A 251,110-nucleotide genomic window follows, 5' to 3' on the forward strand; every position below is an offset into this window, starting at 1 on the left:
ATTCAGCAGAAAGCACTGGGAGTAGAGTTAGACAACATTATAGTCAGGTAAGTAGCAGCATTCAGTTTCCCAGTTTCACCATCTGCTTTTTAACTTCACTCCCTATGTGCAAAACTAAAAATTTTAGAAGGGCAGAGGGTCACTATTACTTCAGATAATTGGTATTTTAAATATGTTAGAAATACCATGACTGCTGGCAGGAAGCCATTAGCTGCGGACAGGGAAGCAAAATTTGTCTTCCCAGATTTATAATGAAAAGTCTGTGCATTACACCAAAGCCCTGCAAAGAAAGAGTCTTTAGAGAGCTATTCAGTTCCTCAGCATTTCACATTTTCATCAGAATATTTCACTGCCTTGTGTATCTTAAATAGCTGTTTGTACAAGAGAATTCATAACCAACAGGAACAGAGTTCATACTGCATGAACACTGACTTCATACTTCTCAGAACAAACGTGAACTTAAATCCTTACTTTTGAATGGCATTTGCATTGTGGAATTTTTAATTTTTTTGGTGAATTATGTTAATCTTGTCATTTCCTTATGTAGTAGCACAAAATTTTGCTTTAGGTTCATGATCATAAAGGCACTTCTTGGCTTTTATCTAATTGTTAAGGGGCATTCTTAAAACCTGTAGCCACTGTATCACAAAGTGCAATGACTAAGCCTTTGAAGTAGAATATCCCACACCAAGATACTTTTCCACAAAAAGTTTAGAATTAAAAAGCAAATAAGAGTAAGTCTTTCAGCATGCAGTGCAGCCCAAAGCCTGGCACTTGAGTGCAGGTGGGCAGAAGGAGCGTGCACAAAGGTGCACACATAGGGCTCAAAATATCTTGTTTAACAAATACATTTTTTCATGTAGGCACTTCTGGATGACATCTAGGATAGCCTGACTGAAGAAAACAGGAGTTCCTGCACCAATTTAGTCTGAAGTGAAAGCTTTGCACACGTGAATGAGACTTGTTCTCTCTCCACTAAGTCACATCTATTTTGTTTTACTCTGGGGAGATCCCATCAACTTCAGTTGAATGGAGGCGGAGAATGTAGCAGCATGAACTTTCTAAAATTCAACATAGCTTCTACTAGTTCATTTTTAATTCAGTGTTGCTTTCATGAAAATGGTACTTATTAGGTAAACTGTCATTTATCCCATATAATTAATTTGAACTAAGATTACTTGGACTGTTCTTAGAAATGCGATATTAGTGTTGGCAGAGTTTCCCCTATTGTCTGCCATGTTCTCTAAAATTATGCCAAGCCACAAGCTAGGTCATCACTGCTTTTATAGAATCCAGTAAAGCTAGCTAGCAATAGTATGCTTTTGGCAATTTTAGAGTTGCTATTTTAAAGCTCCTTAGCCTGTAGCTATCTAGTCTCAGGGGTTACAAAAGGAATCCTAGACTTTCCATTATAGCATCCCAGACAAGGATGTACCCTGAATTTTCAGTAATTGAGAATAGCCATAGGATTAGACCATCATTTGATACTGTTTGGATAACTCCCTCAATTTAGATGTTACTTATATCAGAAGTTTATTTTAAAGTGAAGCGTATTTAGGGTTTTAGTAGCTCAAGGCAGATGCCGCGTCAGCTTTCTCCATGCTATACATAGCCACCATCTGGCATAACTGCATCAGCACAAACCCCCAGGGTTAAAAACTGCAGCTCTCTGTGGCACCAGGAGAGCTTAGCACTGTTTCAAGCAGGTGTGAATTCAACTCTAGCTGCAGCTAGGTCACTGCAGGTCTAGCGCTAGAGCAGATCACAGTTTGCCAGTATCTAATACGTGGCATTGAGGCTAGCATCAGCTGAAGATCAGGCATTTGTTCTCTGTTTACCTGCATTTATCTAAATTATGGACTGAAGAGCTTTAAATGAGCTGTCATCTTATTTAAATGAGACTACTAGGCCAGTTTTCTGGCATTCACAATGCTGAGTCATGCTTACTCATGAGCAGGGACTTGCCGGTCAGGTCTCTAGAGAAACAGCCTGGTGTGTAGAGCTGTGTTACAAGAAATTTAATGAGGACAATAAACTCCATGTAGATGAAAATGTTTTGTGTTGGAAACTTAATCAGTATTCATACGATCAGTGTCCACCGTTGACCTCTAAGATTGATCCAAAGTATATTGGCTGAATCTTTTAGATGTTCAGAGCTACACCTTTTAGAGTGAGTTGTCAGACTATAATGCATCCAGCTGGAGCTCTGGCGCTAATAAGCAATACCAAATATTTTATACAACAAATAAAGATTAGCTGTAGATGCAAAACACACAGCAGTCTGCACATTAATGCCTGAACTATCATTATACTTCTTTGTAGAAGCCACGATGGACTGCCCTTAAAAAAGTGTGCATAGCCCATTTCTATTTCACATGTGGCAACAAATTCCAGCCAGACCCCACAGAACAACGAGTTAATTAGGATATTAGGTAGACAGCCTGCATGACCATATTTACCACATTTTCTTACTTTGTTTGCAAGGATAACTAATTAGAAGCAGCTCATCCAAACACATTAGAAAAGAGCTTAACATGACACCTGCTGTGCATAGTTTGTGTGCTGCATACACAAACAGTGCAGAATTGCACAGTGGAGAAAGCCAATGTGTGGCTAATGAGTGATGCTGTGTTTGCAGAACAGAGCTTTTGGCACTGCAGATATACTGGGGAAAGTGGAGCTTAACAACTTTGAAATTATCTATTTTATACTAAACCCAAAACAGCAGTTTGCTGTTTGATTGGTATTCTGCTCTGCATTGTGGTGTAAAACTGAAACAAAGGAGTAAGAGGAAGAACTTTGTGATATCCTTAGAGAAATGTTTTTAAGGGGCCATCCTCATGGCTGCCAGGACAGAAAAGTGTGGAACAGTTCTGCAGAGTTATACTGAAGGTACAACCAGCCTAACAGCTAACGCCTAGGAAGGAGTGTGGCGGAGCACTCATGTTGTGATATGTTCCCAGAACACTTCACCGTTCTTTAGCAATTTACAGTTTGTTGGCTTCCAGAGACAAATGTCACAGGCTTTGTATATGATAACCCTTGATGGATACTCTTCTAGGAATGTTTGGTTGCTTTTTGAATGCATATGTACACTACCAATATCTACACCACTCCTTGGCAAGGGATTTCTTGCAACAGTTTAACTTTACAATGGGTAAATCTTCCTTTTCCTTTTATTTGGAACCTCCCCACTTCTAATTTGGCGTGATGGCCAACTCTTCTTCTCTTGGAAGAACTGTCAAACAGCCATTTCCCTCTCAGCATCTACAGGCCGCTCATGATTTTGTAGCACTTGGTCGTATCTCTGGTTATCTCTTTTCCAAACTGAAGAGTCCTGGTCTTAGTAGGGAAGCTCTTCCATACCTTGCTGGATTTCACTAGACCTCTTCTAGTTTTCTTTTATCCTTTTTGAGGTGACAGAGCAGAACTGCACATTATATTCATGCTGGGGGTATTCAGTGACGTGTTACATCGTCTGTCTTCTGTATCTTTCCTAATAACTCTCAACACTGTCCTTGCTTTCTGATTGCTATTGAGCTGATGTATCCACACATTAAGAAGTAAATTCTCATTTGTGAGTTATAACAGTTTGTTCAGAATCTATCATTAGTAGTTAAATTGGGGGTGCATATTTCCATGAACAACACTTAATATTGATCTACAACTGAATTTGAAATTCCAGTCACTCGGTCCTATAAGGGCTACATGCAATTCATTCTTCCCATCCTGTATAAACTGACGTAATTGGAAGACTTACTCACCTTGCTGCTTGTGCCCTTCCAATTTTTTTATGACTGTGCTGAACAGCAGATGTAATCGCATCAGCCTTACCACATTTCACCATGTGCTGCTGATGTCCTCCCTCCACAGCTAAAATTAGCCTTTTTCTCCCACCCTCCTACATTAACTATTTAATTATCTATGGAATGTTCTTCCCTTTCAGGCAAAGGCTGCCTCATTTCCTTAAGAGCTTTCTGAAAATCCAGGAAGACTAAATCAGCCACGTACTCGACTGCACCTTCAAAAAGTTCCAAGAGATTTATGAGACGTAACTTCCTTTACAAAAAACACCATGTTGATTCTCTGAAGTGTGTAATTTATCTATACGTGCACTCATTCTACTGGTTCTACAAACATAGCTCTGCAGCAGCAGCCAACTCACTGATCGAGTTTCCTGAATCTCCCATGGAATTCTTTTTAGCAAAAGCATCAAGGAAGTTTATCCAGATAATGTGTTAGGAAAAATCTGCACGCTAGCTAAAACAAATCAAGGTATTTATAGGTTTCTTGCTGAAATCTTCTACAGATTGTATTCAGGAAAACAATACACTAGCATGAAAATTCTTTTGCGTTGTCTTTCATTAATTCATGATAGTACTATATGCAGAAGGGGAAAATGAAGAAAAAGCTGATGGAAAAGGGATAAAAGACTCTTAGAGGCCAATACATGGTTCCAGGAAATATGGCTTTGTCTATAGTAATGTTAACAGACACGTTAGGTATGTGTATTCCTCCAGAACCAGTATTTTCTAAAAAGGTATGTCAGCTGGGGATGACAACTCCTATGTTATCTCACATCCTCACTGTGAGAAAAAAAAAATTAATCATTAATGCTTCAGCACACGGAGATCCTGTGATACCCCTGAGCCAAGCGAGGACACAAGGCACCATAAAGTTGTAATTGGACTGATTTCATCTTGTATTACAAATATAATACTAGAAAACAAAGCATTGAGGACAGATTGTTAGAGGTCGCAAGATCCCACCACCCCTGATCAGGTGGTATTTCAGATGTTTCAGTACCCTGCGAACTGGGCTTTGTGAACGTTTGCAAAAATGCTGACTAAAGACTGCAAGAGCTTTTCTAAGCACCCCATTCTGAAAAGAGGATTGTTACATGTCTACACTTTTTTTAAAGCATAGTTACTTAGAGATCCTCCTCATTACTTAAATATTTCAATTAGAATATTTATTGTTGCCACTGACACCTGGAATATACTGCAACATGAAATTACATTTTACTGTGACTATATTTTGAAAAGCGCCCTATATGTTTTTACATTTGCATACATTGTAATACTGCTGCAAAAAATGAATGCCAAGTGACCTCAGTGCTGCAGGGGCAGTTGACCAATGGGGCATGACTACATAAACTGTGGTGTGTAACTAATACATAACTAACTCTCACCTTTCAGCATGATTTGCAGTGGGGAATGGAAGCTTTAATCTCAGCAAGGTCTTTGTTGTACTCTTCTGATACACTGGAGCAATGAATATCTGCCGCTGTTGTTCTGGGAATGAATATGGTCAGGGACAAACTGCCAAATGTAAAAAGATTTCCAGGCAATCTAAATATATCACCCCACCAAATGGAGATCTAACCATTATTGTTATCCACTGGTCACTTAAGCTCCTGTCTGAAACTAGCCTGTGCATATTCATCTTCTAAACTACAGTGACAAATGTTAGAATTAAGAAAAACATTTCTTTAAGAGTTGTGATTTTCCAAAGCATGGTTTAAAATCTTCCTGAGGGGACTGAGAGTAGCTATGGAGTTATTGCCAAAGAGAACTAGATGCTACACACTCAGGGTTTTACACTGCATGTGTGCAGGAACTTTTCTTTCTTTGTGTGTGGCCACAGCTCGACTAATGAGGGTAAAGCATATTTCTAGACAAGCAAATGGAAAACAAATCTGTCAAATTCTATTAAACAAAAAGATACGTCTTCCTGCTCAGTGAGTGAGTGAGCGTGAGTGATGCTGGAGGCTGGGAGAGTGTTTAGAAGACATGTCATTACGTGATGGCCTGACTCTTGTATTCCCCCTATGCCTGCTGTGGGCTATTGGTTTTCCCTTAAGCACAGGAACCAGTCCCCCCAGAATACCAGCTGAGGGCAGAGAAACACCAAAAGGGAGAAGCAGAGAGAGCAAGCTCAGGAAAAAGCACAAGTGATCCCACAGGAGATAAGTGGGAAAAGGATGGGGTAAAGGAATAAAGAATCAAAAATGCAAAATAGCCAGAGGAGGTGCTTAGCTGAGGTTCCAACAGCGCCCATTGATCCATGAAAATGTCTGCGGAACCAATGGATGCTGCCAGGGTGCTGTTCTTGGGGACATGACAGGACAAGGGAACAGCAATAGGATCTGCAGTTGCTGAAGTCTCCCCTTACCATGCTGCTTTTTTCCACTGTGGTGGGTGGTCAGCTTGTTCAGGACCAGGAGGGCATGGATGAGGATGTCTTGGGACTTGGTAGGCATGAGAAAGGGGCAGGGGTCAAAAAGATGAGGGGCACAAGTGCAGCCAGAACCTCAGCAACAGGGTTTGGAGTCAGAGGAAAGACTACAGCCTGAGGCACTCAATATACTGCACAGTGGAATTTCTCCTTTGCCTCTGCATTGCTACGAATCGGACAGCACAGCCATGCCTGTCACTCTGAGGCTGAGCTTTCAACCTAGATCCCTGCTAAGCACTGCTTTGGTTTCAACTGGAATGGCTGTTCTTACATTTATAGCTAATACTTCCACTGGCAAAGCCATAAATATCACGGTCTGAGTGCTAATTCTTAAAATTAAGCTAATTCTCAAAAAAGCTAATACAATGCAATGCTTCAGATATCCACACTCAAGATACTACCACTGCACTGTATTGCACATCATGAACCCAGTATGGTGTTCCATAGCTCCAGGTTTTGGCCAAACACAATTTTTCCCACAACCTCCAGATCTCTTAAGTTGAGGTAGAGATGCATACACACTACTTTGTAATAATGCCAGATTTCGAAAAGGGCAAGGAATAATTTTTTCACTGATTTTTCAGAGCACAGTGGCACATGTTCAGTTTTGCATGATGTATTACATATTACAGCTCTTTGACCTGTAGAGAAACATATATCAAAAGTATGTCATATTCTAGTACCCCAAATCACAAATCCAATAATGAAAAACTGTAGTTTAATAACCTTGAAAAAATTGTCCAAGACAATGCTCCATACTACAGAGTGCCTTTTCCAGTCACAGAAGGTAGAAGGAAGCTGTTTTGAAAGCACTTGGTTACAGTGACTTAAGAAACACAGAAGATATATGTTCCTGGTGTATAAATTGTGACATATGGGCTATTTGTGTTAGCTGTAAAGCTATCTTAATGTTGCTGTGGTTGAGCATCCAGTCAAAATTATTTTTATTAAAGTTCTGCCTGTCCTGGCACTCCTGTGTCTCTCGACTATTGTGAAGGTTGCTTTGTTAATATTTGTAAAGCACTTCTGGACTTCTTGACAGAAAAAAATTGAAGCGGTAGGTACTGCTTTATCCCAATTCTTTGCTATTGAAATGTTTATAACAACCAACAATGTTGAAACGGTAGGTATTACTTTATCCAGTTCTTTACTATTGAAATGTTTATAACACCAAGAGATCAAAATACCTTTTAGTATACTATAGAGCTTTCACTTCCTTATTTGAAAGTGGCAATAAAACCCAAATTTATTTTTAGAAATAAGGCTGCATTTGTTGTAGCTTTGTCTGCTTAGCCTTCTTCATTCTGACAGCATCGCCTCGTGAATTCATCCCCTTTTTGGTGAGTATGTGCCTGCATTTACAAGGCAACACTATTGGAAACAATAAGAAGTTGCATCTTGGGAACTCTTCCGTATATGGATATTAGCTCTGCCCTTAGATGTAAATGATAGAATTAACTGCTTCTTCAGCATATTGCTGAGAAACTCTTTGAGCTGGTTGGCTAAATTTCAATCTTAATTTAGGTCACTATATTTCGGTTTAACATAATGTTCCTGATAGGCTGAAAAGAACAGCTAAAATAATATTGCCTCCCCAATGTTACCAAAGCTGTCGTTTTCAGGAAATGACATAAAATAGAGAGGAATTCCAATTAAAGTTGAGTCTGAGTGGCTGCAAATACTGGAAGTGTTGGGAGTTCAGAATCCAAATTTGGCATCATCTGTTATCTTTGACCCTGAATGTATGAGTTGGGCTGAATGCATGCACCTGAGAAATGCATCAGTTTGGAGGTCACCTCTCCTCTTTCTCCTTTCCCTCAATCAAGACCTAGTGTTCATTCTCTCTGACTTCAAACCTGAATCCTTACATGTCACCACAGCTGTGGTGTGTCTCTCACTGGGAAGCCTGACCCACCGGCCCCTACCCACGGTGCAGAGGAGCAGATGTGTGAGATGGGGGCTGCTACGGGCACTGGACCATATGATCATTCTCAGCCAGTGGCTCATATGAGCTCACTTTCCTTCTCTGCATGAATAAAGAATGCTTTGTTTGTACTGTAGAATCAAAGAATACATGCAGGCAGTTTCCATGGTATAGCGGGTTTGCAGGAACTTGGCAGGAGGAGAAGTCAGCACCAAATATGCCGTGTAGCTCCAGCCAGCCTGCAATCTGGTTGGCATCCCACAACCACCTACTGTTGCAGACCAGGAAGACTAGTGAGATTTTTCTTTCAAAGCAAAAGATCATGGAAGGGAGCCCAGGTCTACCTGTCTGCTCTGTGGGGACCTTATCGGCAGAAAAAAAGCAACTGGAAAAGGGCCCGGTGCCCCCAGCAAGCCAGTCTTCCTGCCCTGGGCTCTGCCACCCCGCTGCTCTCCTCTGCCTGCTGCTTTGTCCCAGCTTCACATCTAGCTTTTGTCTCCTGGGCTCACCTCCATTTCTCATCGTGAAGAGCAGGGAATTAAGATCTCCTTTTTCTGGCTGGTGTCTGACATGCACTGTCGTTGCCAAGACAGAGCAGCCCTTTTCAAACAGTCCTAGTTCTCTGCTCTGTGAAAACACAGCGCTTAATTGATTTTGTCAATGCTGCAGCCTGCTTTTCCAAGCGTTATAGCACACTGTAAAGTTTGCATTTTGAACTGAAACTTAGTGGGGGAAAAAAATATGATTCATTATTCTCAGGCCTTGAAGAGTTTCTGCACTGGATGGCAAGAGCTGCCTGTGCTGACAGGAGGGAGCATTGCCAACAGTACGTAGTAAAAGATGAGGAGTTGTCCCACACTGAGGAGCAGGGAGCACTTCTCCTCCCAAGGATGTACATGTGTGTTAGTAAGTAGCAGCTTCTGTTAAAAGAAAACATGCTACAGCAGTACGTCATTGTAATTGGGAATAGGGACTGTTAGTAATCACTCTTAAATGTAAAACCATTGCAAACGGATAGGAACTGCCACCGACACGTGTGGGTAGGACAAGACCATGCAGTCTGGAATCACAGACCCATATCTTTAAGGCAAAAGCTGGGTTTTAAGCTAACCAAATATTAGTAGCAATCCCTTGACAGAGGCTTTGGAGATTGACTTTCTGAAGATGGAGAGACTGTCAGTAATTTTTCATTTTGGAAATTAAAGGCAGAGTACTTACCAGTTTTGAGAACAGGTTAGATATCCTAACCCAGACCCCTAGTTTATTTCCTGCTCCTCAGCTCCAAGTGCAGTTGCATTTCACCGCTGACTTCCACATGGCAGCACAATGATTGCATCCAGATTTGGAGCTTCTGAGAATAAGTACCTATTACTGGTCTTTAAATGAGAAATTGATGGGAAACTAGTTGCAGAAAGCTTGCGTGCACTGTCTTAAGCTGGAAAATCCGAAGTTTATAAGCCCTTGAGAAGGATTAAAGATCTTTTGCACATACGTTTTGCTCCTTTTTAGCAAGCTCCTTGATACTTTGAATTGCTGGTAGGTATTTCCTCTGGATTATTTCACTAAAACTGAATGAACACAGAAGGAGAGCTGACAGCAAGTTGTCAGTATTAGAAGGCTCTGAAGAAATAATGACATTTTCCCCTTTGATGAAAGCTTTAACATGTGAGTGGAGTTTAAAGATGTATGGGGCATTAGTGTTCCTATTCTTTTCTTTTCTTGCTATCTTTGTCCCTAGTTGGGAGTATTAACTAATGATACGTAGAAGTGAAAGCACTCTTGGTTTGCAGAAGATGTGTCCTTGTCCTTTATAACATGTGTTGTCTTCTTTATACACTCCTGGTATATTTAAAAAATTATATAGTTATAACAAAAGGCAAACTTTTGTCCAGAAGGCTTGTAGTGGTGCCAGGTTCTCCATCCTTTCCTTTTTGATTTGAATCTCTATCTCTTTGTATATTAGTTTGGAGTCAACAGGATACTGCATTATTAGCCTTCCTGAGGGCAGCTTCCTTTATTTTTCTGAAGGAGCCACGATTGCCACATGTCAGTAGATGGCTGTAAACAGTGCCTAATATTTACCTTTCTTTAATAATAAACTTAATACGACATGCAGTGTGTTTTTAACTTTTAAAGTTGATACAGGCAGGAACTTAGCGTCACAGCATCTGTGTGACGTAACAAAAATATTGTTAAGGAAATTTGGATTTGTATATCTCAAGCGTGTTGTTTATACTAGCAAGCACTGTGTCCATTTTTCTAGTGCCAAAAAAATGGAAATTAACATCTGGTGACACAGTTAAGTTGTTCTTTCCAGCATGGTGAGCATTCAGCTCCTGGCTCTTGGATCTCCCACCACAAATGCTCCTCCACTGGAGTAGTGATAGATCCCTACTCCCCCTAGCCTGTTAAAGGACTTTGTATCTTCACATATGTAAAAAAGAAAAGACATTATCATAGAATCGTACAATCACAGAATGGTTTTGGTTGGAAGGGACCTTAAAGATTATCTAGTTCCAACCCCTCTGCCATGGGCAGGGGCGCCTTCCACTAGACCAGGTTGCTCAAAGCCCCATCCAGCCTGGTCTTGAATACTCTTTTAGAATATATGTACAGGGAAGTATTTCTTGACAAATATTCTTCATAGGACCATAATTATATCCCCAAAGTGTAAGGCCAAAATTATTTTTTTATTAATATAAATATCAAAATATAGAAATATTTTATTACTTGATTTCATTCTACTCCAGTATGTTGTACCAAGGCACCAGGCAAGGAGCAGGAGGCCCACAACAACTCCTGCGGCTTACGTTCCCCGAGCAAATCCTTACCTTGCCAAACCCAGCAATTTTAGTTCCTTTCTACTAGGTTATCCCTCTTCCACAGCACAAGGAATGTAACACATGTTTCATGGTGAGCAAAGCTGGCTTTAAAGGGGGTGAGCAGGCTTCGCTGACATCGAAGTAGGTGGGACTTAGTTTGTCTTAATATAGACCGTGAAGAATGCTATTGGCAATAAATACAATAATGGAGATAAAAGAATGGATAACTATTTAGTCTGAGAAAATGCGTGAGCTGGGGATTTCCAAGGTCTCTGTGGGTATAATTATTGTGAGAAAAATTGCCGGACAACTTGAGTTCAAAGGTAGAAAAGTACAGTAGCTTCTGGTTAACAGGATGACTCCTTACTGAGCCTCGGGGGAGGCAGGGCTGCCTCCCTTTGTACATCCCTGGGAGATGTGCTGTTACACACTGGAGTGCTGTGTGTGGAGCTAAAGGCTGATGGTCCTGCTTACGCAGAGTGAAAGGTTATGTTGAAATTGAATTCAAAATAAAAAAGAGCATTGAGTTCAAAACATTCTGCTATTACAACTACAAAAACAAGGCAGTCAAATATTGTTTTGGTTCTCATGTTCAGGGTGAATCAGGTGTTGGACCTGAAGTTCTGGAGTAATGGACAGCATAAGGATTCTGTTTTTCAGCCCACGCTTGATGGTCAGAAAGACCATCTTTCCTGGGCATTTCTACATTGTGTTTATCCTGTTACCTTGTCTCACTCAGTGGAATGGTAGATGTCTGATTTTCATGTGTTTATCTTGGTGAAAGTGAGATCGTCCTGCAGCGTCTCGTACCTTCATTAACATGTTGGGAATGCATGATCCAGACATACCATTCCTCCAAGAGAATGATACAAGTTTCATAGGTATGAACAGTGCCAGATGAGGGAAGGATTTTCTCAGCCATGCTTGTGTGGAAAGAGTCACAGGAGAAGTTTAGACAAGCAGTATCCCTCTAGTTGCTTTATCATGAAAGTAAGCTGGTTTTGAGACAGAATTTGACCTCATTGTGTGTGGACACTGCAGAGTTCAAGCAGGTCATAAATTTTATGTTTCAAGTACCTAGTGTAGCTCTGGCAAGTGAAAAAAAAGTGACATATTACATATTTTTCAGGATCATGTTGTGTTGAAGAAATCCTAGTGGATTCTGTTTTCTCCCTCAGTTGCTTTTGGTATTTGGGCTGGGCAAGTAAGAGCCAGTACTCCTAAACTGATCGTTAGCATGAAATTTGCAGTGGTAAATGTTGCAAAAAGTTTGGATATATACAGCCCAGAAATAGCTTTAAAATTACATTGGGAAAGCCAAGCTTCTAGTATATATGTGTTAATGATCATTAATGTATAGAAACATGAACAGGTTCCAAAGCCTTTATTGAAAGTGATGAAAACATTTTACTCTGGTTACTGGGTCTCAAGCCCTCAGACTTACAAAAGATACCCAGTTAGCTCAGTGTCATGGCCTCAAGGGCACTACCAGTCCTGACCCTCCCCTGAGGCCACCCACACACGGCCCAGGACCCCATTTCAGCTTAGCCTGGTGTAGAGGAATGAAGGCAGTGGGTTGATCAGCATTGATAACATGAGCTGTGGCCTTGCCCCAGAGGCAGTGGGTTGATTGACATGGATGATGTGCAGGTGTAGCTCGTTCCCGCTAAGTGGTTAAATAGCCCTGAGGAGTGTGGGAGAAGGGGATTGGGTGGAGGAGGAGTGTGGTCTGAGTTCTGAAGGAAGGAGATACAGCACAGACAGTAGAAGCTGATCAACAGTAAAGCCTTGTTGCAGCCTACTAGTTTGTTTGGGCTGTAACAGCCTAGGGCACCCAGACTTGGCTGGAGCAACACTGGAGGAGTGCTGGTCTCCAGCCCTGCCTCATGGACTCCAGCCCTGTCTTGGTCTTTGCCCCTTTTGTGCTCCAGACCGGACTCCCTTGATGGATTCTGACCCTGGTTCATTGCTTGCTGTGCCTGGGACTGCCAATGGACCCCAATACCAGCCCAAGGTATTTGTACCCTGTGAGATAACACCTGTTGATAAGGGTGCTAAGGACTCCAGCTTCTTCCTCATGGAGTAGCCCAACTCTCACTGCTCCCTCATGCCCTCAGGTCAGGTCTTGAGGTTAAACAGCTCAGAGATGATATAGAAGTGCCCCTCAGCAGTGTAAAATAACAGTAAAATGTGCAAGTAAGCCTCACAGCACTAAGGACTTCTTTGCTTAACAGGAAATTATCCATGCTTAAAAAAAGACTGTTGTGTTCCTTCATAAACAAGCTCTTCTCTTGAAGAAATTTTTGTAAGTCTTTTGTCCTTAGTTATTTATTCCCAACTATGGGATTTTCCCAGTAAGTTTATGCACATGCAATAACAATGTTCTAGAGGTTGTATATGTCTGCCTGACAAAGCCAAAATCATGCTGGATCAAGCTGGCTTTGTTCAACCCTTACTTGACACCTCTTACCGTCACTGGGCCAACCAAGTAGCTGGGGCATTTGGCACATGCTGTTTGGATGCCTCCTCCTGTTTTTTTCGGTCTCTTGAAATTCAGCATTAAAATTCTCAGGTATGGCTTCTTAACAGATGAACTTATTTCTGTCAAGTTTCCACGCAAGGATGAGGAAGAGATTCAAAGATTTCTGCTCTTTTCAGTGTTTCAGGAGCCATGTGCGTTGTGTTCGGGTAGTCTCCAAAAAGTCAAATGCATGTAGTTGCTGCTAATGACAGATTTTGTATTTGGGTGTTATGACTGCACCTTACAGCAAGTGAGCAATAAAACCTGACAGCTGATGTATATTTAGGAAGTTTGTTTCAACTTGCCCGGCTCTTCTGGAGATGATTAGTACAGCTGTATCCACTAATCATGTGGTCAAGAGAACTTTTTCTCTGAACTGTGGAACTGCTCAAGGAGAGGAGCAGTCTCAGGTTTTATTAAGGACTTCTGCACTGTGTCAGTCCATGCTACAAGAATAAAATTTCCAATATATTTTCCGAGTAGCTCTAAGGAGAGGTGGGTGGGTTTTTCTGGTAGGATGGGAGCTTTTGCTCAAGAAAAAAAGAAGAACCAGCACAGCCTTGTTTGTTCTGCTGCTTTGTGTCCTACAAGCATATTTACCTCTAGCAAATCTTCAAAAGCCAGCCAACTAGCTAAAAGTTGATTCTTCTATGGAGAGACTGAAGATTAATTAAAATATTGCATGATTTCTTGCGAAGTGGAGTTAACATTTTTTTCATAGTGGCAACTTACTGAAAATTGAGTATGTGAAAATTACTTTAATATGGAATAACTGTGATAGCCCAATGCTGCACCTAAACATGTAAGCTGTGCTCGTAGCCATGAATTTTGGATAACCATGTGGCAAAGAACACAACATTTCTGTGGCCATGGTTGCAGTCGAGTGTAAAACAAAACCCAAATTCTCTGCATAGCAGAGACAGTGAAGAAAATCTGAACTGTAGGGCTGGTATAGCTGTAGATACACCTGAACTGATGAACTGTGGGAGTCAAGATCAGCAGAAATTGGTGTGTTTTCTTTATCCAAGTCTAATTAAGCTAGAAATCTTGCAAGATTTCCGGTAATATGTGATTTTTGGCTTGGGAGGAAATACCATGAGAACAGTCTTTTCATGGACATTTAAGTAGTAAATTTTGGTTGGAGCCAGCAGCACAGAACATGATGAGGTGTTTGCGAAAAGGGAATTGGAAAAGATGAAGAACTTTAAACATTTTTAGGCAGAAAAATAATGATGGGATTTAAGCCTCAGGAAAAATTCAAACTGGTTCCTATACTATCTAAATAAGTTTCTTTCCCTCTTAAGGTGGTGGCAATGTCCCTGTTGTCTTTGATGTGCTTTGAACAGTATCTTTAAGCATTAGTATAGTTCCAGTACAGTTGCTCGTTATGAGTACTTTAAGTAAAGATTCTGAGGACAAATATATTCAGCCTCTGCTTTTCTTCCTTAACATGGGTACACCTTTCATGTCCTCCACATGCTTGCTTTCTCTAGGTTTGTCTTGAGTGTCTGTTCACTTATTCAAGAGCACAGCCAGCCACATCCCTACAGTCATTAACAGGCTTTCTTTGGACTTAAGTGCTTCACTCTGTGAGAAAATACGATGGCTCTGCATCTTAGCCTGTAATGTTGTTTTTGAACCAATATTTCTGTGTAGAGTGGGGATCTACTGATGGCATGTCACAGTGAAGTTTCCTTGGGCTTGTAACAAGGCCTCAGATGGACTACCTTTTTCAATATTAATCTTGGGTATTAGAAGTCTGCTGCTTTATGGTAAGCAATGGGGAAAAAAAGTATTCCTTCCCAGAGCTTATTTCAGATCAACAGTATAAAGCGACTAAACTAGGCCAATATGGTGCATGAAATGTCAGTCTTTTAGATAGCAGTCCATTTGGTTGAGAGATTGGAGACTGAAAAGCCATACTACTTTAGATTCAGGTCACAAATTACCTTGTAAATAAAACTATTTTCCAGACAAACAGTTCTTGTCTGTGTCATACATATATGCCACATCATGATAATCTGTGAATAATGCCACTAATTATTTTGGCCAAACAATAACTGAAATTCAGATTAGCTTGAAAGTTATCTTGGAATAAAAATCTAGGCCGAAAAAATTGCAGTTGTAAGCTATATCAAGTCACTTTATTTGGAACCATGCTCTTCAGCTGAGAGTCAGCATTTGCTTCTGTTGTTATATTATATACACGCTCACACCAAGCTCTGCTCTTCTGGATTTGCTTATCCACTAACGACAAGACAGTACTCCGAACAGCAAGATGAGATATATTTCCATCCACGCTATTCAGTATAGAAGAAATAGCATTAAATGTCAGTTACAGCAAGCCTGAATCAGTGGAAAAGCTTTTCCTCGTTTAGAATGGTGTTACGGAGTATCAGCCATTGTCAGTTGTTAAGTCCTCTATAACACTGGATAATGGTAAGTATGCTTTTACAAAGCCAAATAGTTTTCACCTGTTTCTATTATCTACTGATACTGGATAATTTTAGGTTTTGGCTTATCTTATTAAAACATTTTATGTTTCAAAGGGCTTGGGGAAGGGAGGGCTTTTACTTTATTTGGCTAGTCTTCAGGAGTCTTTCTGTAGTTACCAACATTAGATAAAGGTCAGTAGAGGAAACCAAATGCTTGCCAACATTACAAGTCATAAGGGATCATCCTGTGCCCTCAGTCATTCTGTCAGCTCAGGTCTGCTATGACTGTCCCACTCTACAGTGATAATTTGTACTTTAATTTCTCACCCGCTGAAAGCATGTCCTGTTTAGTTTCCTGAGAGAATAAGCCATAGGTGATCACACTGTCCCCAGCCAGTGGTGTCCCTATTCTCCCTCTGTTTCTTTGACAGATTTCAATCAAATTTACCAGAGATTAAAAAGTCTACAATAATTACTGTAAGCTTCATTTAAAAAAAAAACTGACTCAAAAGTGTCTACTTGGATACCTACTACAAATTCTTTTATTTCTTTGTAAGACATCAGGAACCTCATCCAGAAGGAATACTCAGAGCTGAGAGGACCAGGAGCACACCTGTAGGAAAGCAGACTTCATTAGTACCCATGCTCACAGCACCACTGGTTCCTAAGGTTGCTCTGCAACAGCTAGTAGTAGATGCTGCAGATCTGATACTCTTCCTTTTCTCGGTTATGTATCTCATTATTCCTGTAAGGCAAGGAAACAAAGAAAGGAGGAATGAAGCCGGGAGCAATATTTGTTCTTGTTCGCTCCTGCAGTAAGAACAGAGCTAGCAAGGAACAAGCAGAACAGCTGAGGGGAGTTTCCTGTCTTGCCAAAAACTATGGTCATCATCCCATTCCCCATTAAATTTACGGTTAATGTGTAAAGAGATCTAGATTTTCAGAAATTTATCACTTCAAAATCAAGTGAGCAAAGAGGTGAACTGTACACTCTGAGAGTGTAAGATGGTTTTCTTCTCACCAAAACTATTTTCCTTCGGTTTGTGAGAAGTTTCTTGATGGGTTAAGTCACATAGCAGAATTCCCAGGGTAGGGGACTCTGTTCTAAACGGGGGGTGGGGGTGGGGGGTATTTCCCCTTCAAACTATGCAAGATTTCTAATGCTGAGTTTAGCATGATAGCTTCCCCAAATGGCTTTGACACAATCCTAACACAAAAATAGCTTTCATCATTGTGCAGTCCAATATAAACAGCCCTAGAAAATACCTTCCAGACTTCCAGCAGCCACTTGATATCCCCTTTGGATAACTTTTTTTGCTGTAGTAGAGGTGCAGAGAATCTATGAATTTATCATTTACTTGTTTGAATCTTACAATTGTACCTTCAGTTCTGCAACTATATTAGTCCTACTTCAAAATGAGTCTAACGCTCTAAGCATTACTTCAGCAAGCACGCTTTCTACCCCCCTCCCTTCTCCCAGCGCTATGCAATTTCTACCCAGAGTACCTTAGATTTTTCTACAGTATTTTCCTTTAAGATCTCTTAAATTAAACATACCCTTCATTAATATAGTCCAAGACTAAGTGTGGATCCAAGTATTCTTGAACTGAGTGGAAATTCATATCCAAATTTTGGTTCTGAACCAAACCAAAATCTTAGATGACAATCCCGTTCTCAGGAATAAAGTTAAAATTGGCTAGAGATCAGGCCCGCAGCTCTGCTTTGTATATGTGACATTGTGAATAGTAAGATTTTCTTTTTTTCCATCTATTTCCTTTCTGTTGATGCATTTTTGCAGTGCTGTAGTCCTGACGGTAGTTAAAAAAAGGGAAATAAATATCAGTGAGAGAATCTGCAGTATGTTTCATAGCCCTAAAATCAAATTAACTTCTACAGTCATGAACTAATAAATTGCCTTTCTCTTCTTTATGACTGAAGCTGGAACTTGTGTTTTAAGTTTTCTTTAATTTAGCATTCTTTTTGTACAAAGACTAGAAAGACGTGAAAGTAGCACATAGTAAAATGAAGTGCTGAACTCATACCATTAAGAAAATAAGCTTATATATCCCATATATATCACATCTTATGCTGAAGACCAAAAAATGCTAGGCATGCCTAACATTGTTTGTCCATTAGTCTCTCCCTGTAAAAAGTAAACGATAAATATTATTTCATATAGTTATGTCAGAGGATTTGGATTAAGATGCTGGAGATGTTGCTCTCTTTGGAGGGAAATTAATTTTTAACACAAACCCAGTTAGAAGTTATCACAGATAAAAACAATGATGTCAAATCTGGAAATGAGTTGGACTCTGGAAGAAGAGGACTGTCTTTAAATATGTACCTTTTCTTGGGTGCGTCAAGAAATGCTGATCACCCCTTAGACCACATGCCTGATAGCTTATTAGCAAAATATTTCATATCACATTTGGTCTTAGTGCTGGGACAGAGGACAAATTGGATTTGGAAAACCCAAACAACATGGAGTTGTGGTGGAGAAAGCAACCACCTCCAGAACAACAGTTGTACTAGTGGCTGAGACAGCTGTCTGCTACCCATCTCTCACTATAGCACCTCACAGACACACTGCTCTAAGGTACGTTTGAATTCCAGAATCCGTCATCTGTCCCCAGTTTAACAATTAGCGTTTCACCTGCTGAAACATTAAGGACAGGCTTGGATGCTTTTGACTGCCGTATCATTCCCAGCTAATCAGTCCTGAGCTCTTTTGTAATATGAAGATTAAAAACATTGAATGCAAAAAAAAATCTGCTGGTTTTTCCTCAATATGCAATAGGAGATGGTGGGAAAATAATCATCAAAACATCGACATCTAGGTCTGGAGACATCTAAGAGAAGCTTTTTTGGTTATCCAAAAATAGGTATTTGTGCAAACCTGATGATCAAGGTATTGATAACTGCTGCCTAGCAGAGACAAGAGCTGTCTTTGCCCAAAACTGCCAACTAACAGAGCCCTGTATTAACACAGGTTTCAGTCCTGTGGTTGAAAGAGTGACTTAGCAGCAGCTTTGGAGAATAAAGGAAAGTAACTGGAATAGTCCAAGCTTAGGCAGGCTTCATTTTCATGGATGATCTGTTATATTTGGAACACTTCTGTTAAAGATGGCTATATCTTAACCTTGAGCAAACATCTGCACTGTGCAGTCAAGCATGCTGCACTCTGAGGAGTTCATATAAGTTCAGTGTTGTGGACTAGAAACCAGCCTCCAAGTGTCAGAGTCTAGACAATTTTGGTTTTGCAACCATCTGCATTCTTTTGTGTTTCTGGGAAACTGCTCGACAATGAGACATGATCCCAGTGTGGCAAGGTCTTAATTCACAATGCTTGGTTGCATGCTGCCAAAGGGCAGAGGGCTCTCCTGCTTTGATGTGGTAGGTGAAGTTAGTAGAGAGGCGGTAGGCAAATTCGTGAACTGATGGCAAGTACATCCAGGTAGGACTGAATAAGGCAAATGACATAAAATTTAAGGATTATGCAGCTTTCAACTTTGGTAATAACAAACATTTTGGCTTTGATAATTTCACATAGTACCCCACAAGCACCAGTTATGCTTTTTGACCTCGTTAGCACAGGTAGCAGGCTGAGCGTGGGCTCTAGTGGTTCTCAAGTTGTTTTTTCCTTGCACGCTAAAATACATTCACCCTCCCAGGAATGCTTTGACCATGTGCTTCTGTGACTTTGAAAATTTCTCAATGGAGAACAGATCCTCTCCAATCACACATGTTTTTTGGCCTAAATTAGGTTATTTTGTGTCACAGAGCAAGAAAAATATTTATGGCTGGAATCATCTGCGCTGAGACATGCACCTCTAGTATTTGGGGAAAATCAATGAGGCAGCTAGTATCATACTGCAGGCCTTCGACAGCCGGACCATCACTGTCAACAAACAAACAAAAAAAAAGCGCTGCCAAATACAAAGCACGAATAGGAACCTCAGATTCCTATGTCTTGGTGTGGCAGTCATGGCAGTCATTCTCAAACTGCACAAGTCAGCAAGAATTAGGAGAAGAGAACCCTTTCTTCTAGCTTTACGGCATAGTACAGACCACTTAAGAGCTATCAGCTGTAAGTTATATGAAGCTGGCTGTAGGAAGACTTAGAAGTCTGTTTTGTAAGGCTTGAGTTGGAGTTAAGCTGGGAGGTAAGTCATAACACTGTCACCCCTGAGTGAACTTGCCTATGTGAACTTCCTCATCAACAAAGACATTTCAATCATTTTGTTTTTTCCTTCAGCAATGAAAGAAAGCAATGAAGTAGATCTGAGTTGTGGGAGCTCAGGGAGCCTCAGCTGCATTGTTTTCCAGTTCTCTTGCAGAAATTCTCACACAGTCACAGAAGCACTGGCTGGAATGGGCATCTGGATGTCATTCAGTCCATTCTTCTATTTAAAACAAGAACTATCACCATCACTAGATCATTACATGTATCATCAGCTATCGAACCATAGAATTATAGAATCATTTAGGTTGGAAAGGACCTTTAAAATCATCAAGTCCTAATATTTCCTAATATCCAATCTAAACCTCCTGGTGCAACTTGAGGCCATTTCCTTTGTCCTACTGCTTGTTATCTGGAAGAAGAGACCTACCCCCACCTGCCTACAACTTCCTTTCAGGGAGTTGTAGAGAGCAATTAAGATTTCCCTCTGAGCCTCCTTTTCTCCAGACTAAACTCCGGTTCCCTCAGCTGCTCCTCACAAGATATGTGCTCCAGACACCTTCACCTTTGCTGCCCGTCTCTGGACACGCTCCAGCACCTCAATGTCTTTTTTGCAGTGAGGGGCCCAAAACTGAACACAGCATTCGAGGTGCAGCCTCACCAGTGCTGAGTGCAGAGGACAATCCCTTCCCTTGTCCTGCTGGCCACACTGTCTCTGATACAAGCCAGGGTGCTGTTGGCCTTCTTGGCCACCTGGGCACTGCTGGCTCATGTCCACCCAGCCACCAGCCAGCACCCCCAGGGCCTTTTCCCCCAGGCAGCTTTCCAGCCGCTCTGCCCCAGGCCTGTCACATAGCATGGGGCTGTAGTGACCCAAGGGCAGGACCCGGCACTTCTCCATGTTGAGCCTCATACAATTGGCCTTGGTCCATCGGTCCAGCCTGTCCAGACCCCTCTGCAGAGCCTTCCTGCCCTCAGGCAGATCAACACCTCTGCTCAGCTTGGTGTTGTCTGCAGACTTACTGAGGGTGCACTGGATCCCCTCATCCAGATCATTGATAAAAGTATTAAACAGAACTGCCCCTGATACTGAGCCCTGGGGAACACCACTTGTGACTGGCCACCAATTGGATGTAACTCCATTCACCACCACTCTTTGGACCTGGCCAGCCAGCCAGCTTTTTACCCAATGTAAAGTACACCTGTCCAAGCCATGAGCATCCAGTTTCTCCAGGAGAATGCTGTGGGAGATGGTGTCAAAGGCTTTACTAAGGTCCAGATAGACAATATCCACAGCCTTTCTCTCATCCACTAGGCAGGTCATCTTGTCATAGGAGGAGATCAGGTTCGTCAAGCAGGACCCGCTTTTCATAGACCCATGCTGGCTGGGCCTGATCCCCTGGCTGTCCTGCGTGTGCTGTGTGATGGCGCTCAGGATGATCTGCTCCATAACCTTCCCTGGCACTGAGGCCAGGCTGACAGGTCTGTAGGTCCCCAGATCCTCCTTCCTGCCCTTCTCATAAATGTGCATCACATTGGCTAACCTCCAGTTTTCTGGGACCTAGTCAGCTTGCCAGGACTGCTGATAAATGATGGAGAGTGGCTTAGCAAGCTCTTCCACCAGCTCCCTCAGTATCCTCGGGCAGATCCCAGCTGGCCCCACAGACTTGTGCATGTCTAACTGGAGCAGCAGGTCACTAACCGTTCCCTCCTGGGCTGTGGGGACTTCGTTCTGTTCCTTCTCATCCCTGTCTTCCTGCTCAGGGGGCTGAGTACCCAGAGGGAAGCTGGTCTTGCTATTAAAGACTGAGACAAAGAAGGCATTGTGTACCTCAGCCTTTTCCTCATCCTTTGTAACAATGTTCTCTGCCACATCCAATAAAGATAAAGATTATCTTTGGCCCTCCTTTCGTTTCTAATGTATTTTTAAAAGCCTTTTTTGTTATTTTTTATGGCAGTGGCCAGCCTGAGTTCTAGCTGGGCTTTTGCCTCTCTAATCTTCACCCTGAATAACCCCGTGACATCTTTACAGTCCTCCAGAGTGGCCTGCCCCTTCTTCCAAAAGTGGTAAGCTCCCCTTTTCTCCCTGAATTCCAGTCGAAGCTCTCTCTTCAGTCCAGCTGGTCTTCTCCCCCGCCGGCTTGTCTTTCATCAAATAAGGCCAGCCTGCTCCTGTGCCGTTAAGACCACCTTCTTGAGGAATGTCCAGACTTCCTGGACCCTTTGGCCTTTGAGGACTCTCTCCCAAGGGACTCTTAAACAGGCCAAAGTCAGCCCTCTGGAAGTCCAAGGTAGTGGTTCTGCTGGCCCCCCTCCTTACTTCTCTGAGAATAGAAAACTCTGTCATCTCATGATCTGTATGCCCAAGACATCCTGGGAGCACTGCATCACCCCACCAGTCCTTCCCTGTTTGCAAACAGCAGGTCCAGTGGGGAATCTCCCTTGGGTGGCTCTCTGACCAGCTGTGTCAGGAAGCTCTTCCATGCGCTGCAGAAACCTCCTAGGCTGTTTCCTCTCTGCTGTTTTGTATTTCCAGCAGACATCCAGTAGGTTGAAGTCCCTCAAAAGAACAAGGGCTAGTGATCTTGAAACTTCTCCATCTGCTTAAAGAACACTTCATCTGTCTCTTGTCCTTGTTGGGTGGTCTGTAACAAACTCTTTAACACTTTATAGACCCAAGTTTTAACATCCCTCCTGAAGTGTACGTGGGTTCCCAGAAGTGAACACAGTAAACCAGCTATGCCCCGCTCCCCCAGCTAACAGATGAAGCAAGGAATAACCTCCTTTAATCTGCTGCCCATGTTCCCCTAAAGTAACCCTTAGTGGTTTACTCATGATGGGAGCACACAGTCGGCACATGTTCAACTTGGCATCCACTGGGTCTTTTCACTGAGGCTGCTGCTGTGCCAGCCAGTTCACAGCCCATACTGATGCCTGGGATTATTCTGCCCCAGGTTTACTTCTTGCTACTGAATCCCACAAGTTTTCTGTTGCCCCAGTCCCTGGGTTTCTCAGGTCACTGCGAACTGAAGTTCTGCCATTTGTCATGTCTCTCTAATTTAGCATGGAAACCATGTCCATGTGACTTTGCTGATTGATTAAGGAGAGGTGTTATATCTGAATTCTGAGAGCTGATGCTAAGCTGTCCTGGTTTGCATTGTCAAATATTTCTTCTGTGTGGACCAGACCCTAGGTGAATATTGCTGAGTGGAGAAGGTGACCTGTAATACTTGCCAGATGGCTTCAGCCCACACTGTATTCTTTAGAGGAGGACTTTCCTGTGTTGCTTTCTTACAAGCTGATCTACTTTAGCTACTCAGAAAACAGCTGTGGTAGTTCTTAAGTACCGTTTACTGATTGAAACCATGTAATATTATTAGAAACATTTTGTAAGTATTGAAAACGTAACAATGCCGAATGATCTAGCATCTTCATAGAACAGCTGGTATACCAGTACCATTCTCTGAGATGGGTTTTTCAGCTGTAAATTGTAATTAAAAGAAGGGGGAAAATGAGCACAACAGTGGGAACTGTTCCAAGAGCAGCGATAAAGATCTCCTTCCTTGTCTGGAATTGCCCTTTAAGCCCTAGACTCTTAATCAGTAGCAAAAGGAAGCAAAAGCTTCCTTCCCTGACTAGACCTGATTTCAACTGAGATGTGAGAGTGTCTTTCACAAAATACTCCCGTCACAATCTGTGTAAGAGTTGCTTTAAAAAAAAATAATAAAAAAAAAAGCTTGGTCTTTTGCTTCCTTCAGTTGTTAGACTAAATAATAAGAGAGCAGCACCCTTTCTGATGGTCCCTTTCACGAATACAAAGCTGCCCCTGTTCCACTGAGATAAAGCAGCTTCAGCAGTGTGTGTTCTGCTTTGCCAGATACAGTTTATCTTATTTAGACGTTGACATTTCTGCAAATAATCTACATCTAAAAAAGTGAAATCTACTTTTTTTTTCTTTTTTTCTTTTTTTCTTTTTTTAGGAAAAAAGCCTAACTGAAGTTTACTGGTAGATGGTCGTATTCTTCAAAGCCTCCCATCCCTAGGAAAGTTTTCCAATTCCAGATTTGGCAGGGAACAAGGACCATTGTCCTAAAATGGATTTCATACCATGTCATGTAAAGACCATAAATTTCTCTTACTAGCTCAGGGCAGGGAAGAAACACAGGACAGACTAAAAATCTAAAAGAGGCGCATCTATACTTCTACCACTGTAAAAGAGCCTCTGGCCTTTCCAGTGCTAACATAGCCTAAAGACCAGGAAGCCTAATGGAGATGGTGACTCAGTCTGAAGAATGATAAATCCATATGGAAATGAGCTTCATGAAAGGAGAGGAGGAAGACTTAGAGGAACTGGGATCAGATAGCAGCAAAAGGTAGTCAGCTGCTGAGGTGTAAGAATATACTTTATGTTTTAAGTGTGTGGCTTGGCAGGTTTCTTGAATATCCTCTGAATACACAAAGCAATGGAGAGAAATACAAAAAAAATTGTATTTGTGTTTAAAGGTATGTGAGTGATCAGGTCTGAGTGAATTAAGGCAGGGTGTTTCCTGGTAGAGCATCTATATGTCAATACTGAGGGGAACTTTTATTCCAGGAATAGTTTAGGTTTTGGGTACTTTCAGAAAGTCCCACTAACTAATTCTATGAATCCTTAAGTGGTGACAGTAGTAGGTTTAAGCACTTGAGAAACCTTCCATTGTATCTCCCAAGGAGAAAGTTTTTGTAGGTTCTACAGGATAATCATTAGTCCAAAAACAATGAGTCAGGCTGTAGATCTGTAATGGAGAGCTTTGAACTCATACCAAAAAGCCATAATTCATAGCAGTTATTTTAGAAAATTTACTTAGGATTGCATGTGGCCATGCCACTGAAAAGAATAGGAAATATTGCTAAATCTGGTAAGTCAAACTGACTGAATTGTAATAATTGTTGCACTCCCGTTTCTTTTTTTCTTTTTTTCCACCAGTCACTCAGCTCAAAACTAGAGTTCTGAATCTGCCTTTCGCTAAAAGAAAAACATGTTTTCCCTTTGTTTGCCTATCCTTCTTACTTTTATGACCTTTGGCAGCTTCTGAAAACTGCCACATGGAAGACAAAAGAGCTATAGTCTCTGACATACGACTGATGAAATAGGCATGTGGGCATGTTCATAAGAGCTGGAGAATGGAGCTGTATCATACTTCAAGTGCTTCTATTTGTTGAATATTATGATAAATTAGGTTTGCTGCCGCGTACCTCAGAGCAGTCTGTGAAACCTCTTTTCCTGTGCAGGTTTGCTAGCTTTGATGTTCTTCTCCATCGTACTTTCAAAATGCAGTCTACCCAGGGAAGTTCAACCTCTGAAGTTAAGCGTGAATTTAAATGAGTATAAATATCCCCTTTTTCTTGGAACAGTTCCAGTGATCTTCAGTACAGCTATTTTGCTCTTGCAAAAATTGATGAAATTTGTGGATTTGTTTGCATAGTCTGCACTTTTGTTCCTGACAAGTGGTTTTATTTTGCAGCTGATATTCAGGTTAAGTGCTGGTGAAAACACTTTACTTCAATATTAATTGGACCAAGTCCAAAAGATATGTCTCAACTAAAAAAAGCTGACAGTTTAAAATCCTGACCCAAATAAAACATTTAAATTAAGCATGTTGGTCAGTGTAATATGAAAAAGATTTTAACTTTGCGGCAAAAACGTATTAGTTCAGACAGAAAATGTATTCACATGTCGGTCAGCGTGATGGGAACACATTCTGTATAACTGAGATGCTGATGTTCATTCTCCCATTTTCCTTGCCATGCTGTGGAAGATGCTTTAAGCAGACTGTGCTGTTCAGCCTAGGTAGAGTGCAGATGGAGTACGTATAACTGCAAGTAAACCTTTCCCATCCATTTGTGTTTGTTGCTTGTCTTGCAGTTTTTAAGCCACCTCCCAAATGATGAAAATGGGGCGCTTGATAGGTATTAGGAGTTGATGAGGAAAGAGCAGAGAAATAATGAGGAGCAGGACTGTTTTCAGTTGGAAACTAGAAGGTGCAGGGTTTACAGGTGGCTGTGGGATATCCTTTGTATCTGCTCACGCAAAGTGGATCAATAGGAAAGAGCTGATAGCAGAGCTCCAAAGGGCAATGGGTTTCAGTCCGTACAGGGACAGGGCTGACAGTGATGTTTACTTACACAAGGGCAGTGTTGTTGCTGTGGGTTTTAATCTGAGTTAGACTCATGAATACAGATGTCACTAGGAAAGAATTTGAAATGTTCAGGTTGCCAGAGGTTGTGAAAGAAACTAATAAGGGGTGATAATGTGATTGGTCACATGTTTGTTCTCAAAGTATTTTTTCCCAAGACAACATTAGTCTGGGTTATTCATGCTGCCTGCCCAGAATGGAGGGTGTCCATGACTATTTTGACTTTGCAATGTTCAGTGTCATGCAATGCTCAATTCAGAGCAATAATCATGAATTGTGGGTTTCCTTATCCGTGTATCTAATTGCCATTCATTGGCTTTGGGTTTGGGAGGTGTTTTTGATATGAAAATAGAAGCACATACAAGCAAACGTATGCCTGCAGAGTGCCACGGTTTGTCCTTGCCTTTTGAAATTTTCAGAAAAAAATATCAAATTGCCACTTTCTCCACAAAAGCTAATGCATTGCACAGACATTGCTGGGTGAAGGCAGAGCTGGGATGCAGACATGACAGCGAGGGGGAAGGTTAACTCCTAGATTTCATTTTTAATGATTGGATTCCAAGCTAAATTCAGACAGCCTTCTTTATTACAGGCTTTTCTGACACTGCCAAAAGGTTACTTAGCTGTTACAGACAGCTTGGTAGCTAGGGTTTTATATAAGCTCCTATTTACCAAATGCTTATATTTGCATTAATCCAAATGCAACCGAGATTGAACTTCCTTTGGGTATTTGTCTAAGAAGAAAAGGTTTTTGAACATCAGCTTAAATATTGCAGTTATTTTTATGACCAATACCAGAGAAAAAGACATAGTTTTGTCAAGAGAAATAAAGCAAACTGGGGAATAGTAAGGAGACAAGAGTGAAGATGATAGGATGAGGACAAGGACTGATGTGGGCAGGCAGAAACAGCAAAGGTCTACAAAAGTAGGATAAAAGAAGGTAGGCAGTAGGGACTGTGAGGAACTAGTGAGTGGACTCCACTGTCTGAAAAGGCTCAACAAAAGCCACATGTGTCTCCTCCAGTGATCTGCCTGAACAGCCTGCTGTGAATACAACTGTTGGTTCAAATGACAGAGGTCTGTGCCATGATATTAAAATTCCAGCTCTGCTGATAGGCATTGCTAGGATTGTCTTTCATAAGGCCTGGAAAATGACATGCAAAATACTGCACGTGAAGAATATTAGTCTGTAAAATCAAGCTTTCTTCAACCATGCCAGAAATATTGTTACCTGTACTGTTTTAAGTGGATCTTAAATCATATGTTACTGTAGTGTCCTGGTTTCAGTTGGGATGGAGTTAACTTTCTTAGTAGCTACTACAGTGCTGTGTTTTGGCTATGATGTGAGAACAATGTTGATAGGACACTGATGGTTTTAGTTGTTGCTGGGTGATGTTTATACTAAATCAAGGACTTTTCAGTTCCTTGGGCCCTGCCAGCGAGAGGGCTGAAGGGACACGGGAAATTGGGAAGGGACACAGCCAGGAGAGGTGACCCCATCTGGCCAAAGGGATGTTCCATACCACATGACGTCATGCTGAGTATATAAACTGGGGGAAGGAGAAGGAAGGGTGGGAACATCCAACATTATGGCATTTGTCTTCCCAAGTAACCGTTAAGCGTGATGGAGCCCTGCTGTCCTGGGGATGGCCGAGCACCTGCCTGCCCATGGGGAGTGGTGAATGGATTCCTTGCTTTGCTTTGCTTGAGTGTGCAGCTTTTGTTTTATCTATTAAATTGTTCTTATCCCAACCCTTGAGTTTTACATTCCCTTCTGATCCTCCTTCCCATCCCTCTGGGTCGGGGGCAGTGAGCAAGTGGCTGCGTGGGGCTTGGTTGCCGGCCGGGGTTATACCAAGACACATAGTTTCTAAATAGAGCATAGTATGACTTTTTTTCTCCCGCAATGGCTTCAAAGGTTTGCCTAACTTGAATTATGTCACCTTCAGTGACTTTAGGTTTATTCAGTATGTTGAGAAGTATTAGCAAAACCTTTTGGAGGCACTACAAGTATCTTTAGAGAACTAATGATTTCTTACACCATAATGCAAATCTGAGCCAGATTTGTAACCAATTTCTTTACAGAATTGTATCTTGAATTGAACCACAAGAAGGGGTTAACTGTGTGAAATAAATCAGAATTGCTTTGTTTTCCTGACAGGATTCAGATTTTAAAAAGGGAAGTCACCCATAAAAACATAAATGTATCTCATAAAATGGCTCTTACAAAAGTTAATTTGATGCTTTCAAACTACCATGTTCTGCAGGCACATGAGAAGATCTAGAGAGCTTGTAGGGATTTAGTAAAGCACCAGCTTAAAAATGGGCTAAAGAATGCTTAATGTCTCAGCTTTCTCACTGATTACTGTGTATTTTTAGTGGCTCCCTATCTTTTAACTAATTAAAACTACGGTTGACATACTTTGAATAACATATGTGGCATATTAAAATTAATAAAGAGGGGATTGTTGATTATAGTTTAAAAATGGCACTACTAAATGAATGTCAAAAGGACACTGCTCTTAGTTATATAAATTATTCTCTATCTTAAAGGCTGCTAATGCTGCTAATGTAGCCCATTGTTGAATTCATTCCTGCTTTGAAGTTTTTAGTACCTCTGGCTTTCATTAGGCCAAAATCCTTGAGTAGGTCTTAATTATGTTACCATTTTTTAAGCAGCTTTGAGACACCAAAAGAAATTACTCCTTTAAAACCCGGTAGATCATGACCTGTAGTTCTTAACCTATCCCTCCATAGATACAACCAGTGTTGATTTTAATGGAGTGTAAACAAGTTCTAAATTCAAATTCAGCATTCTTAAAGAAGTAAAAAGGTCAGCCTCACCTCCCCACCATTAATACCCCAGTGGTACACAACTTCAAAAAAGGGAAATACGTGAAAATTAGGGATTTGTTAAACTGAACCTAAAGGGAGTAAATCTTTGCAGGCTTCAAGGAGGTTACTGAGGGACAGCATACTGGAAGCCCAGCACTAGTGTGTACCACCTGTTAAGAAGGGCTTGAATGAGGGTAAAAAGGAAGCAAGTGTGTCTAATCAGCACAATAAGTAGGTTATTAGAATAAGAAGGCATCTTTCAAAAAGCTGAAATTGTATCCAAACGAGGAAAAGACAAAGGATTGTAAACTCTGGCAGATTAATTGTATAAATGCAACAGTGCATGTCAAAATAGAGCTCAAGGAACAATGAGCAAAAAGGATGAGATGAATACTAAACATCCCTTCTGACATATCAAAAGCAGGAAGTGTACCAGAGAGGCTGTAGAGCCAAATGGTACTCCTGGCACTAAAGGAGCACTGAGATGACAAGACCACTGCTGAGAAGCCAAAATAATTCTTTATATAAGCTTTCACTATGGACTAAATTGTAGATCCATGTTGGATCCCTTTGGAGAGGGAGGATGTCCCTCAGAGAGTATGCCTGACTGAAGTGGCTAAAGAGGTTGTGGAAACATTGACAACGCAAATACTAACTGGTGACGAACAGTGTCGACATAAATGCTTTAAAAGAAGTCAAGGATGAAATAGCTGAATTGCCAAGGGTAGTGTGTAACCTCTCAGTTTAACTTCTTTGGTACATGAGGACTAGATCAATGACAAATGTTATGCCAGTCTTCAAATCAGGTTCCAGGGAGAGTCAAGGAAACTACAAATCTGTACGTAGCATGAGATTTATACCCACAAGTTAGTAAAACTCTGAGAAATGAAATAGTGGACATACCAACATAAGGGATCTATGTGGGAAGAGACAAAATGTCTGGTTGGCAATAGTCAAGCTAGGGTTTTTTCAAAGCTGTTATGAATCCAAAGAGCCGTGGGGTAAGACATGGATTAGCTATGAGGTAAAATGCAGGTGATGGAAGGAAAAGGTCAGTTATAGCATTTGACAGAAGTCACGGAAGCCTGTGGGGTTCCATGCCCAAACCTGTGCAGCTGAAATGGCTGGGGAGGGAAGAGTGAATGATAAGTGAAATAATTTACAGAGGATATGAAGTTGTTGTGATAGTAAGGATGAAGACGCACAGTTAAAAAATGCAAGAGGACTTTTTGAGAATAGTGACTGGACAATAAAATGTTAAATAAAATTCAATGCAGGTAAAGGTAAGGAGGAAAAAGAAAATAATGGGCTCTGTGCTGACCAATGACATTCAGGAATGAAGCCTTTGGATCATGAGCAGCAATTCAACGGAAAATGTCAATTCAATGTCTATTCAGTAATGGTAAAAAAAAAAAGGCAAAATAAAAGTTAGGTATGATTTAGAAAGGAATGAAGAGCAAAACCATTGTTTTGCATGCATAACTGCATTGTTTGCCCTCAGCATTAATACTGCGTGCAGTTCTGCCTCCCTTAGCATAAAAAAAAAGAAGGTAAACAAGCATGATCAAGTATATGCCACAAGAATGACCAGGGTAGGACTTCTCAGTTTGGAAAAGAAAGGGCTTACAAGGCACTGCGATAGAGGTCTTCAGAATCAGACATTCTGTAGAGGTAATGGTGAGGATTGACTGTTTGCTGTCTCTTGCAGTGTAAGAGAGGCTGCTAGTAGGAACTGGATCCAAAACAAATGAAAGAAGGTGGTTTTGGCACAGTGGCTGGGAGGCTTGTAGAACTCCTTTCCAAAGGACTTTGTGGATACTGAAAGTTTACATGAGTTGAAAAGAATAAGTACTTGGAGCAAAGATCTGTTCAGGGTTGCTAAACAGACAAATCATGTTAGACCTAGACTACACCAATCTGAAAATATGTGGCAGCTAGAAGAGTATTTGAGATAAATATCATGCCCTATACTTACTTTTCACTGCAATCTGTCTATTGCCATTGTTGAAGAGGTTATGAAGGAGAAGGACACTTGGTCTGTATTGGATTCTCAATGAGCATGCTTCACTGTGTGCTTTCCGCTGTGGTTATTCTAGCAGGAAAAAATAAATCATTGTGATCAACCTCACTTGTCTGGAGACTTGAATGAATGATCTGCACTGAAACAAATTTAGTCTGTGGTTTATGAAGGATATACTTAAAATTCGAGAATCATTCAGACAACATGCTTTATCGTGGTCTAAGGGTGCCTAGGGTTTGAAACAGTTATGACTGTCTAATACTCCAAAGTAGAAAGGATATTCATTATTTAACCCTTGCACAATTGCCTATTGCTGCAGAAAAAACCCCCATCATTCTTCAATCACAGGCGAAATTGGATCAACTACATGGCAGCAGACAGCTTTATCTGGTTCAGGATCTAGTTAAGAACATAAGGACAAATATGCTGATTCGTACTAGAAGTCCATCTAGTATCTTGCCTGTGACAGAGGCCAACAGTAGATGCCTAGGAGAGAAAATAACTAGGCAAAAGGGACACCTTCCTGAAGTATCCAGGTCTGTCCCCGGGTGGAATGTCCAGGGCTTCTTGATTCTATCTGCAATTCTGTATCAACAGCAAAGCTGGGAATAGTTGCACAGCTTAACTGCATGTTGTGTGAGGACCGTATCTTCCCGTTTTGAACATGCCATCTACTAGTATTGTTACTCCTCCATCATCTCTCTTTGAGCCTGAAGAATTCTAGCCCATTTAATCTCTGCCCATATGGAAACTGCTCCAGATGTTTTCCCTTCTCTACACCTTTTCCAGGTGTCCTGCATATGTTTCGAGATGTTAAGAGAGCTATATGAAGTATTTAAAATGTAGGAGCACATTTAGTAGGAGTATTTATAACTTAGGATTTTATATATTGACATAATATCTTCTGCATTGTTCTCTATTCCTTACTTAAAATTTCCTAATATGTGGTTGGTTTTGTGTTTGCTACCGGACCCTGAGCCAAGGTTTTCAGGAAAGTATAACCCCTAGATCTTATTTCTGGGTGGAAGCATTGAGTTCTGGTTCTATACTGATGGGTATATAAAGTTAGGATTGCTTTACATTTATCTTAATTTCATGTTATTTTGTCACCCACTAAACCTCATAACATCTTTCAGTTAGACATTTCTCTTCTCTATATTTAACAACTTGTCTGATAAGACAATTGTCTTATGCTTTTGTGTCCCTTCACAGTGACCTGCAATGAAAGATGCCTCCAAAGAGAGAATACATGTTTAGAATCCTGCTTTATGTGATTTAGTCCTGACTCTGCTGCTAATCCCATGATTTCATAGTGCGCTGTCAGGTATTTCCTTTTTGAACATTGTGCTATGAAACAATAAGTACACATGTAATGTAAAACAATACCATTTACCATTGGTTTCATGCTATACTTGTCTACAGCACACCAGCAAGTGCTCTGAAATACTTCCTTTGTGGGAACTTGAGGGCTGTATTGCTTAAAGTTATTAAGCTTGTGACTGCTGTATTAAGGAAGGAAAAGCTTCAATGGAAGTCTGTGACATTTTCCACAGAAGTTAAATACTTTTTTTAAAGGCATTGTTGGGTAGAACCCTTCAGGACTGCAATACAATTGAAATGAACTGGGTGCTGCTCAGTACTGTGTTTCTCATCGCATGATAACATGCCATTGTGCATCATAGTGAACTCTGAGAAGAAAATAATACATACCATGTTTGTTATTCTCCCCCAGAAACTTTTATGGTAAGTGGCTTTTGATACCATCAGAGGAAAATAAATGCTGGTGCAAAGCAAAACTAAACATAGAATCAAATGGAGCTTGGCAGCTAAGATTGCACACAGTTGAAATATTGTCATCTATATTTGGGACATTAGCTGCAGGTTGTGGCTTCAAGGCAGCCCAAATTTATCTAAACCAGCACTGCCACAATCCCCTCATCTGCAACAACAATATCACTTGGTGATTTCTTGGTAAAACAGTTCTAGGGCATGAAAGCAATTAAAAACCAACTTGGCAAAAAAGTTAAAGGACGTATTCTTTTTTGCTGTGGACTGGTTTACTGCCAGATCAAACTAGCATAAGATTGTACAGGAAGGGGACTGGGAACACATGGCTGGAGAAGTGGGCACTCACAGTAGTTGACAGTCTGTAATATGTTCTTTTCTCAACATGTTCTTGACATATATTGCATGATTGCAAGAGTGTTTTTACTTTGGTAGCTTTCTTCCTTCTGCAATTAATTTGAAATTGCCAAGAGAATATTTCTGATCTTGTCAATAGGTCATAGCACTAAACGCTACCAAAATCACATTCTGACAAAGTCATTTCTCAAATTTGTACATAAGCAAGGACTTAACGCTGTACTTTACCACCTGTAAAAGTCAAAAAACTTCATTAACTTGGATGGATTTTCCTTTATGCTACTCACTTTTGTAAGCAGTATATATTCTATTTTAAAGAACAGTAATCGCAAGAGGCCTAATTCCCATTTTGATGGTTCTGCCTTGCAAAGGTATAACTTGCAAATAAAGGGAGAGCAATTGCACTTGTAGGTACTGCACACTCTCAGATCACTGACGATCTGTAAGGAGGAATAGAGCAGGTCCACCTTGGTTAAAAGCCTAGTTTGACAGTAGCCAGAGCTTAAACACAACACCATCTGTTTGTTTCATTCTTCCTGTTGTTGAACTTGTTGAATTTGTCATAAATAACTTCAAAGAGCATGAGCAGAAAGGAATTTAGATGATTCATGATACAGTCACACTGTTTAGCCTCTTTTTTTAGGCTGTAGAATTTTGCTCCTTTATACCTGCAGCCTGGCCTTAAATCCTGACATCACAGGTAATGGGGAACTGTAAAACCGAAGGCTTTTTATTAAAGCTACCTGTTTAAAAGTTGTGTCAGTCAGCATTTAAATAGCCCAAGAATAAGATTTGTGCATTAGCACTGTGCTGTGATGCAAGCATAGTGAAGACAGGATTATTTCATCAATCCAGGGAAGATAAATGCAATCTCCGTGAAGAGTGATAGACTTGACATCATAAAGAAAAACTAAAGGAAGTATAGTTTCATGATTAGTCAGGGAAGAGGGAACTCAGATTCCTACTTGTCTTCTGCTTCTGCCAATGTTTCATGGTGCCACACTGGATGAATTGCCCGCATTATAGAGAAGTTATACATGATAGTGGGCAAGTCTCATTTGTTAAGTACTGGAATTTACTTGCTGATGAACAAGACATAGTTTTAGAATCATAGAATGATAGAATCATTTAGGTTGGAAAAGATCTTTGAGATCATCAAGTGCAACCATTAACCCGAGACTGCCAAGTGCATCACTAAACCGTGTCCCTGAGCACCTCATCTACGCACTTTTTAAACAGTTCCAGGGGTGTCGATTCCACCATCTCCCTGGGCAGCCTGTTCCAATGCTTGACCACCAATTAAAGTGGTAAACCTATCCTTTGGATTTGTCCTTTCGTCCTTTGAGCAGAATTTCACAACCAGGAAGGAAAACCTAGAAGTAATGCTTAGATGCAATTGCACCCACGGGTGTAAAGAAGATACCTGTAAAAGCAAGGAGAGGCTGGAGCAGTGAACACAAATCCGACAATTTCTATGAAGCTTCTAGTCCTGACCCAAACTGCCAAATCTCTTGCAATATGCCCAGCACCACCATTTTTGAGTCCTGGATGTGTGAAATTATACCACTTCTGTGCACACTGGGGACGCCACCGTACCAGACATTTCACACAGAGCCCCATTTCTGAACTGCTGCCTGTTTGGTAAGAGGAAAATGAAATTAGGGATGACATCTCTCCGCCAAACCGTCTATGTACCTCTTGACTTGGTATCTGAAAATTCCTCATTTGCCATATGCAGTTTTAAAGAGGGGAATGTAAGGAGTGGGAAGGGATTCAAACACGCCTGTATGGATCAAACAACTGTTCATCACTGGTGGAGATTGCAAGTGCAGGACTTCCAGCCCTGAGCTCCTAATAGCTGCAGAAAACAGTTTTGGAAATGAAGTAAACAAAAACTAATCTTGGTAAGCAAGACTGGACTTCGTGCAGTCAGTGTTTACTATTTTCTGTATTATCCATTTAAAAGAGGTCATGCAACTTCACCAAGAAATTTCCATCCAGCACCGTAATTTATGTAAACTGTAACATACTGTAAAAGCACAGCATTCTTTGTATGTGTGTTCACAAAGAGTGAACACTATGAACAGCTAAACTGACTTTAAAGCTTGTACCTAGTTTGTGGCTTGAACTTCACTACTGAGAGCTTCATCTCTGGCCACTGAATCTTGGACATCCTTTCTTCAATAATGAGCTCTCCATGAAATCTCTCCATCCCAGCACTTCTGACTAGGATCAAGATTCCTCTTAACCTCACTGCAAATAAACTAACCAGAAACAACCACAGAACTCATGTTTTTTGTTGTTTTTTTTTTTTTTTTTTCCACTGGCATCTACTTGTTTGTCAGACTCTCCTTTTCTCACCTTTAGCAGCTTCTTCCAGTGCTTATGACTTTTATGTTATCAGTCCACCTTAGCTCGTAAACTCCCATCAGGAACTCTTTTTACCTGATGCCATGTATTAGCACTGCTAGATAGCATCAAGTTTTCACTATTATAATACATCATGTTGCATAACCCAACATGAATTTTAATGCCACTGCTCTGTTATTAGCATAAATACATATGGTGTGTGGTTTTTCAAAGTTCGCCACAAGTTTGAGTTTTGGTTTGTTTTAGCATGGGTCCTACCTGATTTTCAGTCCTGAAGCACAGGTCTCTTCTATTGGCTTTCCTAATGCTAGATTAAACATGTATATGAACTTTACCTCCAAATCTAAATTAGCAGAGTAAAGGAAGAAAATAATTTATGCCATAGCTGGGACTTTAAAGGATGAGCAAATATTTTCCTGTGGTTATGTCTCTGTATGTCTTGGTCCTTTTCAGCACTCATAACTCATATATAGTGAAGTCTTATTTTGGAAATACTAATCCTGGCAAATTGCTGTGTCTTTCCAGTGAAGCTTTTTAGAGGTTAAAGTACACCCTCACCTGAGGGTGAGGGAAGTGTGTTTCTAACCGTGTATTTTGTAAAATGGTAAAATCCTGTGAAGTTCCTATGAACTGTAATTCGTGTTTGCATTGAGAAGTTAAGGGTAAAATTACTCACTAGAGCACTTGTTTTACCAAAACTGACAAGATCTATTTTAGATATGACATTGCCTGTGACAGTGTTAACAGCAGAATATACTCCAGGGTTTTTTTGCACCTAGTTATTGGATTCAGATCCTATAAATCATTTACCAACTGCTGATAGCATAGGTGAGTTGTCTTTTTGATAGGAAAGTTTACTCAAATGTCATTAATATTACAGAATTGTCATGAAGACCGTAAACTGCCGACTCCAGGTGCTGAACATGCACCTACATCTAGGTCTGTAGAAGTCTGTGAGCGTGTTCTGTTCCTCCAGCCTTATCCATGTGGTGTTCTCTTTCAAAATTTGAATGGCAGAAGGAAAACGACAAATCATTAATGCCTTTTGAGGGTCCCTTTCTCATAGGCTATGTTGCAGCCACTTCTGTGAATACAGTATAACGTAGACCTGACTGAAATAGCTATGAAGTATGGCTCGAGAGTACCACAGCAGCTTGGGACTGCACTGGGCATAGAACACATTAATTGTCCCATTACTTAAATAGTTTTTCAAGTAAGCGTTCCTACGCAGGACAAGCCTTACAGTATACCACTGTTCATTTTGACGAGGCTAGCATAGTAAGTTGCAGCAGTATTCACAGCGAAGATGTCCTTTTTGCTTTTTGTTGAGTAATCCCAAGTCTAAAACTATTGTGTTTGACATAGAAGTCCACCGTGTAACGAACACAGAGCTAATGCCTTCATCACACAATGAGGTATGGTATACGGAGCCCTGAACTAGCTGAGCAGACAAATGTATCCATGCAATGCAGTGAAGCAGCTCTGGGAGCAGTGTAACTTCTCTGGAGCTGCACCGACTGGAAGCAAAGCAATCCTGCCTCTTGGACCTCAAGCATAGACATTTTCTGACCCATAAGTGCTGCTTCCTTTTCTGGAGACTGCCTCTCGGATATGCAGGCCCCACTCCATCATACACTTGCATGCCCTCAGAGAACTTTTGTACAAAATTGCAGTCCCCTCAGTCCTTGCTTTACATTAGCTTAAAGGCATGAAAATAACAAATGTTGATTTCCTCCAGATCCTTGTCAAGTGTAATACAAGAATAGCTTGGCAGACATTTCCCATCCCTGCCACAGTAAAGGGAATCGGGGACAACATGAACTCCTTATCTGCCTTCTGCAGAACTTCATTAAAAATACTTCTTGTCATGTTCACCTCATATTGCTCCTTGAAAGGTTTTCCAGCCTTCCAGTTGAATAGCATTCTTTTTCAGAGAGGATGACCAGGTGAGGTTGCAGCCCCAGTTTATGGGCAGCCGTGTCTCCCTGGCACTGCTTGCCCTGCTCCTTGCACATCTGACTGCCCCGCCAATAGCTTCCATCAGGTGCAGGCTGTACCATGCTGTCCTCGAAGCCCAAGTGACAGCCGGCTCCCTTTCTGCAGTGATTTACAAAGCTGTAGGCAGGGGGGCAGCTGTGGAAATTGTGTGTCATTCCCTGCGAGAAGGGAAGCGGGAGAGGGACAGGGGTGGTCTCCTTCCCCTGCAGGGTGAGATAGCTGGCTTTCAGCTTGAACCTTGGTGGGGGAAAGCTCATGTTGCCTAAGACCAGCTCAGGCAGCATTTTCTGGAGGAAGGGGTTGTGTGGTAGCAGCAGGGAGCAAGGTACATCTGAAACAGTGCTTGAATGATAATGGCAATGTATCTTGTCCTTGCAGAAATCACGAGGCAGGTGTGAGTAGCCTAAATGTTGCCCACCAGTCAGTACTGGAGTCCGCTCGTCAGCATGTAGTCCATTCATTTATTGATACCATCCTAAATTTTCTTACATGTCTCTTCTTGACTTCTTTCATAACACCTGAAAAATGTCACTATGTCAGTTTAGTTGTTTTCTCCTCTCCACCCACACAGTGATACTATTAGGAAACTAAGTGTAGTATCTGAGATCTCTCTGCTACCCTCCCATCATCATGATGGAAATTTACCATTCACTGCAATTTCACTTCTTTTCTAGGTAGTTTCAATCAAAAGCAATACTTTGACTCTCGTGTTACTCAACTTTTCATAAACATTCATAGTATTACCCTGATAAATTAAAAGCTGTAGAGCTTATGTAGTTACTACATAATTCATTTCTTGGTTACAAGTGTGTTGGACTCAACAGTAGCAAAAGATGGCTTCCAACATAGCCAAAGCTGAGAGAAAAAATTTGAGACAGTACAAAATCCTGGTGTGGAACATAAGGCACAGAGTTCAAAAAATATTGTGGATCTGAACACTTTTTCATGACTTTCAAGTCATGGAACAAGGAATTTAAATTACTGGGGAAACTGTGTACTGAAATTTATTAAAATATATTATCATTTTGGCTCTTCTCTGAGGTTGGCTCTTTTCTTTTTTTTTTTATGTGTGTCTACTGAACATATGAGCAAATACCAGCTCGTTGATACATTTCTCCAGGAAAATGAAAATGGCTGGCTTCTGTGAAGGTTTCTATTTCCTGCTGCACTCATGTTACCACAAAAATTAGTTATGGTTAGCCTTTTCTTCACAAGATGACTGAAGGTTTAATAGCCTTTAAGGAAGACTGAGAACTCTGACACTAGTTGTTCTGCACAAGACTTGACCATTTTTCAATTTAGGTTCATCGCCAGTCTATATGAATTTACTTTAAAATCTCTTCTGTAAGGAAAAACTAATGGGTTTCAGTTGCAAAATTTAGAGATTTTTCCCTGGCAGAAATAGCAAACCATTCACAGCATCAAGGAAAACCTAGCTTTATTTGTACTGTTTTCTTAGTATATGCAGAAAATTAGAAGAAAAGAGAAAAGGAAAGGAAGTAAAAAAATAAAGAAAGGAAAGGAAAAGCAGAGAAAGGCAAAGAGAGAGGGAGGGAAGGAAAGAAGGAAGGGAGGAAGGAACAAACAAATGAATGAATGAACAAACAAACAAACAAACAAATGAACCCTGGGGTTCTATTTGGGATCTAACTGCATCTTGTTCTATATGGGCTTCATTCTCATTAGCCTCTTAAAGGGTGAGCAGGTATGACTGCCCCAGGTTTTCTCCAAATCCAAATGACCCATAGTGAGACTAAATACTTACGTATCTGTGAGAAGTGATTGTGTCTACAGCAGATAAACAGGTCATTGAATCTGTTGTTCTTTTGATACCATTTGGTAGGGTCAAAATGTAGAAGAAACAACTACTGAACTTGAACACCTAATGCATCAAATAACGTGCCTTTGAGCATGCAAGACAGCCTGTATGGCAGGAGTGCCTCAGTGGAGGGTACAAACTCATCAGGAAAGACAGGCAGGGAAGGAGCAAAGGGAGAATACCCTCAGTGTGAAGGAGCAGCTGGGGTTTTTGGGGTTCTCTTATGGGAGATCTCACAGGTCAGAACCAAGGGAAGGCCCGGGCAGGCAGTAGTAGGGGCGAGGACCATGTTACCAACCATAAGGTGAGGGAGGGGACAAAACCTTCCTTTAAACCCCTCAAGGAAGTCTGGGGAGGGCAGAGCAAGGCATTCCTGGGGACTGTGAACATCGTCACCTGTTGGAAGGGCAGCACAGTGGGACACACACAGTCCCAGAGATTTCTGGAGGATGTCAGGGTCAACGTCTTATTGGGGTCTGGCTGAGCCAGTCCAAGGGGTCACACTGATGGATCTGCTGTCCTTGCCAAGGAGACACTGGCAGAGGAGGTTGTGACCCATGGCAGCCTTGGCTGTAGTGAGCATCAAAGAGTAGAGACGAAGATCCCAAGAGGAGGAAGGGAGGGGGAAGCATCACAGAGCCCAGATGTGGGGCACCGGGCAAGCAGCTTGTGGCTAGTACAGAGAGCATCTCTGAAGGGTGGTGGAGATGAGGAGAACTGCCCTGACTATACAGACTGCATCCTCCAAGTGTGAGAATGGTCCATCCTGATACCTAGGAAAACAAGCAGACATGTCAGCTGCCTGGCTCAGCTAAACCAGGAACTCTGTTTAATATCTTTATCAACGATCCAGACAAGGGGATTGACAGACAACACCAAGCTGAGCAGAGGTGTTGATCTGCCTGAGGGCAGGAAGGCTCTGCAGAGGGGTCTGGACAGGCTGGACCGATGGACCAAGGCCAATTGTATGAGGTTCAACATGGAGAAGTGCCGGGTCCTGCCCTTGGGTCACAACAGCCCCATGCAATGTGACAGGCCTGGGGCAGAGCGGCTGGAAAGCTGCCTGGGGGAAAAGGCCCTGGGGGTGCTGGCTGGTGGCTGGGTGGACATGAGCCAGCAGTGTGCCCAGGTGGCCAAGAAGGCCAACAGCACCCTGGCTTGTATCAGAGACAGTGTGGCCAGCAGAACAAGGGAAGGGATTGTCCCCTGTACTCGGCACTGGTGAGGCTGCACCTCCAATGCAGTGGTCAGTGTTGGGCCCCTCACTGCAAGAGGGACACTGAGGCGCTGGAGCGTGTCCAGAGACGGGCAACGGGGCTGATGAGGGGTCTGGAGCACAAATCTTGTGAGGCGCGGCTGAGGGAACTGTGTTTCTTTAGTCTGGTTCTCTCCAGGAGGCTCAGGGGAGATCTTATTGCTTTTCAACTGCCTGAGAGGAGCTTGTAGACAGGTGGGGATCTGTCTTTTCTTCCAAGTAAGGAGTGATTAGAACAAAAGGAAATGGCCTCAAAGCTGCACCAGGGGAGGTTTACATTGGGTATTAGGAAAAATTTCCTCATTGAAAAGGTTGTCAAGCATTGGAACAGGCCACTCAGGGAGATGGTTGAGTCACCATCCGTGGAGGTTTTCAAAAGATTTGTAGTTGTGGTGCTTAGGGACATGGCTTAGTGGTGGATTTGGCAGTGCTAGACTAGCTGATTGACTTCTATGGCTCTATGATTCATGGTGCAACTGCACTGCAAAAGGGCCGTGCACAGGAGGTGGAAGTGGGGCCAGACTACAAAGGAAGGGTTTAGAAATATCGCCCCTGCATGCAGGGGTGGGGCTAGGAAAGACAAAGCTCAGCTTGAACTGACAGGGATGTCAAGGGCAAGACAAAAGCTTCAGACTCTGCATAAGCAGCAAAAAAACAGACAAGGAGATGTGGGCTAACTGATGAGCAGGGCTCTTGATTTCATGGCAGCAAGAATGGAAATTCAGAAATCACTCGTATATCCTGAATTAAAAAACCCAAATCTTAACCCATTAAATCTCAATAATACATGTTATTGATACATAGATGAGGATGTGCTGGCATATGATACATATGTTTTTATCATGTGACTCTTTGCTCACTGGAATTTTAATTCTGAAGGTCATGCAGGTTTTAAGACTAGTATTAGGTTAATCTTGTGGTATTATAAAGCATAGGTGAAGTGATAGGTGCTTTTTAAAGACAACACTAGAAATTAAAAAAAAAAAAGTTTTCAAATTAAGTACTGCATGTCTTTGTAACTACAGAAAAAAACTTGAAAACATTAGAAAAAAATCTGAAGAACAGGAAACTAAAAGGAAAAGGAGTCCAAAAATATTATAGAATTCTTGAAAGATAAGGTCATCACCTGGACTTTGAGGATCAAATTAATATTTTTGATGAACAGTTTGAATTGCCTGATGCAAATCTGGATTATATCAATGGACAAGCTCTTATTAGTTGTTGTGACATCTGCTGCAAAAGGAAAATTATGAAGCAGAGGTATCTTTGCTGAAGCACCATTAAGAACTGTTCTGTTGAAACATTTTCTGATTACCTTCTGGTATTGGGCAACACGTCACGTTTGTGGTTATGACTTTAACATAATGTCGTATAAAATATTTGCAACAAAATTAATCATTTCTGTCATCATAACTAAATAGAATTGACAAGTCGTATGGGTGCTGGGAAGCTTTAGTTTCTTTTAAATACAAGGTAACCGACTCATAGCTTGGTCATATCCTAAGCCAAGGTCAGACAAGAGCTCAGCAGTATTACAAGTAGAAGACAGACCACTGGACCTCTGGTTCTGCACTGCAAACACAGCAATCCCTTTTGGGTTGCTCAAGAAAAGTGAGGGAGTGCCTTTACATTTAGGAAGTTGATGACATTAGAAGAGTTGATAATCTAAAAGAAGCTATCGATGACTTGTCACAACAGACCTGTGAAGCAATGATGTGTCAGCAAACGAGAAAGATAGGCTTAACCATCCTCCCACCTCCAGCCAGTGTTGCAGGAGGTCAATATCCCCCATCCTTTGATAGTTTACAGCAGTAGTTCTTGCAGAACTGATAGTACAGAGCAGATCTAGACTCAACAGTCATTATGCATATTTCCTTCAGCCCCTGCAGCTCTTTGCCAGTACACTTCATGATTTGCATCATCATTGCAAGTCCTGCCTATCACGTTTCTGAATTAAAAACAATGTCAATGTTTGACACGTGCACAAAGGGGTGGAAATGAGGCCCCTATTTTATTTTTGCTACTGTTCTATTAAGAATGTGAGTAGCCTTCTTTTTCCAGCAAGAGATTTAATTTGCAAAACAAGACTGGAACCCTTATTCCGACTCACCTGTTTTGTACCGTGTACCTCCTGTTTCAAGCACTTCCTTTGTGTTCCCTTTTTAAATACCATCTGTTCTAAATAAAAAAATAATTCAGGATGCTGTGTTTATATTCAGGTTCTTCAGCAGTGTATGCAGATACTACCATATGTTTTTATTTCATTTCTAAAAGGAAATTCCTCCAAGGTCCACCTGGGTAACAGCTGAATAGGAAGCTTGCAGAGCTGTTACGGTTCACAAAGACATTGCTTCCTGCCCAGATTTCCACACAGAAGCCCCCCAAACATGCAGAACTGTGCTTTTGACCGGTTGCTGGTTTTCCGCTGTCTCCCAGCTTATCTACTTTAAAAACAAACGGACAAGCAAAACAAAACCCAAACCCAACCCCTTAGAAGGTACAGTAAGTACTGGAGGATGCAGGTGAGGGAGGATGCTTTTCAGACTGGGACCTTCTTTACAGGCCAGCATTGGGTAGGACGGTAGGACCGTACTCAGATCACCACTCCTGGGCATTATGGCTGTACACACCTTCTTGTACGTATAGGCAGGGTGAGAGTCATATATAAAATTCTGTACCTGGATTATGCAAAGGTGGGCAAAGCAACTAGTATCAAGTAAAACGTGTAGTTGAATAGTTTCTACTGCAGATGCAGAAGAGAATTTTTAAAGGGTCAGAACCAACTCAGGGTAATCTCAGTGCAGGAAACAATTTCAAGCTAACTTTATATTTGCCTAGATTCAGAGGCCTGGGAGCCAGATGAGCTTTTGGTGCAGCTCCATATAGCCACAGGGCTAGAACTGGGTGGGAATGTTTTTTTTCTTATACCACACAAATTTGTGTGTTAAAAACTATTCCAAGTCCACCAAGATGGTGAAGGAAGTTGCTCCAGAATAGCTAATGTGCCTGGGTGATCCTCTAGGCCACTCGCGTTAACTCCTTGTTCTTATGTCTTCATTTATACAGGAACATGTTATCCCCCTCAGGCTGACTTTCCTTGGAAAGAGTAGAAATGGGCAGGATGTTTCAATTTCTCCCTTTGAAGCTTTTCCGTATTAATCATTGAATATTTTGGCAAGCCCAGCTGTGAAGACTATGACTTGGGATGGTGGGAACTAAGGTTCATGTCCTTGCTCCACAGAATATCATGAAAATCATGACAAGTGGTTCATTCCAACAGCAGAGACTGGGAAATCCACTCGGCATTCCCCTGCAGCCTGGTGGTTAGGTTGCAGAGCTGAGGCAGACCAAGGAGTAATTTAAACGTAAGCCTAGCTTGTTGGCCATTGTAAGGTATTGTAAGGTATATAATTTGGATCAGAAGTCTTCCCAAATAAAATTTCCATCGATATTAACACATTCCCACAACCTGTTCTTATTCATTGGTATCACAGTTTGGTTGGAGAATTCCCAGTCACCTGTACTGGATGTTAATTATGATGAGGTATAAAAATAGCCAAAGACTCACAGGGCCAGCTGAGATTAATAAGAGCTGAAGAAAAGGAGTTGTGCTATTCATGGACCTTCTGATAGGGAGAACTAGCAGACCATACCGGTGGCTTTGCATCTCCTACAGAACCCTTTTCCTGTAAGGTATTGCCTGGCAGGCCTGTATTTACCCGTCACCTCCCACAGCCTGTTTGCTCCGTTTTGATTATGCAAAAGGACTCCTAGAATGAAGAGCATCCTAAATTTCCTCAAAATGCAAGCCTGAGGGTAACTGAACCTACCTCCTAATTTTAACAGAGGTTTGCTCAGGCTACAGGAAAAAAATAGACGATTCTTTGCCTGGCGGTGACCTAAGGGAATCAGCCATAGGGGTAGCCCAGCAGACTCGTTCAGGCAAACCTTGACCATGGAGGACAACCTTCAAGTTCCTGATGAGCCGTTTAAGCCTTGTCACAGACAATATTCAAGTTTGGCTGTACAGTCACCTAGGTGGAAAGTATGCTGTCTGGCAATCAGAACACTTCCAGAGATGCAAATTTACCCTCATCCTGTGATTTTATTGGATCCAGGATAACTTTGCTAAAATTGCCTTGTAAGTATTAGGACAATAGCAATTTTGTAACAGCTGGGACACTGCCAATGTAAGATAAGTACATTTTGCTCTGTAGATTCATAAAGTGCTTTGCAATGGTTTGTAACTGATGGATGGATGCATTTTCTAAGTGTAGAAAGCAATATTTTGTAGAAGGAAATGGCTTGAAAGCTGACACGCATGCAAATATCATTCTCTTCAGTAAGTAATTTGCTTTTTCTTTCAAAAGCATAAATGGCATAGTTAGACACATTATTTCGTATATTGCGCATAACAATACAAGATGCACAAAAACAGCAAGTGCAAAGCATTTCATATTGATAGAGGAACCCATGGCTTTACAGCTTTATAGCTTTAGACTTTCATGTAGACCTGTTGTTTACTCTTCAGTCCTTTACACTTAACTGTACTTAGCACAAGGAAATACAGGAAATAGCATAGGATAAACATAAGAAATAGAAAAATATGGTAGTACAGAGAGCAGAATACAATAGTATGGAGAGTAACTTAGTGTGTATGAAAAGTAATCATAAGAAGGGCTATGTTTAGTTTAATTTCACTTATGCCACAAAAGGTGAAAATGTCTAGAAGTCACTGCTGAAGAGAACTGAGAAATAGAGAGAGGTTTTCCAGAGGCAGAAGTCAGAGCCATTTTGATTGCTAATCTACAAATAAATAACTTTATGCAAGGCAGGAAAATCAATATTATCAGTAAATATGTTTATTTACCTTATCAGAATAGTATTTTATGTAAGTTAGGATAATTTTACATTGTTAATAACACAGTAAAAGAAGAGATGCTTTTCTAGATATTGTTAAGCTGTATTTTGACCTGCTATTAACTTAAAATCTTCTTTGAAAATTAATCTCTGAATTTACAGAAGCACATTTTTCCTAACTTTTATAATGGGTTAGCTACCTGTTGGGTTTTTAAATAACATTCTAGTTTTTAAGTTTTAAAATTTGAACACTTTTTATTCACTTAATTATTAAACTTACATGTCAGTATTGCTGTAAATCTCTATTATTGTAAACCTCTCATGATGCATCAGTTCATATTATTTTTTATTTATCCAATGTAGGCACATTTGAAAATTTAACTTAAAAAATATGTTGCTATAAAAGCTTACATTTTGGAAGATGGATTCCCTGAACTCTTCTGATTCCCTGGTGATTAACATTTATGATTTTTTTTTTGTTATTTATTGTCCATTTGTTCACTATAAAAAAAATTACTCTTTTTTTTTTTTTTTTTGTCAGTGGTATTGTATTGGTGAGTGGTGAACATATTCTCCTTCACATGGTATCACAATCCAAGCACTGTTTCAAGTATTTCAAGTATCAGAAACTATAGCCATTTTACTGCTCTTACTGGAATATTAAGTCTTTCACTTCATAATCCTATTAATTAGCTAATTTTAGCAGGGCAGGATGAATACCTATCCCCAACAGAATTGTTCTCTGACTAAGGCATGAGTCCAGGATGTCTGGGTTATGTGTTCCTTTTTGCCAAATTACTTAACCTCTGTGTGTGTCACTTTTTCCTTAAAATGGGAATAACACATGGAGTGGTTAGGCATATTAATATTAGGGAAAGGTTTTGAGATCCTTGCATGAAAGATGTCATAGGAAATTATAAACATTACACTTTATAGGTTGTTATCCATGAGTGGTTTATTTCCAAAAATACTGTAGAGTTCCAGGTACCTGTGTATGTCATAGAACCATAGAATGGTTTGGCTGGGAAGGGACCTTATAAATTGAGTAGTTCAACCCCCTGCCATGGGTAGGGACACCTTCCACTAGACCAGGTTGCTTAGAGCCCCATCCAGCCTGGCCTGAAGACTTCCAGGGATGGGGCATCCACAGCTTCTCTGGGCAACCTGTTCCAGTGCCTCACCACTCTGACAGTAAAGAATTTCTTCTTCATATCTAAATCTACCCTCTTTCAGTTTAAAGCCATTCCCCCTTGTCACATCACTACACACCCTTGATTTCAGTGTATTTTATAAACTGAAATTAAAAAACAACCCTAAGTCTCCTTGAATACATCATCAACTCTACCCAAGCTTATGCTAAACTTGGTTTTGAATTAAAAGGGTTTTTCATGGTTTTGAATTAAAAGTGTTTTGAATTAAAAGGGGTTTTATACAGAGATACGGTTAGAGATGTAGAGATAACTGAACTGATGCTAGACACTGGGAAGCCCATGTAAATCAGCCCAGGCAGAGAGCCCCAGGGATGTGGCATGCTGTTTCCCATAGCTCTGGAGTGCATTCTTGCAATGCACACATGCAGGTATCTGGCGAGCTGCTCACACAGGTGCCCACGCTGGCTCCCCGCTGGGGTTTATGACCTGTTGCTTGCAGTGGGACCTGCAGAAATGGGGATGAGCACTGGCTTTTTCAGCCCCTGCCTTCAAGCTATTGGGTTACACTCAATTTAAAATCCTAGCTAACTTCAGGGAGAACTTGTATTGAAGCAGTTCTCTAAAATGCTGAGATGTGGTGTTTAGCCTGTATTAACTGGTTTGTATGTCATACCACTGAACATCACCTTGTTCTTACAAGCAGAACTCCATTATGCTAGTTGTAAACCAATTCAAGTGCTTTATAGTACCATTAAGCTTTAATTTAAGTTTGGAGAAATCTTTAAGATATGTAAGAGTATGAAAATACCAACAATGCATATAACAGCAAAGTTAATGAAGACTGTAAAGTGTTGACGCGTTGAATTGCTAATCTGGAGAACAAGTTCAGATCAAGAACCTGAAGGAGCAGTGGGGATGGGAGATCCACTATTAAAGCTATTTATTAGAATATATTAATGATAGAATGCATAAAATAGCTGAAGTTTTATTTCCCTACGGGCCAAATCCTGTTGCTATTTTCACAATAAAGAAAGAAAAAAATGTATTTACCTGAATGGGAATAGCAGGATTACTGCATTCTCATGAGGAAATGAGAAGAATGCAGAAATATAAATGATGGCTATGCATATGGATGTAAATTTGATGGTGAAGGTAATTCACTTTCCCATGTTCTTTTTTGCCATTTCATATCTGGGAAATATTATTCAAGCACTTATAGCTCTGGAAAAATGTGGGTAGAATTACTACTTGACAGTAAATGATTTCTTATTGTTTCTGGATTTATCTGTTTCCAGATAGATCAAACCCAAAGGTGGTTAGCTAATACAAACCTAGAATATCCCAAAAAAAAGCATCTTTTTACCATTTTTTTTTAACTAACATTATGCATTATAAATAATTCAGCCCATCTGCAAGAATATGAAGCAAATTTTGACCTCCCAAAAGTAAATTTGAATTTGCTCCTGGCATGAATAAGAAAACAATTAAATTAATAACAAGAAAATCACATTCCCTAATTTAAAGCAGGATCTGGACTTTATTATCCCACACAGCAGATGAGTTGCCTTAACCACCAAACTGTTGGTTCTTTGGCACGCCTTCCTCATTTCCACTGACACTTCATTCTGGACTGAAAATGTAATTAAATACATTACACTTTTTCCTTTATTGTACACTTTAGAAAAAGTATTTTCTCCAAAGAATTTTTTAAAGCCTCTTACCAGTTTCTAATCCTGTGAATAGAACTACTTAAGTGAATCCCGATTTCCTGGATTTTGCCTCTGTCCCAAATGCACGGTGTTTTTCACATGGCCATGGGAGGTCCCCTGCTGCTCACCAGCACTTGGGAGAATGGCTGGGGGCATAGAAAATGCACAGCCTCCCCCCACCTCATTCTACTGCTAGACATGGATTGGGTCAGCTGGATTTAACACTCTGCATCTTCCTGACCAGACGTCAAAAGTGGAGTAGTTATGCTTTTAGGTGGCTCTGGGCAAAATATCTGTGTTTGTTTGTTTGTCTGTTTGTTTGTTGGTTTGTTTGTTGGTTGGTTGGTTGGTTGGTTGGTTGGTTGGTTGGTTGGTTGGTTTGTTTTTAATGCAAAGCCCCTGGCACTTCCTTGTACTTAATAGAAACTACCAGAAATACTTCCAGAGTAACTCTGTCTTCTTGCTGAAGCAGTGCCTGCCAATGGAGATGGCATCTGGGTTCTAGAGGAACCCTGATAATGGATTCTTCCAAGAATTGTGCATCATAATTCAAAGTTAGATATGACCTCTTCAGAGATCTAGTTAGAGCATGAGGATGCCCATACCAAGTCCAGTCCAGAGTCCGCTCCCAGCAGCCTGCCACCCATGGAGCTGGTGGCCAGGGGAAGGCGCATAATTTGCTCTCTGCCCTGGGTCCCTGTCTGAGCGTTGCCCCATGCCTGGTGTGCGGTGATGAGCAACACACCACCATATGCCAGCCATTACCTGTGCTTTGCTTAGGCCCACCTGGAGATGGGGCCACGCCTTTGGCCTGGCGGGAGGTCTTTTTGGCAAGGAGATCATCTAGGAGCTGCTCAGCAGTCTCCATAAAGCACCTTCTTCAGGCACTGTGGGCTCCACATCTGCTCCATCACAGCCCTCAGTAGAGGTCCCCACTGTGGTCTCTGCCACAGTCTCCAAGCTGTTCCTCCAGTTCACCTTCAAATCCCAACATTTTGGGCTTCCTCTTGGTCTCTCCCCTTGCCCTTATCCCCCCTGGCCTCTTTCAGCCCAGACCTGGCAGAAGGCAAAGCGTGAGGAGCAAGATTGGTCAGTGGGCATCTGTAAGAGCCCCAGTCCTGACACTGTGGGGCAGGGGAAACACCACCTCTGTGAGTGGTGGCAGACCCACCCTGAGGAAACTCCACAAGATGCTTTTTGCCATCCTCTTCCCATCTATGATCACCTCACACCAGCCCATATCATAATTTTAAAGGAGAAAAAGTAGGAGCAGAGAGTTGAGAGACCTTTGTCCTCCCTGTACAGGGGAGGTCCCTGGCCTTACTGGAAAACTTAGAAACAAACATTGCAAACACAAAAACCAACAAACCAAATCTTCAGTATCAGGTGATGCATAACCCCTGTCCTACGGTTTTAATTAAATGGATGCAATAGCTTTGGACTGGGCTGATGTTTTCAATTGATTTTAAATCCCACACTGAAATTCTTATTTCAAAGCAGCAAGACTGTATTTGCCCTTGGGTATGAAAGCCTTTGGATCCTGTTGTAAGGGAGATAAAATAGGGGAAAGAGATCGTCATAAATACTTCTGAAACTGTTTAATAACCTGATTTTAGTTTTGAGGATAATATGGTACATTTTTAACACGAGGTCTGTTGCAAGGGATGACTGGCCCTAGAAGAGATGTGAAGGATTATTAATGGATGCTTGTGGTCTGCTTGCCTTGTTCGTCAGAGCCTTCAAGTCCAGAGACTGAAATTCAGAGGAATTTTGCAGATGTTGCAGTAGTTGCACATCAGCTTGCAAGTTCTTAGATGACTTCTACACTTGATTTATTATTACTTCATCTTTTCTATTTTGCTTATTACTCTTGTTTGCCTGCTTTTGCATTTTCTTACTATGGCAGATACCCCAGTTTCATTTTTCAAAGGCAATCCTTTTGCTTGTTTCAACAGTAATAGACCACAGCCTCCTACTGCCTTTTGAGTTAAACACAGATCTCTGCTTTACAACTCTGGTACACCTATAACCGAAAAATAGTGAATTTGACACATGTAGAATTTTTATTCACAAATAAATAATAAGGTGGCTGATTACTCAGCCCGAACACAGTAAATGTTACCATTTAGACATCATGCGTAAACTTTTTTTTCCACTGCACTATCTTTACTTTTGTAATTTCATGTGGAAGTATATATCATAGATAAGTTAGTAGCCAATTGGCTCTTTAGGACTTATTATTTCATGAGCGCTAATGCATATATTCCTCAATTGCTCTGGAAGCTCTTCTTAGCCTGATTACTGGCTCCACTGGCTAAAGAGGAGGGGATTATCATTTATAGTTTTAATACTGGGGGAAACTCCAGTTGCTAGTCTCCTCAACACAAAATCCTAGCATAGCTAATCCAGTGGGGGTGGGGAGAACAATTTTACTGCATTTCCAGCTGCAGTCTCTCTATAAAATCGCAAAATCAGCAATGGTGTTTGCTGTAAACAGCAGCTATACAAACAGCGTAACAGCTTCTGTTCCTCTGCTGCCTCTGTGTTTGTGAGAGTTCCAGGGGAACAATTTCCCCCAAAAGGGACTTCATGAAGACATTTGATTTGTCTCTGAAAATGTTATATATTAAAAAACATTTTGCTGTGTATTGAAAATAAAATTTTAATACAATGATTCTTTTTTTCAGTTAAGTGAACAAGCTCTAGACTGATAAACTTAGTGGCTAGGAAACCTTGGGAGATGGAGCTTGGCAGTGGTCAGGACAGGGCTTCTGGCAACCTAGCTGCTTTCAGATGTGTTGGGGAGTTGGATGAACTCATGTCAACATCCTTAAAGTATCATTTCTGTATAAGATAGACTGTTTATGGAGGTTTTTGTGCTTCCTTTGCCTCAGTTTTTCCCCTGCCTTACAAGTGAAAACTGAATGCATAGGAACTATGGGGTTCTTGTCAGAGCTGGAAGATCAGTACATTTCCGTGTGGGCTTTACCACTGTTTTCTTTGTGATTTTTCCATCACAGACTACCTAGGTACCTTAAACTTGGTGGCTGCTGGTGCTGGTATAAACATCTGGCATAGAAATCTGCTGAAGGAGAGTGGTTACTGTGTGATGACAAAATGAAAGGCTGCTGGAACGGAGAACACGAAGGTTGCCGGGGTTACCTTCAGGCATTTCCTGCCCGCTGCCTGCTTCGCGCTGCAGCCCTGCCGTTTGTCCATTTTGATATGGCGCTTGGATGTAGGTAAGCTTCAGGACTTTAACACTGCAAACAGAACTATGTCCTGAAGTGAAAGGTCTCGCCACAGGCCCCGAAGATAATTCTCCCCGTCTTTTTTTCATGTAGCAGTTTCCCAGCTGTTCTCACCACAGATGGGGAGCCAGCGCTGCAGAAAGCAGCTGTGTTGGGAAGCTCAGTCTATCGAGAAGATTCAATAAAGGGTTAGGGCCTATCAGTGAAAGAAGTTGTTTTTCTGTCTTTCTTTGCTTAGGATGAATTGAAGGAAAGAGTATCAGCTAAAATATTAGGACTTAAATGTTCATCAGGGACACCTTTGCTAACAAGGTGATCTTTTCTTTGAGGATCCGACTATGTAAATGGATGCAGGGACACAGCACTGAAGGCCTAATCCTCCCACACATCTTACTAAGTCCCCTAGGACTCAAGCATGTCTGGCAGTGTGCAAGTAGACCTTCTTAGTGAGTTGCCTAAGGTCAAGAAGAAAATCACTGGTAAATTTGCGTGCAGAATTCAGGTCACATCCCATGTCGCGTAGTCATGCTTCGTTTTGGTGATGCAGATGCACTGTTAGGGTTAGGCCATTCAAAAAGCACAGTAGGTCTCTGATCTTGATAAAAATGCATGTACTATGCTCAATTAGACGTGCTGTAGATGATATTATGAGCAATGTGTAACATTAAGCATGGACATAAATCTCTGCACCGTCATAGAAAACTTAAGATTATGAACTGCACACAACAAACCAATTAACCTTTTGTTTCAGTTTTTTGTGACCTGAAGATCATATTTGCTATTCATATATGTATTTTACACATCTTTGCAATGCTTGAAATAAAAAGCAGGAAGCAGGAAGAAGGCTGACAGATTTTTTCCAACATGCATTTTGTGAATGTTACCATAATTTGTGTTTATCATGCTGCCCTGACACAGTGATCACTCAGAGGTGTTTCATCTTGTCTATGCCAGTATACAATGATTTTTGATAGATACAGTTTCCAAATTTTATCTTCCTGATTTCTTCTCTTGGATAAATGGGATTAGTGTTATATTAAAGAAAAAATAAAGTTAATATGGCACACAACCATCTGGGTGGGAGCTTTATTATTGCATTTTCTGATTTGACTTACTTGGTTATTTTAAAAATAAATTAGTCTAGGTTTTGTATATGATACATCAAGGACATCCTTTCAAAAAAGGTGAATTTTCAAAAAAACCCAAATCTTAAAAAAGCTCACAATTTTCAGCATTGTTGTAAAGGCTTGACAGAAATTGCATCATGATTATTTTATTTTTTTTAATTTTCCATTGCCATAAATGGGACTGTTCACGTGCTTAACACCAAATGTATGTTTACACTAAAAAAATCAAAGAATAAAAATGATCATTTTTTTAATGTAGATTTATTGGGTTTTTTTATTATTCTATTTTTTATTTATTTTATTATTACACTCCAGAGGAACTAATTCACGGAAGTTATGTTATTCTTATGCCAGTTTGTGTTCTTTCTCTTAAAAAATCATCTCCAGATAAGCTGGTGGTAAAAAAGGTGTATTATCAGTAGGGGGAAATTATCTCAGCTTTGCTAATCCACTTGGACTAAGGTGGTACATCCAACAAGCTGTTTACAGTCTCAATAAGTGCTTCCTATGAGAGGTTACAATTGTAAATCAGGCTGATGTGACTTCCATCTTAAAATGGTGGCCTGAAGGTTCTCTGAAATGCTTCTCCACATCAGACTTCAAAATGGAGTCCAAGATCTTCTTGTCTGCAGAGACTTTCCCCACAGTTTAATTGCTGCTAATCACACCGAAACACAGCTAGTGTCATGAGCATTCATTTCACTTGGTGAAATCCTGGAATTGCGAGCACAGACTTTGATGATGTGCAGTGTCCCTGCACTAATTGCAAGGGAATTTCAAGAGCAGTTTTAATGTGCTCCTTGGCTGTGATCACACACAGCTGTCATACTTCTGCACCTGTACAAGCGTTTTTCAAGTGCCAAATTCTGCAAGTCCTGGCTTTCTGCGGCTCTGGATTCCAGGGTTTCATTGCTAGATATTAGATTTATTTAACCCTTACTAGCTATTAGATTTACTTAACCTTTTCAATATGACTTGGTCAGAAAGCTACAAAAATCTTAAATTGTGAGCATTGGGGAAGACAAGCTGAGGTGTAGCTCATCCAGGTGTGCATTATGTAAACCATACTATTTTATTTGTTGACATTTTGTTAAAGTGTGGGTGGGCATTAAGTGATACTACTGAGTTGCACTGACAAGACATGCAGAGTGTGTGGTCCTTTGAAACCGTTTCGCTGGCTAGGAGCTGGAGTCCTGGCATCCTGGTGACTTGCTGCCACTGGGCTGCACCTACCAGACTACTGGTGGTGACACGTAGCTGGTCCTTCCTCTTGGCTTCCAGGTCCCCTGACTCTATGTGAACAAAAAGTAGTACGTTAGGTATCTTTCCTTTCCATGTTACAAATGGAAGGAACCACGTGTTTGTAAGTCGTCAAACACAAGCTACAGAGCCATGGACACGCTGGATGCCAATGTCACAGTCAGAATGCAGGTAACTGTCCAGACTTACTCTGATATATCCTTGCTGAGAAGAAAAATTTCCTTCTGTGCTGTGTTATGCAGTACAAATTAGGCAGGAAAATGCAAATTAGATCAAAAGGCCCAGATTTATGACTGACCTGGCTTGCCTCCTCCTTTAAAGAAGGTAGAAATCCTTTCTCTCAGGGCTGTGGTGACCAAGGTGGGGCAGAGACAGACTGACAGTGCCTCCTGGAAATCTGCATCAGTGTGAGTATCAGGACAAGGGTTATACCACATCCCAATTAGATACATCTTTTCTCCACTCAGAAGGTTAGCACAGACACCTTCACTGGTGGGCTAAGCCAGTTCACTGGCCTGTAAACTTGTATTATGAACTGTCCCACATCTGCTTTTGCTGACTTTTCTGCAGGGGGGCAGTTCAGTAATAATGTAAAATAGAATAAACAGAGGTTAGGACTCATGAGCCTTAAAACTCCAGCTGAGCCAGTGATTATAGTCGCCATTTGAAGAAATACAGCCCAGTATGAAGGGATGTAAGGAGTCACAAAAAGGAGGGAAGGATGAAGCAGGATGAGTTGAGAGAGGGAAATCTGGGCAAGGAGGTGTATAGTCCATGGGACCTGATGAGATGCGCCCTTAGGTCCTGAGGGAACTGGCGGATGAAGTGGCTAAGCCACTATCCATCATATTTGAGAAGTCACGGCAGTCTGATGAAGTTCGCATGGAGTGTAAAAGTGGAAACGCAACCACCATTTTTTAAAGGAGAATAAGGAAGACCCAGGAAACTACAGGACAGTCAGTCTCAACTCTGTACCCAGCAAGATCATGGAGCAGATCCCTCTGGAAACTACACTAAGGCACATGGGAAATAAGGAGGTGATTGGTGACAGCCAGCATGGCTTCACTAAGGGCAAGTCGTGCCTGAAAAATTTGGTGGCCTTCTATGATGGGGTTACAGCACTGATGGATCAGGGAAGAGCAAGTGACATCATCTACCTGGACTTGTGCAAAGCATTTGACACTGTCACACATAACATCCTTGTCTCTAAACTGGAGAGACATGAATTTGATGGGTTGCCAACTTGGTGGATAAGAAATTGGCTGGATGGCTGCACTCAAAGAGTTCTGGTTAATGGCTCAATGCTCAATGTCCAAGTGGACACTGGTGATGAGTGGCACTCCTCAGGGGTCTGCACTGGGATGAGTGCTGTTCAACATCTTTGTCGCTGACATGGACACTGGGATCAAGTGCACCCTCAGCAGTTTTGCCGATGACACCAAGCTGGTGGTGCAGTCAACACACTGGAGGGAAGGGATTCCATCCAGAGGGACCTTGACAGTCTTGAGAGGTGGGCTCATGGGAACCTCATGAAGTTCCACAGGGCCAAGTGCAGGGTCCTGCACATGGGTGGAGGCAGCCCCCAGTATCATACAGACTGGGGGATGAAGGGATTAAAAGCAGCCCTGCCAAGAAGGACTTGAGGGTACTGGTGGACGAAAAGCTCAACGTGGCCCGACGATGTGGGCTTGCAGCCCAGAAAGCCAACCATATCCTAGGATGCATCAAAAGAAGCGTGGCCAGCAGGTCGAGGGAGGTGATTCTCCCCCTCTACCCACTCTTGTGAGAGCCCAGCTGCAGTACTGTGTTCAGCTCTGGGGTCCCCAACATAAAAAGGACATGGACCTGTTGGAATGAGTCCAGACAAGGGCCACAAAGATGGTCAGCAGGCTGGAGCACCTCTCCTATGGGGAAAAGCTGAGAGAGTTGGGATTGTTCAGCCTTGAGAAGAGAAAGCTCTGGAAAGACCTTATAGCAGCCCTCCAGTACCTAAAGAGGGCCTACAGGAAAGCTGGAGAGGGACTTTTTTACAGGAACATATAGAGATAGGATAAGGGGGAATGGTTTTAAACAAAAAGAGGGTAGATTTAGACTAGACATGAGGAAGAAATCTTTACTGTGAGGGTGATGAGATACTGGACCAGGTTTCTCAGAGAAGCTGTGGATGCCCCATCCCTGGAAGCATTCAGGCCAGGCTGGATGGGGCTTTGAGCAACCTGGTCTAGTGGAGGGTGTCCCTGCCCATGGCAGGGGGGTTGCAACTACTTGATCTTTAAGGTCCCTTCCAAGCCAAACTTGGAACAAACAAAACTGCAAGTGCGGTGGGAGTTACAGATCTGTGATTACATTGGGATTTTAGTGAATCGGGCTTCTCTCCTGTGGTTTATGACATTACCTGAAGCTTTTGATAGAACTGCAATGCTATAATTCACAGCTGGTTGTAATTAATGCATAATATAAATCTGTCAGGGGCTTTCTATGATACCATGAACTATAACAGCACTGTTCAAAATTTAAAATAACAATCTTGACATTGTTTACAATTGGACAAGGTACTGGCATCCATTTATTTTCATAATATATGGGGAAGATGAAAACTTGTATTTAGTTATTAGGCAGGCATATAAACATACATGCCTGGTATATTCCTTTGATGGTGAGTATCATTTATTAAGATAATTCTGTGCTAAACAAAAGAGTCTTTAATTATTTTTTGAAGATCTATGTCTGTGCATCTCATTGCACAGAAGATTGCATCTCATCTATGCATCATGAAGCATCACAAACTTAGGTATTCCAGCAGACTAGACTATATATATAACAAACATAAGGTACATCTGCCACGCTAGCTGTCATCTAGCAATAAGCAAAAGTAGTAAATAACTGATCTGGGAAGGGGTCAGTGGGTATTTCATTGTCCCTGAGCCAAATCAATAACAGCTTGTTTGGTGTATCTCTTGTCGTCTTCCCTGGAGTCGATGATGTGCTTTATTGACCTTATTAGCCACTATAATAAATCCAGTAGAAATAAAATAATTGTGTTCTGTAATGAAAATCTGATAGTTTATCTGTCATGCTGTCCTGTGTAAAGAGTTATGTTCATTCTGCCCTGTCCCCCAGGACACCGTCATTAGGTATGTCACAAGATTATGAACTACCACAGAATTTTATATGAGGTTCATCTTGTAGCTTTCCTATAGAGTGGTGTTTCTCCCAGTGTCAGTTTTGATCTTCAATAAATTGAATCCTGTTTGCTTCTGTCTTTTATTTTCATGACTTCTTTAACCGAATGGATTTATTATCATCAGAGGAAAAAAAGTGTAACTGAAAGAAAACTAGGTCCATGTTGTACATCATCATTTTTCTTTTTAAGTAAAATTAGATGATCATAAAAAGTCATATTCAGAGACTACTTCTCCCATTCTTACTGCGTAAGTTTCAGCCCAGGAAGCAGCTTTGAAGTGCACATTTTCCATCACTGCATAACTAAAGTATCTAAAGCTATTGATTTTGAGAGACCTTTTAAAACCTAGTTTACCTTCAGAATTATTTGGACTCCAAGTCATTAGGTATACGTATAGTGGTACCAGTTTTGAGATGTGAGTGTTTAAGGGCTGTTTCAGAATTTCTATATTGGCAGTGTTTTCTTCATTTCACCCTAGTTTAGTAGAAACAGAGACCATTTGCTGATCTTATGTAAAGTCTGTACTTACAGACTTTAAAAATCTAATGTTTGACTGGCGCTGCTTGGATGACCTATTCATGTCTGCAGACCTCACTGGCATTGCCATCCTTGCAGACTGTGACGTTCCTGACAAAACAGAGCTTTCTAAAGAAATACTAGCTGCTTCACAAGCTACATGTGTACTTAGGCGCTGCTATCAGGAACATTCGGTACTGACCCTTCATGGCAGGCTTCCAAGCAAAAACTGGATTATATTTAGAAGCTGGGTTGCACCTGGTTAAGTGAAAAAGCTTCATAAATACTTTTATTATGAAAGATTTCAAAAGCTGAATACTGCCAGCAGTTGAGTCAAGAAAACGTTTGCTGATTTGTATTTTTCTATTGCGTAACATCCAAGTTTGAGTCAGGGTAATTAGACATAATGTGCCCCTTTTGGCTGCTGTTTTATCATGGTGAACATAAAGACCAACTGCAAAAGATGCCATGAGATTACTGCACTGTGAGCACTGATGCCGTTCTGTCAGCATTTCAAATTTTGCTACAGAGCAACATATAGATAAGTCTAAAGCTGAGGTCAAAGCAATTTGACAATAAACTTTTACAAAATGAAGACAATATTCTCTTTGTTGGCCTGTTTCTCAAGATGAGAATGCTCCAGTCTCCATTCTGTTTCCTGCTGGCATTATTTTTTGGAATATCAATTCTGCCTTTGTGAATTTTTTAGGAATAGTGTAAGACTGGAAGAAGAAAACCTCATGAATGGATCTGATGTAGTTTGGACAAAAGATGCCGGGGGAGGACTACAGAGGAAGAAGTGGTCACTGTGAGTGCCCTTATCATGCCACCCATTGTATAGTCTGGGTAATTTAAGGTCACTCAGAAAACAAAATCACACACTCCCCCCAAACTGAAAAGAAACCCATTTTGACTGACAGTTTTAAAGCACTAGAGACCTCTTAATTGGAAAACAGTCTTGATACATATGAACTGGGAAGCCTTACATCAAATGTATGTGCTTGCAGAGCAGCCCACTCCCTTGCTGTGCCAGCACAGCATCGCGCTTTGCAGTGGCACCCCAGTGTCACACTGCACAGGTTAGGGAGCAGCTCTCGGTGCTCAGATAGATGCAGAAGAACACCAGAATACCTGCAGGACCCCAGAGTGTAGCACAAACCCTTCCTTTTCAGGGGCTCCAAGCTGCAGCACAGAAGATAGGAATGGTTTAGCCAGAAGTGCAAGGATTTATGGATTCGCGCTGTCCATGAAGCAGCGTGTAGTAACGAGCAGTTGCAGACTGAGGCTTAAGCAGCCGTTACTCAGCTGAAACTGGAGCTACTTCCCCACTGCATTGCTGTTCAGAGTGCACTCCAACTGCTTGAGTGTAATTTGTCTTTCAGTTACACAGCTGTAAATCCCAGAACATTTCTAGTGAGACTGGGGGATTAGATTTCCAATTAGATAAAAATAGCATTGGGTGTATTCCATAAACATTGTTATCTACTGTAAATGTTTAAAACAGGAAGGATGTGAAAATTAACATTTTAAATTGCTCACACATCACTTCAGGTTCACGGGTTTTATTGCTAAATGGTAGGTAGGTGTTTTAAGGGCCACTTTAGGCAAGATTACTGTCGCTCAGTCCAGTTCATTGAAGACGAGCACAAGCTCATCTTCATGCAGCTGAGGCATCATGCTAAGCCAGAGGTGTAGGGTGAAGTGTGAGCCTGTGACCCACTGCCGGGACTGCCTGCTGTTCCATACGCACAGGAATCCCTGCCTTGGAAACACTCCAGGCAGTTCAAAAAGCCCACTCACACAGCAGTAACTCTGAAACCAAAGGCACCTATTAGCAACAGTAACAAACAGGCAGAGGTGAATATGTGCGGAATAAGAAGAAAACCCTATGAGCTCTTCACCAGGTTTCTAGCTTGAGAGCATGGTGAGGGCATCCTTTCACTGCATGTGTAACTAATTTGCACAACAGAACCCTGGCCAGACCTTTCAAACTGCATTAGCATTTTACTTCTAAATATGGAAACGTTTTCTGTTTTTAAAGTTTCTTCACCTTGAGTCCTTTTAAAATCACTTAGTCTATTAAGAATGAATAACTGTAAAATTAAACTACTTTTTCTGTAGGATTAGTTATGCTTTTTAAGCTGGATTGCTATCTTGCTGAGGTCAGGCTAAGTATTGGGGAAACGTAAAATGACAATTCTGACGGAAGTATTCTGACAAGGGGAATCCTTTATCATCTTACCGTTGGGAGGTCCATTTCCTACAGGCCACATGTTTAGTGCAGCATGAAGGCAAGAGAAAGGCCTTACAAATGCCACCTCGCTTCAACAGTGCCAGGGTCACGTGGTGGAGGTGTTGCAATGATTGTGACTGCTCAAGGGTCCCGGCAAACATCAAGCACAGTGGTACAAGAAGGTGACTTTCAGTACAAGGTTTGAATTATTTATCTCCTTTCCCTAAAGGCAGGCGCTTTCCACAGCAGTAATCCTGCCACCTGAGCGATAGGAAGAGTTGAATTTTTAATTAAGCTAAAACACCCAAGTGTAAACACAGTGCCGAGGCTGAGATGTGCAGCGCTTTTATCTATCACTTCCTGGGAACAAAAGAAAATCAACCGCAAGTGTGTTAGCATTGTGCAAAGAGAAGTGACAAAGAGAAGTGGAATTTATGTCAGAGGGAGAATCTGAAGGCAGGCTAGATAGCTGCAAACAAATCACCCCTCTGGCTCCTCAGCTCTGCTCCTCGGACCACAGGTGAGGTCTGTCTGTGCCCAGGACTAACAAATCCCTCCTTGCAGGGACAGGATGAAGTGACAACTTGCAAAACCAATCCTTGGTCTGACTGGGTGTGAAGGGAAGAGCACTCGGAACCTGCTGAAACCCTGCTTGTTCCCTGTTAGAAAATCTCACTGGTAGCTGGATAACCTCATGAGATGGTAACTTGGTCCCTTTTAGAGAGTCCTAACTTGAGTGCTTTGCTGCCCATGTTTCTTGGTGTTGCAACAGATAGCAACTGGATCTGGAAGCTTCCTTATGTAAAGAAAAGGGAAGAGCGTCCCTAGTTCTAAGTTTATTGGCTCAGAATGGGTCCCAAACCACAAGCAGTTCAGTCATCGAGTGAGTCAGTATCCTTTGAGGATGCCATTAATAACAGGAAAGACAAAATGCACACCCTAATTTAGAACATATTTTGTTCTTAACCACACTCACCTTCATATTTTGGTGTTTATTTTTTTATGGTGGCTTTTTCCCCAAGAGGGGATTCACCTATTTTTCTGCAGATAAGAGGAAACCTTGTCCCAGTTCTTCTAGACAAAAATTGATTCCCTAAATGAACTTACAAAGCTGAACTACTTGTCCCTTTTCAAAGAGTAAAGTTTATTTAGGTCACTCAGCAGCAAAGGCTGCTCTGAATTCAACCAGGCGATTTTATTTTTAGTCAGGAAACAATATCCTTCAGATTTGTTGTCACCAAGAAATTTAGTCTCAGAGATTGCCTCTCCCAGCCAAGGCAGAGTCATTCTGCCCGCAGATGAGCAGCAGCTGAAGTGCTTTACCCATGCACAGAGCAAGAGCTTCATGTCCTGCGGTTTTTAGCCTGATAACTGTGACTAGGAAGGACACCACTATTCTGCTCACCATCCAGATGTCTTGGTCGTCTACGTTGGTCTTGGCTTCCTCTCTGAAGAGGTTTCCACTTCCTTTTGAAGTTGTTAAACGTGGAGAAGAATTTGCGCTAGATGCAGAAGAAGGGATTAGCTGTGTTGCAGGGTTTCTAGAAGGCTTTGAAATGTTTTCCAGTAAAAATCTCTCACAAAGACTCAGTTTTCTAATGGAAAAATGACAACAACTGAACGGCAATCCCACGTGTACCACACTGTTGTATTCAAACTTCTGCCCACAAACACACAAAAAAATCTTTCCAGCTGTGTAATTCTGAAGTAGTTGGGGGGGGGGGAGGGGGGCGTGGAAGGGGAAGGGGAAGAGAAAATAAGGGTCACTGGTCATTACGTTTCACTGTATCCGGACTTCTACCTATTTGTAGCAGCTGGACAGAAAAGGCATGAGGTTCTGGTAGTGCACTTGCTTGGATGCATTCCCACAGGTGTTAACTGTTCCAAGATAGCATTTGCAAGATCCAAATGAAGTTATTTCACAGCTTCCCTTTGAAAGCCCATCGGAATTAGGGGGCTCAGTACTGTCACGTTGTTGAAAAATATGTTTTGCTACCGTGTTTGTTACTCAAATGCTAACAACCGTATTTATGGAATTGTTCTCTTATTTTCTGTTTACAGTTCGCTGCTGCATCCTGTGCAAATCCTGTAATTCATAGAATAAGAAAAGAATGAGCATTGCTACAGTTTTATGGGTGTTAGGGGAACGGTATACGATAGAGCAGCTGGTGTAAGAATCAAGGGAAATAGAACACACGGTCTCATATACCCTTTAACGAGCCTGGCACTAAACATCCCTACCAAGTCTTTGCAGTCTACTAATTGTCATACACTGCAAGTAAACGCAAATACCAAACACTGCCACAGGCAGACTGCTTGCCAAGAATGTAGGTAGCACCGGGCCTGCTAACTTCCCCAGCTTCCTCTAACATCTCAAGCTGAAGTTCTGAGTATCTGTGTACACAAAACAAAGGTTTTCCTATTTCTAAATAGGGACATAAACCACCTCAGCAGCCTTTGATTCTATTCTGGAACTACAAGCTGTTGTAAGCCAGGAACTTTTCTTTTGTTTGTACCAAAGAAATGGCATGTTTATTCACTTGAATGCATTCAGTAAATAAGCAAACCTATAAAGTTATAGGTCAACCGAGACGTAAACACATCCTAAAATTATGCACGAGTAAGATATTATAGTGATACAAGTGTATTTGGGCAAAAAATTAAGCTACCAAATTGAACATATGACATCCATGCAACACCAGAAAATGTTTTGAGAGGATTTCAGGCAAGATTTACTAAGTTGTAAATGTGATTATGAAAGGATACAACAACCAAATTTCATTTTTGTATTATTAAATGCAGTTTTTAACACACTTCTTAAAAACATCCTCCTCTATAATGTGCAGGTTTGCAGCATTCTGTCTCACTCAGACTGTGTGTCTGTCATTTAAGCCCTCCCAGAGTTTGTGGGAAATTCTGTCTGCTTTGAAATGAATATTTTGCTCTCCTGTGCTATGATGGGATTTCTTGATTTCAAACACAGGAAGGAATCTAGAGGCAAAGGGGAAAAATATTTTTTACCACAGCAGATGCATGGAAAGAAACTTCTAACAGAAAAGCACTGACCGACAGTATTAATTATCCCTCAGGCTGATAAAGTCTAAATAACTGTAAGGCATAAACTTTCTCTGAAGCACAAGAGACTGTGAAGGTTGTTCCTCCTGGCTCTTTGAAGTTGTGACCTGGTATGAGGAATAAATGCCAGCAGCGATGCAGACCACCCTTGTCCATGTACCTCTCTCTGTTGTGACAATATTTGTTTGCAAGGATTTATCTGAACCTCCTCAGGGAATGGGTCAGATTCAAAACTTTTTTCTGTTAGAGAAAACCAGAACTCAAACCAAAACAAAAAGGTTGGATCAGTTCCCCCATCCCATTTGCTGCACTGACCCATGGAGACATAATGGCTACACTGCACAAGTGAATAGTGCAGGGAAATAGGAGCGTATCCGCAGAGTGAAACATCATGCTGGGGATCCATTGTCCATCCTAAGCACACTTCAGGAGGCTGTATGTCAGGCTAGCTGACCTGGCCCTATGTCCTAATTACCCTCTAGCTAGTGAGAGCATTTCTGGAGCGTATATTTTGGCTTTATTTCCTATGGAGGGCACGCAGTTTGCACGCTCTGGGACAGCTCCCCAACGTGAGCTGAAGCGTGAGGAGTGGGAGAGACCTGGAAACTCACTGCTAAGGCACCAAGCTACAGTGCCAAGGTAGACTTACCCTGTGCACATCCACAGCTGAGGGAGTGATAAATGGTGGGGAAGGAGCAAGGACATTGTTTAAACCGGCCTGACACCCCAAGTGAGAAGGCAGCCTTTGATTTACGTTCGCTGACTGAACAGCCGCAGTGGCTTAGGATATAAATGGCCCTTGCTGGAGTTTGCTGCCCTTATACTGAAGATTTTTCCTTCCACAGCACTGCCAGTGGCAAGGAAAGTGTGGGTGTTCCTTGTTTGCCTTGGTAGAAATGAGGATGACCTAGTTCAAATTGCTAGGGGAAGTGTTTTGAACTAACCTGGCTTGCGCGGCACCAAGGCAGCAGAAGGTGCCCTGGTGGGCTCCCCTCTGGGCTCCGCTCTGGGGGTGGGGACTTTCAGAGAGGACAGCGATGTTTTGCACAGGTCTAACTACCTGAGAAATGAACACGTGCATAAACTGTGACTGCAGGGTTTGCAACTGTAAGTTGCCTTTAAACGCATGTCTTTAAACAGGCTTCCTGGGCGAAGGCAAGGAAAACACATTCACAATCTGATTCTGAAGAAGATGAGAAACGCTTTTGTTTCTTTTTATGTTTTTTGTTACGCTTTCCCACTGTCTTCATCCCTTAACTGATTTTAAGCTTTTTTGATAGTTTTTGTCTGTCACTCTGTTTTTCTTCCAGCAGATATCCTTATGTGATAAACCAATGCCCTTGTACCATACAGCTTTCTCTGTTGGCATCTTCTCTAAAAACTATTTTCCAAGCTGATAAACAGAATTAAAATGTATAGGTTGTGAGTGAGATTGCAAGAGAATGTAAGAGCTGGATTAAAAGATGCTGGCGAGGAAGAAATGCAGCCGCAATTGTAAATGAGATGAAGGGTCAGTGAGGCTCAGACAGCCAAGGGTGACAGAAGCTGCACGCAGGGATTAGCCTGACACCATGAGCAGCGATGCTGCTGGAAGGGCTTATAAAGAAGCAGGTTGCTTCACGATATGAGAGATGGAGTGAACAGGCAGCCTAAGGATCATAAGCAAGGGAGAGTGAGTCTCTGCAAAGGCAATGACTGGGTGTTGAGTAGAATCCAGGGAACAGAAAAAATATATGGGGAGTTAGAAAGTTGTTCATCTTCATATGCGTGCTGCCAGCTGTTAAATCAAGAGGTGGCTTTGTGTCATTGGGGGAAAAAAGGCTGGAGTCTGTGAAATCATATTTCGAAATCTTGTAATAGAAACCATTTTCTTACGTGGAAAATGATGTCTCCCAGGTAGAGGTTCTGGTCAGAAACTGAGTGTAACAACACATAATTAATGGCCTTCACCAGACTCCAAGCTGACAGGGTTAAATGCACTGTCATGTAGTGATTCAGCTCCGTAATAACAGTTTTGGATCTGTACATCCTAAAAAAGGAACAGGCCTGCTGTTTTGGATATGTGGTCTGCCCAGCAGCATGGACGGTATCACATCCGTGGTGTCTGTGACTTGCATGGGACTTTTACAGTTGTTGTTTTTTTCTCATCCAGGACTCCATGAAAGTACTTGCACAGAAACTACAGTCAGGGGAATTAGTGCGTAAGGAGGTCAAAGTGATGGAAGAAGCTGTTGTGATTCAGGAAACAGAGGGAGGCTGAAGAAGCCAAGAAAATGTCTCCCAGATTTTTTTCTTCATTCCTATCAGGAGGTTGTTTACATAAAAAGAAAACGTTGCAATGACTTTATGTTACAGAAGCTATAAAGAAGCTGTTACAAAAATCTGCCGGCTCTTCACTTTTATTTATTTATTACTCCTAGCAGTTAATAATTAGAGTTCATCTGTGAGTATGAATAATTAATTTGATCCATTGTTTGTCATGTTTAAGGGCTGGGCTCATCCCAGCAAGACGTAGTTCATCATAACAGGACCTAATGCTGAAGTGCCTCCTATGTCACGGTGTTCACAACTGCTAGTCAGGCGCTTCATTCCCAGTACAATGCACAGGGAGAGCTGGCTTGCTACAAGCAAGATTCAGAAAAGGAGAAAGGCTGTCCAGCCGTGTTGTTGGGTATTCATTTGATGAGCAGCCATTAATTACTTTGAAAGCTAGGACCACCACCTGGAACTGGAACTGGCTTTGAAACCCGAGTACATCCTTGCGGGGTTACAATGGACAAGAACGTGAGGAATCTGGGATTTTTGCTCTGCACAGATCATGGCAGTTTTGGCTGCAGTAATCTTTTCTTTCATTGTATCCTTCAAAACTTGTGTGGTAGCAAGTTGTGCTCTGTGCTAGCAGTCTGCCTGTGCACTGTCACCCACTGCAGAAATATTTGCTTCTCCAATAGTGTCTAGCACTTGAGCTCTGAGATTTGGTTGGGCAATGTCAATGCCAAGAGTTTTGTCTACCAAAATGTTAGTTAGCTGAAACCCGACTGGAGCCCACAAGTGCAATAGCAGCCCTGGAAAATAAACACAAGTAGTTGTTAATCTCTTTCAGGATAAGTTTAAAGAAACAGGAATTCTTACCAGAAATGTAGACCATATGCAAAGCCACTCTGAAAATTCAGCATGCCATGGACAAAGACCCCAAAGGGAAAAATCTGAGAGTAAATTTTAGAGATGGCACTGGATGAAATGAGGCCTTGAGCTGCGAGCAAAGAAACATGTTGCCTCATTTTAGTGAGAAGAGAACTTCAATTTAGGCTCCTTTTAATGAATAAGATTGAATTAACTGAATATATCATTTAATTATTTGACTTAAAACAACCCACAAGTCCGACAGAAGAGGTAGTGGTGCCATGGGGTAAAGCAGATAACCTGCTTCAGCGCAGCCAGCAGGGAAAGGAAAGCTCCTCCGGAGGGTGACGCACAGGGAGAGTTTTTGTGCAATACATGTCAGGCATGCAAAAGCTGAAATCACTCAGTTCAATGATACCGCTGTGTCCCTGATCATCACTGCCCACCCCGAGGGCTCCCCCCATGTGCCCCCAGGTTCCCTGCTCCTGGCTGGGGGTGGGACTGGCCCTGGCTGCTAGACCTGCCATCACCCACCCAGGGAGCCCCTGACACCCCCGGCCCTGGGGAGTCACCAGCACCTGCAGCGCCCCAGCAGTTTTGGTAGATGAGAATGGGGGAAGAGTTACTCTGAAAAAATGGACATCTAGAATTTGACCAAGCATGCCTGAGGTACTCAATGAGTTAATGGTTCATTGGGATGCAATCATGTCTATGAAATTTGTCATAAATGCAGGGGCAATAAATCTTAAAAAAACGTCCTACAAATTTGGTCTGCAGAAATTCCCTGTGAAGAAACATGGCTCAGGTGAAATACGTGATTTATAGATAAGTGGGCTTCAGTCAGTAAGTTGGTTTGGCCTCCAGAGCAGAAATGGAGAGAGCTGCATGCTGTGGGAGGTTTCCAGTCGTTGATAGAGACAGGAGTGGTTAAAATCTGTCTTGAAAGTCCAGGGTCTCCTGAAAGTTGCAGGTGCTACAGTTACTTTGGAGCTAAGGAAGGAAGAGATGTCTATCCTTTGTCAGACATTTTGGTCAAATACGGACTTCAGCAACTGCTGGTAGAGGGGAGAAAGGTCAGAAAAGCGGGGTGAAGGTGTGACTTGGCCCATGCAACGCAGTGAATTTCAGTGAGGAATATCGAAATGGTCTAAGAGACTGGTTGAGAGCAAAGCCAATCTAGCAGATGCCAAAGCTGTTCTGCATGGGACAGGAGAGAGGCTGGGGCAAAGGGGCTTGCTGACCAGCAACCCCACCGCCAACCACCCGCACAAGGTGGGAAGACCTTCATGGCCAGCGAGGGGGTGTCTCACTGGGGAAGTGGAACTGAGTCTTTGGTCCATTCCTGGTCCTCAGCTGGGCTGAAAACTGAGCCGGCATGCATGCGAGCAGCTTCAAAAGGAAGTAATTTACCTTAGGCACACAATCAGTGAAGGAATTTCTACCGATTAAAAGAAAATTGGAGCTGTACAGAACTGGCCAAGTCCCCAGATGTTCATAGATGTATGGGGCTTTGTAGAGCATATCTGTGGGGGTTTCCAAATTCCAAAACAATTGCATAAAATGAGTAAGAAACTAGTTTGGGGTCATTTTCAGAGCGGGAAAAGGAAACACCATGTTTCAAACCCCCCTTCCTATGAAACACAGATGCTAGCACTTATAAACTGTGAGTGGGACTGACACAAGAAGACAAAGAAGGAGAAAAGGAAGACGCTTGTTGGAATGGCTGTACAAACTGCTCTTCCCTTCCCCTCTGCTCCCCAAATCTCTCTTCCTACAACATTCCTGCTCATACCTCTTTGCAGTTGTTCTAAACCCTAAGAAAAGTCTTAAGAGCTTTACAGTCCTTTGCAATATATCCACACCACAAGAGAATACTCATTCTTTCTGCAATGTATTTTTAGGCTGCATAAATCTGGTCCTGTTCTATTGGTAATGGTTTCTTGTAATTTACTGAAATTCTCATTTAAAAAAACACAGGCAGCTTTTATTGGATGATGGATTCGAAGTTTTAATGAATTCCTGCGTTGTGCTTCATAGACCTGAGTACGTGTGCAATGCAGTAGCCAGACATGCGCGTTACATTCCAATAATGTGGTGTCAAACAAAGTACTCAATCAGAAGTCAAAATAACTTAATAAATACCTCTGATCTGAGTCAGCCCTCCCCAAATTAGGGCTTGTCTGAGTGGGGAAGTTTTCTGGCACACTGACTGTGGAAAAAAACTATTCCCCTGGAGTAACTTTGGAAGCATGGCAGTTTGGAATAGAGTTACAGAGCTTCCACATCAGCATTTATACCATATAATCTACAGTGGAATAATTATTTAAGCTAACTTCACTGCAAGTTGGTACTGTGTGGACAGGTGAATTCAGGTGAAATCCTCTGCAAACCTTGAGTTTCAAAGCAACCGTAGGAAGATACGACCTGTATAGCTGGAGACTAGAGGAGGGAGACCTAGGAGGGGCTGGCAAGAGGAGTGACGCCACACACACACCGGCAGCCCCCGGGAGGCTGCAGGGCATCCTTCTGCGTTGTCTCCTGGCTGGGCTTGGCAAGCTGCAACGGGGGTGCTGCCTGGGGCACGCTGTGCTGAGCTGCAAGTAAGGTGGGAAGTGTTTGCTTTTGCTGCCAGTAGTTGTGGCTGGCCACGGTAAGGTGAGTTGAGGGGAGCTGCTGAGCCACAGAAGATGGCCATGTCCGAGGCAGATGCCATCTTTCTGAAGGCTTCTCTCTCCCTTGTTTCTGTCTGATGGGGCGGGCAGCCACAGCCCCCACACAGGCTCTAACAGGTACCTGTTCAACAGAAAGTCCCTCTTGTGTTGGTCTGTCCCAGTTCTGACCTTGATGGCACAGCAGCTTGCTGGGATGTCACCACGTGACCCTCCAAGACCAGCAGAACGCCGTTTTGGACATCATGTATCTCAAAGCCAAACCTCACTTACTTGCTCTCCTCTTTATTCAGGTTTTACATTTTTGGACACAAAGATGAAGGAAGAATGTTTTTCCTTGTGTAGCGTATGTATTCTTAAACTTGCTTTCTTAGCGGTGCTCGTTCTGCGCTACACATTACGTCCCGTGTCACCTTAAAAAAGTGAGAATTGCACACTTGTGATTATTTCTGATATCAAGAGCTGGTCTCCCACACCACTCCTCACATGCCCAAGCTCCCAAAGCAACATTAGGATTCCGCCTGCGGCCGAAAGACTGAATACTGCATTCATTTTCTTCATGGCTGTGATTTACCTTCTGTATGTTTCTTTCTATAACGTGAATGAAACAGGCCTGTATCTGCAAGATGTGGCTCCCCTTTGCCGTGTTCCTTGTGCTGTTACTTACCGTAGGGTGAGTGCAAAAGCTATGAACCAGAAATTTTTCCAAAACCAAGCACTTTACACCTGCTTTGCAGAAATGGAAAGGAGTGGAAAAGCTATAGAGCCAGGTGCTGAGGGGAGCCCAGCGCACCCGTCGGAGGTGGCCCGCGGGCAGCTCCCTGCACTGTTCTCTCAGTGCCAAGTAATGGCTGTTGCAGCGTGCACTGACTAAAGGAACAAGGCACGGCCGGCAGGAGCCCGTACACAAGTTTGCCACAAACTTAAATAGGAGCTTGTCGTACGCAGCGGAAGCCTGCAGGTACATATTCTTCAAACGACACGTAACCTGCCGGCCGGCCGCGCTGGGCGGCGGTGCTTTGCATGGCTTTGTGTCGCGAACAGGGAGCGGAGCGCACGCCCCGAGCGGCGCCGAGCACCTCGCTCCCCGCGCCCCGGCGGCCCCGCGCTCCGACGTGGCTCCCCGTGCCCCGAGCGGCCGCCCCGCCCCGCCCCGCGCCCCCGGGGCAGCGCCGGCCCGGCGGGGGGGTCACCGTCTTTGCCTCCTGCGGCCGGGGCGGGCCGGGGTCGCTGCCCGCGCTCGGGGCGGGGCGGGGCGGGGGCGAGGCGCAGGGAGAGGCGCGGCCCCGGCTCCGCCTCTGCCCCTGCCCCGCCGGGACGGGACGGCCCCGGGCAGGAGCGTGCGGCGGCGGGAGCTTTCCTCCTCCTCCTCCTCCTCCTCCGTGCCCCCTCCCCCGGCTCCCAGCGGCGGCTATGCGCTGCCGGGACCGCCCGGGCGAGCGGCTCTGAGGGGGCGGGCGGACAAAGGCTGCGGGCTGGTGCCGGCGCTGGGGCGCGATGGAGCGGCGCGGCGGCTGAGGCGGCTCGCAGGGGCCGAGCCGGGCCGGGCCAGGCGGCAGCGGCACATGGTGCGCGGCTGGGGCCCGGCGCTGCGCACCCGCGGGCGGGCCGAGGGGCCGCCATGGACAACTTCTTGGCGGAGGTGAGCGCGGGCCGGTGGGTCTGGCAGCCCGCTTCGTCCCGCACCCCCGGCGCGGGGCGGCTGTGCGGAGCAGGAGCCGGCGGCGGGTGCTGCCCGCGTGTCGCGTGCTCCCCGCAGCGCCCCGGCTTGCGGGGGGTTTGCGGGAGCGGCCCCTCGGGGCTCGGGGCTCCGGGAGCGGGAGGGAAGGAGCGGCGCCCCCTCGCCGCATCGCCGGCCGGCCTTCGGGGCTCTGGCCGGCGGCGCAACCGGAGGCCGCCGAGCTGAAGCGGAGGCTGCCCCCGGCCGGGGCTCGTCGGGGCGGGCAGGGGCCGGGCTGCAGGCGCCGGTGCCGCGGCTCTGCCCGCCGGGCCCCCGCTGCCGCCGCCCCGCGCCCGCCGGCGGCAGCGCTGTGTCGGCCCCGCGGGAGGCGGGCTGCGGGGCTCCGCTGCGGCCCCTGCCCGGCCTCCCGCCCCCGCGCCTGCTGCCGCGGCGTGGCAGCCTCCGAGCCGCGTCCCGGGGGCGGCGGGGGGCTCCCCCCGCAGGGGTTCTCTGCGCGGAGCCCGGGGGTCTGCTTTCTCCACCTCGCGTGGGCTTGCGCGGCTTCGGGTGATGGGGGTTCCAGGACCCGAGCTGCTGTGAGGCAGGCCGTTTTGAAGGTTTGTTTGTTGAGTGTATGTTATTAAATACAGACAAAACCTTCCGATAGAAAACGCAGAGTAACGAGCCCTCAGCCTTGGAAGCGGTTTGAGCGTTACCATTACCTCGTGCATCTTGACAACTCTCTATGGGGAAACAACATTAAAGACACCTCGCCGCTCACTCGGGGTACATGCTAAAAGTCAAAACTTGGGTGCTCTTCTGGTCTAAGTTGGCTGAATTTGGTGCAGCGGTATTTTATCACATTGGTTCAGCTGGCCTCGTGGCGACACAGCCTTACGAGTCTAAGGTGTCCGTAATTAATGCAGTGACTTGTGTGTGTGTGTGTTGTGCTTGTAGGTGGCTGGCGGAGCTTGCACCGGGGTTGTGACTCCTGGTGACTGCACGATTGCTTTAATCGCACGCCTTGCTGAAGCAGTTGCACAGTCAGGGCTGTAAATATAGGCCAGGCATCTGTTTTCCAGGACTGTGATTAAGCTGCAAAACAGTCCTTTGCCCTCATGAAAAACTTCCTTCGTGTTCTGGGTGCTGCTGTTGATGCTCCCACAAGAAAAATAAGTGATCTGTTTACGGGAAGAGTAATTAGTCAAACAAAAGAAGGTCATACACCTTACGGCTTGTTAGCTTTTCATTTGTCAGACAACAAAAGTTCTGTCAAGTGCAATAAGAAGGAAGAAATACAGGATTAACTTTGGAAAAGTCTGAGTTAATAATATTGCTTTTTTTTTTTTTCCCCTGTAGAGAATGTGGCCCTTGCCTTTCAAAAGCTTGCAAGCCATGAGCAATAGGTAGTATTAGCCTAGCCTTGCAAAATTAACCTGAAGAGTCATTCACTCTGACACAAAGTACTGTAGCGTGCCCTACATAAAGGTGAAAAAGAGTTTTAATGGTTTTGACTCTTCTATTAGCCAAAATTACTTGCTCCAGGGGAAATGCAAGTAAATTTTGCCAGTCTGTGTTAGTATTTCAGCATGTATTTGTGTTAATTTGTGGTTGCTGCATGCAGACTTTGATCTTTCTTAAGAACTCTTACTCCCTTTCAACATGTTGATATTACTTTAAAAGATCAGTAAATATAGCACCCTGGCTTTAATCTGCATCCAAAGTCCCACCCATAAGTATAAACATTTTCCTTTCCTCACACTGGAGCACATGTAAGTTGCGTATAGGGAACGTAAAGCGCAATAGCAGAAATGCACAGGGCCTGACCCAGCTACCACAGAAAAATGTCTGTTGAAGGCACTGGATTGAGCCACTAGCTGGGTAATTTAATTTGTGCGAGGCAGACATCCTGCAGCTGCTCTTTATGAAAATATTTGCTGACTTATCTGAGAGAATTACTATTCTCATTAAAATAAGTTGTAGTGCATGAAAGAAAGAGGAAGCTGGATGAAAGGCACAGGTAAAAAGCCTGTTCTGCTCTGCTGTCATTTGTCAGGGATTTAAGTCCACGGATACAATTATGTTCTGGGAGAAAAGCTGGTAGGTGAGAAGGGAATATGCTGGCACTTTGTAGGGGTTGTTCCTCAACATAATCAAGAAGCCCCTGTTCACTGCGCAGGAGGCAGGGGTGTCTTCCGTCTGACCGTTGCAGAAAAATACTGTGCCACTGAAAGGTGTTACAGGGAAAAATAAACCCTGCATTGGTATTTCTCCCATATTTTTCCCATAGCTAGCTAGATGCTGATTGTAACCTGCTCTCAGTATAGGATGATACTCATTGGAACAAAATGAGGAGTGCAGAAACACGCGCGTCTCAGAGGAGGTGTTCCTGCTGGGACTTGCCAGGTTAAGTGAGGTGTGGGATAACACGAGACTCCTGCTGATCAGCTGAAGCTGCTGTCGACTGTGACTTAACTGGTTTTTGACTTCTCCATCTTATTGCCCGGTTTCCTTCCTTTACTATTTCTTAGTATAGTTAGGTTTTATTCTTACAAGATGACAAGTGGTTGTACCTGTCTCCAGAGGAGCCTTGATTTCTGTCCCTGCCCCAGTTTTCTAACTCAGGCAGTTGGTTGTTTTTTTTTGTTGTTTTGGTTTTTTTGTTTGTTTGTTTGTTTAAAAAAAAAAAAGCTCTGAGTAAAGAATTGGGCTATTGGGCTAGAAGAGTCAGCTCTGGAACTTACTCCCCAAAATACTTTTATTGCTGGAAGATACTGAAGTAATTACAAAGCTGCATTCTAAATACAGAGAAGTGTTTTCCAAGACTTTTTAAAACTATTTCAGGCTGCTAATTGACCTGTGCTAACTTTTGATGTTTGAAGGAAGATTAGTGGTGGAATCGTAACATTTTCAGTATATTTACATAGCCATTTATACATGAAAAACAACTAAAACCTGTAGAAATCCTGGAGATCCATACTCAAAGTTAAAAGTATGGATGTGTGCAGTAGAACCATTTGACTATGTTGCTCAAAACAGCCTGATAAAATTGTTCCCGTATGTTTTACCAACAGCTAGGCTGCTCACAAGGGAGCAGTCTCCTGTGGTAGCTGAGGTCAGACTTTTTTTTTCCAGTGAGAATGCGTCCCTGCTAAAAGGGGATGTATGCCATAAGGGAAGGAGAAGAGTCATTTCAAGATGAGAAGGAACACAAGGAAACTTTGCATTAAAAAGGCAGGAGAGAGAAGCTCAAACTGCCTCTTCAGCATCTGAAGTTCCCAAGCAGTGTTTACCAGGGCAGCAGGTGAAGTGCCTGCAGAAGTCAAGTTCATCTTCACACGGGGAGTCACTGTGCCCAGTATATACTGCGTGTTGCACTGAACCTTGGTCATCCTTGTCACGGGAGAAGTGTGGCAGTTACTGGCCCAGCTGAGGTCAGAGTGGTTGAGGTTGGGAGGGACTTTTGGAAGTCATCTTGCCTAAACCTGCCCTCTGAGCTGGTGCTCAGCTCCTGGGAGCTTGCAGCACAGCGTGCATAGCAGTGGCTCCAGGGAGAGATTGCATTTAACCGCTGCCAAGCTGAGAAGAGAAAGGATTCCCCCACCCCTGCCTTAGTTTCCACAACTGGGAGAGAAGCGGGGAGAAAAACTCTGTCTCCTGCCTTCTTGCTAGTGTGTCTGGGTTGATGACCTCGAAGGAGAGCGTTACAAAAGCATCATAGAGGTCCCACTGATGTTTCACTAACGTTGCAGAGAGGTTTATTGGGAACTATGGGACAGCCTCCTTTGAGGCACAGCCGATACTCTTGTGCCCAGGATGCTTTTATTTTTAGCAGTACTGCTGGTACCTCAAGTTCAGAATGGTTTCCTTTATTTCTGCTTTCCACAGTTGCGCGTACTTGCCTGTGTGCCCTATTTTAAGGGCTGGGTTCCCAGCATACGTCTCGAAGGAACAAGTGTTGAACCTCACTCTGTGGGAAGGATACGGGGCAAAAATTAATTCTGAGGCTTTGAACTTTGCTTCAGGGAGTTCTCCAAAGGAGCGGTATCTGCTGAGCCTGGAAGCTCTTACTTTGGATACACAGATTGTGGCAAACTTTTCCTTGGTGTTCCCGTGCTGCAGTGTTTGGAAGATCTTTGCCTTCCAGTGCAGAGTCCTTCATGTAGACCTTTGAGAGGTTCACCATCTCTGGCAACCAAGTGACCTTGGCACGGCCAAGTTTCTGCTTCTAAAGTGAAAATCTGGTGACGGTGATAAATACCTGCATTGGTGTACGTGGGTTCTGGCTGTGTTGTGCAGCATAGCATGCATGTTTAGGACAATCTTGGAACTCTCCCAGCTTTCCTTTAGAAGTGTTTTACTGATAGCATGAGTATGGGTCTGATGTTCCAGCTTGAGATGTTGGTGTAAGCGGTGTAGTTTACACCAGCAAGGTTGCATTTCAGACTGGCGGGGTAAAACTGTCGTCCTATGAGTGATGGCATAAAGGTTAAATTTCTGGAGGGCTTCTGAGCACCAAAGCCATGCCAAGCACCAACAGCGCCTCTTTTGGCTGTTGGCATTGGCTATTTTCCAACGGTTCTGAGCTGTGACTCCTCATATTTAGCTTTTTTTAAAAGCTGATGGTTGTTTTGTCAACAGTTATTTTTAGGTTAATTAGGGAGCGTTACATTTTGAGTAGAAAAGACTTCCATGGAGGCTCAGGACTACCTTATTGTGTCGGAATGGAAAGAAAGTTTTTGCAGGTTTATTTCTGTAAGTCGGGAAATCACATTCAGCTCATCAGTAGCATGTCATCTTAGCTGCCTACTACAGGTGCTTCACGTGTGCCTTTCGTAAGATAGATCGGTGCAACTGAAGCATAGTTGTCGTCACTGGGCTGGAGCCTAGCAGCCCTGCTGGCACCATGAATATTGTAAAAATGACACAAGAATTCTCTTAAAGCTGAAAAACACATAACTATTGGAATTGGCAGTAGAGGCTCTACATTGTGCAGGGTCTGCTCGTGGTTTTTTTAGGTATGTTCAGTCAGACTCGAACCAAAGAAGTGCTGTGAAACCTCTACTATTACAGAAGTCCTGGCTGCTTCTGAGTCTTGGCTGCTTTTTAACCTTCTGGTGACACCTCACTGAAATGCTACTTTTTTTCTTCTTTTTGTCTTTCCCCTAATTGTATGTTTGTGTCAGCATGTTCTGTGTAAGCTATTTTGCTGTAACCAGATTTTCTTCTTTATATGTATTTTCATTTGGTGAGCCCTGTGCATGGGTGTATCTGAAGGCTGTGAACCTTTTTGGCTCTTTTTTGGTTTTGGACCTGTTGCACAGCCTGCTGCCCAGTAAAAGGGAATTGTGTTTGAAAGCGTGGCTGGTCTAAACTTATTTTTGAAGCCAGGTGGCACGGGCTTTTATCAGAAATGCTCCATAATTTTTTGCTGTGATTCTGTGGAGGCAGGAGAGCACTACTTTGGAGGAGAGAGGGGACCTTGAGCTTTGTGGTTCATGTGGAGAGTTTAGTGTGCTAGTCCTGTGAGTAACTGGAGAAACCCTGCAAACTTTCAGTGCTCTTGTTACCCCAGTGTGCCTCTAAGGATGGAAGGAAAGGTTTGGGGCCCCTTGTCAATAATTATGCTGTCAGTTTGCTCTGTTTTACCACATGGCACTTCTGGTGTGGTAATTTTAGCTGAATCTTGGGTTTCAGCTTGGTAAGACCAGTATAGTCTCATGAATCTGTTTTTTTGGCTTTAGAAGACAGCTGAAGGAAAATTGGTAGGTCCTTGCCTCTGTGTGTGGGTGCATATGTGCCTGTATTTATATAGTGTCACTGTGTTTGCACAGAATGAATCCAGACCTAATCCCTAGCAAGTGAATTAACGTGCCTGCTTTTTTTTCAATTTTTTTCTTTTTTTTTTTTAATGGAGGGAGTGAATATTTATGTAACTTTTTTAAAAAAAAAAAACCAACCCAAACTAGCAAGAGAAATGTCTTTTTGTGACTCTTGGGTGGATGCAGCCCCAGTGGAAGGTGCTGTAGCCTCCTGTGAGGGGCAGGAGCAGCAGCTCCATCCTTACGTGCCTGGTGGTGTGACTGCGTGCCTGTCGCAGTGCTGGAGGGCACCATGTCTTCTGGGTAGTTTGATCCCACCAATGTCTTCAGCTGTAGGGCTGGTATTTTTCCTTAGTGAATTACAGTCCCCAGCTGTGGTTAGAGCCAGGAACATAGTTTTGGGTGGGGTGCTGGCAGAAGGGCAGGAGGTAAATAGTCACTGTGAATTAAGACTTTTGCTGAGGAGGTGTGCGGGGAGAATTACCAGCCTTAAGTCAGTAATTGTGGCTGCTTTACAAGTTTGGGGATGTGAGTTCAAAACTTGCTAGATGATTGTGTCTTCAGGCTTGTGTGAGGGGGTCATGGCTTTGGTGTTCTTATTTCTCTTGATCTTCCTGTTACTTGTCATCAAGTGACATTTAAACCATTAGCAGGAATGAAGGAGGGTGTCTTGGTGCTGGGGCAGCAGTTCAGGGCAAGTTACTGGTTTACTGTTGTTTGGGTATTACTGGTTCAAATTTTGCTTAGTGATTGGTTTTTTGATCCCCCCCTTATTTAAGATTTTCTAGGATGTCCTATGTATGTCTGAAATTTGAACATTACCCATGGGTCATAAGTACTGTAATGCAACTTTGGTTTGGACAGCCCCCTAATTAAGAAAGGTTAAGAGGATTATCTTTGTGGTTAGAAGTCCATTAAGTAGCACAAGCACTCCATTCTTTTAAAGATGGGACTTTTCAAGGTTTGGATGCAGAATGGGAGCTAATATTAACTGTCCTCCAGATCTGCCTTGTGAAGTGAACGAACTAAATCTGTGCTGAAGAAGAAACTGCTGCTTTGTTACATGGAAAATACAAGCATTATGTTGGAGAAGTATACTGGGAAAGTTTCGTTAGGACAGAAGAAATGAGTAAAGATTACTAGTATTTCTAAGCGTACCTGTAAGAAGTAGGAGGATATTGGGGAAGAATGTACTGTCCACTCCTGCACTCATTTTTGCAGTCAGTGAGCAAGACTGTTACCTCAGGTGTCCAGGTGTTGTCCATGCTTGATGTCCTCAGCTGGACAGCCAGTATAGAGCTGGATCATGGGGGTGTCTGGTGGCTTCCCTGCAGGGGAATGTTCCATGGACATTATGACAGGCAGGACACTTTCCCACTACAAACTGGTGAGTGACTGGGGAAGGCTGCTGTTTCGGATGTCACACCCGTGCTTGTCTTACTGATAAATGTAAATACTTGCTCTCTATTTAGGTGCTGTTTTCCTTTTGTGGCCAAATGGCTGTTTTTCAGTCTAGCCTGTAAAAGCCTTATTATTTGGTAGAAAGTTTAGAGGGTTGGGTTTTGGTTTTTTTTTCACTGAAATCTCAAATGTGAGCGATGATGGAGGAATTTAATAATACATGTTTTACCTTGTTGAGTAACTTACTAGGAACAGACCCTGTTTTGTTTCGTATTTGAAGAATGGCAGAAACTGGTGTGTATTCCATTATACTGACCAAAGTTAACATTTCCATTTTGTGTAAACTCTTCTGTAGAGGGGTTTAGCTCATGGTTTCTATATGGGTATACTATATATATATATATATACACTATATAGATATATATGTATAAATTTTGCCTAGTGAGCAATTGTGCTTAGTTATTTTTCACTAAGGAGGAGCAGCCACCAGTCAGTAACTGGAAAAAACCCCAAAGAGCACGTCAGCCCTTTTAAGGCTCTGAGGGAAGCTCTGCAGTTTACCTCTGTGTGTGGAAGGAAGTCTTCAGAAGTGAAAGGCACTTACTGGTCACTCGTATGGCTTTCTGAGCTTGCACTGAAAATTCAGATCCAGTGTATCTTAAGCTGGATTTCCTATGTGTCTCAGTGGTCCTGCCCCCAGTGGGTAAATACAGGCATGTTGGAGCATAGTCCAAATGTCGGAGTCAGTTTAATACCTTTTACTCCTAGGGTTAATGGCATGCTGAAGGAAAACATCCTGGAGGATAGACTTTATCAATCTCCTGCACCATCCAGTGGCCTGCCAGACTTCAGAGTTGAATAGGGATCCCATGTTTTTATGTTAATACTTTTTAGCAAATACTTAAATTGCTTCAGTGGGACACTTCACCTGGTTTATGGTACCAGGCTTTCTTTTCTTTGAAAGTGTAAAATTGTGGTGAGCCTCGCTAGAGATTTTTTGAGTGAATATTAAGCAAAGATGAATATTGAAGGAATCAATATTCTCTTTAACCTGTGTCTTAGTGTGAAATTATTTGAGTTTTGGTTTCGTTTGTTCCAAATGAGGGAAAGAGGAAGGAAGAGAAGGGAGCTCAGCAGCAGACTTCAGGAGCCAAGCTGTGCTTTCACATGTGATCCTGGCTGATGGCATGCACAGGGTGAACGGCTGTGTTGGAAGACTATATAAATAAATAAATATAAGGCTAAGGGCACTTTGATGCGTTAATGTTGCATTTTCCTATATATTCTTGGGAAACTATTTATAAACCTTTATTATAGGTCAGTGATACAAGGATGTGTTAATAGAAGTTTCTTTTTTGTGTTGGAGATGCCCTAAGGACACCTTAGAAGAGGAAAATTGTTGTTGCTTTTTCCCCTGGGGGCAAAACTACATTCCCACCCTGAGCAAGTACACCCAAGGGCTTTTTATCATGGCACATCTGCCTCCATACTGGGGTAGTCATTAAAAAGAACCGAGGGGTTTTTTGTTTGTCTTTTTATGTTCTTAACTTCTTGACATGGTAATGCTGGCAGAATGGCACGCTGCTGCCCAAGCCTGCTATCATAGTGTCAAAGTCAGGATTGATTTTGGTACCTGTAGCATAACCTCGGGGAGAGACCTGAGGCTCTTCTATTTGATGAACGCTAGCTGCCATTAACTGCAGGTGGAATTACAAAGCAGAGGATTTCTGAAGGTTGTCGTCAATGTTAAGGCCCAAACCCCTTGGCCCCCTTTCTCTTACAAACCTTCAAAAGGCTTTAGAAAACTCATTTTGATGAACTTTCCAGCATCTGGAGTAGACATTTCTGTAGTTCTTGAAAAGTTGTTGGACTGTGAAAGTGGTATTACTGGCAAACCCTTGGCATGGTTTTGATGTTGTGCTCTGCATGCGTCTGTTCTCCTTGCTGACCTTGCTAACAGTAATGTAAGATTTCTTTGGAAAGATGGTCACACCTCCCCTTCGTGTACAGCCAAACTGGCCCTGGTTTTGGAGACAGGAGATAAGAGAAGTTTATTCCTTGTTTTGAAAAAGTATTGATGTTTATAGCATTATCGGAAATGGATTATTTGGTCCTATTTTAGTTGCTGTTGTTTAGCATGACATTAAAGTGTTTACTTAGATGAAGTTAAATATATTTGTTAAGAGAATGGAATTGTTTTTCTTATGAAGCTGTTTATCTTGAGGAAAAGTCAAATCCTTTTGTTTAATGTCCCCATCTGGTTTACAGAAGCAATGGAGATCATTTCTGTTTGACCACTTTAGTGGGTCAAAGAACAACTGTATCTTGGTTAGGGTATATTTTTATTTGCTTCAGAAAGGAGCCAAATTGGCAGGATGCTGGAGTTCACATCAGGACAAGGAATAGATGCTGATTCCGTAGGTCAGACTTCTTGCTTTGTTGGTTGTCTTCTTGGATCTCTTCCCCTTATTAAATACAGACTGTGGTTTTGTGATTAGGATTTATCTCCTCATTACAGCTTTCTGGTGATGGGTACGATGGATAGGTTTGTTTGGTGTGTGCGATCAGAAGAAAATGAGAGCGGCATTTAGAGTAGGGCTTGGAAGGGTGGTATTTCCTGCTGCTTTTCAGACCGTGTACCAGGAGCAGTGTCTGATGAAGCGAGCTCTTTGTTGAAAATCCAGAGTCAAATTCTGCCATGTGATACTTGATAAGCTATTTCAAGGAATAAACAAACGCAGCAAATCTGAGCTAGCAAATATAATTTGTGCAGCAGCCTTCCCCCCCCTTGCCATTAAATTTCTAATATTTTGCGCACCAAAATCTGAGAGTTTTAGCAGATGGTAGATGGGATTTTGGCATAAAGTTGTGCAGGGCTTGCAGCAAAAGAGCAATTCTCTGTTTTGTGTTGTTTTTGAGTCTCTGCTCCTAATTTCTGTTTCTGTCACACCATTTCTGCCATCATTTCCCTGTGGTGATTTAGTACCTTAAATGACTACAGCCCTGGTGCAGTAGTAAACTCCCCAGGTTTTTTTTGTATGGAAGCCCATGAATAAGTGTAATAGCAATGTAATGAACTAGTTGTATTAAACTTTCACTGCATAGTTACACCATTGTCAGTAGAATGCCTTCATACCTTGCAGTTAAGGTGGAGATGCCGTCAGTAGCTGGTGGAGGACAGATGGTGATACCCAAGTCTGTGCATTTGCTTGTGAGCGCCCAGTGGCCTTTTGCCGGTGGCTTGTTCTTAGCAGTCCTTAGTGAGTGCAAAGGGAAAATACTCATACTCATGCCATCCTTTTCCTTTGGGTAGTGGGATTCTGCATTTGCTGTGTTCCAGGTGCTCTGGAGTCAGGCAAATACAGACTGTAATCCTGAATTTTTGATTTCTTGAACTTGCGTGCTGCTTACAGAAGCACTCTTTTATATTGCTTGCAGATATTTGATTTGAAAAGTGCACAGTTGCTTTATGCAGTCAGAGAGGCCACAAAAGCTTTGCTGTTTTTCTGGGATTTTTGTTTTTGCTGCTGGAAGGCATCAGAATTTTTGGTAGGCAGCATGAGCTGCAGCTGTCCCAGAGCACAGGCATGTGCCTCCTGCTCTGCATGTAGATGGGGGTTATCTCTTGTTAGGAAAGAAGAGTGGGTGCATGTTAATCGGTGGCTGAATTGAAGGGTCAAGAAGCAGCAAAGGTCAGGACACCTGCAGCAACAGATCAAGGGTCAGGCTGCTGCAGGGATTGCCCGAGGCACTCCTGGGGAAGCAGAGGAGAGGGGCTGGCATCAGGCTCTGAGCAGGAGCAGATGCTTTAGCGCAAGGGGTTCCCAAAGGGCTCTCCTTATCAGACAGGACAACTATGTCTGATAGCTACTGCTTTAAAATGCATAGATGAAGCTTTTTTTTTTTTTTTTTTTTTTTGCAATTCCTGTCAAAGTTGGGAGAATAACCTTCTGTTGCTGTACTGAGGCTGGCTGGAGTTTTCCTAGCTGTAGGTTTTGAGTGTGGTGGTTTTTTTCTCATTAGATCTCTGGTATTATAAATGCTAACATTTTGGGAAGTCTTTGCTTTTTAGGGTTGTCTTTTTAATATGTTTTTTTGGGCATTATTGAGCAATGACATGCTTCTGGATAGTTTCACATAGGTTTATCGGAGAAATTTAGGGTTGTTCTCAGGAAAGCTGTAGTAGAGTATGTCCTAAAAAACAGGACTTCAGCATTTGTTACTGTTGCTCTGTTGGTGGCAATAGGATTGTAGTAAAAATTGCCCCTTTTAGTTTTATTGACACTGAAATCCCTACTTTTGTCACGTGACCCATCTTTTCCCCTAATTTTGTTCCAGACGCTGTACCAGAGTAACTAGTAATCAGCGAGTGGCTCTTGCTCTCCAGAAAAGCAGTTGTGGTACTACCACTTGCTCCTTGGGAAATAGCTGGACTTCTGTCAGATCTTTGTAATTGTTAGAAGAGGGAGAAATTTCAAGAGATCCCTGTCACGTGGCGAGTGCTTTACTTCCAAGGCTGCCAGAGGTAGCCTGTGCTTGGGACAGCTGGGAAGTCCACTTTTTACATCTTCACTCATGGAATGGTCCAAGACCACGTGCAAGCTAGGATGCTTCTTGTATGTGCTTTAAAAAAGAAAAGGCTTTATCAATAAGCTCAAAGGTATGGCTGTATAAGCTGTTGCTTCTTTTTGGGGGATGTGTATTTATTTAGATTGCTGTATTTTATTGTCCTCCAGCTGCAATGCTGTACACTGTCGCTTCCTTTCCCTATATACCAATGAAGAGAAGGGTGGAGAAAAATAATACCTTGTACTCTTTGCCAGTACAGATCTAAATATGATATTTGTGCCGCCTTTTTATATTAACCTGTTGTTCCGTGCTAATGCTGATGTTACCTAACATTCTTGTATATTGCATGTGCTTTTTTCCATTTCTTAAATTTAAGTAAATGATTTGGCACAGCTGGGGGAATGCATGCATAGGAAGAAATATGACAATAAATTGTTCCAGGATTATTTAAAAGCAAATAAATTGCAATTCGTTTGTGTATCTGCTCCATCCTTATGACTTTTGTAGTTGGAAATTAACCGAAACATTAAAAAAAAAATTGCCATTTGCTTGTTTACTTTTCAGTGACCTGGGAAGTTTGTTGACAGCTCAAAAGCCATAGGGAACAAAAATAACACAAAAGTCTGAATAGCTGAAAGCTTAAATTCCCTGCTGGAAAGGTAGTTTGTTGAGGAGAAAAAATAAGCGGTAACCATTAGTGGCTATAAATAAAGAGTTTACTCATTTAGAGACTCAGATGGATAAAAGAGAGGTTGTTCCAGTTTTTCATCTTTATAGTGTCGTAAAAAGTAAGGTATGTCATGCCCTGCCATTTTTTAGATAGCTTTGAAAATTAGCTACACTTATGAGGTTTTCTGCTTCAAGAAAGGTCTTCAAGTGTACTTACATAAATGGCAGAAGCTGTTTAGCCCCAGTCTGAAATAAATACATGAATTTATTAATAATTTCACTTTCAATAAGTTGTGTTCCCTGCAGGGCAGCGTCTCTATTTTGTCAGTACATTTACAGTTTTGATAAAACACTGGTTTAGAAAAAAAAATATTAATATCTGTAATCATATGGACAATATGGAAACAACGTAGGGAGTAACTAATGTGTGCCCAGTGGGTCACTAGGTTCTTGTCTTTTGGAAAATAAAATCTGGTTTGCAGCCTCACGAAGTAGCAGGCTGATTTTCTTCCTTGGGGGCAATGGCTCTGGTGATGAGGATGCTGTGGACCAGCTTGAAGTAGCGATGCTCTGAGACTGCCCTGGTGGGACCCTGAAGACCCTAGGGTCTTCCCACGGGGTTTGGAAGTGACTGGGGAGGGGAGGCTAGTTCTAGTCTCCAGATGTTGGGATTAACCTTCTCCAGAGAGGCACCTTGTGCAGCCTTTGATCCCACAAATTACATTTTTAGTTTAAAGTCTTTGTTTAAAGAAGCAGCTACCTTTTGTGCTTAGCTGTGTTTCAGCCTAACTCAGCTGGGGGCTTGCACAAATAGTTAATAATTAATCTCTCTTTGACCTCACTGGTGCTAAACTAGGATGTTCGTCTTCAGACCTGGATTTCTTTTGCCTTGGCCTTGACTAACCAAGTATCAACGCTTCTTATTTCCTTTTTCCCCGTTAGTGCCAAGTGTGTTTGTGGATACATCATATTTCTCAGGCTCCTTTGGAAAGCAGTAATAAAGATGTAATGCTCTTGGGCTTATCTTGGGTCAGAAGTGTGGTGCTGAGTGTCCTACTCGTTGCAGCTCCCTGCATGCATTTTGCCCAGCAGCTCTCCGGGAGCTGAGAGGGCTGTCACAAAGGTCTTTACGGAGCCATGGGTAATGCAGGTGAGCAGACCGTTCCTGATCTGTGAGCTTTGCTTCTCTTATCAGCAGATGTTGGCAGTTTCCAAACAAGCGGCTGCGATAGCTGCTTCTGGCTGGGCAGGACACAGGGAAGCCGTTGGGGAAGGAAGGGTGTGTGGGTGGGTAGGTTTAAAGGTGCAGGACAGTTTTAGGGGTTTGGTGATCTACAGCTAAGCTATGTGATTATGGCTAAAGATAATGAACCCAAAACAAGCACTGAGAGAAAGTGTTGAGGCTTGGGTTTCTAAAATTTGGTGCCTTGACTTGCGTAATACTGGGATGTGTAATTTTTTCAATGGAAGTATAGCTGCTGATGTTGCTCTGCTTAAAATAAGCAAAGACATCTTGATTCAGCAAGGCTGGTAATCACAGGATGAATAGGGGACGTGGTTCCACCCGAGTTACCAAGAGTGGTAATGTATTTAAAATCAAGCAAGTTCTGAAATATCTTGTGGTTTTGACTTCTAGCTGGGGGGTACAAGTCACTTGGCTTACACATAGAATCATTTAGTTTGGAAGAGACCTGTAAGATTATCATGTCCAGGTGTTAACCCAGGACTGCCAAGTCCACCACTAAACCATGTCCCTAAGCACCGCATCTGCATGTTTTTTAAACACCTCCAGGGATGGTGAATCAGCCGCCTCCCCGGGCAGCCTGTTCCAGTGCCTGACCACCCTTTCTGTGAAGAAATTTTTCCTAATATCCAATCTAAACCTCCCCTGGCATAACTTGAGGCCTTCTCCTCTTGTCCTATCACTTGTTATCTGGGAGGAAAGACCTGCCTCCACCTGCCTACAACCTCTTTTCAGGGCGCTGTAGAGAGCAGTAAGGTCTCCCCTGAGTCACCTGCTCTCCAAGCTGAACACCCCCAGTTCCCTCAGCTGCTCCTCACAAGACTTGTGCTCCAGACCCTTCTAGCTCAATTGCCCTACTCTGGGCACGCTCCAGCACCTCTGCGTCCCTCTTGAAGTGAGGGGCTGACGTCACAGCCCCAGCTTGCTATGGGAGAATTAACAAACCTCTAGGGAAAGACGTCCCTGACCATGAGGAGCAGGGGTTGAACTAGATGGTCTTTAAAGGTTCCTTCCAACCCAAACCAGTCTGTGAGTCTGAACGCTATCCCTGTTGGGATTTGGGCAACACCCAAAACTCCACTCAACAGTAACCAGTCAAAATGACTAAAATCCAATAGGTAACTACTGCTGGCCTTGGTACAAATTATGTTTAAGTAGTAGTGGCCATGGTTCAGGCGTAGCTTCTGCAGATCTACTTGCTGGAGTGCCCTCCTGCACTGCTGCTGTGTGTTCCCTGTGGGTAACGGTGGGTGAAACAGCCCCACGTGAAGCATGCTGCCACGTTACCCCTGTGCTCAGGAGCACTGGCGCGGCCTCTGCAGCTGTGTCCGTACTGTCAAGGACAAGGGCAGGGAGCCTCTGCTACAATCGCCTCTCCGTGCGCTCTGCACAGATGCAGCTTTGTTAATAAACGGCTTGTCTAACATACCACCTTTTTTTAAGCCATCTCGGGATCATTGTTAACATTGATTTCTACATTGACTTTATTGCAGACACGTTCCTGGAAAGCTAGAAATGAGGTTTTTATTTCTAATTAATTTTTTTTTAATGAAGCCATCAAGCCATCTCCTTACTGATGCAGCGCATGACATGCGTTGAGGGAAGAATATTTGCCAGTGGTGACTTTTGTAGTGGAGATGTTCAGAAATGACTCTGAAGTTCTGTAGGAGGTATTTTTTGCTTTTTAGGAAGCTGTCCTTAAGAGACAATTGGCTTGGCAAAAGTGCAGTTGTTGCTACCATATTGGCCCACAGAAGGCTGAGTTACTGTGATGCTTCCTTTAGCAGAAGGGAGGCAGAGCAGTGTATGAAATCCAGGGTAAAGGAGAGGCTGTCTCGTAGATCCTAACTTTGCTGAAGAAACTGAATTACATTAGGACTGCATAGTATGGAGTAATTACGCGCCAGCCTGTGTCCTTCTCACATGGTATCATGAGAGCTGCTGTTAGGAGGAAAAAAATAAGTCTCAGGCTGGAGGTGTGTGGAAAATAGACTTAAAGAAATGGAGATTGTGCTTTCCTTGAAACGAGCAGGAAGAAGCTGTGTATGCTATTATGTGTTACTGTGTAAAGCAGTGACTGAGTTCTACAGGGCGAGTCATGTTGAGGACCTATGGCACAGCACTGTCTGTCTTGCCCAGCTGCCTCAGGAGCAGCGGGTGGGGATGTGTGTGTACTGCCGGTGGTTCATCACTCACATGTTCGAGAGTCAACTTGCTAGGAAAAATTTCTGCTGGAAGCTTTTTTTTGCAACAGAAGGACCATTGAATGTAATCACGTCTTTTACTTCTGTAAACATGTCCATAAACTATTTTCAGATAAAAAATAAATGGATACAATTTTATCCGAGGGAGAGATTTGTACAGTATGTTGGGTTAAAAAAACCCCAACGTGCAAACTTCTTGCAGGTTGGCTGAAGTTATGTATTATCTCTGAAAGTTGGGTATGTTTAGGATGGGTCTTAACGTGATTTGGAGGAATTAAAATGAAGCATGTGCCTCTGCATACTTCTCACTATGGGCTTAGATTTTGTAGATAATTCTGTATAAATGGGATCTTGCTTACGTGAATATGAGGTGGGCATTTAACTCCTAGGAGAAGAAAACATTATGAAAGCACGCACATATCTGAAAATATAAGCAGAAGTTCTGATGGTCACATTTGTGCATAAACAAACATGCTTGTGGCTATCTGAAGATGAAAGGGATCTGAAAACATGACCAAAACAGTGTTGTATAGGGGCTCTCTTCAGAACATCTCAGTCTGGTGATAAAAGCACTGCCACAGTTTAGCTGTGCTCATCCTATGCGTGAGCAGCTAGAATTTTGAAGAAGTGACTGTAACTTCTTCAAAACAAGGACAAGTTGATACTTGAAACAACAGGGAGATTGTGGGAAGACTGGCCCGTGAGCAAGAGGGAAGGTGATGTCATGTGAACGCTGTCGTGGGATTTGGATGATTTAAACGACATCGCTGCATCTGCCAGAGACTTGGAGGCCTCAACAAGTAATTCAGTCTGCTTTTGCCTTGGTTCTCTAGTTGCAAAATACTAAAGGATTTTCCATTTCCAACATCTTTTTCCCTTGTCCTGGGTAGAGGTGTAGTGCATAATGCTCTTGTTCTCCCTGGGTCCTTGTGCCACTGTGAATAAAAGTAGATCTACTGCCTGTGCTAAGCAAGGGGCCAAATTCTGGGTGACTTCCTTGGAGAAGGAGCAGGCACGTAGTCCTCGTGGTCTGCAGTATTTTTGGCTCTATGTGTGAAAGTGGTGTGGAGCTCCAAGGACTCAAAATTAATTTCCTTACAGGTGAGGAAAACTCTGTTCCTCCCTGCAGAATGAAGCATTTTACATGCAGCGTAGGGGGTTAAAGGTAGTATGTGCCGTAAGCAGAAAAATATTGTTCCATTTTGAGATTATTTATTACTACTTTGAAAAGAAAATGGGGTTCTATTTAAGGCCAAGTCTTTTTGACCAGCCAAGTCCAAGCTTGGAAGAAGGTAATATGGAGCTGGCAATGGAGGAATGCATTGCTACTGCAACATTTATTTACAGTAAAGCATTAAGTGGCCTTTCATGATACCTGCTGTCCTAGAGTTAAGGAGTGCTGCAGGGGCACCAGCTTCCACAGAACTGTTGTATGGGGTTGAGTTTTCAGGTAATAACGAGCAAGATGCTTCTCAGATGTTCTGTTGCTCTGAGATTAATGATGACAGGCAGGTGTTTTGACTTTTTTGAAGAGTAAAAATACCATTTTGGCTAAAGCAGTCTGAATAATTAGTAACACGCTTAAAAACATTCACTTTTTTTTATTTGACACTTCTGAAAGTAATTCAGTGCAGCTAGGTATCCCTCCAGGTGACCAAGTTTGAGTATTCTTCCCAAAGGAGGTCTGGACTGAAGAAGCACTCGTTCATTCTTGGGTGTACATCACATTCACATCAGCTGAAATCAAGTATGTGTTCTTTCTGACTAAGGAGGCTTTTCTAAATCCTCTTCTGTTCTACAGTAATTTGCCAATAATGCTTCACTTCGCACAATTCCATGTGTCAACGTCTGTGGAAAAGTTGTTTTTTCAACAGTGTTTAGGTCATTTCATTTTACCTAAGAGTTGTTAAAAAAAAACCAAACAAGCTACCACCCAAACCCAACAGATACCTGTTTGTTGACTCCCAGGATGACTTTATTACTAGCGTGAAAAGCAGCAAAAGATACTGGCAGTGTTTAGGCAGACGTTTACATTTCTGCATTCTTTAGTGCCATAAAAATCTGATTATCAGTAAGTAAGTTTAATGTGTTTTAATAGCACTATGTCAAGCTGTCATGGAAAATCACAGTCTGAGCTCATGCAGGCATTTGAATACTATGATGTACATATACTTTGGGGTTTGTTTTTTTGGCCTTCCACCCCTGTTTTTTAGGGTTATTTATTTATTTATTTAGTATTTAAGAAAAAGCACCTCTCCAGACAGGGAAGAATCAGTAATACTGCATTTTGAGTGCTACACTTGCATTTTAATTTAGGCACCTTAATAATATGACTTGGGCTTACTGTGCAGTCACCTTCTTTATAAATAATTTAAAGGAACAGGCTTGTGATGGAAAGCCTATAAAGTCCTCCCAGGTTTCATGGGCTGGGGATTTGCACCACGCTGTGGGAAGTAGCTATTTATGGAATTACCTGGGCTGACATTTTTTGCAAAAGAGCTGGTTGTCATTTCATTGCCAAGTAAAATAAATTGCCATGAAGGTTTGTGCTTCTAAGTAGACATACTTTCAGAGGTAGCTAAGAGAAAAGTCATGGCTCCCTGGGCTTTAGGGTCAACAAGGGTTCGTCGTGAAAACTTGCTGTCCACTGTGTTGACTTGTAGCTTCCAGCATAGCTTTGGGTGGCGGGGTGAGGCGGGTAGCTGGGGAATGCAGAGCAAGGGTTTGTAAACCTACTGGAGTAGTTTCCTCACAGGCGAAAAGTATGCTTTTGTCAGACGTAAAGCTGCTGCATGGTCTCTTTGTTGTCTGTCTGTTGCCTGATAGATGCGTACGTTAGTCTATGGGTAGCCTAAGGGATTGGGTAGTGTGGTTTATGACCTCTTCTTGAAGACAAGATGGCCAGAGCGGAAAAAGATGCCTGCTCCTGGGTATGCTCCTGCTAGCAGCATGATCCCCTGCCTGTTGCTGCATCCTGAGCTCTCCACAAAGGTACTTGTATTTGTGTGTGAAGCACATTTCACACACCCTCGGTCTCTGTCATTGTTTCATTAATTTAACCAACCTTAAAGTCTGCTGGGTTTCACTGGTTAATATTTCTGTCTCAAAGCAGCTGTGTTCTTGCTGGGTGTATCTCTGGTGTCGCATCACATTTTCTAATCTGGGGAGGTATAGCTCTCCACAGCTGGCACTTGTGGGCAATTCCAGGCTGGGGTGATGTGGCTGCCAGTCACAGCTGGCAGGTCTTTGTGTGAAGGAAACAGGATCTCCTCCCTGGATTTAAACCAAAAGGGTTGAGTTTAGCATCTCAGCCCAAGTAGGTCACGGTAGTAAAGAGCGTGGTCTGATTTCAGACCTGATCCTGGAGAAGGGTGGGTGGGTGGGTGGGGAGAGGTGGGGGGAATCTCCCTCTCTGCTGTGGTGATGCTCTGCTTCTAGTTTGAGCTAATCCCCTTGGCTCATGGGAAGAGTTTTGAGTGCAAGGGGTTCTCACCTTGATGTATGAATGGTGCACCTCTGGGAGATTACTATGTATAGTAAAAATTGCTTGGCTGAGAAGGTCCTTTGCCTGCTGAGACCATGCAGCTGTTCAACCCTGGTTTTATTATGCTTTTGCATGCTGGATGTTGTAAACTAGAAGAGTCTCAGCCCAGATGCATTTCCTTGTACTCGTTTATCCCAGAGACCAATGCCCATTTTTGTCAGGTATTAATGCTTTAAGTCACTTCTGTTTGGTTAAGTTCTTCTAATTGCTTTGTGGTTCAGTTTCGAAATAAATCTTCTATCAATCTGCAGGAAAATAAAACATGCATGCATGCAAAAAAAAGATATTACAGGAGCAACTGCTCTGTGTTTCTGCTTTTTCTGCTCCTGCCATAAGTACTAGGTTAAGGTAGTCATTCTTCCTTTTAACAATTACCAGCCTATGTAAACATGCACTGCGGGCAGGGGTGGAAATCAGTGCCAAAGTGAGGCAGGAAATGTTCATCCCTGTCACGAAAACAAGGGTGCAGAATGGGAATGAGTCAAATCTCTAGCTATGCCCACAAGTGAGGAAATGTGCCACACCTTTTTGTTGAAAGGTGCAGTGCAGAATTTAAGCTGCTTTGGAAAGATGCTACAAGCCATGAGGAAAGGTGTGGTGTTGTAAATCCAAGGAATCTGTGAGCTGTTTTGCATGGCCTGCCTCGGGGATTTGTCTATAGATGTGAGATGGGAAGCAGTGTGAAATTACAGAGTTAGTCCAGCATATGGCATGGAAGCATCTATGACGGGAGAAGAGAAGGTTTGCTGGTACAAATATCTGCTCTGTTTCTGGGTTTTGTATTAAAGGTGTTCCCTTCTGGCAGGTTAGTGGTGAATGAACTTAAAAGGAGTAAATTTTTATTATATGTAATCTATATATGAAAAAATCCCCCCAAAAAGAAAAAAAATCAGTTGCCATAATGCTCAGGGGACTCGCCTTGTAGATGCTTCATTTTATAGTTGCACAAGTGCAGAAAAATCAAAGCAGATATGCTAATAAGAGTAGCATTACTGGAAGGAAATGTATCTGGTCAGGGAGAAGCGGACTAAGCAAAAGCAGGAGATTGCTTTTCAGAGGGTTGTGACCTTGAGGGGCTGAATATAATGAATGTAGTGTTTCAGGCTGGCTTTTTACCTTGCAACTGCTGCATACCATTGGTATTCATCAGCACTGACGGGGCTCTGCAGTGGGAAGCCTTGCAAAGCATCACCTGGTCTGTGAGAGGAGTTTAAAGCTGATAAAGTACAGAACTTCAAAGCGCATGCAGGAAATGCTGCCTTTTATCTGAACTTCATGGCTTCCTAACTTTACCTAAAATACAAGCTTCGTTGCTAAAATCGCCTTCAGTATAGATCCCAAACTCTTTTTCTACTAAGTTGCACCTTCTGTTCGCATTACAGCGGTGTCAAATGCCAGCCAGCCCTTCAGCCTGCTTTGATGTCACATAGCCTCTGAGAAAGTGGAGGTTAGCCCTGATCAACAGTCTTCTGCTCACACCATCCAACAGCTGAGGGAGAGACTGGGCTGGGATTAAGTTTCTCTTCCACTACTGCCACCTGATTTTCCTCGTTCCCCGTATTGGGGAAGTGAATTAGGTGTTTTCAAATGCTTGCTGCAATTGATTTGTGTTTGAAAACATTTAATTCAGGTTTGAGAAGTAACCCATGAGCAGCTATTTTGTATTTGCTGACGCTTGGGTGTTTGTTTCAGGGTTGGCAGGTTAGATTTTATTGATGAGCAGTTTACAAACTGAATCAATATTGAATTGAGTAACAAATTATTTAAGATTATAGGTTTTTATCCTTCACACTTTCATACACTCTTTTCATATTTCAAGGTGCTGGGGAGGTCCTTTTACATTAAAATATGACAGTGATCAAATCTGTTGTACATCTCAGTTCATAGCTGAGCGTTAAAATTTGCTGGGAGTCTTTCTTGAGTGTCTGACCTGGGAAAGAGAAGAAGGTAATCATTGGAGAAGGAGGAGATGGGAAGAGCTGACAGCCAGGCCTCCCGCCTGCTCCAGACGCAAGGGAAGTGCCCACCAAAGTCGCAGGGGGTGGTTCCTCCCAAGCATCCCGGGCTGTCAGTGGGGGTAGGTAGGACAAAGGAAAAGAGGACTTCAGAATCCAGAAGAAGAGACACCTCTTCAGGGTTATAGACAGGTGCAGTAATTTCACAGGGTCCTGTTGTTTGCGTTCACAGCAGTTGAAAAAAACCGATACTTTATTCTAAAACAAATGGGAAGTGGAATAAACTTTTTTTTTCTGTCTGTGTAGACCTGCGGGCCTCTTTACAGGTCTGCCAGGGAGCCTAACTGAAGGTCACCCTTCAGCTCTTTTCCTACCCCTCCCCCTTTCTGAAAACAGAGGATACCTACTTAAACAATGTATATACCCTGACTACTGTTTTCTTTAGGTGCTTACTTCTGTCCCGTTGGTTGAAATTCCCGTTAAGTGTCCAGCAAACATAAACATGCTTGCCGCTTTCTGTGTAGAGCTCTAATACCTGTTACTTAGTGGGCTGTGAGTGCTTTATTACGCAGCTGGGATTTAATTAGAATACTGTTGTCTGCTTGCTTTTGTTCTTTAAGATGTGTGTTTCATTGCTGCGTGCAAGGCAGTGAGTTGCAGGAAGTTGGAGGGCAAAAGGTACTGGATATCACGCACCATAAAAAGTGCAGATGTCCTTCTGAGTTACAAAATCTTTCCATTCTGTGGAGGTGTTGTCTGGACTGCGCGTCCTCCCTGTCTGAGCACCACCAGGATACCTGCCGTGGGGCTGACCGCACGTGTGCTGTGTGAGGAGCTAGGCTGAGCTCAGGCGATGCTCGCTGGGCACGGAGCTGCACCTCTGCATCCCCTGCGCTGAGTGAGCTGTGCCTGCCAGCCTTTCGGCCTCAGGTGCGTGGGAATAAGCCAGTGCTCTGCCCTTTAATGATAAAGTGTGCCATTATGTTTCGCTTAATTGGTTGTGTTTTCGTCAGCTGATCTCCAGACAGGCAATTTGGAGTTGCTCGGTGATTAGTGTGGTTTGCAGTGTACAAATTAGTGTGGGAAGTTGCTAATGCTAGCCTTGTATTTTAGGACTTCAGTGGCAGGATCGGCTTTTTCTGCGCTTGCCTAAAGTGCAAAAGGTAAGGAGGGAGAGCATGGATGGGTGCTGTGCTACCTGCCGTTCACTGGGACATCCGTGCTCTGGCAAAGGATCATCCCATCTTCCAAACCCGATTGTAGAGGCCAGGCACCACAGGTGGGCTTTGGGTGTAGAGGGGTGTACTTCTCCAAGGCAGGTTGCTTACGTCCTGGATTTTTAGGATTAATTAGTTTTTATTAATTTTTAAGGATGGTCAGGCCTTGGGTATGTAGTACTGGTTCCTCCCTGCCTCAAGTTTTGTAGCACGTTGGACTCATTCTTTGTGATGCTGCAAGTCTGGTAACATCTGCCTGAGCTTCCCAGATCAGCCTCAGTGCTGCTGCAGCCACTTGTTCCAGGCCAGAAAACCAAATTTTCCTGGCTAGGTGTAGACACAGCACGTGTTTATTCTTCATTGAGTTTCTCTGGGCTCCTGTCCCTGCCTTTGAGCTGTGGTGTGCTGCCTCGCACCCGCCACATGTGCAAAGGACAGGCTGCTGGGCTGCGGAGCAGTCTCAGCTGTTGCAACTGATGTGGCAAAGAAGTGCTTGTCCTGCCTTCAGGATATTGCCCCTGATTTGTAACAAGGCCTGCAAACAGGGTGGAGTGGGTGCTGTTGTTGAAAGCTGCTGGGGAATCTCTGTGGCTGGTGGCAATGGAGGACCTGAGCTCCATCTGCTAAGCTTGGTGCAGCCCAAACCTGTCAACTGCTTGTGGTCCAAGCATAACTGAGACTTGTTCCTCAGCATGCGGTCAGACTGTCCACGTGGGCCTTCAGAAAGGCAAGGCTGAAACAGTTGTTGGAAATGCTACTGAAAGGTCCAGTAGTGCATCCTGATTTACCAACTCTCCAGTGTTTTTCATCTGCTCCTCCTGGTTTCTGTATTCCATTAGGTATTAACCATCTAAGTCCTTATTCCATGGATGTTCACCCATATGCAGGGTCCTGTTGACATCTGTAGGACACAGTAGCTGGAGAAAGCGAAGAAAGTTTTCTGGTGTTTGTAGGACAAACCCCATGTAGTTTGCCAAATAAGATTGATAAAAAACCCCACCAACTAACCAAAAGCTAAAAATACCTTGAAGCATGAACTAGTAATGGAAAGAAATAATTCAGTGCAATTACATGCTTTGAAATACTTGTGTTCCTGTGGTGAAATAGAGATCTGCAGTGATCACATTGTGAAAGTGAAGCTGCAAAGACAAATGCCTGCTGAATCATCAGTTGTAAATTTGATGTGAGGGAATCAATACAGCTTAGGAAAAGAGTTATGACCTGGTATTTAAAATGCTCCTGTTTGCAATAATCAATGTTTGTATTAGTGAAATAAATGAGTGAAAGAACTGTGGACTGGCTGGTTCCATTATTCTCTCTTTCCTTTTCACACTTAGTCTTTTAGCTTTGGAATGCATTCTTGCTAATACTGATGGCATCAAAGTGTGAATTGTGTCTCTCCCAAATCCTGAGTTTTAATTTCAAGAAAACACGGAGCTTGGAATAAGGGGGGATGGGGCATGGGACAGGACAGGACACTTCTAAAGAATGTGGGCTGGTTTGTTTTTGTCTTAAGGCTCTGATCTTATAGCTGGTTTTTTGCAACAGTTAAGGCTGGAAATACTTCCCCTTCTTGCCCATCCCTCCTCTAAGCCAGGGTAGTGATTCATGTGCAAACTGATATTTTTGAGTTGCAGGGAGACATAAACGAGACCAAAAAAAAATCCCTCTAATGTTGTCACACCTGTAAAAAGATCATGAAAATTGATGATATGGAAGTTAAGGGCTAAAATGGAACCTTTTATGCCTTGATGCCAGTAACTTGCAAAGTGAAAGCTGTAGTATTAATTCTTGGGAGTAATTTTTAAGTATGCTTGTTACATTGCACAGTCTGCTGCTTAACATGGATTATCCTTTTCACACATGAATCCCACTTAACTAGAGGTAAGTTTTCCTGGAATTGCTTGCTTTGTTGGCAGGAGGTGGAGAAAAAGACAGCACTGAGCTTCCTAGAAACCAAGAATAGTTTTTGCCTTGCTAAATTCAATTCCTCCTGTTAGCCTTCAGGTGCAACACTGGCATTTTATCCATGATCCTTCTTGAGGCAAGAAGGCTTTGATAAATACTACCAGAATAGTATCAGATGGTTGGCAAAGAGTGGTCAATGGTAGAAAATGTATCTTAATTGGAAATTCCATCTGCTTTTCAAATTCAGATCAGGCTGAACCAATAAAATGTCCCCCTAGACAAGGCATATCCATGCTTGTGTAGCACTACTAGTATCTGTGGAAAAGCTAGTACTGTATAGTTTTCCTGTATTACATTTTCTTCTGATAAGTCCATGTCCAGGTACATGTAGAACAGTGTAAGAACTGAACACGTTCCTTGACTGATGAGCCTAATAGACCATGTCTCATGAAAGTAAGTGGTAAATGCCTCTCGTCAGGACCCATGTGGCAAAGGAATATTTTTCGGGGTTTTTTCCACTTAATCAGCTTTAAAGGACTCAAATTAAAGATGTTTCTCCTAAACATCTTTTTTGCACTGAATGTTTTGAAATGAGACTTAACATATAAGATCTTTGCAAGCAGGAGTTTCCATTTTGCAAACAAGACTCTCCATGGGCTTTGCAGGTGGTGAATGAGAAACATCTTCCAAGTTCAGTCTCAAACTAAATCTTGTTTCAGAGTGGTCAGGCTCTGCCATACTACGTGTCTGGTGCTTGCGAGTCAGCTCCCATGGCCATTGCTTTGTGTTCTGCTTAGGTAGGAGAGGCAAGAGCAAAGTGAAAGAAAACGCTAGGGTGTTTTACAACACTTGTGAAAAACGAGTCCGAGACCCTTACAACTTGTGACAGGTGACTAATTTGGCACCCAGGAGTTTTTAAGGGCAAAGCTTCTCAAGAAGAGCAGTTGTGTGGCTGAGCCCCAGTAAAGAGGGTGGTGGACAAGATGATGTTTCCACTTTGCCTCATTGGGCTTTAAGACACCAGTTCCAGGAGGTAAGTGAAGGAGGGGAATGCGAAGAGGGTGCTAGCATGACTTCACACACGTGGTTTTAGAAATCCTTCTCCACCTTGATGTGAGTTTATAAGCTTGTCATGTGGCATAAGCAGAAAGTTGCCAACTGGTAGTTTTAGGATTGGGGACTGCCAAGCCCAACTGAGCGTGGTGGATGAGCTACAGGCATTTGGCAGGCTGTCCTCTGGTCCCTGAGTCAGTGGTAGAGCTGCACGGCAGTGTAACAGCTTACTAGACAATATGGAAAATATTATGTTAGCAGAAGCTATTGGTGATTTCGGTTGGCTTGTTTGAGCAGTCATGCTGAGGTAACGACTCTTGCTATACTGCTGTAGGCTTTGGTGAATGCTTTTACGTACACTGTCTTTCCCTTGGTTTTTTCTTAAAATACCTGTTGAGATTAACTCCCATGGGTGAAGAACTGGGGTGTGTGCATGTATACAAATTGGTTAAATTCAGCTGGTTTTAAGGAAAGGAAACAAAGGTTTTGGATTTTTTTTTTGGTAGTTTTGTGTTTGGGTTTTTTGGTTGTTGTTTGGTTGGGGTTTGGGTGTGTTTTTAAACTTGCATTCATGACTGTATTTAATAAATGTGTTTTTGGAAAAATATGAGTGCTTGGCAAACTATGCTGTCACCGAAAAAAGAACTGCAACTCCTATTGAAATCTGTGAAGTCAGAGTTAAGGCTTGTTTGGTTCTTAGGGTAAGTTTAAAGGTTTTTGTGAGGATCTTATATATTCTTCTTTAGAAATTCAAATAAGGAGAGAGAATTACATGTTACTTTGAAGATTACCAGGTCTGTCATTTGCCTAGCCCCCGCCCCAATGGAAAGGGGTATAGTGGCCCCAAGCTCTTTCCTCCTGTATTCCTTGCATTTCCCCACTGTTATCAGTAACTGCCCCCTCTTCCTCCTCCTCACACATGTGTTGTCTTTTTGAAATACTTATCTTCCTTACTGAGTTTTAACAGATTAAAATCCCCCTGCCCCAAGCTAAGGTGTCAGGAGGAGAGTGGTGGAGGTGATATGGCATGTGGGGCAAGTCTGTGGGACCTGTTGATGATGTACAGTGGGACCCGAAACTGTGGATCCAGTAGGCAGAGATCCAGTATACAGAAAAAAGTTGCTCTGTGTGTGTGTGTTCCCTGCTTCCCAGGGCATTTCTCATTTTTGCAGTTTTATTCATGGGTGGTTGCCAAGCAGTACTTGGACCGCTGACTTTTAGTTTCAGAATTAATCAGAAATGCTTTGACTGCAGAGAAACTATTTCTTTACCTAGATTAGCAGGCACAAGAAAGAGCTGTTGTCCACTAGCAGCCTGTCTAGCTTGACTGCAACCCATAATGACAATAGGCTTTCCAAATTCCTGTACTATCATGTTTTTGCAGCCACAATGCCATGGTATAGGTTGCGCAGTCTTGAAAGGGAAAAAGGTATTTTGCAAAACTTGTCAAAAGAGAAAGGTGACCCTCTCATGAAAGTCATAATTCAGACTGTAGCAATACCAGTTACTCTTCTGAAAAGATCTGATGGCATTTCATTGCTGGATTTGCTTCTGAGGGTATGATAAAGCTGTTGGTTTTTAACAGTGCGGAAACCTCGTCATCCTCAGCAGCTGGCAACTGCATCTTCAGAGCTCTAGCAGAAAAGTGTGATTGCTTTTTGGTTTTTTGGCAAGGTCTGTTAGTGCTGTGTGTCTTCACAAGCAGCAGCAGAAGATGGGGAGGAGTGTGCGCATCCACCTGCATATAGAGAGGGTAATCTCTGTGTGCTGTGTTGCGCAGCTGGAAGAGAAAATGTTTTGGGTTTGATTTCTTTTTGATTATTAAAAAAAGGCCGTATTATATGAAGCGTCAGTCTTGTAAGAAGCGCTGGTGCTTTCAAAGGGCTGGGGAAGGTACAAACTTATTCCCATTCCCTCTCAAGTTGGCAGTAGTAATATATGCTTTAATCAGATTTCTTGTTTTTAAAGTGTTATGCCATTGTTGGTGCTGCGCTATCTGCAGTTACTGAAACAGAAGGAGATGGAGCCTGTTCAAGGTTAATCAGCAGCTGTTGCACAGACCTCAGGAGCAGGAGAGCTGGTGCTTTGATCTGGTGTGGGGGATGGACAGACAACAGAAACATCTTTTCAAGGATGTTTTGTTCTACAGGAAACTAAGCCCTCTAAACTGACTTTATATCCCATGGAAACATCTTCATGGCTTTGTTCTGATTTAAAACAGCAAAGCAAAGTGATGTTGTTCAGGAGATGGAATGAGATTTGTTGATAGAAAGGTGTTAGTAGTTTACTCCTGTGCTCTCTGATGAAATTGTGATTGGTGTTGTGTTTTGAAAAGGATTTTAACCTGATTTAGCTGGATTAAGTATGTGCCTAAATTTAAGTATGAAGTCAGTTCATGAAGTTCAGTTTAAGGTACTGAAATCTAGATTACATGCTCAAATACCTTCCAGAGCTCTGCTTTCTCTCACAATCTACAGAGCCTTAGGGTTTAACTAGTCCTTCTTTGTAACTGTCCATCCCTTCCAACCCCACCATCCCCAGACAAAAGCTGCCTGTTCCCACCTGTTGACAGAGGGGAGGCAGGCTGGCTGGGGAGGAGAGGAGCCCAGCAGTATGGCACTGTCTTGGAGTGATTTCTGGAGCATCCCTTTTGTATGTTATGTGACAATAGTGTACACAGACTCCTGTAGTAGCTTTCATATTCAGGCACCGCCGACAGGTGGCTGTTGTGGAAGCCTTTTGTCGATGAGCACAGGAAGGCTGTGCTGTGGAGGCTGGGTGCCGCAAAGGAGCGGATCTAGATCAATCCTCTGAATTACAGAGTAGTAAGTCAGGCAAATGGACATTAGTACTTGTTTGTTTCCCTGGACTTCGATCTGGAAAAGCAGGTCTGATCTTCTGCTTAAGAGGCTGAATGTTTCATTTTGGGGTTGAAGTTGTGAGGGATATCCAGCTTCCAGTGAACTTCATGAGTTTGCCACTGAGTAGCCTGGCCAGGCATGGGTTTGGCATGTTAAGGTTTTTGAGTACCTAAACTAAGCTAACAGTAAAGGCTGAGTTTTCAGAATAAAACCTGTTCATTAATACGGAATTAGCAAAGTTTTGGTTTGTGTGTGGTGTTTTGGTTTTTTTTTTTTTTCTGGATAGCTTCATTCTTGCTGTGACCTTCGTTGTTTGTTGTCAGTGTGTGAATTAATAAAGAGGAGGAATGAGGGCAAATGTCATTTTGGTTATCTTTTGCATTAAAAAGGCATGTCCACCTTGATCTAGTTAATAGCATCTCTTCCTGTCTCTCATACTTTGTATTTGGAGCCAAGCTACCGAGGTAGGTAAACGAAAGGTTCTCTAAATCCATAATGTTTATTGTTCCTTTTGCTGTGCCAAGCCCTAGTAGTGAAATGCTTTTTGAATGCAGATGCAGTGTAACCTATGTTCGTTGCCCTTAATTTAAAGCACTTTTAACTGCTTTGAATCAACTGCATTGATGAGTTGACTGGATTTTCTCTTATAACATGTGAATGAGTAGCATGTTCACTTGGATGAGAGCACAGTTAGTATACAATATCTGCTTTTTCATATATATGTGTGCAATATATATATAAATTTAATGTATGGACAATTATTTTATTTAGCATACAACCTGTATGCATACACAATATAGCATGTTAATTATTTTGCAACAAATGCTCCAGCATTTTTACTTAGTTGAGGCAAGGTTCTTAATTAATTTTGTCATTTCCAGCATATATGTCCAATAGAAAGTAAAAGATAATGGATTTTTATCATCAAAGAACAGAATGCAGGAGGAAGGTAAGAGATAGTGTTTGCATTTTCAGCAGCAGAATCTGCAAGGTAGAAGGACTAGGGACTTCTCCAGGTGGTCTTACAACTGTGAGATTTGCAAACCTGTTTCCTTTCCCTTTGCAGTTAGGAGAAACTTATTTGCTGTGGAAATGATGGCGTACGGCCCTTCTGCAAATGCTATTCCAAGTATTTTTATGACCTTGCTTTACAGAAATAAAACAACATTGGGTTTTAGTAAGTGCTCCGTGGCTTTATTTGCCCCCTTACCACAGAAGGGTGACATGTCAGGGAGCCCTGGAGTAACCCAAGTCAGCAGGCTTCTCCCCCCCAAGCAGGTTCAGATCAATATAACGTGTCACCGTGTATGCCGATTGGAGTCCTCCTTCAGGTGGGTCCCGTATGACAATTCTTGTCCATGAATTAACTCCCAGTGAAGACGATGTTCTCAAAACTATCACTTGTGCATAGCTAATACGTTGCCGCAAGACTGCAGCCCAGTTGCAGAGCTAGCTGGGCACAGGAGGTGGCTGTAACTTGCATATCTTGTGAGGTATCTTTTGCCAAGACTTTTTTTGTTTTTTTCCCTCCCCCAGACTGGAAGGCCTCGCAGTGCACCCAGGCCATGGACAGATACCATATTGTTGAGCTACCTTGCCAGGGAACACGTTGTATTTGCATTTCAGATGCCTCGGGCTTTGTGAACTGCATTGTTCCAGCCTCCCCTGAATAGCAGCTATTGACCTCTAACAATGTAGGTTTGTTTAAAGCAAACCCTTTGGTGCTTTAAAAAGCTTCTTTTAGGACAGCCCAACCAAGCAAAGGCTTCTGTGCGGGCCCCCCTTTTTTTCCCTTTCGTAGCCAGAAAAAAATTGCAGAATGAATAATTTAATTTTGAGATGGAAAACATTCTCCTCCTTGTGAGAGGCTATTTTGAATGCTGAGGTTTTGGCAAATTTTATTGCAGCTTAATGTTTATAAGCTTTTCATTGCCCTTGAAAGCATAAACTTCGTGTTACTTGAGCATGGAGATTTTGGCAAATAATAAACCAGCAGAACAACAGGGGTTTGGTTGTCCTGAAGCACTTGAACTTGACCGCATTTTGACAAATAAGTTTTTTTTGCTGTTTATGTATGCATTTAGATGAAATGGATTTAGTTCGTCTAGGACAAGGAGGTGGAGACGGGCCAGTACAGATGCTTGATGCCCAGCAGCAGGCTGACAAAAGCATTTCTCTGGGTGGTGGGAAGTCTGGAGCCAAATTACCTCTACTGCTTGGGGTGACTGTAGTACATGCTTCCACCCCTCAAGCCAGCAGGTCTCCAGAGCGTGGTGGTGCAGTAGCCACTGACATTAATCTGTTAAAATTTGTGAACAAAACTATGGTTATTTACTGTTGGTGGGAAGCTTTGCTATGCCTGGAGCACCTGAAGCGCTGTGTCCATTTCTGGGCTCCCTAGTACAGGAGGGACATTTGACATAGTGGATAAAGTCCAACAAAGGGTCATGGAGGTGATAAAGGCACTGGAGCATCTCTCCTATGAGGAAAAGGCTGAGAGAGCTGGGATTGTTCAGCCTGGAGAGGGCTCAGGAGAGATTTCGTCACTGCATATAAATCCCAGTGGTGCCCGGTGACAGAACTGGAGACAGCGGGCACAAACTTAAACACAGGAGGTTCCCACTGAGCATCAGGAAACAGTGCTTGTTGTGAAGGTGACAGTACTGGCACAGGTTGCCCAGAGAGGTTGTGGAGTCTCTGCCCTTGGGGATATTTAACAGCCATCTGGACAGGCTCCTGGGAAGCCAGCCCTAGGTGACTCGGTTCGAGCAGGAGGGTTGGCCTAGATGCCCTCACAGGTCCCTTCCAGCCTCAGCCTTTTGCGATGCACAGGTGAAGTGAGGTGGTTGAGGACATGCAGGAATCCAAGGGGAAGGACTCGGCTCACCTTGCTCGGAGTGCATTGCGTGGTGTAGCGTGGGTATGCCATCTCTCTGATGCAGTGCTGTGTGCTGGTGCTGTACGGACTTTAGGCCCATGGCTTCAGACCTGTGGCACAGTGGACTTGGTGGGGCAGGTGGCAGCTGTAGCCAAGCACTGCATTGCACTGCCCTGCTGGGGCTGCCGGGAAGCTCCGACCCTCGAGTTTTCACTCTCAGGCACTCTTGGGGATGATGGGCTCACCTGATGGCAGCAGCTGCGCTAACGGGAAAGAACCCACCCCACAAGTTGTGGTAGATACTCCTTAATACAGAGGATGTTGCCCTCAAAGTTGTCATCATGCCTGTAGCTAAGGGCGTGTACACAGGACATTTCTGTTTGCTGGCTCTGGTGGGGAGGTACCAGAGGAAGCCCAAGAGCGATGCCCTCACATCAGCCTTCCTCCCCCTGGAAAGCGCGGGGTGAGAGGTGCCCTCGGACCCCTCAGTGTGGAGGTGTTCGTGCCACACAAGGGGCTTGAAAACAGAGCAGTGTCCTGGGTTTTCTGATGGCCAGAGTCTGATGCAGACCCAAGGGAAGGGGTGGAATTCTTCCTGCTGCTGTCACTGAGTTTTGAATTAAATGTTCAAATCCTCTTTATTGCTTTTACCACTTCTGGTGGGTACTGTCCCTGCTGTTTCCCAGTCCCCTGTTCCCCCTGCCCACCTCAGGTACCAGCACTCTCCTTTCTGCTCCCCTCTACCCTCACCATGTGCTTTTGAGTTGACATATCCTGCACTTGAAACGCCTTGGACTTGCTGTAAACCTGGAAACCATCTGGCTCAAGGTTTCGGAGGTAAAAGGGCAAACAGCTCCCCAGGCATTTGCAGCATTTAAAATGGAAAGCAGTTTGTTAGAACATGGAGGGGAAAAAATAATGATGGATGCTCTTATGTGGTCCTCTGTGTGCAGCTGAGCTCTTACCATTCGGAGAAACCAAGCAGCAAGAGTTCTTACATTCTGTGTGAACATTATCTTGTGTCTCAGTGCTGCTGTTCTCCCATCGTAGAAGCAAGAATGTTTATTCAACATAAGCTAAAGCGTAGCAACTCATGACATGACTGAAGTCTGTTGTAGACTCATGGGCCACTGACCTTAAATACGTAGCAGAAATTAAAATCTGTATTTGTAATGGTTAATCGGGGTCCTGGCACCACCAATTTTAACAAGTCTGGTTTCTGTGTATTCAAATTCAGGCAAGGACGGTCTTTGGATGCTGGTGTGCAAAATTAATTATTTGAATTGTTTTTTCCAGTGATCGTACACCCAAGTCACAACCTTATGATTATCGGGGAATACCCTAGCCCTTTTCTGCCACCGCTTTACTTTTTCTGTAGGAGAGGATTTGACTGTTAGGTGAAAAAAATCTCTGTTCTCTAAATACCACTGAAATACTGTCTCTAAATAGAGCTAAGATTTCTGATATGGAGCTCGCTGTCTGTGTGTAGAGAATAGGAGTATAGCTTGGGTTGGAGGTCAGACCGTAGGGTGCTGCTGCTCAGTGTTTTCATGCCAGCTGAAGCCTTCTCCTGTGCTGGAGCAACTTGAGTGGCTATGGTTAATGGCATGGCTTTTGTTGCAGCTGCAGCATCAGCTGTGGTTCTTCCTCCCACATCCTCCTCCCTTGTTCTCAGCGCTGGATATTACTGTTTTCTTGAGGCTGGATCTACCAGCCAGGTGAAAATGTAAATAGTCTGTGCCTATCCAGCCTTGCTAGACTGACTTAGGTGTCTCACTGATAGCGTCTAAGTTGCTCCCTCACCTCTAAAAAGCAAATGCCATTTCTTTGTGACTTTGATTGCTAGTAGTTTTTGTTTGGTTTTTTGTTTGGTTTTTTTTTTTTTAAATTCTTTGTGGTGGTGTGCAACTAAGAGAGGACTGTATAAAAGGCAAGGTGGTTTAGAAAAAAAGGTGAAAGATGATGGTTGTGATGGGGGAAGTACTGTGAGTGCCTAACAGAGGTTGAAAATAAATAGGTAGGGAGCCAGCCCCAGCCAGCTTTGAGGAGGAGCCTTTAAATGGAGTGTAAATTCAAACACTACTTTGTAATTTTACATGTGCTAACATGAGGCACATGACTGAGGCTCCAGCCGGTCTTGCCAGCAGTTAGGAACTTCTACTTTAAAAAAAAAAAAAAAAAAAGGCAGAACTTCGAGTAGGCCTGTCTTTACTGTTGCAGCAGAAAACAACAAACACTTGCTGAGAGATTATTTTATTTCTTTCACTTGCATATTTGGATTTTGCTCTAACTTTCTCTGCTTTTACTTCATAAGTATTTCTAGATAAAAATAGTGAAATTCTTTTTTTCTGTTTTCAGTTATGCCATCTGTAACTCTGTTTTGTTTATTGTAGGGGTCTCGGGTCTGGCTGCGAGAAAATAATCAGCATTATCCCAGTACTGTGCATTCATGTGCGGAAGGAGTCATCGTATTCAGGACGGACTATGGTCAGGTATGGGCATTGCTCCTCTGTGTTTTCTCCTTTTTGCTGCTCTGTGGAAAAGAAGCTGTTCTCCTTGTGGGGAGGGCACAGGGAAAACGAAAAGCCTTAGGTTTGTGAATAAAGTATTAGCTTTGTGTGACCTGAACGCACAGCTCTGTTTTAGCAGCTCTTCCCGTTGCCTCTCCAGCCCGTTGCTGTGATGGTGCATGACAGAGCTGAAGCAATCCTGCCAGGTGTGAGCGGCTGGTTCCATGTGGGTTGGTGGTTATGTAGTTTATTGGAGGTGGGTGGCCTCTCCAGGGTTGTATTCCCCTACAGTAATGGAAAGGGGGGTGGGGTGGGGGGCTGGCATGTGGGACCGCAGTACCATGGTAGTGGAATGTCACTGCTTCAATGGGAGGCAGCAAGGCACACCTCCCAGAGCAAAATCAGGGCAGCTCCAACAGCTTCTGTTGAAAAGAGGGTTGTGAAAGAAGGGAACCATTACTCCTCTCTCATTGTTTGTTTTGGTTTGGGTTTTGTTTTGGTTTTGGGGTTTTGGGTTTTTTTGCAAGCTTGTTATTTATTATTTTAACTGCTTTTAAAATTATTTTTATTTATTTTATTTATTATTTTAACTTTGGGGTTTTTTGCAAGCTTGTTATTTTATTTATTATTTTAACTGCTTCCTGGCTGTCTCATGCTCCTGCCTCCTGCCTGCCTGTAGCATGGAGGTGGGCCTCAGTGTCTGCTTGGGTTACCTTGAAGCTGCTGACGGCTTGGAAGTGCTCTGTTTCATCACACACTTACTTTTTATTTATCTATTTATTCTGTTCTCCATTAGGCCACAGTTTATGCAGACTTAGCTTCTTGCAGCTTCCGTGAAGAAATTTCAGTATTGAGTCAGGTGTAAGTTACGCTGAGGCAACCTCTGGAGGACACTCCCTTTGACTTTTGGAGGATGTTTGTTCCCTCAGTTTTGCTTCCTTTTCTTAGTTATTTGCACCAGATGAAGGAAGCTTCAGGTAGTGAACAAGGCTGAGAAAAGCATGGTAGACTGGAAAACATGTTGCCTGTTCTTGCTGCCTTCGCTTAATGTCTTTCTGGGTAAGCTTGGTGGAAAAGCACGTCTTTGAGAGCCAGGGATCCCTTACTTTACCTTGTGTGCCTTTCTCCAGGCAGGAAAGGAACCAGATAGAGTTGCAAAGTGGTTTTTGATGGGCAAGATATAACCTACTTGAAGTTAAATTGCTGTTATCCTGGCAGTGAGGCATGAAAACAAGGATGAAACAACCAGCGTCTGAGGCAAAGAAAACAGTGTCTTCCTCCTCTTCAGAGTCCCTGGGCATGTGGCAAAGGAAGCGGAGTGACAGAGAGGAGGTCACATCCAAGCACCTCTGTCTGGTCAAGTCTCTAGTGGCAAAACTTAGTTGTGCTTTACATCCTTGGGGAGGCAGAGAGATGGGTGAAAGTCACTGCTGTCCTCAGAGGTAGTCAGGGAGCCCAACTCCCTGATAGCTGTTGCGTTTCTACTCCCACTGCCTTCCTAACGTCACTGGTTGGTTCTTAGGCCAACACCTAAGACACATGGAGGACAGGGAGTGGATTAGAGACAGTCAGCATGGCTTCACCAAGGGCAAGTCTTGCCTGACCAACCTAGTGGCTTTCTATCATGGAATGACTACATCAGTGGACAAGGGAAGAGCTGTGCATGTCATCTATCTGGATTTCTGTAAGGCCTTTGGCACAGTCCCCCGCAACATCCTTCTCTCTAAATTGTAGAGATAGGGATTTGATGGATGGGCTGGTCAGTGAATGAGGAATTGGTTGGACGGTCACACTCAGAAGGTGGTGGTTAAGGGCTCAATGTCCAGATGGAAATCAGTGATGGGCAGTGTTCCACAGGGGTCTGTAATAGGACCGGTACTGTTTAGTATCTTCACTAGTGGCATAGACAGTGGGATTGAGTGAACCGTCAACAAGTTTGCAGATGACACCAAGCTCAGTGGTGTGGATGACAGGCCGGAGAGACTGGATGCCATCCAGAGGGATCTTGACAAGCTGGAGAAGTGGGCCCATGGGAACCTCATGAAGTTCAACAAGGCCAAGAGCAGGGTCCTGCACATGGGTCAGGGCAGCCCCGGTATCAGCACAAGCTGGGGGGTCAAGGGATTTATAACAGCCCTGACGAGAAGGACTTGGGGGTTCTGGTGGACAAAAAGCTCAACATGGCCTGATGGTGTGTGCTCGTAGCCCAGAAAGCCAACCATATCCTGGGCCACATCAAAAGAAGCGTGGCCAGCAGGTCGAGGGAGGTGATTCTCCCCCTCTACCCACTCTTGTGAGAGCCCAACTGCAGTACTGTGTTCAGCTCTGGGGTCCCCAACATAAAAAGGACATGGGCCTGTTGGAATGAGTCCAGACAAGGGCCACAAAGATGGTCAGCAGGCTGGAGCACCTCTCCTATGGGGAAAAGCTGAGAGAGTCGGGGTTGTTCAGCCTTGAGAAGAGAAAGCTCTGGAAAGACCTTATAGCAGCCCTCCAGTACCTAAAGGGCACTTACAGGAAAGCTGGAGAGGGATTTGTTTTACAAGGGTATGTAGCAATAGCACAAGGGGGAATGGTTTTCAACAGAAAAAGGGTAGATTCAGATAGATATAAGGGAGAAGTTTTTTACAGTGAAGGTGGTGAAACACTGGGACAGGTTGCCCAAAGAGCTGGTAGATGCCTCATCCCTGGAAGTGTTCAAGGCCAGCTTGGATGGGGATTTGAGCAGCTGGATCTAGTTGAAGATGTCCTTGCTCACTGCAGGGGGACTCGACTAGATGACCTTTAATACACATGGTATGGGGGAAGACAGCAACAAAACTAGACTGAGAGCAACTACCACTAGGTGTAAAGCCTCCTCACAAGAGAAACAAGGCCACCTATGTGCTGGTGTGTTTTCTGTGGGTTGCATGTTAAATTGTGTGTTTAGCGTTGCTCAGATCAGGGAGGTTGACCTGTCCTACTGAAATTTGGGGTCCATTGAAGTGGAGAGGCTGAGACTGTCTACTCTGTTGGCTCTTTGCAGCTGTAAAAAGGAGGATCCATCACGTTAAAGCATCACTGTTACATTTGAGGCGCGGAGTAGGAAGGCTGCCATGTGTGGTGTTGTACTAACCTGCTCCAAGCAGCATCCAGCACTGGGCCTTTCATTTAAACATAAGCCCTCTCCAGTGCCTAGTAGGAGTGACCCACATGCTTATAGGAGGGGCTACCCATCATTTTTACAGGATTTCGTAATTGGACACATCTGTGAAGAACCTGACTTTTAGAAGTGTTTTGAGCTTCAGAACCCTTATCCTTAGAGGAACGACAGACGCTGTTGTAAATGGACAACTTGCTGTGGTGCCCTAGGAAAGGATGGCAGAGCTAATGTTGGCATCCGCCAGCAGAAAGGCTGCTTGCTGGTGGTCTTACGTGAGCGTGTTACATGTGATGTTGCTGCCTTTCTGTGGTGTACGTAATGCAAGCTGAAACTTAAGGTAATATGGAAAAAGCCTCGTGTTGTTACTGTGATACCATCTGACTGATGACACTTCCTTAGAAAACCTTGGTGCTATCAACATCACTGGGGAAAAAACCCTCTTTTGGTTTGGTCAGCGTGTGTTAAAAGCAGGTGGTGCGAAATGGGAAGGGAGCAGCCTTCGGACCCGTGATGTGGGTTTGTCTCCTTGGCAGGCCTGAGCTGGCTGCTGCACAGCCAAAGGCATAGTGGCAACTCACCGCGCTTGATAACTAATCCTTCCAAGGCTTATGTTTTCAGGAGTGCACTTTGCGTGTAAAAGAACCGTGCCAGCTGACATTGGCCAATTAATGTTTTTTCTCCCATTGCTTTTCCTGATGCACTTTTAGACCACCCTGCCCTTGCTCTTTGGTTACCTACAGGCTGCAGAAGGTTGCAGGTGGGTGAAGTGGAGCTAAGGTAATACCCAACAATTAACTGTGATGGCTTGGAGATCCCTGCAGTGCTGTGTATTGCTTCGAAAACCAAGGCAGGGCAAGCAAGGGGTGAGATTGCAGAAGTATGGGGTGATGATGGCTTTTGAAGCATGGCCAGTGTTATTGATTCCCAGACCCTTTTGACAGCTGCAGCCCATGTTCAAGTCTGGTGACAAACTGATGAAAATATGGGGACCTTATCAAGCATTGCACAGCATTGCTGTTCATCTCTGATTCAACAGTTTCTACTTGACTTTACACTCACATTTCTACTGAGCATTTTGCATGACTTCTCAAGATGTGCTTAATGGGGCAGTGGGATGAGGAAGTAGTGTTTGCTGGAGTTGTGCTCAGGTTTTACTTTTATGAGTTTGGATATCAAGTTGTTGGCAGCATTAGTTTGCAGAATATTGGAAATATCATAGCACAGTACATTACTTCCTAATTTCTTCTTGCTGTTATGTTCTGAGGGATGGGAATAAATTTGCCACAAAATCCTGCGGCAACATATATATGCTGAAGGGGCATTGGTTGTAGGGAATCCTACCCAAAGCCAGTATTCTTGCAAGAATATGCCATAACCTTTTAATATTTTAACAAGTTGCATATCAGGCATTGAATCCATTCTGGTGGTGATATAATTTTCTCGAATATTCTTCTTGTCCCGAATGTTTCAATTAAGCAGTCCATTAGTTAACTGTCATTAAAGACAACTGCAGTACTGCCTTCTGCTGTTGTCACCCTCTGTGTGAGATTGTTGTAAAACTAGCTAATTTGATAAGCTGTGTGGATTATCTGGTACATATGGTATGCTAAAAAAAGGGAATTTCAGGTTGTACGTTTGGGTTTCCCTGAGCAAATAGCTATGAAACTATCTTAACTCTTCATGAAGTAAAGTGTGGCGCTGTGTGGGGGTAGATGAAAATCTCATTAAATACAGGGAGGGGAAGAGAACGTCAGGGCCATGTGTCACCACCCGAGCTCACGACAGAGGAGTGGGAGATGAAAGGTGTAACATCTCTGTCAGCACATGTTCCCGGTGTTGGGCTGCAGCTGGCTCTGGAGAGCCTTTCAAAAGCCTTCTGCAGGCTGGCCTTCAAAGCCAAGGGTCTGCAATGACTCAAGAAGCTGTGATGAGCAGACAATTCCTATTGTAAATGTTTCCCTTTGTAAGTGCCTCAGATGCTTTCCAGAAGAGAAGATGCTGTACTCATTTGGTGGTTGGTGGGTCGGTTGCTTGGTTGGTTTGGCTTTTGTTCCATTAGTGCGCACAGAGCTGGTGAAGGACGCTGTGCCTGATGTTTTGGAAACACTGTGTCTGTGAATATACATATAAAATATGTCAGTGCAGTCTATGGATACTCAGACTTAAAAAAAATAAGTCCTAATCTTTCCTTGTGTGTATAGACATATATATACACAAATATATATATATATATATAAAAGCTGGTATCACAGTTACTGCATCTTTTTTTTCTTGTTTTGAGGGTATTTTTGCTGCCTCTGTTTTTAGGGTTAAAATGATTTCTTCCTTAAGGGTTTTATTTACAGTAAAGCAGACGTTTCCTCCTCATCATATTCTATAAATTTTTAATGAAGTTGTGTGAGCTTATAAAGTACTCAAGTGAATGTTTTAATAAAATGCTAAAAGCCCTGCTGTCACTGTGTGCTTTGTTTGAAATGACTGATATGTGTGTGTTTGGTAATCAGTGGTTCAGTTGAGAAGTCATCTCTTTCCAGTTTCTCTCCTTTTCTGAATAATGTGAACTCTATTTCAGATAAAAGAGTAAATTTTCCTCATGCATGAAAGAGGACCGCTTTGTGCTCTGGACTTGCACAGACATACTTTAAACCGCCCCCAGTGAAAGCATAGATTGCAAATAGAAAAACCTGGGGGGGAGTAAAATCTTGCAGAAGATGGTCTTGAGCTGTGTGGCATTAATTTCAAGAACGTCTTTCTTGTCTGCTAATTAGGACTCTACTTTTTTTTTTCCATTTGTACATCCAAATATGTATAAAAATAGTGCCAATAAATGTATAGTTGGCGTGTGTCCCTTCCTTATTTATTTATTAATGTAGTCATGGTGGTTTGTGTAAGTAGCACTGTGTTTAAGCCTTTGAGCATTGCGGACTTTGAGAACAGCACCTAAGAGCACACATTTTTAATAGTGCCTATTCCTGTGCAAGGAAAGCTTCCATAAATGTAAGACATAGTTTGTGTAGGGGTAACCTGCTCTGGAGAAGTTAATCCAGGGAAATTTAAAAGTTGAATCGATTGCTGCAAACTGTCCTGAGTCTGAAATTTGAAGACACTTAATTGCATACCTGCTCGCTTAGTTGACTGAGAGGAACTTTTAAGTCAAGTATGTTCTAAATAGAAGCAGCTAAGCAATAATATCCCAGAAATGTAGGCTCTTTAAAAACAGATGTCACATTTCACCAGTGAAGACTCTGTCAGTTAAACCAGCTTTCTGTGAACTTTCTTTACAAAGAAGTCCTCACGGCATGGTGTTATGTCAGCAAACAGAGTGCTGCTCAGTATCTTTAGCTTCAAATCAGAGGCACCTGTAAATGGTTTGTTCAGCAACGAAAGTATTTTTTCCTGTGATTTTAACTTACTGTGGCTTTTCTGAAGGCATTTATGCATCTAAAGAATTGGAAGGCTACAGATGTTCCTTGTTAAACACAACTCAAGTATGTTTTCCATGGAGGTTTTCATCTCCCCCCCCCCCCCCCCCCCGCCCTCCGTGTTTGAAGGCTGGGACAGTTTCTCATCATGACCTTATTCAGGAAAGTTAGACATGGGCTTTATTTGAGGTTTGGGGTTTGTTTGTTCTCTTTTTGCCTGGTTTGGGGGGTTCCTTTTGTTTGATTTTTGAGTTAGCAGTAGGATTATGTTGAAGGTACCATGTGGTTATACCAGGAGACTTCATGTTTTCCTCATTTTCGGTTTAAAAGAAAAATAAAATCCCAAACCTGCAGGCAATGGTTAAGCACTTCTTATAAGGACGTTTTCCTTTGCCTTGTGTCCTTTCTCACTCTCGCTTGGGACTGTCTCATGCTAGCCTTTGCTACTGTGAGGAGCCCTTTTAAACAAGAGTCTTCCGTTCATATTCACAGGGCATGAATAACACCACTGAAGTTACTTGGCTTAAGTTACTGAAGTCAGTAGGACTGTTTATCAGTAAATGCTGTGTTTGGCTGCATCGGTTCATGGGATCAGGCATCGCAGAAGTAAATCCTTCTGGGCAAGGATTTTCTTAGTTATCATTGAAAAGTGTCATGCTTGCTTCTAGCTCTTCCCTGTAAAGACTTGACAGTATTTCCAAGTAGTGTTTTTTTGGACTTCTCCCTGAATGCAATATCTATTACCCTGGAAATACACCCTTACAAGGGAGCATTTTAAAGAAGCCCTGTGTGAGCTCCCTTGTATATGCAGCCTCTTAAGAAAATACACAGATATATGCGGTGGGCTTTGGTCTTGGCTGCTCTTAGTATTAAATGAATCCATCTCTTTCTGCAAGCTTTATTTATGAAGACGTTCATGCTTTTTAATTTAACGATGCTTATGAAGGGTAGTGACTACTGACTGGCTGCTGGGTAGCTTGTGCGTGTTTTGGGCAGCAGATCCCCTGCCTTTGAGGCTCAGGGTCAATACCAAATTCAGCGACTTTATGCCAGGAAACTGGATTCCGTCTGTCTAAACACTGTAAAGTTAATTTTATTCTACAGTGAGTTATATTTGGCTTGTAATAATTCTCCCAATTATTTCTAGTACAGCTATAAAGGCTTGGTGCTGTGGCTGTTTGCATGTTGGCTTCTTGCTTTCTTTTTTTATGTTTTGGGTCTCTTTTATTGCTATTTTTAGGGGATGTGTATGGGAATTTTGGGGTTGGGGAGGGCCAGAAGTCAGACAGAGTTGGGATTTATCTTCTGCACAGAAGTATTTACGTCTTTATGCAGGATGTCGAAGTTCAGCAGCTCTTGCTGCAGGCATCTGTTGACGCACCCATAAACAGAGCCGGTGACAGATACAAGCTGGGTGCCAGGAGCGTCCGTCGGGAGCATCTGCGGGCAGACTGGCCTCAGTGACTCGCACGGGCCACGCTTGTCCCAGGTGCTGCCCAGCTTGGGGAGGTGGCATTTGGCACCTCAGCCCGTGGGGCATTGCCTGGGAGGGATTGCAAGGAGGGAGGGCTGTGCCCTGCTCACCCCTGCTTTCTCTGTCCCGTGCCCTTCAGAAAGGGATTTCAGTGAACCAGACAAAGCTGCAGAGCCGGTAGGTGTCCTGCAAGCCCACTGAGCTGCATCGGCCCATCTCTCCTGTGAAGCGTTTAATGGAGCGTAACTGCAATGCATGAAAGCCTCCTGCACCTAGTAAGGATTTCATGCCATTGTAGGACCTGGCAGGAAACATTTTCCTTGGTGGAAACGCTGCTTCAAAACCCCAAATGTTACTTAAAAGTGTGATGTGTGATCACTGGTTCAGGTGGAAGCACTCATAAATTGAACAAGTTTTTTCATCTGATGTGCTGTCTTTTTTTGCTTTTTAAGTACTTGCTAATTGGAAAAATCATTACTTTGGGTCTCTCAAATTCTCCAAATACTGATTGCTATAGCATAGAAATATTAGAAAGACATTTCATAATGCTGAAGGAAGTAAAATCTGTGACAGAAAACTTTCTTTTTTTCCTGATTCAGCAGCTAATTCAGCTTTCCTGTTTAGCTGTTTTATATCAAGAGTGTTATTTTTACATGACTGCCATTCTTTGAATATTTGTTAAAGAGTAATATGGAAAAGCATTTTTCTATGTGTTTTTCTCTGAACTACTGTGTATTTATTAGATAAAAAATACAGATCAGGTTGTGAAGTACTTCGTGGATATGGTGCACATGTGCTGTCTTCACTTTTTTCCTGTTACTCGCCTTTCTGCAAAAAACACTATCAGCTTGATTAATTCAGGAAGGGGAAAATTTTAATCCTAGAGTGAGATATTTTAAAAGAAAAGCTGAATTGTAAAAAAAAAAAAAAAAAAAAAGTCCAAAAAACAAACCCAAAACAAACCCAAACCAACCAAACAAACAAAAAAACCCAAACCCAACCAAAACAAAACTACCTCAAAAAACCCAAAACAAAACCCAAACCAAAACAAAAAAACCTCCCCCCAAAAAACCCAACCCTTAAACACCAAACCAAAGAAACCGTCCGTGCGTGGCAGACCAAATTGACTGTACTACTCCTGCAAAATGAACCTTCTGGCTACCAATGCATAGCCAAGCTTTGTCAGAAGTCAGGGAGTTTGCAAGTGAGCAGCCCGGAGATTTCTAATGTACAAATGATGGGGGCAGAAGGGCTGAGCAAATGACCATAAATAACTCCTTTAATGTTGGGTTTTCAAGAGTTTTGTTCTGCGTTGCCTAAACATAATGGTAGTGTTTGCTTTAGCTTTCCTGAAATTAATTTGTTTGGCGTTAGAGTGGCTGTTGTTAAGTGTTTTACTAACAATATAAATTAAATCTGTATCAACAAAAGCATTTCTCTATGCTTTCTGTAAGACCTGACTGAAAGCGGTCCGTATCTGAGATGCTGACAAAGAGGTACTTACTATGTGTCCCCTCGGTTTGCTGTGGCCACATAATGGGTTGTGGCTGCGTAAACAGTTGAGATGTCAGTCTTCTCTCTTGCTTTCTGCAAAGAAAATCCAAACCATCTGTGCTTTTTTGGTGCTTTTATTATGCTTGTACTAAAGATAGCAAAACTGCTTTTGTTTTAAGATTAAAGCAGATGTACACAGACTGCCATATTAATTTCTTTTGTAAGGGAACACAGTTCAGCTGTTCACAAAACATGGGAAGGAATTCAGACTGCATCGTGCCAAAAAAACGACGACAACGATGGATCTGTAGCTTCAGGACGAGCAAGCTTGTCACTTCAGTTGTTTCCTTGTTCCTAAATTCCCTTGGATGTGGGGCTGGTCTCATTGTTCAGTGCTGCCAGTGTTTTCAGGAACACGTGGTTTAGGTTAAGCTCAATTACACGCCAAGATACTTCGCTCTGCGACAGGGCATTGCTCAGTTCTGCTGTAGTGAGATTTTGTACCTTACAGCGCAGGTAAGTGGTGGATGGTCACTGAGATTTTTACTCGGAGAAGGCTCCCATCAACTTAACTTGTGTGTGAATTTATCGCCATTAGGAGTTGAGCAAGAGTAAAGCAATATAGGCTGCCCTATTTTTTTATTATTATTATTATAGATTAATTATTTTACTAATTATTATTATTTATTTTTAAAATTAAGAAGTCAAAGAAATGACTGGGTAATTCTGGGTGGATTTTTACACAAGAGCCATGTCTCGCCCCCACCGTGCTGCCCATCAGGGACAGAGAACTGGGCTCAGGGGTGTGAGCTGTGAAAAATCCTTTTAGGTTACTATTTCAAGTGACTAGTTTAAAAAATGTAGTCATCTGACAGGTGTGTAGGGTACTGCGTTAGGTGTGCTGGTGGTCCCAGCCCACGTGCCGGCTAGCAGGTATCGTGAGGTGGGGGTGATTACTGTGTAGGGAAGCGGGCAGTGTCTGCTGGCAGGTCCTCTGGGGAAGGCTGCGGTGCCTTTGGCTCTGCGGTACCAGTTCTGTAGGTGGAAAGCTCGTTTGATCTTTCACCAGTGGTTGCTCGAGCAGTTCTTGAGGTTCTGCATTTTCCCTGTGTACCTGAGAAATACAGAAATGAAGGGGGGTACTCTGCATCTCCAGGTCTGTCACTGCACAAGTTAACTTTAAAGAACACTGAATCTCTGCAGTCAGGTTGGATGTTCCGATGCCAGAGTACTTCAGGGCTTGATGTCCATAATCTCTGTGTTTGAAAGATGCGTACTTCTGGCAGAATTTCAGATTCTTTTAGCAGGGAACGCGGGAGTTTCCCGGTGGGATAAAATGTGTCGTTGCACCTTCAGGAGCCACGTGACATTTGCCTTCTTGAACATTTCAAAGCGACTTGTCAGAAAGCATCAAGACTTCTCATGAGAACGCTATGGGAGTGAGATTTCCCCTAAAGCCTTTCTGCAATGTGATGATAAACTCTTTCAATATTAGTTGCAAAAGCCACTTTCATAGTGGTGCTTTTATGTTTGCTAAGCCAGGGGAAGAAAATGTTAGTGTAGGTCATGTGTCTCTTCCTCATCAGCACACTTTATTTTTTTTGTAAAACAAGCCACGTCCTGTTTAGCATACACATGATGAAGCTGAGAGATGATTTAGGGAGATTTATCTATCCAAGCTGACTTAGCTAAGGAGAATCATAAAATGTACATGGAAAAAAATCCACTGTGTTGCGAAGTCAAACCCTGGAGAGTTAGGAAATGCTGCGGGGCCTCTTTCTGCACGGCAGGAGCGGCAGCTGCTGCCCCCCTGCAGTTGGGTGGGTGGGCACACGTGGGAGAGGAGAGGGACCTGTGCCAGGGGAAGCAGTACCAGTCAGCTCTGAGTGACTTCTGGTGTTTTAGGGTGGTGGGGATGAGCGTATATGAGAATGGAAGTAAGGGTTGCTCGTTCAAAGCATCCTAACAGTCCTTCCTTTTGTGATGTGTGCTGGTTTGTTTAGTTTTTTCTTTTTTTTTTTTTTTTTAAATGCCTCCTACCTGCCCTTTGTCCTGTCTTCCATGCATGACCTCCTTCACTTTTACGTGCTTGGTCTCTCCAAGCTTCTGCTTTAGCTTCAGTTCCTATAGCATGTCCTGGCTCATTCGGCCTCACAGCCTGGCAGCTGTTCATACCTGCTTTTCTCCCTGAACACCAGTGTGCACACACACGTGCTGCATGCACCCTGTCAGGCGTAGCTCGTAGCTCCCTGGGTGGGTGATGGCAGGGTCCGGCAGCCAGGGTCCATCCCACCCCCAGCCAGGGTCAGGGCAGCTGGGGGGCACAGGGGCAGCCCCAGCCCTGGCACTGAGCACCTCCCTGTAAACCCAGCAAACCTCAGCAGAGCACAAAACCACATCAAGCCTCCTTTAGCTTGTGAGCAGCAGAGGGTCAGAGGGTCTCCTCAGCCTCCTTTCGCATGGCTTCTGTCTGGGCTAGTATGGATAGTGGCATCCCAGAGCTGCAGGGGGGAGCACGGGAGGTCTCGCTCAGCAGCAGCTGCTGGAGCACACCAGGGGCAGAGGGGCTTTCCCAAGGTGTTTGGCTGCTGTACCTCTGAGGCTTTACTGAACACTCACTGTGGGATTTTTCTCCAGTGATTTGCAACTTTGTCAAAACTACGACTTTTACAGGAAAGATAAAATCTTGCTTCTTGGAAACAATTAATTCCCTTTTTAAATTAAACTTACGTTCCTTAAAAGAACGGTCTGGTAGAGTGTTCACGGATCAAATCACCAGAGTTATTGTAGACCTGAACAAGACAAAAGTACTGTTTTGCCTTCGGGGATAAAATAAGCTAATTTGAAAATACAGGCATCGTTAGTAAGATGTGTACCTGCCATTGAAGGCTTCATCTGAAGCTTTCGATGTGTAGCAGAATTGTAAGCTATTGAAGACAGACTTGGGAAGGGAGCAATCTTAATAGCTCGAAGTGTCACGAGCCTATCATGAAAATAATGATATGTCTTTTACTGCTGATTATTTCTCTTTTGAAAGTGCACTTTTTCACTAGCATCAGCAAGGAGTCCTAATTAGAAGTAAATAATAAAATCCATTATTAATGCTGCTTTCAGGCAGACATTTAATATACATTGAAATCTGATGGCCAGACTTCATTGGCATTATCTGTGCATCATTATTGGCTTTGATGCAATTACACAGGGTTTCTGTCACCCCAAGGTTTGCCCAGGAAATGTAAAGTTCTGACAAGGATACTTCAAGGACTGCTAGGCATTTGAGATATGTTAATGTTTTTCACATGTCCTCGGTGGGTGGGGGAAGAGGGAGCAGTAATTCTGCATGATCAGGAAAGCAACAGAAGTGTGACAAAGGGTTGATAAGTACAGCATACAAATGTGTACTTCTAAGGAGAATGTGACTACTGCACTGAGTTTTTACATGAACAAAACCCTTGATGTGGGCAGGGGCTGCACCCAGCAAAGCCTCTGCAGAAGGCAAAAGGGAGGCCAAGAAGCCCAAGACTGCTAGGGGTCCACTTTTTCTGAAGCATCACCCTCTGTTTTCTTTTGGGTTGCTTCTCTGGCCATTTTGTAACATGCTTGCCTTATATTCCAGATGTATGATGATGTTAACGGATCAGACCAGACACTGCTGTGCATATTCGGTCACTCTGAATCATTGCAGATATCTGTTAATCCCAAGCATGTCCACAGGCATGTATCAAATGCATTTGTTCAAATGCGTTCAGAAATGAGCAGAGCTGTTGCTATGCAGTATCATAATGCCCCTAATAGGTTAATATGGCTGTTACGGAAAGTATTAAGTCATGTGTACATATGCTGTGTAGATAGTAAGGTGGGGAAATGTACGTGTAGGAGCTCACGCAGATGTATACATATACTGCTTCCCAAAAACACTGGACTCAATAATCTGCATCACATGCCTATCCTTTTCTGTAGAAGAAATCCTAGTCAGTGGTAGCCTACAGAAGTTTTCTAAATGAAGGCTTGATTTTTCAGTGATGATGTCATGCTGATGCCACACTGAAGCACAGCGCCAGGCCTTGGCTAAAGAAAACACGGTTAGGTAGACCAGCATTCACCTTGTGGTATTGATAAGCTCCGCAGCTGCACTTTGAAAAGCCCTTGAACATTGCACCTTGAGTCAGTGCTGTTTGAATATGAAATCCTTAGATCTGACTCCCCACAAATGGAACTGTTTACTGTACCTGATGTCCTTAGAGCAGATTGAGCAGCTTGAAGTAGACAAAGATTCAGACACCAGCAAGGTTCAGAGTTGCTGAAGCTGCTCTAGAGTCATGCATTTTTTGCATGACTTTTAACCTGTGTGCAACGTGATGTACTTACTGGTTTCAGTGTGGATGTTATGTAAATACTAAGCAGCTTATCAGATGTCGTTCAAGCAATGCTTCCTCTATTTATGTATGAAAATTGAAAGAAATGGCTGATTAGAAAGGAGCAGCTGATTAGCAAACTAGGGGGAAAACGTTATCACACTGGTGCTTTTAAAACAAGCTCACCTTTGAAGTGATAGCAACAGAAGACATTAGCGACTTCTCTTGAGAATTTTCTGAATAGACAGATTTATTTTTTCATGGAAGGTGGAATTAACTTACAAGGAAGCTTTTGGAACTTTGTTCCAGATTTTTTTTCATCACTTGTAAGTTGCCGTCTTGAGCAGTTAGTACCCATGAGTTAATGGAGCCAGACTTTGCCATGTGAAAGGGAATCCTGTCAAGCTCATTCCCTTGCATAGCACAGATTTTAAATCCATTTTTAATTTGCATTTGTACTTAGGTGTCACCAGTCTAAATCCTGTAGTAGAGGTGTCAGTCTGAAAACAGTGTCCTGTAACCTCCATAGGAGCTCAGGTATGGAGGGATGTATAGTGGCAGAGTCCTGTGTTTGCCCCGGGACACAGCTGAAGCAGCCGAGTTACTGGCTGAGGTGGCCCTTCGCTTTCAGATCTTTGCATGAACTTTTCTCCTTAGGAGGTATAAGGGGCAATCGAGCATAAATTGGATAAGGAGAAATAACAATCCTCTGTGCTTCCAGGCTCACTTACCAGTCCAAAATACACTTTGTGAGATGATGGAAAAGTGTGGGGGGGAAAAATCTGGATGCTAACCCAGTAGTTTCACCTACTCCTGTAATTAAGCTCTGAGTACTTGTAGCTTTGTTGAATCTCTGTTTGTTTGAAGCTAATTTAGTTTCCAGTCTGGCAGGAACTGTCCCCTTAATGTCAGGGTTTTTTCTTTAGCCTTCTTAACGCAGCACATGATTTCCGGAGACCAGCGCATTATTTCTGGCCGTCAAGGGCACCCCCAGTATGCTGATGTGGTTCTTGAATTATACAGCTACCAGCATACACACCCCTAGAGTGAGTAACAGCTCTTTGCAGTACATGTGTAAATATTTACATCTGTTTCCCTCCCACTTGGTAAAGTACTCCATTTCTGTACAGTACAAAGCGCTTTGTATATAGAAAAAACGCACATTGTTTAGTTCTTTGGTTTTGTTTTGAGGGGGCATTATATTTATTTAACAAAAGGCCAACTAGACGCAGCATGCATTTTGCAGGGAAGTTGTGCTTTCATCCAGTTTCGCAGCTGGATGGACAGATTTATGGCGAGGTGATGGACTTTTTCAAGGTCAGATGGTGATTTGGTGGTAGAGTAGAACCTTGGGTCCTGCTGACTGCAGCACTTTGTTTAAAAGTTCCAGCATACAGCTTTGTCTTTGCAAATTACTGCAGCAAATAAACCAAACTTAGCCCCAGCCCCACGGTTAATTTAAATAAACAAATTTTGTGGGGGCTGTTATGTTTATTTAAAATGAGGTTGATGGGTACTGATAGGCTCAGACTTGTCCTTGCAGTAGGGAGGAATTCTGAAAATGATTGTGGTGATTCTTTTTCGCTCTTCAAAAAGATTTGGGTGCTTAAAAATACATGTTTAATACAGGTAAATGTGTGCATCAGCTACTGCTGCTTTGCATTTTAGTCTGCAGGTCTTCATCCATTTATTACACAGTTATACTGAGTAGTGCATAAAGGCAAATGGCAAAAGTGAGAAACTCATAGTGCCAGAGGAACTGGAAAAGCGATGGCAGATTTGGGCCAGCATCTCCCTGTGTTGCAGTGGGGAAGGTGAGCTGTAGCAGTGAGGATGGCTGGGGCTCCGGCAGCCAGCCCTGGCGTTAGCCATGCTCATAAGGAGCAAGTTCCTCCTTTGCATTTTCCTTTAAGGGAACATGCTATATGCTGTATGGTATACGTATTGTCAGAGGGGCTAGCTCTTGCTCTGGTGGACTTGCAGGAGAGGGATTCCTTAGCCTTAGAGAGAAAATACCAGGTTTTTCATGCTTGAGATTTTAACTTTTTCCAGGTTTTACATTGGTGGCAGGTTCTCACTGGGGCCTTCAGCCAAGGGCACCGCAGAACACTTAGTGACTGAGGTAGAAATGAGTTTGTGAATGCTATCTGCTGATTTCCAGTTACGAAACTTCAGAAGTGATCTGCATTTCTGTTATGGAAAAAAATACACCACTCTATCAGTTGAGAAACATTCAGTGTCTGTGTTGGCACTGGCTTGCCAACAGCAAAGCATCTAGCAAAGTCCTGGCACATCTGCCGAGTTCGAAGTCACCTGGAGTGGTGGGACTTCCCAGATCTGTCAGCACCACATCCAGCTTCCTTCCACATTTTCCTTTATGCTGCTTCACCTGAACTCCCACCTGGCTGTCCCTGCCTGAATGTGCACGGTTTCAGGAATATAACCTGCAAGATTTAGCAATGAAATTATTTTTTAATGGAGTTTTTTTTCTTTACTTTCTCAGCAAGCTGCGTTATAAACAGGCATGTGCTTTAACTTAATTTTCTCATCAAAAAGTGCTATTGCTAACTTCAAGCATTAAAGCTTTCTTTTGTTATGCGTCAACTACAGTATTTCTGGGGCACTTTGTTCTGATTTTTTTTTTTTTTTGTCCTCTATGTATGAATGCAAATGGATATATTCATTTCACTTCTTTTATAATAACTGAGTTTGGGCCTTGATTTGAATTCCTCTTATCAGTCGTGTCTGCGCACAAAAGTTACAGCATGTCAGGAAAGTAAGGTATGCTCCCACCATCTGTCAGATGCAAGGCAAAAATAAAATCTCTGCCTTTATGCATTTAATAGTAAATTAATAGAGATCTTATCAGCTGTTACAGATGTATATTGCTACGCTCAGCTGAAAACTTGATGTGTGGTAGGAAATCAAGCTAATACTTGCTCCTTCCGTTAAAAGGAGCAAGCACAGCAAGAGTCCAGGCTAATGAGATGAATATAAAGGGACCAGTGAAATTTACTATTAAGACATAGTTTTGAAAGCTCATTATTGAACAACAGGTTTGTGAAGAGGTTTGGAAGAAAAGTCACCTCTTACTGTTGGAGTACAAATGGAGTTTGAACTTTCTTTTTAAAAGATCTTGAATCCGTTACAAGTATTTTGAACTACATGGTAGTGGTAAGTGTCTGAGTTTTGGTCTCTGAGCTCATGGAAAACTTAGTTTCTGGGACTAGAAAGTTAGTATTAAAAGGCCTGTTATTCACTTCTTGCTTTGTGTTTGAAAATAGGCCTATGGGTAAAAAGAGAAAAATACCCAAACCATATCCAACCTGTGCTCTTTGCTTTTACGTTCTGCTTGAGAAGTATTGCAGCTTTTCATGTTGCAGATGGTCTGAAACTATTTGTCAGGGCTATAATCAGGGGAGCGTAAGCATTTTTCTTAATAGAAAATACTGACAAATGCACCCCATTACAAACTGAGAGGAACTTGTCAGTTCCCGGTAAGTTTAGCAGCTGTATGTGCAAGCAGTTCCCCGGGCAGTACCTGTGCTGTGTTTTCAGGTGTGTGTGTTGGGTTTAGCCAGAGACTCCCATGGCCGTCCCTGCGGGTCAGGTCGGGTCTAGCCCGTGGTTTGTGAAGTTGAGCAGCCGGCCAGGATGAAAGTTGTGTGTCTGATCTGAGCGCAGCTTGTGGAGTGTGGTTGCTGGAGTAGCCAGAATCTGCGCTCCTGATGGCCGCTTCCCACTGGCAATAAAGATTTGCTGATGGCTGATCTGAAAGCACTTCTTTGCCCTATGATCTAGCAGCGCTTGTGGTTGTGTGAAACCCCTTGTATTCATTCATGAGCTTGCTTGAACTTGCCTCAGCAGTGTTATCATCTGCAACCTTTAACTAGAGATGGCAGTGTCTTACTAGCATTTAAAACTCCCTTGTGTTTTGGGAGCCCATCCTGCGCCCTTCCTATGTGGCAGGTTGCTGTGTGTATGAATAGCTTGAACTGGGAGATCTCTGTTCCCCATGGTCTGTGTCCCATTTGAAGCATCTGCCCGTAGTGCTGTGCGCCAGGGAGACATCTCTCCAACGGTGCAAAACATCTTTCAGATCACTGGGTTGAGGCGGCTTTGTGTACTAACTCACGTTTTGCACCATTGTTTGGAAATGACCTTATCTTTCTCACCCAATCAGCTAGGTAAACACACGTCCATGTTCTTGGTCCTTTGTGGCCGATCATCATCTCTGAGGGAAACACACCTCTTTCTCTGATTCTCTGGAGAAATGGCAGCTGCTGCCAACCGCAAGTACCTCCTTTGGAGGGATGCTTTACAGAGTAACTGCTGAACACCAGAGGCATGTCTGAAGAAAGCTGTAAGCCAAATTGTGGCTGTGAAGGTTTTAGCTATAGTGATGCAAATTCTGACATTAGCGTTTTACTTTGATGTAACACCCCTCACCCACCCTTTTCTTCCCTGCACTTTTCACTTTCTAGGAAGCGGTTTGTGCAAAGTCAAAATAAAAAGTACTTGTGTAGGCACTGATACCACTGTAGCTTCAGCTGATGAAGCGGAGTGGTTTCACTGCGGTGCTGCAGCTGTATCAGTAGAAGGGCACGCTTGAAGTTAAGCACTGAATTTTGTGGAGGCAAAGGCATTCTCAGTTCCTTTGCAGCTGGGCATAAAAATCCAGTTTAGGTCCAAAAACCCCGGGCCGGTCAGCATGGCTTGCATCTCAGATGCACATAGAAAAGGCTGAGGGTCAAGCGGTTTCACTAACAGCTGAAGCAACTTTGTTGGAAAGAGTTTGACTTCGGTTGCTGGTGCTATAGTAGAGTAAAGGGCCTTTGGACAGCTGGAGGCCACAGCAGCAAGGGAGTAGTTTTTGAGTTCTGTTACTTTTGTTCGTGTTTTAATTGGATTGAACTCTGCCCCAAGGGGCCTGGAAAAAAAAATTGGCAGATGGGCTAGCGCTTCCTGGCTGCAGGGACAGCCTGCTAACCCTGAAACAAGTAACCCCAGTACCCTGTGAGCAAAAGAAAATTCACTGGAAAAGCACCATCAGTGTAATGGTGCTGAGGTCAAGGGCCTCTGCTAGTAAAACCCCTTGTATTCATGATTCACAGGGCTGCATCAGCAGGATCTAGTGCAGACTTGTCTTAATGGGAAAAGCCTCTGTTGTTGAGAAGTGGATTTGTTTGGAGACCAGTGCTTGCTTATACTTTGTTAGCAACCCAGTATACCTGGATGCTTGAGTTACCTTGCTCTGAGCTGGAGCAGGCCAAGGGGATCAAAAGGAGTGCTTTTTCAGCTTTGTTATCTGACTTAATCCAGTTGATGAGTTGTATGCCTGCTATGCACTTTCTTTGACTTGACTTCTCCAGAAGTGCATCCTGGTAGTCAGGGTTAAACCTTCCCCTCACCAGCAGACTTCTTCCACTGGTGCCTGGGCTGCCTGTGCTGTGTTTCCCTGCCTAGGAATGTGAAGTGTGTTTGATGGTCCTGCTCTTGTGGTGGGGTGGGAATTTTCTGGTTTTGTGCAATGTCTTGTAAGGGTGCCTATTTTGTTCTTGGCAGATCAGTTAAATCAAAACCTATAAATAGTGGTAATTGAAATCAGGTGCTCTAATTTGCATAATGATACAAACCTGCATAGCCTGTTTTTACGAATGCTAAGTTTCTTCCCAACAGCTTATAGTTGCTCAGTGTTTCGTACTAAGATCTTGTGCTTGACGTCCAGCACCTGAGTTTGAGCCTTCCTTCTCTTTTTTGATCCGTTTCCTTCTCTGAGTATTTCAGCTACAAAGGAATCTAGCTAATGAAAAATCATGAGGCCTGTCTTTTGATGTGGTACATTGGAAACTCACATTTATGCCTGTGGAGTTATTTTAAGTGGGCATTCTACAGGTATGCTCCTGTGGGGTGTTTTTTTCTCCCCATAGTATAGTAGTATTTGTACATAGAAGCACAAGAATTTGTATTTCCATGGCATCTACTGGGCATGCAGGGTTTTGTGGTGTTGTCAGCAAATTTGTTAACTGAGCTTTTCAGATGGGTGAATCCCAGAATTGAACACTTCCAATATAGCAGTAGTTTTTATATTCTCTACAGTACAGGGGTCTCATGAGAATAACTTTATATAAATTTTCAAATGATACCAGAAACAAGTATGATTTTCTTGTACCTGCCTGTCTTGAAATAAATGAGGCATTGGATGATTCCTCACTGATGTTGAACTTCTGTGAATATAACTGAATGTTGAAGGTCTTTGTGTGCTTTGCCTCATCACCTCTACTTTGTCAGTGTGCATGTTAACAAAAATGTGTGAACATACCAGTATAAAGATATGTATTTGAAGCTATGGTGATGCAGAATGACAGATAAATAGTGGATCTCTTATTTGAATAGCTGGCAAGAGTTCTGTTACGCTGAAAGGAAGGAATATATGTATATATATCTCAATGGACTCTTTTAGGAAATAATCTCTTCTTTTACAGATTAAATACTTCATGTATATTTTTGTTGCAGTGGAAGAAACCTGCTTTTAGTGGTGATGCTGCTGTGGGTTTTGATGATGAAAGAGCTTGCAAAACAAACGTTAAGGGTCTTTTTTTGTAAGATCACAGCATTTTCCGTATTTTGCAGTTGACTTAGAGTCAGTCATTACTTATGTGTCACCTGGTGGTGAGTCAGCTCCATACTGCATGACTAATTTGTCATGTTATCTTTTTTTTTCTTCTATAATCTGTTGAAATGATAGTTGGTACTGCAACTCTGAAGTCACTGATTGCTGTCGCTTTCTCATTAACGGGAAGTATGACCCTCTGTTGAATTGGCTCATTACACCTCAGTTCCATACCTTCAGGCGGTGTTTGGGCAATAAAATTACTCCAAATAAAATACTTGTTGGAGATGTTAGTATACAGAAGCCCTACTAATGGGATGCACATTGGTTTTCCTTCTTTACCTTTTTGTCCTAGCTGTGGTGAGCGTAAACTTGAAAGCACAAGTCTGACCTTCAATCCAGAGCACTTGAGTTTTGAGATAAGATGATGTCTTTTTTTAGAGTCCACCAGTGCAGCACGTGTTGGCATAGTGGGAGCCAGTCTTACAGTGCTCGGTCTGCCGATGTGCTATGCTCATTTGCAGCTTCATGGAACATCTTTCTTTACTGCTGAGGTTGTGTTTCTGTGATTCCCTTGATATTAAGAACTGCAGTCCTACGGCCACACTCAGACTTGGTTATTAGGTGGTAGCTCTTTACCAGCAGCTTTATGTAATTGTCCAGATATGCCCACCCTGTGATCTTTACTTTCCCCGCCACTGACAGTGGATTTTCCTGCACTATACATACTGTAGTACATTGTTGGTGTCATGGGTTTAATGGCTCTGGGATGAGGACAGGTGAGGCTGGGTACCGCACAGAACATCACTAACCTCTGGGTTTTAAAAATCAGTCAGACAAGAGTTGGCAGCCATAAATCTTGTAGAAGAAATGCCTGTGCCTGCAGAAAAGTTTCTACAACTAGTTTAAGTTAACACTGTGCATAACAAAACGCAGTATCCAAACAGATGGTAGTAAATGCAAGATACTTTAAGGGGGAAGGAAAGACATGGCAGTATTTCAGGCTGAGACTTGCTAAATGGATACTGAATGTAGGTATATCTGTTTTCTGTGTTACACAGCTGCTCAGATTAAAAGATCGAAATGGTCTCTCCAACTTCATAACCTTTGTCTGTAGGATTGAAATATGCCTCTGTTTCTAGAAACTTCTAATTTAAACTGCCAGGCTGAAGTTACGGGTAACAAAAATCATCACATTATCAGCGCAGAAGGGAGTTTGTGTGGAACTAAGTCACTGGATTTTGCCAGTGAGTCTAAGCTAAGGTCTTGGCATACACAGGTGAGACAGAAGAGCAGAGAGAAATTGCTTGAATAATGTTAGGTATATACTCTCAGGATAAGGTGACATTAGCTCAAGCCCCAGGTAGCGAAACAAAACGGTTATTTAATACATCCTTTTTCTTCTAATCTGGTGCTGGTTGTTCTGTAGGAGAAAATTTCAGAGTTATAGATTGTTTGCTGTACTGCAATAGATTTGGGCAAATATACCCATCAGCTTGTAAGTTACGTGGATAAAAATGCTTAGACCAATGCTGTAATTTTTTTCTTCTACATTGCTTGCAGCAGAAGTTGCTTCCCTTCTAATGAGGCGAGAAAAATAAGAAAATGAGAGGTGAGAAAAACGAAATAAAAATCCTTGCTCATCTTGCATTCCACCAGAAATCATAATGAACAACACAGTAAACTTTGCAGACTACTTGAAATCTACGGTGAATTGTGGCATTTAGAGGGACAGGGGGTGGAATGTGTAAAGACAGGCAGCCCCTGCATTCTCCAGGGTCTTGCAGCTGGGCTCATTTGCCATCAGTCAGCTCTGTCCCAGGCGGACATGCTGCTTTATTCCTTACTCTCTGAGCCTGTTTCACGTTAAGCCCTAATCACTGTAAGTGTCTGTAATAATGACAACTAGTTGGTGTGCTAACAGGAAGACTGTACCCTTGGCAAGAACTGTGCATGGAATAAACTGAGCCTGTTTTGGGAGGTGGAAGGGGTCATATCTTTAGGGGAAGAAAATACTGGTTTTGATATGGGAAAAGGCAGCCTTTTGTCACCTGCAGGAGGGTTTTCCCCACTGATCTGTAAAACTGAGTTTTAGGATGTGATGTTTATCAGAAAACACAGTAAAATAGACCTGTTTGGATAGTTGAGAGTTGCCTGGGAAGGTCAGTGGAGGGGAGCCTTACAGTACAGTAGTCTGTGGTGTCCAAGTATCTCTCTCACAACCTTTCCTCCTGTGCAAGCAATCAGAAAAGGTGGTCCAATTTTAATCTGTGTCTTCTAATTATTTTTTAGTAACATGTCAGGGTAATCTCACCATATTTCATGTTGAACTTATATCTTACTCTCATTTTGAAGAATATAGACCAGAGTTTTTACAACTTCATGTGCTTGAGGTTCGTCAAAGTAAATTGAAGAACAAACAGTATCCTTACAAAGACAGAAAAATACTGGTGTGTTTTTCTTTGCAGCGAAAGGTTAGGTTTTACTTTCTGGGACTGCAGACTTCATGGTTATGTGTAAAGCTACCAAGTAATTCTCATAAGAATTTAAGACATCTTTCTTGTCTGTCCTCCTTCATAATTCTGACACAACTGCTGAAGAAATACTGTCTGCATTCGCGGGGGATGGGACACACGTGGAACGGACAGGGACAGAGGGAAGATGCTATGAGTTGCTCTTTGCTTGTATCATGGGAACCAGTTGTAGTTGGGCTTCTCCAAGACACACACGTACATGCTATCTGGTAGCAATACAACTGTGGTTTCCAAATGGAAACACAGGCTTGCTATGGAAAATTAAATTGCATACACACGTTTTAATAAGCAGGCCACCTTCATATGTGTTAAATTTGCTTGTTTGCTTCTGTAAGGCAGGAGATTCATAGGTCAAATGCAAACCAGCTGGTTTATGTGCTGATTTTATGGGAGTAACTTACAGAACGATCTATCAAACCTTTACAGCCAAGAGCAAGTTCTTTTCCTTATCTGTGTGTAATGCATGTTCTCACACGTATCGAAGTGATATCCATGCCATACAATAACACTTATGACATAGCTTTGAAAAGTATTGCATCTCTTGACCACTCCATCTGCCCATACCTGTGGATTCATGTCCTGCAATGACTGATGGGTGCTCCAGTCTCCTCAGCAAGTTCTAGCAGTGCCACGTACTTACCTCTTTCTTAAAAAAAGCCCACTACAGGCGTATAGCTAAGGCTGGGCATATTCAAACCTTCTACCGGTTCTTTTTTTAGAGCTTTAAGGTATTTAACATCCACAGGCTTTTCACGAGTGCAATGAAAAGAGATTCTTACCTGCACAGTAACAAAAAATGAGTGGTAATACATGGAGGATTATCTCTAAGGATGTAAAAAGGGGAACTCATAGTCAGTCTAAGACAGAATAAAAACTTGTTTTAAGCTGCTTGGTGAATTCTTGTGGCTCCTGTGACTGGTATATTTATCCATGCTCCTTGTAATGGAAACAAGCAAAAGAATATAATAGTGTTTTTCCCCAAACCAGACATATTAAAATAGGAGTGTTTTCATATTTGTACTTCAGTATCTCCAAGAGGTCTTTCCGTCTTTGTGCCAGACACAGTAAAATTTTACAGCAAAGAGGTAGCTTTATTTCCTAAAAAGCTTTCAGTCAAATAAAGAGCTCACTCTGGTGTACCTAACAATGTATACTTTATCTGACTAATCATCAAATTTACTAGCATGCATTTGAGAGAACCTAAATAATTAGTGCCTGACTATGTAATCAGTCTGACTAATGCTCCTGTTCGGTGCAAATTAGAAGATGACTGTGATGCGTTGCTTGTAACTAAGCAGTTTCTCTTTTTCCTAGTCTAAACTTAAAAGATTTTTGGATTTCAGCAGAAGTATGCATTCATGCCTACAGCAGTATCTTCTTGCAAATGAAAGTTGCTTGGGGGCTTGCAGTCCAAACAAATACACAAAAATCTCATTTTTTTGTAACTTTACACATTTCAAGTCTGCTCTCTTCCTTTCTACACCTTTTCACAACAAGATAAGGTAGGGGGGTTTATTTATTTACGGATGTGTCTGTCCTTTTCTTTTTACTCCACTACTTCCCTTTTTCTTCAGCATGGTTTCATGATGATTGAACCATTGTGGAATATTCAACTGTTTTTGCTGAACTTAAACCAGAGCTGTCCTTGGGCAACGGCAGTTCGGCGTGACCAGTCGTGTTGGTGGGCGCCTTGTTGTGAGAATGTTGTGTAAGTGTGAGAGCCCTGGCTGCATTGAAGCTTTAACCTTTGCCACAGCTGTGCCACAGCTAGCAAAGTGCCTCGGGAGCTTTTTAGGAGGACCTTGGGGTGGAAGAAAGCAAAGGCCCTGCTGCAACAGGCTGAGGTGTGCAGCAATACTAACTGACGGGTGGCACTTTTCCAGGAGCTGCCTATGGTTGTCTGCTGGAACCTGCTGCTGTTGTCTAACCACACTACTCCTGGAGAAGAGCAAGGCTCTAAGGGCGAAATGTACTCTGTAAGACTTTAAAGTAAGATGGCTTTGTGCTTTTTGAATATAATAACGTTTATGCTGATTTTTGATGAAACCTCCTCAAATAGTTAACCTGTCAGAATTGTTATTAAAAAAACCCAACTTTTTGCTTGCTGTATAGAAATTCAGAATTACTCCAGCTTCTTGCTCCCTACCCTCATATTTCACCTGTCATCTATTGTTTCTGCCAAGTCACCTGAGCAGCGGTAACAGCGGAGAGACCCCTGGCCTCCTGGGGAGGGTGGATGCTGCCTGCAGGGCTGGCGCAGCGGCCCATGGTTGCCTGCTGGCCAGGAAGCAGGGTCCCTTGTGTCTTCCCTCTGCAGACACAGAGTCCTTTCTCACGGCCCTGCTAGCAGGGCATGCGAGAGCAGTGCCCCTCGGGAAGGATTATTGCATAATTATTATTTTAGAGGATTTGCAGACTTGGGCAGCCATCCCTGCAGTAATCATACACTGGCAGGTTTGTCTCCAGCATGTGGAAGCTAGGATGTCTGGTTCTTTTTATTTCTAGACTGAAGCTGAAAATCTGGTTTACAGTCAGCTCCCCATCTTCTGGGAGAAGCAGGAGTGTGAGGCACCCCAAATTTGTGCAGGTTGTGCCGGGACGAGCAGTGTTAGCCCTACCTAACCACGGAGACAGCAGCACTGTGGGCTGGGGTGTTGAGGTTCAGTGTCGCAGTCTCCAGCAAGGCTGGTTCACTGGGGTGCAGAGCTGAAGCTGAGCAGCTTTTCATGTCTGCTGTGCTGTGTCAAAGCCAGTAAATCCTTCCAGCATGCTGCATGAAGCCACCTTCTGTCACAGCCTCCTTGCTCCTTTTTGGTGCTGCCACAGGCCGTAGTGAGCTTTACTGCTGGGACCAGGGACAAGGGCAGTGAGGCTGAGTGAACGACCGATCCCTTTCTAGACCCAGGCTAGTTCCACACATGGGCTATCCTGTGTCTCTGGACCGCATGTACTGGGGTCCTGCTTCACACATTTTGGTGCGAGGAAACTATACCTGTGCTGTGTGGACCCAGCTGGGACTTAACTCCAGCCTAGACTGTGAAATAAGGCTAAAGCATCTGCTGTCCCTAGACTGGGCTGCTCCTGCCAATGCTGATACAGGTTCCCCATGCCACAGAAATGGCACTGGCTAATTCTGAGTGTGGATAAATCACCTGCACCTATTTTTTTATCTGACATTGCTTCCACATTAGCAAAAAAAAAAAAAAAAAAAAAAAAAATTGTTGATATTTGAGGTGTGTTCTTGGGCAGGGGAAACTATGCTGTTGTGGGACCTGGCGCTAACTTGGGTAGGTTGAAAGGCAGCTTTGGAGACCTGCGGAGTGCTGGTATGCTGCTGCCTACACTATAATTACCTCTGCATGTCAGAACCAGGCACATAGGTAAGGAGGGGTCACCCCTTCCACTGTCATCTAAGGGCATCTTCCAGTTACCTTCAGTCAGAGCTGAAAAAAATCCCAATTGCTCTTTAACTGAATTAATAGCTGGAGCGACAGAGGGAGTGGCCCTACTGTTTCTCCTCAGGTAGTCCTTTGCTGAGAGGCTGATGAATTGTTCTGAGATCAGCACACATGATAAAAGTTAACTTTGAAATAGCATAGCCTTGTTAACAAGGCTACCATAGAAACTGTACTGTATGCTTAGGCTTGGGGAAAATGCCCAGTGTTTCATGTTCACCTGCCCACAGTTCTGCTTTGAGCATTCTCCATTGTGTGTTACGTGTCATCATGTACTTACTTGTTCTCGTAGATAGTTGTCCTGAGGAGTTTACTGTACTCAGGGCTTCACTTCCTCCTTTTTCTACCTCCCACCCCCTGGTGTAAGTTACCATTATATACCTACAATTTTTGGGGAAACAGGAGTTGAATAGACAGTTACATCATTAAAGGGCTGCTTCAATGAAGACGTTTTGAGCTGTAAATAAATTATGTTCTTGGCTGTCTTGTTAGCAATGTAACTGTGTCAAAACCTCACACCACAGGCAACCTGCAAAAACAACACTGGCTTAATGAAGAGCTCCTCTGATCCTTTAAAAAACTAGAAAAGAGCAAGTGAGGGACTGATGTTCAAGCTGAGGTGTTTGCACAGTGCTGGGATCACGTGTTACCCTGTTCCTATTTTCAGGGTTCGAGCAACACTTAAGTAGTGCTGGGGGGGGTATGGGTAGGAGCGTGGCGTGCAGGTTGCCCATCAAGGGGCAGGGGGGTTGGATTGTCTTTACAAGGCAATTAGTGATACTGTAGAAATACTGTTCTGTGATATTGTAAGGAAAAAAAGAAGTTAGTTAAAAAAAAGAGTATAAAGTGACTCTGGCTTTTGTTGTCTATTCAAGCGAATAGCTCGTGCTTCAATTCAGGCTTACATTTTCAGGATCGGGAGTGGCTTGAAGCTGCGTCAGGGGAAATTCAGATTGGACATTAGGGAAAAGGTTCTTCACTGAGAGGGTGGTCAGTCACTGAAAGAGGCTCCCCAGGGAAGGTGGTCATGGTACCAAGCCTGTTCAAGGAGTGTCTGAGAGACGCTGTGAGTCATATGGTTTAGTTTTAGGTAGTCCTGTGAGCAGCAACTCGATTATCCTTATGGGTCCCTTCCAACTTGAGGTATGCTGTGACTCTGCGATCTCTGCAAACTCATACAGAGCTTTGACCCAATCTCTCATATTCAGGTTTTCTATTTTTAGAATCATTTAGGTTGGAAAAAACCTTTAAGATCATAGAGTCTAACCGTTGACACTAAGTCCACCACTAAATCATGTCCCTAAGTACCGTATCTGTAAATAACTCCTGGGATGGTGACTCAACCACTTCCCTGGGCAGCTTGTTCCAGTGCTTGATAGCTGTTTCAGTGTATCTTGTAACATAAAGAGAAAAAACCCTGAAACTTTTTTTTTTTTTTTAAACAAGCGAAGGTTATAGTAGATGCCTATCTAAATTTCACCAGTTACCTCAAACGATCTTGGAAATTAGTCCCTCAAAGATAATTTCAGAGCTCTACCAGTTCACTCTCATGTTAACCTTTTGCCTATTCTGCTTCTCTGTAAACTTGTCAATATGGAAAGGTCTAAAAGGTGGTTATTATATTAAGGCAGGAAGGTCCTGCTGAAGCAGACACAATGCCATTGTGAAGAAAAAGTTTGATTGAAAAGTTATTTAAGTAAAACTGAATATTGCTGCTGTGAGGTGTGTAGTACTACACTAGGAGAAACCAAGCCAAGATTTGGTGAAACTTAAAAAAAAAAAAAAAAAAAAAAAAAGGGGTGGGGTGGGGAGCATACTTAATTTATGAGAGTTTTGTAGTTAAATGTTGTCAGGAGATCTGAAAGCTGAGATTGCATGTATATGAACTTCCTCTACATACATGCAAGTTGTTACGTCTTTATTTCACAAACAGCTTTAAAAATGTTCAGTGCAGTGAGTGTTTTTGGCCTTCAGCACTGGATTCATGAGTAACGCCTGCCAGTACCCCTTTCTTTATGTTATTTTATGGTGCTGAGGTGTTCAGGACATCTCATGTAACGTTTACTTTCCTGTTTTCAGTAGTAGCTCTCCTTGGCTGTCTGACAGCACTTGCGTGTTTGCTGTAACATCAGGTCCTCCCTTGGGCATGGGTAGGGTGGACAGGGAACCAGTCAACTGACAGTGGGAATGAGGTGCAGTCATGGTATTTGTAGGTGAGCTTCTTAAAAATCGAGCTTTGTGGTGTCTTCAGGTGCTATATGTATGTAGTGTTGCTTGCAAAGAAAGTTAAATTAAAGATGCACTTTTTTTTTTTTCTTGTAAGAATTAGCATGGACTGCCTAGAGGCTTACTGTAGTATAATCTGGGTAACATTGATGTGCTTAATTTGAATTAAATTTCTTTATTGTCTGTGCAGGCAAGCACAATTGAAGGGTCATAAGTGCTGAACCTGTAATTGGAAGCTTGTTCCTACTTGATGATAGAGCTTGTCTACAAACAGAAACAGGCCAGTGTGTGGAATAAACTTCCTTGAAATACCTCTTTGTGGAATGGGCGTTAAGTGGGAAGTCTTTGTCAGACAAGCTTACTGACAGTGGTCAGCGCGTAGGGGAACAACAAAGCGCTGTGAAGTCGTGGGTTTGCTGAGCCCTGCTGCGGCCTGGCCAGGATTGCCATCCCGGCAGCGTGCTTCCCCGCACCCTGGAGCTCGGGGCAAAGAGGGATATTATTAGTTGTTGGTGTGACAGCCTGAAAGGTGTGGTAGGAAAGGCGTTAGGAGGAGGTGCTGCAAGCTATGGCTGGTGCTGTCCCTGCTGGAGGCTGGGGAGAGGGTGGGGAGAGGCACCGCGACAGGCTCCCAACGCTTGAACCTGGGAGCAGCTCCCAGCCCAGATGTCCCAAGTGCTGGCAAGTCTGGGAAGCATTAGGAAAGGGGGGCTGAGGGGAAGGGTTTGGAAGGGGGTTGATTGATAGGAGGGACGAAGACTGAAAATGGCAGGAACCAAAGCGAGCAGAGGGTAAGGATGAAATAGAGCGTTATACACAATGTATGGGCTGTGTGTTACCCGACTGATTTGGTAGGTACAGTTAACGTACAGAGTGGACATTTAGATATTTCGCGTTAGAGGCCGATTACTATCTAACTGGGAAGGGAGGCTGGGGAGTGGGGTGATTGCCGGGCTGAATGGGGAGGAATTTTACAAAACGGGTGGGAAATAAGCTGGTTCTCGGTTGATGTGGGTATGGGCTATTAGCTTGAAGGCCCGCGTTAGTCACAGTAGTAATTATACCAGTTTAGTTGGTAATATTTTTTTTCTTGACATCAATAAATGCCTTACATAAAATTAATTTTGTTTTCCTCCATAGTTTAATAGATAAGAAAATTCACTGCGGGTTTTGTTGGGTGTTTTTTGGGGGGTTGGGTTTTTTGGTTTGTTGGGGGGTTTTGGGGGTTTTTTTGGTTGCTTTGAAAAAGATTAAATGAAACTGCATCAAAGCAAGCCTTGGGCCCTGGTACATCTTGTTGCCTGAAATACTGTTTTGGGACAATGGAATGGATATCTAAGGGCAACTGTAACAGAGAAATAATAAATTACTAGACAGAAGCGTTACTTGGGTCTTACTCTTGTCATGATTAACCATAGAATTTAAAATGCTGGTAGTTCATCTGCTTTTGGTCTTAAATTGCTTTTGAGTTATAACAGAGCCTCCTTGTCCCATTTTTAAAGTATTTACTTAGACAGTAGATCTCTTCAGGAAAAAAAAAAGAGTAAAATCCTAGATTTTTATTTTTGTTTTTAATCTCTGGGTCCTTGGGCTTGTTGTGATTTATTTTTCACCCTGGAACGCCGCATTCCACAGCTTGTAATGTGAGCCCAAGGCCTCTTTTTTCTGCTTGGACTCATGTATGAAGACATTTTATAAGATTTACTGCATTCTTTTAACTTCTAAACACGAGGGAAACACAAATGGTGATCCTCAGTTCAGACCAACAGCAGAGAATGAAAAAAAAAATATGGATATTTTGAAGTGGATGTGTCTCTGTACAGTCCTGTGTGTTTTGCTGGGCTGTGCTCATCTCTCCACTGTGGGGTCACTGACCGTAAGCAAAAAGATGCCGTAGAAAACTGAGGGTGCTGATGCCTTGAACATACGAGCCAAGTCCTCTGGAGTTGCTGTTGAGTCGTGGATTTTCGTGGGCATCACCATAGCAGCCGTAGGGATTAACCCTGTGAAAAACTCAAGGAGAGCAGTCCCTGGGGCAACAGCAGCAAGGGTATAGGCTTCACTTGTTGGGTCTGAATTAAATTTGCTTTCTGGTGTGTGTGAGCTGGCCAGACGTTGTAGCAGTTGGTTGGCTAGTATCATAGGCATTATTGAAAAAAGTTTGGTTGTATATATAATATTATTTGTTGTTTGTTTGTAAACCTCTTAGTCTCTCAGATGACTTCTGCACAATACCTCTTTGCCTTAACTTTCCCAGCCTTACCGATTTTTATGTTTAAACTACCATATTTTACATTATCTCTCTGGTCATATGGAATTGAGCAACTTTACTTAAATCGAGTGGGTGACAGGACTTTGATATTTCTGTTTTCCCTGTACAAAGCAGTATTATCTTCTGCAAGACCTGCAGTTTGTGAAGTACACCTAAGGTTGATAAAAAAGTCCCTTCCATAGAAAAGGGCAGCGGATGGAGGTTGGTTGCTCCTTTCCTTTAAGCGCTACCAAAAACTCTTCTTGATTTATTGCAACAACACTGGCCAGGGGCATGCTAATCTATGTAAGCATTCCTGAGCACCACAGCACGCAGTACTTGGCATCGGTCAGACGCCACCGTGTCTGGTGTGTGTTTTTGATGGTGAAACTGATGCCATGTGACTGACTGAAACGGTTGCTGCCCACGTGGTCAGCGATGGCCGTGAGGGATGGTCCAGCTCGAGGCCATGGGCAGGCATCTCATCCCTGTCTGGAAGCAGCCGGGGTGGGAAGCCAGTGCCTGCTGCTGCCCTTTGCTCTGATTCAAATCTCAATCTTCAGATTAAAGAAAAAGACCTGAGCCTGCCCTGGCTGGGAGTTGTGTTTGGGAGGGGCGCGCATTCAGGTCACTGTATAAAAGGGCTGTTTTAAAAAATGCTCACAATATATAAACTTCTCAGTAGACACCCTTGCACGTTTTCAGAGAGCAGATTCAGTAACGATCTAGCTTGGGTCAGGTCTTCTGAGATGCAGACCAGCCTGTTTCTGCCTTTAAATAAAAATCTCATGGAAATCTCACTATGAAGATTGTTGTAATTCAAATACTGAATCAAGTTGATCAAGAAACTTTTGGAGTACCTTCTGCCTTCCTCCCATCCAATGTGGATCATCAGCATCAGACCAAAAACCCATCTCCTTGTGAAAAACACCCTGAGCTACTCAGTTGTACATGGGCTCCGCACAGACTGGAAAGACTGAATGTAACGTCTAGCTTTCGCAAGAAGTGGGGATTATGTGGGTTTTTTGATGTGCTTTACCTAAGCACTTAATTCAGTATTCTGCTAAACTCACTTGACTCGGCTGTTGTGAAATCTCTTGATACTGTTTAATGACCTTATTTAAGCAGGGTTTTTGTCACTTGGCATCATGTCACAAAATGATACAGTAGGAGAGAAAGCATGTGTGGTCCTGCCATTGAGAGCCCACTCCGACGTTCTTTCCTGGTGTTAATAAATTGTATTACTAATGAAATCTTTTGTTAATACATAATTTCCATGAGATCTTGAGCTTAGAGATAATTTGTCAGTGCAGAAATTAATTAGACATTGTTTTGTGATACCCTTCTTAAATGGAATGCTTGAAAAACATTTTTTTCCTTATGCCAGATTAATTATGCAGATTAAAAATTTAATTTTCAATATAAAGAACTGGGGAATATTAAGATCTTCATGCTGGTAGTTTTCATGATCTTTTAAAAGCATCAGTGAAATGAATTTAATTGCAATCGTATGACTCAAACTCCTGAATTGTTGGTGGGTTGTTTTCTTTACATGCTCCCTGATCTATTTAAAAGTGTATATTCATGTAAAATACTAGTTATTCTAAATTGCATGGCATACAAAAAAATGCTTTTCTTAGTCAAATACACAGATACAGACTCGCCTAACAAATAGTTGTACATTTTGGAGTACAATATTGCACTGCTTATGCAGTAATATTTATGAATAAGAATGGTATTTATGAATAGGGGCAATCATACATTTTTTTTCTGAAGTCATCATTTTCATTATATGCCTTTGACCTAGTATGTGATTTAGGGGTTGTTGGCGTTCCAAATAGAGTCTGATATAAACTTATTTATTTATTTATATATGATGCTTCACTGTTTCAGAGCAAACCCCTTCACAAAAGGTCAACTGCCCAAAACCTGTTTAGCCAATGCCCGTCTGCAGTTTCACCTTTAATCTCAGTGCATGCTGCTTTAGGTTACCCAGCTTCCTACAGTGCGTGAGAGAGCATCTGACTGGCATCTTCTGCAAGGAGAAGGTGCTCCCTGCAGCAGTGGCTGGGGACCTGGATGGTGTTTCAGAGGGTGACATGGGAGTCTGTCCCGTCTGTGCAGTGCAGTCCTGCCCCCATGCTGGTGTGCTGCTGCAGGCTTCCCTCCAACTTCTTTTTCCGTTGTTCCATGTCCAAGGCTAATGTTCTCGTTGTGAGATGATGAGTTCAATTTCTCTACGTGTCCTTCTTTCTCATCTGGGTAACATTTTTGGGAAGTATGAGTGTAGATCTCACTGTCAGTGTGTAGATCTCACTGTCAGTGTCTAGAGTTTGATGTTGTGTCCTAACGCAGATCTGGCAAGTGCGGTGGGTAGTGTGGTTGTTGAGCAGGTGGACATTGACACTGCTCTTGAGTATGTTCCCGTCACAGAAAGACTGATGAATTTTATCCGGCTCTGGAGAGAACAGAATAGGGCTAATAATCCTGTTGGATTTCTGAACAGATGTGAATCAGGACATAGGGTCATATCACCAAAGCTTTGAGCCAGGTTGTCAAAAACGCACCAGTATGGTTCGTTTTCAGTTCCTGCATGTCACCCCAGTTTTAATGTTCATTCAGATATTCCTGTCCTCACGTACCTATCTCTTCAATCTTTCCTTTTTGACTAGAGAAAGAAATCTGACTCAGCAGCATGTGATTAACTTTCTTGTAGTTATACTTGCTTTCTTCTTCAAGACTGACACTAAACAACGCTTCTCCAGCCCTTGGGTGTGGGTTCTCTGTTTCAGCAAGCTGTTAACATTTGGCCATCCCATAGTTCCTTCCTATGTCATTTTCGAATGCCAGAGTGCCTGCTACAGCTTTTTCCTGTGTTACCTGGGGATTGGTCCCCTGGCTTTTCAGGTTGTCTCCTCATTTGAGTCTCTTTTTGGTGTGTTCATGACAGTAGTAGTAAGCCATGGTACAGACAGTAAGCGGTTCTGAAGGGTTGTTCTCCTTGCCCGCTGAAATGCTCTTTACTGTTATCTAGCTGAGTTTGCTGTTTTGTCTTGTGTATCTCGAGCTTGTTCTTTTTGTTGTTGTTCTTTGCATTGTGCCTTCCTATCTCGACCTCTAATTTTCACTTCCATAATAACTTTGCGAGTTCTTATTTTGCGTGCTTTTCAGGGTTTAATTTATAGTTTTCCATGTATTCAGCATGTTTGTTATCTTGGACCATTTATATCTTGAGAGGAAAGAAGTTTTTGCTGAATTCTAATTCAGGCTGTCTTAAATCTTATTCCAAGTTTCCTGCATGTTTTACTTGACCTTCCAGACATGCTGGAAGATCCTTGAGGATGGACACTCCTGTGCTCTGCCAGCAGGCTCCTCTTGAAGTTCAGGAGCTAACTTGTTCATCTTCCTCCTCTCCCTGCTGACCCCGCAGAGTGACTCGGTCCCATTTCCTGAGGATTCAACTGCTGTGATATTTCATAACGTGATCTTCTTAATTAGTAGCAATAAAGTTCAAGGTAGATTTTTCACATCCTTATCCTAATAAAGGCGTGAGTCAAGATGAAATAAAACAAAGCAGGCCTTTCAGGGCTTGAGCAGCAAGACTGCAAACTCCCCATTTTAAAGAAATGAGGTCTGCACATGTGATCCTGCTGCCCTGTCTGATGACTTTGATCTTGTTCGATGATTTTTGACCAATTTTACAGTGGGTTTACGAAACCTGAGGGATGCATGGTTCCAGTAAAAATTCAAATTAAAAGAAAAATAACTCCCCAGTGCTGGGGAAGGGGTTGTCCTCTTTTCTGATTTGGGTGGCAGACGTTATGACTGGTTGGTGTGTTTTCTAGCTGGTCGACACTCAGGCCTGTCTCTGAGTCAGCTCACAGACCCGTCTCCTCACCCAAACAAGAAGCCAGTGTATGGGAGAGCTGGAAGTGTGAGAACAGCTAGCCTGAAGAAAAGAAAATAGTGAGTTTGAGTGGGAAGGATGAATCTGCAGAGACCATCTTCGACAGTCCTGCCATGTGGTAGTCAGTCAGCACATTGTTTTTCTTGGTGCATTTCTGTGAACTCTTTATGTTAATAAACATGTTTAAGTGATGTATGGGGTGCTCTGCCTACCGTACTAACCTGTGTATCACAAAGAACAAATACGAAGATTGTCCTCCTAGCAGTGATGCTTTGTTTCCTCTTCATGTTCGCAAGATGTACTCATAGGATATGTGCCATCCCTTTTTGGTATCCGCATTCCCTTACTGAGTCTATTTTTGTTTTAATTCCAAGCTGATACATGGCCTCTGAGTTACTTACTTTTCTAGGCTTTGCTCTCCTTAAATCCCTTTTGTTTCCAGATCTTCCAGTTTATATTTTTATTTTGCAGTATGACCTTTGGGTTTTTCAGCATGGTTCTTCTGACTAGGAACTGCGGTTTATTGCTCTTCATATGTAATTACCTCTAATTCCACTTGCACTTTGTGTGGTTAGTCTTAGGACTACTAACACTGTTTTCAGTCCCAACAGTTTTGCTATCAGTAGATGCTGGTCACATTTGTTCTGTCTCTTAGATATCTGGACCGCATACCTCTGGATCATGGGCAAGTGGCTGCTTTCTCCATCCTAGTCAGCATCTCTCTGCCCTTGTCCTGTCATCTTGATGGTTGGTTGCCACAAAATAAGGCTCAGGTCTCTCAGTGTCTGTCTTTTTCCTGCAGGGATTGTGCTTTGGATGCTCTGGATCTGTAGGAGCTTTCTGATGGTTTACTCACGTATCCTGTTGACATCTGTGCTGCTTTCCAGCACCTGTTAGAAATTTGTTTCCTGGACCTCCTTTCTCACCCAGCCTTCCCCCAGTATGCTTTGTGCTACTGCCAGTGACAGCTGTAATGGTGTAGTGGCCTGTGCCGGCAGTTGTTATGCCTGGGATAAGATTTTAATCAACAGATATCATCAGGCAATTCTCTGTCAGCTGGTGGGATATCTGAGTACAGAGCTTCGGTGTTAAGTCCGGTCTGTCTGCAGCCTCTTGCTTCTTCAGCTTCTTTTTCTCACTTGTCTCAGCAAGACAGACAACATCACTGTTTTCCTGAGTGGCCTCCTACAATGGCACTGGTTCAGTCTTTCATTACCAGGAGCGTACATATGTTTTTATGCAGAAAACCTCCAAGGGTTTTTTCTCCTTTTGTGCAGGCACAGCCCCACACGCTGCCCGTCCATCGGGCAGTGTTGCGCGATCCCCAGCCTGCAACGGCAGCCCTGTGATGCACTCGGGCTGCCCATTACTGCACTTACTCCATCTGCTTCGTAAATATTATTGCAAAGGATCTTAAAAGGTTTGGGTGTTTTGGTGGTGTTGTGTTTTTTTTTTCTTAAATGATCCACATCATTAAAGTATTTGCATTCACCCCATGTTTGACTTTCTTACGCTGAAACAGTGCTGTTAGCAGGAACTAATGATGTCCGCGTAGCATTGGCTGTGAGATGCCGGTATATGTCTATAAGGATGAGCTGCCAAGATGTAAATTAAAAGGAAATGGGAATCTGAATTCCAAAGCTATTGTTTTATAGTCTTTAGTGATGTCATTAGTATTCAGAAAAGTTTTAACTAGATGGGGGATGTGTACATCTTTTGAGCTTACTTGTGACAGTTTTGCAGAAGATATGTAGAAGTGTTTTGTGACTATTTAAATTATCTCTTCTTTAGAGCTTTTACTGTCTGTTTGGAACAGGCTTCAGAAATTTGTCCCGAAAGTTCATTAATTAGAAATCAGTTCACCTATTCAATTCCAAATATCTGTAGCACACTGAACTTAGCGTGCTACTTTACATTAGGAGTAATGACCTAACCCAACAGCAGTCCTGGCCTGAGAACTGAATGCAAAGTTTAAGTGGATTTCAGATCAAACATACAAAACATTTGCAGCCTGTTAGAGCAATAACTTTCATTTGCTGTTTTGCACTGTAAAACATTTTCTTCCAGAGTAATTTGAGTATAACTGGGGTTTACTCTAAGGGTGTGGGTTTAGTCGGGTTTTTTTTTTTTTTCCAGTTGGCTGGTTTTGGACTTTTTGGGAATGATTATTGCTTGGTTTATTTTTCTCCTGATGACATCTAATAGTAGTCCAGTGTGAAATGCAATTACATTTGCCCTTAAAAAGGAAAAGACCTTATAGTCCTCCATGCATTGTCAGTATGGGATAATTTCATATGACCCCTGGCATACGTATTTGGGGCTTCGGTTACTTTCAGAGAAGCTTTAGAAGAAGGTATGACTGGCAGGCTATTGTATTTCACAAGTAAGTCTGCACATTGTTAAACTGGATAGGGAATATGAATGGGTGTGAAAGCGCCATTCTCAGCTAGGAGTTTTTGAATGTGTGCTTTGATTATTATATTTTCTTTGTTTCCCCTCTTTCAGGTATTCACTTATAAACAGAGCACGATCACACACCAAAAAGTAACGCCTATGCATCAAACAAGCGTGGAGAGTGTGGAAGACATGGCAGCACTCGTAGATCTCCATGAAGGCTCCATTATGCACAACTTATTCCAACGATATCAGCAAGATAAAATCTATGTAAGTTTCTTCTAAAATGAAGAAAAATATCCAGAGGGAATGATTTTGAATGTATAAATTCTGTGTGTGTTTTGCTGTTCTGTGGTATCTCTCCTAATGTTCTCCAGTTCTTTGTGTATCCACACATGAAGCATGCCTCATCTAGTGACTTCTCACCAACAGGGAGCTCAGGGCTGACCAGGCAGTCCCATGGAAACCTTGAAAACCTTGCTACTTTTACACGTCCAGTGGCAGTCTTGCGTAAAGGGCTCTCATTTTTCTCTTTTCCTTTAGACTCTTTCCCTTTGCCCCAGCAATATGTGCTCTGTGTGTCACCAGAGAGGATGTGGTGGTGTTTAGTCTGTGCCTGCTGTTTGAGATCTTGGCAGGCCAAGATCCAATGCTGATCAGCTTCCTCTTTTCTATTGTAGTGGAAAGGTTATTACAAAAAAAGTATTATGATCATCAAGCTGAGGATGTGTGCCGTTAAATACAGATAGTTGGAGTCCGGGCTGTATGAGAACAGGCAGCTGTTCATCTGTTTCAAAAACTAGGAATTAATCCACACAAAATTCTTTTTTCTCAGCTTTTTAATGAAGGTTTTTGGGATTAGATTACTTGCTCTTTAAATATTTTAATTAGCCTTGAACTGACTAGATAGGAATCTTTCCTGGATCTAGAACTACCCTAAATGTGAGAAAGATACAAAGGAGTATTAGTGGCTGTTACAGATTATGAAATCTAATATTTGAGTGGTTCAGTGGTTGGTATTTTTTGGGGGGGTTGGGGTTTCTGTTTGTTTTTTTTAATTAATAACTGCAGAACATCAATAGTTTGTCTTTGCATCACCTGTATAGGCCCTTAATTTGGCCATATACATGCTTCATTCCATGCTTCATCTATTAAGTTTGGCTTTTTATTTTTAAACATGAACATATCTTAATGTATGAATAAACTTCCTCTGTGTTCAGAAATTTATGATAAAAAGCAAAAAAGCATTCAAGGAAATTATATTCCTTTGCTCATTACCTTTAAAGTGGCTGTTACAGGGAATCCTAAATTGATGATAGTTCTCTTTACAAAAGTCTTTATGTATTTATTTTTCTGAAAACAAATGAACTACTTTGCCTTTCAGAAAAATGAGTAAACGAAAGATGAATAGCATATATGAACAATCCTGCACGTGTAGGGAAAAACAGCTACTTGATAAGAGTTTAGTTTTCCATCGGTGTTATTAGATTGGAATGTAATACTCAGTGTGAGTCAAAATTAAAAAAAAAATAGTTTTCTGAGCCATTATGTGTACTCAGATGGAGGATACTTCCCCCTTTTAAAAAGCATGTGTGTAAAAGGGAGAGATTTTTTTGAAGAGGGAAAGAATAGCTTTGTTCTGAGGAGACATGTTTTAGCTTATTCCTTAGCTTGTCAAGGCAAGTTCAGGGTATTCTGATACTTGGTGCTTACTGCAGTATACGTTTCTAGACAAACAGGTTTGTGTGCTGTTAATGATGACAGATTTTCAGTTGCTGCTGAATACTCATTGTCCCTTCGGTTCTGCTGATTTTACTGTCTACTCTTTTTGAGTCCACCTCATCTTAAAAATGATGCAGAAGGTGGTTGGGAAAAAGGAGTGTTTTGAAATGTGTATGAAAGCTTCTCTGTCCTCTGCATGTAAGCAGGACCTGATGTAAGAAGCATCTTTTCTCCTCATTGGTACCCCACTCCTGCTGTGCCAGTAGTAGTGTTTTAGCAGGACAGGGCTCCAGAAACAGAAACCCCATGAAAAGCTGATTAAATAGCTTGGTTAATTTTATGAAACTTCATAGATATATGAGCATGTCTTATAGGAGGATGTGTTGTCGTTGCAATATGAACCGTTTTTTCAAGCCAAAATCTCTTAACTGTGTTGAACAGTTCAATATTTTAATGTTTGATGTTAAAAAAAAATAATAAAAGGACTGAAAGGTGCATTAAGGTTACTTTTGTTGAAGGTACACTTGCAGGTGAAGAAGTTAGGTTCCTGCTCGTTCTGTTTCAGGACCAGGTTAGTTCTTGTACAGGACAGTAGAAGGCACTGGAGTTCGTGCCAGGAGCAATCAAAACTTCCCAGGTTGTACTTTAGCCTTTTCCCTTCCCTCCAAAAAATCCCCTCCCTTGGCTAGGAATTGCTTCATCAGTGTAGTGCACATACTGTCTCTTGTATCCTTGGCACCTTGGCTGTAACTGTCCCTTCTGCATTAAGGATAAATGGGGAAGGTGTGTGCCCCTCTCCCCTCTGAGTTTAGGGGCTGATCATCCCACTGAAAGACTTCTTGCCAGCCCTGAATATAAACCACTGTATAATTGCCACGTCCTGGCTTTTAGCTTACCAGGTCCCTTTTTACTCCAGCTCTGTGCACCTCCTTGTCCACATCCTGAGTAGAGGAAAAAGATATGCCGATGTGTATGCTGGCATTTTTTGAGTAATACTTGTAATACTACAAACATATTAGTGTGGTTCTTGAGTCTGGCAGCTTTTTGTTAGTTTTTTTCAGGGGCAGTGAGACTGGGAAGCACCTTTGTACCCTTAATGAGGAATGTGCTTAATTAGGACATAAGTTTTGGGGCTTGCTTCTTCACACACACACGCAAAATTATATGAATCGTAGTATACTAAATTGTAAAGTGTATATAATTTCAAAAATATGTAAGAAACAATTAAAAGGAAATTTAAACAGTTGCTTTGTCAGGAAGAGAATTATTTTTGCAAATCTTCCACTGTTAACTTGTGTGTTTGTCTGTATTCAAGGAGCTGTTTCTCCAGCAGTGAGCATTTAAGTAAATACCTTCAGATGTTTGAGTTCAGTTTAATCTTCCTTTACTTAGTAACATTTTTGTCTCGCATAATCATACCCATGTTCCCAAACTCTTCACTACTTCCTAATTAGTACTGTAAAGATACTTGCTACGAATGCCAAGTTAAACATGTCAGTGACTTTCTTTGCTGCTGCCAACAACTGCAACTGTAAAGGGTCAGCAGAGAATTTTCTGTATTTTCTTGCTGTTTCTTGGGGATGGAGGAATACTGGTTTAGCATACAGACCGTGTTCACAGTGTGAGTGATGCCTGGCTCTGTACTCAATGAGGTGAAGCTCTTGGCTTAATCTGTGCTGTTAGGGAGAAGGTGAATGACAAAAATTGTTAGTCTCTGTGTGCAACTACCTTTTTGTATCAATGTCAAGTCTGCTGATGCCTGTTTGTGATACTTCTTGTCTGAATTTCTGTGAAAGAAAAACAGGCATGCTTTCCCTTTTTGGCCTGGGAGAAGCAGGGGATGTACAAGCTCTTCGTGGATTACTTAAAGCAGGCTCCTGTCTGATATTTTTTCAGGTTTCTTGATCAATACTGCTTTTATCTAAAAGTTTCCTTCTGGGCTATCACTACTTTTGTTGTCCAGGGGAGGAGAAGAGTTAGGATGGCAGTGATCCTGTGGTGCAAAAGTTTTCATTGCTACTTCCTCCTCCATTTTAGTCCATCAGGAATAACTTGGTACGGGGGGTCCAGCTCCTGGACATTGGCATACAAGGTTTAACACCCATCTTTGAATGCTCAGATTAGCTTGTGTGCTAGGCTGGTATGTGGCAGAATATGGAAAGATAAACAGTAGTGCTAAAAGTGGAAGGCGTCCACATTTGAAAATGGAGCCTTTGGTGAATGAGAATGAGGGATTTCGTTGCCTCTGAAGGAAGGCCAGCACAGGGCACGCAGTGTGGTGAGGGGAAGGGCTGCAGTGGCCATTCTTGTCCCTGTTCAAAGGCAAGTTGTTCTCAAAGCTGTTGATCCCGGTTTACTTTTAGTTAAGTACACATTGCAGAGGAGACTGGCTTAGCCTTGGAGAGGATGCTGTAAAAACCACACGGTGTGGGTTGTGCTGCAGGACACACCAATGGATGGTGTTTGAGTCTCTGTGGCCAGCGGTTAGTTACTGATGTAGGCAAGCGAATTTCAAAAGAGCAGACGAGGATTAGAGAGCAGCTTTTGCTGAGGTGAAGGGCAGGGTGGAAATAACTGCAGTATACATTGTGCAGGTCAATATGGAGGTTTTCGTCATCAGATCCACCCTAGGTTGCCTGAGTTCAAGCAATAAACAAGTTTCAAAGCAAATCTGATTATGTTTTTCGTTTTGAATTAAGCTCTAAACTACCAGGTAGGCACATTCCCCTTTGAAGTGGTGATGATTTGACACGTGCCCACCTTGTTTAAGTGGAGAATGTGTACCCATGCCTAGAGAGGCATGCTGCATGGGGTGGGCTGTGGCGGCCCCTTGGCCACCCTTCCCTGATGAAGAGAGTGGTCCTCAGGTTGTCCAGCAGTTGGGTGTGGTGGCCAGGGAGGGAGAGAGAGAACATAACCTATTTTTGCTCACTTTCAAGTTAGGACTGCAGCTTGCCCACCAGTAATTGTAACCATCTGTTAGATTTATGTGCATATGTATAAAACCGTATGTACCAGCCACGTAGACATGTAGTGCTGTACCAGCCACATCCACATCAGAGGGAGGATGATGGTAATTAGGAGCTGTTTTTGTGGCTGGCTTCCTTTCTCTCTTCAGCTGAAGCACCAAACATGGAATAACTTTGATGAGAAAGCAACTTTTCTCTGATTTTAAAAAAAGGTGTTAAACAGGAAAAGTTGTCACTTCCCTGACGAGGTTGCTTGCAGAGCTCCTAGCCACTTCATTACACTGAATGCTCAGCTATCTGTTCTTAAAAGGCATATTCAGTTATTTATGCATCGATTTTTAAATCTATTTGTGTTTGTTTACTTTAGCAGCACGTTCAGTTGTAGTTTGTTAAACTTGCAGTAATTAGATAGTTTATCTCCCTCAAAGTCCATGAGGGTTCCCTGAGGCAACTAGTTGATGTTTGTGCAGTATTAATCAATAATGACTGTCGAGTTTTTTTCAAATTCTGTTTGCAGACACAGACGCTTTAATATCTGGGTCAGTTGCTGTCTGTGACTTGTTTGTCTAGGTTTTTGCATGTCATTTTTTTCTCAGTACAGTGTAACTCATTTCGGAACCGGTGCAGTTGCTCTGTGCCGTTAGGTTGGTCAGCAGGAAGTGGATGTTGCTGCATGTTATAGTGAGAAAATAGCAGGGCACACTGAATTCGTAGTTAATTAAATACAGACAGACATAATTCATTATATGCTTAGAAAGCACCCTTGTTCAGATGTCATCTACCATGGACTCAAGTTGTAGGTGGAGGCAGAGAGACAAAGTAAGAACAGTAGAAGCAAACAGTAGCCCTAAAGTGTTTGCTTATAAAGACAAAAGCTGTCATGACTGATTTCTTAAATGAAAAACTTGGATACATTTGGATACAAAGAATGTGTATCAAAGGCCCATAGGCCATCCTGGACAGCTCAACAGCCTTGGTCTTTGGCCTGTCATGCCTCATAGTATAAATAAGTGTGAGCCACTGACTTAAAAAAAACCCAAACCCACCAAACAATGGTACGCACAAATTGTCGTTAATTAGTACCATAAAACATATATAAATATTGTACGTGAACATTTAGGCCAAGTCCTTAGTTATTACACTAGCTCCTTGAACTACATTTATCCTGGTCTTGTCTGCAACCCAGCTGTGGTTGCACAGTTCCTCTCCGCAGGCACCCAGTGCTCTAGAGCAGCCCCAATAACCGCTTTGCAGGAGCTGCTCTATGGTCATTGCGGAAACTGCTGTTTGTGTAATTGCTCTGCTTTTACAGTAAATAAATTCTAACAGTGTGCTGATGAATCACGGTGTTTTTCATGCCTTCCTATGCTACTGGGGAGATGGGGAAGATTCCCTCCACCAGCTCCTTCAGTGGTGGTGCAGAGAGCAGAGAACACCATTGCTAAGAATGCATGGCAGATGTCTATACATAGATACTTACCTCCATAATTAGCGTGTTATGCTTACACACATCAGATAATGTTTTCAAAATGCAGTTCAAAGTGAGTTCCTGTCTCCAAGCATTAATTGCAGCTTCCATTTTACATCTATTACTAGAGAGCAGAAGACAAAGATCTGTAAAAACACAGCAGACTTTTAATTGGAAATCTAGTAGAATTTATTTCTGGTGATTGCTATTGCTAAAGGATAGTCAGTTACATAGATCAACAGTTGACTGCCAGAGACCAATTACCGTAATTTTTTATTTGTTTTTTAATACGTTAGAGGAAAAACATAGGTGTAATGATATGAGAAGTAAACAAATGCCATTGGTCAGTGAACCAACTTTGCTTCTGAATTTCTCCGTACTGCAGAACTTGTGGGACTGCTAATAATAACAACAACAAAGAATGTTTGCCTGAATTTTGTGCTCACAACTGAAAACACGTGGGATTTTAAAGGTGTGTATTTTCAGATCTTAGCAAATATTTCAGCCTGAGGTGGTGTGATCAACATGATATCATTAAAAGGGGAGCTGCTCAGAAAGGTCTGTGTAATGGAGTACACCATCATGTTTACAACAGCTACACAAGCACACTGCAATGTATGCAATGGCTGCATATATGCAATGGCTGCACAAACACATAAGTTTATATTATGGTTTGCATCACATTAGGTACTTGTTGGTAGCCTGCTGTGTGTATGTGCTGCAGTAGGCATCTTACCCTCTGTCATCAGGGGGCTGTTTTCAGTGAGACAAATGGGGAGGTAGAGCAGGTCAAAGTTTTATTAAACCATCAAAAAACTTGCTCTTTCTGCCTGCTCTGTAAACTTGCTCTTTCTGCCTGCTCTGTAATAGTATTTTTCTTCTCATTTGGTTGATTGGTAGGAGAATAAATAATACATGGAGGGTCAAGAGGGTCAATTCCTGTTGACTTCCATGAGTTTAGAATGATACCTAAGCCCTACTTAATGATAACTTCGTATAAAAAAATGTAGAGATCTATCATCTTGTGAAGGTTTTGTCATCAGTGGTGGTATATATTGCTAATGTCTTGTCAGATATGAAGGCTTGTTTTCATGTTATTTTCTCCACACCTTCATTCAATGTCACTGCTAACTCAATGAATTCAGAAGAGAAAGTTCTGTGTGCAAATCAAATGTGCAAAATCAAAAGGCAGATTTTTCAGTCAGTTGCTTAAGTACTGCCACTAGCTTAGTGCTGTTCAGTCAGAGCTTTTGCAAATGGTGCTGAACGTCTCTGCGTGTTCTTCTGCCTCACTTATAGGTAAGCTTTGGCTCCTTTCTGTAAGGTCTGTTGCTCCCAGTCCTGCAAAGGCATTTAAAGGAGGGCAGGAATTTGGACTCCGAAACTCAAGCCACTTGTCTTTCACCAGCACGTGTTTTCTTAACATGAGTTAGGCTTTGACTGTAAAGTGAGCTGCACAAAACTTACTGGTTGTGCTACGCTGTCCGCCTGCCTTATTCACAAATTCCAGCAGTTTAATACTAGAAAAACCACAGACAACCTATTTAAGTTGAGAAGGAATTAAATTACTTTTATAGCTATTGTCTACCTGCCTAAATGGACTGTTGATTCATAGCCAGGCTGTTACTTCTATTTGAAAAGATGTCCATCTCTTGCAAGCAGTTTCAGCTATTTCCTTTTGATGTCTGTCAGTCTTTCCTTTTAAAAGCAAATGGAGTCCAAAAGTTCAATTTAGCAGATTTTTGACTGCTAATACCATTTGTCATCTGATTTCTAGACCCCCAGCTGTTTGGCAGCAGTTTGGTATCATCCAAGAAAATACCTGGCATGGACTTAGATTTCAGTTATTCTGGCTTTTTATTTCTGTTTTCATGCTCTGTTAAAGCGTAATTCCTGCTCTTCCTGCTCTCGTCCTAAAAAAAGCACTTTGTATAGAAGAGGTCTTAAAACATTAAATGGAAGCTATGAAAATCTGGATATTGGTATGTAAAATAGTCGCAGGGAGAATGAAGCAGATCTCCAAAACTTGTTAAAAGTATTTCTCCGCTGTTCTAGGAACACTGCTTTTTGGTGCATCGTCTGCCAGCATTTTTGTTTTCATTTGCATGTGTTTTCTCTGAAAAGCCCCTTCATCTTCCCAAGATGAGTCTATAGGAAGGAAAAAGACCGTTGGTTTGTTTTTTTTTTTTCCTTGCTGGAGGGTGAATTAGACCTTCAGACAGCTTTGAAAGACTCATTTGAGCACTGTGCAATAACAAAGCAGGAAGAAGAACTAGTGTGTGGCCACAGGCCATCTGAAATGAAGTGGCGAGCCATGGGGTCTCTGCTCTCTGTGGGGCCTTTTCTGATTTGAGCTAGAGATTGCCTGGTTCGAGTTAAGCTGTGCACTTGTGCGCACAGATTGCTGCAGTCTGATGTGCAAACCTTCGTTCACATGCTGAATTGTAGCCCGTGAAAATGACAAAAATCAATGTCTCGTTGTGATCAATTGCATTTTTTGTTCAGGAGGTCACCTCCTCTCTCCACTTCGCAAGGTGAAGAGACATGCTCTTCCATAACTGTTTATATAAACAGTCCATACACAAAAGATCATTATCCTGACATTCAGTGGATAGGACATGGTAGAGATTGTACTGTATTAGCAAAAAAGTGCAGTAAAACCAAGGAGACACAGTCCTTTTTGTACAAGAGAAAATCTGTCATAACCTGTGAAGTTCTTAAGTAACGAAAGATGTCTATCTGACACCGGTGTTACTGTCTGTTGGTTTGGTTTTTACCTTCAGCTATAGCAATGCTCTTTTATCAGCCTTTCTTTACATTGGTTTCATATTTCCCAGCTGGATTTTTCTTTTTGTGCAGATTGTGGGTAACATTTGTAGAGTTTCCTTAAGTTTCTCCATCCACATTGAACAGTCTGTTCAGTAGGGGAAAATTGTTGGAGAAATAAAATAAGATTAAACTATGAGTTTATCTCTTACCCTGTGGAGAGCTCTTAGCTTTGTACAGGTTCTTCACCGTCTCTGAGCCTTCTGTGGGGTTAAGCTGAAAGATTTGACTGCCTCTGTGCACTGTTTTGGGTATTTACACTGGCAACTGAAGTGGCCAAAACCCACTTTTTAATGCTCAAGAAATAGATCTAGGCAGCTTCAGTTAGCTGCCTAGCACAAGGGCACTATGAATGTGCAAGGCTGAAGCTGTGGGGAGTGGGAAGGGTTTGCCTAATGTAGAAGGTAGCTGGGTTACAAAGTACCGCTTTTTTTCGCGAAGAGGTACCATAGCCTTTGCCCTTGGAGAGGCTTGGGAACAGGACAGTGTTGTTTAATACTCTTGTACCAAGGGAAGCTTAAGGTCACAGTTGTGGGTTGAAGGGTCGATACAACAGACAAGGATGCGTCTGGCAGGGTATGCTGTTGCCCAGAAGTTGCCTCTGATCATCTGAAATCATGTATTTAAAAAAAAATTCCAAGATTATTCCAAAATCTTGTGAACTGTGCCAGTGAAAACAAGCATAAAGCCTGGCTTTAAAAATGCCTCGGTCTGTTATGCCTTGGATCTGATATGTGCCAAGGACGGGAATGGAAAAGACCACCAAGGAGGGAGGTGGTAGAAGAGATGTAAGCTGCAGCTTACATCATGCACTGATGCACATGGAAAAGTGCAGCTAAACGGTGTGAATGTGCCTGAGATAACACTTTTCAAAAATGATGACAAGGAGGACATTTAGCAGGTGGGCTTTGGTGGATATAGGTAGCTGCCTGTTAGTACTTGATCATCTTCATGGCATTCTCTGTTGTGTTCTGGTTCCCTTCTGAAGGTCCTCTCATGTGGGTGTTAACTCTCGCATTTGCAGTGTGACCTGTGCGTTTACAAACAGCTCATTTTACAATCAATTCTACAACTGACCTTGAGAAGAAAAAAGGACGATTTAGGGGTAATGTTGTGCGCATTGGCAAGGAACACAGAGATAAAGAAAAGCAAAGCTGATGTAAATTTGAGTGGTTGGAAACCCACCATGAGTCACCAAACATGCTGAGGGCTGCAGAAGCCCAAGCATGTAAGGATGATTATAGAGTATCACATTTCCATCTTAGAAATGGCTTGGTTGGTTGAAAACATCTAAACTTGTAGTTTAGTACTTCACTTTGATTGTGGTTTTTAAGAAAGGAGCTTGGCTTCAGACATGAGACAACTGGATTCCATCCCACTGAAATCAGTATGGGACTAGCTGAACGATGGTGTCTGCTTACCACAGAGAGGATAAATCAAGGCCCTACCATGAACAAGGGCATTAATTATCATCCCATTTATAGTATACCCTTACCCCTTATGCTGCCTCCCCTATAAAAAGCACCCCAAAATATGGTCCAGCCATCTTTCTCCTTTTTATGCTGATGTGCATGTGGTGGTTGACCTAGTTATCTTTGCCTCAGAATAAACTCGGTCATGATTACTGTCAGTCTCTTTACCTGGAGAGAACAGCAGCTCTATCTGCAGCTTGGAGCAAACTCTTCTGTTCCCATGTTTTGTGTCCTGATACCTTGAAAGTTCGTGTTGAAAGTATAACAAAGTTTGGTGGCTATTTTGTGGTCTTTCAAATTTTGCCTGTCCTCAGCATGTTCTCTGGAAACGCTGGTGGTGTAATTCAGTAAGGTTACTGTAGGTGTGATGATTTAAAAGTCTGGGAGATGTGTAAGTTGTGTAGAACAGTGGTAAAAATATTTTCCCTTACATTGCCTAAAAGTGACATATAAGTGGCTTTCTAGGCAGCCAGTTGCACTGCAGTTTGATTTGAAGTTTCCCATATATTAAGGCTAAGCCCAGAAAATAGTTTTTGTTGAATAAATTGTTAGATTGATGCTAATACCCTCTTAAAAAAAAAAAAAAAAAAAAAAGCCCTTACTTTTCTGGCACAGAATCAGTCCCTTAAGTGACTGACTGCAGGGAAGCCAGGGGTCGCTCTAAAACAACCCAGAAACATATTTTTTGAGGCATCTGTAAACATGCTTTTCTTTCTGTAATAAGACGGATTTTTCTTTTCCTGAAAAGCGCTCTTAAGAGAGTTGGACAAAATGGTATTTCTCAATATTAATGTATCTGTCTGTAACAAAACAATCTTAATTCTATGTTTGATTGGTTCCAACATTTCTGATACCAGGTTTTGAAGAATATATTGATTTTTGGTATCACTGAAGAAACACAATGATAGAGATTGAGGAATGCACTCTCCTTCTGCCTGTGGTAATAGTGCAGTTTTATTTTCTGTTATGATTGTTGATCAAAGACGTAGTTCAGGAGCAGCACATGATGCCCTTTGAGTCCTCCAGAGTCCTCCAGCCTGCTCTGCACCCTCCCTGTAACATGAGATACAGGCTTTGTCCTCCCCATTCATCCCCCCTCCCGCCTTTTGGTGCCCTATTTAATTATTTAAGAAAGAAGGAGGAATGGGATGTCTCAGATGCTAGCAGTCTGGGAAGCACAGAGGGGTACCTTGACATAGAGGGGTGAAAGGAGGTCATGAGAAAAACAGTGTGGGATAAAATTGGTGACCCTACATGGGAAGAACAAGCTTGGGTAAACCACAGAAATCATAAAGGATCCTCAGAAATCAAGCAATTACTGTGGAGGTGCAGAAGCCTTGGCGTAAAAGGGAAGAAGTGGGAGGTGGATGGTTGCTGGATATGGAGCAAAGCTGAAAGGATACACCCAAAAAAGCACCTGTGAAGGGGAGAAGGTGGAGAGCAATGTGGTCCTGATATGTTTAATGTGTTTGGTTTATAGGGTTAATTAAGTGATCTTGCATTAGGGCAGTTTCCTTTTTTGTTGCTTTTTTCTGTGTACTGAACCTGAAAAAAAGATTTGAAGGGGAAATCTCTTACTCTGCTTTTTTGTCTTCTAGTCCGAAAGCCTTTTCTACATGGGAAAGACAGACATTTCAAACTGTATTTAGTTCTTCTATTGCAAACTTCTTTCTTGTATTTTTAAGCTAACTTGAAAAAGTGTATTTTAATCAGTAAAGCTTTTTTTTAATCATTTACGTTTGCTTGGCATAGAAGTAAAATGATTGTGTCTTCCTTAAAAAATAAAAAAACCCCCGCTCATGTTAGACAGGTCTACTCTGACATTGCAGGTTTTCCTAGAGTATTTCTGTGGGTATCCGAAATCTTTGTGAGTGAGCTCTTGAACCTTGTTAAAGAACTAATTGGTTTTGAGTGTTTGAAGAAGTCAGGGGGTGATTTCACTACAGAGGTCGAAAGCTGATTGCTATCAGAAGGCAACAAGGAAAACAAAAAAAGCATTAGGAGAACTGTTGAAAAATCCCTTCCTTTCTCAAGTACATCTTTCATTTTGACTCTTGCGATGCGATTGCCCTACTGAATGTCTAGCTGAGAAGACAGGGCTTGAACTTCTAATTTTGAAAGTCCTCTTAGAGGATCAGCAAGCAATCTTATTTCCTCTTTTGTGCTAGAACAGGGAGCAGGATTGTCTGTGGTTTATGACCAAAAGTGTTTTGGAAGATGCATTGTTAATGTAAAATTTCAGTAAAAATTTGTAATTGGGAAAGAAGCCCGGCCTTCTAATATGGTGATCAAAGCGCTGCATTGGGATTCAGGCTGAATAACTCAACTTTCATTTATTTTTGGGTTTAAATAAATGTATCAGCAGTAATCTGATAACAAGTTGTTGCTGGTTCGGTCTGTAACAAAGTAAGTCAGGAGTTTCTATGTGGTTCTCTCTGAAGTGTTGAGTTGGTCATATAACAGAAAAGTAAACTGTCGGGTTCATTGCAACAGATTTTAAAAATCAGGCTTGTGATAGGAGCTCTACGCAGTATTTCTCTGAAATACCCCTCAAAGTGTTTCAACTGGAAATCTTCAGAAATCCTGTCCGCTTGTTAGTGCCGTAGCAGATGTATGAGCATTTTTCCCTATTCATAACTGCTTTGGAGTGCTTTCATTAAAATAAGTAATTATTGACTGCAGGAATCAGATTAGAATCTGCAAAGAACAAAGAGAAAATGTAATGCACTCTCTTTTAAGCAAAGTGGAAGTGACATTCTTAAGTGAAAATACCTTTTATGAAATTTCATCCAAACGGCTGCCTTGTGATGTTAGCATAATAAAGTAATTCAGAGATCCCACTTCTGGCTGTTAGCTGCTTTAATTTGCCACGTGATGATGCCTGGTGCAGAAACAGCATTCAGGAGACAATACCCATCCGCCGAGCAGCCCTGCATTTTTTGTGTATCTTTACACTGGTTTAACTTGCTGCTAAGATGCTTGCACTTGTGAAACTGGAAATGCTGCCCTCCGAGAGTGGGGTTGCAAGAAAGGGGTTGTGTTGGGTGGCTGCTCAGTCCCCAGGGGGAGGGAAAGCGGAGCCCAGCACACGGGGAGGGTCAGGTGGTGCTTTTCTGTGTGTGGGTGCAGGTCATGCCGCACCTCAGGTCCCTGACTTGGTGGCTCTTAGAGGTGCCAGGGCAGAGGCTAGCAGAAGTAGGATCTACTGTTTGTAACATACTGCTACTAGTAAGAGCGTGTGAAAGTTACTGGATGGGAGAAGCTTGGAAGTGATGTAGGAAATTATTTTTGCAGTGTATCTTGCTGCTGTTGAGTGACCTGTGGAAATTTACAAAGACTTTGGGAAGATCTGTCTTTTAATGGGAACCGTTTTAATAATGGGAATAGTTTTTAACAGCGGTGCTGCTTTAGCTCATTGATGCCTTGCTGAACTGCCTTGGGTTAAGGCGGAACTTCCACTTGGTTGGGCCAGCTAACTCCCCATTAGTCCGTGCAGGTATCTAGTTGTACCTGGGCTGGGTTGTGACACTTGGTAGATGGTAAATCTGATCCACTGTGTTTATGTATGAAGAATATAGCTTTTTTGTGACCTTGCCTTGGGATGAGGAAGTTGTTTTTTGAGGGCCTGAGTTTGTTCTGTCTTGCGTCATTGTAATTTGGTGACAATTTGTGCACGCATTTAACTTGTTCTGCAAAGAGGTGATACGTACTCAAAGCACCAGAAGACTGGAACCACAAAATGGGAGCTGTTTCAGTAGAGGCTGTGGTTCTTCATGGTTTTGTTGAAATAAAAAGAGAGAGAAAGAAGTTGTAAAATAGTGACATCTTCTAAGTGGTATTCCATGAGGTGATTTAGGAATTGTTTTTGCCACTATTGTTTCTGCTATTCACCGGGTTTCTGTTCTTGCCATAATACACTACCTTTTCCTCTGAGATGCCTTACATGAATTATGAGGCAACGAAGCTAGCTGACTTTCTTTAATAAAAACCTTTTTCTTATTCGCAGCAAGGACTAATATTCTGGAAGCATGTATGTATTTTTTAAAAAAATAAGCTTAAGTCATGTGAAAGATTGCCTCGTGTTAAGCAAGTCTGTGCAGAAGCGGGCTGCTGTCGCCTTTTATGATATTTACTGTTTGAAATAGGAGAAGCAAGAAAAGTCACACTGTAGTTGTTGGTGGTGCAGGTTTGCCACTGCTTTATCACAGGGAGATTGGGGAGCGTGGTGATGTTGTTCTGTCAGGTACCTGGTCACGCAGAAGCTATAGAGTGGATGCTTATGGTTGTAAAGTTAGATGGTATCATGTTTCACAGGGATTTTTAAATTTGCTTCTTTGTCATGGCATCTGTTGTGATGGCATGCCTCAAGTTACTCTTCTTACATTTTAGTAAGGCCTTAGTCAAACTTTAATAAGGTAAAGAGGAAGATTAGCAGTCTATTTTGTTGTTCATGCTTGCACTGTATTCATGTAAGAAGATAATAAAAAAAATCTTAAAACTTTGCCCATGCAGTCTGTGCTGAAATATGCACCATACTGATGAATTTTGTTCATTTTCTCAGTCACTCTCTATCCACTTCAATACATTTTTCAAATAAAATCAAATTAAGTGAGGTAGGAGATAATATTAAGCATGGTATCTCCAGAATTTCCAGCACATTTCTGGGGCATGTGAAATTAATTGATATATCATATGGTTCTCAGAGACTTCCTCATTAGTTATTTAAGAACTGAAGAGAGGATGATCCTAGGAAATTAAGCTGTTGTCTCAGTGCTGTAATTGCCCTGCGATATGATCTTGTGTTGAAATGTGTTAAAATGGTATCTTTCCTCTAGATGAAACCTTCTGAGCTATTCCACAGCATGGAGTTTTTATAAAACACATGTATCGAAACTTCACAGCTCTGTAAAAGGTACTTGAGTTACAGTGAGGAGGAATATTCCCCTTGCCGCTAATAAAATCATCATAATTTCAAGGACACTGCTGCAGTCCCCTTAACAAGAGCTCAGAGCTGCTGCTTGCGGTGGCCTGATGGAGGAGGAACAGGTGGCTGACAGGGAACGTAACAGCAGGGTGACAGTGACACCAGAGAGCTGATACACAGCGATAATTACATGTTAATTAAGGAGAAGAGGCAGGCAGGTAGATGTGGAATGTGAACGCTGTGGCAGAAACCGACGGAGAGGAAAGGAGACGCAGGGGAGCTGCCGGTCCCGGGGTTTCAGCGAGTGCCCCGGTGGCGGCTTGCTGGGGCAGAGGGGGGCTGCAGGAGGGGCAGGGGGGGCTGTGTTCCCGTGGCTTGCCTTATCCAGCCCTTTCTGGGTAGGGTGCTGCGGAGGTGCGGAGAGCCTCAGTCCTGCTGTCAGCTTCACAGCTGGTTGCTGTCGGGGGCGAGAGGGGTTGGCTGCTGGTGAAACATCTGTCTGTACGCGGGGACCATGTTACAGGCTGGAGGCTTCGCAGCCTGGCTCCTCGCAAGCCCGCAGCGAGGCTGTTGAAGCCAGGTGTCAGCTTCCTGCCTGGAACTGCAGAAAGGGTACTTAGCAAAACAAAATTAGCATCACAGTGGTAATGCCATACGCGCTATATGATGAATCAATTAATTTCACATGCCCAGGAAATGTGCTGGAAGTTCTGGAGATACCATGCTTAATACTATCTCCTACCTCACTTAATTTGATTTTATGTGAAAAATGTATTGAAGTAGAGAGAGGGTGACAGAAAGTGAACAGCAGTGTGAATAGGCTGTTGCAAGTGATCACGTTACCACAGCCTAATGAGTTCAGGCGAATGGGAATGGGCATAAGCTGCTACCTGGGTGGTTTTAACTGATGTGCTCTCTAATTGCAGTGGGATAGAAATGCATGCCTTGTCAGCTGCCATTGTGCATCAAACTAGTAATAAATTAAATTGCAAAACTCCAGTGTTTTGGGAGCATCTGCCAGTTGACGTGCTTTTCTTAGAGCCTGCTACTATATAACCGTGCTAGCATATACCATAATGTATGATAATTCCATTTTAAAAATGAGTAGCCAAGATGGACTTGGAATACTGTACATGGAAACATGGACTTTTGCACCTATACCTGGGGGACAGTCAGGTTTTTAGTAACTTCAGTGAGTCCCTAAGAACGTGTGAGAAGCTGCTGTAGACTGGTCCTTGTAGTCATTACTGTGCAGCTGTAAGCGGCCTTAAGGCAGCGATGCATCAGCCGAGGAGCTGTGCTGTAGGTGGGGTGAGCTTGAAAACATGGCAGAGTTGGAAACAACTTTTACCCTTCTGTTGCTTTTGTTAAAAGGAAGAAAGCAGGGGGGAAATGCCAAAGGATTTTCTTTATCCAAAGGATTGCTAGGCTTTTGCAAATGTATTTGTTGTCTTTCATTTGGGAAGAGTGTTAATCTGTTCCACCCCATGTGTAATAACAAACTGGGGGGGGGGGGCTGTGCTTTTGCAGACCTACATTGGTTCGATAGTTGCCTCTGTGAACCCTTACAAGAGCATCCCGGGACTGTATGACTGCGCTGCGGTGGAGCGATACAGCAAGCACCACATGGGAGAGATTGCACCTCATATCTTCGCTGTGGCGAACGAGTGCTACCGCTGCCTTTGGAAGCGCCATGACAACCAGTGTATCCTCATCAGGTAAATGGTGGTGGTGGCTGCTGCTGCTGCTTTGACTGTCCCTGCTGGTGAGCCTTCCGGATATGGTTTAGGCCCATAGGTTTGGGTCACATGGAGAGCAGAACTCCAAAAGAAAGTAGACTTTAAAGCACTGGAGTTTTGGGAGAGAGTTCTGAACTCACTCTGTATCATTCTGTGGACCTGTAACTAAATGTTAATTTTTCTCATGCATCTTACGATTTCTGTAAGTGAAAAAATCTATTGTGGTTTTGTGCATTTTTTGCTACTTGCCTATCAAATGTTACCCCAAGTGCTTTCCCCACCGGTTGAACATCCTCATGTGGCTGAGTATGTCACCACTAGAGCCTGAACTCTGTATCTAGAGGAAAGGAAAAAATAGCACACCACTCTTGAGAAATGTGGCAAATAATAATAGCAAAAGAGAAAACCCTCCACGTTGCAGCCATATAATTCTGCTTGATTAATCTTCCTTGCTTGATCTCATCATGTTTAATTTAATGGTGATTTAATAGCTTCCCATTTGATCCACTGTGTCACTGGTATTCAGGATCTCACTGCTGCCGAACGTACGTTGAGAGCAGTTGGCATTTCAGTCGCTTTTCGCTGCTTTCAGCTCCTCCTTCCTTCTTGCTCCAGAAGAGCTGAAAACACAGCCAGCTCTTTTCCCTTTCCCCTGCCTGCCAGCTCAGCTGCCTTGGCTCGCATGTGGGCAGGGAAGCAGAAGCCTTGCCGGCTGGATCAGGAGCAGCCACTCGCTCGGTGGCAATGGCAGCGTGGCACCGGCCACCAGGGTCCGGGCAGGGGTGAAAGAGCTTGTGCTTCCCCTCCCTCTCCTGCCTTTGCAGTGTTTTTGTGATTAAGCCTGTTTGCTCTTGCCTTCTTGCGGCACAAGTTAAGTGTAGAGAGCTCTTCAAACAAGGTGACACAATTTCAGGTGTCCCCCGACTTCCACGTGAGCCCTTGCGACAGCCGTGGAACCACAGCATGGGGGCAGCCGGTGGGCCAGGGGGGGGTTGGTTCAGAGTGCGGGCAGCACCTTTAGCAATAGGCAGTTTCTACTGGCATTTAAGGTTACAGGCCAGTTTGCAAGGCTTGCTGGTGAAGAGGTGTATTTGGCACACATGGTTCAGTATTGTTCAGACGGCTGTTAGAAATGTAGATCAGATGCAACACAACTGGGTCTGGTTCCAACTTTCCGCAAGCTCTCAGGTCGCGGCTCCTGCCTGCCATCGCCTCTAGGCAGGTTCTGCCTGTGGCACAAAGGCAGAGGGGGTTCAGTGTGTTTTTCAGCTTTTTTTCCAGCTGTGTTTTTCCTTTTTATTATTTAATACATAGTGCTGTACATATATAGCCGAGTCCAGGTGACACTCCAAAAAAAAAGCCAAAATGCACAGAGATCTTTGTCACGTGAAGGTAGCTGGCCTGGAGTCATGATTTCATGTTTTAATGTCAGGTAGTTAATTGTGAGCAGCCCCTGTACCTAAATATTGGGAAACAATTTCTAGTGCCTAGCAGGTGGCTGTTGGTATTTCGGTCATTGTGTACTGGTCCAAGTATTTTACCTTCCCTTCCAGCTTCCCACAAGCTGCCAAGAGAAAAGCAGGTTGTGTCCTAAAAAGGACATAAGCAGAATTCTCTTGATATTCCAGAGGAGTCTCCAGCAGTCCCTGTTCTGTAAACCATGTGCCTTGGTACAGACAAACCGTAATATGGAGAAGTTTTGCATTAGCAGTTCCTTTTAAAATTGTTTACTGTTGTCGTAGGTTAAAACAATGATTTGTGTAAGTTCAGTGTTTCAGACAAGTGCCGCAATGCAACCTTATAAGGGTATCTTGTTTCTACAGAAATTGAGGGAATGTGCAATTGAAATAAAAAAATAAAAAGTTAAATCTGCTTTCCTAAAACAGTATTACATGCTGTATCTGTGAAGGACTCAGAACAGGATTTTTTTTTTAATTACTGAAGGTTCTCAATGGCTCTCACAAGGTTTGGGAAGGTCCCTGTGATCATGGGGTTAGTTTGGAGCATCAGAAGTGGATGTATACCAGCGTGCTCATCCAGTTCGGCATCCTGGTTATTCCTGCATCTTTTACTGTCTTAGAATTAGATGTTGCAACAAGTCACTGTCAGGCTTTCTTGGTTACTCCCGGCATTTGGAAAAAAAGGTCAAGTGGAGCTCCGCAGCGTCTGGATTCAGGTAGACATCCTGGTCTTGTATGTTACGTAAGAGATGCTAAAAAGGAAAAAGTTGTTGCATCACGAAACACAACAACCAGTTACATCCAGTTTAGACGAGTGACTTGTTCGTGTAGGCTTCACGTTCTGATTTACCTGCTCCTAACTTCGGGATCTAAAAGCTCAGTAGCAATTTCTCGTGTCCCCCCCCACAAGAGGTATGGTGCCGAACTGGTCCTTGTCATCCTCTGGGCTCGCGGTGCCCCCTGCTGGCACCTGGGTCTGGCTCAGCCTGGCTTTGGAGCTGCTTCCTTAAGGCTTCGGGTTCAAAAATCTGTTTTGAGATGCCTGGGATGTCTGGGTGGAATAGGATGAGAGGGTTAAGGCAAGAACCTGAATTAAAAACTGCCATCAGTAGTGACTCAAAATGTAATATAAATGAGAGACTATTTTTCCAGTGTAACCACCCGGACCAGAGGTGAAAAGGAAGGAAATACAGACGAGATGATATTAAATGGAGTCACCCAGAGATGTTTATTTATCAGTCTGTGTTACACAGGGTTATTTTAATTCATGATAGTGCTGCATAAAAATGACTTGGCAGCCTAAAATGTCAACAAAATGACACATTGAAGAAGCTGTGCACAACCTGTGCATTAGAATATTTACACTGTTGTGAAATGGTATTTTTGTTTTCCCATGCTAAAAATTGTTCATCTAGCTACTGAACTAGAGTTTTCATGTAGTGAAAACCATCTACATCAAGTGCTTAGTTTCATGTTTAGCTGAACTTACTGCAAAGTCCAGTTTCATATAAAACAGGGGAAGGGGGGGGGAAACCACAACAAAAACCAACACAAAAGTCTACCACAGTTAAATTTGATGCTGCAACAGACATTGTTAAATAATTAACATAATTAATTGTTAAATAATTAACATTTAGTGATTCTTCAGCTGGGTGCCTCGGCAGGAGCATGAAGGAGTCCATGTTACTCAAGGGATAGCCAAACAGCTTGTCCTGATGTAGGGAAGGAACCGAGTTCCCCCACGATTACCTGGTGTTCACAAGTTGGGACCAAGTTCAAACCCCCACCCCTTATTGTAAGAATAGGAGAGTATCTGTAGGGGGTTTATTTGTTGCTGCTCTGTTTATAAGGTGGTCTAGTCCATGTACAAGCACACACAGGCTCTTCTCTCAGATACAATAGCAGCTGATGCACTTTAAGCACTTGAAGTGTAAAGCACTTGAAGGAGCAGCAATAGTTACGCTGAATGACATTCAAGTTGGTGCGTAAGTGGGAAATCACAGTCTGACACCAGTTTGTTCTCTCTGTTATCATCAGATGGCCTGGCATTTTTGTTGTTGTTGCTCAGCTTGAAAATCAGTGTGAACCAAAAGTACCCAAAGTACTCTTTTGATGAGACCCGGGCTGTGATGGGAAAGCTTCTTATGAGACTGACACACCAAAATTCACATGTGCGTTTGACAAACTGTATTTGCTGAAGAGGCCTGTTTGGACTGTGTGTGTCTGTCTTTGGGGTTTTAAAGCTAGCAGACGGACCTGAGAAGTGATTTAGAGTAGTGCCTCACTGCCTCACTCATTTAGAGTCCTTCAGAATGAGGAGTCTGTCTGTTTGACCCCTTTTTCCACTGCAGCAGTCTGGAGTCTAGGCTGCTGCGCCCTTAGCAAGATGCCCTGCGTAGAGCAAGTCATGGAGAAAGTCTAAAGATCTCCTAAATGGGGGCCTTGTGGGTTGCTGTCACACTTAATATAGTCACAGTACCGAACGTAGCGATGTGGAACGAGCTGGGCACTTAAACTCACAGGGTGGAAAGGTTGCTGGAAAGGTTGTCTGTGCACTAAAATAATCACCCTTGTACTGACCTTGGCAACTTCTTACAGGCATAGGCTTTCTACGGAGTCTGAAATACTGATCCCACTCAGTGTACCGGTAGTATGTGTACTGTAGGGTTAAATAAACAACTTTACAGTTTAGCATGCTTGTTCTTGATTTTCGTCTCATTAGTAACTGGGTTTTATAAAGCATTTTTGTAAAGGAAAAATGCAGAGCTAACTTGGGACCCATAATTTTACGTGCATCGAGCTGAGCAACACCGTACAGGGGTGAAACCGTACTGTCATGCCGGGGGCTCCGGGAACCCATCCACTCGGTGCTCAGTAGTGGTTGTGGGAGTGAAAAGAACAGAATAGAATAGAATAGGAGAGGTTACTAGTAGATTAATAGAGAGCATGGAGCAAATCCAGCCTTCGCTCATATTTTGAGTATGTTGCACAAGCCTTTCCCCCTCCATTCCTTGGTATCCAGGAGGACTTTGTAGAGCTGGAGGTGGTTCAGAGGAGAGCAAAAAGGAGCGATCAGAAGAATAGTGCGGTATCGTACGCGGGAATGGCTAGCGGAGATGGGCAACTCAAACTAGGGGAGCTATCCATGAAGTCATGTGCAACAGAGAGAGGGAGGAGTGGGATGAGTTGTTGTTTTCTCCTTCCAAGAGAGCTGGGGGCCGCCAGATGAAGCCGATAGGAGGCAGATCCAAACCATGACATGTTTGTGTGCTTTCGAAGGGAGTATGGCTAGAAACTCATGGAAGATAAATCCATTGAGGGCTACAAGACACATGGTTGTAAACGAGGTTTCGATCAGGAACCCTCTGAACAGCAAATAAGTGGAAGCTGGAAGAACACAGAAGGGAAGTATCACATGTCTGGGCATCTCCGTGTGGCAACTGTCAGAGGACATTGACCAGGTAGATCTTTGGCCTGACCCTGTTTTGAGCCTCTCCTGTTGTAAGAAAAGATCAAGAGTATGTAATTGTGCATAATACCAACTGTACCAGAGATAGGCACAGGAAATACTTTTCTATCAGCTTTGAATATCTCACTTGTAGAATTGTTCTTGATTATGGTGGGGTAACTTTTAGCTTCTACAAAAATGGGACAGAAAGTGGGGGGAGAGGAGGGATGGTGTCAGTGAAAGAGCTCATATTCTCCTTGGCACCTGTATCCTTGCTGTTGACATATACATTGCTCGGAGGGTGAGAATTTAGGCGGGCATCGTTTGGTGATTTTTTGCAGTGTTTTTGCACTAAACAAGGATGATGCAAGGGTTTGTGAAGCTCTTTCAAAACTAGCAGCAGAAGTGTTTTGTACAAGAAGCAAGTATTCCGTACAGTGAATATTAAATATTTACTTTGCTGGCAAAGGAGCATGAGTGAGGGCCTGCAAAGAGAGTGGGAACAAACACCAAAAAGGCCAGATGTCAAAGGTAAAACTAAATTAAAAATACTACAGAGTTTGTTTGAGATGGTATAAGTATGATGGATGAATCATACTGGCTGGAACGTATCAGTGGATAGCATATCTTGTATGAAGTTTTATGAAAAATTTTAAAGCCACTGATTCTTCTTGGGAAACGCAACAAAACTCTGTATCTCGTTATGTTTTCTGAATGCCTCTTCCCCGATTATTTTTTTAATCGTTGGCATTTATTTGCAGGAAAATGTTGTGCTGCTTTCTTGGACTGTACCTTTCTTCTTTACTTTTTACTAGAAAGCATCATTATACTTTGCCATAACTTAAAATCACCAGGCTCACCACTCCGCAGTGGCACAACAAAAGACTGTCAAATACACTAAGCTTGCTCCATATGCCCGGTAGTGCTCCATCAAAGTCCATGACAAAACTCCCACTTGCTACAGTGAAAAGGGTAGGATAAGACTGAAATGTACCTCCTTTCATTTGGGAGCAAACTGGAATTAGGCACAGCTTAATGAAGAACTAGGAAAACTAGGAATAAGGCTGCAGCTTAGGATACAATGCTATGACTTCAGATGAAAAGTAAGCAAACTAGACAAACTTTAACCACAGGTTTTGTTTCTTAATGGCTCACGGTGGGATTTTAGCTATAAGACTACATAATTGAAGGGAAATTACATTGGAGAAATGAGCCAAATCTATACCTTCCCTTTTTAGAGTGTTGGTTTTGAAGAGAAGGCGAGTATATTGCCTCCTGTTTGTATCAGCAAGATTGCTTATTAACAGTTTGGTTTTAAAATGTCAGTTTAACATTATCAAATAGCTTTGTTCTGCTGTGGGTGAAGATAAGAGGTTTTACATCTCTGATGGTGATGAGAGGTGAAAATCGTAGATTTCGAACTCATGAGTCTGGTTTATTTGGATGGGCATATAAAAAGTTTGGTTAAAGAATATGTAGCTCACTAAGAATATCAGAATTAATTATATTAGTAGCCTTTATGTGCTCTAATATGCACTGATGTCTCTGACCACCTCCTTCCCACAGCTGGGCTCCCTCCTTAGCTAGGTTGCTGCAACATAATCCCAAACTTTCCCAGCTTAATTCATATCCTGGACTTTCTTCCTGACCATTGCCATGCCTTCGTTCTAACTTTGTTTTTCCATGTTGGTGAGAATTGTTGCATAGCTGTTTGTATTCAGAGAGCTCTTCTTTGCCTCATGGGTGTTGGGTACATCCTTATGCAATCAATGCCTTGCAGTGTTGTCTGAACAATGGTGTGAAGACTAAAGATAGCTTGCATTTTGTGTTGAATGTCATATTCAGCAAGCTTAAAGGGTTCTTCTGCTGCTGTTTGAGTATCGTTTCTAATCACCCCTATCTTCTTGACCCCCAGTTATTTGGGGTATGGAGGGCTGGCCAGACAGAGAGCTTTTGCACTGGCAGCTTGAACTCTGCAAACACTTTTCTCCTTCCTCGTCTTGCAGTGGTGAAAGTGGCGCTGGTAAGACAGAAAGCACAAAGCTGATTCTCAAGTTCTTGTCTGCAATGAGCCAACATTCACTGGAGTTGTCCTGCAGAGAGAAGACCTCCTGTGTGGAGCAAGCTATTCTTGAGAGCAGGTACTAGATCTTTCAGCACGCAGGTATTTTTTTCCAGAAGACGTAAGCCTTGTCATTGAAATAAGAGCTTGCAATGTAATTAAAGACGTGGGTGCATTTACAAAACACTAAAATGAAAGAGGAAAAGGGGAAAATTTCCATTAAACAGAATTACCTGGCTACTCTAGAGAGTTGTGAGCGCGGTGGTATATGTTAATGAAGCAAAAACATACAGAGTTTTGAAATGGACGATGCTTTAGTGGTGGATTTCATTTTTGTTTGGGGCTGAATTCAAATAATCAGAGGGAGGGAAATGTGTGATGGAAGGGAGAAACGATTGCTTTTGGTTTGTGTAGCCTGGGGATAAGGTAGAACAAGATACAGCATGGTGAAGATAAAGTGTGCAAGTGGTAAAAACATGCTGAGGAAAGGGTGGGTAAGGGGAACTGATAAGACAGATGAGTAAATACATACATCAGATAAATTGGACTAAGCAAGCAAAAAAAAAAAATCAATGTTCAAATAAAGTAACACATGGTTTTAAACCATTTGAAAACAAAGACAGTTAGAGATGCTATTACTTTTGTTTATCATGCTTCATCTCTGTTTTACCTGCTGTATCTTGATGTAATTATTTTTTTTAATTGCCGTAGGACAAGGACTATTTTCCCTACATCTGTCTAGCAATTTGCATGTGCTGAGATTTCTTATTTCTATAATTTGAGTACTGCAGTGAGAATTGTGTGCATCTTTTGAACACTTAGAGATTAAGCTGCAGAGTAGTTTAATGTGATTAGTGCTCCTGTTGTTTGGATACTTGCGTGTTTTGATAGAAAATTGAGATGCCCTTTGTTAATAAATTGAGGGTAATACTGAGGATTTAGGCTGTGGCTGAGGAAGGTGCCAGAAATGAACTTTTTGGAGTGCTGTTGCATTCACCAGTCCCATGTGAAACCGTTGGCATGCTGGTCACACGTTAACACTCTTCTTCTTCCGTATTTTCACAGCCCAATAATGGAAGCTTTTGGCAACGCGAAGACTGTTTACAACAACAACTCAAGTCGCTTTGGGAAGTTTATTCAGCTGAACATCTGTCAGAAGGGGAACATTCAGGGAGGAAGAATTATAGATTGTATCCTCATTCAGTGATTTTTACCCCAGTTTGTGGGCAGCGCCCACATACCTCCTCTGTGGAGGACTGGGAGAGAAGTGGCTCAGTCTTGTTTGTCCTTTCACCTCCGTTCTGAAACATACATAATTAAATTGAGCTGATGCAGGTGGGAAAGGGAAGCAGTAACACCACATTCTGCATGAGGTCATGCACACATACATGTGCATTTGTGGTGAGGTGGGCTGTATATGCTCTTGGAGGACCAGGGTTTTATATTGCTGCTGCTAGTGTGGCTCATGTGCATGTTCCCGCATAATGAGCTTAAAACAGCCTGAGTTCTTTGGGATAACTTCAGTTGTCAGCTAGTTCCCTCATTTATTATGTCTGAAGATAAGCCTCTTACTTTTCTGGAAAAGTACATGGAAGGGTAGAGCTGCTGAGTTTCTGCAGTGGGCCTGGTGAGACAAATCCTTGAATTTGTCCTGAATTTGGCAAAATTGGATTATGAGCCAGCACCACTAGAGCAACAGAGGTGTGGAAATGAGGAATACACTAAGGGGTTCCTACCTAGCATTTTGAACATAAGCTGCTTTTGCAGTGGGACAGATTTCATCCTTAAAGCTGTTTCCAAGCTTTAGGGAAAAGAAAAAGTAAAGAAAAGCAGATGTTGTTTAAAATCCAGAACATGACAAGCCCAGTTTTGTTGGGATGGAGGGGAAGGAGGTGAGGGAACGCATTGGTATTAGAACAGCTGCAGTATTATCATTGTTGCTACTTTATTCATCTTGTTACGGCAGTAGGAACATCGTAAGAAAAGACGATTACACTCTTCCTATTGTCTCAAATGAAAGAATAAGATTAGAAATAGTTCTTGTGTTAATTGCTTCTTTATTCCTTGACTGAATTTTTTTCTTCCTGGGTATAGATTTATTGGAAAAAGTAAGTTGGCGTTTGCTTTTGCTCAGTTAATTTTGTTTGATTTAATGTTTTCTTTGAAATTGTGGATGAAAAAATTCTCCTTTAAAAACAATTGCTTGAATGGAAACTATTTTTTACTTTGACAGAATCGTGTAGTAAGACAAAACCCTGGGGAAAGAAATTATCATATATTCTATGCTCTGCTGGCAGGGATAGAAGAGAGAGAGAAAGGTGAGTGGCAAAACGCGAGTCGCGCAACTGTAGTGGCTTTCTGCTAGCAGTCAGCCATGGTGACAGCAGTAGAGAATTTAACTGCAAAACCCACTAACCCAAGCAGAGAAATAGGTTAGGTATTCAGCTGGGATTCAGTGTGTGTGAATTTGAGCTCAACTTGATAAAGCAAACTGCTTAGTTGATGAATGTCACTGATCTGCTGGTAGTTTTTCTCCCAGCTTCTGCTTTGGCCCTGGAAAAATTATTTGGGGACAAACATGCCTCATTCTGTTCAAGCTGAATATTTTTGCTGGTACTAAATAACTCCACAGCAACAAAGAGAAATAATTCTGGTTCCTCTAATCCTCTCTCTTAAAGAATAAATCCACAGAACAAAGGAAATTACATTTGTATAGTTGCAAAATTGCTTAAAGCTGTCTCAACATCTCCCTTTAGGCCTGCTGTCTTTGCATGCTAAGAAGTAGAGTTAACTCCATTGTGCAGCTAAATAAAGCAAAACCCAGCAAAGTGAAATGCCATATCTGATCTTAATATACAACTTTGTGCATCTTCATAACTTCTGAGCAAATTTCAGACTGTGACACAGTAATTTGTGGAGTGCTTTTGTTTTGCGATGTGGTTTGTTTTTTTTTATTCACTCGTCCTCTTTTCTCTCCTCGTTAGATGCTTTTTACTTATCTGTACCAGAGAACTACCACTACCTGAATCAATCTGGATGCATAGCGGATAAGACAATCAGTGACAAAGATTCTTTCAAGGAAGTCATTGTGAGTTGTTTCCCTAGTTCTTTATGCTTTAAAAATGCTGGAGGTTCAGGTGTCTGGGGCCCATTGTCAGAGCAGGGGGCAAAGCCGCCTTGTGCTTACCTGCACGTGTGGCTCCCTCATTGAGGCACTAATCTTACAGGGACTTACATTTTCTAGTAAAACTTTGCTGTCATTTTGAGCATGTCTTTACCCTCCCCCCAATATCTGATTTTTACTCTTATCATATCAAACTGTGCTATAATTTACTTGAAATGATTACATTTTGGAATGAAAAGATTATCGGTTGGGAAGACAGTGAGACATTTACATGCCTTTGCCTATCCCTGCAGTGCTTTGCATTAGAGCTATGTCAACTTCTGTTGTTTTTCCATCCTAAAGCTTTGTCCAGATAATGTAGCATCTACTGGGTCAAGTTAGCAGCACGGCACATGGGGAGTGAAGCACCTGGCTTTCCGTGACTCTTTATGTTGCACCTGGGAAATCCAGTTATATGGAGTAACTTTCACAATTGAGTTGAAGAAAATGTAAACGCAGATTAAAAAATAGATGCTGATGGAATGTTTATCTGAATGGCTTTGTCTTATACCCACAACAGTTAGGTACAGCAATTAGTCTATACTGACTGTTAGGATAATTGCTATTTGCTTACTATATCACTGAGGTGACGTGTTAGATTTTAAAAATCAGACAAAATACTTGGTTTTATGCCCTTCACCAGACTATTTTTGCTTAGCTATGTTAATCTCTTTGCCAAATTGACAAATTAATGTGTAGTGGATGCAACCGTTATTTTTAGTGTAAAAACCCCCTCATCTAGTGTGGTGGAAGGAGGTTGGAAAAGTTGGTAACTTAACTATATTGTAGTCACATGCTTAAGTTGATTAGCGTGACATTTAATTTGTGCTAATCATCCCAGGGTAGGCAGAGCATGAAATCAGCTGGGCAGGTGACGCTTGCGTGCTGCCTGCGGCGGGGGGCTTGGAGCAGGGGCTGAGGCTGCCAGGCGGCGTTCCCAGAGCAGGAGGTGGGCAGAAACCCCGCCGATCACCCTCGCCTGTCTTTTCCTATTATAGTCATCTCCTTTGCCTGTTGTTATTGTGGTTTAAGTCTCGGAAACGTTATTTAAGTGCAAATTTTTGTAGGAGGCAGGGAGGAAGGAGGAACTGAATGGCGAGCGTGGAGACGAACTCCTAGTGCTACTGCCTTTCTTAGAGCTCTGTTGTGAAAGGTCTTCTATGCAAAATAAACCTTCAGCCATTATCTCTTCTCTGCTTTTAATTGTGGGATGAGTCTGAGGCTTTTCCATTTGTGATTGATGATTTGTACAGGATAAAACGAGTCGTGTGTCATCTGTCAGACACCTGCAGTGACTGTAACGTGATGAGTCTTAACTGTAAGGGTGGTAAAACTGTGATTTGGTCCCAGACAGGCTCATATTAGAGCCAAATTTGGGAAATTCTGGTCATTTCAAGAGGCATACAATTACTTACCCTTTCTGTGCAAGAGGAAAGTGTATGTTCCTCCTCTTGTTTTAATATTTCTTCAGACAGAGAATTACTGTTCTCATTTATGTAGTTGAGCCTTGATCACTGCCGTATTGTTTATTCATAAATTCAGTACATTTTATATAGATCTCTTTTGCTTGCTCGATTCTGCTGTAAGATGTCAGACCACACCACTAAGGTGTGTGTTTGGGCTTCACAGCTTGCCCAGAATATGCTGCAGAGGGCTGCTCTGAAGTCTCCATGGATGAGACAACAAATGAGCAAATCCCAACATGTTGCTGTGCTTCTTCCCCCGTGCCCTGTTGCCTACAAGGCTAACTGGCAAAACTTGGTAAAAACACAGAGGAGGTTATCAGTTACTAATGCCAATTAGTGAAATCACGCCTGATGCACGACTCAGTAGGGCATATCATTCTGATATTTGTGCAGTTTTAATGAAGAATTTGAAAGCAAATTACAGCATCCTTACAGCATAAGGAGGAGATTTCTTAAAACCAGAGCAATACTTGTTCTAAGATGTCCCCGTCAGGTCTTCCAGTGTATTCAATTTGAGATGAAACCAAAGGAATTAACTGTTCCTGCCAGCCCTCTTGTCAGTCCTGGCTTGCTTTTCTAAGGCCTGACAACGCAGTTTGGTGGGTTTGTCCTTCTCGCCGTTTTTGAGTCAGTGTGCGTGTTATTGAAGAAGCTCACATGTCATTCCAGACTGCAATGGAAGTGATGCAGTTCAGCAAGGAGGAGGTGCGAGAAGTTTTGAGGCTGTTGGCTGGCATTTTGCATCTAGGAAATGTTGAGTTCATCACTGCTGGTGGGGCACAGGTGTCCTTTAAAACAGGTGAGAAGGCTGTGCATCCAAATGTAAGTGTTTCTTGAGGTTGCGAAAACAATATTCATTGCTAGTATACGTGACCATAGCAAAGGCAAACAGTCAAGGGGTCTTACTGCCTTTTAGCATCTGTAAATATTGATTAAAATGTTAGGGGTTTGGCAGATAAGGCAAATTAGTCTGCTGCTGGATGCTCAGTCTTAATTAGGGAAGACCTTGGGCACACATTTGTTCCATTAATAGTACTGAAATTCCATTTTAATCTAATTCTTTCTTTGAAATATTCTAACAAAAGTCCTCAAGTACATTCCTTAACTCAGATCTCCACCGAAGGTGTCTTTTGTTAGAGCTTTCAATACTTCAATTACAAATGTGAAAGTATGTGCTGGTATGTGTAAAGATTGGGCTGGCAAGCATTTGAAATGTTTGTTCAAATATGACAATAAAGAGTAGCATTACACACTGCTTTATATAATGTATTCTAGCAAAATTGCAAATTACAGTGTGCATGTAAAAAGAAAAAATCATTGGTTTTCTTTATCCTCAGCATCCTGAGGGAAGCTGAAATGCATTCATGTGGACAAATAGCGAATTACTGTTTGTACCTGGAAAAATATGTTAGTGTAAGCAGTAGGTTGTTTGAATCCTTGACATGTAACATTTAGAAGAAAATAAGTATTTGTGACTGACTTGTGATGACTTTCTAATGCTCAGTTCCTTTAGTTATGCATATTTATGATACAGTGCCTTTTCATGAGCAGCAAAAACATATCCTAGGGTTTCTAGTTGTGTTTTTATCTCTAATCCCCATCATTTCAGAAGCATCTTAAATGGTGGTGGTAGTAACAATAGTAACACAACAAGCTAGTTTCGTAACCTTAGACATTTAAGGATGTATTTGTATTTGTCTCTTTCTTTTGCCAGCTCTGGGTAGATCTGCTGAACTGCTGGGGTTGGACTCTACACAGCTAACTGAAGCATTAACACAGAGGTCAATGATACTCAGGGGAGAAGAAATCCTAACACCTCTTAGTATACAACAAGTAAGGCTTCTCAGTCTTGACATGTTTTTAGGGTCTGTTAAAATATATGGCTTGGTCTTCAAGTCCAGGGAAATCAGTGGTCACTTAGGAACAGAAGCTTAGCTCATGCATCTGAGTTGCTGTCAAAAATACTGTGTACATTTTTTGGGAAGGATATAGCTGGACTTTTAGAAATCTCTGTGGATCCTATCCTATCATTCTGGCCAGGGCTTATGGCTTGGCTCTTGTTATTCTTACTAAACCTGATCACTTACCATTTTTTTCAACTTCTAATCATGTAGGCTGATATTTTTTATTATGGACATTTGTGTCAGGTGGGTATTTTTGAAAACTTTCAGCAGAAATAATTTTATTATTAAGAAGGGCATTAGAAATAAGTATACATAACATTATGCTTGCCTCTAGAAAGGGGTAAATTAAGGTGTTATTTCCGACCCTACTTTTCTTCCTCCACACTTTTAAGTTTACCATTTCCTGATTTTTCAGTGCATTAGCCTTGAAATGTAATTGTAAATTTAATAATGTATTATTATATATAATGTAACAGGTGTCTACCTGTTACAACTTATACCATTAAAGCTTAAGTCGTGATGCTCTGTAACTGATAATACAGTTGCTGTCAAGGTACGTAGGAATACAAACCTGCTTACACTATACGTTGCTTTATGCTGTGCCAAGGGTGCTGACCAGCAAAGTCTGGTAAGTTCTCAGTTACAGGGGTGACTGACCCATTGTGTATTCCTCCTTTAATGCAGGCAATAGACAGCAGAGATTCTATGGCTATGGCACTTTATTCTCAGTGTTTTGCTTGGGTCATTAAGAAAATCAACAGCAGAATCAGGAGCAAGGAAGACTTCAAGTCTGTTGGAATTTTGGACATATTTGGATTTGAAAACTTTGAGGTAGGTTTCAAAAGCTTGTTCAAATGCATTGTCTGATATTTATGCTTCATTGTTCTACATAGCTTTGTCATCTTCACTGGAACTTGGTTATTGAACAGGTTACGAATTAAACCAGTGCCTTGTTTGCAAAATGAAATAGTTGGAGTGTATGCATTTTTGAAAATGTCTTGTCTCTTTAGGTAAACCGTTTTGAGCAGTTCAATATTAACTATGCAAATGAAAAGCTTCAGGAGTATTTCAACAAGCACATCTTTTCCTTGGAGCAACTGGAATACAGCAGGTAAGAGAGACAGATTAAATTTGAATTTTTTTAAATATCAGTATTCACTTGAAATCTGAGTTCCCAGCTACCTTAGCTTCCTTTGAGAATCTCTCTGGAGCTGTGTATTTTTTACAACACGCTGGTTTTGCTGTAATTTGCATGATAAATACATCAGCTCTTTCTATTTCTATATTTAGATAATTTCGTTGTAGTTGTCAATAAAAAGGCCCTCCTTATCTTTCTTAGGGAAGGACTAATTTGGGAGGATATTGACTGGACAGACAACGGAGAGTGCTTGGATCTTATTGAAAAGGTAATAAAGGTTTTGATAGTGGTACCTATTTCTAGTTTTTGTTGGGAGGTAATGTGTCTATAAAGCACTTGCCAACCCAAAGAACAAGTGAAGAGAGTGGTGGATCTTGCATGTTTAAATAGTGAACTTCTAACCAGATCAGTTTCATGTGTGGATGTATTATAGATTACATTGTAAGTTCAATATATGTATCTTTTAGTAACTTTTTAACAGTGTATGACTATATACAGAAGCAATGTTGAGAGGTGATTCCTTTTAGGAATAGAAAGAGGGGCAGAAAGAATGACAGTGTCTTGCTCCTGTAATGACTTTTCATGGAATGCAGGTAATCTTCATTTGCTGCCTGCCAGTTTTGGCTTCATCCATAATTTTGTTTGCGTTCTGATTTGTGCTAAAGGAACATGTAGATGGTCATGAAGTTTCTGCAACTGTCTGGTAGGAACATTAGCGGTGAGGGGCAGATGAGTCTGAGTTCACTGCACAGACATGATAACTCTGACTGGATGATGAAGCCAAAGTTATCTATCGTTTCATCCGTGTTCACTTATGCCAGCAGTGCAAGCAGGCTGTGTGAGTTTACCTCCGTAGCAGGGTGTATGGCTGCATGAATTTAGATGACCACAGAAGCTGATGGCATCCAGCTGGCAGGACGTGACTGCAGTCAGGATAGTGTGGTTTGTCAGGAGCTGCTCCGGCCTGGTGGGAAGTGGCTTATTAAAATGTGCACTTAGAGAACCGTGTTTTTGTGAAAGGCTGTGTCAGCCTGAAGCTTGCTGGACACAGTAATTGCAGGGTAGCTTGCTTTGTTCACCACCTCTTCTAGTATTAGAAGTAGGGAACATCAAAGGAAATCATGCAGAGGCATATGCAAAAGCAAAGGGAGGTTGTGTTTCATGCAGTGCGTAGTTAAATGGTGTATCTTTTGCTGTGCCCCTGGGCACTGTGGCTGCAAAAAGTTTGCATTGGTTCAACAAGTAAGTAGATGATTTTGTGGAAGAGAAAATTTTGAAAGGTTGTTTACACAAACTTCTCAGATTTAAGGGACTCCTGATTATTGGAGATCTTGGATGCTAGGGATATATTCTGGGACTGTGCCACTGTATGCACAAAAAAACTGCCTACATCAGGAGAACTGTGGCTTCTTCCAGTACCTTCTTTATTTTGCCCCTGTGTCATATGCTATATAATTCAAATGGAGTTGCCAGAAAAATAGGATTGCAGTCCTCTGTGAGTGGGGTTTTAGTCATGTATGGGTGGTTTTGTGGCTCTCTGCACACAACAGTTTTAAGAACTTGGTGATTTTTCCAAACTGAGGACAATGTCTGTGTCCATCTGGGCACTAATTCATCTTCTGCCTCTTCTTGCTGTTCTAGAAACTGGGACTGCTAGCACTCATCAACGAAGAGAGCCATTTTCCTCAAGCTACTGACTCCACCTTACTGGAGAAGTTGAATACCCAGCATGCTGTATGTGATATTTTGATCATGTTTTCTGTGCAAATTATGGAGGGTCTCTTTGCTTTGTAGCAGTTCATGGCTCAAATATGTGGATGCATAGTTGTACAGGCTGTTTTGGATGTGTTCTGTATCATTTGCTGTCAAGTCTGAGTCAGTTACCTGGAAGAACATACCCTTGTTACTTTCCAGTTAAAGATTTCTGTATTGGTGAATAAACCAAATTCTGCTCTTAAAGCTCTGACAGCCTGCAGTAACTCAGATTATTTAGGTCGTCCGTTTCTCTTGATTTAATGAAGTATTCACTTTGATGTCATTTACTGAAAGGTTGCTGTCTCCTCTGTCCAGATAGTGTTACTGTTGTTTGGGATTCTAGAATTAATTTTGAGAATTTTCTGGGATACAGGCGTACCCACCAGTCTTCATAACTGCCAGGTTAAGACAGAGCCTTTTTCTCAAAGTGCCTGTAATAGATGGTTCTGCCAGATGGGTTCAGGTTTAGTATAATGCCTTTTTAGATAGTGTAAATCTGTTATTACTGCATTTGAAGCAGCCCAGACTAACAAATCCTATTATCGTTATAAGTTGGTTGTTTGCTTTTGGAGCACTAATCTTTCAGGGAGTTCACTAGAAGACAATGGTTTGTTTAGGTCTGTGTTTGGAGGATGATGTGATGCTTTTTATCATTCTACTCCCTGACACTCCCCTGCCTCAAATATTTTTCTCTTTTCTTTCCCCTCCAATTAGAACAATCCTTTTTATGTAAAACCAAGAGTTGCCGTTCACAACTTTGGAGTGAAGCACTACGCTGGGGAGGTAATTTTCTTTTCTTTATTTGCTGAAATTATTCCAAACGGAGTTTTAATTAGCTTAATTTTACCCTGAGGCTGCTGAAAATTAACTAAGGAACTCTGTTCCCTCAGCACTTTTTAAAGCACTGCTCTTGTGAGGAGTGCCTGACTGCTTGGCTTGTTTGAAACAGCTCTGTTTCCTGCTAGGTCCAGTATGATGTCAGGGGGATCTTGGAGAAGAACAGAGATACTTTCAGAGACGATCTCCTGAACTTGTTACGTGAAAGCAGGTACGTTTCTGCAATTTTTATTTAGGGCATGATGTTAAGGGGTGTCAGATCACCTAATTCTACCAGAGTTTATCACCTGATTCTGCCAAGGTTTGAATACGTTAGATGTTGCATAGCATCAGACCTTGACAGAGTCGAAATGAGCATGGAGGAAATACCAGAGGTGCCTGTAAGCAAATCTGACTGTAATCGGTTCTCACAGAGTCAGGTTTTCGTACAGTACCTTGCCCCTGTTCAGTCCAGGTGGTTGCTAGAGTGCTCTCTTGTGACTCAGTGGTAAGGATGCTGAAAGCTGGTGATGGCTTGTAACTGTTTCAGGGTGTCTCACAGGCAGTGTGCATGTGTGTTCTTTTGCTTCACATACAGCCCGATCTGGTATTTCTGGCATTGCCTGATGTGATTGAAAGCTTAGAGCCAGGGACCTACTGCAGTGCAAATTGCCATATAGTAGTTGCTTCAAAGGGAGAATTTCTGTAAAGATTTATCTTTCTGGAAGTCTGAGCTTGGACGTCTTTGGTACCTGCATGCCTCCTGTCATTCTGCTGTGTAAGGTCTCAGGATCCATATACAGTGGTACCCTGTGAGCCAGAGCAGTACCACATCCCTTTTCGTAGGGATATGTGAGACTGCAGGACACACAGAGGGGTGACCGAAGAGGAAGGAGCTGAGCCCGGGTGTTGCCATCTCATCTGCTGCCCTCCCCCATCCTGTCCTGTCATCCTGCCTTGCTGTGCAAGTTGATTGTTTGTAAATTCCTTAAGCCCTTCTGTGCAGGGGAAACGGTTAATAAATATTTCCCTCTCTGTGTCTGTTCTAGTTTCATGATATGTCTGACATAACATGTGTCAACTGAACTATGTAGGTAAAAGTAATAAATGAGTTAAAGCTGCTGGGCCTGGTTTTGCTCTTGCACCGACGTCTGTCTGGAGCTGAAGTTAAAAGGTCTGGGTTTCTGCAGAAGTGTAAGACAAGGGTACCCAGCTGATAGGGTAGAAAAACTGCACGCACAGCTGGTATCTGAAAATGACGCTCATGAGGGTGGTTTGCAATGCCCCCAAACAAGCTGGAAGTCTTGTATTTTAGTCTTTGTTTAGGTACAGTTCCCATTACAGTCAGCTGGAGTTTTGGTTGAGTGAGTGGAGTAAAATGCAGTACAGACTCTAGGACTTCACACTTCATTTTCCTAATGATGTGTTGGGAGTGGAGAAGAAAGAACCCCCTTGTTTTGTTTTGCTTTGTGGGTTTTTTCCTTCCCTGCAGACATTCTGCAAAGGCAATATCTATTGCTTATTAAAGGTTATTGAGAAAATTAATATGCATTTTTTGGATGGAGGAGCTGCTTTCTAAGAGACGGTGCTTTCTTTGCCTTCTGTAGTGGTAAACTTCATAGTCTGTTAAGAAATACTTTGGAGATACTCTTTTTCTTTCCCATTCCAGCCTTGATTTCATCTACGATCTATTTGAACATGTTTCAAGTCGCAACAATCAAGACACTCTTAAATGTGGAAGCAAGCACCGAAAACCCACTGTCAGTCTCCAGTTCAAGGTTAGTTAATGTGTCGTCTCTGCTTTGTAGCTAATCGGTGATAGATAAACCCTGTTCAGTAAAGATTAAAACAGGCAAAACTTCCAACATCAAAACATTACTGTTGTTGCCATGAAACTGCACTTCTTATCAACTGATGGGCCATGCTAGCTAGCTACAAGCAGATGCTGACCTTTGCATCACACCATGCACACAAGACTCCTGTTGCTTCCCACTTGTGTATTTGTCCATATTGTAAAGCTCATCTATGAAGTTGGTCTCTCTCCTCCTGGTTTTTCTTTCTAATCTAAAACCAACCACAAAACTGCACAAAGCCTTACAGCTTTGTGGTGCCTGTGTGCTAAGAAAAATAAGTACTGAGTAAGTACCTCATTAAGGTGTTGCCTTGGTTTTTAACTTAAAGTTTGGAAAGCATTTTTATTAAACACCTTTTTATGAGGCTTTATAGCCCTCCCATCAAAAATGGCATGAAATTGAAATCTAGCATAAAGTCTATCTGCAAATTATTTAAAAGAGAAGGGTTGGCACAAAACTTTTTCTAAATTGCATGAGTACAAGTCTGGATTAGTTGTCTTTCATTTTTTTTGGAATTAATATACATTTGTACTGTTCATTCCCTTTTTATTAAAAAAGGGAGCAGACGCAAACCCCTTGAGGCAGATTTTATCCTAATAAACTGTTGCTAAGGGTTGGACAGAACAGCAAGGAGTGTATGCTGGGATACACACAATGTCTTTTATTAAAAAAACACTGATGTTATATTCCCTGGACAACTTGCTTTGTGCTGCCATCTCTCATCTTGGACAATACCCATTTCTTGTGGTGAGGCGGTGTTATTTGCTAGCTCTCTGGGGCAGCAGTGGTACTGTTGCCACGTAGTCATTTGGACCTGTGCAAAGTAGACCTTTAAGATGTTCCTGTATAAAAATATATAGTGACCCTATTATTGTGCCCACTTTGCAGGGTAGAACATAACATAGAGTTCCTTCTCTTCTCTGTCAGGGCCCCTGAACAATGTAAAGCATGATAGAACATGAATTCAAAACATTGTTGCTTCTTATCTGCAGCTGCAGTAAATGACTGTTAACCAGCTGGGCTGCTTTACAAGAGGTTGACCTTCACATCATGCCAACCCCAAAGAATTATGTTGGGTGGTTTTTTTCCATGTTTTAAAGCCTTCCAGGGGTTAGTCCATCTCGTTTCAACTGAAGATAAGAACTTTGACTTCACAGTTTTATTCTCATGATAGTTTGGTTAACTCTTCTTTCCATTTGACAGCCTGCCTAACGCGGGCCTGGGGTTGCACGCAGAACAGCTGAGGTTGGACACCATCTGTTCAGCCTATTGCTTAAAGCAGGGCAAACTTCAGATTAGCTGGTCACCTGACAGAGACTTAGGGGTGTGCAACACTGTGCAGGCTCTGGCTGGCTGTACCACAGATGGATGTGAAAATAGATGAAATTATTTTTGTTTGGAGTGATCAACTTTTACAGTCTCGGCCTGTGCTGAGAGAATTTGCTTAGTTGTCCATAGATGTTGTAATGTTCACACAGGTTTAATAAGATGAAGCTTTCACATTTTGAAGCTGTAAATATTTGTCTTTACACAAAAATATTTGTCGTTATATCTTCTGGCTGTGTAATGTTTGCTGCTCCTGACTCCTGGTCTGTAGGCTGGCAAAAGGCCAGCGAACCAAGAACTACCACTGATGTTCCCAGTCACTTCACCATTTGCTCCCTTTGCTCAATACCAGCTCCTGTGCACAGCCACAACTCTGCCTGTTGCCTTTATCACTTCATGTTTAATCACCAGGAAAGCCCTTATTTTGCAGATTAAAGCAAGAATTTGTTGTAACAGACTGCCATTGGCAGTTTCGGTCCAAAACATATGGTAGGACACACAGTGTTGCTCCTTTTTAAAAGTGAATTTTCTGTCTCTTTAGCAGCCTGCTCTGTATTCTGTCCGCTGCCTGGCACACAGTGTCATGGTTTAGGGGTGAAACGTAACCATTGCTAGCTTTCTGGGCTCTTCAGAGCCTTGGCTCCCCACTGTACAGTCATTTTTATCTCTGCAAAGTGAACACAAGACTTAAGTTTAAAATGGTTTATCATACTTAATGATACAGAATGAGGCAAGTTGGAATAAGGTATGGAATGATGGCTCGGGTGGGAAAGAGGCGGATGTGTAATTAAAGTAATCATCATAAAAGGACTGAGGGGGTTTTGTGATTTTTATCTCCAGGTTGAGGTTCAGATAACTGATAGTCTAATGTGTATTGGGTCATTCAGAGTTATAAAAGTAAGAAAAAACCCCATGCTTTCTTCTATTTTTTTTAGCTGAACCTTATAGTCTGTGTTAAATGCAATTAGTTGTCACATGAAATAACTGAAAACACTGTTAGAATTGTCTTTCAGTAAGGTGTGTATTCTGTACCACTCTTACCATTTACTTGATCTTTGTTCATTTCAGGAGGGGGGCGTTCCAGAATCTAGTACTGATAAAACAATGTCTACTGTATTCTAAAGTAACTCTTTTTTCAGATTTTTGTAATATTTTTTTCTGCCCTCTTATTGACTTGCATATGTTATCGGAGTGTCCTTCTAAGCAAGAAAGTTTGAGACTGCACAGGAGAAAGGAGCTCCCTGAGCACAAAATGCTGCTGATGGCAGGGAAAATGGAGAATGAGTGGACACAGGGTGGCTGAAATGAAAAGAGGAAATCTGGTTTTGTGGGTATTTCGATTTTACCTTAGACCTCTTATCTTTCCTTTTGACTTGCTTCAGTTTAGCAGTTTAGGAATGTGGATCCTAAGTCTTAAGCTGTCATTGAAAAGATCTGTGAAACAGCAACTTCCCAGTTTGGTGTTTCCTTATGAAGAGTTTTCTTTATGTCAATCTGTATATCTCATTCACTGTAAAACAGTGATGATAGTTTTGATCAGAAAAGGGGCTGATGGAAGAAACGAACGTGCACATAACCATTCTGTATGTTGAAATGCAAGAGCGTTCATGGTACAGTAATTTCTGGTGCATACCACTAGGTGTTGCAGTTAGATACTGTCTGCAAGGCAAAGCTGCAAGAGCTTTTGCCAGGGTTATGTTGCTTGTACCGTAAGTCAGCTTATGAAGTGCTGTCTTCTTTCTACCTGTGTTTTAGGAATCGCTTCATTCTTTAATGGCAACGCTGAGTTCTTCAAATCCTTTCTTTGTTCGGTGCATCAAACCCAACGTGCAGAAGGTAAGGTTTAAAATTGTGCCTGTCATTTCTGTATGTCTCAGGCCAAATCTTCCGCTGCCTGTCTGGTTACTTACCGCTGTGTGAAGCAGAGGGTAGCATTCTTCACTGACTTTGTAAAAGGCTCTGCAAGGTGAAGGCACTGGGAAGAGCTTTTGATTTCTTTTTGCATGTGGCTCATGTCTTTGGGCACGTTTTTAATAGTCATTGCTCACAACTCTGATAAGTAACTGGTTCTAAGGGTGGTTATAAAAGGAGGGTAAAAGGATGGACTGCATGTTTGACAACCCTGAGAGCCTTTTTAGGAAGAAAATGTCAAAACTGCAAAGTTTGTTTTAAATCAGTAGAGGCAGTGAGTGGTGGTGCATATAGCAAAACTGATGGGAATCAGACTCTTAGTCTTTCCATTTATGTACAATTCTAAGTGTCCGTGCTGGCAGTTCTGTTACAGAATTATTTTTTTAAAACAGACTTGGAAACTAAGGCTTACTGTATCAATTTTGCCTTTTGAGTCACAGATAATGAAAGGCAATGTCAAGACTTCCTTAGATATGTTGGAGGGCTCTCTAGAAGTGAAGCGGTAATGCTATAGTAGTCGCTGAAGTTAATATTGTTAGCCTGGTCCTGATATTTTGGGGGTTTGCACATCTGGTTTTGGCTTTATAGGCTGGTATTCGGGTATGTCTACTTATGTCAAAAGTGCAACAGGCAGAGGTGCTAACAGATCTGGTTTATGGTTTTCACATGGCAACTTAGAAATAGGTGACTGCTATAAATCCAGTTTTTATTAAGTTTGTATGGGACATCTGGTTATTCAGGACACTAACACATCAGACATGGCAGATTTCATCGCACGTTTTTGTGCTATCTGGACAGTACATCCTTGTCTTTACATGTTTTCAGTTAGTAACTGTTGACGCCACTTTTGCACCGTTACTTGTGATGTGTCAAATAACATGCAGGTTGTGTACACCTTAGCAAGAGGGAACAGCCTGGAAGCGAATAAGACCTGCTTTCTGTGTCCTGGAGCGTTCAGTGCTCTGAGGTGTGCAGCCACCTGGTCGCCAAACAAGACGCCAAAGCGCCTTGGCCAGCAGCTGCTCTCTGTGAGCCTGTATGTCTGTGGTAGAGCTCCTCATCACTGAGGGAGGGCACTTCTGAAAAGCTCATTGTCTTCCCTGCTCCCATTCTTGCCTGGAAGCCCCGTGACCTTTATAAAGCCCACCTGCTGCCACTGGAGTATAAGAAGAACTTCAGTAACTCACGTTTTCCTTATTTGCCCTTTTGCATCCAAGTAAGACTCATCTCCACAGTACCAGTCACAAGGATTTGCCGTAGTTGACGCAAGAACCAGGCACTTGTTGCATTTCCATAGCAAGGAAAACACTGAGTTCCCACCCCTATGTTGGTTTACCAGTCTGTTCCCACTGGAATGCTCCATCCCTGACAAATTTGGCATACGCTACTGTATCTCCGCATACATTTTACTATCGTTAAAACAAAGTTTTCACAGAATTAGCAGCTGTGCAAGCAGAAGGAGCTTGAGACAGCCTCAGTCTCAGGAAACTACATGTAATTGCAGGAGTGCATGCAGGAACAGATTAGGAAATTCCTGTAGACAATCCCTTTCAAAGTACTTATAAAATGTCACTGAATCTTACACAAAAATGTTTGTCCTTGTTTCCCATTTGCTTCAGTATGATTGCAAATTTAACTTGATTCAGTGGCTATACCAAATAAAAAATCCTGTTTGAAGAACAAGAGTAGAGAAAAGGGTCACACGGCTTACCTACCGCAGGTGATTCAGTAGAAGACGATGGAAAATGAGAAGGAAAGCATATATACTACTTGTTGATGGCATTCTTCCCTCAGGAAAGTGTTCTCAAAGCGCATTTTTGGGATCCACTATTTTAAGTTTCCTCTGCTGTACACTGCTCTCTGTTCCCCCCCAGGTCTCACAGACACTGATTTTTAGTGCCAGTCTTGTGACGTTGCTGGTGTTTCTCCTTCTGCAGCAGTGCAGGTACAGAAGCAGGCATGTGAATGGCGTTTGGCTCCTCCCTAGCTCAGCTGCATTCTGTGGCTGCACATCACGTTTAACATTTCATAGTTTATCCTGTCATACAACTTGTTGCTTCTTTTCAGTTAGACACAGGAAAATCAGGTGAGTCAGTTTGCATAGCTCTGAACCAGCATGGCTCAGAGACATGTTAGCTGTGCATGGGCTACCAGGGATTGCTGTGTACGTGACTCACTGTGCAGGGTTGGTTAGAAGCATAACTGCTTGAGAAATTTCGATGTGCCGCTGAAACAGAGAAACTGGGATTGAAAGAAAGTAAAAAAAGTTCACTGAGCTTTTTCCTCTGTGTTTTCCATCCGTAGGTTTTACTCTGCAGTGATGGTGATACAGAATGGTAAAACGTCACTCCTCAAAAAGTGCTTAAAGCAGTGCTTGCCAAATTACAAATCATAGAACCATTTAGGTTGGAAAAGACCTTCCAGATCATCAAGTCCAGGCGTTAACCCAGGACTGCCAAGTCCATCATTAAACCATGTTCCTAAGCACCGCATCTACATGGTTTTTAAACACTTCCAGGGATGGTGATTACCACTGCCCTGGGAAGCCAGTTCCAATGGTTGACCACCCTTTCAGTGCAGAAATTTTTCCTGATAGCCAATCTAAGCCTCCCCTGGTGCAACTTGAGGCTGTTTCTTCTTGTCCTACTGCTTGTTACTTGGGAGAAGAGACTGACACCCACCTGCCTACAACCTCCTTTCTGGTAGTTGTAAAGAGCAATAAGGTGCCCCCTGAGTCTCCTCATCTCCACGCTGAACAACCCCAGTTCTCTCAGGTGCTCCAGACCCTTCACCAGCTTTGTTGCCCATCTCTGGACACACTCCAGCACCTCAATGTCCCTCTTGCAGTGAGGGGCCCAAAACTGAACACAGTATTTGAGGTGCAGCCTCACCAGTGCCGAGTACAGGGGCATGATCCTTGTCCTGCTGGCCACACTGTTTCTGATGGTGTGAAAGGAGGGGGTGTTTTAGTTGTTTTTTTTGAAATATGCAGTGTTAAAGGAGAGCTGGACCAGAGAGACTCGGTGAGCAGAGCACTGAAGTTGTGTTACTAGGAGCAAAGCCACTGAAGCTACTCGTTGCTCTCTGGGTTGGGTACGAATAGGTGGCACACCTATCATCGAGCACCCCCTGTAACTCTGGAGAGGAGGAGCTGGTGGTGCTCAAGAGCTGTTTTACTCTGGAAGTATGTTTGAATTCTGTAGGTGAATGAGGTTGAGCAGACAGAAGACAAATTCAAGCCTTTGAAGAGCGTAACATGCATCAGACTACTTTCTCTGCTCTTCTAGGCATTGAAGTATATTCATGTTGGATAAGAGATGTGATGATTTACAGTAATTATTTGATTTTTTAATTGAACAAAAGTTTAATTTTTAAATATGTTACAGTGGCAAGCAAAAACAATTCATCATACGCAGTAAACCACTGAACATCTACATATCAAAGCAGGATCTACACTCATTAATGCAGTTCCCTAAAGGGAGTGCACAGAGTACATGACCTTTTGTCACAAGACATTTCAGCAAGCAGGCCTCAGACAGAAGAACAGAGGACTCATTAATCTTTGGGAGACCCTCAAACAATCAGTGTATCTGTTTTCACAGTTTCCAGTCTCTTCTGAACTAGCTATAACATGGAAACTTTTCCACGTGGTATGCTTAATGAGTATTTTCTGCTAATGAAGGGTCTTTCTCCTCAGCTCCCCTTATCTTCAGTGCAGCTTGCAGAACAACGTGTCGTTTCATCCTGTTGAACTTTGACACATCTTTCTCTATTTCTTAGTCTCATGTTTCTTTTCCTGCCTCCTACTCTACTCAATGATGATTCCTCTGTGCAACCTTGCCTTTTCTGGTCTCCATCTATCCTTTAATAAAATAAAATAAAACCAAAAAACACATGAAAACAAACAAAAAATAACAGCAACTACACCCACTCCACCCACCCAAAAAAGAAAAAAGACAACCAAAAAAACCCCCACCAACAAAACAAAAGAGACTGTATTTTTAAAGCAAGCTACAACCATTCATTGCTACAGCACTTAGCTGGATGTTTCTTCCAGCTTGCTGCTATTAATGAAGTTGCTAAGCCTTGGTGCTGCTCAGGAGACAGTTCAGGGTAAATTTAAGATCTGAACTTCCTACACAAGCTGTTTCAGAGGCAGAAATTTTCCTGTTGACCAGAAGGAGTGAGCCTCAGGCAGACTGACTCAAGTGCATGCTCAAGGTCCCTTCTCCATTTAGGACTTTTCTTCAGAAAATACATTGGCATAATCATTGCAAGTGGCCCCTGCCTCCAGCATCTGCATGGCTCATCTGTGCTGGTCTCTTAAAACCTCAGTTACTACAGCTTCCTTCTGTAATTCCCTTTTCTTGAGACTTTGGCAGGTCCAGACGTGGCTGTTCTCTCATGCAGGTAGATAGGTGCTTCCACTTCTCTTTGGTTACAGATCTAAGTCCAGTTTGGTCCTGACGGGCAAAATCCTGGCTTTGTTAGATTTGGCGTGAAATGTTTGATGTAGACAAGAATGTCACTTTTTCTTTTTTTTTTTTTTTTTTTTTTTGTTAGGAAACCTGTGTTGGTGTGTACCACGTGAACAGGACCACGGGGTGTCTACTAACCTCCCTGTCTGCTCATTTATTGTCTGTCTCGTTCCTCTGTTGCAGTGATGGTCTTGCCAGGAGCAGGATAAAAGCTGCCGTCTCTGAAGCTTGTGAACTCTGAAGGGACAGTTCTGTTTCTCTGCAGTTTGGGGTTTTTTATATTAATTGTTTTAATCTTAAAATTTAATTAGGTAAGGCAAAGAATTAAGACAAAATTAAACCTACTGCAGGGTAGGAGTTATAGGGAGCAACAGAAAAAGTGAAACTAGTAATAACTTCGCAATTCAAAGGAAGACTTGTAGAGAAAGATCTGTAATAAATTCTGTAAGGTTTACTGCTGCTTAGGAGTCCTATCATGCTCCATATTCATTCTGGGAAAATTACTATCAAGGCAGTAAGATTGCTAACATCGCTTCTGGGGACAGAGCCGTTTAAAGGGATCAAGGCAGGGCTATTGGCACCTGCAAGGTACTTTGAGGCGTAGGTCATTAATAGCCATGAGACGCCCTGGAATAGCAAGCAGTATGTCCCCTAGTACAAAATAAGATGCAAACCTATTTCGCTTGGCGTCTGAATTAAACTTGTGCTCTTAAAATAGCTCTGAATCATTACAAACCTAAGTATAGCATGATACCAACCTAAACACCACTTAGGAGTACAACTCAGGAACGTGGTACATAGGAACAGTGAGAAAACAGCTTGGCCCCATCTGTGAGGATGATTGTGTGCAGGGTGTGGAGCAGGTATGAGTTCAGTGAACGCAGTACGTGAGCTGGTTGTCAAGCTGGAATTGCAATATTGTCATATTGAGACCTGACTGTATGAATTACTGAGTTTGACTGGTAGAGAGATTTTTTTGCAGAAATACATGGATGAGAACAGTGCAAGTCTAATGCTGCTGCATTGAGGACAGCACCGATATAAGACCTTAAAAGATGCAGGGAGGGAGACTGAGCTTCAAGGATACTCTACTATACCTTCAGCACAGGGTTGCTAAGCATCTGGATAAGGCTTTACTTTTAAGTGTCTTTATTTTAAAAACTTATCCTTAATAAAACAGTCCAGCTTCAAACTTCGATGCACATCCTACTGCAGTTTATACCAAGTATGTGCTTCATACACCAGCCTCAGTCACTTGGCAGACTCTGGGACTCCTTACTGGGGACTAGATGCCTTTGTGGGTTTTGAAAGATGCTGAGCCCAGCAGTTAAAAGCTAAAAAGTGTCAGGCCCTAAATGGAGGCGCCTTTATGGTTTGTTCACTTGGTTGCAGAGCCCTGGGGTGGCCCTTCTGCAGTGAAACTGAAATGTTCTCTGATGCTGGGAGCTAGCAGATCACAGGGTAAGTTTGACTTGCTATCCATAAGAAAAAGCGAAGGGAAAGCCTGATCATCACTTTAATAGCTACTCTGTCATACTTCGAAAGTGAAGGGAATAGATTATATGGCCCAGGAACAGCTGCTGGGGGTGTTTGGTGCTGTTTGTAGAAAGCTACGGTCTAACACTGCTCATTTACAGCTGTAAAGCTGTATTAGAGATCCTTCTTGCCTGTTGGAAAAATCTCTCTTTAATCTCAGTTGTTCTCAATAAATACATGTTATAAGAAGGCTTTCTGGCTGCCAATTACTGCTGTCGTTGCTTCTGGAGGGAGCAGAGCCACAGGCTCCGAGCACAGATCGGGCTTGCTGGGGCAGTGTGGGTCAGGCTCCGGGAGCTGCCGTTCAGGCTCATCCTTTGGGAGCAGAGCAGCCGTTTCCCAAAAACATAGCGTGTTGGCCCTATCTCACAGGCCAAGAAGTGCATGGGGCCAAAGGCAAACTACTTATCCTTAGCCCTTTAGTTCATAAGGCTTTATTGTTTGTAATCAGGAAGGCGCAGTCGTAAGGTGTGGCATCGTGCCAGGCCAATGCTGCTTAATTCAGCTACCTGGATCTTGTCGCCTTGGGTTTTGTAGAATTACATAGCTTCAAATTGGGACTTGTGGAGTATGTCCCAGCTGCATCATTTTCTGGCACATCACTCGAGTAATTAGGTCAGGCGCTAGAAGACTTCTTAGGTAAAAGTGATAAGGAGAGTGGGTGTGAGGAGAGCAGTCGCTCCTGCTCCCAAAGTGCCGGCAGTAATGTTACGTGTGAATCTGAATCCCGGGCTGAAAGAACAAGACGATTCCTGCACAGAATTTCATGCTGCACAGGCAGCGCCTGTCTTTGGTGTCACCTCCGAAAGATCACTCCCGTCACTCCTGCAGTGCAGCTGTCGGTTATGCTCCCCGGGAGCCACTGGGTTGTCCCTTTGTCACCACCTCGGAGCGTCGCTGCTTGCTGCGCTGAAGTAGGTCATTCCACTCTCCAGGCAATCGCCCAGACAGGCATGTTCTTCTTCTTCATCAAGGTTTGTTGTTTACTAAGCAGGGCTGACTAGGCATCTCTTTGCTAAGTGTATTAGCCTTTGTCTTTCAGTGGCGTAAGGAGTTTAAAACTGAGGTGTTTAAGGCTGGGGATGGAGCTGAGATGGGGTGCTGCCGGGGAGGGAGCAGATGCTGTGCTGTAAAGATTGCATCAAACTCCAGGCAGTGCAAGCAAACAGATTTTTGCATGTTTTGCAGCACGTACGTGCACAGTTGGCCAAGTTTCCCAGAAAGACTGTTTGGTAGGACTCTGTCCGCAAGTGGTAGGAGTCATTTTTGGATCTCAGGTAGTAACTGTGGCAGTGTGCTTTTGTGAGCAGGGTGGGGGGATGCATGGGGAGCGAAGGCTGCTTCAGGGGGAACTTGGGAGGAGGTGGCCCAAATGGCAAAGTACCAGAACGATTCTGGGGGAAAATTAAAAATACCCCACCCCTAGGCATTTTAAGTGCAATATTTGTGTAGTTTGGTGTAGTATTTAGAAGCGAGAAGAATTTTGACTGCTGCAGCAGACTGTCAGCAGCAGAGGATCTTACCGCCTCCAGCTGACTTCCAAGTACTGCAATAATTCTGCGTTTTGTTCCACCTGATAGATTTTTTGTGTTCTACTAATTCCTTCGTGTGTGATTGTGTGACATAGATGGGCATTCACAGAACTGCAGCTACTGATCCCAAGTCTGAAGTATTTGCTTTTTATAAAGACTGAGCAAAGAACTTGGCTTTTCTTCCTTCTTGTGCACTCTACCGAGTATTTGAATTGCAAGCATTGTCATGCAAATGTATGAGCAGAGACAGTGTGTACTTTATCAAGCTTTGTAAGTTTTCTAACTACAAAAAAAAAAAATCCCCCCACATCTCTAGATGGCAATTTACATTCAAATCCTGTTTGCTGTGTTCTCATGGTAACTACTCCAAGGGAATATGCACAGTCCATGATAAATAGACATCCTTAGAGCTCCAAAAGCATCGCTGGGGTACAGAGTATTGTTCTCTAGCAAAAACTTTTAACGTCCGTAACTCCCTTGCTAAACTGTGTCTTAGGGCATTTTGTGCATTTTATCTCTTAAGGTTTAGGAATTTGTTGGCTGTGAAATATATTTACATTCTTGGTGCCTATAAGGTGAGATTAGCCCTTGTGTCCTGTTAGTCAGGAATATCTACAGCGATTGCTGTAGAGCCAGCCCTCACTAGGCTTGACTTCCTTTGAGTAGCAGCAGGAATGAATTAAGCAAGTACAGCCAAAGATATCACATGAAAGACTTGAAATACCAGTGAGCTGAAGAAAGCCCTGTTCTGTGCGTGTCTGTGTGTGTGTCTGTGTGTGTGTGCATAGCTGCAACTGCTAAAGATTCAGTTTTTCACAATGGGTGAACGCTGAAGGGTGAAAAAGCCTTAAAAGGTAAGGGGCTTAATTCATGCAGGTTTTTTAATAATTTTAATCTTGCGTACTTGGAGCTGTGGTGGACTTGTAGGGAAAGAAAGTGCCTGGGGTTTGGCTAGGGAAGCTGTACTGGAAATGTTTCTGGGCTTGTATTTTCTTTTAAAGAGGGTAAATGCACGCAGAATCAAGTTTGTGAAAAAATGACAAAATTTACTGGTCTAATCATATTTTCGAATGCCAGGAGAGCTTTGCTGCCAAGCAGTCTGCTTTAATAAATCACACTCCGTTGGAAAGTTAAAGGGGCGATTGTTCACAGAGCAGGGAAGAAGGCAGCAGAAGTAGAGCTGTGTGTGCGGAGCCAGGGGAAGACCTGTGTTGCAGTGACGGGCTGCTTTCTGGAGAAAGATCTTTTCTGTTGTTCAGCAGTCTGTGGTGTAGATTCAGGAAAACCAGCTATGTAAAGTTTTAAGACAATAGTATTCCTGTAATTTATTAAGGCATAAGGCATGGCTGTAGTTTTGCATTGATTACATGATGAGAAAGCAACACTGGGGATGAGTGTGTTTGGGGTGGGGGGAGTCCAGCAAGATACCTGCAGCCACCCAGAAGTCTAAACTACTTTAGTAGTTTTACTGGAGAAACTTGATGGGGCACATTTGAGACAGTAATTTTTATGCCATAGAAATGCAGGAAATGGAATACACCTGGAAAAAAATAATAATTGCAGTAGTAATGGAAAGGATACCTCAACAGAAGTATATTTTGACTTTGTTTGCTGTGTCAGCTCCCTGCTTCTGCCCCTAATGAAATAAACCCCCCAAAACCAACCCAGCAGGTAAAATAGCTCTGTTCGCCGCTGATTGCCTTTGCTGCTGGGATCTGTGTTTTACTTCTTGCTTTCCCACTTAAAGAGCTTGCCTCTGCAGACATCAGAATTCAGCCACAGGGTAGAAAATTAGGATAAAATTGCTTGAGAGAACCTGTTATGAAGGGAATGGGCTTGATCCTGAATCATTGAAGTCTATGGGAGTTTTATTCTGGTCTCAAGAAGAGCAACCCTAGATTTGCCTTGCAAATCTAGATGAAGGAGATAGCATCTGATAAAGTGCCTATGGGACTGGGAAAGGGGGTTCTCATAACTTGTAGTTGTTCTTCTCTCACTGATGTTAAGAGGTGTCCTCTTAAACCTTAATGGTAACAGTGGTAGTAGGTCAAAAAGTAGGTATTTTTGTTGTGTGGAACATCAAATATACGTATTCAGTATTTCTTCCGCTAAAACTGGTTAGATTGTTAGATTCAAAAAAGGTAAAATTTGTTTTGCTTCTACTTTGTTGGCATATTCAAAAAATGTATTTACAAGCTGTAACATAAATGGAAGCATAATGATTTTTTTTTTTCTAATACAGCTAGGTTACTGATAGGAATTACCTGAAAGTTACAGTACTGTCCCAACTATTCACAGATCTTCGTCAGAGCTACCCTCGGAACACAGAATCTGTGTCAAGAGCAGAATGTAATATTGTCTAAGAGTAGGTTTGGGTCAGTTGCTAAATTTTTTTTTACTTTTAACTGTATCTGTCTGTTCATGTATATATATATATGTATATATGTGGCTTTTCTGTATTCAGTCACAGGATGCAGAGAAGGAGCAAAGCCTTCATAGGGGGAAAACCTCTCTGTGATGAATTTGCAAGGACTAAGTACACTTCAGAACATTTGCTATCACCTCGTAAGATTAAACTTTAAACATGAAATGCTTCCTGAAAGCACATCTAAGCATCTTATCTTTGTTGTCTAACTTACACCCAGAATTTACTGTTTCTGGTGGTTTTAGCCAGTTTATAAGCCTAGGAAGCAAGGCAGGTCCATTCCTAACACTGTCATTAGAATTACAGAAGTGAGGTTGTGGTTTCATTTGTATGGAGTGGAATGTAGTAGCTGTAAAGTCCATGTTTCAGGACATCAGCTGAGTCATAGCTGTGTGACGGCAGTCAGCCTAAAGTACAGGAGGTTTTTGGCTGATGCATGATGAGGTTTGAGGTTGCTGCTGATGGTTTTTCTCCTCCACGTTCCTGATGTGCGCTCCGTGTTCAGGCAACAGAGAGCTGGGCTAGGGAGGTGGTAGCACCGCAACTCCTCGGGCTCTGTGGGCAGTTACTACTTTTGTTGTTCAGTCCCAAGCACAGGGTGAGCTTACGCTCTCTTCAGGTCTGTGAAGTTGCTGGTGAGCCAGGAAGCCCAATGCGCTCTGTAAATCATTCAGGACACTGGGAAGTTTATTGTTGTAGCTGCCACCTTGGATTGTCCCATACACCTGTGAACACTGTGCAGTGTTTAGTGTAGAAAAGACAAGTCTGTCACCTAACTCATAGTGCTGTGCTGTATTTCCACCATTTACACGATGAAATCTATCATGGCATTTTTGAAACTCAGTCTGTGTAGTTCTAGACATCATAATCACGAAGTATGTGGTACATAGGGGCTTTGGGGGATCTCAAAGCTTCTAATAGTCAAGCAGAGATAAAGTAGACGGGTTGAGAGAGACATCCCCTTTCAGAAAGCCAGATAAATGCCAAATCCTCTGTGATACTGGCTTTCTCGAATGAATGGCTGCCCCAGATTCAGCATGAAAAGGACGAGTACGTCCATCTGCAGCTTGCCAGCCACACCATTTGTGCATATTTAGCCAAAAAGGAACAGTGTCCAGCCTCATAAATTAAGTAGTCTTTCAAAGGAAGAAATGATTATTTCTGTTAAAAGGTTTAGTGCTTAAATTCACTTCACATAATTTTTTAATATAAGCAAACAATTTGCATAGCAAACGAAGTTGCGTTTAGGAAGGTTGATTCTGTCTTCAGTGTCTCTTTCTGATTCAGACATGAAGGGTTATGTTTTGTTGTATACTTAAGCCAGCCTAGGAATTTCTCAGGGGAGAAGTGGCTGTTCAGCCATCCAAAATTGCCATTTCCCTGTGACCACTGGTGCAGAACATAGCATGTCTCAAATCGGCCCCATTCTTGGAGGGCACGTACATCTCATTGGCCTCAATGGGCTCAAACCACACATTTAAATGCTTTGCTTAAGTTGTTACTGGTTTTACGCTGCTTTGACCAGCACGTACCAGCATAGCTGGAGCCACAGCGCCTCTTGTCCCACAGCTTTGAAGAGGAGTGAGGCATGTGTGCAGCTCCTTACAGTTGCATACCCAGCCTGAAGTTGCAAGTCATCTTGTTTCAACTGTCGCTCCAGTTGCGTGGAGTCCATGCTGCTGGCCAGTCCCAGGAGAATGTAGGTAGCGCTGGTATGTCAGCAATGAAACCGATCATGGAGGCTCACCGGTGTGTTTTCACCATGATCAGAAAACAGGGAAGAGGGATAGAAAAATCCACTTCTGGGGCAGGAAGAGCCATATCTTTGCTTAAATGTGCTGCAGTAGATTGTAAAACCAGAAGTAAGGGCAGAGCTTTTCTCCACAGGATCATCTAAAAAAAATGTATAGAGACAACCAAATGTGTTCGTCATACAACTAAGATGGAAATAGCCTTAGTGAAACAAAGGGCCATTGACCAGCGTCCCTGCCTGTCAGTTCTGCAGGCTTTGTGGAAATGAACAGTGGCATCATAATGAAATCACTCAGAAGGTAGTTGAATGTTAATTAGTTAGGTCCTGATGTAATTTTACCATCTATTATAATGCATTGTTTCGCTCTCTCTCTGTTTATGTGTGTGTGTCGTTAGATCAGTTAGTAGTTTGATAACCATATTGGTGTTAGGGGAGGTTCCTTGCCATCCGTTTTGGGTAACTTGCACCATGCTAATACAGTTAATTTGCTCTATAGTTACCTCTTGCTTCACAGATGTATAGGAATTGGAATGAAGAAGTAGTTGGTGCAGGTTTTTTGTGAGGGGAAAAATATGTGGTGACTTTCATTGCAAGCGTTAATGATTGCCACTATATAGTCTATAGCAATAAGATGACTTTTTTTTAATTTTTTTCTATTACCTACTAAATGCAGTGACTTACAATGGTTGCAGGAAGCACAGGAGCTACCTGCTGTTCTAGCCAAGTGATGTTGATTCACCTGTGCCTTTGGCGTGGTGCAGAGCTCCTCCGTCTTGTGTTTATAAAACATATGAAGAAATCAGTAAAGGGGCTTTTTGTTTGGGTTACGATGGAAATTTCAGTATATCAGAAATACCAAATTTGATTTTGATGTGGTTCTCAGAAACATCAAAGAACCCCGGCAGGAGACTTTCTGACTCTTAATGGGGTGATGGGGTGGGACTGCTGTGTTATAACAAAGTCCAAGGAGAAGGTATTTGTTGCCTTTTTCTGTGAAATGAATGTACAAAAGAACAAACAACTACCTTCATTTTCTGTCCCTTCCCTGCAAACACACACACACATTTCACTGGTCTTGGTGTCTTGTTGTCTAGTGAGTTGCAGATCTGCAAAGCAGGTCCTGAATTTATAATGTAAAAATGTGTAGGTACACAAGAGCAGCAGCTTGAAAGGACCAAATTCTAGGAGAAACGCCAAAGTTAGGCAGACGCTGTCTGAGACTTGCTGAGGTAAAAGATGTAGGAGTAATGAACACACTGTTTACATGGGATTGAGCTGGGTCATTTATCTGGGCCATCACACAACTCTCGCTGTCAGCCAGGTAGACACCTGCGCTGATCACGGGGATCCCCATCACCTTCTGTAAACTTGAATTTCCCCTTTCTAGGCGTAAAAAGTATTTTAACTGCAGTGTTCTGGGTTTCCTCACGCTTCTAAAACTTAAAGCTGACCTCCAGACCACCCGCTGCAAGTCTGCTGCAGCGCAGCTCTCGGGCAACCCCCCAGTGTCCCCCAGGTTGAAACGAGCCCTCGGAGATGATGAAAAGCAGCAAGGGCCATGTGCAGCCCGATGGGGCGTTTTTGGTGCAGAGGCGTGCACGGCACACTGGCCGCTCTGGCGGGGTGGGCGCGGGGAGCCAGGTGGCAGGGGCGCTGGCGAGGGACGGGTAGCGGCACCCGTGCAGGCAGCAGCAGCCCAGAGGCAGCAGCAGCCCTGCCATGAATGGAGCCCTGTGCCTACGCCGGGGTGGGAATAATCTGCCCTTTCAGTGCTGCCCGACCTCCAGTGTCCTAGCAACCCAAAGCTGTTCGGCTGAATATTTTGTGGCGTTCCTCATTTACACGTATCAGATATTGGCTGTGATATAGGCCTGGCCGATTTCCCGTTAACGGCTTTCAAACAAAAGGCTCGATACAGGAAGGAGGGGAGAAAGGGCTCCTTAGGAGATAATTTTATAAAAGCATATATTTTTTTCAGCATAGGAATCGCACCGGGAGATTTCCTTGCTTGGGAAAGCACTGAGCAGCAAGTCTGCGTGTTACATCAGCCTTGTGCTTTGTAGGCGTCTTTTATGGGCCACTGAGGGAATGAGCCGCCTGCAAGGGCAAAAAGCATTGGAGAAGGAGAAACTGCTCGTGGCCTCGATATTGAAAGAGCGGTACGATCAATTGCTAATCGTTTATTATAAATAATAAAATACTTGTTAACCTTACCTGAATCTGATTTTGACTTTTAGCTAGGAAGTCGCTGGCCCTCCACGTACACTCCACACTTAATTAAAGGCAAACTCAAACTTTTTTATAGTTTGCAGAGGTGTAGGTCACGGTTGTTCCAGGGCTTTTCCCGGTATTAACAATTGGATCTGATAATGCGGAGGGGTTTTTTTATTGTTTCATGATGAATATGTGAACACTTTGTAATGACTTCATCTAAGCTAGTCCATAGCACTGCAGCCTCTGTCTTCATCGGCAATCAACAGCAGTAAAATCTCGGCCAAATTTCCCTTGGTGGACCATGAAATACTTGCATAAGTAATGAACTTTCTTCCTGCCAAGGCAAAGCTTGCGTGTGGGAAGCACAGTTCTGGATTGCACCATGCACTGCAGGCCAGTAGCTGTGTGTCTTGTTCCTCTCTCTGGTGTAGAGCTTGTCTTTGGGAGTCCCGGTACCAGAGGTTACAGGATACAGCCCTAAGCTTCTTCAAATAAATAAAAGTAATTATTTTTTTCCACAACTGGCGTGCTGAAGGGGGACTAGTTAGATCTTTTAGTCTTAACCTGCTGTGTGGCAACCTGTAAGGAAACCATCTGAACGCCTACTGGAAGAAGGAGGACATCCCGTGTTTTCTTTGAAGTGTCTGGTGGCTTTAGATGGTCCCACCACCATGGGTAAGCTCTTCAAATGAATACACTCGGTGACTAAAAGGTGTGCCTTCTGGTTTGAATATGTCTTGCTTTGATTTTCGTGGTTTTTATGTCTTTATCTGCTGTATACTAGAAACTGTTGTGGAACGTATGCTCTTGCTCTAGCCACTCACAGATTACTGTCAAGGCCTCTCAGCTTTTTCATCGATGAGCTCCTCAGGGCTTTTAGTGAAGTCCCTTACTGCTTTTTTTACTCAGAAGTTTGTTCTTACGGCTCTTACCTAAAGTAGTTTCCCACGTAGCAGTCTCCCTTATTGTGCTCTGAAATGGGATGCAAAATATCAGTAGCAGTCACATGGCTTAGGAGCACAGGTTTGCCCACAGATCACTGAACTGACTTCTGAAGTATCAGAGAATTTTTAGTATTCTCTTTAAAGCAGTGCCCCAAAACAGAAAAGTCTCAAGATGTTAATGGTATCCAGGCGTGTTGTCCTAAAGGAATAGCGATCTGTTCTCTATAGATCTAGAGAACTAGCAGGTGGGTGCCCAGGACTGAAGCAGAGAATAAAGTGGGATTTGGATTTAGAGTCCTCTTCTGCTCTTCTTGTGCTGTACGAGTTGATGTCTCTTGTCCCTCTGTGGAGTGCAATGCTAGCTCCCTCCAACCCTGCGTCGTGAGTTCTTGTGGCTGGAAATGAGCTTCTTCCACCTTCTCCTTTCTACTTACCTGCAATCGAGGGGAGGAGGCAGTATCCCTGTTACCTTCTCTTCCCCCCAAGTGGAGCTGCAGTCTGAAAAAAAGGTTGCTCAGTTTTTTGTGTCACCAGGGAAAATGAAGATAGTTGTGATAATGTGAATCGAAGTTATCTGCAATACTGTTTCAGGATGTGCTGCTGAAGTGATCCTGTTAGCATTTCGGCGGGGGCTAGCTACGTGGAAGGTTTCACATATTCAGGTGTGAGATTACTTGTAGTAACACTACAGTAGGTATTAGAAGGTTCTTAGATTGTTGAAAGAAGAGGTTTTACAACTGTGTCGGACTATTAAGATGCAAGACTAAATTAATCTTAAACAGGTTCTCTCAGGTATTTTCATCCTAATCTTTTATCCCCTGATGAAACTTAATATCGTTCAAGAATAAATGCTTGAATACTAAACACAGTTATCTGAAGAAATCATGTTAGAGAAGCCATCCTCAAAACATGATTTACTGCTTTTTAGTAGAGAGGTGGATTTGTATGCCCAGCCTGCCAATAAACTGTCAAATAGCAAAAAAACTTGTAAGGCGTGGATGAAAAATCTGTATGGAGGAGTGAAAGTACAGTGGAAAAATAAAAAAAAAGGAGGAGAGAGAGAGAAAAATAAGGATGGGGTCTCAGTCCATGTAAGTTACTTGGTCATTGCTGATGAGGGTTTCAGCATCTGCAGCTGGTCTGCGTGCAGCCTCAGCAGACACCGAGGCGTGTGTGCGGTTGTTTTTGTGCCGTTGTGATGCACAGTGGTGACATCGGTGTGGGCTGTCTTGACATGGGGCTGGTAAGGAGGGACAGCTGTCCCTGCAGTTGGTACCTCACAGCACATTTCTTCATGGTACGTCTGTGGCTATCAGGCAGCCTGATTGATTTTCTTCAGGAGAAGCCTGCTGACCTGTCACAGCTGGGGAAAATGAGGCCAGGCTGGGGTTTAGTCTGCAGGGACGGGAGGCTTTAGTGAGGATGACCTCAGATGAGATGGCAACAGATTACTCACCGGTGGAGAAGGAGGGCCCATGAGAAGTGCCAGCTGGGTCCGTGCTGCGGCTCCCACCTTGTTAGTGCGCGAGACCCTGCCAGATCGGTTTCAAAACCTTAAATCCCTCTTTTCCTAAATGCTCTTAATTGTCTGTCTCACATGGATGGTCCTTCGGTTGCTGTTCAGGAGCTAACAGCCAGTGAGACTTGCTATGCATTTCAATGGCCTCCCTGAATAATGCTTTAAAGCGCTTCAGCTGAAAAGTCAGGCAGTCACAGAGAACACTCTAAATGTGCACTTACAAAACTTAAATGATGTTCAAGGCTGTGTCTTTAACAGTTCATTCCTATTCCATGAAGTTATAACCAATGTCTAAGAAATAGCAGTGTCATTTTGAGGAGGTAACATTCCTCTGGGCTTACATGACGGCAGAGGCGGACGAATTCTGTCTTCCTTGAGAGGAAATTCCGTATACCTTGAGAAAGGAGGGTTCATAAAGAGACTGTTGTGTGCTTACTCAGGGATAGCTTTTAGTCCATACAAACCAAACAAAAAGAAAATTACTCTGAAATGCAAGGGTATGGTGAGAATGACTAATAAAAAGTAGATTAAGTAGTTCCAGGACTGTGAGTACATTGATCATTGTTGATGAGAGCATGAAATCGCAGCAAGCCAGTCAGAATCATTTGAGCATCTTTTCTCCAACAGCAAGGCTGGTTCCAGCTCTTACCTTTCCGATACATAGTCAAGTGGGACCTGAAGTATGACTACAGCATCTTTGTAGATGGATGTAACTCAGCAGTGTCTTGACCAAGCTGAAATCTATGAACACTAGTGCAAATGGTCGGTGTGGTAATGTGCTGCTTCATAGCTTTTAAATGGGCTGCTGTCTTTAAAATATCCTTGTGATGCCCTTGCTTGTAAAGTAAGCTGGGTGGCAGGCTGAATATAAATCCCAAAGCATTTTCACATTAGTTTATTGAGTCTCCTCCTTTCACTGTTCTGGTACAGTGGAAGAATTCTAAAATTACAGTGGTCCTTCTGTGCAGTATTATTTTTAGCTCAGGCAACTCTAACCTGTGGCACGAGAGTGGCTAATTCTGAAGTCTGTCTCTTATCTGAAATACCTAGGTCTGGAAGATGAGCGATGCAGGTCATACGCAGTAGTTGGAGTTTAAGAGAAGATCAGATAATCGTGCAAACACTTGCTGTTGGTAAATGCAGTACTTTCACGTTCAGACCTGTAGAGACTGTGTAAAAGAGCCAGCATATCATTACTGAGTTTGCAGTGAAATCTGGCCTGGACTTTGCAGCAGAATTTTTTGAGGCACAAGTGTTGCAATATACCCATGCTCTTTCTCTAGCAAGTTACCACCAGCAGTGCTCATAATTTTTAAAGACTTTTTGTGGGGGTTTGTGGTGGGTGTGTGGATAAAGGCCAGGAGAACTTTGGATGTGTAAAATGCTGTTATTTCAGGTTTCCTTGACTTGGCAGTGCCATACAGTAGAAATGCCAAATAAACTTTTTAGCTGTGGCATGTTCTTTGGTTTTATTCTTCTATAGTCTTAGGGTGTACATTTGTGGACACAAATACTCTGGGACGGTAAGGGAGTGTCTTCAAAAACAAAGCAGGCATCAAAAAAAAAAAAAAAAAAACCAAACCAAAACACCAAAACCGTTTTGACCTGAACCTCTTCCAGTTAGAGCTAGCTGTGTGCTGGAAAAGACCGTGGTGGTTTCCTTCCTTGGAATAAATGTGCTCTTAGGTCAGTGGGACCTTATGTTCCAGGTCCTTCGGCAGGATGCGCACAGGTTTTAGTGCTCCTTGTGCTGGAAGTGCAGCAATTCTGAGGTTGAAACTCTTGTATAAACTCATCCCATCAAAGCTTACGGTGCAAGCGACTGAAGAACTGATGGCTGAAAAAGCAGGGGGTGAAATGGTTTGTTGGAGGTAGGAAGGTGACCAGCGTGGCACTGGATTTGACAGGAGGGTTGCCCTAGCCCTGCCCGTCCTCGGTTTCCAGCACATTTTCTTATTGTGGGTGCAGGCGTTTCATTTCTTTCAGGTTACTGTCCGTCTTGAATCCTCAGCACGAGTATAGGTTGCCGAGCAGTACATATGGATAAGAATCGCTGAGCGTAATGTGGTTTAAAAAAACCAAACAATGGGCATGCAGAAATATTCATATCAGTTCAGCTAGATTATATGTTAGAAGTTAATTTGTTTTACGCTTTGCAGATTTATCTGGGAGGAAAGCCTGGCATTGGTTTTGAATCGTGGAGCTGGTGACTTGAGATCAGAAGACACTGGGGTCTGTTTCAGAAAGATCTGGCTTAGTAAGCCCCCCTATTTCGGAAGAAGTATCAGTACATGTCTAGATGTAAAAACAAGTTCAAAACCCACTGTAAAGCAGGAGAAGACTGACTTCTTTTTAATTTCTGTTTTTCTCCAAAGTAAAATTGCCAAGACTTCATTTTAGGAGTAAAAAAGCAGATATAAAAAAAAAAAAAACCCAAACAAAAACCCAAAACTAAGACATTGAGAAAAGTTACTGGCTTTTAAATAAAAGAATACTTTTTCACATTCTCTTAACCTGTTTTTCATCTTTTCTTGCTCTGTACCTGTCTTCCACAAAACACTCTTGTAAACCAGGAAAAGGAACGCTTTTAACACACAGTAGCAAGGCTGGCATAGTCCTTATCAAGTTCTCACAGAGAAATCTAGAGACAAGGGACTGGGGTTATTTTCTTTCTTTTTTTTTTTTTCCTCAATCTCCCTGTGAAGTTCTTCCTGCCTACATAAAATCTGTGAGGCTGCTGTAATCTGTCATTATTGTGCCTGTACTCTTCTGAGGCAGCCAGCAGTTCAGGGGGAGAAGGAATTCCCCAGGGGGAAGTCAGGTATCCTCCGCGTTTGAACGGAGCAAATGATGTGCAGAACAAAAAAAATGTTGTGCTGTGTGCGTGTGTTATTTGGATACTTGGGGTCTCCACTAAGGATGCTCTCCAGGGAAAAGGGATGGTGTTTTTTGAGCCTTAGTCAGACTGTAATCTAAGGAACTATTTTATCATGAAAATTATGCGTAGGTGTTAGATGTCTGTCCTAATGGCTGCTTCTTGGGATTGCAGGCAGAAGCTTTGCCCTTTAGGAGGCTCACAACAGATAGAGCAAGCATTTAGCAGCTTAAGGAGCCACAGTCTCTGCCAGCAGAGACTCGATGTTGCATGAAAGCCTTGGTCGGTGCTGTCTGGCGCAAATTCAGGGAAGAGTTTTGGATTCAGGAAGTGGTAAATTACAAGTTGTGCTATGAAGGAGCACACCACAAAAACCACCTTTATCAAGTAAACCAGACCTGACTTATAGCTCTGAATTTCACATTGATGTTGCTCAGCACCATAACGTGGCTGTGACCCATGTGAGTGTAGCCGTTGTTTGGCAATTTTGCACGTTGGAGTGGTTTAGTGCTGTCATTCCTTGGTAAAAGTGAAATATCTATTGAAAATTGAGTTGTTTTGGAGTTGATTGCATCTCTCAGACAATTTTGGAAGGTATCAGTTGACTTCTGTTGCCTTCTCTTTTATAAATTTGATCTTATTTCGCAGGAGCCTTACTTTTAGCGATTAATGCAGGTTTTTCCTTTGGAAGACATACTGTTTTAAAATCAGTTGTGGGTCTGTTGTCTATCTGAAGTTTTCCTACAGAATACAATTGCTTCACAAGTGTTCATTTGTGAAACAAGTCCAGTTTTTACAGCAACACTGGTGAAGATATAGCAGACCCCAGAGATGAGTCGTGTCCTCTGTTGCTTCGGTATAAATCTGAAAGTTAGCTTGCTTACCACGGGAAGCCTAAAGGAGCACCAATAAAGACGAAAGGCTGAGTATCATCTGCGTAGGTAACCCATTGCACGGGGTTTTATACTATTGCAAGTTTAACTCCTTCGTGCTGCACTGAGCATCGTTCAAGTGGAGGTGGTCATCATTCTCCATTTCAGAAGTGTCTGCCGTTTAATAGTGGGGTATATACAGGACTTGCACTCTGGTTCAATAAATGCACATAAAGTCGATTTGTTTATGTATGAGGAGGCCTGCCAACTGGAAGTTATGCTTAAGGTTGTCCCTGCCTGTAGATGTTTATACGACTGAGGCTGAAATCCACTTCAACCACAGAGCAGAACTACCCGAGGTGCAGCGTATCGCCAAGTTGTAACGTGGATATGCTGCATGTGTTACCTCTTCTGGGTTTTTCATTAGATGCAGGAAACCCTGGATGCATTTTAGGGCTCCAGCTCCCTCTCTGGCTGGCTGCAGCTCTCCTCCTTGCTGAGGGGTGAAGAGTTGCTGTGATGGCTCAAGTCAAAGACCCCCAGGTGACGGGAGCTATCTTCTCGTACTCCATGTTGATAAGTGTAAGAGATGAGTCCAGCCCATCTCTACCACTACCCCCGGTTTACTCAAAGCAGCCAGACTTGTTGCAGACGTAATTCCAGTGATACACCAGGACAGTATTTGACCCTCCAATTTAATAGCCTCATGTGTCTGTGAGTAATTAAAAATAACCAGTAATGTAAAGTGAAGGAGCAGGCTTATGTAATTAAAATTGCGATGGTCTTTATGTTACCCTGCTTTGATACTGTGTTAACAACTCTTGCAGCGTTTCATGCTTTTCTTTAAAAATGTAGGTATCTGAAGTAGGTGACTGTGTGACAGTCCATCCTCCCCACCCCAGAGCAGGGCTGTTTCTAACTTCTGTAGTTGCAGGAAAAAGGTCAGGAAAACGTTGTTGCTTCCTCTGCGACTCAAATCAGGGATAAAAAGAGAAAGTGGGTTCTTTTAAAAGTAACATGAGCTTTCAAGCCAGCTGTGTGGCTGACTTCCCACTTTTTAAGTGACTGAGGGTGGCAATGAAAAGGTGAGGTGGTGCAGCAGCCAGCTGGCTCTCAAAGCAGAAGGTGCTCCCTTGCAGAGGGAGAGGCTGCCTGGTGAGAGTCACCTGTCACATCACCAAAATTTTGCCTGCTTTGCTGTGTCCCCGTTCCCCTCCATGCGTTTGCCTCCCCACCTGAACACACCAAAAATAGTTTTGTGTGCAAGTCTTGTAAAGAGCATCACCTTCTGAGTGGTGAATGGGTGGGGTAAAAGGACTGAACGCAGGTGTAGTGGCAAAGAAAGAAGATACATTGACTTGCGTCCGCTTGTGGCACACATCAGCCTTGGGTTACATGAGTCGAAAAGTGAGTATGTTTTTCCTCGGGATTTGTGTGTGCATCTGTGTTCATTCCCTCCCTTTGCTGTAGGGCATCCCCAGCCGCCTGCCCCGAAGCAGGCAGGCAGGCAGGCGTGTGGGCCGACGTTCAAAGGGTGGCTTTGCAGGGCTAGCTCCCTAACACCTGCCTGCCGCGGGGCGGGCGCCTTGGGAAGGCACTGGTGGCAACACCAGTCGTGACAGCATCGATACCTCGATTGTAAGCGTTTGTACTGTGTGGTCGCAGAAACACCAAAGATTTTGCTGGTGGTGTATTTTACTGGCGGTGGCAAAATCCAAATGAAACACACTGTTGAGAAAGAGGAGCCTGTTTGCATCATTTGCAGAGGCGTTTTTCCCCTCCGGAACGTTAATTTTTTATACGTGTGGGTATGGAAATAAAATGTTAAATCACATTTGTAACAGGGCCATTAATGTAACCACAGCCAGAGTGGTGCCGAGCTGGTGTAGTTCCTGGGTCTCCCTGGGACACAGAGCACCCGTCTCAAAGGGAAGGCAGAAGCATCTGCTGGTGGTGGCAGATTTTCTCCGCAGCCCCCACTGGGATCAGGTCCTGCCCACACACAGTGCTACCTACCCCAGCCCGGACAGGGCTCACCAGGGTGACCAGACACTGTTTAAAACGCAAATTTTTTTTTCATTTTTGTTCAGTGCTACTGCCTGTGGAGGAAGGGCCATGATGTGGTGGTTTTCCATATGAGTTTTAGCCTCTGTCCTAAAGGAGGGGGTTGGAAAGGCTTTTGCTGTTGAGGGAACAGTGGGTGCTGAGGAGACGTCTGCCCGTGCGGCTCCACAGCAGTTGGGTGCAGAAGGGCTGCTGCATCTACGGAGGAGCCTCTCACCTCTGCTCCAGAAGAGAAATTAATGAAAGGAAGAATAGCAACATTTTGATGTAGACGTTTTGTTTTAAAGGAGGGGGAGGTAGAAGCTAATCTATCGGTATTTTTGAAGCTACCTAATTTATAGCTCTGAGGTATCACCACTAGCACACAGTGCTGTGTTTTATAGATAAAGGTGCTGATGGAAGAATTTAAACTGGCTATTTTAAATGAAGTTTTGAGCCTGTGCTTTCCTGAAAGTATTTTTGATAAGTTAAAATTTGGGGGAGTCATTTATGTGCTAAGTCGGACAAGAGGCATGATTAAAGCCAGTTAATAAATACCAAGGGAGTTCTCTGATGTAGTTGCTCAGGGCTTGATCTTGCTGTCATTTCTATCAGCTGAAGATCTTCAGATCTTATATAAACCATCAACTGTATCTGTGAGATCCCATCTTCTGAACTTCTTGCAAAATACTAAGCACTGTTCTCTCCAGCCCTGCAAATGACTGTGCAGGAGAGTCAGCTGGTGGCTTAAAGTGGACGTTTAGGCTGATGAATTAAATGGTGTGTTTACATGTGGTGGTGTTTCGGTATCGGGGTTGGCAGCATTTTGCAAGGCAGCAATTAGCACTATCCTGAGTAGCTTTGCATGGCTGTGGCTGGTTTGCCTCGAAGTGTGGTGAAAGCACAGGTGAGTCAGGGGATTCTGAGATGGGATGAGAGGATTCCCAAAGCTCTGAAGGGCAGGAACATACTCATCAGTATTCACAGGTTTTCATGACTGCGTATCTGTAGGGTTATGTGTTTTCTAAATGAAAAATGATGCTGAAAGAACTGCATGCAAATTAAACGGGAACTTATTTCAGATAAGCAGAGTATTTTTGTTTACAGCTGGAAATATTTCTGCTGTTCAGAACAGCAGCAAATAGAAACTCTTTGAAATATCACTTATTTCAGGTTTGAGGTACCACTGGTAATCTTCCATCCCTGTCCATAGTAGATGCATCATCACTACAGTAAAAATTAAATCTTTTCTGCCTTTCTGGTTTTGTTTTGTTTTTTTTTTTTCCTGAAACCACTGTATTTGTGTATCTTCAACATTTGGGGTCACCTACAGGGACTGAAAATTGAATTGCTAGAGAAAAACATTAGTGGGGCGTATAGCTGTTGACCTGTTAGCTGCCTGTTCTGCTTTCTGTCATTTCTTCCTGTACAGCAATGGAGAGAGAGTGCTGATTGGATTACATGGCTGTAAATGTTGTGTCTATGGAAATGATGTTGTGTAATTACCTTTTTATATCCATCCTGTAGATACATTTTTATATGCTCAGAACTGCTAATGGCCTTTGAGGCATTGTGTAGCCAGTTTTTAGCCTTTGTGCATTTCAGATTCATATAATTTGCCCTTTGTATATTTCCCCTGACATCTCTAACTGTTGCTATTAAAATCCTTGTTTTGCACCTGCACGTTTTAGATGCCAGACCAGTTTGATCAGACAGTGGTGCTTAACCAGCTGCGCTATTCTGGGATGTTGGAGACGGTCAGGATTCGGAGGGCTGGTTTCCCAGTCAGGAGGCCCTTTCAAGACTTTTATAAAAGGTAAACACACTGACTTGTGCATTCAGATGAATCACAGGTACCAAATCCGTGTTCCCATGTTGAGGAATAAAGTGAAAATCTAATAACAACAACAAAAAAAATCATACGACAAAACCAGAATGTGTCTCTTCAATAAAGTAATAAATACTTTTTGGTTGCCAGGTATAAAGTCCTCATGAGAAACTTAACGCTGCCTGAAGATTTAAATGAGAAATGTGCCGTCCTGCTTCGTCTGTATGACAACACAAGCACTGAATGGCAGCTTGGAAAAAATAAGGTAAAATAATCTGACTGTGCTTTTTGTGGGGCTGGTGCTTATACAAAGATGAGGGGACAGCTTTAGATTTAGACTCCACAGCTGCAGAAATGTAGTTGTAACGGTGATTACTTCTGGCCTTAAAAGAAGCTGTGCATGCCTATTGGTGCTCTTGAAAACCTTATAGCAACAATTAATGATTGGGCTGAGAAATTTGCTGTCTGAGGCACTTAGACTAGACACTGGCTGGTGATTTCACTCATGGAGAAAGAGTCCACTTGGATTTTCTGCCACTGCCCGTAAGTGATAGTGCTGGTAAGGATCAGAACTGAAAAAGCGGTAGCTGGATTTTGTCATTTTTAGAAGTCTCGAGCATGTGAGGTAGCACTTTGTTCTTTAGGGAGCTCCACTCACGCTAGTAAACCCAGCTGCATGATACCCGCTCAGGGGCTGAAATCGGGGAGAGGAATTCTAGCCGGTGTTCATGTGGCAGAGTTAACCCTTGATATGTGTCCTAACAGACAACCTAAACTTTGCCCACAACTTCTTTTTCTTCCAAAAAAAATTTAAATTATTGTAATTAAAATAATGGAATTTTAATTTGAAAAATAAAACAATCCAGGTGGTTTTGCATGCTTCTTTTGCAAATTTGATTTTGGACAACAGCTGTGTGCAGAGCTTCTCTCCTTGTGAATTTGTGCTCTTGGGCTTAACAAATGATGTCAAGGCATTGTGTGCTCAGGAGAAGATTCCCCTGCAGGATCTGAGGTTTCCTAAATAATAAAAACACCTGGTGCAAAGACTGGAGAGTGGATTGCAAACATCAGGCCAGCACCATCAAGGATCATCCCCCCCAGCCTCTGCAGATGGCTTTCTCTTCTTTTTTTTCTCTGGGTAACTCCGGTTAGTCCTCCCAGGGCTTCTGTAGTGGAGAGAGAATGAAAAACAGATCCAGAAGTAAAGTTTGATGAATTATGTGTACACTTGCGGTTTTCCTGTCAATTGTTGCCATTCTGAAAAAAATTACTATCATATTATTATTACCATGAAATAGCAAAAATACTTTGTAAAATCTGATTGATTTCTGTGTGAAACACCCATTTCTCCTCATCCTCTTCTCCCCACAACTGCATAGTTTTGAAGGGTTTCCTCCATTCCTCTGTAAGCTTCAGGAGCCTCAGAGATGCTATTGGGGAAGTTGATTTAATCATTTTACAGTTATTGTGAGGATACAATCTGAAATGTTCTGATGGCAGCTGAGGTCATCTTTCATCCCGTTTGCGTAGACCATGGCTTACAAGTAACATAGCGATAACGTTTGGCCGCAGAGCTGGGCTGTGCTTCCCATTATACTTTCAGATATAGCACATTAACAGTATTTATGCACAGACCCCAGACAGTGCTCTGGCATCTTTGGGACATATATTTATCAGAACCTGAAACTGCTTTAACCAGCTGCTCATCAAGACGTCGCCAGGAGCCAGGGCTCTGTGGTAACTTCCCTCACTGGGGGCTGGGCTCAGCTCCCCCGGGAGCTGCTGGTGCGTTTTTAAGAGTCTTCATAAACAGCTTGTTGTAGAAGAGAGCAAGGGGGCGTTGGTGTCAGACTGAACACGGGATGGGGCACAGTCCTGCCCGTCTTATTTAAAAGGGGTAATAACACCACTGAAATGATTTAACCTCAGTGTGATTTTTTTTTTTTTTTTTCCTTGTCTTTTATATCTCAAACTGCGGTGCACCCGCTCAGGAAAAGGCATTAGCCTGGGCTTGGCACGTCTTTAACATCCGTTTTTGTTCAGGAGGTAGCTGAGTGCCTTTCTGAAGCAGAATTTTGTTGTGTTTTTAAAGCCTATGTGCGTAGAGCAAAGAAAGGTTGCCCACTGAGTGACAGAAAAGTCTTTTTCCATGAGTAAATACAAATCCTTTATACAGAAGGAGCTGCCCAGTGCAACTCTGATACTGGAACTTTGAGACTTTCTGTGGGACTCCCTATGTTCCTTACTTTTGGGTAAGTTGTGGTAAAATGTAGTCCCTTCCTAGCTACATTCAAAACTCAAAACTGTGCCTCTCCTCGGGAGAGCTGCTGCTTTGGCTTTGATGATGGTAGCCTTTTTCCACCACCACCTTAAACACGAAAAGGGAAAACTACCTTTTTTCTACTTGAACACCCCCAAAAGTCCATTATTTTTTTTTTCCCCTCCCCCCACCCCAGCAACTAAAAACCCAAAACTCTTCAAGGAGGCATTCCTGCTTTTAGATGTCTTCAAGCCCCGCTCCCTTAGCAGAGCCCACCCTGCCCGTGCACTTTCCTCACTGCCACGTTGCGGTGTGCAGCCCGGCTCGCATCCCGGATAATCAAGGTGTTACTGAGCCGGGTATTTCCAGCTGCTCCTGTCTTAGGCAGCAGCGTGCCAGGCTGTCGCCTCCTGTAGCTGATACCAGCAGACTTAGCCTGCAGAAAAGAAAAATTGAGGAGACCTGGAAAAAGTGCTGGCAGCAGGTCGCTGGTCGCTTTGTGGGTGTGCAGGAAGGAGCAGACGTCAAGGGAGTCGGAAGAGGGCGGCTGCATCCTCCGCGCCTCTGCTTGGCTGGGGAAGTGGTTTCATTCATTTAAGGCAAAATAAGCTGGGTTAGCTCAATATATGTCAATGCCATGTCCGGACAAACATCTGGGTCAGTGCTCGGATGAGAGGCGGGGGGTGGTGTGTGGGCAGGCTGTAGGCAGGTGGGCAGCTCCGGTGGGATGTCTGGCCCCAGCAGCTGTCTCCCTGTGTAACAGCAGGACAACACGGTCAGGTCAGCCCCAATGTGAAGTGGTCTGTTTGTCTCTGGGTTCAAAGCTGAGGCGTGCTGCTCGGACTGGCACCGGCAGCACCCGGGCTGGCCTTTAGATACGGTGTTCTCCGCCAGTTGTTAAGCTGGAGGTTTTCTTGTGTAGGTGTTTCTCCGGGAGTCCTTGGAACACAAGTTGGAGAAACAGCGAGAGGTGGAAGTCACCAAGGCAGCAATGATTATCCGAGCGCACATCTTGGGTTATGCAGCCCGGTAAGTGACTAGATGAGCAATATTAATAGTCAAGCTTTGGAACAAATGGATGCAGTGTCATGGAGTTAAATCCTTCTGGCACTATTCTTAACTTTTCCTAGGGACCAGGTGTGCAAATCCTGTAAGTGGCTTTTGAAAATATCAGCTGGTATCTTTGCCAGACCCATGAATAAAACAAAATAGAGTTTGAATTTTTTTAATATAATGAACAGAACAGCATGGTATTTTGGAGGTCAGCCAGTATCCATAATATTGGATCCGTGGTAGGAACTCTAGCTGAATGGCACCTAGTGAGGCTGCCCCAAGTTACCAGCTGAGATTCAGATTTATCTTTGCTTCGTCACGGCAAGAAAAGAGAAGGCAAATAAAACTATTCAGTTTGGTTGTTAAAGAACCATCACATTAGGTAACTGATTCATGCTTCACTTGTTTGCCTGGCTTCATACATTATGTACTAGGTGGAGTTGCTCATCCCATCTGTTTATTTCTCTGCTTTTTCTACAATTAGTTGAGGACAGTTTAAGGAACCTTTTTTTGCATATGAGTTAATTTCTCTTCATGTATATTAGTCCTGGTGTTATATTCTGACCAGTATGTTACTTAAAAACTACATTCCTTTTTTAATGACAGAGCTATCCTGCTTTTCATGATCTTTCTTTTCAGAGATGTGAGGTGACTATCTACATACATTCTTTCTCTGCATGCGTGCACGTCCTTTTAGCATCTCCTTGTCAGGGTCATAAGAACATGTAAGACGGGTAATGTGCATTTCCTTAATGAAGACACAGACAGTGCTGTCATAGAAATGAGAGAATCCCTTTCTTCTCAAAGGGAGGAGAGTTTGAACAAGAATGGGGAAACCATCACAGAGCTGGAAGTAATAAATTGTTTTACTGCCGTGGACTCATTGCAGGTCACCATGGTGAGACCTCTTGCAGCTGCTCATTAGTTCCTTGTTTCCTTAGAAATTTGCGGTTTTCTTTTTTTCCCAGAAAGCGGTATAGAAAGGTTCTCTACTGTGTGGTTGTGATACAGAAGAACTACAGAGCGTTCAGCGGTAGGAAGAAGTTCCTGTGCCTGAAGAAAGCAGCCATAATCCTTCAGAAGCAGTGGCGAGGCCAGCTTGCTCGACATGTTTACAGGGAGCGACGAGAGGAGAAGCGGAGACAAGAGGAGGAAAGAAGAAGGGAGGAGGAAGAAAGGTGCAGTGTGCTGTCTTACCTCACTCCTCCGTCTGTACAATACTAGGTTTTGGTCTGAATACCCTTTGTTTCAGGCTATTCTTGATGCAGTCATTTTGGAAACCTTTGCTGCTTTTGCTGCAAGATGAATGTAGCTATCATGGTAGTTTCGTATTCACAAACATATCCTTGGTGACCTTACTTTTGGCTGTCTTTTCCATGTGGCAGATGATGTCTGTAAGTTGAGCTATTGCCTTAGCAAATGTATGCGATGAGCTTGTGCTGAGCGTGATTTACTAGCTTCTTTTCTTCCCTCACTTTTAGGGAAAGACAAAGGCAAGAAGCAGAGCGTCTCGCCCAGCAGGTAAATTATGTTCTTAAGACTTTCAGCCATCCTGTTTATTTGAGTATCTAAACCCAACCATTAAAAAAAATAAAAGGCATCTGTGGCATTTAAACTAAACTTATTACAGGAGCTGGCAGATAAAGCCAAAGGAAACTTGATACAGTTGTTTGCATGGAAATTTCTTTCACCTCCTCATGCTTCATTTAGTTTCTGGTAAAGACTGAACTTTCTGCGCATACTTGAGCTTTGCAGTATCTGTAAGCAAATGTAATCACGCTTTCATTTTTCTTTTTCTTTCTCGTGTTGGGATAAGGGTCCTTTTAAATTAACAGCGTGGTGGGAGTATGGTGCTTTAGAAATAAATACATTTTGAAAAGGAAACTTGCATTGAGGGGCTTTATTTTATTATGATTTATTTTGAATGCAGGCTGAAGAAGAGAGAAAGAAACAGGAACTGGCTGCCATTCAGAAAGCCCAGAAGGAGGCAGAGCTGAAGCAAGAGGTGGAGAAGCAGAAAGAAAGCAGGCAGGTGGAAGAAATCCTGCGTCTGGAAAAAGAAATTGAAGACCTGCAGCGCGTGAAGAAGCAGCAGGAGCTATCCTTGACAGAGGCATCGTTACAGAGGCTGCAGCAGCTTCGAGACGAGGAACTCCGGCGGCTCGAGGATGAAGCATGTCGAGCAGCCCAGGAGTTCCTGGAATCTCTGAACTTTGATGAGATAGATGAATGCGTCCGAAACATTGAGAGGTCCCTCTCTGTGGGCAACGGGTATCCTGCTGAGCTGACTGAACAGACTGGAAATGCCTGCAGTGAAAAGCCCAATTTTAACTTCAGCCAACCATATCCTGAGGAGGAGGTAGATGAGGGCTTTGAAGCTGATGATGATGCATTTAAGGATTCGCCCAACCCAAGTGAGCATGGCCATTCTGATCAAAGGACCAGTGGCATCAGGACAAGCGATGATTCCTCAGAAGAGGATCCGTATATGAATGATACTGTGGTGCCAACAATTCCTGCTGCTAGCAACGCCATGCTTATACCTCCTACCCATGACACAGTCAGTCTCCACAACTCTTCAAGTGGTGAATCCACATACTGCATGCCAGAAAATGTATCGTGTAGACCTCCAAATTCTGCGGAACCTATTTCTCCTGATGGAGACTATGATTACGACCAAGATGATTATGAAGATGGTGCTATTACTTCTGGTAGCAGCGTTACCTTTTCCAATTCACACAGTAGCCAGTGGTCACCAGACTACCGATGCTCAGTGGGGACGTACAACAGCTCTGGAGCATACCGATTTAGCTCCGAAGGAGCTCAGTCTTCTGTAAGTATCGTTGGTTTTATTATCGATTCAGTTGATGCGTGCTTTCCGGTTATTCTTTTTACCCCGCAGTTTCTGTTCTTAACAAATGTCTGCGCTGTGTAGTTTGACTTGCTCAGAATGCATATGGGCACGGTTACCCTTTGCTGTCCAGCTGCCGCCGGGGTGAGGGCGTTACAGTTCGAGGCAGCTCGGATGCTGCTTGCAGTCCTAGGCTTACGCAAGGACATGCCTCTGTTTTAATGCAGAAGTGCACGTTACTTGGTGAGGAGCTCATTGCATGGCCTTGGATGCAATTCATAAGCAAAATTCTCCTCTGTGTCTGTCTGTTTGGAGTCAGGATATCAGGTAGCGTGGTGGGGAATTGATTTCAGAATGAACAGATTCAGTTATGCATGCAAGTTGCAGCCGTATGGAGGAATAAGCTGCTTGCAGAAGTCCCTGAAATGCCCATGTGTATTTCGAGATTACTTGGAGAGTAGATTTCGCTTGATGGCAAATGTTAAAATTATTGAGGCAGGCACTCAGGAGCATTTTTTCAGTAATTTTTACTGAGTGTACTGTGGGCTTTACTCCTATGAATATTTTTTGAGCATTATAATTTCCTCTACCACTCACAGAATACTTCTGTGAGAGCGTCTGATTGGGAAGGTGAAAAAGTATTTCAATAACACTGATTTATTTAGAAGGAAAATGTGAACACTAAAGTATCTATTACAGTTGAGGCAGTGAAAAACAGTCAAAGAGCCTTCATGACCATAAGGATAAGTTGACCGTACTTACCTAAGAGGAAAACGCTTTTAGCTGTCTGTTGAGGACGCCTTCCCGTTGCACGGTGCTGGAAGTGTGTCACATACAGAACAGATATTCCGGTTATTCGGGGTGAGGGTAGAGGAAAGCTATTACCGCAGCTTGTGGAATATGTTTCTTTTTCAAGACTTTTCTAAACTGTTACCCACAGCACTTCCGTGGTGGAGGGATGTGGTGCGAGGCAGCACGCCCTGGCCATGCTCTCGCAAAGGGCTAACTTTCCTGAGCAGCTACAAATCTGTTTTCATGTGTTACGTGGCATAAGGGCCAGTGTGTAATCAAACGGTTCAAGCTGCAACTTACTGCGATGTCCTCCTTCCTTAGTTAGCTGGATGAAAAACGACGAGGAATCACCTTCCGATACATCATAAAATGATTTAGCTAAAGACCTGTAAATCAAGTTTATATAAACTATTTCCTGAGAGATCATTTCACTTTTATTTCCTTTATTCTGTAGTTTGAAGACAGCGAAGAAGATTTTGACTCCAGGTTTGATACAGATGATGAGCTTTCCTACCGGAGGGATTCAGTCTATAGCTGTGTCAGCCTGCCCTACTTTCACAGCTTTCTCTACATGAAAGGTACTGGGTGAATCCGAATCCGCTAAATATACAAAATAGCCAGAAATGTATGTTATACCTCGCACTCCGGTTCCTGTAGAGTTAAGCTATTTTCTTATTTTTCAAAAGGTGATGGAAAAGTAATTGAGAGCAGCTCAAATTACGTTACTTGCACTGGCTTACACCCAGCAGTGTTTTTCCCCTCTGCAAAGGAACACCAGCGTTTTGGGCTGCCTCTGTTTCATTTTACATCTCCGCTGGCTTGTGAACAATGGGGTATCCAGTATAAGTATAGCAAAATAACTCACCAAGTCAAATTTTTGAAATTTTGAGGAGAGCCGATTCCTGCTGCAAAAACCTTGTAGCATAGGCAGCATTCTACATTGCAGGCCAGTTTTACTGACCTCAGTCAACTTTGATTTTGGATCTGACGGACACAGAGAAGGGTATGTGCAGCAAAAGGGTGTGAGAGACTCTGAAAGAAACTACACAGGAGTTCTCTTGTTAAGATTCTTGGCTTTATCTTCATAGAATCATAGGATCATTGAGGTTGGAAAAGACCTTTAAGATCATCAAGTCCAACCATTAACCCAGCACTGCCAAGTCCATCACTAACCGTGTCCCTAAGTGACACACCTACACATTTTTTAAACACTGTGAGGGATGGTGATTCCATCATCTCCCTGAACAGCCTGTTGATGATCAATCATCTTCTTCACCTTCCGATAACTGGTAGTAAATTACAATGTAGATGAATCCTTATATGGTACCCATCACTCTAGCATAACCTATTTTCCTGGAGTAGGAACAGTGACGAATGTGCACACAGCTATTTTTGTGTGAAAAATAATGCAGTCGTCATCACTAGCATGCCTTTTACTTTCTGACATCATTAGCAGTAAGTTTTTGTGGAATGACAGGAGTATGTATATTGGTTTGGTTAAGATTTTTTTTTGACTGTGATGTAACTACAGTGCAAGATGTGTGGTTTACTGTATAGCCACACTTCGGTATGACTGAGTATGTTTCCTACTCAAAGTGTAGCTTTTTCAGGTTTTGTGGGTTTGTGTTGAACATTGTTACCTCCTAATAAGCTAGAGAGAGTTAAAGAGTTTAATGCTAACCTTCTTCTATGTAACTGAAAACAGCATTGAAGTTGATTCTTATGTGCAGCAAGACTTTCTAATAATTTATTTTTTATTATATATGTGTTAGGTATAAGTACATATATATGTTACACGTATTTTTAATACAGAGATCTGTTACGCTTTAAGGGTCGTTAGATTGCCAACGATATTGGTGGCCTTAAGGATATGCAAAAATGAGATCTTTGGTTTCGTGGCTTACAGCAGAGACTCAGGTTAACTGCAGCATTGTTGGTCAGCATCTTCCAGCGTTGGTTTGGTCACAGCTTCTGATTTATAATGTAATTATTTGTCTTAACTACATTAAACCCACATCTGTCTCTCTTGCCAGGTGGCTTAATAAACACATGGAAGCGACGCTGGTGCGTCCTGAAAGATGAGACCTTTCTGTGGTTTCGTTCCAAGCAGGAAGCACTTAAGCAGGGTTGGCTTCACAAAAAGGGGGGTGGATCATCTACGCTTTCCAGAAGGAACTGGAAGAAACGATGGTTTGTTCTCAGACAGTCCAGGTTGATGTACTTTGAAAATGACAGTGAAGAAAAGCTGAAGGGTGCCATTGATGTCCGAACAGCCAAGTAGGTTTATGTTTTTTTATATGTTGGCCATAGTTCCTCCTAAATACTTCTTGGGGCTTAATCTGGGAAGATGTTGAGTGCCCTGCCTTCAAACTGTGTGAATGCAAGCATGAGAATGTGTGTGATGAAGTTACTGAAAGCAAGTGTTGTCCTCAGTTGGCTCTCCTTTAAGTCTGCAGAGTGCTCCAGAGCTAACCAGTGCCAAATACTTCAGAAAACTGCCGCTGTAATGAACCCATGTATGCATTCTCCCAGAGGCCCTACTTAGTCTGTAATGATTCCCAGGGCAATCTGGGGCATGTTGCCAAGTCCATAGCTGCAGGCAAACCCTGAATGAAAAGGGTGGAATTAATAGGTCCTGAATATGTTTAAGTTAGCGTGGGTCACAGCTGTATCTTCTGTGTGCATTTACAGGGGTTTTTTTATGTTTGAAATAATTGCGATAGAAAAGCCTTAAAAATGTTTATCTTCATTTAAAAAAAATAGGATTAGTAAACCTGACTTAATAACTTCTGTCTTGCTAACTAAAGTTCCTTACCCCTTAAAATTCTGTGCTTCCTGAAGCATGGATCAAAAAAGTTCTCTGAGGGGTGGTGGTTTTCCTTTTAAACCATCAATGTGCTTTGTGAACTTCATGGATTATCTAACAAAATTAAAAATTAAAGTGTGCCAGTATTGATAGTGTAAAATTTATATTTTCTGTATAAAAGTGTACCTAAGCTTTCTTCCAAGGTAAAGAAAAATAGAAATGGCTGTAGCACTTGATTCCGCTCTCCTCCTTGTAATCCACAATATCCGTTTTATTTTGTTAATTTAACAGAGTAAATTGAAAGCTTAGATTAATCTTCTCTTTTCTGAAGTCCTGGCTTGAGCCTGATTTCAAGCAGGACAAAGTAAACAGTTCAAGTGAGCATCCTGACTTGCTCTTCTAAAACCAGTGGGCTGTGGGTTGTCGAGTAAATCTCTGAACAGAGACTGAAGTTCCTACCCCGAATTTTTTGTTGAAACGGAATTTGACTCTGCCTTACATACCATAGCATGTATTTAGCATATTTTTCTAATACGTTTAAACCTTCTTTTTCTGTTGTCACCACATTTCTTCATTGACTGTGCCCTATAGAAGTACTTTGCTGAACGTACCTTTAAAATTGTCAGGTAAAGGTTGTTGAACCTAACTTGAATTGTAGGTTCAATCAATTACTTTTCCTGTATAAATGTATAAAATAGATAAAAGAAAGGGTACTTGTACTTAAAGAGCTGTATGTCTTTTGAGAAATAAGCAGTAGCTTTTCTTGGTAACTCACTGTGTGCATTCCTAAAATCGTGCAACTTAGCTATTTCACCAGTTCTTATTAGGGACCCTGTTCAAATTAAATTAAATAAAGGCTGATTAACTTAAAACACAGAATAGGGAGGTATTGTGTGGGACATTGTTATTGGGAGGGAAGGAAACCAAATTAAAGAAACGGTACAGAATTACAGCTTTTTGTTTTAATAGCAGATAAATTGTTGTCATGAGTCTGATAAGCAGAGCTTGCATATATTGCTTATAGGATAGACATTTATGAAAACAGTATAGCTGATAAGGAAGTATAGCTGGTTAAGGACATAATAAGCTTCAGACAAATATTAAACAGCAAAAAGGAAATTAGTTGATTTCTTAAGCTTCAGGAAAACCTGATGGAATACTCAAATTACTCCTTAAAAATCTTGTACTTCGTGGTTCGTGATTAATACATCAATACTTAGATATCCAAACTACAAATTGGAAAGATGTAATTTTTCAGCAGATGAGTGCTCAGCTTTTTCTGGAAGTCATGGTTGGAATTGTCTCTATGCTGACTCACAACCACACAGAATTACTAATCCAGGTTTGTTTGCTTTTTGGTTTTAATCTTCAAGAGCTTTCTTTTTACCACTCCAAAAATTACTTGGGTATGCAGCCAGTTCAGAGGTATATCCATTTCTCAACTCTGTTATCTTTGCCTCTCTTGAGGTTTGATAGTGCTGCTTCTTTAGTTCTTGTTAAAACAATAACAGAACAGTCAACTTGGTATAGTGATATTCATACTTGTTTGAATATTTGTACTGTATAGGCAGGAAACACAAGTTTGGTGAATTAATACTGTCTGATAAATCACTGTCTGATAAATCTTCTGAGTCTTGCAAATGAACGTGATTAAGGTTGACTGCTGTTGTGAGCCGCTCAACATTACAGAATTTTCCAAATGTTGACAGTCTCTAATGCTCAGTCTTGGTGTTTCCTTCTTTTCAGAGAGATCGTTGATAATACAGGCAAAGAAAATGGTATTGATCTAATAATGGGTGATAGGACCTACCACTTAATTGCTGAGTCTCCTGAGGATGCAAGGTATGAAAATCATCACGCCTTTTTTTCCTTTTCCTTTTTTTTTGTAACCTCTATGCCGTTCTGACTTGTGCTTCTCATTAATTTGTTTGCTCGCTGTCAGAAAATATTCAAGCTGTGCTAAACATGTTGTATGTTAATACTTTTTTGAAAAGACTTCTGAGAAGAAAATTTTGAGGCAGAGCATTACTGGCAAGACTCAAGACTGCCAATGAAAATTTGCCTAGAATGTGGCTGTTACCCTTTTATTACTAGCAACTTTATGAAATACAGTATGTCTGTAGAGTGGCAGTGATCAGCCATTGATGCTTGTCTTGTTCATTACCCTGCTGTGTTTAGCTGCATAGATTAAATCAATATTTAAGACCCTGTAATCTGTCTGAAATAAAGTACTGTTCTTCACGGTTGGAATCTGTGTGCCTAAGCACAGCCTGAATTTTTTTCAGATAAAAGTTGTAAATTTTTTTTCAGATAAAAGTTGGATTTTAGGGTGAAAGCATGTTCATGAATAAGAAGAGCATGCAAGCGAGTGTTTTCTTTTCTGCTGATTTAAAAAGGGTCTTGCTTTTGTTGCTAAATTATCCCTGTCAAGCTGTATGGGGAGGCTGGTAGGTGAGGAGCAAGCCTGACTTGTCAGATCAGTTGTAGTGCATCTTTTAAAAAAAATAAAATAAAAAAAAATCCCCACACTGCAGTTCATGCGAGATAATAATATGCTTGCCCATAAAAATCAAGCATTTAAATAAAGTGAACTTAGTAATCAAAGCTTATTACCCACTGTCTTGCTGCCCCAAGGCCAGAATACAGGATGCCTGTGTCAACACCACTTGAGCTACTTTGCTCTGAAGCCTTGAAAGTTGCTTCGTATTCTGTTCTTTTTAAAGGTATAATACCCTCCTATATCACAGGACACTGAGTATAAATTTAGCAATGCTTACAACGCAGAATCATTCTTCATTTTTTAAGCATCCTTAAAATTACCCTTGAAACAAGTTACGCGCTTTCCAGCAGTTACTGTTAAGATTCTTGTGTGATGTGACTATATTTTAAAATGAAGGCTTAGCTAAAGTCCCTTCTGTTAGATTTGCATACATGCCCTGCGGACAATAAGAAATTGTCAGCATAAAGACTTGTCTGTTGTCATGCATCTCTCTCGGTTTTTGTCTTCAGCGTTGAGGAGGAGACACTATATGCTATTGTTGTGTATAGTACACGTAACATACCATCCAGATTAAATTACTTTCTACCAGTGTATTTCATGGGGTTTTTTCTCAGTCACCCCGGCAGACTTTAATGAGGGAGATGTGTAAGGATTTGCAGATAGGCTTAAGTCAAAGCCTCGGTAAAGTTTGGCATCGCTAAAAATGAAGTGCAGAATTACTGGGCTGTGTTGGTTGTGGATCTGGTATTGAAAAAAATATTTTGTATACGGGCTAGATCATGATCTGAGGTTGCTTTTTATTCAAATGAAGGGAAAAAAGAAGAGAAACCCGACAGCTTCTGCCGCCCCCCCCCCCAAAAAAAAAAAAAAAAAAAAAAAGGGGGGGGTGGTGGTGAGAAAAAGAGGAATTACTGTTTTGGTCACAGAACTGTATTTGAGGAAAGAAGAAATGCTTCAGTGGGCAGCCGTTGCGGAGGGTTTATTCCTTTCAAACCCCTCGTCTGTCTTTTTTCCCTCTTCCTGGGTTCTGGGACTCAGCTGAAAGACAAAGGAGGTCCCGACATGGAAGAAGGCAAAAGGAGAGTAAAATCTGCCTTTGTCTTTTGCAAAGTGCCGTGGTTAATTTCTTTTTCATTGTTCACACAAAGATTGCATGAAATGAAAACTCAGAATTGTCCTTTAAAATCTAATAATAAATTATTACTAATTGTGCATACAGTGCTGTGAAGTCTTTTTTCATTTTTAAATAGAAGATTGACATTTAAATACATTTACAATTTCTGAGCCCGAAAAGGAAAGCTGAATTTAATTTTTGAGAATCTTTTGGCAAATGAGTTTTAGTTTTCTTCAGCTGAAGGTTCCTTCTCTCTAGATGACCCCCCCCTTGTTCTGAGGGGTTTTCAGTGACCTTGTCTTACGTCCAGCAGCGTAAGCATTACACAGAACCCCTCCATGGGTATCTCTGAGTCTTAACAAAAGAATGAGAACCAAGTATGTTCTCATCTTCTTTATTGTCAGGCACTCTTAAATCTGTTTTTCTTCATGCCTTGCCTTGTTTGCAATGAAAGCATAAGCTGTTAGAAAGGATTTAGGATACGGCGGTGATGGTACTGTTTGACAGGCTGCACAGATTTTCTCAAGCTGTTGCTGGCAGTTGGGTTTCCAGGTTGCTGCATTCTGGGCAGCAGTTGGCTTCTGGATGCTGGAGGTCAGGAGACATCAAACCAGTGTCCTGGGCATATAAGTAATTGCATTAAAGATAGCTTTATATTTAAATCCAGTAGTTTTGCATTTGTTTCTTCAGCCTGGTGGTGGTGGAGGAGACTGCAGAAAAGCGAGGAGGCCGTTTGAGAGGCTGGGCTTTCGAGCCCTTTGAAAACTTGGCCGCAGGTGGTTCTCCTTAGAATGGCAAATTCCTATCTCAAAGAACTGGCATTCAGGAACCTGCCGAACAGGCCAGGCTCTGCCCTCAGATTTCAGTGGGATTGCTTGGGGCAGTTGAGCTTTATGGTATCCAACTGCCGGAAGGGTAGAGATTGCCCAGAGGCAGGAGGTGTGGTTGAAATCCTTCTGCAACGGCTGCTCAGCACTAGGGGCCGAAGTGCTGGAGACCTCCCTGGCACCTTTCCTGCTGTGGGTACAGGCAAGGCCGCCGGAGCCGCAGGGATTGGGCCCTGCTTCAGCTTCACTGGCCCTTCCAGCAGCTGGGTTTTCCAGTGCTCCATAGGGAACGAAAACTGTAGAGGTATTCGCGTGGGGGTTTATTCTTTCTCCCCTCTCAGTTGTGCTTCTTGGGCTTGATGGGCTTGGGCAGCCTTTGCAGAAGTGTCGCTGTAAGAAACTGTTACGCTATCCGTGCAGCAGAATTTATAATCTGAAGGTCGGGCTTCCCATTAAAGGCCTTGTGCATAGCCAGTAATGTATTTTTTTCCAGATGAGATGTGTGGAATGTGTTACAAATCCTCTCTCTAAGCCCTCAGATGTTTCAGTGTGCTTACTGCCAGTTTTTTCAGAGATGCCACTTTGTGTACAAGGTGTTTGTCTTCAGGCAGAAGGGCGGCATGAGCTCGGGTGGGGAGGTCTGGAGGGGCTCGCTTGTACCCAGTGTCACTTGAACTGACATAAAGCCCTACCGCTTTTATGCATGTTGACAAAAAGAATCTTAAGCAATTTCAAAAACCTGCAGAACCTGCTAGATCTCTGCAGAACAAAGCTGACTGAAGGCATGTGCAGAAGCAACATTTTACTTACACTGCTGCCTTTCTCTCCACAGCCAGTGGTTTAGCGTACTGAGTCAAGTCCATGCGTCCACAGAGCAAGAGATCCGAGAGATGCATGATGAGCAGGCAAATCCACAGAATGCTGTGGTAAGTGTAAACCCAAAGAACTTTTCAAAGCAAATGTTTTTAGAAAACAGGGGCACTGTGGTGGTCACGGCTTCTGAGACTCACAACCTAGATGTCCTTAAACACAGTGGTAGCTGTGACACTGGCTAGAGGCTCCATGTCCTTGGTCCTGAAGCTGTACAAGAAGAGAGTGTGACTTCCGATTCCTGGCCCATCATTCAGCTTGATGAAAAATCAGTGTTGGTTTTTTTTGGGGGGGGCGGGGGATTCTGGTCCAGTTCCCTATCACACCACGGTGTATGCTTGAGTTTGAAATTTTGCAAAGATACAGTTAATGAGGAAATTAAAAACCCAAGAGTTGAAAATCTGAGATTTCTTTCGTCCTGCATTTATCATTCTGTACAACCTACTCTGGGAATAAATGGGATACATTTGGAACCTAGTATCAAGCAAAGGGAAATCAAAACTTCTGCTTAATGGCTTCAGGTGTTTGTTCTGAGAGGGTGCCATTTATATTGGGATGGCACTTTTGGGTGAAAAATTCAAGCAGGTTTGGAAACTTAGAAAAAAAGTGCAGTTCTGAGGTGCCTCCAGCTTAAATAGGTATGATCTTTTACTGGATCTGTTTACCTGAGTCTCTTAGTTTTCCCATCAACAGTTTTAATCATTAAAAGAAACTGATGCCCAAATCTGCAGTTCATTTTGCGTGATCAAAGCCACTGCTCCTTTCACCTGTCTCTGAGAAGAGTTCTCTGAGTATTGTAATAGTAAATGTCTTCCTCCTTTTCTGGTTGGATGTTTGTTTATAGGGAACACTAGATGTGGGACTAATTGATTCTGTCTGCGCTGCTGACAATCCAGATAGGTAAGTCAGAACCGTGCCTTGTGACTGACTTTCTTTTTCTCCTTTACCTAGCCAAAATCAGATACTTTATACTTCAGTCTCTATATTCTACTGACCACCTACGCATTAAAGTAATTCACTGTTGCCTCCCTTTTCATAGTACTGAACAACACATGTTAAAGCATTGAACAGGAATGGTAGTGTGCTTTGGGGGGGCTTCTCTTAACTTTCCTGGCACTGCTTCATATATGAACTGTTCAGCCACTAAAGTGATCCAAAAGTAGATTAAATATTTCTTTCATTTATACAGGTAATGCTCCTGAAAAAGAGCAGCTTATTTTTGAGTCCTGTACAATGTATTAGGCAGAAAAAATCAGTTTAACATTCTTCTGTTCAGCTTCTCCTGCAAGAATGTTGTATTCTGCAGGGATGAGATTTATTTCACATAACAAAAATGTCTTGTAACAAAGAAGAGGATGCAGTGTGAAAAATAACCATCAGCATTTTCTTAGTTCTTGAACTAGTAACAGTATTTTGGGGGGATAAAAACTAATGTGGGTTCAGGCTATGACTCTGGTTATAAGGTTACTAGCTGTGCGGTGTTACTTGCACTGTAGGAGTTCGTTCCAGTCTCCTCTTTGCACATATATGAGACAGCTGGGTTTAAGTTACTGGTTTGTCCTTGGCCTGCCGATACCCCGATACCACAAGTAACAGTGATTATGAGCCCAGATTTCCTAAAGAGTATAACACAAACATCCAGAGCTTTCAGCATATGCTTGTCTTGTAAGCATTGTTCACTCATATTTTTTTTCCTTGTAGTAGTTTGGTTTTTTTTAGTTCTCTGAATCTAAATCCATGATGGAAGGTTTTTCAATTAGGAAACACATTTACTAATACAGGCAATAGATTATTTTTATCCTGACACATAAGAACCCACTACTGAAAGCTCAAAAGAGAGAAACTGAGCAGAGTGCCCTTTGAATCTGTGTTCAGAAAGAATCCTAAGAACAGGGCTTCCGTCATTTTCCTGAACTGGGGAGGAGGAGAGGGAAGCCTGGAAGGTTGGCTACTGTTGCTCATAATGATCTTGTCTGATGGCTTGATCTCCCTCAGTTTATACCTTAGCACTCTCCTTTTTCAGTTCTCTTGCTACAGCTCACCGGTAGCTTCTGTCCTGCACATCACATTATCCAGCCTTCTAGAGCGCGCTTCACGTAGCTCAATCTAAAGCTGCTGCCTCCTCACACATTTTAAAACATGGTCAACAAAATTCTTCTTGTTCAGTTCACATGTCCACTTGTCTCCTCATCCACCACTCTTCCTGAATAATGTAGCACTTCAGCACCATGTGAGTGTGACCAAAACACTGGATTCTGATCACTCCCTTACCCCCTTCTATGGCACTGGTGAGCACTAGCTGTAGATAACTCTGAGATAACTTTTAAGATACCTTAGACACTTCTCATGTTACTTGATTTACTGTAACCTCCCTTCACAGAGTTTTACAATTTTTCCTCCTAATAGTTTTATTTACTTTTTTCTTTATCCTGTCATCCATCTAGCTTGTATGTGGCACGCCCTGGTTTTGGAGAATGGTATCATTTGGGTGAACCTCTGTATCCCTATAAATGATTTTTTGATTGGTTCTAATTTCTACCGAGTTACCTTCTTCCAAGAACTGTAAAAAGAAGGCCCATGAGCTTCTCGTGCATGGGGCGGCCCTGACTGCATCTTTCCCACTTTCTGCATCTGATAACAGTTCTTAAAAACTGTGTGTTACGGTTAGTTACAAAATTAGTTACAAAAACTAATGTTAAAGGGTTAAAGCAAGTGTTTGTAGGCTGAAGAACCTGCCTCTCTAATCCAGAGAGCTATCAGCACAGTTCACTTGCGCTAGTTCTTCGTGCTTCAGTGAATCCCGGTGTGGGATTGGGTAAAAGCCAGACTCTCATTAAAAATAGATTGTACTCTCAGCAAATTGGGTTGCAGTGCATTAAAAATAAAAGAATCTGTGTTCACATGCTGCTTCGCTATAGACCTTTGTAAACTGTAGTTTGTTTTAGCTAATGTAACTACTGAAGCAGACACTCTAAATAGATCTGACCCTGAAATAGAGTTCTGACTCACATCCAAAGCTGATTAAAGATTGGAGGTTTTTCTCACCAGATCTATTCTGAGATAGGACAAGTTGCAATTTAATGTAAACTTTCCCACCGTTCAGAGCCCTAGCATTTTGGTGTGAATCCAACATAATTGAGTCTTTTCAAATGCCTAATTTTTGTTAGGTATAGCGGTGTTGAAATAAATGCTTTAGAGGTGGACAGTATTTGTCAGAATAGAAAATGCAAACAACAGACAGTGTTTGTGGTTGTGGTGAGTGAGGTAAACAGCACGTACGTTGAATGTAAAGGCTTTTTCAATCTTCATTTATTTTCGTAGACCCAATTCATTTGTGATCATCACTGCTAATCGTGTTCTTCACTGTAATGCTGACACTCCTGAAGAGATGCATCACTGGATAACCCTGCTCCAAAGGTCAAAGGGGGACACTAGAGTGGAGGGACAAGAATTCATTGTGAGGGGTAAGAACTGAGTGGGGAAGTAACAAAGTAAGTAACATCCATTAAGCTTCAAAGAGATTGTTCCTACAAGACAATCTGGGTAATATGCCAGCATGGTAGGATTGGAGCCTCATCTTTGTACAGTGCAGTTTACTCAAAAATAAATACAGCTGAAATTATACTCCTGCTGTGCCATGTAAGAAAATGCAGTAATGATGACAAAACCATTTTTGTAAACTGACAAAAGAATTTTTCTACGTAAAAACTGAAGTTGAAAAGTTTACATATTAATTTTATTGTATCTTCATCATTTCATTGTTTGACAATTTTACTCGTTGTTTAATACGTGAGCTAAACAATTCACGTCATATTTTTGTTGTTGAAACGATACAATGACTTTTAGCAACCTAATTTTGTCCAACTCCTAAAAGAAAAAAAGTGTGATTCAAATTATGTCTTTAACAGGATGGCTACACAAGGAAGTAAAGAACAACCCAAAGATGTCTTCATTAAAACTGAAGAAGCGTTGGTTTGTTTTGACGCACAATTCTTTGGACTACTATAAGAGTTCAGAGAAAAATGCTTTGAAATTGGGTACGCTGGTCCTGAACAGCCTCTGCTCGGTGGTCCCACCTGATGAAAAAATCTTCAAAGAGACAGGTAATTGTTTGCCTTTGTACAAATACGCTTTCAGTTGCCTTCTGTCCTGCTACCTAGAAATGCAAAAACCAGTGCATAAGAATATTGTAAATAGATTATTATGGTTGCAGTTTGATGAACAAATCAGGTTCCTGAGTCTCTGAGCCATTTTACAGGGAATTACTTGGCAAAAAACCAGAGGTACTAATGTATACAAGAGCAAAATTTGTTCTCACTAATATTCAAGTTATCATAGGCTGACACTGCAGCTATGTGTGATTGCTTACGCTTACACATCAAAGACTTGGGGAAGGACATAGGGATAGCACTCTCCTCATACATTATTTTATGTGCTGAGGAACTGTGAGGACTAGCATTGGTGGAGCAAGTGTAGTGAGGTCTCAAGTAAGAGTCCAGTTTGTGCTAAGCGACGTATTACACCTGAGTCAGCTCCGCTGTGCATTTTCAAAACTGGTTTTCAACTCGGAAGTGGCTGTTTGCAAACGAGAAGTGACTGTTGACAGTCCTGTGTAATCTAACTGGGGACACTGACACTTCAAAGAGGCTTTTGCTAGTGAAAGATGAAATAGATTTTCTTTAATTGAATCTGCTTCATAAAAAGCTTATACAGTGATGCAGAGAGAGAATTTGAACTAAAATGCTTTTTCTACCATAGTTGCCATTTCATTGGTGTGAAATTAATGACTTTTTTACAGAAGCAGTAGTTGTTCATGCTTTATACCTGTTTGTGCATGTGCCACAGATTATGAAAGACTCTCGCATATAAAGGAATCCCGTCTCATTTTCCTGGTACAGATAGGACTGGAGAAGTAGGGCCCACAAGCCACAAACAGCTAACAGTATTCTATAGTGTAGCCTTATGGTCACTGTTAACAAGATGACTGGATGAGATGGGAGGCTGCGTGGTGGTGGCTGTACCTAGGCCTTTTGAAAGGAGAGAATCTCCTTCCATACCATAGTATCTGTATTATGATAATTACTCGTACAGCTTCTTAGGTCCTGAGAAACTGCCAGCGTGATGCAGAATGCAGCACTCGGGGTCTGATGGGACTGCAGTTGTTTTCAGATAGAAGCTGGGGTGTTTTTATAGATACACTTTCTATGATTAATACTTTTTACTGTTGTGCTAGGTTACTGGAATGTAACTGTATACGGACGCAAACATTGTTACCGTCTCTATACAAAATTGCTTAATGAGGCGACACGCTGGTCAAGTGCCATCCAGAATGTGATTGACACAAAAGCACCAATTGATACTCCAACTCAGCAACTTATTCAGGATATTAAGGTAGGCACAAAAAGGAGGGCGTGGAGTGGGAAAGAATGGTTGCTTAAATATTTTTCACGTTGGCTTTGCCATGTTGAGTATTAAAGCAGTAAATGAAGTTTTAATCATACAGTGATGTGGACTGAAATTGTGGGACCTGAACGTATTCACTGACCTGATAAAGGAATTTCTGTCTAAACAGTAAAAGAGCAAAGTGTGAGGTGCAACTTGGAGGGCAAGAGGGGTAACTTTTTTCCCTGAAAGCAGTAACAAGTTTTACTGGTTTATGTAACTGCTATACCTGGCAGTAGAGTGCAGCGTGCAAGTGCACGAGTCAGCAGACCTGTTTGGCTACATCTGCAGTGGGCAGCACACCAGTATGTGAACTAGACAGCTCTCGTGATTTCTTCTTGTGTTTTTTTCATTATGATTCTTTTCTTGTTTTATGATAACATAGGCTAGGCATCTCATGTCTCTGCGCAACGAGAAACATATTCAGTTAATGCTCTACTGCTTTATAGTCCTGTTGGAGACACTGCGCGCATAGCCAGAGAACAGCTTGGAGATTTTTGCTTGCTGGAGAGAGGATGATGATTCTCAGAAGAGACCAAAAAAAAAAGGAAAGAGGGGAGAACTGCGACTAATCTTTTCCCTTAGAGAGTGCCACCTCTTCTCTCATGGAAAAGTAGTATCAAGTCCTAAATTCCAAGACTATGAATGCTGTTTTCAGAGCAGTAGACATATGTGGAAGTTCAGGATTGGTAGAAGACGGTGGTCACACGTTAATCAAACTTGGCCTAAGAAAGAACAGTACTTAGACATCAGAGTGGGTGCGTAAGGTTTACAGCAGCAGTTTTTCTGCACCATTTTGTTGTGGTAGCATCTGTAGATTCTAACTGAAAAGGCCAATTACTTATGCTGGAGAAATACTTTTAAATAAAACTTGGATATAGATGTGTTAATTCCAGTTATGAAATACTGGAGTAAAAATTATTGTAAAATGAAAACACACTTCAAAAAATGTTATTAAACTTCATGTTTGTCTCCTGCAGCTCTGCTGTGGTTTGCTCTTTACTGCACAGATAAAGTAAGCTATGCAAGGCTGGAGGCTAGCAGGTACTAAGCATTCATAGCCCGTAGAGCACCAGGGTAGCCACAGGACCCACAACTGGATTTAGCACCAAGCAGTGTTGGTAACAGCGATGACTAGTTTTTTCACAGCCAGCCTGAGAGCACAAAGCATTGCATTATTTTTAACACCAGACCCCAAATCCTGCTTTTCTCTCACTCCAACAGGAAAACTGCCTGAATGCTGATGTGGTTGAACAGATTTATAAAAGAAACCCTATTCTCCGTTACACTCATCATCCTTTGCACTCGCCATTGCTGCCGCTGCCATATGGGGACATCAATCTCAACTGTAAGTTTTTTCATAGAAACACTTTTCCTTACGAAAGATTAAACCAGAGCACGGGATTTTTTAGTCAGTGGGCTATAGTGAAGTTAACGTTAGGCAAAGTGTATATTCATAATGCAAGTAGACAAGTTTCCCTGTTCTCTTCCAGGAGTTAGAGGATAGCAGTTTGTCTAGCATAGAGCCATGGACTTGTGGTGCTCCTGCGTGGATGTTAGAGAAGGGAAGGTTACTGTTGCTGCTTTAATACAAGTTTATTACCCTCAGCAATACAGCTAAGAAGACCGAGTTTGAAAAGCCTTGCACTGAAATAAGCAAATAAACCCAATTCATTCAGTCTCCTTGATTCATATTCTCCTTCTCAAATCACTGTTGCTTTCTACCCCATGTGGGGAGATACAGCAGCCACAACTTCCAATTAACAAGTGTAAGTTTCATCCATTGTGGTGGGAAGTGTTATCTGTGGGAAACAGTATTTGAGTGGACACAGTTTTAAAAAGTAATGGTTAATTTACTCATGAAACAGAGGTAATCATATATTCCAATATCCTTTGTTCCCTAAATTAGTTCACTAAATTAGAAGTTGGTTTTGAATGAATGGTTCAGAGGTATTGACGGCTGTGAATTTGGTGTCCTTAAATGAATTTGCTTACCTTATTTTGCAACTGCATTTTAGACAAGATATGACTCAGATCAGAAGTTTCATCCTTGGGAGGAGGGTGGGAGGTCACAGCTGATTAAAAGCTAAGGTATTTCAGGTAAGACTTCCTGGCAACTCAAGTGATACTCTTCTGCTCATACGACAAGGAAAATCCTAGGAGAAACCTTTCCCTTCTCTTCACCGTTCTCCCATACAGTGGCAAGGCACAGTTCTGATCTTCTTGGCACTTGAGCTGGTTGTCCCATGCAGGAGTGCAGCACGGTTGCTCTCTATCCACCGTGGACAGGAACAACTAGTTCCCTCTGAGGCAGAAGTCTTGCCAAAATCTTCCCATACTAAATGTAGCTCCACAGATGGACCGATGCTAGTTATTTTCTGTAATAGTATAATGTCAGGTTAGAAACTTCGTAACATACATCTGTTTGTGCTTTGATGGTTAGTAGGGCTAACTGATTCAGACATCAGAGCAATCTCTTCCATCTCCTGAACCCAAGAACTGCATGGTTCTTTTAAGTAGATTGTAGAAGTTGTTAGCCCATGTTGAATAACCTGTGGTACAAAAATAATCACCACCTTTTCCAGCACTCAAAAAACAAGCTGCGGTGTCACGGCAATTATTTAGTTTAGTAATATTGTTTGGATTTAATGGAAATGCTGCTGCTGCAAACAGAAGCGATGCCATGTATCTTTGTCACTTTCCATAACACGGTCGTGCTTCACCTCACTTATGATCTGATTAGGTTTTCGCTTTTGACAGTGAAATGTGATAGACACTTCAGCAGTGTGGATTGCTCTGGAAGGAAGATTCTCCATCAAAAAAAACGATCAAGCAAGATATACTTACCAAGTTATGATGTCAGAAAACGTCAGAGTGGGATTTCATTAAATTTGGAAGAAAACTTACCAGCAAATTAGCTCCTAAAACTAGTTTGCATCATACATTTGGAATGGAAAAGATCCATTCTAATATGCTGCATAAGGGTCACTGACTAGCATTAAGCAATTCCTACATTAAGGCTGAGTGCTTTCTCTTGCATATCTCCGTCTAAGCACCTTTCTCCATATTTTTCTTTTCTAGTGCTGAAAGACAAAGGCTATACAACTCTGCAGGATGAAGCCATCAAGATATTTAATTCTTTACAGCAGCTGGAGTCTATGTCTGATCCCATCCCTATAATCCAAGGTATCCTCCAAACAGGACATGATTTACGACCTCTTCGAGATGAGCTCTACTGTCAGCTCATCAAGCAGACCAATAAAGTGCCTAACCCCGGGAGCGCGGGGAACCTGTATAGTTGGCAGATACTCACCTGCATGAGTTGCACGTTTCTGCCGAGTCGCAGCATCCTTAAATATCTCAAGTTCCATCTCAAAAGGTGAGAAGCTTTGAACTACTAAAGCAAGAAAAGAAGTTTCTTCACTTACTGTTTTCTTCACCACAACTTGTAGCAGTGTTTAGATATCTTCAAGTGAGATTGGAACATGCATTCTCTTAGTGAATGTATGCCAAACAACGAATCTAAAAATAAAACGTTGTATGAAAAGCGTGTATGAGCTGATCTAGGTGGAATTGTTCTCATTTGAAGAATCGAGAAAAATCCCACAAAACCGAATGCACAGTTGTTTGTGTTGACAAAAGGGTGGCTTTCTGTAATTGTATAAACTTGCTTAAGTGACTTGCAGCCTGTACCCCTGGGTCCCATTCTCAACTGTCCAAATCAACCTGTTAAAAATTCTTTGTCCTCCTTACCTTGGTTTTATGAGGCATGCATCATGCATATAAAAAAAAATCATCATATTTAAAGATGTATTGGAGGTAAAAATGTATGTTTGCAGATCTAATTTTAAGATATTGGTGACCATTAAAAAAAAATACAGTTCAGCATTAACCAGAATGTGGGGTTTCTCTTGCTGTGATGCAGCAGAAGAATGCAGTGTGTAACTAGGAAAGTTAGTCCAACAGCAACAAACTGTTCTCAGTAATGTACAAGTCTTGTCTTTATTTGTGCTAGAGCATGGACTTTGTCAATCGCTTTGCTACATCTAATTATTTTATAAATATTTTTAAAATGCTTGTATTGAAGATACAGCTTTCAACCAGAGTAAGATCAGTGAAAAATATCAATCCCTTTATATAACTATTAAAACGAAAGAGTCCAACATTGATTCACTTTCTCAGTTTAATTCGGCTCATAAACTGTCCCCCTAGTTAAAAAAAACGCAACTGATACAACATTTGCAGCTTGGTTTCAATATTGTAGATGCATAGTCAGCTTACAGCATTTCTGTAATACTGCATTAATCTTTTTTTTTGCCTTGTAGATCACAGATCTCTGTACTTTTTCACATGAATTAAACCTCAGTAGCTCTTAAGAAGCTGACATTTTATCACTGGAAATACAGAAGCACTCTGTACTGAAAGCTACCCAAATTCAACAGTTTTCAATAATTACAGAGTTGAGTTCACTGAAGCTGTTAGCGAATACGCATAATACTAGCTGCTGAACAGTAAGATCTAGAGAGAGTCTTTAAGAGGAATAGAAATCAAGTATCCTAAGTGGCAATACTACAAGAACGGTCAAAATATGTTTTCTTACTTTTTTCTGTAGTACCTTAGTGCAGTTTAGCCTTCATTCAACAACTGTTACTGATAGAAAGGGGAGTTGATTACAGGAAGCTTTTCATAGTTATCTTGCTGTCAAATCTGAGTCATTACAAGATTCCTGTAGTTAATGCTATAAAGGTAGTTCAGTTTTTCCTTTCCAGTAGGTTTGTAGAACAAAATGAGAAAGTAAGTATCTAAGTTATCCCACAGTAAATCACAAGTTAGAACACTTTCCTTGACAGTGAAAACAAACCTTTGAGGATGTCAATTAAATAGTGTACTGGATACAGAAGTACTTTCAGGGGAAAAAACCATTCTCAAATAAGTAAACTTTCTATTTCATAGATGGCAAGCTTAAAGTAGTAATATTTGTCTCACAGGGTTCGTGACCAGTTTCCAGGAACTGAAATGGAGAAATACGCACTTTTTACTTACGAATCTCTGAAGAAAACCAAATGCAGAGAGTTTGTGCCATCACGGGACGAAATAGAAGCTCTGATCGGCAGGCAGGAGATGACATCCACAGTTTATTGCCATGGTGGTGGCTCCTGTAAGATTACAATCAACTCGCACACTACAGCCGGAGAGGTGAGAAGTGGTGGCAGAATGGCTTTGGCACAAAGTCAGTGCATCCCTTCACATGCCGGTTCCAGACAGTGGTAGTGTTAGGCGTTGGAAGCACTGGGGGTTTCTCTACCAGTCTGTCATTTCAGGGGAGGGGAGGCTAACAGAGCTCGCCCTCCAGCTCCCCAGTGTGTTCTGAAGAAATCCCTGCCATAAAAATTGGTTTTATTCTGCAGAGGAGTACCCAACTAGAATTCCCTCTTACAGGAAAAATTACAGGAAAGACTAAGCAATTCAGTAGAGGCATTACTGGAGTAACTTCAGTAGATTTTAGTGCATATGAGAGCCAGCTTGCTCCCTAAAACTGGAAGGACTCTTGCTGAGATGGTGAAATACAGGGTTTATATCTGGCCAGATGATAGCGCATACATATTCTGAAAGAATCAGCATTATTTACTGTAAAAATTAAAGTAGAAGTTGACAGCAATTAATACTGCTAATGAGAACATGTTAGTAACATTTTTAGCCCAATGTAAAACTGAGCTCTGAATTTTCTTCTAATTATTTGTTTTACTCTGTGGTGCTCCTTTTCCATGCTATGGGTTTTTAATGTGCTGTTTTTCATTAGGTGGTTGAGAAGTTAATTCGTGGCTTGGCCATGGAGGATAGTAGAAATATGTTTGCTTTGTTTGAATACAATGGAACTACTGATAAAGCAATTGAAAGCAGAACCATTGTGGCTGATGTCTTGGCAAAGTTTGAAAAGTGAGTCTGCCTCTCCTTCTGTCTCACCACTCAAATAAGTAGCAATTAGATACATTTTCAATGTTGATAATGCTGAATTTTCTCTTTCTCTTGCTTGTTTGTGATGGTGCAGCTGAATTACACACATGACCATTTCTGGAAGAAAAGCATCTTTTTTTTTTTTCTTTTTTTCTTTTTTTTTTTTAAAGGAATTAATAAGCCACCGATTCGTTTATGTTTGATTTTCCTCTTGTCTTGACACCAGTAGAGTATTATTTCTCATCACTATTTCCACATTTTCTTTTCCACTACTACAGATTTTTCCACCATTACTAACATTGTGGCTGCCCCAGTACTGGGAGAACTGAACTCCAGGCAGTCACTGCCACTTGGATTACCTGTTGCCAAACTTCGCGTGAAAGTCACCACAGTATAGCTCACAACACTTTTCTTACCAGTAAAATTGAAACCACCCATAGGTGGTTCTTACTGTAGTAAGAAAATGTGATATAAGCCCAAATAAGTGTTTGTCATCCTTATGTTGTATGCATGGAAATCAGCCTCCTTTATCCATGTAACAACGGGGAGTGGGGGCGGGGAGAAGGAATGTCTGAAGTGTTGTGCAATTACAGTTTATAACAGGACTTCAGAATGTTGCTTTCATCAACACCTAACTGAGCTGCAAGGAAAAGTTTATTAAGAGAATTTGGGTTAGAAACAGTTGGCTGAGAACTGAGTCAACATTTGTAATTCTTCGATTTTGCTGTAGGCTCTGAATACACGCACCCATCCACCTCTCCCCAAATGACGTCGGTCCAGTCAGGGATACTGCTGAAAATTAGCTCCCATCAACAGTAGACTGACAGCAGGTGTAACAAAGCAAAATTCAGCTGATGCCTTGCTTCGATTCTTCAGGTGTCAATTTAGAAAGGAGTTTGATTTTACAGATCTGATCTCTCCTTTCCTCTTCACACAATTGTGCAGGCTTGCTGCCACTGCTGAAGCCGGGGAGATGCACTGGAAGTTCTACTTCAAGCTCTACTGCTTCCTGGACACAGAAAACGTCCCAAAAGATAGTGTGGAATTTGCCTTTATGTTTGAGCAGGTAAAGGACAAAGGTTCCATTCCGAAGCACTTTTAAGAAGAGGAAAAAAGCAAGTGATCTAGGCAGCACAGAGAGAGTTTTGATTATGCTTCTGTTTAACTAAATCCACCGCTACTCAAGCATCAAGTGCAAAGAAAGCAGTTCAGTGGTCAAAACACGCTTATCATGACATAAGTGAAGCACATACGATTACCTAGTGTTACAGCTTTTCTTACTTCTGCACTACTTGTGATTAGCTTTGTGTATGGTGGTAGAAAACTGGATAACTGGGTCTAAGCTGGATGAAAAAGAACAGGATGATAACGCGCTTTTAATTTTGCTCTTACAAAACAATTTTCTAAAGGAAGTGCAAGAAATAAAGTGAAAAACGTGTAAATGGCAAGCAAGTTAATGATTAGAGGCCCATGCTGGCAACTGTACAGAAGTAATCCAACAACAGCTTTTTCTCTTTTCAAAAACGGATTATTTCATAGGCACCATAGTAAAACAAATCAGTCCAGCCTCAGCAGTAACCATAGAACAGCTATGATGAGCAGAAATCCACTTAATGAATGTGCTGAGCTCAGAATGAGGCCATATTGCAAAACAATATAAGTGGAATTTATTTATAATGAAAATCAAACGTGTCAGCAGTTGGATTTCTACTATATGAAGTCCTGTAGTTGCTCAGAAACTCTCACTGATGGCAGTTTTATGGACCTTCTCCTTTTCTACTGAATTGCAAATGGCTAAAACTGCTTCCAGCGGACACCTTCTTCATGATAAAGATTTCTATGTAAGGCTGTTTGCACTGTCAAGACCTGACGTCCTTGCTGGTAAGCAAGCCTGATGTAATTGAGAACTGACATATTTCAGTTTTCGTATATACGAAGCCTTTTCCCCTTCTACAGGATCAGAAACATCTTCACTGTAATAGCGTTTCTTCTTGTTCACAGCTTCGGTTTTAAGGCGCCCTATTACATCATGAGTCTACCAAAAGCCTCCTTCTAGAGCCTGCTGTTGCAGCTCAGTCCACACCCGCTTACTGTCGGCTAAAGGATCTGGGCAATAGATGACTGTTCTGTCTGTCTGGTTCTACGTATAGAGGAGTCAGCCAGTTACTGGCTCTGCTTTGGGATAAGTTGAGACAGTAAGAAGAAAATCCGTGACAGCTTAGCATCAGATATTTTACATTACATTTTTGGTTTAAGAGGCAGATTTAGATAGTCTTCCATATGAACAGCTAAAACAAGCACGTTCACTGAAGCAGGTTGTTTTCATGCAGCATTCTGTTTAGTGTTTACCATTCTGACTGGTGTTTAGCCAAATACTTTACATCTTGCCAAGGCCAGTAGTATTTCAGTTATAAAGCAATTATTACAGCAATACCTTAAAGCTGTGATTTACTACATTCTAACATCAGTTCTGTTCTTTTTTCTGAATTGCCTGCTTTTAACGTCAGTCATTGACCAGCCAATTAAGAAAGTCCCCTTTTGTCATCAGTTTTAGTTCTGTAAGCTCCATTATTTTAAAGTCTGAATCCTGTAATTCATAAGGCGCTGAAGAAAGTCTTTTAGTTCTTCCACATTAAAATACTGTCCTTCTGTTTCCACAAGACACCGCTTTCTTCTGCATGCATATGTGTACAATCTCAGGTAAACCATCTTGCATGTTTAAAGGCACATTTTATCTCCATCCTAAGCGTACACCTAAATGAACTAGCTCTTACATGTGCATTATCTCTGTGTGTTTATTAAACTGCTTGCAATTCCTGCATCTCCAGACGTGAGGCATGTTTGTTTCCTGTACTAGTGCCATATATAAGGAAAAAAAAAAAAAGTGAGTCCTAGCTGGTGCACATTTCTAAAGGTTTGAATAGGTATGAAAAGAGCTAGGATTTGAAAGAGTCATCTTGGTTCAGAGCTGATGCTACAGACCACTATAACACATAAACATTTTACTAATTTATCTGGGATCCATGGAAGATAGTTACTGTTTTCCCTCGGTGAGGTTTATTACAAAGCTGCCCTAGGGCTTTGCTTGTTTGGGTGGAAATGTCAGTTTTCACATCTGGGTTATTGATAGCAGTAAGCAAGACTAGGTATTCATTTCTTCTTAATGCCCTTGAACATGTATGCTTCCTCCCAATCAGATGTTTAGATCCTGATTTTCTCCCCTTCACATTTTATTTTCCTTTATTAATTCAGTTGCTCTTATATATGTGAGCTCACTAAGAGCTGTACTAGAAACAGTAATTCCCATGTAGCAAGCTCCTCAATTGCCTTGCAGTTCTTCTGGTAAACCCTGTCTTACCCAGTTCAAGAAATTTGCCAAGGGATTTACCACATTTGATTTATGTAATGGATCATTTATTTCAGATCCTGGGTTTGCCTGCCAGTAAATCTTCCCGTTTCTCTCTTAGTCCTTTCAAAGGCTGTTTTGTACATAAAAAGCTGGGTTTTTTTCCCATTTGTAGGCTCATGAAGCACTGATTAGAGGACATTATCCTGCTCCTGAAGAAACCCTCCAGGTCCTTGCAGCTTTGCGTCTTCAGTACCTTCAGGGAGATTACACCCTGCACACCAGCGTGCCAGAAATCGAGGAGGTCTATCCCCTGCAAAAGCTGAAGTCTCGGATTACACAGTCTACCAAAACGTTTACTGCAGCAGAGAAGGCTGAGAAGAAACGAGCCAGCTTTCTTGAAGGAACGTTGCGAAGGAGTTTTCGCAGCGGCTCTGTCAGCAAACAGAAGGTTGAGGAGGATCAGATGTTAGACATGTGGGTCAAAGAGGAAATCTCAGCTGCCAGGACTAGTATTATTGACAAATGGAAAAAACTCCAGAGGATGAACCAGGAGCAGGCTATGGCAAAGTACATGGCTTTGATTAAAGAATGGCCTGGCTATGGCTCAACACTCTTCGATGTAGAGGTGAGTGAGACCTCCTGAAATTCAAACTACACTTTGTACCGTACATTTCATTACAGACCAGTGAAGCCATAAATACGGTATCACAATGCTCAGACAGCTGATATAATACAACGTTAGCTATTGAAAGCATACTTCTGTTAGCAGGCACTGTAGCCATTCAAATCTACTTGTTAACCATAAAATACAGAGGGATAGAATGCTAGCCTGATGGGTTGCAAACAAGTTTGCGAAGCGTAGAAGGCTACATTCAAAGAGGGACAACAAGCAACGTGTGCTTTTTAAAAAACGGTCACAGACAAGAATGTCAACAGTAAATGTTCTGTGGCTCCCGCTGTTCCCTTTGCTGTTAATTTACATTTTTTCTTCCAGTGTAAAGAAGGGGGATTCCCACAAGAGTTGTGGCTTGGAGTCAGTGCTGATGCAGTTTCTGTCTACAAGCGTGGGGAAGGAAGGCCTCTGGAGGTGTTCCAGTACGAACATATCTTGTCATTTGGTGCACCGCTTGCCAACACCTACAAGATTGTGGTGGATGAGAGAGAACTTCTTTTTGAAACTTCTGAGGTAAGAGCAAGGAGGAATTTTGTTACTGTTCCTGTTCCGATAGCCAGGCTACTTAGTAATTGCTGCAAATGTTACAGATTTATTCAAGATCCCTGTAAAGCTAAAGGGAAGACATAATGAGATGAAGTGCTAAGTATTTTTATTTGTTTAACCACAAAAGGATTCTGTTTAAAGTTTGACAGTTTTATAGTGTTAGCATCTAAAGAAACTCATTTGCATGCTGTTACTTTACGAAGAATTTGCTCTTTATACTCTCTTGGCAGGTGGTTGACATTGCAAAGCTGATGAAAGCTTACATCAGTATGATTGTGAAAAAACGCTACAGCACCTCTCGATCCGTGAGTAGTCATGGAAGTCAGGGCAGCTCCAGGTGAAAACAAAACCAGTTCTACTGTGCTCTAAATAGAACATATTGCTGCTTGGCCTCAAAACGACCTGATGATACTGATCACATCTGATGACAAGCTAACCAAGAACCAGAGTTTCCATGGAAAATATCTTCAAACGTTGTTTTAGAAAGACCATGGGGCGGGGAGGGGAAAATCAGCTGAAATAGTCACATACTAGAACTGCTGGCTCGTTCAAAACTTTCCAAAGCATTATTATCTTCAGTTGATGTAACAAATGCCTTAAGACTTGATCCACTGCCATACAAGCAGTAATAAGTGCCTTACAATATTAAACCCAACTTGTATTGACCTAAAATTGCTGATAAAAGTCAAGAGGATTTTTTTTTCCCTTCAGAACACTGAAAACAAAGTTATAGTCATCCATACTGCACTAATCTACTGGCCTGTATACATGCGGGAAGGGAGAGGGAAGAGGAGTAAGGCATATTTGTTTGGAGAGCTGCTGGCAGCCTTCCTGATGGATGCCAACATTTTGAAATTTCCTCTTGCTTCCACAGATGTGCACATTGTGCATGCACATTTGAACTGTCAGTCAAATTTGACTAATTTTATTCTGTATTTCACAAGTCTTTTGAAGCAAAGGGAATAAGTATGTGCAATGGTGTAAACAGTCTTTCTGTACATTGTAATAGTTCAGAGTTATAGTTGTTACAATTGTATGGTTACTTTATAAGCAGTTTTATTAACAAGTAATTTCCAAAATTTTCATACATTGATTTTACTATTGCAAATATGTATTACCATATAAGTAGCAGAATTCTGCATTCTGCATCTGCTGTATTATAAAGAGATGTAGCTGAGAATATTTATAGACTACCCTAATATGGAAATACAATTATCAGTTCAGTACTCCATAATGTCAGCTTAAGTTTTTAATATTAATTCTTTCTTTAAAGACATCGCTCTTTTATAATTCTGGCTGGACTCTCCAACCCAGACTGACTGCCAAACGTCAGAGCCCTTCAGAGTGGACTAGAGAACGCAAAGTTATACAATGCAACTGCTTTAATACAAAGTTCTCTATTTTACCTGGTTGCCTGATGAAGTTTTTGACAGTACCCTGTAAATAAATTGGGGAATACCAGCTAATAATAAGCTGATTTTGGACTTTTATTTTTGTACAGAAATACTGTAATATAAGGCAAGACTTTGATCAAAGGTATCTTTTTATCCACAGCAAAAAAAGAAACCTTAAAAACCGTACTGTTATTAAAAACCTCAGCCTTTAAGGAATCATGCCTACTTACTGGGAAAAAAAAAACCAAGTCCAGCAATAAAAAAAATATATGTGATGTGCTGTGTTTCTGCTTTGTGCTGAGTTAGACTTGCAACAAAGCCCTGATTTTGTCTGTGTTCTCCAAGCCTAGCCCTGAACACAGCATAGGCTGTATAATATGCTTTTTTTCGAAAAGGTGCATGTGCTTTGCGTTGTAATGGGACAGGTTTCCTTGATGATGTGATGTGTGTCAGTTACACTAACAAGACAGAGAGGAAGGACTGCTGAGCAATTCCACTCCACAAGGTATGTGCAAGTAAAGCTTTTGCTATTTGTGTAGCTCTGATGTAAGATGGCCTGGTTTTACTAGCCAGCCACAGCATGGTAGCGCAGCACGTGCTGCCCTTGTAAGTGTACGTAGCCTTTACAAGGCTTGCTATGAGGAATCCTCCACCTCCTTAATCTGTGACACTGCCCCTCGGTCCCTAAAGGCTTGCTACATCACACTACCAATGTCATGTCCCTGCCCTCCCAGCAAAGGTGAACTTAATTGAAGACAAGAAATATGAGAGAACTACAACTCCAATATGTAGAGCTACACACACACAGAGTATCTGAGATGTAGCATTTCTGATTTTTTCCATATCCAAGTTGTTTACAAAGAATTTAGCTGCTCTTAGCAAGGCATCCTTGGAATGACATAATCTATACATTTCAGCTGGTGCAGCAGGAAGGTTCAGTTTTATCTATGGGCTGTTTGGTAAACATGCTTGGAGAAGTCACTGACATACCACCATCATCATCGTTAATTGTTTAAAAAAACAGGAATATACAAGGTGCCAATCTTGTTCAGGGTCACGGTCTTGAGAAGCTGATGCTACTTCTCCAATCCAAATTTATTTACCTCCTGACTTCTGGATGCTGTCAACCATTAGGAGGGATGTTTGCTGTCAGTCGATACACAGAAGTGGCTATCGCTATACCTAAGAGCTTCTCTTCATTTGTGCCAGTTCTACCAACCTGCCATGCAAATCTTACTTCAATTACTATTGTTGAAGCAAATAAAAGATTTCATAGTTGTTGATACTCACAAGAAAGAATGCAGAGTTTATCAAAATAAATACTGCATAATAGACCTGGGTTTGGAAGTGAAAACAGTGTTCCTTAAACTATAAAATATGTTAAAATTGATTGAGAAGATGATTTACTCTTGCAAATTATTTTCCCTCAGTAGGAGCTTATTCCAAGAATACATTAAATGTCTTGCTAGGGCCAGAAATTCTCTCCTGCCTGTGATCTCTTCTGTGACAGTACCAGTTAAGTTTATCAGAAGAGAGGAGCTTTCATCACAGGAAACATTTTTACTTTTATTCTTCTTTTGAACTAAATATTTGTGTTTTCAAAAAAGCAAACACTAGAAGCTTACCACTAGTTGTAAAAGAAAGAGTAGATCTATACTTCTGGACAGGCTGTAGTATTGCAACTGCTACTCTTGTAGGCTGAGTACATCAGAAATCACAAAGAACTGAGTATTAGAAGTTAAAGGGTTCTCGGAGAAATGCCGTGCCTTGCCCATTTCCTCTAGAGAGAAGGAACAATGCTGTGCATGCTGTGGTTTTCAGAATTTGAAACTGCCTATTTTCTGAGAGAACAAAGATCAGCAATTCCTGCTCGTTGCCTGTCTCCTGCTGCTGGGCTCACATGGCCCCAACTGCCCATCCTGCCCTCAGGCCTGGTCCTGATTGTGGGGCAGCTGCTTGCTCCACTCCAGGAGATCCACCACCCCTGGGTAGTTACACTGACCCTGTCAAAAACCCTCTGGGAGCATCATCAGGTTCCTGTGCCCTCTGACAGTGCCTGGTGGAATATAGCCACAGTGACAAACACCCTGGGATCCCATCAGCCGGCCACGCTGCAAGAGCCCAGGCTGAGCAGAAACGATGCAGGCTGGCCTAGGAACAGAGCAGCAGCTGCAAAGGCAATACAATTGCCTGTCATCTTAGCACACCTTGAAGCTGGCCGTGCCTCAGTTCCACCTATGTCCTCAGGCTTCAGTCTAGCACTTTCCCGGTGCCTCCTAATACACATACATCCATTTGTCAGGGAGCCAGAATTCCTAATAAACTTAATTACAGCAGTTATACAGAGGAAATTGCTTCACCCAAAAAGTGTTGCATCAGAAAGCTAGGTTTCAAGCCCCGCGTTTCTGAGGCATATGGCTGTAACAGGTATGCACGGGTTTGCACCAGTACAAACACTGAACACAGGCGTGCTACAGCATTACGAGTCATGCCGGTGTAAGTCCATTTTACAGCCACCTGGGCAGAACAGCGGCAGCTTCCTCAGCGCTGACAGATACACTCACAGCACACACACTCTTGACAATTTACAGCTCTGTGAACTAAATACAGAAGGGTATGAACCAAATACACCAGCACTGTCCTGAATATAATGAATTCTACTCGACATGGTGCCGCTGCATTTCACTCCAGATACAGGAACACCACTACCAGCCGCGCTGTGGCACAACCGTACCTTCACAAACACACACAGGGCTGTAAGGTGGGTGAGATCGTGGGGACGGGCATTTGCAATCAGTTCATGGGACTTTAAATCAATCTACCCCTATTTCTTTCAAACTACTGAATTATTAATGCCAGTTAAAGTCGCATCACAAGCAAACATCTAATGAAGTTTAATCTTGAAGGAATCCAGTGGGAGTGTCTCCCACAACACCTCCCAACAGACACAAGACCTTTGGTGCAACACATCAAGAACTACACATGCTACAACAGTTACGGGAAGCAAGCGGAAGAGGGCAGCAGCGATCCAAAGAAGTGACCTATACAGAGAGTGGTTCCATCCGTAGCATAATTTTATCTGCTCTTCATCAAAAGACAACAGGCTGGGGTAGGAGAGGGAAGAGGGAGTCCTCTCATCGTTCTTGAGGTCCACCAGATGTGGGATTAGGACAATCAACAGCTACTCAGGCTGCTTCTCAGATACGCCAACACCCCCATCCATCTCTAGCTTTGGGCAATCATATGGTGAAAAATACACTAAGCATCAGAAGGGCTGAAGAAAGAGGACAACAACAACAAAAAACAACAACAACACACACACAAAAAAAAAAAAAAAAAAAAAAAGACACAAACTTCTCAGGCCAAAGTTGCAAGTTTCTGACTGATCAGTCACTCTTTATTGCTGCATTGGAGGGGGGGTTCTGCTTGTCCACATTAGCCCGTTCATAAGGCTGTTCCTGAACTTCTCTGTAGAGCTTTTCCTAAAATTTCTTGTGTGAAGTTGATTCACAACTAGATCATTTGTTCCTGTCCTAGCACAACCTTTTCATTTTAATAATTTTTCCTCCATGCATAGTTTTTACTCACTCCTCCCTCCCAGTAAATTTTATTAGTGGCATCATCTTTCAGCCTTCATTTTGCAAGACTGCTCAAGCTAAAACTTTTTTTAAATAAACTTTTCTCAAAAGCAAGTTCTCCCTTCTCCCTGATCAGCCTCATAGCATCTTTCAGCATCTATTACAGTTGACATTCTTTAAAAATGAAGATGGGAATAGTACAGTGTTCTAAGCACCTTAGAGTTGCTTCATAACAACAGTCTAAAACTCTTTTATCAACTGAAAGTACTTCACTTGTATCTCATAATCTCACTAGTACTGTTGATAGCGACATTCCTTTAATTCTGCAAAAGAATTCTGTAGTCATAAAGATAAAAGGAGGGGATAAAGGGCCCAATTTAATTAACTGACAAGATTTCAACTAGTTCTTGAAATTAGTTCCCAAGCATATGATTTTTCATTCTATGTTATTACATGTAATTTCTCTTACTCCTACCCATAACAGCATCCAGTCCCTCCCTTATGATTATTCTACCTAATTTTGCCTCATACACATCAAACACTGTTCTTACAATCATGTTGCTAATGAAAACATTTAAAAGGAAATTCAAACCATGCCTGGTAACCCAATTATTAAATTTAGTATTTTTTTTTAAAAAAAAAAAGGTCCCTTAACAAAAAAAACCCAAACCAAACCACACACACACAAAAAAAACCCCACAAAAACACAAACACAAAAAAAATTGAAAAAAAAACCCCAAAACCAAACCCCAAACCCTTTCATCACCTTCCTACCCATCTTATTTTTGTAAAAAACCCTATGTTCTGTATCATAAAACAGTAATTTTCAAACTTTTTCAGTTACTTCCCTTTTCTCATATAAGTGTTGGAGTTTTTTTCCTTTGCTGTTAGTCGCCCACACTCCTTTCCTTGGCAGACCAGAATCACGCTCCTGATATTTACCAACTGACCAAAAATAAGATCACAAACATCCTCTCATTTGACTGTCTCAGAATTAAAAAAAAAGTAGATGCTGAATTAATCCCATCTTCAAGATCTGTTTTCTCAGTCATAAGGAAGGACCTTGTGTGCACTCTGGGAAATTCTATATAAAAGGGACTGTATCTGTTTTGCATTCTGAAAAACATTTCCCTAACTTTTTTCTTACATGCCCCCTCCTGAGAGAGTATTTCCGCACCCATGCTACCACAGTCAGTCTTCTAGGTACGGTGCCACAATACAGTTTTCTCTAGCTAGGCATTACCTTTGCCCCCTCCTCACTAAGAGCTTGACAGTTTACTAAACCCTACCTTACACCCAACTGTCCTCTCCACAGATTGCTGCCAAGAATTTCTACCTTTTACTCTCAAGTGAAATTACCTCTTTTGCTACTCACAGTCCTTCACCAGAGCACACAAATACATCCATTGCCCTCATCAAGCCTCAGCTGTGGGGACCACGATCTGTAGCACTCTCCCTGGCAGCAACCAGGGCAGTGGTTCTGGCTCCTTGCACAGCTGACATACTCTCTCCATTCTCACCTGCTCCCAATTTTGTGTGTCCCACGCTTCTTCCCACTTTGTGAATCTTGATCTCTTGAACTACAGTTTTTAAACAAAGCACAGCATCAAACGGCTCTTGACAGATCACCCACGTAGTCTTTGTCTAAAAAGTAAGTTGAAAAAGTCAATGTAATAATTAAAAGCACCCAATTACTTTCCATAATACTTAAGGCAGCGTATAGTTCTACGACAATACTATGGTTTTGCGTAGATCGTTCTCCCTACAAATAAAGCCAAAAGACTCATGTACAAATTTGCTGATTCTGATCCTTCCTTGCCCATGACAACTCCCGTATGAGCTTACCTGTGCCATAAACTCAAAACAATCAGTAGATTCACAACAGTTGCTGGCCTGCTTGGCCTGCTCTCAGGCAGAGCTGACTGAAGACCGGAGCTAAACCTATAAAGTCATTATTGACTCTCTATCGCTTATATTCAAACACATAATGCTATCTAAGAGATTAAAGTAATTAGGTCCAAAATTAGATCCACGAAATCAATTACTGATCTTCTGCATGGCATGATTAAGCAGATAAGAAGAGCAACATAGTCTAGTGTGGAAGACCTATGAATTGTTGCATAAATATTTTATGAAATTGCTGTACAATACTATTTCTGGGCTAAAATCGCTTGTTTCAAGTGGTTTCTTAACTGGCTTTGACCATAGCTATTGAGCCTGTCAACATACATTTTCTTCTGTAAATTCCTTTGTCTCAGGGCCTAAACAGTTATGTCAGAGATACCATCCTTTCTAAATTAAAGTTGACCTGTCTCTATAATCCATCTAATGCCAACAACTCAAAATGTAGAATTGTATATTCTTACACTAGCTCAATTCTATAAAACTTGATTCAGAAAAGAACAATGCTGCATTTGAGAATGGAACATTTACTATTGTTCTCACACACAGTAACCACACAAAAAGAATATCTGATGCAGGGGTATCACAGCATCCTGATCATGATCCGTATTACAGAAAAACTAAAACTGAAGCATTATTCTGCCATACCTTAATTCATTGCTGGGTTCTAAAACCTTTGAGCGGACAGGCATTAAGAAGCAGAACCTAGCAGTGAGGAAAAAAAAACAACCAACCAAATACTAACATCTCTGGATAAGCAGCAGCATCAACATTCAGTTAATTTTTTCATCTTGTACCACCTGGTAGTTTGCGTTGGGTTTGTGTGGTAAGGGTTTGGTAGCAGAGGGGCTACAGGGGTGGATTCTGTGAGAAGATGGTAGAAGGTTCCCCCATGCCTGACTGAACCAATGCCAGCCAGCTCCAAGATGGACGCGCCACTGGCCAAGGCCAAGCCCACCAGCAACAGTGGTAGTGCCTCTGGGATAGTGTATGTAAGGGGGGGGGGGGGGGGGGGCAGGACTGCACAACAGCAACTGCTGCTGGAGAGTAGAGTGAGAATATGTCAGAGCAGCAGCTCTGCAGACATCTCAGTGCAGAAGGAGGTGGTGCTCCAGGCACCAGAGCAGAGATTCCCCTGCAGCCTGTAGTGAAGCCCACGGTGAGGCAGGCTGTGCCCCTCAGCCCGTGGAGGTCCACGGTGGAGCAGATACCCACCTGCAGCCCATGGAGGACCCCACACCAGAGCGGGTGGATGCCTGAGGAGGCTGTGACCTGTGAGAAGCCCATGCTGGAGCAGGCTCCCAGCAGGACCTGTGGCCCCACGGAGAGAGGAGCCCAGGCTGGAGCAGTTTGCTGGCAGAACCTGTGACCCTGCCAGGGACCCACGCTGGAGCAGTCTGTCCCTGAAGAACTGCACCCCGTGGGAGGGACCCCACACTGGAGCACTTTGTGAAGAACTGCAGCCTGTGGGAAGGACTCAGGTTGGAGGAGTTCATGGAGGACTGTCTTCCATGGGAGGGACCCCGTGCTGGAGCAGGGGAAGAGTGTGAGGAGTCCTTCCCCTGAGGAGGAAGGAACAGCAGAGACAACATGTGATGAACTGACTGCAGCCCCCATGCCCCATCCCCCTGCACCACTGGGGAAGGAGGCAGAGAATTTGCAAGTGAAGTTGAGCCTGGGAAGAAGGGAGAGGTGGGGGGAAGGTGTTAAGATTCGGTTTTATTTCTCATTAACCTACTCTGATTTGAGTGGTAATAAATTAATTTCCCCAAGTCGAGTCTGTTTTGCCCGTGATGGTGATTGCTGAGTGATCTCCCTATCCTTATCTCCACCCCTGAGCTTTTCATTGTATTTTCTCTCCCCTGTCTGGCTGAGGAGGGGAGTGCGAGAGCAGCTTTGGTAGGCACCTGGCATCCAGCCAGGGTCAGCCCACAACATCGTTTTAGCTTACAAGGCCAATTAGGTCCAATGAATTCCAGCTGCCCAGCAGATAAACATTTCAGTGCAACATAAGAGCATTTTGAAAAGTCTGAATTAAGAAACTTTAATTTGCTTAGCATGCTATGCTCATTATTACTCCCCTAAACACACATCTGCAGACCCAGTGTTAAAAGTACCAAGTTCCAATTTTGTCCTACCAACTAATACTGTCTACCACAATCCAGCATAATTACATACATGCTAAGCAGTCACATAACCTTAAGCAAGTAGGTATTTCATTTTAAGGTCCCTTACAAGCTTTTTCAAGCACAGACCTTTCTTGAGATTTGTTTTGTAAATCAACCATTATTTTTTTTTATTACAAGTTCTTATGTTTTTTTTCATTCTTTATATTGGGAAAGTACCTGGAAAATCTGTTTGAAATTGCACCCTGCTTAGGCTTGGCACTGCACAAACACATACAAGGTCACCCCCACCTATAAAATCTTCAATCAAACAGAGAAGACAAAGAGCAGTTCAGGAAGATAGAAGAAATATTAAGTGTTTCAGGAAGATGATACAAGCAACATTCTCCCTCTTACGCCTAGACAGTGGGAGCACTGAAGCAGAATGCAGGTCTTTTCACCCTTTGGCCAGTGCTCTATCTTCCAGACAAGTGTAACTTCAAAAAGCCAGCAGAGGCAGTGCAAGCATTGGGAACAGCATCATCCTGCTGATGACAAGGTATTAGTGTTGGTGGGTTTTTTTTTAAAGGAAGCTCTCCCATAAATTGTCCTTCCTTTTTAGAGAAAGGAAGGAAAACACAAATTTATGAACACATAAGTAAAAAAACCAGTAAGAGAAAACAACACACAATCCATAGCAAAAAAGACCTTTGTATGCATATTTTTGTAAAATACAATTTGAGACAAGATATGCTTGGCTACATTTGACACACAAAACTTAAAATCATGTTAATTTTGCTATTCTGTGTTTCCTAAGCAGCTACAAAAAAAAATCAAGGCTGATGGCTGAAAAAGCAGAGCACAGCCTCTATACAAAAGTGTTTCTGGAAGGCGATTGCTGTTCCCTCAGACTAACTGACAGTTATGCCTCTAGTTTCCCTGCATTTCCTTTAACTACCATTACTTAGTTGCAACAACCCACACGGCAGTACTGAAGTCCAAAACCTAGAACATTAAACTGAATGTTTTGTGTTTTCAAATGTTGTGTTTTCGAAGCATGGGGCAGGGGATGAGAGTAGAAGAGGACTGCTGCTGCCTGCTGTTTTAACTGACACACAAACTTCTACGTAAAATACTTAAGAAGATGTGTCAGAGTCCTAATTGCACTTTGCATAACATAGGACAACACGTAACACATTCCTGCTCTATAGTTTAAGATTATGATATATTACAGTTAAATAAAAGAATAAACAGTTTGGGATGTAGTTTCAATAATGCTCCACAGTAGAGACCTTTTGGCTGCTCTAAGGCTAAGATGGTGTGCATTAAAGGAGAAAACTGTTTGCCAATTATTAATTGGAAAGCTATTCTACACTTAAATGGTAACTATAAAAGATAGCAGAATTTAGTGAAGAGACAAAGTCCACAAAAACATGCATGAAGTTTCAGGCAGAAATAGGATTAATGAAAGGTGCATGGTGTGTATATCACATGACACCAGTCTTCAGGTTTGCAGGATCTAGGCAACTAAAGGCTTTTAATGTTAGTTAGTAAATAGTATAATAAAGAATATAATTAGTGGACACCTGGAGAAATACTGGCGAGAGGATGCATAGGTTCTGTAAAAAGAAGCTCTGCTCTAGAAATTTGCTGACATTCTTTGACAGACCTATGAATGAGGGCAATGTGGTTTACCTGGATTTCCAAAAGGCTTTTGGGAAAATTCATCACCTAAGGCTTTTAAGGAAGCCATGTAGCCACATGAGAAGGGAAGACCTGATGTGGAGAAGTAACTGTCTAGAAGACAGGGAACAGACAAGAAAAGCAAATGGTCCATGCTAAACAAAGCAAAGAGATCATCACTGAAGTTCTGCAGGGACTCTGTGCTCTTCAACTGATTCAATAGTGAACTGGAAAGATGATGAACTGAAAGCTCAAAGTTTACTGATGACATCAAGTTTTTCAGGAAAATGAGGACAAGACCAGACTAAGGAACTGCATGACTTTAGGAAACTGAATAGCTGTCCAATAAAATGGAAAATGGTAGAAAAAATTCCAAGTAGATAAAGTGAAGCGGGTGCTGTGTGGGGGGGGGGGGAAAGCTCAATCCCAGACAGAGCTTAAAACAAGATCTGATCCTTACCACTACAGGGACAAAATTGTGAAGTTTTAATAGTTCCAGGAAAATATCAACTTGGTATCTTGCATCAGTTAGAAAGAAAAAAAAAAGGGGGGTGGGGGGGTGAGGTGGGGTAAAAAAGAAAGAAAAAAGGGGGGGGGGGGGAAGAAACTTAAAAAAAGAAGAAACAACAGGAAAGGACAAAGGCATAAAGCAAACCACAGAGTGTTGTCATGAAACTATTTCAATACACGACCTGCTCCCACTTTGAACACAGCAATAATGTGACTAGAACTGCACAAGAAGGTTATCTTAAAAGTGGAAAACATTCAGGGAAGGGGAACAAGCATGATCAGTCACAGAACTGCTCCCATATGAAGAATGACCAAGACCTGATTTTTCAGCCTCAAAGCAGAGACAAGTTAGGAAGTTCCATGGGAACGACTGGATACAATAATCATGCATTAACTGTGGGTCATTAGCTGAACAAGGAAGTGATTCTTCCCCTCTGTCTATCATTTGTGAGACCACATATGGAACATCTTGTCCACTTTTGGGCAACCCAATACAAGACACATGTCGACATACTGGAAGGAGTCCAGAGAGCCCCTGGGAGGTCAGTGGCATACAGCACATGATGTAGGAGAGGCTGAGAGAGCTGTGTTCACTTACTCTGGAGAATGGAAGGTTAATGGGGATCTACTTGCTAACGTACCTAACGTGTGGTTACAGAGCAGACAGGGCCAGGGTCTATCCCCTACAAACTGTAGACCAAACAAATCAGACAAAATGGGTAAAACTTGCAGAACAAGGATATATGAAACCATTCTTCACAATGAATGTGGTCAAATGTTGGAACAGGTTGCCCAGAGTGTGCTGTAGAATCTTCAGTCCTCAGGGATGTTCAGAACTGATCTGGGCATGGCACGGAGCAACATATCATAGCCAATTACCAAGGTGCTTTGAGTAAGTGTGTATGTGGGGAGAAAGGTCAGACCAAATGTCTTCTAAGTGTTCCTTCAAAACTAACTTATTTTGTGATCCTGCAATGAAATGAAACAAATGGAAAACAACTTTTTTTTTTAAAAAAAAAAAAAGAAGAAAAATACCATTTTGAGCTGGAATCCTCAACTGCATTCCACAACGTTGCTCTATGCTGACATCAGAATTTTCAAACATATTTCAGAAGCATTGGAATGCTTTGATAATTGTAAGCTACTTTGATACAACCATTTACAAAGCTTTCTCCTCAGTTTTCATCGATCACTTACATTGTAGTCCCTGACACCAGAACTGCAGTCCCTAACATAATTCTGTGCATTACAGCTCACGCATGCAACTGTGCACTGGGTGCTAGTCCTAGTTTTTCCCAGCACAACTTCACAAACTACACATAAACCCTTTAAACCCTGGCAGGCTAAACATCAAAATACAGAAAGATCAAAGCCAGACAACATATTTACTACAATTTTTTTCTGAAAAAGACATCTACAACATTCAATAGTTGGGACTTAATCATCCATCTCTCCTCTCACACTGATGTTTATAGCAGAGCACTTTCAGTAAGCTCATTCATATAAACCCAACCCACTACCAATCAACAGTGAAAAAAGAAGAGCTGGCATCCATCAATTCTTGAAGCTTTTTTTTTTTCCATTAGCTAAATTATAAAACCTGTTCTGGAAGAACTTTTCACTAATTTCTGTTTATAGCCTTCATGGTACAGGTCAGGAAAGTAGAGACCAGTAATCTAGAATGGATGCAAGTTTAATAAAAATCTGAAAGAGTTCCTGTATCTGCAGTTCGCCCACTGAAACCTCACCTCATCCTCCTCTCTCAGATTCCATCTGCCCTTTTCTGAGGAGAGGGGGCATTCTTGAACTCCTGTGACTGAAGGGAGCACAGCAGAGTATAAATGGGTGGGGTGGGCATATAATTATCCTCAAACATTTAAAAAAAATAAAAAGTGGAATATTGGTAAGGGAGGATCGTCTAAAACCTGCCATGGTTCTAAAACTTAGGGTCATAGGATTATATTGCCATTATCCTACCATTGGTTAAACTGAAACTTGCACATTTTAACCCTAGTGTACTTTCTGGGGCTAACTATCACATGGTCACTTTGAAAGTGCAGAAGGAACACCTGACTGTTTTCCAGGGTAACCTAGTAACTGTTTGGCATTGGCTAGTCTTAGATGCTGGACAGGACAGCCCACATTACTGAAATGACTGAATGCCAGCAAAGGAAAGCAATCTGCCGCTGGCTAAGCTGAGGATGGTTTTGGCAAGTTATGGGCAGCATTCATTAGAACAACAGCTTGGCATAGATAGCACAGTGTCTGGCAGTGACCTGATAAAAGAAAAGGATAAGTACAGGAGAAACTCACGCATCTGTGCTCCTCTCCCTACCTCTTTTTCCTTAGGAGAAGACCCTATTTTTTTACTCGTGTGGACTGGTAAGATTCCCTCTGCTCCCACTCCAAAAACAGGGAATCAGCATCTGCAGACAACCAGTGCACACACCCCAGAGAGGCAATACCAGGAGTACTCAGTAACTATTAAGCAGCTGTTTGCACACATACAAGACAGCTCCAGTTTTCCTGCATGGGGAGGACACCCTGCTTTGACCAAGTGTTTTTAGGGCAAAGTTTTATCCTTCAGCACAAAACTGAAGCAAAACAAGTGTTTCTCCATCCTTGCTACAACTACTTCCCAGAGCCTTTCTTTTCCCATCTGTGTTTTTCAGGTTACTAGGGGAGCCTGTCCCTCTCCTTTTGCTCTCTCAGACCTTCGTAGACAGCACTTCATAATTTTTTAGCTGGGCTTACTATTCATGCAGGTCTGCCTGGAGCCAGGTTCTTAAAGATAAGAGCATAGCAGTACAACAAATGAGCATAAAACCAAAATGTCCTTTAGAAAAAAAATAATTCCTTATGTAGAATAACATTCTGTATGCTTCCTCTCGGATACAATCCATATACCACACAGAGAACATGGAATCGGAGAAATAACCCCTTCCCAAGGTCATCTAGTCAAAACACACAGCAGATTTGCAACCCACAGTCAATGTTGCAATTTAATTAATTTTGTGGTCTTATTTAGTCTTTAATACTACAGTGAAAAAAAGGCACGTTGACCTTCAAGTAGGTATGACTCCTTTCCCCACAAAAATAAAACCAAACTAACAGGGTACTCAGTTAAGCTAGAAATATTAGTTCAGTATTTCTCTGGTTTTGTTCCTTTGCTCTTGCAATAAAAAATATTTAATTTTATGCATTTTACCCTGTGAGACATTTTCTTTGGCTCCAATTTTTGGCTGTTCCTATTCAGCAACAGATGCTCAAGTGATGTTTCTCACCAGGCACGCTCTGCAGAATTCAGCTCCCCCATAACCCCACCAGCTACACACATCATCACCCTAAGGACAGTACCAAGCTTCCTGCTGGAGCCTGAGGCTGGCCAGAGAGTAGTGCAGGACACCGTGGTATAGATTGGTAAGTAGTTTCTTAGATGCCCGAGATGCAGATGGAGGCCATCAACTCTTGTAGCCTCCTTCATGATCTAAGGAGAAGTTCCCAGCGTTGTGACAACAATTTACGTCCTTTTATTTTAAAAAAAAAAAGGGGTTCTGGAGACTGTTGCATGGCTGTGGGACATGCACACGAAGGAGACGAAGCAGGAGGCTCAGCGGTAACACCTGCCGGTAGGTTCCCGGCCTCACCTGCGTGGGGAGCACCTGCCCGAGCCGGGGGCCGCACTAGGCGCCTTCCAGAGGCCCCTTCAACCCCGACCGCTCCAGGATCACCCGGCTCTCCAGCTCCCCCCACCAAGGAGCCAAAATCCTCGACGCTTTTACCTGCCCACTTCGTCAACCTGGGCA

At 42.4% G+C, this 251,110-nt stretch overlaps 1 protein-coding gene across 1 annotated transcript; it reads left to right on the plus strand.

The window, feature by feature from the left end:
- Positions 1 to 70,216: 70,216 nt before the first annotated feature.
- Positions 70,217 to 237,801, plus strand: MYO10 (myosin X). Its single transcript, XM_056330987.1, has 41 exons — positions 70,217 to 70,534; positions 104,270 to 104,368; positions 141,765 to 141,923; positions 158,565 to 158,752; positions 165,688 to 165,822; positions 166,809 to 166,933; positions 167,838 to 167,851; positions 167,977 to 168,061; positions 168,728 to 168,831; positions 171,042 to 171,171; positions 172,087 to 172,205; positions 172,961 to 173,107; positions 173,287 to 173,387; positions 173,616 to 173,682; positions 175,056 to 175,148; positions 175,884 to 175,952; positions 176,135 to 176,217; positions 177,655 to 177,763; positions 180,920 to 181,000; positions 204,958 to 205,082; positions 205,245 to 205,359; positions 208,277 to 208,383; positions 209,376 to 209,585; positions 209,889 to 209,928; positions 210,338 to 211,240; positions 212,505 to 212,628; positions 214,084 to 214,327; positions 216,603 to 216,698; positions 220,130 to 220,223; positions 221,012 to 221,067; positions 223,489 to 223,631; positions 224,076 to 224,270; positions 225,401 to 225,558; positions 226,834 to 226,957; positions 228,691 to 228,988; positions 230,598 to 230,805; positions 231,410 to 231,546; positions 232,510 to 232,630; positions 235,086 to 235,538; positions 235,908 to 236,099; positions 236,363 to 237,801. The coding sequence occupies exons 1-41, from the start codon at positions 70,514 to 70,516 to the stop codon at positions 236,471 to 236,473; spliced, it is 6,183 nt and encodes a 2,060-aa protein (XP_056186962.1). The 5' UTR covers positions 70,217 to 70,513; the 3' UTR covers positions 236,474 to 237,801.
- Positions 237,802 to 251,110: the final 13,309 nt, after the last annotated feature.

Source organism: Falco biarmicus, chromosome 3 (assembly GCF_023638135.1).
Source record: "Falco biarmicus isolate bFalBia1 chromosome 3, bFalBia1.pri, whole genome shotgun sequence".
Taxonomy (NCBI): Eukaryota; Metazoa; Chordata; class Aves; order Falconiformes; family Falconidae; genus Falco; species Falco biarmicus.

What these genes read in the sequence shown, in the direction of transcription:
- MYO10 (XM_056330987.1), top strand. Translation starts at nt 70,514, where the DNA reads ATGGACAACTTCTTGGCGGAG. An exon ending in GATAGAAGAGAGAGAGAAAG is followed by an intron (nt 168,062 to 168,727) that starts GTGAGTGGCAAA and finishes TCTCCTCGTTAG; the next exon opens with ATGCTTTTTACTTATCTGTA. An exon ending in GCTGCTGACAATCCAGATAG is followed by an intron (nt 221,068 to 223,488) that starts GTAAGTCAGAAC and finishes TTATTTTCGTAG; the next exon opens with ACCCAATTCATTTGTGATCA.